The sequence below is a fragment of the Plectropomus leopardus genome, chromosome 22, assembly GCF_026936395.1.
Source record: "Plectropomus leopardus strain MGB_pleo_1.0 chromosome 22, ASM2693639v1, whole genome shotgun sequence".
Lineage (NCBI taxonomy): Eukaryota > Metazoa > Chordata > Actinopteri > Perciformes > Serranidae > Plectropomus > Plectropomus leopardus.
In genome coordinates this window covers 14,015,046-14,266,221 of record NC_142197.1, presented here as the reverse complement: position 1 = coordinate 14,266,221, position 251,176 = coordinate 14,015,046, and the positions used below count along the sequence as shown (strand labels likewise).

The following is a 251,176-nucleotide window of genomic DNA, read 5'->3' as shown; positions in this document are numbered from 1 at the left end:
AGCCACAAGAACCTAAAGAGGTAAGTGCAGCATTAAAGGGGGTCAAGGGAGATCATTTGCTGCTCATGCATTTTATTAAAACGCATCTTCCCGCATGCAAAATGCATGTGTTTGTACACACGTGTTTGCACTGTGTTTGTACTTTGCATACGACTCAATAAATGAGATTTGGATTACACTATAGGAGTAATGTGAGTTTCTAAATGATTGCTTTGATATATTTGTTGTTAAGCGCAGCCCCCATTTACTTCAATTAGACTGATTTTGGATCCTTTATTCACTGTGGAGACATGCGAAAATAGCAAAGTTTTCTTGAATCAACATAACATGGGCTGAGTAATTGATATACAAATGATTATTTTTGGGGTGAAGTATTCTCATAATAAAGCATAAATTAAAAGTTAAAAACTCCTTTATAAGTATGTCTTATTAGCAAGTGGTGATTATTTCAATATGAGCTCTGTCAGCTTTGGCTGTGTTTGTATATATCTGTCATTTACGGTGAGCGTACGCTTTGATCTAAAGCACAGGTTTCTCTTATTCATGTGACTCGCCACACAGACGGCATCTGTCTAATCTTGACAGCTTGAATCATCATACAGAGTACATCGATGCATAATGCACATGCATTCAGCACATACACAGCAAACAGAAGTATTAGGTTGAGAGGCATCACACACACACTCAATCTTACGACTTCTGCTCCACACATTTGAGTATGTATGCGATATCAAACTCCTAGATTGCACAGCAGGGGGTCATTTACATGTTGTAATGGGGTCTACATATCACTGCTGTAGGAGATGAGAGACAGAGGCGCACACACAGGCCTGAACATCCCCCACAAACAGAATGTCATGTTCGGCGCTTCTTATTTACACGTGTGCGACTCCGGGGTACATTTGATGCCCGGTGAGATGGAATATGACATCTTTGCTCGTACTGACACCGAAGCCACTTCGATGATTCACTGAGTACGTCATATGAGGAGAGAGAGTGTGAGCGAGAGTGATGGGTATTTTCAGCAGATTGGTTTATTTACTTCACAGCTTATTTTCTGTGTGTGCTTTTCAGACTTGACATGCCACGAAGCCAAGCCAAAGTATGTGTCTGTCCAGCTCTCTGCGAGATTTGGCTGCTTTCAGTGCAGGCGAGCTCTCAGGAATGTCCAACTATTACGAGGCTCTCTGCCAAAATGTGCTCCTTGTTTTTGTCCTCGTCGCTTTAAATGCATGTTCTGTCCTTCGTTCTTTTTCTTATCTTTTTATTTTACCCCGCCATCCGCATGTCCTGCCTTTCTCCCCGCATTCTTAAATTCCTCTCTTTCCACAATTATTTCTACAAGAATCTACCTTTGAAATCCACCTCAGTGTCTGACCTAGTTTCTCATGCCTGATTTCTTTTTTCCTGCACCCATCAGAGGGCACGCAAACTTCCAAAGACAAACCTCACTGCGAATACAAAAATACCCAATGTGCTCATCAAACACACTCTCTTTTTTTTTCTTGAGAAAATGGCAAGAGAATGTTTTCAAAGACAGATTGTGTTGCAGACGTTCTCACCTCCAAACATTTCAAGAACGCCAGTGTGAGTCTGCGCCTACTTAGAAATGCTAGCCTTGGGGATATGAGCTCCTTTGCTTTGTACTAGACCGCCAGCACACATGAGAGCCAACAAAGGGCTGCTACCGAAAGACAAATGCATCCAAGGACAATAACGAGACGTTATATTGTCTTTTCAAGCATGTGAGGTTGAGTTACTGCTTGCAACAAAATGGGATGTTCAGGAGGGGTTTTGAAGTGGTTTAAAAACCTAGATTTGCTATATAAATATAAACGTTAACGACGATGTCAAAAGAACACTTCTCAGAGTGTTAGTCACTTCTTTTAGAAAGGAAAAGTTTGACATTGTGCTTATTAGCTTATTTTAAAGCTATATTAGGCCCACGTGATAAATATGAAGCCATAACCATCAGCCAGGTAACTTAGCGTAACTGTAAATTTTACACTTTTGTTAAACACAATTTTTTTAATTAGTGAGCTTTAGACGTTATGCTAAGGGGAGTTTTAAAAAAAGAAAAAACTTTGGACTGAACCAGGCTAACTGTTTCTAGCTAGCTCAGATAATACATAATACAAGGCTACATCTAGTAGTTGACAAGCATAATAACCATGTGATGCCTCCAGCTACAAATTCACTCTTCTCATCTAACTCTTTGCAATAAAGTAAATAGGCACATATTTCCCAAAATCTTCTTTTAATCTCTCATACCTAAACAGGTCAATTTCCACGCACACACATGCACATACAAATACACAGAAAGTTGGTCTATGATTAGACCATCTGACTTGGCCCTAATTTAGCCCTATAAAAGACACTGAAAATTCGTCTTTGTGTTGACAGTCTGTTTTTGTCCTAATTCAGCCCACAAAAAAGACATTGAAAACTGGTTTATGTTTAAACTTTCTGTTGTTGTCCTAATTTAAATACAGCTATGAAAATACAGTCTCATACAGCAAGTGTGGAAGTTTTCTGAACATTTTGATTGCTGTTTTAATACTTAAATATACAATATAAATATACACACTGCTTATGGACATTCTTAGGATGACCACTATAGCTCCTTTTAGGTCAATATACATTTATATTCAGATCAGGCAGGAACTGATAATGTAGGGGCCCCTACATTAAAAACTTGGACCCCCCGCCCACCTGTCCACTACACGCACACGCACACACACACACACACACACACACACAGTACTGTGATGTTACTATTACAGGTTTTTGCATGGGCTACAATCTGTTGGAAACACCTGTAGTTTATACAGGACTTACAAAAGTTGTGATCATAGGCTGCAGCCTGTGACCACAACCACAACACCTGTAGATATCATCTGTCATACAGGATTTACACAACGTATTTGCAGCAATTAATTAATTAATGAATTTACCAAGTTCAGTCTTGCAGAGCCAGAAAGAGTATTTCATCTCTGATTGCCAAGTTGGATCAAAGGATGTCCTCCTGTGATGTGTCCTGTGTTTAAATGTAGTTAAAAAAAATCCTTTAACTCACTGTTGAGATGCTGTGGCAGGAAAAACCGCTGTCTGTCTGTCTGTCTGTCACTGTCACTGCACCGCGCTGTCACTCTGCGGCGATCCATTCATCAGCTGTTGCGCAGACAGCTGACACACAGTCTGTATTCTGACGCGTTTCCTAAAAACAAAACAGAAACTATTTCTTTGCATTTTCAATATTAAGTCTCTAACCAGCTGCTGCATGTTAGATGTTCAATAAAACACAGGACACACAGTGGTAACAACTGTGAACAGACAGTGCGCACTCCGTTTGTGCGTTTTGACCTCCAATATCATGATCACCAGGTCAGTTCAGCACTGTCACCTGATTGTTTTGTCTCAGCTGTCTGCTTCTTTTGTTTCTTTTTGTGCTACATAGCGACACTAAGCTAAGTAGACAGAACTGCCTCCAACCCAATGTAACTAAACATAAGAGCTGTGCGTGTTGGGGCGAAATGACAGAATTGAGAGGCAGCAGAGACTGAAACGTTAATTAGATAAATAACATAAACTAATTTAGTTTACTCGACAAAAAACATGGTCTAGGCCTATTCTATATGAAAAGTGACCTTAGATGACTTCCTTGTGATTTGGCACTACACATAGTCCTAAAATAAAATTGATTTGACTTTTCAGGGGGCGCAATGGCGTCTGGCCTTAATGGTTTAAATAGTCAGTCAAAACTGCCAAGACTGAAAAAGATAAGAAAATGATAAACTGTGGGGTTGTTAAACTCCTTGCCTACCTGCCAACGAGTCTCCGCCATTCACTTCGGTGTCCGGCTGGTCCTCAACATTTGTAGCTATCAGGCTAAAAAAATAGGTCCTTCTCGCCGCCACATTCTGTCTCTTTTCCAGAGAGGCAAGTGTGGGAAAAAAAGCTGAAATTAAGGAAATATTTTTCCATATTTTAAGCTCCCCGCTGTCCCTTTCTCTCTTAACCTTTCCGTATGCTGCTCCACCGCCATTTTTATCCACTTTCTGCTATGAGGAGAATGAATGAGGGTCTTGGCGCTTTCCGATTCTCACGGTCACATGACTCATCGTCATCACCACAGGCACCACAACAAAGTAATCATAAAAATTTTATTATCATTAGATAAAATAATTGTGTGAATTTATTCATATTTGAACACAGATACTAACATAAAGTTAAGTATTTATCTGATTTTTATTTTTATTTTTTAAAAAGAAAAGGCAAAGGCTGGGTGCTACAGTTGGTGGGGTTTGGTTTGGAGGCCCCCTAGAGGTCGGAGGCCCCCCAGATGTGTGTGTTTTTGTATGAGACAATTTTTCCCCCTCCTTTAAACTTTATTTGTAATCCAAAACGGGCTTTTACATTTATGAATAGGTACATCAAGTAAAATTACAGACTAAACATCATTTCATAAAATAAACAACAACAAAACACACAAGTGTCAAAAGAAATACATTTTTTAAAAAAAGGAGAAAATAAGAACAGTCAGAGATCTAGTCAGGAATTAAGATATGAATCAAAATATTTATGTGCAAGGCTTGTTTAGTTCTAATATATTTCTTTTTATGAGACAAATCTTAACTGCGCAGTAACCATGGATGTATTATAAGGAAGTACCTCAGACTGACCCCGCCTACTGCGCATTTCAGTGAGAGAGGAATAGCATCACGCGCCGGCCGGACCCGACCGCCAGATTTTGAATATTCCGACCGTTAACTTTCTGGAACTTCCTCGACCCGAAGCTTGGCGAACCCTTAACATTCTGGAACTTTCTGGAACCTTAGCTTGGCGGACCCTTAACATTCTGGAACTTTCTGGAACCTTAGCTTGGCGGACCCTTAACATTCTGGAAAGGAATCCTTCTTAGGCTATTTGGTGAGTATTTCAGAAATCTTCATTTTCGGTGTAATTTCGGTTAAAAGGGCAGTACTATTTTATTTATTTTAGATGTATTACTGGTGTATTTGAAACAATAATGTTATACTGTGTTGAAAATTGTTTCTGTATGATTGGAAAACTAGTATATTTCGGACAATTTGAAGCAGTTTTTAGTAACGTAAGTACTACTATGACATGAGCGCTGCTGTCATGTTTAAGCATCATGGGGTGCCGGATGCGCCTTCCCGTCAGCTGGCGTCCAGAGCCTCTCTTCACTTGTTGGTTAAACTCACAAGCCATAACCTAAAAAGTTGGTAGTGAACTTAATATTTAGCTTAACTCCATTAATAAAGTCATGAAGATATTATAAATATTATGTTAAAGAAGCTTTTGCAAATGACATTGCTGGCTAACTAATACAATAACATTAGCTAATGGAGGATATTTTGGTGAGCAAGAAGGCTGACGAATGAATGATAATAATATCAATATCAATACATAAATCTATAAAAGTCTTACAATAAAATAAATAAATAAATAATGGACACTGACAGAAGCAAACAAACAAACAAAATATTCACACTCACATCGCAGGACTTCACCAGATAAAATTTTGTAATAGTCTAAAAATCTTTTTTTTTATTTGTAAAAGCAAGAGAGTAAAGTGTTGAGTTTAAATCCATCCACTGAAGATTTAAAGAGGGGTGTGAACCTAATAATTTTGGTTTATGGATGAAGAATTTCTCCATTAAAAAAAATAAATAAATAAATAAATAAACAATAACATTGTCCATTGTCCAAATCATCATAACATATGACATATTTCAGAGTAAAAACACAAGTGATATTACAATTATTAAAAACATGAGGAAATTAGTAAATTAGACCAAAAATTAGTTGTTATTTTACATTGAGAAAAAAAGATTAATGTCTCATCAGCCGGCACACAGAAAGAATATGAGTCTTCTGGTTGTAACGTAACATAGGCTATTAGCAACATGTGATGAAGTTAACACAGCAAGCTGTTTTAAGTGCATGTCAATCACACTATATATATAAAATATACATTTGAATGACACAGAAATACTCAGTTTTCTTAAACAGACATCTTAGGCCAATGTTTTTTCTTTCAGTATGCAGATGAAATCCATTATTGGCAATCTAGTGGCTGTCAGTGGCTGACACATTTCCTTTTTTCATATCAATGAATGTTTTATAAGTACTTCTTTATCAGTTGTCTCATTTTGAGAGAGAAAAAAATCAACCTAATTATCAAGCATGAATCTATGATAATGCATTTACTGTGTTACAAATTTAGTATTTTATTGTCAGTAAATCTGTGTAAAACACAGCCATTGCTTATCCTGTGCGAAAGCGCTCCATGAAAAACAGATGTAGGGGGTATTTTCAACATAACATGAGGTCTCAAGGTAATTATAAAACCATTCAAATGGGCCTTATGTCTGTGTTGTGTTTTTGGCCACTGTGCCATGACTATCCCTCTATATCTCCTTATTCTTTGTCTTTCTGCCAGTCCACACTCTGTAACATGGTCCACGCTGGACTTCTGGACTCCAACCCAGCACCTCTGGTTCCCACACCAGACTGAGCTACTGCCGCCAAACTAGATCTACGAATAGTAAGGGCCATTGTTATTTTATTTAAGTCTGAGCTGTAGTGATGCACAATAATTATGGCAGATAAACAGAACAGCTTTGGAAATTATCGGTTTATGGCTATTGGTTGAAATAATCATTATCGTGCATCACTGCTGAGTTGTAGTTTTGGTTGGCTACCGTGCAGACTGATCTGTTTGTTTATTGATCATGGCCGCCGTGCCAACTGATCTGTTTGTTTTTTGATCATGGCCGCCATGCCGACTTATCTGTTTGTTTATTGATCATGGCCGCCGCGCCATGACTATCCATCTCTCATCTCTATGCCTTATCTCTGGTTTTACATCTCTATCTCTATGTCTATCTCTATTCCTCATCCCACTTTATCTATGTGGCACCTTGCCCTGACTATCTCTCTATATCTCCTCTATCTGCTGTGAAAAAATACATATAACTTTTATGAAACATCTCACATAATTTTAATATGTTGTCACAGAATAAGAATGATAACTAATAAATTGAACCTCATAATGCTGAGGTGGCGATCTGTGTTGTGGCATCTATTAGTTTAGATCTATATGATACAATAATTGTCAAATTTGAATATTTCACTCTGTTATTATTTATTACACACACACACACACGCACACATGCACACACAGGACCATTAAACATGCATTAGTTGCAGAGAGATGTTAGACTGATGGAGCTGACACATACTCAGAGCTCCAAGCAGTTAGAGCTTCAGTGCCTTGCTCAAGGGCACCTTCCTGAAGTTTCCACGTCAAGTCCCAGCAGACTGAGCAACCCAGCAAGATCTACTAAAAGTAAGTGCCATTTTTATGTTTCATGTCAGTGTTGTGTTTTTGGTTGGTCGCCGTGCCGACCGCTCTTTTTGATTATCTGTCATGGCCGACATGCTTACATGTCTGTTTTGTTATCTTTAATGGTCGCTCTGCCATGACTATCCCTCACCCTACAGTGTTTTACCCTCATCTCTCCAACTATCTCTCTATTTATCTCTATCTCCGGCTCATCTCTCTTGCCTCTCACGTAAGATATATAGTGTTTTTATTTTCTTAAAATCTGTCATGTGTTTGTGGTTGGCCGCTGTGCCAAATTATCTCTTGGAATGAGCTCGTATGGCCGCCGTTCCATGACTGTCTGTTATGCTTCTGTATTTTTTTCGCTTGAATCAATATTGATACAATAATATATTTTTAATCATTAATCCCTCAATTGGGAAATTAATTTTTTTCACTCTTGTAATCCTTACGTACACAGATACACCAAAAATACATACATTGACGCACAGGACCTATAGGCATGTCAATAATTGTAGAGTGATGTCAGAGAGATGGAGCTGCTACATGATTAGCGCTTCAAGCACTTAGGGCTTTGATTCTTTTTGGATTTCACCATAAGCTGTCTGTGCGTTCCAGTAACCATACTAACATGAAAAGCTGTTGGACCCCTAAACGTATGAATTTTACACATTATTTCTGACAGTGTAAAGATATGATACGTCAAAGATGCAGTGCGTATTCTTCTGGATATTGTCCACATCCCTGACAAATACAAACATAAGCGTCCTATTTCGTATGTCTGATATAATAAACAGGATGTGTCAAAGATGCATTTGATATATAAAGCTCATTAACAGATTAAATTGCAGAATATTACGTATATACGTATACGTATATGTATTTCAGGATATCAGAGATTCATTATACTTATGAAATTACATCTGTTGGGTATCAGGTCCATTTATATCTGATATCTTTAAGAGTTCACTTCACAGATGCAGTTAATATATGAAAAATGTGACAAAGATCTTTAGCAGATTTATATTCAAGATATATGTATATCTCAAGATATCAGAGATGCATTAAATATATGGAATCATATCTGTTGGAGATCAGATACATTTATATCTGATATTTGAAACAGGATACTTCAAAGATGCTGGTAATTTATGAAAAGATCCGACATAGATCTTAAGCAGATTACATTGTAGGATATTTTATGTATATTTAACGGATGGGTATCCTGATTCCGGATTTTTTAGGGTCCAATTTTGTCCGTTTATGGAGATATGTGAAGATAGGGTCCGTCAAAGATGCAGTGTGTATTCTTGTGAATATTGTCCGCATCTCTGACATATACAAACATTTCTGACCTTGGATAGCTTCGTATTTTCTGGTCGTTTGTCCAGTTTGAGATACTTTTACAGTCCAGCTATAAGACTATTTTCTGTGACAGCAGGCTGTTAGACTTTTTGCACTGATGCAATGTAAATTAACAGACTGCAGTAATCGCACAATTGCAGAGGTTTATTTCCAATACAAAATATTCTGATATTGGAGAGAGCAGAAACACAAACCTGTACATTTATATGCACATATGAATAAAACATATTCCCACAGAAAATGCCTACACACAGATCCCCTGCTCTCCCCTGTGTATAGATCCTATATAAAACTTAAAGTTGAAGCAGAGGGGGCGCTGAGATAGAGGGGCTGACATCAGAAATGAGAGTGACCATGGCGCTTTTATATCCCAGCGTACCCTGACCCTCGTCCTCTTCTTGCTGCTGCATCCTCATCGCACAACAATAGATTTCCCATTACTGCTCCCTCCTTCACTCCATCCCTCAATCACAACTCGACAATATTTACCCCCAGAGTGGTCTGATTCAGAAAGTACCTTGGCACATGCTGTGTGTGTGGTCATGTGAATACTTGTTCATTGCTGCATAAATTATGCTATAGAATATGTGTGTGTATGAATATATGAGTCGTGTGTGTGGTGTGAAGTGTATAGCTTTATTATATTCCAAAAGCCCAGAGCTTATCTTTTCCTTTCTGCTCTCTTTTTTACCCCACTCTCCACAGTCTCTCTCTATCACACACACTCTCCCTTTCCCCTGTGAGCTTTTCAATTAGGTAATTACAGTGGCAGTGAATAGAGCCTGCCTGGACACTGGTGCTCTATTGTAGAAGCACCTGTCCCCCCATAGACAGCAATTACCTGCCAGGCTGGAGGGGAGTTGCAGGCTATTGTCTGTGTGCATATATATATATATATGTGTGTGTGTGTGTGTGTGTGTGTGCGTGCTCAGTTTGTGTATACGCACCTTAACCGGTGTGTTTATGAGCACACTCATTTTGGCGCTACAGGGTCTATTGTGTGTGTGTGTGTGTGTGTGTGTGTGTGTGTGCCAGAGCTGGCGGCATTAGAGATTGTTGGTAATTATATTCTGTGACAGTAATGGAGAAGATTTAGAAAGTCTGCTTTTATTTAAGCTCCTGCTCACAGATGCAATATCAACATAACTCCCTTTGTGTAAATGTGGATTGTACATGTTAAATGCCAGTGCTGCATTCAGGGTATATGAGCGGCGTGCAGTGGGAGCAGAGCAGTGTGATTTTGCCTGAAGCATCTCAGATACTGTTGGCGCCTACGAGCAGAACGTTCACCACGTTGTTAAATACTTTGTTAACATTTTAAGCCATGCACACTGTGGAGCAAATCAAAGTGGCTTTTTTCCCAGCATGAGTAAGTGGAGAGTAGCATAGAAAAAAATCTCAGCAGCCTTTGAATGCCTTGTACGAGACCGTAAATATCTGCCACTCCTGTATATCTGACCACAGGGGAGGTGCTCGACAAGATGTTAAAAGTTTGGAAAAGGAGATTTATTCAGTTTCACAAACCACACTACACTTACGTTTGCACAATTACAGACTAGATGGTGGTCTGTTTATTAAAATATTGTTTTAAAGTGCTACATGGGATTAAAAAATGCAGGGTAGGCTACCTTGTAATATATTCTAGTATCCAAAAAAAAAAGATGGTGAGATGTTGGACTAAAGCACAGTAGACCAGTGACTGGTTAGAATGAATCATCACTTGAATGACACTAGAAAGACCACCACTTTTGATTAGCCAAGCTACCGCAATTAGCTACTATAATTTTTTTAATTCACTCTACCTAGATTGATGTCAGCCTGTAAAACTATGCCATACATTTAAGCACCCAGGAAAAGGCTTTTAAGCCAATTTGACACAGTGGCCAAACTATGAAATTGCAGCTTCTGGGTCCGCCATGTGATGCCATTGGGCCCTTATACTTACATTGTGAAAGAGAAGTATTTAAATAAGTGGATCAATTTTTGAGCATCATAAGCCCTGCAAAATAATTGGTTTCACTTTCAGGAGTTTAATCTATTCAATCCAATAACATTTTAAAAGTTTAGAGTAGCCAAACAACTAAATAATTTTATACCCATTCAAGATAGCGGATCGTAAACTGGAAGTTAGCAGCTTGTCTTGCAGAAGTCTCTAGTGCACCTGCTCTATGGGCCCACTGATGCAGAAGCAGAGTGGAAGATCCAGGTCATTTTACACATGAAAGTCAAACTTTTTTGGCTTCATATGCCCCTGAGTAACTTTCATAGGAATGAATGGGGCCTTGCCTCCAACGCTGTTTCCAGTTCTGTGCAGTTGACAAAGTGCAGACTTTACTGTTTGGTTGTTAAGAAAAGATTCAATCAGTGTTGCATTGAGGATGATGTCACCTAGGGGTGTGCAATATGACAATATTAGATTGTGAAGAATTAGAATTTGTCCACGATCTGCCATCATGGAGAGATTGTTGTATCATGCTACAATGCACATTCTATCAGTTGTAGTTCTATGCTTATACACGCAGCGCATCCAGACTTTTTGGCTGGACTGCAGAATGTGGTTTGACTCATTGCGACGGGCAGTGCAGCATCCGTCAGTCAGGGGACGTTCATCCCAGGGTCCATGTGGAGCTGCAGAGGGAGGATGTGTTAATGATAAGTGGTACAGCTCCAGAGAAAGCAGCTCCCCTCTGCTGTGTGACTGTGTCTGATGTTTTAAGTGTATTGTTCTGCATTTTAACATATTTCAGGGTTGCCAACTCTCACGCTCCTGGCGTGTGACACACGCTTTTACCGCCAGTGTCATGCTCTCATGCTGCCCAGGCAAATCTCACGCTAAAACATTGCGACAGCATAAGTGTTGAGCAATCATGTAGTGCAGTGAAGGACTGACTCTAGAATACAGTTTCACGTGGCATTGCTATAATGATCAACCTGCCAACATCTTTTCTCGTCTCTGTCCTTATTTGTCTACTGCTGGTTTTATCTTGTCAGCCCTGTGCTATGCATTTTTGCTGTCTGTTTTGTTTTTAGTGTTATTTGTTTTAAATCTTAAGCACTTTGTGATTTTGTGTCTGCGCAAGGTGCTATACAAAGACACTTTACTTACTTGTGTACTTACACTGAGGCAGTACTATCTGCAGTGGAAAACAAAATAGAGAAAAGCACTTGCTGTTGAATTTTGCCACATTAAGAAGTGAGAGCTTGTGAAATGTAACCCAATTTATGTTGTGATGTCACTGCACTGAAGTACAAATTTAGAGTGAAATGCGTCACTTTCAGTGTTACCTTTGTTGGGAACACAACATGTCATGTTGGTCTACTCTGTGCACACATTTATTGCACATCTGTCTGGCCACTGGTAGGCAGTTGCTTTTTCTGAGCTTTCTTCCAATTGTTCCTCATTAAAGGGTTTTTCTTTGGGGACAGAGGGTGGTGTAAGCTGTATGGATTGTAAAAACACCCTGAGGTAAATGTGATTTGTAATATTGGGCTATGTCAATAAAATTGACTTGACACACTTTGTTTCAGCTTCTGTGAACAAGAAAATAATATATTTTAAACATTTTTATCTAATGCAGTAAAATATGGATGATAACACATTAGATCACCAAAATTACATTATGCAAATGGCATGGAGCACACAAAAAATATACTATGTATAAAATGTTGTGACAACCTATATTAACCATATTTTCATGTATAATAGATTGAAAAAATATATAGCTGTGCCGGGAGAGAAGAAAAGTTTTTGGCTCTTTTTCAGGCTTCAGCAGCTGTACTCACTTGTGAATTCGAATCTACTAAATAGCAATTATGCAGTGTTTACAAATTACAATAAAAAAAGCCCACTTTCTGTCATAAATTTGAAAATAGGCAAGCAAATACACCCTCCACTACTTGTTATATTTGTCTAAATGACACCCCGGTGAGTCTTGTTCTGTCAGGTCCCTGGTGTGTTAATTTACGCTTGGGTCCATTTTATAGTGAGCACTTATTGATCTGCTTGGACACACATGTAAGGCTCTAAAGCTCTGTTAAGACAGGGCAAAATGTCTGCTACATATTGATGGCATGTGTAGTGTTTCACACCATATAATTCTTGAACCTTTCAAGGTGGCAAAAGACGTCAGTAACACCCTGTCACGCCTGTTCCCATGACAATAAGGATCCGCTCCGTTAATTAAAGCCCTTTACTTCCTTGTTATGTTGTGTGATGGACAGGTTAAAGTGTTCAGGGCTCACATGTGTACAAAAACACACATAGCACAATGTAGCGGGGATGTGACTAAGTGGAAGACTCTAAATTATCCATTGTCTCTTAATCTGTTTACAGCTCTATTATTTCCCCAGGTAAAAGCAGTGAGGCATGATGATGATTTGCTGTCACATACCGCTGACTGCTTTGTGACTCCTAAATTATGTCAATGAGTAAAACGCAGAGCGACTAATGGTGAGGCATCTTGGCAGAGCTCCAGGTTGTCCGTAATCAAATGCATTCAGAGTTTATCAGCGATGTTTATCGGGCTCAGCGCTCTTGATGTTCCGGGCGGAGGATGTGAGACAGGATATGAGGCTGATGGCTGTGATCAATCACTGATAGCATCACACGGGACTAACGAGGTCTCCTAACGAAGGAACACGGAGAAAAGGATGTAATTGGGAAAACTCGTGATTATCTACCTCAAAGATGGATTCAAACTGTCTAGGGAGACTTGGGAAGGAGGAAGAGAGAGAGGAGAAGTGAAATGAAAAGGTCAATACTGAGACACTGTGCAAGGCAGTGTTTAGAAAGACAGAGATTACAGCGAACAGCCATGTCTCCTGTCACTGAATCCCTGAGAGACAACTGTTGCTCTACCTCCACTCTGTTATCAGAAAAAAATAGACCTTTAATGAGCCAAACTAAACTGCAGGAAATGCTTGATTAACACACAAAGATATTTATGTAAACATATATGGAATTAAATGTCAATATGATGTGAGAAAGAAATTGGACTCCTACCTTGGACAGATGTAAAATTTTGGTTGGAATATCGTGTAGACAATATTTTAAATGTGTAGGGACAATAAAATTTCACATTGTGAGGGTGTTAACATAATGATGTCTTTGCAGATGTTGGGTTTTGTTTTCCATACGACCAAATTCCAGTTCATATGATATCAAACAAATTATTGCCCCACAATCTAACGTTCTAAACGCACATCTCCAGTGAAAAGTACTTGGGAAAAGTCCTGTCTTTTGTGACCCAAAAATACAAAATATAAAATCCCATTGGCTTTTTGATGAGGGAACCAGGGCAATGTTAACTTAACGCATTGGCCTACAGATAAATGTCATCCCTGGGGCACTCTCTTTAGCCCTGACAGTGGCATTGCTCTAGCCTTATTTTATTTCAAACCTTCCATACCAATTCAAAATTGGAATTATTATACTTTTACTTTTTGAAAGGCACAGACCACGATTTACCTATTTCCTAAACAAAGCAGTCATGGAAATTTGAGTACTTTTTCAAGGTCTTTAATCTGTCCCTCCTGACAAAAAAACATCTCTTTTCTCAAGTCACGAACCAGCAGCAGTGAGGCAGACAGAACCAGCCTGTGGATCCTCCTGCTGGGGCGAACATATTAAGGGCACTTCAGCTGCTCAGACAGGCCTCACTTTGATCTGGGGATACACAGAGTCCTCAGTGCTGACAGTTTATGTAAGCAGCAGATCTCAGCCTGTCGCTCAGATCACCACCACTTTGGGGAAAGAAATGACTCACGCTGTATTTTTCATTTTTTTCAGAGAGCGTGTACGTGGAGACACTCTGGGAGAAAGACAGGGGTAACAAAGCAAAATAAAAAGACACTGACACATGTGGGTCTTGAACACGGTGCGTCTCAATTGAAGAGGAATGGTGGAGAGGTCTTTGGCATCTCTAACATAACCCAACAGTCGGCTGTAGTCAAGGTCGTGGCACAGCTTGATGGCTTCCAAATCTTTACGTGCTGCTGCGCTGATGGTGAAATAGAAGTGAAATCGACGTCCAATGGAATGATTCCACTTTCTAAGGGCTCATTCATTAAGAGGTTAATGACTCGCAATGTGAAATTAATTTTACATCTGCTGGAACATTCGCTGCAAGTGTGTGTGTGAGGGATGGACTGTGCTCAGCCATCGGCCTAATGTTCTTCAAAGTCAGGATGAATGGACCCCTCCCTTTTTCAGTGGACTCCATTTCTCCTATACCGATCATAGATATGGGCTGTTGCTTTTTTCCCAGCCAGATTCAATTTATGGTTTAATTAACATTTTGGAGCCAAAAAGACACTCTTCAAAAGCGCAGCTGGCCCGAGATGTATTTATGGATATAGTGAATTGAAAATGAAAAAGCACAGATTTTTGACTTGGAGATTATTGTATCATTTGACAGACACATATATGAACTCACACTCGACAGCTAGTGGAAGACTTGCTTACTGTCACTGTTAACTAAAAAAAAAAGACAATTTCTTTGTTCACAGGCGAGCGATAAAAACAGATGGCTACAAAAATGATCCATGTATGCAGTACGATGACAATTTCTGATCGTAATTCACCCCGAGCTCATCACAGTAATGTTGTGTTTGCAAAGTGCTTAATTCCATTTTGATTCAGTGCCGTCATAAAAAGACACAGTCTTTGTGGAAGTGAACACTATTTCAGTTGTCAGGCTGGCTACAGGCTTACTGTCAGTTAAATTGGCTGAGGCTGATTAAAGCTTTAAATTTTGATCATTGGCGATTCAAGCTCTCAATATTGGTCAACAGTGATTAAGCTGTCACTGCAGGGCAAGGTCATTTCCGCTCCCTGGTAATGATGCAGACCGCTTTTCATTCATCGACGTGTTTTCAGTATCTAATGGTGATTAAACTGGCAAATGAAAGAAACTAACTTGAGACACTCTTTTAGTTAACATCTAAAGTATGGGGGATCATCTCCTGTGTCTGCATTGTCTTTGTTGCTGTTGCAGATTTGATTAAAGGAGAGCTTCCTGGTCGATCAGTGGTCTGGAGTGCGTGTTACATGGGGTGGTTGAGTGCTAATGTGGAACCAAAACTTTGCTGAATGTTATCCCTGTGCAATCTAATCTCCTTCCTTTGTTCACTTCTCTGATCCAATGGACATGAAATGCCAAGAATGTACTATCAAAATATGAAAGTAATCAATATGGCCTTGTTCAGCCCAAATCCCTTTTTTTGGCATAACCAGCTTTTTGGAAGTCTGAACAGCAAAAATTTTGCAAATTGGATTCAAACCACGTTTGAAGGCGGTTTTAAATTTGACTCAGGATTTTTACAAATGTGCCTCAGTCAAACAGCTTAAAACAAATTACAAAATGTCTTTTGCATTACTTGCAAAGTGACACACAACAACGGTGTCAAATCCAGAGTGACAGAAGTGATGAGCAGATGCTGCGACTAGAAGAAGCTATAGATACAACATGGAGAACAATGGTCTGTGGACAAAAGACTCCAGTTTCCGATAATTAATGCAATGATATGCTGCTCACTGAAAATGAGCAGGAGTTTTTCTCCAGCTGGCCCTGCCCACAAGTTCTCGTTTGGCATATAGACTTTACATTGTGATATGATTGCTGCTGAATTTGAAGTTGCTTTTCTCAGCTTGGGGAAAGTTTTATAAAGCCACCATGGATCAACTATTCATAGATAGAGTCATAACTGATCTTGTTTGCAGTTTAGGTATCCTATCAACAATTTTATAGACGTCTTTTATGATAGAAGTCAGTTTTTATGACACAAATCCGATCTGGTCACTCAAAACACAACAGTGCAGAGAATCTGTCTTAAAGACCTGATGTGGAAAATAAATCTGATGTGCCTGCAGTCTAAACATAACCTAGGAGACATAGGCTTTTATCTGTATTTGCCTCATTGTTTCACATAATGAAGATGGCAATACTGGTCTGTTGGTTGGTCAGTACGTCGGTCCAGCACTTTGATGAATGGATTTTCATTCAGTCAATTACGATTTAAATTTGTGCTGAACAATACTTGGGTTTAGGGCCAAAAACATACAAAAATAAAGACACTACCTCTCCTGTACTTTGTGTTCAGCACTTTAAGAATTTGAGGAGTTGAGTTTACTGTGTCTGTTTAGACCAATTGCATGTACACTGCATATGTGCTTTGGAAAAGCCTTTGTCCCCAGTATAAAACACTGCTCAACACACCAGTTGTTTTTTTTTTTAAATCAATTTCTCACATTATATCTAGCCTTGCACTAATGTATACACTACATGCAAATGTTGACAGAGCACTACTGGCATGGTATTCAAATAATTAGCATGGGCTGGATTAAGAATGAATTATAGAAGGCATCAAGTGATGTCTTAACAAATGGTTACAACCATTTTTTTCCAAGGACTTTCCACTTTGTTTTTCCATTTTCTGAAGTGTTTATTCGCTTTCACCAGCTGTGAATGGCCATTTCACTCTGCACTGTGTGACAATAGTGAAGCACCACACTCAGAACCAAGCAATTTCCTCTCAGAATGAATGCTGGCATGCTTTTCATTGTGATCTTATACATGCTCAAAACACTGTGCCACATGATCCAAGCTTACTGAAGACAGATATAGATTGTTTAGATTTACAGCGCTGCAGAGGAATAATTGCATCTTCTAATTGCGCCAAGTCTGAGCTCTCAAGGGAGCAACACAGCTCCAAAACAAAGCAAGATTAATAATGAAATGATGAGACATGGACTATCAGAGGATGATGCGCCGGGAGGGGAAGCTGTGATTTAAAGATCTGGACAAGCTAAGACTTAATCACTTTATCTGATTGGTATTTTAAGCCATGAATCTCAATTAGCAGGCATTAGGATCTTTTTGGCAGTTATGCAGAGTCCATTTCCATGATTGGACCATGTCTGCTTGTCAGAGTTAATACACTGCCTGGATGGAAATATTTTCAAAACAGCCAGAGGAAATATATGAGCCATAAGATGGTAATTTAGGAAACGGGTCTTCAAATTTAATAGGCAGAGGCCAGCATCTTATTTTCCTTTCAAGTTCAGTTTGTGACAACAAAATAACATTTAATCGACTGACTTATATCTTTTAAGCAACATGCATTCAAATGCAAGTCATTCAAAATGGTCGAAAACACATTCGAATCTAGTGTGACAAATGGCATTGTTCACCTCCAGTCAGTTACTTTGTACTTATGGGCACAATTAATTGCAATTAATTAACATCACCAAACTGAGGCAGACATGGCTCAGGCAGTTGTTAATTTCAGAAGTGCAGTACTGGAGACAATAAGACACATTCTGTCTCCGCAATTTAGGAACTAATTGCAAATTCTCTGGTGTAATGTTAATGCAGCAAAGGCAGAAACGCAACACACTTGCCAGCATTGTGATGACAGTGACGTCAATGACGGGAATAATCTACATTAAAAACACATTCAACTGGGGGCAGGATCACTGTGAATGAGCTCCAGCTACACTGTATATTATGACCATAATTATTATTTTTCTTTTGACGTTTTGAGTTGCCTCTTTTTTATTCTGCTAGATGTATGTACGCTTTTATGTCTATTTTGCGAATATTGGTGGTGCTTTTTGTGATTGGCATTGGATGGTACTGGCATGTGGCTGCGAGTCATCCCCAATTGGGACGACCGAACGACCATCCTGCTAGACATTGTACAGGTGCTGGAAAATAAACTGGGGAAAGAGGGGTAAGAGGCGTGTTCTTCATGGAGAATAAGTGTCACAAACACTGAACCACAGGCTTGGACCCAAATGCAGACTCGGACACAGGTATTAAAACGACCAATCAGTCCTTAAATGCAAAACCAGGTTGGTACATAGGAGATCCAAAAACACTCAGGCAGAAGTACAAAAACAACAGGCAAAAGGCAGAGTGCAAAAGCAGAAAAAAACATCAAAATCACAAAGGCTCAAAAAAACAACAGAAGAAACTGGACCCAAAACTACAGTGAAATACCATGGATTATTATATTCAGCTGGGAAATCATAAACACTCAAGCACTGAAATCAGTCTAGAAACATGGACAATTATAAAGCAGCAACCTAAATTATAAAAGCTGAGGGAACTGATGGAATCAAATATCACTAGAGTTGTACATTGTATAATTCTATGTGACAAATAAGTGATTTATTGATTGATATTCAATGTCACATAAAGAATTTTCTTTTAAAGAAAATTTATATAAAAACAGAAAATGTCACACTCCACAATGTATTGCCTTCATAACAAAAGGTAAGGGCCGGGTCCCAATTGGCTTGCAGTTTGGTCCAGACCTCAAGAAACCCTTATTATGGATGAAAATAACTTAAAATTATAGTTTTTAACATGATATTTCCATTATACATCAGCAAAATATTTTAAGGTGATTGCTAACATATTGATAACATACACCAGTAAAATTTGAGCCTTGAGCAAAAATCAGCAGATCTCAAGTCCTTGGACTGCAATTATATTAAATCAGCTCTTTTTGTCACCTTCATCATTGAATAGCTTTTTTTCATCTGCTGCCGTTGTTGTCTCTTTGTCTTATAATTAATGATTTCCCATATTTGTTGCTTTGTCTGTAGCGCTTAGTCTCTCTGTGCTAGCCACTGTGTACTGTATCCTCCTGCCTTTTGTGTGCCCTAATTATGGCTGAATGGGAAACAATGGCTCCTTTAACTGATAGGCCTTTCTCTCGGCGTCCAGGCCCTCTATCATTCCTCACCACAGGTTCTCAAAAATGGCTGCCTTTTGTACCTGCTCCCTCCATACCTCAGTTATTAGCAACCCAATCAGTCGTCCTGGTTACCTGCAGATAAGCAGCTAGGCTAATTCATTTAGCTTGTTATCTCATCAAAATGAAAGATGCGGGGAAATCACCTAATTAGCAACTTTGATGTATTGTCCTTTTGTAAGTATACAATCAGCAAAAAGATTAGCTTGCTTATTCTGCTCCAGGATTAACAACAAGCTTTTTTTTTTTTTTTTTTTACCCCTGCGGTTTTTGAATTTTTTTTTTAATTATTCACATTCTGATCTCCCATTTTTGCTTTCTAGGTGCACAAAAATTCACAAGCCCAGTTTCCACAGAGCATCTTTAGCATCACCTGGGGTAGTTTTGAAGGAATGCTAATCTAGGATTCACTTTGATAATATGTCTATGAAATATTCACTCTTCTCTCTCAGCATTGCATCCTACAATGAGCTGTGAGGTGCCTCTTTGTGGCGGCATGCGTCTGATATTGGCAGAGGCTCTTGGGGAGATGTACGTGTGCTGATGACATCGGGGGAATCGCTCAGACGAGTATCCTACTTGACAGTTGCTTGTTGCCATCCGATGCCTCTCACCTGAGGCACAGGCACACCGCCGTCCTTCAAAACCATCTGTCTGTCTCTTGCTGCTAATTGATTTGTCCTTGGATGGAGGTGTCTGGGAATGCTTCGGGGAGGATATGTGTTTTGACAGATGCTCGGCACATGTATGTGTAGCGTACATGGAAAAGGGCGGGGCCTTGACTGGAAGACGCTCTTGGTGCCTGAAGGTGAATTAGTTGTCTTTGTGATGCGTCGAGTTGTTTAAGGAAAGCAGCAGGAGTTTAATGGCACAACAGCAATCTGGTTTGTTTTTCTTGTGCGTCAGAGTACATTAAACTCTTTCTCTTTTCTGCACAGTACTTCTCCCGTGCCCTCTGGTAGCTCCTTAACTAAGCCAGCACTTTTCACAGTCTTTAGGGATTCATGCCTAAGTGCAAGAAAACACTATCACAGGAGGGGGTGGCCTCCCTGCCTTTTTGATACAGCCTGATACAGCTTCCAAAACCCCATCATCAAATGCCTAAAGCACTGAAATCAATACATTGTGCTTTTTTCACACAATAGCATCAGCCCACCCTTGGTATGTGGGTTGTTTTGGGGGATTTTTTTTTCAGTAAGACCATGAACGTAATAATCAGTTCAGGAAGTAAGAAATTATTCAAAAAAGAAAATGCTGCGAGCTACAAGTTGAATGCTGTAGCCTTCAGTTTGAGTTCAGTGCCCAAGAGATTCCTGCAGAACTGTTTTTCGCATAATTGCACACTAATCCTGATTGCCCCTCCTCCAAACGAACACTTCACCATCCCTCAACTCCCCTAAAATGATCTGGAAGATATTTAGGTTGGCATGATGTGCTATGTGTAAACAAGAAACCTCATAGGCTAAGTGAGATGCTGCAGAAAAAGATAGTCGTGATATATTCACAGATCCTCTCTAAAAGGACTTCATTGAGAGGAAACGGACAGAATTATTCATAGTTCATCGTTGTTAAACAGACACATCTACCAAAATCCTGAGGACATAAAATACTTTCAAGTGTTGGATTCATGCAGTCCAGTGTAATGGAAAATACTTTTAATGATCATCAAGTAGAGGCTGTTTAGGGTTGCAAATAAAGGAACCTTTTCCTCAATTATCAGATGTAACTTGATATTAAGCCCACTAGAAGCAGCTTCAGTGTGTAGCATCCTGCCCTGCTAATTACTATTTAAACTACCCACCGATGATAGGTGGTCTGGCTCTGAGGATTTATTCCCTGGTGCTTACACTGAACAAGGAGAGTAGCTAATGTATTGGAGTTAGAAAAGGTTAAATGCCTACACCAGCATTTGAATATAATTAAGCCTTTTTTCCTGTATGGAGAGAAGGAAGATCCACACACATGCAGTGCAGATTATTTAAGAAAACAACATTTATATCTTTTTGAACATTCATTTTTCTGTCTGCACCCTCATTTATGGAATAATGCAGCAATGAGAAACAAAAACTTATAAAATTGTTACAACTTGGAATATCTAGTGTCTATGCTTTTAGAGAGGTCATATTATGCTCATTTGTATACTTGTATTTAATGTTTCAATGTGAACTTGTTAACATCTTTTCATGGTCAAAACAACACGTTCTTATCCCAACTTGTCAAATGTTCAGTGGCCTTTCGCGTCTACTTATGAAGTTTTAGGTATCCTTCTGCATCAGCTGTTTACGCTCTGGGATGCCATTCAGGTGATGTCAACAAAAATGTGGGAAAATAAACAAAATTAGCAACCAAGGTTACATTGACTCCAGATTTTAGCATGAAGCCATGTGCACATTAGTAATGTACTTGCAGCTGGTGCATGACTCTAACAGAGAAAAGTAACACTTTCTACTGTGAAAAATCAACAATAAAAGCTTTAAAATACAACCAGACATGTTCCAGCAGAAATCTGATCTGAAATCAGGGAGAAATTTACAACATAAGCAACCAACTTTACATGTTACCCCTGCAATAGCGTGCCTGGGGCACATAATCAAATAAAAAAAACATCTGGTACACTATGACATTATACTATAGCCTGAGTAAAAAGAAAAAAAAAAAAACTTTGGCCACATTAAATATGAACATTGTCACATTATATATAAGACACAAAATATGTAAACGCATATAGGCCCCCTTTCAAAATAATGCCACTTGCACAACAGCATCCCTTGTTGTTGGAGCCAGGGCAATACACAAACATGCAGTAAGAGTCCCCTTGGCCATTCTGAGGCAAAGCAGTAAAGGGTTTTAAAAATGCAAGTTTAATTATTTGATCGTACCTGTGATCGCTTCCACACTAACCTAATAACGGCATGAATGTCTGCTGGGGGTGTGCATTGACTCCTGGGAGGCCGTGGGCTACAAAGGAGACGATTAACCATTTGCATTTAGATTGTGTGTTGACACAATTTGGACATATGGCCCTGTGATTCAGACATAGGGAGAGAGAAGCAGGGCCTGCGAGATAGAAGTTGTCTATATGGGGCCCCTATGCGTGTGTGAGTGTATGCACATGTGGGTGTTTGTGCATACACACAGTTGAGGTGGTCCAGTGTTAATAGCCAGGTCTATCTCTCTCCCCACAGCTTTCCTCAGGTCTTTCCCCTATCAGCGATGAAGGATTGGAGGATTCATAGCATTAGCTCTACTGTAGCTTATTGCTTATTAGTTGGCTTCGACACCCTGAGGAGAACATGTGGGGTAAATATAAGGGGGATTTAAGGAGGTTCCATCTAGTGAATGAATGGATTACATGATTATAAAGAGCCCTGCAGGGAGGCTTCAATGTTAGTAGAGGCAACCAGCTGGGGAAAAAGAGGAACATGAATATACAGTAAGCAGAGGTGGAGAGATGGGAGGAGGACACCTTGAATGTGCACTGATGTAAAAGGAACTTCACTGTGGGCTTTATTCCTTCCACACTGTAGAAGTCAGTGTTACTGTACTTTACTGTACTGTTAGTGGTACTGTGCTCTAGGCAAATGACACTGTTGTAGAGATGGTTTAAAGGAAAATTGTGTTTTTACAATCTCCCTTTTTGCAGTTCATGTCTATTAGTTATGAAAAATAATTTACATTCCAGGTTAACAAAAGCTGTGAAACAGGAAAGTGGCAACACTGTTAGACGAGTAATATGCCTGAATTTTTATGCAGACTTTTAGACTGTCAACATAAATAAATAGAGTGGTGCAGGAATGACAGATTTTGTAGGCCAACCTGGAACTTAGTGCCACCCTGATTCCCTTGACAAAAACACTATAGGATTTTTGGATTGGATTTTGGATTATTGTAGAAAATAAACTCTGTGGCAAACAAGCATTTATGATACTCACGTTTTATTTAGCAAGTTAATCTTCACAACTGAACACCACTTTTAGAATTATTGAAGCATCAATGCAGTCGGCAGAAGTATAAAGCAAATTTAAGTCTATAAATGAACTACACCACGGTCGCATGACTTAACATTGCCACCACAACGAGGCTATAAAGCTGTGTTTGGTGACGTTCTATAGTCTCATTTAGCCACTTGTTAGCAACCATTTAAAGAAAAATAAAAGCTTCAAAATTTGTTGGATAGTTGGATATTTAACAGATTTTATGTCATAAAACAAAACATGAACATTTCTCAAGTGAATGATGCTTGCATCCAACTTTATGAGTTGTAAACTGATGTGACCAGATGCTTGAGTTGCACAAGGAAATATCCACACATTTGAGGTGTTTCACTAATGTTGTAAGTTTATTTTGAAAAAGACTATGCATCTAATGAGCAGTAACTTTACATTTCCTATGTAAATTGACACACCCTCCTGGAACATCAACAACAAACACAAGAGGATAGCTAGCACAAAATATGTAGATGTGAATGGCACTGACCAGTCGGTGATGTTCGATAAGTTGGGGTGAAAATGTCTTGCCCTTTCACCTCGATTTTCATGAGAATTGTTATTGCTAAGATGCCAGTTTAAATTATTTAATATGAGACCGCCTCAAGTTTCTGATACCCACAAGAGTGACTTATATGGCAAATGTAAACACATACATTTACAGCCTGGGTTTTCTACACAGCATCTCGTCCACAGAAGTTTCTGCAGCTCATGTTCATCTGCGTATACCGACTTAGTCCCTTTTCCCCCCTCACCCTCACTTTGTCAAATGGCAATCACTTGTAAGACTATTAATTCACTGGATCATGAGAGGGCCTGCTCAGGCAATTACTGAAAGCAGTCGATGCAGTCTGGTAGTGATGAATTTCATGACATATTCTCTTAAAATACTAACCCAATCGATCAGTGTGTGAAGGATATGTAAGTGTGTTAAGTCAGTGAGGGAGACAAATGCAACACATAGAATGTAAGAATGTTTGTCTTTATTGACTGGTTGTTCAGCTGATATTTACAGAGCTCTGCTGTGTGAAACAGTTAATTAACGTAATCGATCGCAAAGCATACACTTCTCTGTCATGCTGTCAAATAAGCTGCTTTGGTCTAAAGCTGTTTTTATTGATATTCCTCGATGTTTCTTGTGTTTTCTCTTTTTTCCTGCACAGACTTACTTTCTCCACTCAAATGAACCTTTTTATTGATTTCAACCTTCAAAAACACCATCTTTCCTTTGCTGCAAAAGCAGAGATCTACTTTGTGTTTTGAAAAGTTAGATTCTGTTTTGAACCTTTATGACTAAATAAGTCAGAGACAGTCAGCAACATACAGCCATCTTGTCAGTGTAGAACACATCTTATTTAGAGGACGTAGTGCATATCCTTTTCTTTTGTAGGTTTCAGCTTGCCTGAAGCCAGTTTGTCAAAGTAGAGATGGAGAGTTTCAGAGATCTTTGATAACGTCAAAAATAAATGATTGAATGGATGAATGATTGAAAGCAACAATGAAAAATGGAAAGGAAATCTTGATCCTTATAAAACTGGTATAAAACTGTGGGGCACCTTGATTCTCTTTTTCAATTTGGCTTTGAGGGTTTTTTTGCTTAAATTGACTTTAAATACTTTCTTGAAATACTTATTCATAATTGATACTACACTACGCTACTATCTCAAATGCTGTCAGATCAGCATTTGAGATGCACAGGACACTTGATGTCCTGTCTACAACAATATATTTTATATATGTTGGTACACGACCATGAGGACATGCACATATGCATTTTCCTAATTCAAGTTTACAAAAGGCAACATACTGAACAGCTTTTGTTGCTTTTCTGCTAATTCAACACACATGTTGCAGCTTTTATCTAATTTTTATCTGCATGATTGGCCCACAGACCCCAATGACCCAACTCAAACATCACAGTGCAGTTTCTCATAAAGCCAGATCAATTACTCCAAATGGGACCTAATTTTTGTCTCATTCCCTCCATTCTTTTTTCACAGCTTCACAGGGACAGTAGAAGGAAGCACCATCTGTCCACCTTTGCCAAAAAAACGAAAATACGTCCTCTCTGTGTTAAACACAATCTCAGAGAGACACTTGTTCCTCTCCTGCCACTAAAATCAATTTGCTTTCATCAGGCCTAATGACACTTGGTTAGGGCTGCCATTTCCAAGTAGGCCATTTAGGGAGCTATTCATGGAGGATGAAGTAACTTGGTGAAAACACTTCAGTATCCAATGATCCATATGGTCAATAGACCTTACTGAAAGGACTGAAATAAGTGCACACCCAAATCTCTACTTTTAAGATGTGAATAGTATACTCAAGAGGTACAATTATTTCTTTACTTACGCTTTTATTGATTTGCTTTTATTGATTTATATATGGCCCTTTATATGCCCAAACGCATTTGTACATTCTCTTAAATACAGCGGTGACAGTTTACACATTGGCTTTATTACACTAGAACAAGCAGCAATCAAAAAAGAAGAATAAATGCATTTTATGCATGCAAAATATGAAATAAAAACGACTATTGGAAACAACAGTGACCCCACAAATATGTGTATGTGATAACAAAAATACATGTATTTCTGTAGGGAGACTGGCCATTCACATAAGGCTCAGGTGTGTCTCATGCCACTGACTGTGCTGCCTTCAGGTCCCTGCAGGCAGGACCACGCAGAGCAGCATTAAGACATGCAGCGCGTCATTTCTATCACTCCAATTTCCTCAACAAGGGAGGCAGTTGTAGTTGTGACTGTCATTTATTGATAAGAGGCAGGCTGTCAGCTGATGTCTCGCTGAACCAGTGAAAAACCTCCACCACAGGTGGCAAAAGGCTGGCACTGTATAATCAGATGTCACTGGAAGACCCTGGTTGTTCCTGTCCTTCGTGTATGCCTAAAAGCTTTGTTCAAGTGGTTTACAGGTAAAGCAGTTTGACCTTTGTAAAAGCTCTTGCATCTCATAAAGTTGCAGGTGTTTGGATACAACCAACCAACTGACATTTCCATGCCTAAAGCCATGCTGCAAGCATGGGTAAAAGTCATGATACCTGCATTACATAATAATGCATTTTTTTAGTTTTCTCTGACTTGTATGGTCATGAAATTCACAGATGTGTTTGCAACAGTCCAAAGCCATTAATGTTTGTTCCTACCTCCTGGAGGTCACAGGCTCTCAATGTTTTGACGAATCCATTAACAGCTTGTGAAGATGTACTGCTGTCTCGACTAATGTAATACATCATGTTAAACAGCATGTGCATTGCAGTTTTTCCTAACATGATATCTCACAACCATATTTAATATTTTTTTTAAATTATTTTTTTTAGGCAGATGCTTTTAGCACTTGGGTGTCCAAAGTCAACAATGCAAATTGCAACCGGCACTTGTGTGAAAAACCTCGCAAGTCATTCACCCACTACATCTTACTCTCTTTATTGACTGTGTCACTCTTTATACTATATCGCCTGACTTTCTGGCAGTACATTTGAGTTTTTTTCCATGTAAATTTACTACTTTAATCTCAGAGGCCATTCTAGTACCAGCACTAACCCTAACCCTGACCTATTTGACCTAACCATAACTGCCTCCAACCTTTCTGCATCAACATGACAAGTGTCCTACTAGCCAATCACAGGATGCAATGGGATCCGTAATAATGTGTTGAAGGGATGGATGTAAATCACTAAATACCGTGGTGTGCCTCCTATCTCTTAGGTTCAAATAGACACTCTATTGTTTTTACTTTTGTTGTTGATTCACACTGTTGAGTTCTTTTGGTTGTAGTGCAGAGACTCGAAAGACTGGAGACAATGCATCACTTAGTTTCAATTTTTAAGTTTCAAGGTACATGGCAGGATACATAATCTGTTGTTGAAAAAACAGACAGGGTTCTTGATAGATATTTTAGATACTTGCTATTCTTGTTTTGTTGCAAAAAAAGAGCCTATGTCATCTTTTAATAGAGCATTTTGGGGGAAAAAAGTTTATGGGGAAAAACTGTTTTTTTTTTTTGTGGTTTTTTCATGTCCTTAACTCTGCTCAACAGAGCTTTGAATCCTCTAAGCAGGGCTGAGACGGTATTCCCAGCACAACACTGAGCCCCCCAGGACGCCTGCAGTAAACCAGTAATAACTGGGAAAGATAAGGAGCAGTCAGCTGGATCAATAGTTGAGCACAACACTGGCTAATCAAAGCCTTCACCCCACAGGAGATACTGACACAGAATATGTTTGTCTCTCAGGATAATCCAGGTGTCAGATCGACTGGATTATGAAACCAGCTGCAACCAACTGTCATTGTCACACAGCTGAGGCTGAAAAAGACACTTGAAAAGAACTGCTTCAAAGCATTATGATCACATTGCATGTCTGTCTTGTAATATAAAAGGTGGTTACAAGAAATATAAAACACAAAGGTAGAAGGTAGGAGCAATTGTCTCTTACATTTTCAGTTATTCCTGTTAAAAATTTATTTAAGTGTTTCATTATGATTTCAACTGGTTCATCAACCCGACAGTTTTTCAGGTGAAACAAAAATAACCAAATGGAAATCAAGATATATTCTCCAAAACACACACCTGCTGTGCCTCACCCATACGATCCCAGAATGCCATTGGCTCCTCTCATTCATATAACAATCTTATTCTCCCTCTGCCATCCCACAGAGGAACACTTGCATCCTCTTTGTTTGATACCACCCCACTTCTGTACGTATTCTGATCCAATTATCTCAAGTGTTAAATCTGCGTCAGGACTTGTCCTCTGAATATTTCATATCGCTAATCAAGCACGAGTTGAGCCACCTTGCAGCTCCAGCTCTGCTTGAGGTTTCATTCTATAATAGCAGCTCTTCATGTTGCATGCTTGATCCCAGATGTTTTCCCTAAAGTTTACAATCAGTGCCTTATTTTCTGCCACTGCTACTCACCTAACATGGGGGTCTATGGGGCCTCTGGAGCCAGCCACAAGTGGCCTTAAGAGGAACTGCAGTTTTTGGCACAGGCAAAGGGGAGAAGCGTGAGGAGCAGGAGGCAGGCAATGAGGCGCAGTGTGTCTTGTGGTACAACACCCCAAACTCTTGAGAAGCTGGGTATCTTAATACACTCCGCAACACTATCACCATGTAGTTTAGCAAACAATAAATTGATGTACATCACTGATCAGCTCTTTCTCATTCTGAACTCATCACATACCACCACATGGTCAGTGATTTTGGCATCGGGTGCTGATGCACAGAGGCACCTTTAGCGGAGGTATGATACACCACTAGGCAGCATCAGTTTGTAACATGGTCGGATGACACCTTTCGCAATGTTACAATACCCCACCCGACAGCGTCCGTTTTAAATGCGAACAGTAACAACGTGATATAAGGAGCTGGAAAGTCCCTACAGGGTGAATGGGTCCAACAGACTTCAAGCACATGCATTTGTTGCCTAAACCTGATCAGCTGCTTGTGTTGCACAAGGAAACAAACATAAATATGGGGTGTTTTACTGACGTTTTTATTTTGAAAAAGATTCTTTATGTCTAACGAGCAGAAATTCTACATTTCCTGTGAAAACTGAAATGAATTTTGAAATGACACAATGCATTTAATAGACATAAATTGACACGCCATCCAGAAACGTCAACAACAGACATAGGAGTAAACCTTGCACGTCATGTTTAAATGTGAATTCTGCTGATCAAGCAGCAGTATTTGACGAGTTGGAATGAGAATGTGTTGCACTAACAACTTTTTGCAGACTAGAAAAAGTCAATAGGAGATGCTGTAATGATATATCACTTTTTTGGGATACATAGTCTTCCAATTTTGCTTTAGGTAGCTTCAAGATAAGGATGTGGATGGGACATATTTCATTAATACATAATTTCCTATTAAGGTTGAATGCAGCCGACAGGTTGGTTAAGCATGTCCGTGTGAAATCTGCCAATTTGAATCTCTCCACCTTGTGGGAAAAACTGTGTGCTGCTTGAACGATGGTTCCTCCTACCTCAGCAGCCACCACTCAGGGGCCCTTTAGCATAGCAATTAACCCCCTATTGCTCCAGTGTAGTTGGTAACTGTTAAACACTGTAAGGCTGTGCTTACGTGTCATGCCACATTGCAGAAAAAGCATGCTTGCTCAGCAAAATAAAGGGGAAAAAAACAATTAGTGATGTAAACTCTATCGTGCTCTGTGTTGTGTGCACTGTTGAATAAAAAACATGCATATGCAGATTTGATCAATCAGTGTTGTTTGGCATGCCAACAACAGCCAAGTCTGTCATATATTTTAATATGCAGCACAATCAAGAGTTGTGTCTTATTACAGAATAAATGACTGATTGGGGTGGGGTAATGACTGATAATTTTCCATTCATTAAACCTCTATTCACAGCCGCAATTATGCGCTAATGGCTCATTCAGACTTCTAATTAACTAAATGGATATTTTTCACTGTCTTTTCCTCATGAAGGACAACTAACCATACTTCCTCAGTCAGTTTATAACAGAAATTAAATGCTATCTTTTTGTCTTTGCTGGCATAACTAAATACTCATCTTCCTTCAATGATTTGTTGTCGTTTTGCTATGAAGACTTTGCATACAAAGCCTGTACTTTCTGAATATCTTGGGCTGTAGTCACAAAGCTTCCTGTTACATAGAGTTGCTATTAAAGACAAAATTCTAATAGAATTCTTAGTTATGACATTTTCACAGTCACAGTCTGGCATTGTGATGCAGTTAATTTCATTTTACCTTACCGCTTGTAAAAGGACAACCAATTGCATCTGTTAAAAAAATTCATCATACCAAGTGACTGGGTCAACCACACCACCTCACTAAGGAGGAGGTCTCTTCCTTGCTCAGAATTGCTGGGAAATTTGCTAAATCCCTCCATGCTAAATTTTTTTTAGGCTAATTAGGATCTCTGAGTATTCACACAGAATGTTTGTGAATACAGCCCCTGGTTCTTTGCATAATACAAATCTTTGAAATGTTTTGCTCTTTCTTACTCAGAAAATATCCATGACCTAAATCATGAAGCATTACAATCAGAAAAAAACAACATTTATCACAAATTCTGTGCAGTAAATGTGCCAGCCTTGCACCAAACATCTATTTAAGTAGTTTTTTGTGGCTGACAAATTTCCAGTGTTGTAATAATAACCTAAATTGTTTGGTATAAGGTAAAAGTGTTTGTGTGTTTTGAGTGGCGGGTGCCTGATCCACCAGCCAGCACGTATATTAGTGAGAAATTGTAATCTTTGCATTGGTTTGCCCCTTATTCCTTCTATAAAGCATATCTAACATTCTGGAGGGTGGTGGCAAGTTGAGGCAAGAAAATCCAAACTGTAAAGTTTGTATGTAATGTAATAATCTTAAAGTGACATTTTCAATATACAATTTATTCTCAGATTGATTATCAGTGTCTCATACCATGTTAAACTGCATCATCAAATAAGAAAAAGACATGCCTTTCCAATTTTTTTCATATTTTTAAGCGGCATCAGTTGACGATCTCCAAAGTTTTTTATGTTTTATTTATTTTTTATTATTATGAAGGCACTGTGTAATAACACACACAGTAAATATCCAAGCGCACACACAAAATGTCACCCACTTCCCGTCAAGTCATCAAAACCGGTGTCTCAGTAAAGAACACCTGACTTTGTTCTAGTCCCGCTCTTTCGTAGCTGCTTCAAAGGCATCATTAGATTAAAGAGAGCCAGGATACCACGCTTTTTCATCTGTGCTACAGAGCAGCGCGAGGCCGCTCAGCTGCTGGAATTTGAATGAGACAGATCGAGATGAGAAGACTGGTTGAAGAGGAGTCGGGATATATGGATTTCACATACTTGTGTTTTTGTGTTCGTAGCAACATCCTGCTGTGAGGATAGCACAAGATTTGAGAGAATAAATAGCTGTAAAGTTTTCAACAAACACCAACCTAACTCTTCCACAAACACTAATTACTGAATGAACAAAATCCCCCAGATCTCTTTCACATGGAGTTGCAACACCTTTGCACTGCGTGTTTTTATTTCTAATAAGAAAAATCAATGGATGTTCCTTGGACTGAACCTTACTTTTTTGTACATTTTCACTATTTTCTATTTTCTACCAAGGTTGTTCATTTTGATCTTGTGGTGAGTTATTCTTCAAATGATCCTTAAAAATATCTATGAATCTTACATCCATTAGAGACACAGTTTGACATTTGACATGTTATTATTCGCCTTCTTGAGGAGAGTTATGTGAGAAGATTGACACCACCATATCATGTCCGTCCATTAAACACAAAGCTTCACAATCTTTTCCTAACCATGAACAAAGTGCTGTTGTGACATTACATTGCCACATTGTTGTTATATGAATGTAGTGTTTGGGAGAAACTTAATCAAGCAGGTTTACCCAAGCTGGCCCTGCATGAGTTATGATAGAGCTACCTGGGTACCAAGTGGGTGGGGGCACAAAATGGGCATCTTATCTGGGACCTATCTGGGTAAACCCAAACCATGTGGGCAATAGGGCTGTTGTGGAACCCATGGACAGTCCCATACAGGGCCCATTTTTCAGCCCACTTACTACACACGGGCCCCAAATACAAATGTTGGATGGGATATTTAATGAACTGTTGTGAGAGAGGTATCCATCCTCTCATCTAACTCTTGGCAGGAGCGCAAATTTCCCCAAACTAAGTTTAAAACTCTCTTTAAAAGTGAGATTTCAATTTATGATCAGAATCTTATAATCAACACCAGTGACTGCCTCCATCCAGTGGGTATCAAGAAAGCATTTAATTACAGAGTCATGCTTTCACATCTACAGATATTATTTTCATTTTATGAAAGTTTTATATGGTGCAAAGGCCTTGCTCCTATACCAAGCATGTTTAATTTTCAGGTGGTAGTCTCTTTTTTATCATGTCTTGATGCATGAAGCTTACATGCAATCTAAACCTCAGTACCTTAGCATTAAGCTGTGTATTTTGGTCATGCCATTGTGCTTCCTTCATGTGTGGTAATGCAAGCCTATTTCTGCATAGGCCACCACATTATACCACTGCAAAAGATCAACATTCAATTATCTTTGCCATGCACATTGGGATTAATCATTTATAATACTGCAAGAATTTTCCCTCAGTTCCCGTGCCACTTCTGTCACACAGATAAAACTAGTTGGATATTATACAGCGAGATGGTTAGCTGCGAGAAACATGGGTGCAGCGCTTACCTGATTTAATATTATGCATAAAAGCCGTGGCGATGTGGATGCCAGTCTGATGTCGCTCATTAATTCTTCAGTTCAGTGGGCTGTGGACAGACACAGCAGATTGACAGGGGATGAGGAGACTTCACCAGCTTCTCCTTAATGCTTTGAAATGGGGGTACAGTTTAGCTTTGATGCCTCCTATCACTAAATGGACATGCACCCCCATGCACACACAGCCTCTGTGCACCCGTATCCCACCCCCCACACACACTGTCAGTCAGTCATCCCACTGTGAATACATGAATACTGTAAAATGAAGCGACAGGGTAAATCACTATGTGTGCTATCAAGCCACAAAACATCAAAATGCTCCATGACTTCTTGAGTGTGAATATGGAGATCAGGAGGCTTGATTTGGTATAGCCTGGAGGCAGGTGGGGTAGTTTTCCAGGTGCGGCAATCATTGCTTTTCCCATTTAGTTCTCTCATGTGTTCAATCAGCAGTCATTTTCTTTATAATCACTCACAAATAGACTTTAGAACACAGATGATTACACAGTATTGATCAACACTTACGTAGAGGACTACATTATGTATCTAACATAAATAACCCCAGCTGCCTCCTTTTGTATTCCTTGCTTAACAAAATGTGTTATTCTCTGCAGGAGACAATACATTTTCTCCTGTGAGCCCCAGCATAATCTCTGCTGACTAAGCCACATTTAAAGTAAATCACTAAAAATTTAGAGCTCTGTGTTTGACACTAAGCAGAGGGTAGGATAAAACATTGTGTGGCTGCTATGTATTTTTTCAGGCCAGTTTCTGTATCTGCACAGAAAATGAAACTGGCACTGTATAGGCTCAATGTATGGAGGATGTCCACTGAATACAAAAAAAAGTTTAACAATATTCTACAAGCGATGCAGGACTACACTTAGGTACAGTAATGCTTGGTGCAAACATCAACACGCTAACACGTCAGCAGTGCCATATTTAGGGTGTTTAACTTATGTTAGCAGGTGTAACCATCTCAGTTCACCAAGAGTATTACAATTCATCCATGGAGGGACATGCCATATTAGCACCATATTTCATGGCAATCTTTCCACTAGTTTAGCTATATAACTGATGGCGGCTAAAAATGTTTATCCTATATATTGAGATATTGTTATGACAAAAGACAAAATGTTAAAAAAAAAAGATTTTTTTTCTCACTTTTTTCATTGTTAGTTTTATTCAAATATCACCATCAACAAATATTGAACTCAAGGCCTCTTCAATGGACTTTACAGTGAAAAGCAGCAGGTTTGAGTTGAAGGCTGCAATATGATACATTTTCTTGACTTCCATTTCGACAATAGTCACTTAATGTGAAACATTTATCAGACGGACCATAAAAATTAATTTACAATAAATAGAAATAACAGTAAACAATATAAATATGAATCTATATAACATTTTAAACATAATTCACACATCTATGGTTTATAGTAAGGGTTTGGCATTGAGCCAGCAATGAAATTAACCAGGTATTCAACCACTTCAGATCAGAGTTTTGACTGTAAGGTGAGGTAAAACTGTTCAAAAAGCCCTCCCAGCTCATAAATAGTATGAGCTTTTGAGATAGCATAATGGATATTTTCAGTGCTTTAACTTTTCAGATGATTCTGACTCAAGTGACATTATCAACACAATGAATGGATGGTTTTTATGAGATGGATTTCACAAATTTTTGCATTTCTCTTTGTGTCAGTCTGGCATACAATGCAGGTTACAATACAATCACATAGTGTCAGCTCTGACCTTGTCGGTTTGGTGATACGAACATAAATAAGAAATTACAATAAAATGTTTACAGTTCATTGACATTCAGTGTAAAAATTTCCTTACAAAAATGTACAGTTTACAAAGTGTGAAAAATATTGTAATTTCCCCATTATAAAAAAATGCCACTTTAAACGAGGCAAGTGAAGTCGCTTCATACGCAATGAAACACAAGAATGGAGACTATGGAAACACGATACATAATGTACATGAAGTTACTGTGTTGGGTCCAATCAGTGTGAACCAATATGCTACCAAAATGATCTGCTATCAGAAGCCAGTGCATTACTAAAAATCCACTGTAAAACAGTGAAAAGTTTGAATGGCTGAGGTCTTGTAATGATAGAGTTAAGAAAGGTATTGAAACATTCTTGAAGTTATAGTTACAAAGTTGCATGAGGAATGCTACCGTAGTCCTCCGCAATGACATTTTTAATTTAATTTCACAAACTTTTTGTACATAAAGCAGTAGTTCCTGAAATGCAGGCTACCTGATATTCAAATGTTCAGTACTTTATGCAGTACTGTTTGCGCTAGACAGTTGTGACAGACAAGAAGGCATTATGTACTTTGGAGCCCTCTGGGACTCTTGCCCCATGACTCATCAGCTCCTGGATGGTCATCCAGTTATCCAGGATCTTTTTGTTTCGTTTCTTCATCATTTTTTTGTGACTGAGCTCCAAGATATTAATCTCCTTTCTTCCCTCAGCTCCACTGGCTGGCCCCTCCTTAAGACACTCAAGGCGACTCTTTTGCATGAACTCCCTCCTCTTTCTTTGCTCCCTGGCCCTTGCCAAGTGCTGCTTCCTCTCCTCTTTGCTCCAGTAGCGGCCCATCTTCATCTCGCTCATGGCATCGTCGTCTGTAGTCATGCCTCCGCTTCTCTCCTCTCTGATCCTTAGTGCCCGCTCCCTTAGGATTCGGTCACGAGCAGGCCTCCGGGCCACATAGCGTGTACCGTCAGCTCGTACTTTGACCTTCCACTCAAGACGGGGTTCCCCAGGGCGTCCGCCCCGGTGCACAGGATCTCGACAGACACTGAGAAGACTCAGTTGGCTCTGGGAATACTCCAGAGAGGAGTGTTGTTGTAGCAGCTGCATGTAGCTCTGCAACACAGAGAACAATGTTTGTCTTTAGAGGTACCTCAATCAAAGGTGTATTAGAATAAGACTGATGCGTCTCTTCTTAATTACACCAGCCTCATCTCATTCCAAACTCATCAAATAGTGCTGCTCTCTCAGTCCTTTTAGTGTAAGCACAATGCCAAAATGCCCCTCTCACATGCGCATTAAATGCTGCTGGATGACATCAGCTGAAAACGCGGCTGGACAGACCTGATTGCACTGTTAATGTACTTGCAACTGGCACCTGCCTTGTCCACATGATGCACATGGTGCACATGGGCAACGTCACTTGAGAACGGACAGAAGCTGTTGCATGTGCATGAAACACAGCAGGATGGCATTAGGTTGAAACGCTGACGGTAACGACATAATATAAGGAGTGCAAGGGCACCTGTAGGGCAGGTTGGGGGGCTGTGGATGAGTTAACCATCCATGCCCTTGTTGTCTAAATCTAATCTTTTGTGCCAGCATGTGCATTTCTTCATGTTCTGGTATATATTGCCATGTGCTTTTGTTGCCTAAACATTAGCATGTGTGGCATTATTCCACTGTGTGCATTTGTTGACATGACAGTAACAGCATCTTGGAACAAAAACAGCAACATGTGACAAACTGGGATTAGAACGTGGTGATTACACCTACCTGCAGTTGCCTGGATGCTCCCTGGCCTTGATAAGGGGTTGTCTGATAAGAACCGTAGGGAACCCCCCTTCTTGATTCTCTGGTCCTCCCTTTCTTCTCACACCTCTCATCATCTGCTGGCAGGGCAGGGTCTGACTCGGACCGGGAAGGGTTGCTCTGGTCTGGGCTGCTGGAGATAACAGGGCTGGGGTCTGCTGGTCTGCTATGATTAGTTGTACCCTGGGGCTTGGGGATTGGGATCGGACTGGAGGGTGTGGAGGAAGCCAGTCTGAGGTTTTTCTGGTTGGTGATGCTGATGTGTCTCTGCAGTGAATGATCAGGAGATCTCTCCATACCTAGTGGAGTTGACCGTGCACTCTCCGCTGTGTTGTAGGCACTGGAGCTGTCCTTCTCCCGGATTCTATCACTGTCCGACCGCTCTGGGCATTCATGGATGTCAGCCAACCTGCCGTGCCGTTTGTGTCCCTCTTTGGGGCTCCGTCCAGGTGAGCATGATGTAGGCTGTGAGGCATCCAGCTGATGGTTCTGGCGGAGCTGATGCGCCTGCATGATGCTCTGGCACTCGAGCTCAATGCTGCGCAGTTCCTCATTTAGCATCCTCAACTCTTGTTCCACACCAGTCCTTCCTCCAACACCATCTACATCATCTCCATCCACTCCTTGCTCGGTGACGCTACACTCTATACTGTGTCGGATGGAGTACACCCCACATTCACCTCCATTCCGGATTTGACACTTGAGCTCCAGGAGTTGTTGGAAGCGATTCTCTAAACCTAGAATCCCACCTCCACTGTTGCGAATACTGACTACCCCATCGTGGCCTTGGCCTTTGGATGATGACCTCGGACCCTGGGTTTCCTGTGGCACTACAGTCCCTCGTCTAGTGTGTGGATGCTCTGCCCGCCATCGCTCCCTCAGGCAATGGGCCGGTGTCCTCCTGTGGAGTCTAGCCAGGAGTGGCTGGTGCTCTGGACTGTCTGTACTGCGTCCAAACCCACTGTCTTTGTCTTGGTTGTTTGAGGAACAGGTAGCTGTGTCTGTTGCCATCTCTTCTTCGGCTAGATACTGATGAATGAAGAAAACATAGAAATGGTTAGTCCTCAAGAGCAATTTCACTTCACTTGGAATGATGGTAGGGTGACATACATCCAGTCTTTACTATCACTATCCTTCCTCTCTTGTCACCTTCTTTCATTTAGTCCCTCCTTTCCTCACTTGTAACCTTTCCTCACGCTTTCTCTTAAACTCTTCTGCCTCTTTAATTGGAAATTTTTGTCTCCTGTGTTGATGCATTTCTCTCAGCTTACAATCTCACCTCATCTCCCCTGTCAAAGTTACGCTCCTTCTGCTTCCTCCTCTCCTCCAGGATCTCCATCTTCAGCTCCTCCACCAGCTCCTGTTGCTCATCATCCAGCCATACCTCCTCTTCCAGCTGAAATCACAACATCTTGTCAGAATCCTCTGTGTGTGTGTGTGTGTGTGTGTGTGTGTGTGTGTGTGTGTGTGTGTGTGTGTGTGTGTGTGTGTGTATCTTTGTGTGTAGGAGCTCCAGACAATCACACTGACAGTTCGAAGGAAAGCAAAAGGCACTTAGCAGGCAGCTATTTGACATGACATAGGTTGTCAAGATAGGGCAGGGGAGCCTGCGAGGGTGTTCAAGTGTTTACCTGGATTTCTGGTCTTGTCACCAGGAGTATGATGCTCCTTGCCTCTTCACTTGACAACAAGGCAACGGCTTTCTCTCTGTCTTGCACTTCGCAGCCATTTATCTGTCCATCAAAGACAAGTTAAAATGGTCATGTTAAAAAGAGTGAACTTGTACAAAGTGCCAACTACACACACACCAAAGAAAGGACCTGTAATTCTACTATCATCATCCATTTAAGTGACATGAATGAAAAGATGAGTTTAAGACATCTGACGATTGTTCCTATTCTTGTAAGACACACCTTGAGTAATCACATACTGACACCTTTTTGTCTCCTACTTTCTGCCCATTTTCCCCCACCATTAGCCTCTTCTCGGACCTTTCTTTCTCAGATCTCTCCATCTGTCTTTTTTCATTTCTCCTATCACTTCCTCCAACTCCACGCATCCCTTACGAAACGCACGCGTAGGCTGCAAGCTTGGTAAGGGGAGTCAATTGCAAGTGCGTAGTCCAACCTCACGAGTCTGCTCTCACCACACATCCAGACACACAATTAACTGTTCTCTGACAGGTGGCGTTCATCTTTTCCTCACTAGAGTAATGGGGCTGTCAGACGAAGATAATAGGGCCAGCAGTAAAGCAGGACCCACTCCCTACAATCAGTCACAATACTGGGACACAGAACCACTATAGTGAAAGAATAGAGATAATCAAAGAGTGCTATGTACAATAACTGTGGAGGAGAGGTAATGTTCGTACGCCATTGTCCAGACAGGGAGCAAGCCGAGTTGTTGCTTATACTGAAATTATATATACTAAGGGTACGTCAAACCATACATTAGGATAATGTTGCCAAGTGTTGATCCAGTGACCCTTATTGTTTATTTTGGATGGTAAGTATCAGGCACTTGATTGATTTTTGCTTTACTGTATGATCAAGTTTATCAATGTCTCTCAATTCACTTCATCTTAGATCATACTTTTTGTTAGTTTTATATTGCACATCATTAATCTAAAAATTTTTTTAACCTTTTTATTTGAGGATAAATTTTCTATTCATCTTGTAAGGGACATCATACATTTTGAAGCATGAATTAGTATTATTGGTAATGTAGCAAAAGAAAATATCATTATCTAAATTTTGCATTTAAAACTGACTGTAAAAAATGATAAATCCATTGTGAGCATGGGTTAAGTCTGCCTCTGATGTTGTTCAGTCCCATTTAACTCAGCTTAAGCTGGTCTTTAATGCAGACAAATCCACATGCATGCTTTTTTCAAATGGCAAAAAAAAGAACATCTAATCTTCCTATGATCTCAAAGGGTTATATATCAATTTTTAGGTATAATTGTTGATCAAAATTTGTCATTTATGCCACATTCTGAAAACCTTTTCCAAAACTGAAACTTGGAATAAACTTTTTAAATTTTATTGCACAATGGGAATTTGCTTTTATTATATGCATGTGACCACTCCCTAAAAAAACTGGATATTGTGTACCATTGTGCTTTACATTTATTACTGGCTATGAAAACCACATGCACCAGTATACACTTTATGCTGCTGCTAAATGGATATCTCTGCACATCTGCAGAGTATGGCATTGGTTTGTTTTTATATTTATCTCTGCTCGGGTTGGTTCCCTCTTACGTATAAATACATGGGCATAAAAACAAAAATTATTATGGCCTGGACTCTCACAATATTCAACAAATGTTGGTCCCCAAGGTATGACTGAAACTAGGCAAAAAAGCTTTAAAACATGCAGCCCCATCTACCTGGAATAATGTACAGGAAGGCATGAAATTGTGGGAGCTGATTACTAATTGGGCAATGAAGTCATTTTTAAAGGCCTGAGAAAGTAGCACTCTCGGTAAATGTGGATTTTCTTCAGATTTTCACTTAAATAACATTGTATAAGTTTATGCATTATAACCTTTTCGTGTTGAATTTAACTGGATATTGTCCTTTTTTATTTGTGGTGACAGCTGTACTTGTGCTATTTTTGTTTATATCTAACAATGTTAATGCTTCCCTTTTGGCCAGGCTAAGTGTGTGTTATAAAGCAATGTGCTTGTATTACTATGTACAAAGGCCCACTTTCAAAAAAGTGTTTGTCACTGCATATTTACCTCCCTTACAAACAAAACCACACACCTCTGTATTTCAATGACCATGGCAGCATATAGAACATAAGGAAGAAAATACAGACAGCAGAGAGTTGTATTCACATGAGGCTCTGTGCTCAGGAAGTGACATTAAACAGACAACTTCTTGTTAAGTCGTAATGAGGGACTGCTCACCCTGGCTTTGACCCCTTGTTGAGCCTGCAGTCAAGAGTGCAAAGCTTTACATTTTATTAAACCTGTATTACAGTGGAAACACAATCAAGACTGAAACTATTTTGAATCTGCAGTTGCATAGATACAATCTAAAGTAGAAAAACGGTTTATGAGGTTGCAACATTTTTAGTTGTTTAGAGAGAATTATTAGGTCTTTTTGCATAATTAGACAAGAGAAAGACTGAGACAGGAGGAGTGCTGGAGAAGATGTAGTGCCGGGTGTAACTGCGACTAAGGATTTTAATTTCCCTGGTAAAATGAAGTGATTAAATATACATATGTTTGCCCGGACTGAACCACCAGCTGCTTAGCTACCCTCTAAAAAGATTGCAGCATAGAGGATCTACTTTGGCAGAAAGATGAAATGAGAAATAGGTTTTAAAAAACAAACAAACAAACAAACAAACAAATATCAATGTGATATCAAGGACCGTTGATAAACCAAGCCCACAAATTATTTCCTCTATCTGTGTCATGATGGTTTGCCACTTCCCCGCCACTTTTGGAGATTAGCCCCAGCCCTTGCTGTATTGTTTTGAATCATATTTCATCCATCCACATGTTTACTACACTTTCAGACAAGGTGGGGGCATGCAAGGAAGAGACAGCCATGCCCACTTAGGAGACCAGAATGCGTTTCTCAGCGGCATTTGAGCCACTAATCCAAGGTGATTTTACTAACCCTTCAAGGCATTTCTTAGTGCCGTTTGAGCCACCAATATGCAGTGTTTTTCGGCAACCTTTTGGGATCTTCCTCAGTGGTATTTGAGCCAACAATCCCATGTTGTTGCTTTTACCTACCTGTTTTACTGACCCTTCGAGGTGTCTCTCTGTGTCATTTGAGCCACCAATCCTGGTTGTTTTTACTGATCTTTCAAGGTGGCGTTTGAGACCTCAGTCCCAGGTGTTTCTACTAACCCGTTTTTACTGACTCTTTGAGGTGTGTCTTAGCGGCATTTAAGCCAACAATCCTGGTTGTTTTTTACTGACCCATTGACACGTAACTCGGCAGCGTTTGAGTCCTCAATCTTGAGTGTTTCTACTGAACTGTCCCTGCTTTTCCAGCAACATTTGTGCCACCAAACATATTTTAAACACTGTTTTAAAACACTGATAACCTACTGTTGGAAAAATGGGCTATTGGTCTAATGGAATAATTTTGGGCCGTTGCAGCAATGATGACATCCTACCACTTACACGAAGACTACTGATGTTTAAACCTATACATCTGAGTTCATAATATAACCTGGTATGAATGTACTTTGGTCACTGTGATAAAAATAACCACCTGTAGAATACGATCTCCTTCCTTAATGCGTCCGTCTCTTGCTGCTATGCTGTTTGGCTCCACCTGCACACAAGAACATGACAATCAATGCTGACAGCCAGTCATTGTGTTTCCCCATTAAAGAAAAAAAACACAGCTGATGTACCACTCAGTCACCACTCTCTCAATTCTGCTGTCAGGAAAAGTGTTTTTTTTTCCATAAAGAGAACACACTTATTTTCTGCTGACAATCTTGTATTTTCATATGATACGGGTTGGCTTTGACATGGACTTCTGCTTCATCCAAGCACAATGAAAGTTGCAAGTGTTTTCAGCACAGACCTGATTCTATTTTAGTTGAATGAATAAACATCTCATATTTTCAAAAGGCATCCCAGTGGATATGCAACAACACTACAAGCCCTCAATAGTCATTTTATAAACTTTGTTGTTCTTGCATTGAAGCTCAAGAGAGATAGCTACATGTGGAAAAAAATCTTAGTTGAAATGGAGAAAAGAATCAAGCACTTCCCAAAGTCGCACCGATGCTACCCATCCATACATTTTAATGAGGGGAATTTGCATTTTCATCCTTTTTATCAAACATACAAAAATAGATGCGTTCTGTCGGCAGGAGTCTACTTTCACAATCTGTTGATGTTTAGCAGGTTTTGTATTAACATTCAGATTCTGGTTCAAGAAGAACAGGTGAAAACTAGAGGAATAGCAGGCAGATTTCACAGACTTATTCTATAAAGACTGAAAGGCGCTAATTCTGCCATTTCTAATCTTATGGCAGCATTTAAATTCTCATACAGCTGGCACTTTTCACACTCTTATCCTTTTTTTATTCATTATGCGATGAAAAGTGCACCTGCAGTCAGATTCAGCATTTTTCTAATTCAGTTTGTAGCGCTTAAAGCCCTCATAAAACCGTCATTCATTAAGGTTTGTCTTGGAAAGTGCATTGATTTGTTTTCATTTTCATTTCATTTTGTCTTATCAACAATTGTGCAAGAGGAAGTTTTTTTTTCTCTGAGCTGCAAATTATTTGAATTTTAAAAAGATGTGTGCATGTTCTTCCTTTATTTGGTGTGCTTGGTATTCAGAGGGGGTACAGTAAATGTGTCATTTAACAGTCTGTGTGGGGAGGAGAAGGTTGTCGCTCCAAGCTAATTAAAACCTTCAATTAAAACAAGTCAAAGGAGGAGGAATGGCAGGACGGGAATCACATTTCAAACCCGACTTCCTCTTTTGCCATGCGTGGCTCATTCAGAGCTGATATTTGACTGGCAAACACTTTCCTTCCTCCCTCTTTCACTTCAATTTGCTCACTGCTTCAGGATGTAAAGATGGGAATTCAAATGGGATTTTATGCCATCTTTTAATAACTTCCTGCTCCAAAGTAAACTGATCATGGCGCCCTGAGTTTGATTTAACCAACATGCAACCTATCAGACCATATCGGGGAGGTATGTAATTGTGTGACAGTGTTGGGGACAAAAATGGCATTAACATCTGTCTCTACCTGACTGACGTATATGCCAGTGTCCTCCTCATCGTCGGTCCTGTAGCACAGTGTCAAGCCAAGCTTCTCCTGGCTGTTTTGTCTGCACAGCTCCACCTCCTGTTACACACAAACAAACCAATAATGTTTTAAACCTGGAATGTTTTCCCACATCGCACCTGTTATGAGCCCACATTTTCCCTAGTGGATCTGATGGATTCCAAAACCATGTCATTTCAAACAAGGGAGTTTACTCATCTGTTTTTACAGAGCAGCTGAAACGACACAACCCATGAGAGATGAGGTCCAACTCATTTTTATGCTCTACATTGCCTTCACTAATTACTTTGGGAGTGTTTTGTTGTTGTGTAGTCATAAGTAGGGAGTTCGCTTTAGGCAAAAAGGACACGTGTGTACACTGAAGTGAACGTTTAGCACATGGATATTTAACTTGCTGTGTGTCTGGGCCACAAACTGGAAGGAAGGAGAAAACTGAAAGGAGGCCGTGGCCAGACACAGCAGATCAAGCTGGTGGCTTTTGGTGTTACACTCATATGTCAAAAGCACTGGCAGAGCAGTGCTATTTGACGAGTTTGGAATGAGAATGGGCTAAATAGTTGTTTTTGATGACTCGGGGATGAGAACATGCTGGCTGGAAATGGGGCTGAATAGAGTACAGAGAGGAGAAGCTATCAGTCTTTGAATCTGAGGGGAACTGTAGTAAACACCTTTCCTGTATTTCGGTGTTAATATAAAAATTTGATACAAAGCTGTTACCCTCTCTCTAAGGCTGCTCCAACAACCAATATTGAGAATTTGTAGCAATCACCACACTAGAATTCAATCCAACACAATGACCATGTGCCCACACACAATAGAGGACAACACAGCAGACACGTAAACAGAGCCCCAGCATGTGTCCTGTACATCAATGAAATGAAAGCCTGTCAGTATCAAACTGAACCCAGCATGTGGCAGCATACAGGGGCCGCTCTTTGATGGCTACAGTGATGGTATTTCACTGGCTAGTTCCATCCCACAGGAAATGTCTCTAAATTTAGCCGCGACTGCCTCCTTTTGATCTCTGCTGTGCATAGAGGTAATCACATAAAGATAAACTCAAGGGGTAATCTTTATTAACCCCATGCTGCCAAATTCATTTCTGCGCTGTGAAGTTGTGAGAGGAGGGGAGTGGGGGAAAAAGGGGGGGCATGAATTAAGCCCCAGCCCCCTTTTTTTCTGTCATGGGAAGCCATGATAGCAGAGATTGACAGGGAAAGTAATTAATTTCTGTGGCATTTAACCCCCTGTGCAGACAGCCCTGACCTTCAAAGGTTGGGGGTGTGTTAGGAGTTTATAATATTGTAACACCATGTGCTGGTCTTGACTACCCACACTCCTCACCAGTTTAGCACACTGGCTGATTAGAACAATCCCTGACAGTAAAATAACAGCTGCATACATTGCGCAGCACTAATGTCAGTGCACATCGGGCGGTGTGCTGGATTACTGGAGTCAGTTATCATGGTATGAAGCCTACTAGTGAAGATGCATGGCGCCGTGGGTGTTGAAACAGTAGAGAGGCTTTATTAGAGATGATTGGATCCTAATCTGTGCCACTGTGGAGTTTAAATTAATGGCACAGTGGTGACGTTGAAACTAATTTCCTGTGGCTAACAATGTATTGTGAATTTATCTTTGTAATTTAAAGTATGTGGTTTCCCACTTTAAAATGGTAGTGATCACATTTACCACTAACACATATGACAAATGAAGACAATAGGTGGCTTCTTTTAAAGCCACATTAAACATCTGTTTGTAACATTTCAGTCTAATATGCACTTTATGCACGTTACTTCATGTTTCATTCAACTGGAATTATTGCCTCGCCTAATGTTCATTGGCTCATTGTTTCCTCATTGCAGATGATGACACCCTTTAGCTGTCACTATTTTATAGTGTGTAGATAACTCAGTCAGCCACAGAAAGCTTATAATTGTGAGTTTTCCCATTTATACTTTACTGTTTTTGGCTTCTTTCAGAGTTTTGGGGTTGCTTGAGCCTAATTACCACTGGACGAGATAACCACTAACATCTGGCCCACAGTCCAGTGCAAGGTCGCCTGCCAACCAATTTTTTAATACTCAGTGAAAAAAAATAATTTGCACTGGGATTTTTTTTTTGTACTTTGAATGTAAGTACAGTACTACAGTGCATTAAAAAGGCATTAAAATTTAGGTTAATAAAACAAAATGTCTGAAAGGATCCCCTGGACTGAGGTCTGGGCTAAGCCACGATTGTCCTCAAATCTTAAAACCGCTCTTGCGTACACCAGACCTGCATGGGCTGCTGCAACTGGATTTGCCCTTGGCAAAAATGGGTGAAATTCTTCAATAGTGAAAGGTTGAAAACAGGCATTTCATTTAATACATATATACAATTAAACTTAATCAGTGTTTGTTTATTAGCTTGCCCCTGGTCTCCTGTCATTTTGCAAAACTGGCCACTGAGCAAAGCAAGTAGAGTATCCCTGGTCTATGCAAAGCAATTTAATAGCACAATAAGGAGGCATGGCCATTGAAGACCTCAACTAAACCCATTCAGGGTTAGCAGGGTGGTAGCACTTTAAGTTGTGTTAAAATAACCCATATGATGTCAGAGGGGTTATCTTAGATTGGGTTACAGACAAATGATTTTTTAATAAAAACCTTTGCTATGAACTGGGGCTGTGGATTTTTAAATGTTGGCATTTATTGGCAGTGATAAAGTTAATATTTAGCTGAATCATGGGAATTGTAAAATCTGGCATTTTTGGTCCTTGGCCTGTATTAGAGAGTTAAATCCTGGATGTCTTGACCTGTGCTGCATTGGTGCTGAGCATTCCTTATTTATGATTTATAGAAAGTAATAATACATGTTTTACATATTTCTACTTGCAGTGCATCAGTGCTATCCCTGTAGCACACATTGCGTACCAACATTTTTCTCTTTTTGAGGATTTAAAACCCCAGCCTTTGATGTTTGGCACCTGTTGATGGTCCATAATTAAGACATGTTCATTTTGACTAATTTGGCAAACAGCTAACTGGCTGCTTTTTGGCAGACCGCTGGCACTTCATTAACAGCGCTGTGTAACCTGGTGACCAAACAGAGCAGTCAATAAAGTCTAAAATTATTCAACATAGTCTGGAAAGTAAATTATCCAAAAGAGGTTGCAACCATTTAGATGAACTCAGATATCCAAGGTAGTATTTCTAGTAACTCTGGCTTGCTATTCCACTGCAAACTTCTGTTCCCTAACAATCAAAGCATCCGTATATGAAACTGTCAGATCTGACACAGTTTCTACATCTACCGTCTGCTTCTTGGAAATATTGTACTTTGGTAGATTTGGCAGAAGTAGCAGTAGTATTATGACAGCAGGAGTACCCATATGGACAATCATTTGGAATTGAAGCTAAACCTGTCAGAAGTAATGTTCCTGGGAATGGCAGCCCTATTCTGTTTCATCCGAGAGGAAAGCCATTCACGTTTCAGTTAGATACACATGGATGGACAGAGGTAGGTGAGGATGGCTGATTTGGGGTGTGAGCGACTGGCAGGTGGGGGTGGGAGAATGGCTGTTGTGTGTGTTGGGTTGTGTGTGTGTTTTCTCACACTGTAAAGCCAACCTCTAAAGCCCTCCACCCCCCATCCCACCCCTGACACACAGCGGAGGCTCCTTCATCTAGATGACGCCGTGAGGGAAGGCCACAGCTGCAGCAGAGGAGTCCTAATGACCCATAGTGCAGCTCATTGAACCAGGAAGTGCCTATTAAACCAGGGAGGACTATAGACAATGGCAAACGTCACCCATCACTGTCACCTAACATGACCTCAAAGGTCCACTGTCTGAGTATCCTCATGTTGCTTCCGATAAAATAGAGACACTTGTGGGTACAGACTATATGTCAATTCACCAATTTTAGCGTGCTCACATGCTGAAGTATGATGATGAACAGGCTTTAAGGTTCTGTATATGATATTCAGAACATTCATATGGCTAAAAGCCACTATATAGTGCCCCTGGGATGACGTTTCTCTGTAGGCCAACCTGGAAGCTAATATCGCCCTGTGTCCCTCCTCAAAATCCCTATGGGATATACAGGAAATAAGCTCTGTGATAAACAAATGTTTATGCTAACATGGCATCGGCATGTTACATTTACCAGTAAAAGAAATGCAGCTTTGAAGAATTCAAACAGTGCCATGAAAAACTAGCAATATAAAGCCTCCTGCTTAGCACTGAGTTTTAGTGATATACCAACACATTCTCCTCCCAACTCGTCACGTTACAGCTCTGTCAATGGTCTTCCGTGTCAACATATTACTAATTAGGAATTCTTCTGCGTCTACTTTTTTTTTTTTAGGATGCTAATACATAGATGTGAAAAAACACACATGTTGGGATGAAGTTGCATGTGGATGTTTTTAAGCAGCAGCAGCAGCACTTATGGTTTGGTTAAGGGCAAGGGGGCACATGGTAAGGTGTAGAAAAAAAACATCACATTCAAATGGGAAGGTCTGGGTATGTAGGACCCATCCAGCTCCCCTCTCACCTGCCCTACAAGTGCCCTTGAGCTCCTCATATTACATGGTTACAGACAGCGTTACAACCTGTCGCCGTCCTGACGTGTTTTTTTGCGCATTGGACAGGTTCCATCCGTCTGCAGTCTCAAGTGATGCCCGTGCACTTATCAGGAACCCAGCCATCCATTGGCGTATATACAGCAATAACACTGTGATTGATTTTGTCTGGCTGCATTGTCACCTGGTAGCATTTTATGTATAAGTGAAAGGTGCCTTTTAACATTACGCATTTATGCCAAAGGCACTGACAGAGCAGCACTATTTGATGAGTTCGGAATCAGAACGTGCTGTTTATACAGTCCTGTTTACTATAAACCAGACTGAAGTCTGTAAATATTGTAGATAACACATATTAAATATGTATAACAGATGTCAGATAGGCCTATAATCCACCACAAATTAACATAATCTAATTGATTAATCAGTGCAATGTCATCACATTCTGTCACATTGCTCAACGGACCAAACAGTGCTTGCGGTTTACCACACGACATCGACAATTTCTATTCAGCTTTAAGTGGCTGTCTAAAAAGGGAACTTAAGTATTTCTGAAGGACAGTGCATTTTGAAACTGCCTGTGAATTAAACAAAGTGGTTATTCAACGGGGAGGCCTTCCAGAGAGGGATTTTCTTTTGCTACAATGATATATAGAAAATAGCCTCCCGTCTTAAACCTAGGTTTTTTTCTATGCTATGCAGAACAATTCAAAGGATAGATGCAGCTTCCACATTGGGCAGCCACTTTTCTTGTATTATTGTGATAGAGTATTTTTCTCGTATTGTTGTGGGATATGAACATCATATGGCAGGGGTGGCCTTGGATTATCTCCTGAGATTGTGCATTACTGAGAAATCACCTTGGAAATCTGAAGCAACAAGTAGCCTAGCATGCATTTTGCACAAGTATTGTGATGTTTGCATTCTGGGGCCTTACATGATGCAGCATTGCCCCCACTTAATTCTTCATTGGAAAAATACTCAGCATGTAACTATCATGCTACCAGTTTGTTGAAAACAGTGAAATATGGATGGTATGGTAAAATAAGAGCACCAGAGGGAAGCTGAATTTGAATTTGCAATTTTAGCCTGGTGTCCTGATAAATTAAAATATCTAGAAAAAATGAGAGTGTAGAGGAGAGCTACATACTTCCAGGTCTGGAAGAGATATCATATGAGGAGAGGTAAAGAGAATTACATTTACCAGCTCTAGCATACAGGAGACACAGAGGGGACATGATTGAGATACTCGAGCTTGTTCACAGAATATATACGTATGGCTGAGTCTGTTATCCAATTTTGTAATAATAGATATAATTTGAAAGGGAACTCCTCAAAATTACTTCCACTAAGGCATTTCTCTGAAAAAAACTTTTTACACTTCATGCAGCTAAAGTATGGAATGAGCTTTCAGAGGATGTAGTGTGAGCTCCTTTGGACTGTTTAAAATAGTACATTAAATTAAATTAAAAAATTTAATTAAAATGTAATTTATTTAATTTAATTATTAAAAATTAAAGCCGATTTGTGACTATTTTTGTAATTATTGTATGTATATTGTGATATTGTTTCGTTGTATGGTTTATTTGCTGTAGTTGGTAAGACTTGCATGAAGGATTTATATAGGATATATATATTTATATAAGTTTCATTGAAAGTTGAAAATTGTCCAAAACAGAAAGGGTTCATCCTCTGGTGAGCATAAATGCGATTGGTAAAATTCCAGTGGCAATTTGTCCATTTTGCTAGTTTTTATATTTCTACTTTCATGCCCTCATTGGTAGCCCAAAGTAAAGAGATAAAAAGGAAATGAGGGGAAATTCTTCCCCTGTTGACCATGAAAAGTTCAAGTTATCCTGTTCTGGACTTAAGATGTCACAAAAAGTTGTAGTGCTGTCTCAGTACAGTATAGTTACAGTCATATAGCAGAAAGACGCAGAACATTACCTCATACTCATACTCTTCAGTCCTCTCCACCTCTGCTGGGGTATTAGAAAGGTACTCTGGACATTCATAAAACTCATGCTCCATGGTGTGGATGGAATGACAACTAGAGAAAATCAAAAAGAGCAAGAGAAAGTATGTTAGAAATAATTAAAGTAAGTAAACACGTTCTAGTAGAAGCCTTGAATACAAGTAAGAACCCTAAAAATAAGCATAATAGGTCCTCTTTAACTGGAAACAGGATCCGAATATATTTTCTATCCCAAATGAACCTGAAGCCTCCCCGAGGTTAGTTGTTCTCTTCCAATTCATGGTAGTCATTAAGCAGTTGTATCATAGTGTGGAAACCCCTAGCATAGCTAAGTACTTGTCCCTGTGATATCATTATGCAGAGCCAAATCCGCATGCAATAATTGGTTCTGTGTGCTACATCCATTTCCTTTAATGGGAACTTTTGCTGGGCGATTAAAAGCCAATGGGCTGCTAGAGCGGGCATGCTGGCACTGCGTCCATGCTGTGGCTATTTATAGGGTTTAAGCTGGGCAGTAGATGAAATCAATTTGTCCTATAAAACTACAAACCTGCCATACTGGGTCAATGATTACGGAGAGGCAGTTATCATGGTGACAGTTTACAGAGGTCATAGCTTTTATGGGATGATTGGTTGATTTTTACATTAATTATTCAGAGTTTTGTTGCAAAATTAGAATTTGTAAGGGGTCTGCTATGTAATTTTATGTGTACTTGTTTGATATTCTCAAAAAGTCAAATATAACACAAAGACACATATATCCTCATACTGTCTTTGCTGGAACACCTTTGTTCACCCTTTCTCTGAGATACTCTGTTTTAGCACTTGTCTCCTAAGACCCCCTTCCAAAAAAGCCCAGTATACTATAACTGTAACTAAGAAAAGCTGCATTTTTTACAGTGAGGAATCACCAATAAAAGATTCAAAACACAGCCAGACATGTTCCTGCAGGAATATCATCTGAAATCAGGAAAAAAATTAAGATAATTAATCAAGATGTTTCCCAGACATGAGCATGTAGTTACACGTAGCAGTGTACTTGCAGCCGAGGGAATGACTGTAATGGAGAATAGCTGCACTTTTGGCAAAAAATCACCAATGAAAGCTTCTAAACACAATCGGACATGTTCCAGTGGGAAAATGATCTAAAATCAGGCACAAGTTTACAACATCTGCAACCATGTTTTCATATCTCCCTGATGTTAGCTACATAGCTACACGTAGTACTGTACTTGCAGCCAGAGATTGACTGTAAAAGAGAGTAGTGTTACTTTCTATCATGAAAAGTCAAACTAAAAGCTTGTGAACACATGCACATGTTCCAGCAAGAATATCCAAAATGTTTGGCCTTATTTAATATAAATATCCAACATTATAAAATAATATGACACACAATAGGTCTCCTTTAACAAAATATGGGGTAATAATATTATACCTGTCTGTGTCATCTCAGTGTGCACCATTGACATTCAGCTACCTTTCAGTACATGAAAAACTTTTTGCGTTGTCTACATCTGTACAGTATGTGTTTGCCCTCACCTGTCTGATAAAAGGAAAGGACAGATGTCAGGGACAGGCGGAGTAGCAGGCCGAAGCTTCGCCAGCGCCATGATGTGCTCGAATGTGATGTCCGTCTGTGTGCAAACATCCACCACACAGACGTCCTGCGGCGTGCCGCTTTGGGTATGTGCAACAGCTGCTGTGGCTCTAGTGGGGGTTCGCCGGAGAACCTGGACAACGATGGGGTCTCGCCTGATTGCCTCCGCCACTGCTTCCTCATGGTCGACCTTTGAGAAGTTGCGCCCATTCACCTGGAGGGGGGAGGGGGGAGGGGAGACCAAATCGTTAGGGCACCCTGTTCTCCTTTAAGTTGCATGTTATAGTAAAAGATGCAAACTGTATTCTGTTCCAACTTCCGAATCCCCCAGTCTCTAAAAGGAGAGACGTTTCAGTAGGAATAGTAGTTTTTTTTTTTCTTCAAACCCTCATTTATCCAAGGACAGTCTGACAGACATGCATGCTCTTTTCAGAAACAGCCTGTTTCACATTTACACCTGGGAGCCTCAAAGTACTTTTACACGTCTCCACAGTGTAAGCTCTGAATGGCTTCTAGTAGCGCAACCACAAGTTAAGTGCTTTCATAAAGGGCACTTTAGCAGTAATTCTTGATGGAGGGAACACATTGCATATTCACCCTTGTTTTTCCCAACACGGCACACTTTCCCGGCAGGTTCAGACGTTTTAACTGCTGACCAGCTACTCACAAATGCGCCTCTCTAACCTTTTGGCTGCTGACAAATTTACAGAGACTGTATAATGTACGAGAGTGCAGCATTTGCTGAAGCAGAAAAACTCCTTAATGAGCTCATTTTATCTCATTCTGTTTTGCAGCAATAATCTTCTTCAAATCAATCTTACTCAGATGCATTATTTACATTGCATTCCTACCATTAAGCCCATTAGATGTAGAATAATAATAATACTGATTTAAGCAAATGAGCAGCAAAGTGGGGAGCTGCAGTGCGGGTAGAGTGTGCTCCGTGGGGAACGTCGGTTGTAGCAAGCAGTGCCTACTTAATTTGCAAGATCAGAAAAGGTTGAGCCACAAGGGAATCGGTGGAGAAGAGATGTCATACTGACAGCTGTCAGTGTGAAAACACACACGCACACACACACACACACACACACACACACACACACACACACTTATGCATTTAAGTCTAACTCAATTAGTTTAACCTCTGTATGCCAAGGCAGTGCTCAAATTCATTTCAGCCTGTCACATCCTGAAATTGATTGTTTGCATTGATTTCAGGTGTGTGAGAGGTTCAGAGTGTTTGTCAAGGGTTCACAATGTGGAAGCATGTGCCTAATGTCAGCATCATTAGAAGAGAGCGGAGCTGGCGTCAGGGTTGGGTTGACCCGACTTGGGCCGGGAGCTGTTCTTCTACCATGCCTTCTTCTGGCTGATGTCCGGTTGCAGGAGAATAAAGTGGATGAGATGCAATTGAGGCTCACTCAACACATCTTCACAGAGACATGGTTAACCCCTAACCTCCTGAATCAAGTAGCAGCAACATGCCCAAGCAATCAAATGGAATCTTCATAGTAGCTGCTGATTTTAAATCACCTCATCCTTTAACTCCAAAAATGGAGCAAGATCAAGGTCAAATGTAATTTTGAAGGTAGATTTATTGGTTGTTTTTATTATTGGTAGAACAAAGTAGAACTAAAAAGAGCTACATTCTGAAATGTCTTTTATATATTTTAGCCCAGTGGAAGGACTCAGGCCCTGTCTACACATATACAGATATTTTTTGTGACATCACATTTTCCTCTACGTTTTGGCCTCTTGTCAACATGCAAATGAAGTTCTAGGTCACTAAAACCGAGGTTTTTCAAAAGTCCAGTTTCTTTATCTGTGACGACACGAAGCACGGAGGTCTAGGTAATTTCCTCACGTTGGGCCAAATGTTGCTTTGTGTAATGAGCACACACTAGAAACAACAACAATGGTGGATTACCGGTGTGTTTGTTTACACTTTAAGTCTGAATTGCTATTCCATGGATAAACACCATCTGCTGCATCCAATTTGTTTGGTCTTGCTAAGCATCCATGTTTTGAAGTCCACCAAAAATGACAGTTTTCGATCACAACAGGTAGAACCAGCATACGGTGGGACACTATTGAGAGTGGGCTTGTTGTTGATGAGCATGGAAGGAAAACATTTGCGTGTTCAGAGCATCACATGTATGTCTGCATGAGCTCCTTCATCTTTATATCAAACAGGAATACACAGTGATAAGATAGGTGTTTTGAAAAAGGTAGCATTAGCCTGGAAGACTGCTGAAGAAAGCTAACACCAGCGAGTGTTTGGGGTAATTTTTGGATTAGGGTTTGGACTGAGATATTTTGTAAAACAGTCATGTGAACAGAATTATTATTTCAAATGGAGGGGGGTAAATATTCATTTTCAGAAATATCTATATATGTGAGTCCTTAATAGCAGCAAAGTAGACATAATGTTGACAGCATTAGGACTGTCTTACTGTGATAGGTCTGCTAGACCTTGCATGGGGTATGTCAACAAATAAACCAAGTGTTCAATGACTTTAGGTACCCATCAGTCCACATCTGACTGCCATCTGCAGCTATGACGGCAATTAACTTCTGACTGCACCAAACCGGTGACCTTTCTCGTGTTTTTGCCACATAAAAGTTCTCCTCCACACATATTAACTGCATTTTATCGCCCTGTCTGAACAATGTCCATCTCAGAGAAAGTACAGAAAAAAGTTCCACAACATTTTTGAGTTGTAATGAGGTCCAGATGGACACATTAATCTCCAATCAGAGGGAATGCTCTGGAAAGCGGGAAGTGAATGTGTGGCTACACCTGCCAGCGTGTTTACCTGCTGTTGTTCCTCTATTCAATCTGCCTGTTGATGAGCTAACTGGGGGCTGATTAATCGCCAGCAGATGTGACAAAGACCGGGGATAATGGCTCAGAACGCACAGGTTTTTATGTGTGTGTGTACGTGTTTGTGTGCAGCACACATTTTGTACATCATATACACCGAATTTACAAAGCATTAAGGGTAATTAAGCCACAAATGAGGAGATAAAGAGAAGCAGACAAGTTAGAGATGGGTTTTAGAGCTCCTAGACAATTGAGATGGGGGAATTGGTTCGCATTTAAAGCCATATCCATTTGGTTTTTCTTTATGTCCACTTAAAGTGCACTTTAAATAATTATATGATGCCTGTATATTTCTTGTAGTTTCATTAGCCATTCAATGAATCTTAAGTGACATAAACGTTTCCCATTGAAATATCCTCATTTTCTGCTCTGCCCATCATATTTTTTTTTTTTTTACAGTTTCCTATTATTCTTATATTGTTTACTCTTGCAAAGACTGTTTTATTCCATAGGGATTGTAGTGTAATTTAGTCATAGCATGGGATCTTCCTCTCTATCTCCTTGTGTGTGAGTGGGCAAGCATGCAAGGAAGCTATACTGTACTTGCAAGTATGATCCTGAGACGTGTAGGTGTGCGGATTCCATCAATATCAAACAGTAATTCCATTTTGATTACAAGTTCCCTTTCTCATTACTCAACTACACTCCCGTGACCAAGCTGACAGAGAGACAATATCAGCTCATTACATCATCTGATAAAACCCATAAAGCTCCTGGAGAACACTAAAAATAGTCTGAGTTTACAGTAGTCCAGGGGGACGGCTGTAATGAACCAACAATCTAGTGCAGCCTTCATATACCTCTCAAGTTAAAGGTTACCATTGCCAATAAAAATGGTTCCCAATAGTCCTAAACCAAAGCTTCTTGTCTTTCCAAACACTCTTCCTTTAAAGGTCAAGGTTCAAAGTGGTGTGGTGCCCTTCAGGAGGACAGGGGATACTATAGCTGATGTGTGTGTGTGTGTGTGTGTGTGTGTGTGTGTGTGTGTGTGTGTGTGTGTGTGTGCCATCATCGATCGACAGGCTCCACTGAAAATGTCATTTGCTTGTTTTCGGCAAACTTTGTACTTTTTATTTTTGTTAAAACCTTTTGTGACACATATTGCATGTTTTTTACTATCTACAGGCCTACAAAGGCAGAGTGGAGTTGTGAAAGTGTTAAAAGGCAAAACAGTTTGGCTAGTTAGCCTAAAACCAGTCTCACTGGCGCAGGCCAAAAACAGTAAGAAAAAAAATAAATCTATCTCAAAAGCTTAGACAGAACTGCTAACATTACTTTGCTAACTTAAACTTGCTAATCACTTTTTAGCAGCACTAGTGAGCTGGTTTTGCTTTTTATCTTGATCATATTTGCGGCTTTAGGAACTTTGTCATTTATGTAGTATATCAAACTGAAGAACAAATATGTTGGAAAATTAAAAGTGACTCACCAGAAACAGGAAAAAGTAGCCTAGGTACATTATTTATTTCTAGCTAAGCAAGCTGAGGCTATCTCAGCATTTAAGCTACCTTTAACTACATAGCTTTCTTGCTTTGGTTTTTGGAGATCGTTTGCTTCTTTATTTTCTACCTAGCTGGCCACCAACCTTTTTAGGTGTAGATTTTTGGTTAATTTAGGTTGTGACATTGTGTGATAAAATGTCTGGACATATCTAATGCTAATGTCGACAGATAGTGTTGATTTATTATTGTTAATTGTTATTATTGTTCTTAAAAATGGTGTGTTTCTGGTTATGATAAATGGTGTCATTCTGAAAACATGCCCTTTAAGCCAGCCAGTGGGATTTTGCGTACAAAAGGTATTTAAAATAAATAAAAAACACAACAATTTCAAGTTGTATGTCCATTTCCCGAGGCAAAATAAAAAAGTCCCTCTCCAGTGCTTAAAAAATATTATTTGATATGCCTCCCCCATTTTGCATCACCTTCTTCCCCCTCATATATAACAAATAGTCCCCTTTGACCAAATTGGTGTGATTTGAGTTTAATAGGCAGAATAATGTGGTAAACAAGTCCCACACTGTCTCTTCTCTGCTCTTGTGTTCTAAAAAGTCAGCACCAATGTTTCAGTATTTTTTGATAAGTCAGTTCTTGACACAACTCTGTAAAGACTTTTAAGGTCAAGCAGATAGCAAGCAGCGAGTCTCCGCTACCAGCTATTAATGTCACATTTTGCTGCCTGTGATGCACCAATTACACACATCATTGACTATAAAGGGTTACCAGCAGACCATGATGTGAAAATGGCTGGTACATGTGTTGAGATGGGGTTGAAAGTAGCACAGTAAACAGCAATCAGCGCTGGGCCTGAGGCTTTAAATATGCTCAAGAGGGGGCTCATCATGTCAACCTTTAAATGTGTCACAGGGTTGAATCAGTTGACCACTAAGATGGCTAATGTTGTTTCCACTTCTGAATACAAACAAATGATAAGGAAAGTCCAGATAACAGTTTATTTGTGTGTATAGTTGTGTCCATGTGAATGGGTGTTTGCTGCCCAGAGATAAGAGCGTGACTGAAACCACTCAACCTCACAGCTAAATCAGACAGATATGGTGTCATTGTCAGCAAATGGAAGCAGACACACACACAGTTTAAACATTACATCAGCTCCCCACAGATTTAAAACAGCTCTACAATGCGACTGTTTGCATTAGCCATGTTTGACTGAATAGTGGCAGTGTCTCAGACTGAATAGGCGTACAATGGACCACGAAACAATAAGCCGCCTGGAGAGACCCCCTGTCTATTCAACCCCTCGTCCGCCTCTGAGGAGACGCTCCAACACTCGCAAGCTTTCTTTCATAAGCCTCCCAGATCATGATTTTCAGCTCAATACATGTCAGATTGGTTTTACATTGAAATTGGCATATTGTGATGAGTGAGGAAGCGCAGGTGGCGTCCTCCAATAATCTGTCAAATCTCATTTTTCTTCCTCCTTCAGCTGCATTGAGATGATTCAAGGGGCTGCTCTCTCGTGGCAAGGACTCACTGTCATAAATGTCTCATTTCAATAATAAAAGTCTCTGACATGCAATATCACCTAGTGCAGCGGAGGCAAAAGAAGATGATGGTTTCATAAATTTGAGTGGCAGGCTGTGCAACTGGTGGGCCATGCTCAGTCAGCTGAATCACATTGACCCTTGCCTTGTGCGGGATGAGAATACCATGATGCTATTGATGCATCTGTGACAAGTACTCAGCAAAACAGAACAAATGGGGTTGAAATAAATCCTTTTTCTTGCAGGGGGTGGGGGTGGGGGGTATTTACTTCCCCTCTGAGTGTGATGGTTGTTTTCCCCACCGCACAATCTGCCTTTGTTGCCTAATCCTCACTATCCGTGCCAGTATGTGCTTTTGTTGACATCCCCGTGTTGGTTGCCATGTGCTTGTGTTGTCTAAACATTTGCACATGCAGCATAATCCTACCATGTGCATTTGTTGACATCACGGCAGCACCATCACAGAATGTTCACAGCAGTTGCAGAAGGATATCTACATCATAATATGTAGATGCAAGTCCACTGCAAAGTGGCAATATGTGACGAATTGGGATAAGAACGTGCTAGAAATAACCAAAAGTGTGTTTGGCATGCTCCTGACAAACTTGGCAGGGTGCACCTGACTGCTATCTGGCCACGCTGCTTCATTCATGATAGCAGAGCCTGTGTTGTCTTCTTCCAGTGGGCACAGAAGTTGGGGGTACAAAGAGTGTTGTTACCCCCCCACCCCCTCATTCCACCACCAGTGAGCCGTTTATATCTACTTATGGAACTAGTCCTCTTCCACGGAGTCCGCCATGATTTTCTACAGTGGCCTAGAATGGACAAACCAAACACTGGCTCCTGATTGGACCATTACTGTTTTCACATATTTGTGTGAGCCATCGTATATCATACCTACACACAGCATAGAGGAGGAGGTTCAGTTCTGCAGCCTCATTACTAGATGCCACTAAATTCTACACTCTTGACCTTTAACATACAGAACTTTTGTTTGAAAAGGTGGCATGTAATCTTACAAAACTTTGACAAACAGCAGACATCAGTGAAGTTTAGTTCAGTTGTGACTTTTAAATTGTGCTTGGGAGTCAGAAAGTGAAAAAATAACCCCAACTGAGATAACCTTTCACTCACTGTACAATTATAGCACCTGCCATTTCAAAGGATGTAGAGAGTCCCATTTTGCTTTGTATAAGATGTGACTCTGAGTGGCTAAAATATATAATTCACTACAATTACAGTCAATTTAAAACTGAGTATGATGACTTTCAAAGGTAGATTACTGCTGTTACACTGTGATGTGACTCATTTGAACCTATATTTGTCCAGGACAGATGAACCGTAAGTCACAAGAAGAGTTCATCAGTGTATTGCATACACCGTAAGTCTAGGTGCTTCATTATAAACTCAGGTAACTTGAAATATGTCACTTTCTTCAGGTTTTTAAGAGATTCACCTCAGAAACAGAGAAAAAACCCTTACTCAACTTAAAAAGTGCATGAGGAGTTAGTGAGATTTCACCTCTGTTTTGCATTTTCAGCTTGGCTTGTTTGTCTTTCCCAATCACAAACTGTTCACTATGCATTGTAACGCTCTGCTGTTTTACATTTCTGTATCGCACCAATTAATCAAAGTGACAAGGTATTTAATGAGAGGCAATTAGAGTGTTAACCAAAATGCAAATCAGATAGCGAGAGTGTGGAAGGGGGTGCGAGAGGTGTGTGTGTGTGTGTGTGTGTGTGTGTGTGTGTGTGTGTGTGTGATAAGCTATGGCAAGGGGTTCAAGGAGAATTCGCTCAGTGCTCCTATTAGGACCCTTATTCACCGAACAGCGTTCAGCTCTTCCTGTCTGTGTTTATGTGCTCGTCTGCACCCATGATAGCATCTATGTCTGCGAGTGTCTGTACAAGTTGTAATGAGTGTCCTTCACAGTTTTTCACAGACATGGGCTCCCGCACAACAGGCAAAAACAAGCAATTAGTTCTGCATGGAGGAAACCCGCATGACAACATGAAACGTGGATTAAATAGCTGCTGTCGGGATGGATGTTAAGTAGCCCGCTCAGGTCAATCCCTCCTACATCACACAGTATCTGTGTGCAGCAGATTAGCCCGTGTTTTCTCTTGGAATCGCTCTTCACAGTGCTGGCTTGTTTTAGCTTTTAGATCTTTGCTTCAGAGGGAGCATTAAAAGTTAAAAATGTATGAACTTTTACCAAAAGAGTGGCACGCTTCTAATGGTTTTTCACGGTCTAGCAGCAACAACAGTGAGCAGTGCTTCCCACATGTCCCTGTTCAATAATGTCTGCTAAAAGTAACAGGCGGCTGTCCTGTCCTTCAACCGTTTATCCTGCACTCGAGCCCCTCATCATGAAGCATCGGCACAGCTGTAGTGTCCTTCAACAAGATTGACTTTGTTGCTCTGCAGCTGATGGCACGCTGTTGCCTTCCAGTGGAAGACTTAAACAAAAGATTATTTCCTACATTCCCCAGAATCACTTGAGACAACCCTCATATTAGCCAGAACTCAATTTTGCACCAGAGATCCTTTCAAAACGTATAATGTCTGCTCACTACAACTTTCCTTTGTCCACTGAGCCACTTAAAATCAAAATTAGGATCAATGCTGCTGGCTGGGTTTCATTTTTACATTTTAAAAGCTGTGTCAGCATTTTAAAGTTGGTCATCTTTTAAAAGAGAGTGAAAAAAATAAACAGTCCTTTCTAATTTTTAAATGTCAAAACACACAAAGGTAAATGCACCCTTTGGCATCACTATAGCCTTGTTTCAAATAAGTAGTCCCATCCAGTTCAGTTCATTACGCATGACAACCGTTATTTTTGCATTTACATAGTCAACAGTTATGGATGATACCAACAGAATTATTCCATTTCATATGTATAAGTATTTACAACATATTACATATTATTATTATTTTAACCTAAAACAAGTAGTTTATCTACCTGTTACAACAAGTTTCATACATGGTTTGCATCTCATACAGTCGTTACATGGGAGCATCTCAAAGACACACGAAAGGATACCTTTGGTATCAGTATCACACGTTAATGGCTTGAGAAACCGTCTTTATTTGATGACCTGGGATCGGAACGCGTGTGACGAGTGACATGAGAATTAAAGTAATCAGTTAAAGCACATACATGGACTGAATGGATTTATGAATTCTGGGAGATTGGGGAGAATCCATGTCAATGTGGGTGTAATTAATAAAGTCTTGATTTTTGGCATCCTTGGATGGAATACTAATGGATCTATTTAAACTGCTCAAAAATGTATGTCTGCTAAAAAAATTTTAAACTAGCATGTTTATCTTTTTATTGTCTTTAATATGACTAATGTATATTTTATATAATCTTAGTAGTTCGTTAATTCTTTCATTCTCCTGTCTGTGGATTGATTTTTCTTTGTCTTGCTGTCAGGGTGTTTATTCCCCCTTTTGCCTGTCATTGTCACTGAAAGTCAGACCATTTCTTTTAGATTCAGTGTGTAAAAACACTGTATATTGTCAAAGCACACTAAAAACAGACAGTACATCACTTTCCATTTCTACCTGTGTTTTTGTGTGTGTCTCAAGGGTTTCATCCCCTCTTGCTCTTCACATGTCTATCTCTCCCCCACCCCGGCGTGACAACAGCAGCAGCAGAAGCACGCACACAGACATCAGAGACTGCTGACTTGTGACTGTCATTCCAAGCAGCCATTTCTGATGTAAGTGTGGGGAAATCAAAGGTTATCATCTGTCAGTGAACACATTAAGAACCATCTCATTTCCTGCTCTTTGTAGCACTTCCACATGCAAGGCGGGCTTCCTTTCAATTAGGCTTCATGAATACAGATAATACCCAGTGGTAAAACCTTGGAATGAAACATGATTTGTCTTGTATTTGGCTTTTTTGGAATTACAATATGAGTGTTTTCTATTATTTAGTGATACTTTTCAAGAAAAAAACAACCTCCTATTGTAACATCACTGTGGTAATTGAAAGCAAATGAAATCCAATTAAAGCACTGTTTATAAAAACTCGATGGCAGGAGTGAAGAGGTTTGCTTCACACCGCCTGGTTTAATCCACAATCTTATTCAACATCTACTGTAGCATGGTAGTTTTCTTCATTTTCTCTCATAAAATGACAAATGCCCTCTGCCTGGTGGGCTCATACATCATGGCTGGGCCAGTGTGTCTGTGTTTAACTAATAGGCTCCATGTCTTGAAGCAGCCGCCGATGGCATGGGTTATGACAAACTGCATCAACAAGACATTCATTACCCTCAACATCCTAGCAACCAAATCACAATTACCCTGATCCATGAGTGAGCATACAACCCTGCTGCCACACTCTTATTCCTCGCACGCCATGTCAGCGATGCATAAATTAGCCTTCTTTTGTCACATTGGGGGGGTTGGCGTTTGGGAATTAGCTCAGTTTGTTTTGCGTGTGATGAGGCGGGGGTGTGCTGATGGCAAATGACTGCAAAACTTCTTCAATGACAATTCAATAGACACTTTCATTTTCACTCTGCATGTGTCTGTGAATGTGTGTGTGCATTTTGGGATGTTTTGTGTGTTCATTTTACGCATGTATACTTGCATCCATGCACGTAGTTGTCTTGACTGACTAATGTGCTTGGCCGGCGCTGTGCCAGGACTCTATTGTTGCGCCGCGTCCTCCCCACAGTCATTAGATTGCCATTAATCTCTCATCTGCCATTAAAACAACAGCCAGCGAGCTGGGCTGAACAATACAGTGGCCCTTCCTCCAGCCCCTCGACACATACTACCAATGAGTTTGAATTAGGCTCTCGGGGGTCACCGATTAGACCCACATAATTCATCCAGACGGCTGAGTTCACAAAGAGGTTATGTGTTACTCGTCTATATGGGAACGCGAAACATCATACATTCTCCATCCAAGCATGCCATCTATTCTTTTATTGTATTTAGTGTAAAAAAACAAGACTGTAGATATTGTTGGTGTCTTCAAATCCCATTAAAAAAACAATGAAATAGTCCTACTAACCAGTGTAGCAGGCCTAATCTAATGTGTTAAAAACACATAAATTAACTACGAGGTGACTCATTCTTTTATCACCAAGAACCTGGGCACTGTAGTTTATTTTGAGTCAATCCCACAAAACCAATCTGCTACCATAAATTCCCACTAGTGCATCAAATTCATATTAATTTGCTGCTGAAAATAGTCCCAAACATATGTGCTACTTTCTCCTGTTGGACTAACGTTTGCTAAAAACTGCAGTGGCTGTAACTGTAGTGGGAAATTGTCAGGGCATTTTTAGAATAATAAAACTTTACATTTGTGACCCATTTTTAAAGATTTACTTAAGTGGGAACCAATGGCATTGGGGCACAGTGCCAAAACAACCAAATCACATGAAAAAATGTTGGCATTGAGCATTTTTGCAAACCACAGAAACATTTCAAGTTATTAGTAGAGGATGTGTTAAAGCTTTATGTTTTAGCAATACTGCAGTTAAGGTGTAGTTTGGTTTAAGCACAAAAACACTTGGCAATGATTAGGAAAAGACCATGTTTTAGCTAATATGTGTTCTGGGGGCACAATCCTGGCAGGAAATGCAACAGTGTAAAAATTATTCCTATTTAATGTCACTATCCTTGTAACAGGTTGGTACGAAACACCCACTGTTGGAGCCTAAAATGCCAATAGAAAAACACAGACGGATTGCTGCAAAACACTTACAATTGGAACCTGAAAATCCAATGGAAACATAGCAATGATCCGCTTAAACAAAACCTGTTTTGTTGTTTGTTTGTCTGGTGCTAGGACAGTGGTCTGCAGCTTGGCAGGCGTCTCACCCATTGTCACACCATCCACCATCCCTAACACCGATGACCAATTAAGCGTGTATATTACATTACTTAAGAGACGCTGATCGGTTGATGTTCTGGTGACTGAGCTGGCTAAAGACAGAGTAGAGAAAGCACTGGGAGATGGACTGGATGGAAGGACGATGGATGCATAATTTTATACTAACCACTGAACATCTGTGTTGTCTGATTATTATTTTTAGAGGTTGATTTGGCAGTAATAGCAACAGTATTTGATTAGGAATTTATTCTTATTTATCTGTCTTTACTTAATTTAATTTGGATATGTTGTGTTTTAGAAATTGGCACTTTAAATGGGAAATTTACCAAAAGTGGAAGTTGTAAGGGGGAAAAAAACAAACAAACAAAAAAAATTCAAATGTTTTTGTTCATTTTTCTTTGATTTAGCACAGCCGTTAAATGCTGAATTTCAGATGTGCCAATTGCTCTTGAAAGATCCCATTCAGTTTCTGCTGCCCTTGTTTTGATTGTTCTGGGTCTAAGCAACGGTGGTGCTGTGGGTAAACTGAACAGACACATGAGCAGAGGTTTAACGGGTTCATGAAAGTGACACCACATGCAAACACCAGTGAAGAGACAGGCAGAGATAGAACCGAGACTGACTGAATACTGACTTAATCAACCTGAAATTAACATAGCCTCTCATGGCTTGGAGCATTTTGTAGACCTATAACTATGAAACAGAAAAACATTACCAAATTCTTGAAAAAAAATCTTTAAATTAAAAATGATTTGACGGTTGACTCAAATTCCTTTAGTAATAACTTTATCTACACCATTAATCAATGGAATAATGTTAATCTTACATTTAAAATGCTCAGTTAAAAAAAAGGGGGCATCCTAAGCGAGCTCAGTCTCACTGTGAATCTTTGTTATTCATATGAGCACAGATTGGTTAAAGGCGAAAACAGCCAGCTCCAGATGCAGGGGCATAATTAGCAAAACATGCTAAAGCTTGGAAAGTGAAAACATTTTACTGGGGAGCAGGAAAATCAAAGATTTATGTGCTGCTTTTTGCATAAAATTAAGTATTTTTTAGGAAGCCTGGAGTGTGAGCTTCCTGTTTTTTTCCCTCCTCCCACCAAACCTTTGCCTTTTTCATTCTAAAGTGATGCATGTTTATGCTCACTGGAAGCACCTTACCCATTAGCATTATTCATAACATGAAGCTTCCCCAGTCCGCCCCTTTGGTGGAGAAGAAAAACGACCTCACACTCCACTAACTGTGAGCAGGCGAGAAGAGCTCTTCCTGTGATGAAAAATACTTTCATCCGAAAGCATGGTTGGTTAGTTAAGTGAGAGACGCACTGTGGTGCAATTTACCCCTCAGTCGACCCGCCTCAATCAAGACTCAGACTGCATTCACAGTTTCAGGCAGGTGAGTCTAAGATCTAAGATCTAACAATATGACTGAGTGAATGGCTAATCACATCTGCATCAATGTATTATTAGTGACTGTGTTTGGGTAATTTTCAGGCTGTATCACAGACTGACTCTTTAAATCACACCACTGTTTCCAAGTCCACAGTTTGTACCTTGTGTGAAACCAAAAGCCAGCGTTGTTAACTGATATTACGTTATTTGTGTGCAGTCACCGTACACTGATGTCATTGTTTAGTTATTAAACCTTTTTTCATTTAACCATGGAAATTCGGGTATTTTATTGGGCTAGGACACCAAATTGCTGCCGTGGTTCGGGCTAGTGTCAGACTTGGACAGAACCTTTGTGGGTTCAAAATAGTACGAAGATCCCAGTTTCTCTTGGTTGAAATACCTTTTGTCTGTGTGCCACTGTCTCTGCCTTTCCTGGTTCACAAAGTCTGCCCACCAGGCTCAGATTATGAAAAAATAATGATAATAGTAATAATTTAGGATCCTACATATATAATATATATATAAAGAGCATTTTTACTTTACAAAAATTGAACAGCATTAATACTAATTTATAGAAATTTAATTTAATATATTTTTTTAATTAAGTTTTTTTTTCACAAGGCAGGCCAAATGGAATCTTATGGTGGGTCAACTCTGGGAAACTCTGATCCAATACATTTCGTCAAACCAACAACAGCAACAAAGACCCATCCACAGTGCTTCAGTCACTCTCTATCCTGAGGGCATTTCCCATATCAACACAAGGCTTATGGTTACACCCGCGCTAAATGAAATCATCCCCCCCTACTATGCAGATGGTTTAGTGTCATTCTATCTGTAACTGGACTCGACGCCTGGCTCTGAGTGGGCCTAATGACTCCTAAACCCAAGTTGGTTAAGTGGGAATTCAACACCAGCGCCCTGCTGTAACCTAATCTCCCTTTAGACCACCTGGACCCAGGATCCACCCTGTGGGTTCACTTGGCAGTGGCAGTGCATTTGCATCTTGAAGCATTTCACCAACAGCCTTATCAAGACACATACTGTATGCAGAATTATTTAGCTTTGACAACATGCTGAATAGCAGATGTCACGGTGGCTGTCAGAGTGAAACATCATCACTGACATTATAAGCTGTAAATGTTCATGACTCAAACTGCTGTTCCTTGATAATAGCTGTAACAAACACCCCCAAATCATTATGCCTGATGGAGAAATTCTTGGCAAAGAGAAAAAAGAGCCAGGATTTCTTTTTATAGTTTAACTGACATTTGGTCTCAGATGAGAATTGCACCTCTGCTGCCAAAAAACTCATCCAAAGATCTGACTGAGGGAAATTTTATGCTAATATGAAGGATGTTAGAGGGTTTTTATGTCTCAGAAGTTGTGTTTTAGCATTTTCCCCCCTGCAACGGCTAAATATCTAGGGGAATTTTTTCGTGCATTTTTGTAGCAGCGTGTTGCAGCAAATGCCTACAACATAACCATAACAGTTCCAGATGGTCCGTCCTAACATCTGTCTAACCTGCCAAAACATAGCCTGTAGCATGTGACCATAAGGTGCATTATTGGGTTATTCTGGCACAAGGTTGCCTTCAAACCGTATAACAATCAGTGTCTGACGGCACACACACTGAGACAGAATTAGTGTCTGTCTCCCTCCCACAGATGACTGACAGACTGTCCTCCATTGCTTTATTTTTTTTTTTTTGCAGGGTTTTTCAGACATGCGGGGAAAATTTGTGGCACCTTAGAGAGCGAGGTCACGCCAAACTGTATTAATGAGTTGGATAGACAGACAGTTAGAAACAAGCAGGGAGACAGACAGGGGCAGTGGAATGGAACCGACTTGAAACTGTGTTTGGCGACTGATAAGTGATGGGAGGAGTAGGGGGGCCAGACTTTGTGTTGTGGAAATGGGTGACGTTAAGTAGGAGAATGGGGGATTTAAAGGACTTATTGATGGCTCATCTTTTCTCGCTCTGGTTCTCTCCTCATGCTGTACTACTGTACAATCTTCCTTTTATTTTCTTTCTCACGCCTTTTTTTCCTCTTCTACCTTTCCCATTTGTCCCTCTCTCCCCCTTCTTCTCCCACTCCCTGCCTCCTATCATCTTGGCCAGGCCACTTGGCCAATCGGTGAGTATGGTAATCAGCTAAAGGCTGATAACAACTGATAAGTCCTCTTGTTGAGCGCTGAGAGCTTGACTGACATTTTTATGCAGTCGTAAAAAAAAAAAAAGACAGAAAAACACACAGTAAAGCTGATGAATGGATGGACCCTGTGTGATTTTCCTTCTGTGTTGTAGATGAACGTACACAGTATGTGCAAATAGGCATATCTACATCTTAACAATGCCATGGAGTTGTGTATGCATGCATCATGTGTGCCTTGTGTGGATGGGAGACAAGGGGAGGGGGGTGAGGAGTGTCACTCTGCCCACAGAAAGGGCTTTCATCCTGGGCTTATCAGAGCCAACGCAGGGGGAGATCGTTGGCTGCTGGAGCAAAACGGCGAGCGTTTCTGTCCCCCCCTCCTACACGCCAGGCCCGTCTTCCCCTGACTTTGTGATTCCCCACCCGCCCACACACACTCTCAACAAAGTGGTGTGTATGTGTGTTTGCTTACAGTAGGCATTGATGGATTACTGGATGGTACGACTGGGCACAGGCCCCTATGCTCACCTGCAAAATGTCACTCAAATTGACATACCAACCTCAAAGAGACACAAAATTACTTCAAAGAGACAAAAAGACCACAAATGATGCACAGGAACTACAAAGAGACACAAAATGGCCAAAAGAAACCCACAAATATACCTCAAAGAGAAACAAAATGACCCAAAAGAGCCACAAACTGACATCAAAGAGATGACTTCAAGGAGACAAAAAGACCACAAAGTGATTTACAGGAACTACAAAAAAATACAAAATGATCACTAAGAGACACTCAATAACCTCAAAGAGACAAAAACAGCTACAAAGACATGCACAAGAACTACAAAAAGACACAAATTTACTACATAGAGACACAAATGTACCTCAACATAACACAAAACAACCAAAAAAAGTGAACAGAACTACTTAATGATGCAAAATGACCCGAAATAGGCTTCAAGGAGATAAAAATAACTACAAATAAATGCAAAGGAACTACAAAAAGACACAAAATGACCTCAAAGGGACACAAAATTACTACAAAGAGACATAAGACCACAAAGATATCATTACAAAGACTACAAAAAGACTCAAAACAAACAAAAAAATAGACAAAAGCAACATAAAGCCTGTGTATCTTGCTCCTAGCAGAGGTGGTGGGCCTTTTGCATGTCTGTTTCCATTGTCTCATAATGTACCCATGACAGTCAGGCAGACAGATACATAAAGACACCAGCCAGACGTGGACATCAGTGCACAGAATGACAGGCTGTCCGTCATTATCTTTGCAAGGAAACACACAAATTAACTTAAAGTAAAAACTTCAATATATTCCAATTGTTTCCATGTAGTTTAATAGTGAGTAAACACACAACAACACCAGGATGCTGTTTCCCATCTTTACCTGGCATTAACCTGACGCTGAATAATCACCTATTTCCTGTTTCCACTTTTGGCCGGCCACCAGAAGATGTGCTACCCACGGCGCCGGTGACGATGCCATATGCACCTCTAAATCATGCTGTATTACCGCCACGCTGTGCTCCAACGAGCAACTATAACCATGATGGAAGACACCAGATGATCTGTGTTCAACAGCAGAGTTCATTTGCATACGGCTGCATTAACATTTTTAGGGCGGAAAAACCATTACCCTAAGTTTATTATTTAGTACCTCTAAGCTGTTAAAGTGTAATCATTAAACTTTTCTATTTTTTTCCAGCCATGAATTACTTTTTAACTGTGGCTTTCCTATTTTAAATTGAAAATGCACCAAGATATGAATGTAAGAAAAGATTAACGTTTGAGACAAGATGTGTTTGTGAAATTTTTGCAGTTTGGTTTGGGAAAAAAAAGACATCTCTGTTTTCTGGGAAGTGATACAAAACTGCCAATCAAAACTCTCTCTTATACATAGTGAGAGACTTGTCCAGTAGAATTACATTCACAGGTGAAAAGGTCAAACTCACTGACCCGTGCAGACAGGAAGACAAGCTGTTGGTCAGAAAATGCAGGAAGAAATGGAAAGGTCATTCAGTACTATTCTGAAAAAGCTCAAAATCCCATCAGAGGAGCAGAGACAGACAGTTCGAGACCATTGTTGTGCCTCTCTGATAAGTAGACAGCTGATGTATTTTTTCCTTTGGCAATGTGAGGGTCTAAAGGCAGAGGGATGTCGTATGCTGTAAAGCCCTCTGAGGCAAACCATGTTTTGTGATAATGGGTTTTATAAATAAAATTGACTTGACTTGATGAATCAGGTGATACCACCTCCCTTCATCAGAGGAGGGAGCAGAAGATTATATTTATTCCCTGAATCCCAGATTTCCCTGTCATGCATGCTCAGTCTTGGATTTTGCTCTAGTTGCATGATAAATTCAGTTTAGTGAATTTTCCATTTCCACTTCATTTTCTGCTCTACACACACAACCTCTCAGCTCGATGTAACAGATAGCACCAACATATTTCACACATCCTTATCTGGGTGAAGTCAGGCTCCAGGTCCGAGGTGGCCATATGGAGGTGACGGCTGTGTGGGTCTGACCACAGCCTCCCTTGCTCTGTGTGCCACTCTCTGGACAGCATAAGTGGTGGCGGGAGGCGGGATGAAGGGGTGACTGTCTAGCCCCCTCCATGCTGTCTAACAGGCTGGACATGTGGCACAGCATCTGTCTCCGGAGGACAGCCTCACACCAAAGATTGGCCGGGGTCACAAGTGTACACACCCACATATGAACAAAGAGGAGAAAAAGGGTGCAAAACAAACATAAAGGTAATATCATTGCGACGGAGCAATAGCAGTGGGATATAGGTGGTCTGATAGAGCAGCTTCTCTGTTGAATCTGTAGATTTATTGTTTAACAAAAAGATTTAAAGCTTGATATGATATTAATTACAGTCCTCGCAATTTTCATCAGAATTCTGTGCCATGCAGGTAGCAGCAGAAACAAAGGTGTGGAGGTTGTCTTTTGGACATTTGTGTCGGGGACTGGAGTGTTTTGTAGTTGCCTAAACCAGTGGTTCCCAACTGGTGCAGGCATGGGGTGCAGATTTTTCCTCAGTCATTAGTTCTAGGTCCACACATTAGATACAAAATATAAACAACACATTGGCTTAGAACACAAAGACATAAAACATATTACAAGAATAAACAGAAGCTCAGGTGGAGAAGCTCAGGTGAGGGGAATAAGGCGATTAGGCAGGGAGCTGATAGGCTGGGAGAAATTGTGGAGGGAAGGACTAACAAGGCTGATGCAGAGCAGGTGTGTAGGTGAGCAGATGAGATAAAAGCAGCACAGCAACACAAGAGGGGAAGATGCACAGAAACCCAAAAATGCATCAGGACACTGACTTTGACAGATAGTATGACAGATGCATCAACTGTTTTGGGCAGAAAACATGTCTTAATGTCTTGATTGTATCTGTTAGAGAAGATTTAATAAGATAGTTAACAATGTTATCTGACACAATGATACTGATCACACAGTACCAGATCTTGCACATTCAGCGCCCTGGCCAGGCATCCTCTGACCCAGACTTTTTTTTTAATTTAAAAACTTTATATTAAAAAAATGAGTTTTTGTTATGTTTTGGAAATCATACACTGACATGAGCAAATAAACCAAATATGAATAATAAGGTGGAATGGATTGCCAGATCTAGAGGTAGCACCCCTACAACAGACTGACTATTTGCAGTAGCTCTTTGGGTCTTTTTTTTTTTAAACATAAATTAAATACATACATAAATAAATGAAAATTGGGATATCTGGGTTCCCTGTTCATCAACTTCTGGATCGCCCAACAGGAAAACATCATCGCTGGGGCATTCTTCAAGGTTTTGATGTGGTGATTACCTTAAGGACTATATTTGGGGACTGTATGCAATATCCGAACCAACCAATAGCTGAACACTTAACACAATAAAATGAACAAGACCTGACTTAACTGCACTCAATAAGCCTTGTTTAAATAAATCTTAATAAATCAGGTTTTCTCTCCATGAGAACAAACACTACCCCTTACTGAGCAGGAGTACAGGGGCAAATTACACACAGAGTAGCTGGTGTCTTTTGCATTGTTGTGTGATAAAATAGTCCTGACTTTGATAGAACTAAAAGGACAAATACATGTGTCCAGTGAGGCTCCAAAGGCCAGAGGCTCTGGGACAATTTAACACAGCCTAGAGCAAAATATATGGAATAGCAATTGCTGCAGCCAGAATGGAGCCCCGCGGTGTGAGTGTGCAGAGATACACACAAAATCACAAATGAAACGTTGAATGTAAATGGTCTGACGAGAGTCATAAATCTCTTCGCTGCCGCTGGGTAGCAGGGGTCGGGCAGCCAGCAGTCCTGTCAGAACAGTGCAGCTGTGTGAACACAGATAGCCACTGTGGTGTGGGGGACACGGAGGCAAGCCTCAGGGTTCAAAACTGGAATTGGCCCATGAAATGCTCTGTTACTTTTTCTAAATGGAAGGTGCTGAGCAGGTCTGTTCCAAACATTACATATCCATTTTGAGGTAGAAGTCATTACTATGAGTCCAAAATAGCTGCAATCCATTTTGTAGAAGTGTCATTGTTTCATCCACAAAAGGCGTTTTGAAAATGAAAAATCACTGTAAATGCCGAGTTACACCAGAATGTGGCACAGCAAAATTAATTTGTCTGTCTTTGTGAAATATTTGGTGTGAAACTTAATGATGTAGGAACTACTGACAGGGCTATTTTCTAAACTACTTTAGCAGGCAAACTAGCTGCTAACTAGCCAGTTGGGATCATGCTTACGTTTGTCAGTCATGATAGCTCGCTGTCAAAAGCTCATTTCGATCGATTTTTGATTTTGAATCAAAATCTCAACAACCCTCTTGCTTACTGTCTGTAAGATTGATTTAGTTCTCTAATGGGACTAAATAGTACAGACAGTTGACAAAAAAAGTACACCATCAAGCATGCAAACACATTTTGGTCTTTTCTACTTTGTCCCCAATAAGTCCACCAGATTTAAACAATGAAAAATTTGCCTTAATGTACTTTGTCCAAGAGACTTCAACAGCATTAACCCGCAATTCTCAAATGTCTCCTTGCTCTGACACGAAATCTCATCAGTCAGGACCAAGACACAGGAAGTGAGACACACTAGAGGAGTGCATGTGTATCTAGAAACAAAGAAGAGAATTACAGTTTGTCCAGAAGCTCCAGTCCAGTCTCACTGTGCACCTGCTCCATATCCCTGCTTTAGCTGCAGTACAGTATCATTAGTATCCTTTGGATTTTCTCTGCTATAATGAGCAGGTGGTGTCCTATTGTGTAGCACCGTTGGAAGTACAACAGAACAAAAACAATTTGAGAATATGTAATGTTGTCTGCGTGCCAAAGTAAAACGAGGGGAGAAACAGATTGCTGAGAGGGATAAAGACAGAGGGGGAGAGAGACTAATGAAGGTTATGGAGAAGGAGAAACTATGAAAAAGAAGGGAGAAGAAATTAGTCTGGAATGATAAAAGACAGAAGAGACGGAGGGATTGTTAAGGAGTCTCTCTGGATTTGCAGAATCCCCTCAGCCTCAAGTTTCGGGACAAAGTCACACTGACACACTTACTGCCTGGTGAGCTCTCTGTCTTTCTTTCTCTCTCTTTCCGGCTTTCTTTCACACTGGTAATGAGAACTGTAGGTGTTCGCCGACTGTCACATGCACACTGCAGAGCATTTAACAGTAAGTGGGTATGCTCGCTTACACACACACACACTCACAATATTCTTGGACATCTGCCACAGTGCCAGGACACCTACAGTTTTAGGCGGAAATCAGAGGAAACCATAAGGGTCAGTTTTATGTTCTCTGTGCGAGCATGCTTATGATACAATCATACATATGCTGTTATGTTCTTCCAAATGAAAATTGCCCGAACTATAGCTGTTAGATCTTTTTTTTGCCAAAGTTTACTGTAAGATAAAATAGTAAATACATACATTATATGTAAGTAAGCAGCACTCTGAATGTAATTCCAGATTACAAATTTAGAGGAATAGTTTTGCTGTCTACAACTAGCTAAATAAGCACAAAGGACTGGAAACACAGGGAAAAGCTTACAGGGTACCCATTGTGCTTTTCCTTATTACATATCTTATAATGTTACAATCCCAGATGTTCATATTAAACATGGGCAAAGTGTAAAATAATGAGGTAAACAGGCTATTTTTTCTTCTACTTTCGCTGTGAACTAACGTCAGCTTATGATGGATTTCTCCATATGGTCATCTGCTCCAGGCACATTACTGCAAGTTTTTAAATTACGTGGCCTACACTGCTACATGTAACTACATGCTAACATCAAGGAAACATGTTATCTTGGTTACGGTTGTTGATTTCTCACAGATTTCATATTCTTGCTGCAACATCTCCGGTTGTGTTTAAAAACTTTTATTGGAGGTTTTTAACAAGAAAAGTGTCGCTATTCCCCAACCGCAAGTATGCTGCTACATGTAAAAATATGCTCACATCCACTTATGTAGCAGCTAACTCATAAGAAATGATTGTGTGGCTCTTATAGACTTACAAAATGTTAGGGAATTGAATGGATCAAATCACGACCGTGAAACAGGACATTCTGTGTGACTAGTTATGCTCAAAAAAATATTCTCTCATATACAGATGTCTCTTTTACAATGGAAGTCTATTGGAAAAAGTCTTTTTGGGCCCAGTGGCGTCAGAGCACAGTGTTGTTGGGGCGTGGAGACACCAAGATACAGAAGACCCCCAAAAATGATCAGTCCAAGCAGACTAGGTTTTTTGGGAACAGGGGCTTAAAGAGACAGGCACTAAAATGCAGCTTCTCAGACAGAGTTAATACAGGTGTTCCAGCAGGAACAATATAAGTAAAATGACATGTTCTCTGAACATGAAAGCATGCACATGTTCTAGTTCTAGTACAAATATTAATTTTTACATTTCTTGCTGCAGTTTTAACAAAAAACATAAGTTTCAGAGATGCGGGTGGGTGAATTTTGTTATATTTGCATAGAGCCAGGCTATTTGTGTCCCTGTTTCCAGTCATTGTACTATTATCTGTCTGCTGGCTATACATTTTTACTATATAGACATGAGACTGGTATGAACTTTTCCCAAGCACATGTATTTCTTAGATGTCAAAATTTATTATTTATCATTATTATTTATCTGCCTTTTTCATTTCTTTATAAATAGCCAATTAATGGTTAACTGTGGGTTAACATACTATACTTATCCCTTTGTTCTGGCCAGTTTATTCAGTTTACGTCAGTGGTATCAGAGGAGCCATGACCTCCTAAGGTTTCCTTTAACTGACAGGGCTAATTTTCTTGCACTCTACCCAGGCAGACAACACAGCCATCCACCATCTCATTAAAGCATGTGGGCACTTCGTCAGAGACCATAATGAGCTTAAGATCACAGTGCTGTAAACATTCATGAAAGCAGCGACTGAGGGTTGGGTAGTGATGTATTTCTTACTTTTTACAGAGCCCATAACGAGATCATCAAAACACTGACAGCCACACTGTCATTGATATTGGACATAGTAAATTTTATTTCCCACCAGTGCTATAAATGTACACTTTGGATTGTAGTATATGCTATGATAACAGTACATTTTACAGTTACAAAACTACTGAACAGCAGATCTGCTCATTATGCTTTATCCAGTTTCCCTGCTGTCTGTAACCGTGTAAGATACTAAATGATGAATGAATCTTTGCTGCCGACGGCCTCGTATTCGCTGTACTGTACTTCAACAACAGAGAAAACCCAGAGCACGTGTTTCCCCATAATCAGCTCCACACACATAACCATATCGCTGCTGTAAATACCTTGCAATTCACATGTTTATCTTCCTTTTGTATTCAAATTTAAAGCTCATTGACTGATGAAACCTATTAAAATACCCAACAGTTTTCAAAGGCAGTCATTTTATTCTATTTCTAAAATAATGGCACATTGGAGATGCATGTTTTTCCAGTAGATTCACACTTGCTGATACTTCCTATCTAATCAACACATTCCAGCCAAGCCCAGTACAAGATGACAAGTTATACATTCACAGTTTTTTACTGCTCATTATGACAATATGATGGTTTGTGATGGGTGATAACAACAGCGTCAGTCGAAAGATGCATTTCTTGTGTCTTTAACTATATGTTGTGTAAATTTTATGAATTAAAGCGCCAAAAGTCAATGAAATTGTTCAACGCATATTATGAACATACTTTCAGTAAAATAGCATCAAACCCAAAGAGGCTGAATGGTGCTTTCACATGACAGCAGTGACGAGCAAACCGTCAAATCAGGTTTAGCAGAAGAAGAGGAAGAAAAAAAGAAAACAGGTCCACTTCTGACAGACAACAGAGAGAAAAAAACAGCAGAACACATTTGCTGCGCGTTCTTTGAACTGTATTGCTTCTAGACAGTCACAGGCAAGAGGAGATGTGATGAATTCCCCTGGAGCCAACGCAAGAATAAGAGCTGAACTTGTTCTCACATCTCCTGCTGCTGAGGAGAAATAACTAGCTCCACTCACTTTGAAGGAGAGAGGAATACACACACACACACACACACACACACACACACACACACACACACACACACACACACACTGGCTCTTTGCCTGGCTGCTTGGAATCAACTCATTTTGGTACATTTTTCTCTCATGTCCCTCTCCCATTTTTCTACTGGCTTCCCCACTCAAACTGTCTTTCCCAAAATTCTTCTTGTTATTCTCCTTACTTTTCCTTCCTCGCTCATTGGAGGGAAATCCAAATCTCTGTCATCATCATTATCATCATCGTCAAGTTTATCACAGTGATGATTCCCACCATCAGCCCTCTTACCTGTGCAATCTCATACAGCAGTTTGTAGTGTTCCTCCCGTTTCTGCAAGGTGCACAAATTGCAGCCCATTCTAGTTGTCAGGGAAACAGTGCAGAGTGCCCGCCGGAGTGTGTGTTGTCTGCGGTGTGTGTGAGCTCCCCCCGGGGCGAAACACACTCGGGCTCCTCTTCCTTGGCTCCCCCACTCTTTTTTCTCATCCGTGTATCCTCAGAGATCCCCCTCTGTCGCTCCGAGCGCACACATACACACACCCACGTGTATCAGCTTAGGTTTTACAGTGTGTGTGTGAGGAGAGTGTATCAGTGGTAAAATGAGTAAAAGCACCTGGCTTCTCTTTCCCTCTTGCCTGTCACCTCTCCCCTTGATTCTTTGCATGCCTACATACACTCTCCACCACCTCCTCTCTCAGTGTGAGCACACACTCCGTGCTCACACACACTTTTGGCTCATGGAGACACACCTCCTCCTGTGGCAGGCTGCCTACACATGCCTGCTCCTACTCCGGCTCATGAATACACAGCGTTGTCATTGGTTGGTTAAGGAAAAAAGGGGCTGGGAGAAAGGGGAGGGGACTGGTCTTATCTTGGGCAGCTTCAGTATCTGAACATCAGTGTTGTTGCTTGCAGGAGGAATGAAGGACATGCTGCATGTGTGTCCGCATCTGTATTTGTTCAATAGTGCATCTGTTTATTATCTCTGTGTACACCAACATGCAGTAGCCTAACATTTCAGTGCAGAAAATTCAATGCATAGGAGTTAAAATGCCATGTCTACAGTTAATCAAGTTACTGGGAGCACTATTTGTCTGCGCACACATCTGACAACTGGATTTGGCATACAAATCAATCTCATTTGGATTCAATCAGATAGCCTTTTGCACTCAGCAGTGGTTGGAGAGGTAGTGTTTAGTGGCCCTCATAGATTTACAGTCGGAGAGTGATAGTCACCGAACAGATGCTCCCCCTCTCTCTCTCTCTCTCTCTGCCGGCAGTTAGACAAGGGCACCGGACTGGGCTGACACACACAGGAAGAAACACAGACCAGTATTGATTGGCTTCAAATTAGCTTCCAGCCCAACTGGCCCAACTCCACAGGGGTGAGAGGACAGAAGGGGGGAGAGAGTAGAGAGGGGGATAGAAGACTCTGTGATGCAGAGAACAGTGATGGTATTACAACCCTGTCACGCTAGAAATTATGCTAATTTGCCACAGCAAATGTGTTTTGACAGAAACGTAATGGCGGCCTGGTCTCACTCCTAGGTTGTCAAAGACTGACCATGAGGCTCAGGTTTGCAGTGACCAAAATATGGATATGTTTAGGTATTTGCAGCACTTGGTTGGTGTTAGGGTCTTGGTCTACTGAAAAGATGATTTAAGGAATGAAACACGCTGTGTTCACTTAGTTAATGTCTAACTGAAACTGGATTTGCCCAATCCTATATTTGTAAAAAATGTTCCCATGGCAGTGTTTGACTAAAAATTAAAAATGCATTGTCAATTTCTATGGCCCTGTATACCTCTCAAACATTAATGCAAAACACCCCACCCCCCACCCATTTTACAACAAGCTCAGATAGTGCTGGTTATGTACAGTTAGAGATTTCAGACATCTGTCCCTTTACAACATTACCTGGGAGGACTCATCAAGTTTGTATTTCACTCGGGGAGTTGAAAACATAATCAGTAAAACAAATGAGTTTTGTGATTTTTAGGAAACAGTGCTGAATATTAATATACTAATATTGCATAAATTATCATGTAGGAGTTTTTAATTTGTTTCCCAAGACATGCCTAAAAATATCTTGTTTGTGACGTGTCTCTTGTCAAATAGAAAGAAACATATATATGATTCTGGCAGTACAAACACAACAAAACAATATTTTGTTTTGTCCTGAGGGAACTTTAGTCTGCAATTTGAAAGAGCAGCCTTCAGTCACAATGAACAGCATGGAACTAACTTAATGCGCAACATCATGTTGTACTGTGTGTTTTCTAAACTGTTTATATTCCAAGGATAAGACTGAGTCATTCTTTCTTTAAACAAGGTCAGTCCACTGTAGTATAAAGCATTGCATTAATTGCACTGACTTACTGTATAAAATCTGTTATGGCGCTTCCATTCAAGAGACAGATACTCGGCCTGCATGACGAATAGCCATCACTGCTAAGACTATGAGCAGAGAGCACAGATGCGTCATCCTTCTTATCACCAGTCATGCAGGTACAAGGACCACAGTGGTTCAGTCAAGGGCGTCAGAGCAGATCCAGATACAGCCCCCCAGATAACACTTAACCTTTTCTCTCTGACCACTCTTGTCCCTTTCTGATGAGGTCACCGCTTTCCCCGTCAACATCTGAAGGTGACTTCTCAGGGGTGACATCACCACCCTAATGAACTTTGGGGTTCTTCTATTTCCCTTTTTCTGCTCGTCTGTGAGTCGCTCAACCTCTTTTGTGGTGCTGATGTTTGCAGTTTGAGTTTGGGATTAGCAATATTGCCGGACTCTGGTTAAACTGTGATTATCCATAAGCTCAGATTTGCTGACTGACACAGAGAGCTAAACGTGCCAAAAACACATTCACATACATACACCAAAATTCCTGGTCTTGTCCCTCCACTTTTTACTGAAAGGAAAGTAAATCCCAGACGTCTACTGAAGGTGACATCATCATTGTGATCATTTATGGCCTATCACCTTTTTATTGTTCATATCACGCACTTTCCATCATCTGCACCATTTCTCTCCTCCATTTCATTATCCTGTTCTATTGCCTCTGTGTACATGAGACGCTGGACAGATGTCTGGCTCATGTTCTCATATAAAACTGAAGCGACTCGTATAACTTTAAGAGACGGAATGGGATTTGAACCCTGCAGATCAGAAATTATACAAGGAATATTGTACAAACAAAATGCGCTCCATCGTCTTTGATGTCTGACAACCAGTCTGGAAATGCAGCGGCAGCGTGGTGTCATACCTGTTCAATGAATTCTTTGACAAGTGGTTAACTTTAGGGTATGGAGGGCTGAGGTGGGTTCAAGCAGCTGTACTGGTCATTTCATATTTTTATGGTGAAGTCCGTCAGTGGGATCTGCCAGGCAGTCAAAGGTTAACCAAAAATAGCTTGCTGCAGGGTGAAAGTGTTGCACTTCAAAGGAAGCCTGAAACGCCACATTAGCATAATGTCCTATATGGCTGTGATTGAAAGAAAATTGGCCACTCCGCACGTTCCTCTCTGAAAATAGAAACTTGTTAGGTAAGCTCTGAACCATTGCAGTGTTGAATCTACAGCAAATCTGGGTATAAAGTTTGAAAAAGAAAATTATAAAAGCAGTCAGAGTTCTAGGTGTAGCAGGTAATTACAGCTGTGTGAATCCCTCACAGAGATGTTCAAAGGCCACAGTATCCTTGACGACAGACGGAGCAGTGCGTCATGGGTAGAGAGCGGATCTAATCAGAAACGATGATCACGCATTCGGTCTATGCCCGCAGGCCTGGCGTGCAGAATACCAACAAACTGCTGTTAAATAAGTTACCAGTGCAAACTTTTCTCCCTTTTTCTCTCACAAAGTTGCCTCAAAGCACATTGGTGGAGACACATCCCAGACACGACTCAATTTTAGGGCAGACAAACTCAAAACACCTCATAAATCTTGGTTCTATTACGATCTGAGAGTGTCCTTTTATGTCGTGTCATTTCTGATCAATTTGATCAGAAATAATCAGTTGCTCATGTTCAAAACATCAACAGATTCTGTTTCACATAATGCAGGAACAGAGCTTAAAGCACATTTTTTTATGACCAAGGTAGGAAACAGTTTATGATGTCAGTCTTCAACAAGTACATTTTGACTAATGATTGACAGTGTTGTCTAGTCCAGTTTGCTGGTTTCACTTGCTTATATGCAGTTGGGATGAGAGTTAGTACCACAATGCCTGAGGCCATGGTTCTCTGTTGGAAAACTTTGGATTACAGCTTCAGGGTTGGGGGAAAGTTACTGTCTCAAGCAAATTAGTTCAAGTATCTCTGGATCTTGTTCACAAGTGAGGGTACAGTTAAGTGTTTGCTTTCTGGCTGAGGTCCATCTACACACCAATGGTCCATTGCAATGCCTGCATCTCTGCTGATGCCACTTTTCTGTTCCATCTACTTTCCGACCCTCACATATGGTCATGCACTTTAGGTAGTGACCATAGACTGTATATAATGTTAGTGAATGCAACATAGGCCAAACCAAATGCTCAAAGTACACGCCACATAAATATTTTCCAAAGATGTTTTCTGTCATTTAAGGTAGTTCTCATCACCTTGATGTTTGTTCAGTTGATAGTTTTAATGATTTGTTTAAGTGAGTAATTTAATCCTATGAAAAAGAGATTTTCCACCATGATTTACAGCGGTGTGCCAATCCATGCACTCACGTTCAATGGCGCTGCTCATGATTGGTCCAATGGGTATTTTGGCAGAAACTCCCCTACCGTGGAGATCGTTACTGTGCAAAATCTGGCTCCAAATGACGTTTCCAGAACAAGATGGCAGCAGCTGTATCCAGTATATTTTGGCTTCACTTAAGCATAGCGGGGGTAAGTGGGGGCGCATCATCCATCTTCATTTACAGTCTGTGGTAGTGGTAGTCTATGGTAAAAGCTTTCGAAGTATGTCCAACTGGTATGGGACCCCGGGGTAGACCCAGAATACACTGGAGATAATATATCTCATCTTAATAGGGAGGAGCTGAAAAAGTAGTGCAGGGGAAAGGAACATCTGGAGTACCTTGATCAGCCTTGTATAACCCACGCCCTGTCCCAAATAAGCAGATATGGACGCATGGGTGAATGGATCATATGAAATGTCCTTTGTCATAAAGTTTTATTAATTCTAAACCACCTGTGGTGATAAAGTTTGCTTTTAAAGTGACTTATAGATGTCATGCCATGTATGGAAAAATCAATAAAACACAGCAGCATTTCTGCTAGTGTAGACAGCTGGGCGTCTCAGAGCCAATGGCGTGAGAAGAGCCTGAGGGCGACCCACAAACGGCTCTCAATAGCCATAACCCATACATTATTTAACACTCTGAACCATTCATCTAGGTAAAACACGATTAGAGTGCTACTTACACCATGCAGCTGAAGGCCAAAGGGAAATGATGGTACGTGATGGTAATTGAAAAGCGGCGTCCTTTTCTGTTTTTTGTTCTAGTAATTACATTGTAACTATTCATTATTGTCTAATTACTTTGCAGGAGGCCAGCATTCAGATCCAATCCTCATAATGACTGTCTCTCCTCCACTCATTGTCTCCTGATCCCGATTGTTGAAGCAAAATGACTGACTCTGTAAAAAAAATAAAGAGCCTGAGTGACTCCAGTCGTTTAATTATCAAATTATGAGCAGAGTGAGAAGAGAAACAAAAGGCAGTCAAGCCCACAAAAGTGTGGAAAGACAAAACTGGGATCCATTCGACAAAACACAGAAGGACCTTTTGTTCAGAATGTGCAGACTGCCGGTTTGGCAAAAATCATTCATTAGTGAGTTGTTGTAGAAACAGTGTTTTTTAATGTCCAATCTTAGCTATGTCCCCTTTGAGCAGCCAGGCAAAGCAAGGTAGACACACAAATTCACACATTTACACAAACAAAGTGTGTGATAATGAAACCATTCAAAGCCTGGCGTCAGACGAACCGTGGCAACCATAAAAACAAGTCAAATCACTGCTGAATCAGTTGCTAACACTTTTCTTTGTCTCTGCGCCATTGAACAAGGCTATTTAGAAAAGCAACATTTCTTGAACCACTGTGACCACACACCCGCAGGCTGTGTTTCCCCTTTCATACCCACTATTCAATATGTACAGCAACTTAACCACCATAGTGCAGCATGACCGGGGGGAATATGAGACCCTAACAGTCTCTTTACTCAATAAGCTCGCAGCCTAACTGGCGTCTGACCAGCTGACCTCACACCATGTTGGCTGTGCAGGGTCAAGTAGCCCGTGAGGGTGGAGTTGTCCTTAGGCACTGGGACACAGGTTCAGATTTCCCTCCGCAGCTTTTCTTTGACTATTGAGCAGCTTGAATGCACTCAAATCAGACTGCCAAGCATGGAAGACCTTTTTTCTACTGAGACATTATCCTCTTGAAAGAAGTGGCAGTTACTCTGACAAAATGATTGGAAAAAAGATTTTCTGAGTTTGACTTGTCTGAACTGGTTTGTGTCTTGGATTGTTTTATGGTGCAGCTCTAGGGATGACAACATAAGTCTGTTACTTTGGTCCAGACTGAAATATTTTAACAATGATTGGATGGACTGCCATGGAATTTTGTCCACAATTCATGGTGACCAGAGGGTGACTCCTCATTTCTCTCTTGATCCCCTGACCCTTCCTCTAGTGTCAACAGAAGGTCAAAGTTTAGACCCTACTGAGAAAAAATCTCAGCCTCTACTCAATGAATTGTCACAAAATTTTGTTCATGTTCCCTTGAGGATGAACCATACTGATTTTGGTAACCCCTTTATTTTTCTTGGATCATTAAGTTGACCTTTTTGGTCGCGTCACATTTTTTTGCACAACTTAAAAGAGCACAAATTTGTATCTATCTATGTCTTTGTATTTAGTATGTAATCATGCCGCATGAATATTTTGCTTTGCAATTGGTCTGAACAAACTTAAAGCCCCTCATTCATACTTTGGTTATCACCAGTCCCCCCAAAAAATACATCAACGAGTTGTGATCTCATGCAGTTCTATGATCACAGCATCTAAACCAACTGGAGCTCATCTGCCACACAGCTGAGTCTCATAGAGAGACATCGCTATCTGTGCTTTAGCCTCAGGGTGTAGATATACACAGATACCCCCGTCTGCTCACACACACATTTACACAAGAGTGTTGCTGGGCCCTCGGCCTGACCCTGTTGTGTTAACCCAATAGCATAGCTCCAATAAAACTGATTAGAGAAGTCTTCCCCTGCTGCTCCCAGGTCCTGCTGCTGGACTAATGGCACAAGTGGGCCTCTTAATCTTTCCACAACATCTGTGCCAGTATTGAACCATAAGAATGGATGGAGCACAAGGGCTGAGAGAGCGCCATAAGCAACCCAAGGGAGGGAAGAAGATAGATAAAACAGACAGATAGGACATAGACCAATAGGTAGCTAGTTCTGTCCATCTTTTTCTAGTTTTGGTTCTCCATCTGAATGCTGTACACAATATCCTCTCCTACTCCTCCACTCGATGCAGAGCGTAGGAAGGCCAAGCCAGCTGTTCCTCCATTGTCCAGGTGCTTAGCAGGATTACAGAAGGGCACAAGGCCAGTCTCCTACATACACATACACATAGGCACACACACACAAACACACACACTTCCACATGCAGACTTAACCTAAAACTTCAAAGGCAGACTGAGAAGCACATCATACCTCGGCTTCTCGGATAAGAGCCGGCGCCATGCTTGGCCAAGCATGTGGATGTTGTGGGACACACACACACACACACACACACACATATACATATATATACATATATATATTAGTATTCAGTAATTCATCCTTTGGTTCTGTATCATATCATCATGGTCTCCATCTATGTTTAAGAAGTTAGCCATCCAGCATTTCTAATAGTGACTAAACATAAGGTACAACTGAGGCTAATACTCATTAGTTTTGCAGGTATTTGGTCATAAACCAAAGTGCTAGGCAAATTGAAATTTTGACCAGATGTTGGAATTAGATGAAAATTCAGGGGATCACCAAAGTTATTACAATTCATCCTGAGGGGGATATGTACCAAATGTCATGACAATCCTTCTGATATTTGCTGAGACATTTCACTAAAAACCCACAGATTTTACCCTCTTGGCACCACTACAGGATAAGTCATTTAGGATTCATCTTTTGTGCACCATGTGCATCGACACAAAATTCATGGCAATTCATCCAATAGCTGCTGAGATATTTTAGCATGGATAAAAGTGGTGGACCCGCAGTCCAGCCACAATGCTGTTGATAGATTCATGACTCTTGCTAAAAGTAAGATTTCAGGACTGATGAACCGCTAACTAACCACTACCCACTTGTTATGATGTATAATTTTGTAGGTTTAGAATGTTTTAGCAATAATAAGGATACTTCACTAATTTCCAATGACAATGTAAGCAATATTAACCTACAGTGTTATGCAAAAATAACTTCAACCCTAAAATAATTAACACAATAATTTTTCATAAGTATAGTTTTCAAAAGAGAAAGAGATTGCTTTCCAGTCTTACCCTCTTTCTGCCTCCCACTCCTGTCTTTCCCCCCCTGTCTTTTGCATGTACATCCTCCCATGGTGGAGCACAGCCCTTTCGATTTTTATCAGTGCACCGGCTGTGTTTAAAAGGACTTCCCTGTTGTGAATTAATGTGGCCTTAATCTGGCCCCCCACACACAGTGATAAAGCGGTGTAAGAGACAGAGCGTATTCGGTCACAGGACACAAGATTAGTCATACACCACTGAGCTCAAAGTGAGGCCCGCAAAGTCGCGTGCCGTCTCACTTCCTGGTTCCAGCTGCTGGTGCCCGCTATCCTGCCTAATCCCAACTGAGGACAAGCGACTGCCTGCCAGGAAGATAAGGAAGTGTCCATTGTCTCCTTGATCCCCCTTATGTCCGTATATTACGGTGCTTCTTATGTCAATGTGCCAACCTGAGGTGTGGTCAAAGCAAAAAAGCTCTGGGAACAATGGCTCCATCTGGACCAAAACAACACATGGTGAGATGTCATTGGTACACAGAGAAATTAGCTTAAAAGCTTTCTTTTTTCTTTCTTTTTATTAGATTTTTCTTGGTTGCTGGAAAAATACTAAAATGATGGCCTTCTTTGACACATTGTTTTCATGATGTCCATTCCTTTACATGGCAGGAGGAACACACATCGAGTATACATTTGAATGCCTTGTGTGCGCCACATTGCGTCCGTAACAACAGGGGCCCCGAGCCCATGTAGTGAATGAGAACACAGTATTGATTTGGGGCCCTCTGTGGCTCAGGGTGTGGCTGGCTAACTGGCAGCGGTTGGCCTGACAGTCAATATGCTCAATAAAGTGTAGATTGTAGAACATACAGTAATTTGGGAAATCCCAAAGAACACAGATCTATATTGGGTAAATCTATACAGCAGGTCAGTGGGGGATTTCTATTACACAGATGTAAACGTCTATTTAAACAAATCATTTGTTGAGTTCTTTAATCACTGTTGGGCTTGTCCTCAATGATGTTCTGTGTTTTAGAGTACGTTTGTCATTTTATTATATGCACTTTACCATTCCTTCAACAAATGTGGAGCAATGTTTCATTTACACTGTAGACGTCTAATTCAAAATGTTACATATACCTATTTTGAGGGTTAAAATATTAACTATGTGTAATGCTTTCCTTTCTGTCACAATGCCATTATGTGTTCAAAATCTATTACTAGAATCTGAAGCCAACTCATAATCATTAAAACATGATTTGGCATGTTTTGGGCATGTTTTACATGCTTTTAAGGAATGGGGCTTTTATAAAAAAAAAAAAAAAAACTTTGCAAGAGCAATGCTTTAAAAATTTACCTTCAGGCCCAGGACACACGTCATGTCTTTTACAACCTGGAAAACAAGAGGTCAAGCAGCAGGTCCCTAATGTGCCAATATGCAAGGAAACATAGGGAGGTTGTTCCTGATGTTGCTAAGTGACCTTCACTAGCACAATTTCATAGCCTACTTTCCAGAAATCCCAAATTCGAAGTTGGTCTTTCTCCAGGTGTTGTATTTTTAAGTAGGCTATGAACATATTTTTCTTTCCTTTCCTGATTGGTTGTCCCCCTTAACATGGCATGTAGTGTGTGCTGCTGCGATCTATAAGTTTGTTTATTTCATAGCGTAGTCTTTGCTCTCCCCAAAAAAATAGGAGTTTGAGAATGCTCTCATGGTGCCATGGCATTGCTTTTGTTTTTTAGCACACGTTCCACACACCTTTATTGACAACAATGGATTTGAGGGCAAAAAATAAAAAATGTGCCATGTGAAGGCACCTTATTCATATCAGTTGCAGAAAGCCTCAAATGCTATATGTCATGTTTGACTTGATTAGTTTCCTCATTAACTCCAGACTATGTCAGAAAAATCCGTTTAGGGCATTAACCCTACACATGTAGCACACAAAAGGAGATTATCCATGTCAAAAGCGTTCTCACCTTCTGAGAATGCTCGGTTTGGTTTAGGCGAGATAAACTGGTTCAGCGGTGCAGTTGGCAGGTCATGACATTACACCACAATCAGATTGCCAGTTCCTAATTTGGTCATAAATGAGTCTCTTGCTGTTTCTTAAATTTGTGTGATGATTCCAGAGGTTCCTGACATTTTTATCAGCATCTTTGTGCAAATGATCCTTCCTTTTCACCCTCAAATGTTTGTATTTTTCTGAGTCACGCCAGTGATCGAAAGGTCATCAGGTCATTCTCACATGCAGATTGGTGTAAATTTCTATGCATGTGTGAAAATGACTTTATAAGTTTATCTCATAGCCTTGCATGATCAATTCATCATAGCCAGGAAGAGATAAGACAGATGGCTCTGTAAATATTAAGGAGCCATTTAATTTTTATGGTGAATGAGGAAATTAAATCAGAAATGACATACGCATGATTAAAAAAATAACTTTATAGGCAGTGTAACTAATGCAGTTACTCCTCAAAGTGAAAATAATTGTATCTTTAGGTGTTTAGATGATATCAGCCGTTGAAGCCAGACAAATGGTTGATGTTGCTGTTGTTGCATCATGACTGCAATAAAATCACTAGAAAAACAAATGAAAGCTTCACACTGTTCTGCCACCCGATCCATCCTGTGGTGCTTTTTATTTTATGTGCTGCATCTGCTGGAGGGCCACAGGGCGTCTGGGTCGACAAATGTTCCCCGTTGCTGTTGCTTTCTTTTTAATGCTCACAATATTGCCAGATATTTTGAGACAGAATGTCTCAAAAATGATCCGCACACAAATAAATGTGATTGATTGCTTGATTGACTGGGCGTGCCTTTAGCACCCCTGCTGGTTCTAATCTTCGCCCAAAGTGACCAATAAAATAGTTACTGTCCCCATGACGGCAATACAACAGAGAGAAAAAATGGCTTTACGAGGAGAAGATGACCCATTACAGTCCAATTTAATGCTTTCATTCCATTCTGCAATATACAGTATTTATGTGTGACAAGAAAACATTTAGAGCTAAAAGTGCAAAATTACCAACATGAAATATCAACAGAGAGTTTTACTCACATCATTTTCTCATCATTTTGTCTCAAGAGATATGTTTTTTTTAAAGTTTTATTTTAGGATGAACTCACCAGATTTCATATGTCATACAGATACAGAGTAAAATTCTAATTAAAGCAAAACATAGTGAGATCTGTGTTTTGTGAGTAACAAATAAAATGCTAAACAGTAACCATCTGTTTAATATTGACAGATAGGTAATCTCATAGATTATAGACTGATGCTACATGGTTCAAAGCAGCCTGAACACAGACCGTGTAGGTACATACACAAAGCTCTGACACCAGCTCTGTTATGACCCCAGAGGTCAAAGGGATGCACGGATCAGATGGCCTCAGTCTTTACAATGCTAATGAGGATTGCAGAGGACCCCTTATTCACAAGTATGGCAATACACACCCACACAATTTTGTGGCTACATCAACCTAGCACCCAACACAACCTAACGATAAAGTAAAAAGAGTGCTTCTCAGACATTGTTTATCAGAGGAGTTTTATTGCAAGAGTTCTTTGTTCAGGTTACTTTCACTCCTGTGATCGTGACTCTCAGTCAAGTACAACCACATAGTGAAACCTTGTTTGTTTTTTTTGTCTGCCACCAATATATGACACACACTGTCCAAACACACTTGACATCTCCTCTTTGTCATGTTTGTGGTCAGAGAAGAACTCCCAGGTCAAATCAAACCAAAATGATTTGACTTTTCTGTGGACGCAGCAGAACAAGAAGAAGAATTGCAATGATTCATCTGTGTGTGCGCACACACATACACACACACACACAGGTACACACATCATTATAGCTTGGCTCCACCATATGAGGCCATTTCAGTGACAGATCTTCGTTTAGTGCTCTTCTGTCACTGGTTCTGTCATATTGCATGGTTGCTATGACAACCATGGTATGATGTCAAGTCAAGCAAGGGAGGTAAGAAATAAGGCCCTGGTGCCAGGCACCCTACTATTTTTAAATATTGATTTGATTAAAACATATGGCACATACTGTGCAAATATCAGTGCATTAATTTGTGAATATGTGAGAAGTCCACTTATATCTAACAGGCTGATATGTCTTTAACAAGCAGGTAAGATGGTGTCAAATGCTTTTGACAGCATTATGACTTTCACCATTGGTATGTACCAATAAAAACCTACATGGTGACCTTCTATGTTTTTTCCTTGTTCGGGGTGGCTGTAAAAAGAATGGCTTGATATTGGATCATAAACAACTGACAAGGTTGCCGCTGGATTAGAAAAATAAAAGATTTTATAAGGTGAAAAGAGAGCTATAAACATCAGTGTGTCAATGTTCTTGTAGCTCTATTCGTTTGAGAACTAGGGTGTGCAGGCCTGGTCACACTAGCTATGATTTTCGGACTTGGAGCAAAGTAAATAGGTGGATATTTTGTTGTCTGGAGCCAGATTTTGGTTTAATTTAACCAGCAAATTTGCAATGTTGACTGAAAGCATGCTGTCTTGAGTGGCTGATGTTGAGTCCAAAACAACGGATGTTATTGTACCTTGTTAGCTGTTTTGCACCTGCCAGTTTTATTTAATCTCCTGTTGGGAGTAAAAACTTCGATTAGTAATGGTTTGCAGACAGTTATGAGACAGGCGGATGGTACAAATAGCTTACATTTGAATAAACCGTGTCCTGTTAGTGATTAAGCAAACAAGCCAAACAGTTTGCTAACTGACTGTAAGCGGTCTAGATATTTTATTTGTCCCCGTTGGAGAATTGGTTTGCAGCAACAATCACTTGACATTTTCTATATATTGTTGGCATGACCCTGACTCCCTCATCAAGAAGCTAATGGGATTTTGGGTTACTGCAGAAATTAAGATTTGTGGCAAGCAAACGTTTGATATTTACATGTTTTGTTCCGCAAGATAATCTTCAAGAATGAACACCACTTTTATGATTTTTTCAAGCCTTTATCCAATCTTCAGGAGTTAAAAGCTAACGTAAAGCTGTTAAACTACACAATGGTCACATGACCTAACATCCAAACATGTTCATATCCCAAGTTGTCACATATTGCCGCTTTGTTAGTGGACTTCCATATGAATGTTACACGCTTGGTATCCTTCTGCATTTGTTGTTGACATTCCAGGTTGCCACCACTATCGTCGCTTGTCAACAAAAGCACAGTTAAGTTTAGGCAACAAACTACATGGTTTGGCCTTACATAGCAAACACCAGGCTCCCAGTCAAAAGTCCTTGGTTTGTTGGATGTGAAAGGTTCCATTTTGCTGCATTACAAACTGATGCAAATGGTTATCGTCACAAAACGTGGCTTTTAGATAACGGGCTGAACAGCCTTACAAAAACAAGGCTGTGCCGTGTTTTACGTGATGATCTTCTGTATTCTCAGTTAGCCACCTTTTAACAACTGCCTTTTTTAAGGCACTTGTCTTGTGAGCTTGTCAGCTTGTGTTAACCACACACCTAATTTTAGGGCATCTAAGCAAAATCCCATTCAAAACCCATTAACTATGAGACAATGGAACCAGGAGAGCCAAAATTTTAACTCATTCCTGCAGCTCTCTTTAAAGTTGGCAGTTAAATCTGCACCTCTCTTACCACAAAGATGCACTTTCTACTTTGTTGACCTTTAGTGGTCAATTCATCAGAGCGGCACATAAGGGCATGTTAGGGTCACCCCAAGTCCCAGTGGGGATCTTCTTCGGTCAAGAAGATCGAAATGGTTAAGAGGCTTAATCTCATGAGAGGGAAGCTTGTTTAGTGGATCCATGATGCCACAAGGTCAGTAACGTGTCAGAGTTCAAAAAGCACCACTCAACCTTTGATCAGTTCTTTTCTTTCTTTCACTAAGTTCTGTGAAAACAGTCACCGGGTGAAATACTTCAGATGAAAAAGAGTTCAGAAAGTTTGAGTTCAGCCCTCAGGTTGTCCTCACACAGTATCTTGGGTAAAACTACCAGAATGCTGAATAGCTCCTGGTCATAGGTCTGATTCCACATCTCACTGCAGACAAAAAACCTCTCATCAGCTATCACTCTTAAATTTATAGTTGTTTTTTTTTTCATACACGTCTCTACAGTGCCAGAGCAACAGTGGTGCAATGCAGCAAGTTTTTTTTCCATGTTTTCTACGCAGTTCAGTCGAGTACTAGAGAACTCTAGAGGTGTGCTGCTAACACATCCAGACATATTTGACAGTGCCTTGCATTTCCAGAGAGTAGTATGTGTGAAGAGGAATATTTGAACTCACTCTGACTCATTTCGCCTCCTTCCCTCCAGATATTACCACATATTACTGCAGGGAGATACTGGTTTTTGATTGATCAGCTTATGCTTTTTATATGTGGTTTAACAGAAAAAAACACAGTAATACCGGTGTGAGCAATATGATGCAGGTAATTAAAAGTTAGTTTTTAAAAGTTTAAAGCACTCAGATAAGAAATGATAAATTTGCTCCAACCACATTGCTGAGTATCTGTTATTTGTGTGGTTACTTGATCTTTGAGGCCATGTTTGGGTTTATGATAATTTCAGCTCGGTCTGGGCTCGCAGCATCCATGAGTGTCTTCAAGTGCTGCAGTGGCGACCAAGACCACTCAAAGCTTTTAGAGCATGAGGGACAAAAATACGAAGCGCTCTATTAAAGGTCTCAGCATCCACTCATGCCAAACATAGGCATAGCCAGATGTAATAGGTCGTAATGGTGCAATATTAGGTGCATTTAACAGGCCACTTCTACGGTCAGGCCTCTTTGCATCCCCCAGCCATTACTTTTTCATCACTACCCCGAATTTTCTGAGCACTTTCAGCATTTATCAGTCCATCATCCATCCATCCATCCATTCAATTCTTATTTTCACCATTTTCAGGAAACAGTGACAGCACTCGTATGGTCACAAATTAAATTTAATTAAAAACTGTGACTGAAATGTTACAATATGTGAGATGTCATTCAGACTTAATATCATATGATGACAGATGAATAATGCGTCTGTCGTATCATTGACCCTGATTAAATGTTCTTTTTTTGTCATTATGACCTGATTTTAATATGCAGTAATGTTGTCCTGTCACTTTGTTGTCTGAGATAGAACTGGCAACGTTGAAGCGAGAAGATAATAAGGGTGGAAATGTCTTAATTTATGTAAAGGAAAAGACAATTCAGGGGAGGGTGAAAAATTAAAATATGCAAATATAGTGGAATATAATGCATTAAGCCTTTCCAACATTCTGTACTACTCTAAAATACTTATTCTCCTGTAGATCGACTTGTTTCTTTTCTTTTATTTAATGCGAGTCAGCACATATGTAGGCATGGATTACTCTTCGGTTCTCTGTTGTTTGGGGGAATAACCTATTCACATCATTGACACACTGTGTCATTTTGATTAATTTATAAAGCCCTGGACTTAATAGCTCCTATGTGATGTCATGTTTACAAAGAGAGAATGGAAAACTTGGTCAAGAAGAAACCATGTCAAAAACTTTGTTAAAGTTACTGATCAGTACTGCATGTTTTGGGGTCATTTTAGAATCCTAAAGGATATTTTTGTTTTATCTTATGTTACTTTTTTTTACATTGCACTTTTGTTTCTTCTATATTTACATTGCATTATGTATTTATACATGCAAATAAACCAAAATATGCTATTTCAGAAAGTGGTGTCCCCTGCATCTGCAGAGTAAATGTCACCTTTGAGTATGCAAGTTAAACTTGATAGAGATAATTGTGTGTTCATCATGGCTAAGACATATGGACTTCATTCCCTAAACAGACACTGTCTTTGGTGAAAGTGCTTTAAACGTTTTGCTCCCTCATTTTGGTGTCAGCTGCAGAGTCACCATAAACCAGACTCTATTATTTGCATGAGAGATTTTAAAGACAGGATTAAGGACTTTCTGACCACTGAATGCGCATGTCTAGCTACTGAACGCTGCTAATTAGTTGTTAGTTAGTTGTTTGTTGGAAATAGGCTGATTGTTTTAAGTCTGTCTTTGAGTTCACTCATCACTCCCAGTTTTTTTTCATACATTTCTCAAATTATAGCAATGTTGTCATTAATTTCATATGTTAAAGGACACAAAGTTGTGTTGTGTTTTTGAAATTTGTCACATACTGGCTCAGGGAAATAAAACTAAAGTTATCTTAAAAGCACAATGGAGTGTGTAAATCAGCAGTTTCAGCTATGAAAGTAGTGTGTGGAGGTGCTGAAGGTGCAAACCAAAAGAAAGTTCTGCAGAGTGGATGTAAGCTGTGTGAAGGGAGAAACAGAGTGAGCACATGGACTGGCTATTATTGCCTGGGGGGTCCAGGTGAACTCCATCATGCTAACAACCATCTAATGACGACCAGCTGCCTGCTGAGGCTGGCCAGCACAATACAGACACAATAATACTAATGACAATAAACATTTATTTAGATACCAATATTAACCAATCAACCCAAGTCTCATTTTAAGATTTTTTGGACTAAATTCAGTCAATCCTTAATCTTTCATAACACACCTAATGGCTCTGACTCTATTATATCATTTCCTCTCTGTGGCACTGTATATTTGTCACACTATGTGTTCTGTATTGTTGTACTGGATATGACTAATATCTGAGCAAAGGTTTAGTGGAATAGCGCAGAGCTTGACCATTTGAAGTCCTGGTAACAACTTCACTGACACCTATAATTCACATAACAGCCAGCATAAATGCATAAATGCTGCCTTGTCTGTGGGTGGGATAAGGAGGAGAGATAAGAAAGAGGAGAAATAAAACAGTAGTGTATAAAAAAAGGAGGGGGTGGGGGAGAGACTGTAAGAAAGAAAGATGGACAGATGAAAAATCCATTGATCAAAAGACAGGGTTGGCTTGCACCGCTTTGGCTGAGACAAATGGCAGCATCAAGTACCTTTTATATATATGGTTTGTCTCTGTGTCTATCTGTGCCCGTCATGCTCCCTGCCTTCCAATGCATGACAATTATCCTGCTCCAGACTGTGCGGACAATAAAAAAACAAGGCTACATGAAATGACACCCTGTCAGCATGGTTGCAAAAACTTTAGCTGTCAAACAAGTGCCATATGCCTGCAGCACTTCCTGATAATTTGGTGTTACAGTCACTGTGATGTATGGTCATCCTGCTGGCTTGTGCATGCTATTTCCTTATGTCTAGCATCATGAGAACTGTGGGAAAGGTTTTAGAGGAACTATTTTGCGCCATAGTACGCAAGTTTTAAAGCTCTTGAAATCTAGCTGTCCATTCTGTGTATGTAATGAAAAAAACTCTAGTGTTCATACCTTGTTTTTTAAGATTAAATCTGTTGCTCTCAGCTTCAAATATTGCCACACATGGGTTTACATTGAAGTTAAAATCCTAGTGTGATTTTTTTTGGGGGCAAAGCATCAGTTTATGACAACCTGGAAATCAGAGAAGGCTGACCCCATAATCAAAAAAGGAGGGAGAAGTTAGACTTGTAATTTGTTTTGTCAATAAGTCACAGCCAAAAACACCAAGGCACACTGTTTTTCAAAAGTTAAAAAGCTTTAAAGATACACTAAGGCTGATGTCAGGTGCCAAGTGATCAGAGTAGCACTAGATAATTGTCACAGGTGCAATCAATGAAGTGAGTGTGCACACACTCAGGTCAGCTCCAAAGGAAACACCACACAATCAACAATATCAGTTGGTCAGGGCGGCCTCTACCTGACCTGCTGGAGTGTGCGCTCCAGAGACCTTTGCAGCAGCCTGTGGTCGATTCCAGCCTGTGGACCTTTGCTGCGTGTCATTCCCCCTCTCTCTCCCACATTTTCTGTCATTCTACAGCTGTCCTATTAATAAAGGGAAAAATCCCCCAAAAAATAATCTTAAAAAAAATCAGATGGTCACATAATTTCCTACAAAAACATCCATGAAAATAAAAAAAAACATATACAGAATTGGCATGTTACAGTGTACATGATTCCTCAGTGTAGGTTCTAATGGCTGTGCAACGACTGTATGGGTGTGGTTTAATCAAATTTAACTGGCATAACTGGCAATGTAAGCTAACAACCTCACAACTATTACCATGCTGCTTTACATGTTGCTTAACTCTGATCAGTGCATGAAATGGCTTTTCCTACTGAGTCACCCCCACCTCAAATCAGCACTAAAACAAAAGCAGAAACATACAATAAAAATACGGAAATCTCTAAATGAAGTTCCAACTCCAGATTTTTCTCTGGTCATGTAGGACCCCATTGCTGACAATGAGAAGCAGACTGAGAAAATAGGTTTCCAAGGTATTTAAGCGCCGCCACTGCTCAGCCATCACAATGCAAAAGCAATTTGTCCTGCACATGTAGCAACTGACAGATATAAAATGTAGCATCTCACAAAAACCTTCACTAATAAATAATGGGCTTGCTCCAATTATCCCTTCCACAGTGACTAATATGGATTTATGTCCTGCAGGTCATAAACTGGGAGTCACAATAGGTCAGGTGAACAATGAGGTCACCTCGAAATACATCCTGTCCACCCTTTGTGGCTGTCCTTATCTCTATGTGCTTATTCTTGCAGCTGTAACCACTGATACAAATGTGTATGTAACAAATCCTACCAAAGTAATTTAAACTAGGGAATATGATAGAAAAATATGTCATTCCAATAACTGCTACTTTGAAAGAGTATGTTTTCTTTGAAGATTGTTTTGTGACTTATTTCAATATATAAACTATTGCAGAGATTGCATAAGGTAAACATCCGATAACCTGTTCAGTCACAGTGTTGCAAACTCTTCAAAGCGGTGAAAGAATTAGATCATTTCCCAATTATAAAATAAACACATATAAACTTCAAAGACCACACAGCAGAAATGAGATATTGAATTTTCCCCACTAATAAAAAGCAGAGGGCCATAATTATTGGATTTGTTGTATTATTTAACATGTTTTTCTGCTTCATCTTTTTTCACTTTCAAACTTACAGCACTCATGTATTTCTCTTATTGGCAAAATAAAAGTTGAAGAGGGCAACATAAATTTCAATTACTGATTCCAATTATCTCAAATTGGTTTCACCTCCATCTCACAAACAATGGCAAAATACAACGAGCTCCATTAACTTCCACACATTAGCACACACCCACACAGACACTGAATACACGCACACTCTTACATGCAGTGACACACCACAGGGGTGATATTATCTTGCTGAATAATGTAATTATTACAAATATTAAATAATACAAAGTAATTTGTTGGAAATCATCAGATGCTTGTGTCTATTTAACAGCACAGTGGGATTCAGAGGGTCTTGTACAAGTGTCTGCAGAGAAGAGAAATACAAAAACACCTTTGAGGAGCTGCAGTTGATATTACAGTGAAGGACATAATAGTCAATAGTCTTTGGGAAACATGCTTTCTTGTCAAAATAATATGAAGATTGATACTAAACTCTTTTATGGCATTAAAAATAAAGGTATGACGCCTGGTACACAATAAAACTTTTTTCCAGTACAAACCATTTGTTAATGATCTATTATTTTGCAAATTTTTAATTCTCAATCATCTGTGGATGCCTCAGTGAAACAAATCAATCATCTCCATGTCCTATTATATTGTGCCTGCTACTGAGCACTGAAACAGCTCCCTTGTCTGTACAAAGCTAACAAAATTCATCTATCAGCACCTCCACAGCTCACTTCTTTTCGCAGTATGTTGTTTTTCTATTTCTGTGTAAAATCAGCTTAATTATTTTTTATACTTTGTTTAATCCATACAAAAAACAAACACGATCGAACTTGCTAGTTTATGAGCTTAAGTCATGCTTTAAGTGGTGCTTTTCAGTCTTTGTGTTAAGCTAAGCTAACCAGCTGCTGGTAGTAGTTTCATATTTACCATACAGATGAGAGTGGTATTGATCTTCTCGTCTAAATTAAAAAAAAAAAAAAACAAGGAAGCTTATTTCTCAATGCCACACTATTACTTAAGTCTGCAGTAACTTCATGGAAAGTATTGTGTATAGGATTATATCAAACGCCTGTTTTGAAGAATAATACTGTATGCCTTTAAGGCCTTTTGAGGGATATAACCATGTCATATATGAATCTATATATATTCTATCTGTATAATGACCCAAAGTGTTAAATTATGTAGCCAAGCAAAATGCACACATGTACTTCAAAGAGCACTAAAATGAATAATGAGTGAACCAAAACACTCATTTTTAACAGCATGTAGCTCTAATGTATTCAGCTGAATAATTTTTAAATATTTTTTCCTCAGGTTATTCCTAAAAGCTGTGGGGGTTTTTTGCACCAAAGTGTTGAAAATTTCTTAGAAATTCAGTCCATTTATGAATGTAGTCATTTTGTGAAAACGTACCACTCCTTTTAACACACTTTGACAGCACTTAGTAACCTTCATTCTTTTCCTCAATCACAATAGGATATCTCATAGAGGCACAACCATACGCACATACTATGTTTCCCTGGCAGTGAAAACTATGAGTGTGAACTGTACATGTTCAAATCAATGCATCCTTTACATAGGGCACATAGGGAAACTGTTAGTACACACACACAAACTGATCGATACCACAGCCAGAAGCTAAGTTAAGGGTCTGCAGATTTGAAGGTAACCTTGTTTGAAGATTCAGCTATGAATCTGTGGAGGCTGATAGAGATTTGTGTTATTTGTTTCGCTACATCCTCACAGAGAAGACCTGTTGACCCTTCCGTTCAGATGCTGATTATCTTTTCACTGGCAGAGAAAAATATGTTTCTCATTACAAGCATTGGAGATTGATTGCGGTCTTCTTGCTTCAGCGCAGTGTGTCTGATTGGCCTGCGGTGAAGATAATTGCAAGTCTTGTTGTCTGAGGAACTGGTTCTCATACGCAGGCTTGTCAGTCTGGCTGCCCACATCAGGGCCCGCTACTTTCATTTGTCTCAGGGTCATTAGGTCACAGTTTTATTCTTCACTGCACATGCAAATATGCTCCTCTGAACAATTCTTTCTATCTTTAGTCGAGACGGGGGTTTAAAAAAATAACAGTCATTATAAAATGAAAGGTTGGCTGGTGTTTCTGATAAAGAGTTGACTGTCTGCTGGCTGTCTTGATGCTGTGATCAACAACTGCTATCTATGCTCTCTCCTATGTTTTTTTTTTTAAATTTTATCTCTAGTCTTCTACTTATCTAGTCTGTAGCTCTCTCGGTGCTAAGTCCATATAATATTATGCTGCTTTAATGTGCTCCTCAGTTGCTCTTTTTCCCTGAATATGGAAGTTGTTATTTTAACTTTGATGTGATTGTGAGCTTTTAAGACATAATGTAGAAACAACATCGTACTGCAAAGAAAATGTGTTATATTTCATAGCTTAGAGAGCTAGAGCCTCTAAACAGCATAATGATAACTGTGTGAACCTTTATATTGATGATTTTGCCTCTCACTTGTTTCTACACTGAAATATTCTCTAAAACCACTAAAATATTACCTTACCTGAGTAATGCTAATTACTCAGGTACCTGAGTAATGCTAATTAACAACTTTCCTTACAAATCTAGATCTTATAATATATATAATGCATATATAACCCATAAACTGTATGACATAATGGGTTGGATCTGACTTGAAGCTGAGGAAACTTTTGGTAGACAGCCTGTTACTCAAAGTGGCCCGCCCTTAATTATGCAGAACTTTAAGCCTCAATAAAATGTAAACTATTGAGCTAATAAAATTGTCTTAAATGCACAGTATGACTGGGGAAATTGGCTATAAAGACCAAAACTGTTTTTTGTATTAGCCCATACATTTATTACCACTGTGAAGTTGGATATTTAACATGGGGGTCTGTGGGTGGTTAAGCTGTTTTGGAGCCAGCCCCAAGTGGTCATTCAATGAACTGCATTTTTTTTTGAAAAATGTATATAAAATACCTGAACTAATGAAATGTTTTTTTTTTACCATCAACCAAACGTTTACTGTTGTCTGCCGTGTTTGTGCGTAGTATGACATTAGCGCGGCAAGTGGTTTACCAGAATTTTAGCAGACTTTCCGAGTTGCTGTTCCGACTTGAACGTTTCACTTGAGTTTTCACAGTTAGGAACTCAATTTTTCCAACACCACATGAATTCAGGGCTAGAGATGCCACTTCTTATTTTTAAAATCATCTTAACGTTCTGTTAGCTTTGCTCTAAGCCTTACCCAATGACTTAGCTTCTCATCATCCACAGCTAAAGCAAATACTACCTGCATTACAAGAATACAAGTTTCTAAATATGCATCCTCTTTATTCCTGTCTGATCTCCTGAAACAACATATTCCATCAAGTGCTCTCTGCTCTAAGAATACAGGGCTCCCAACTGTACCCAGAGAGGACGTTTTCCCTTATTCAAATTAAGGGTTGTCGTATGCTGTACAGATTGTAAAGTCCCTTGAGGCAACTTTGTGATGTCATATTGATATCGACTTCACATAAAATTCTTCTACAACATCAGTACAACCGAAACAGTAATCTGTCTAAATTCTGTCTTGTAGGTAGAGCTGTTTTTTTTCTTTTAAATGTCAGAGTTTTCTGACATTTTATTTTTTCCAGGCCTGTTGGTCCAGATGTTATCTCTAATTAAGAGCTGTTTCAAAGAGCTCCAGACACACTGCAACAGCTTTGTACCTTTCAGCAAGCCAAAATGTGATCCATCAGCCATGTGCCATGTCAGATCTTCAGCAACGAGCTCTGCATGCAGAATTTGGCATATTACCCCATTATCTGCACACAAAAATCTCCACATTATGTGTGACAATGTGTTGGGCATAAGTAGCAAGATAAAGCAATCTGTCAAGTGTGTCAGATTGTGTTTGCTACACTGAAATCTGGGGATAAATAATGGCTTTGTGTATTTTATCACACTTTCCCTATGAAGCTTTTAACCTTTGAAATCTATTGATGAAAGATGGATCAGTGGGCGGGTCTCTCTCTCTTGTCTCTAATGACTGCTAGTAACCATAATTACTCATTATTGTTAGTTGTTCCTCAGTCTCGGATGTAATTGGGGTCATTCTAAAGGTTAAAGGTCTTGAAATAATCTCCATTCAAACCAGGTATTTCTGCATCCTTTTCACACCACAAGTGCATTTTAGTCAGAGAGAACCCATGACTGAAGAACTCTAAATAAGTACTTTAAAACTTGGGATATCATGACTACACAACAAAAGCCAATTTTAGCATGTATTTTTTAAAGTATTATAGGGGTTTAACAGATTGCAAGTGCTCAACAATGCCAGATTCTGTTCAGATGAATGTTAAAAAAAACTTAAGATAATAAAAACCGAAGAGCCCAGGAAACAACAGCTTTATGGAAGCTAATGTGGATCGAACACAGAATGAGAACGGGCCGTTCTTCTGTATGAAAATCTGGAGTTTGTTTCATCTATCCGCCTCCCCACCTGTTTGCACTGTGTGGACTTTTTAATTCAACAGCTGATGCGCAAAGCAGCAAAAAGGTCCATCTCATGCAGCCACTAAAGGGTGCGTCTCTGCGTCAATATCTAATACCGAGGGCCTCTGACCGAGCGTCAGTAATTAATGAGTTGGGAGTGAGACCAGGTTTATGATGCAGGACCCTGATACCAAGCAAACATTTGACTACGTTTTCAATACATTTCCGTGGCTGCTATTACAGCTCCTGTGCCTCAGTTAATACCAAAAGTTATTATTCGTCACATGAAGGTCAGAAAGAAACCCTTAAAAGACAACATGGTTTGATGTCACTGACCTGTATCTCTTATAACATTTGTCCTCCCTGCTCTTCTTTGGTCTCCTCTTGAAGATTTGTTTGCATTAAGTCTACAGTAATGTATCACTGTCTGACCTTATTACATCAAAGCTCATGCCCTCTGACCTTTAGCCTCATCCCAACGTTCCCGCACACACTGGGGTCACGCCCTCTGTCCACAACTGTCACTTCTCGAACGTATTGCACGGAGAGGAAACCAAGTACTGGTCACAAGAGGTTGACAAGCTGCACTTGTTAACCTGCATTTGTTTAGCTTGTCTTGTCTCAGTGAAACGTGTGTTTATTTCATTATTTTTGTTTTTTTTCAGTGGTCATCAGCTGAATAGATAGATAGAGCACCAAACATATTTTTCAAAAAATATGTTTGGTGCTCTATCCACAGGGTGCTCCCTGTACATTTGAAGAAGTTTGAGATATGGTTTCAGAAATTAAACCTGACAAAAGGGAGTCCAGAATCGATGGGTAAGGCCTCACCGTGCAAGGGGTTAATGGTTTGTTGAGACAGGGGATTGTACATATCTGCTTTTTAGGATTTATTTTGTGCGTGTTGGACAGCACACAGGGGAGAATGGCGGGAGAGGTGACACAGAAACATGGTTCCATGTGACCCCAATCGGGGAACAAACTCAAAAGTTTAAAGTGAATCAAACAGTGTGTGCCTCTGTGAGATGACCCATGAGACATGTGTTCCAAAACAAGACATTTCAGTGGAGTCTAAAAGTCATAAAAGTAACTGATAGAGAGAAGAATTAGATTGACAAACGTAGGCCTGCATTAGCTCAAGCTCTTCATTTCACATTTTTTCTATGGTACATGGAAAATAGTGCTACTAAATGTGTCCTAGAGTAAGACATTTACCCTTTAACACCTGGATCAACATCGCTTTTCTCGCGCTGCATTCAGATGTCTTTAACAAGCATTGAAACTAAGAAAATTGGATTTCTTTTGAATATATGGGGAAGTTGCAATGAGCAACTTGGAAAAAAAAAAACTGGACTGTTTGTGTCCCACAAACTGGGAAAAAAAGTAAAAGTTGACAAGAAAAGGCCCATTAAATTAGTAGAGGGGTCATGTATTATCTGATAAAACTAGGGGAAAATGTCTAGAAAATTGTATACAATTTTTAAAATGACCTAATCCTATTATAGCATTCATTTAAGGTCATTTTCTTGTTTGTTTGTTTTTTACCTTTCTTTGTTGTTGCTTATTTTGAAGTAATTTTCATTTTCTATTTTCTTTTTTTTTTTGGCCATTACTTTAAGTTGCTTATTGCTTTCTTGCCCTGCTTTTCAAAGTATCGAAGCCAATTTGCTGAGATTTCAAATCCCTTGCTCATACATCTCTTCAGTCTTAATCAGGGTGATGGCTAAATTCCAAATCTAAAAAGTACAGAACACCCCTCTCTTTGACGACTTTGAGCTTCTCACAATCTTTTATCCAAACAGAGCGATCCAAAAGTAGAACCGTATATCACTCCTCAAAGAAAGGGCCTATTTAAAGGCTTACTCCTTCAAACAGATATTAGCAACTAATCTGCTCTCACAGAGGAGCTCTGTTGACATCAGCAGGGAGTGAGCTTAGAGACTTGGCTAATTTGGGTAATGTTCAGGAACAATGGAAAGAGGGGCTTCACTGTGTCATCCGTCAATGACTAATGCAAGGCTGTGGAATCATTTCTGCTGGGAATTGATGGGACGTGGTTCCTATTGTCTGAGAGGCGTTCTTCACAATGAGGTGGTGATGTCATACTGGGTGCGTGCAAATCAAACCATTTTCTCTGCGTCCTTCTTCTCCATCCCTATAGTTATGGAGCTGTGCCAAACTCACAGGTCTTTTTGAGCAGTTTGGACATTTTTAAGTAGTTGTAGTAACATTTTCATGTCAACCATGGGTGTAATGACCATGTATGCATTTAAAAAAAATCCCCAAATTTAAAATTAATGTTTCCTTGCATATATATTTATACATAAATAAAATATTTGTTGACTGTGAAAACAAGATGTTTTTTCTCTTATCTTGTTAAGAGTGCTCTAAAACACCTGTAAAATTTTCTCACAGCAAAGAGAAGAGAAATAAGTAAAGATTAGTGAATCCCAGAAATGAATGGGTACTGACAAAGAACAAAATGTGGATATGAACAAAAATAAGAGAATATCCGTTTATATATTGTTTCATGCATGAGACCCAATATTCCAAGATAATAAATGAATGTCACATTTTCATAAGTAGAAGTGGAAACAATGTTTTTATGTCTAAGTGATTCAAATATTTTTATACAAGAATGCCTTAGTCAAACACACAATGTAATCAAGGAGATTGTTCCAGATGTGTAAGTCATGACATGAGATAGTGTTTGTGTAGAAACAACATTTTGCAGTCGTCCCTTGCTGGGTTCTCCTCTGTAGGTCTTGACACAACTTGCTTCAGCTTATGCAGCCCATCCATCACAAAGACAAGCATAAACAGCACACAGATGTTTCTACAACCAGTTTGCAGTAGTGCCATTAAATAAGTGACATTATTGCATGACAGGAGCACAGTGAGCATTCTCATGTGGAGTGAAACAGGCAGTCTCGTCTTGGAGGTTGGTATAGGAGCTCACTACAAAGCAGTCCAAGCATCTGCTATGCTGTTCATTTAGCACCCAACTGTGGCTCAGTCTGCAGCCTACTGTAACTCCCCGGAGGCTTTTACATCAGACAGATGGCAGCAAAGGAAATCAGTCTATTTGTGTGTATGTGCCCGTCTGTGTACATTTTTCTGTATATGTGAAAACAAATTTGCGTGAATGTGTTTGCATCCCAATTGAAATGCCACTGCAGGAGTGAAGTCAGACATGAAGCTAACGTAAGAACACAACTGAACTGTGGAGGAAGACAGATGCTTGTTTGGTGATTGTGAATATTATTACAGATTGTGAAGCAATGAACAGTCTGTATTTACTAAATGCTTTTGTGTCAAACAGAATGCAACAGATTTTTCTTTATGGTATTTTTAAGGTTTAGATATTTGGGTGTGATGCTAAATGACACTACACAGCCCTTTCAGCTTTTCAGGACCAAAACAAATGCAGGTTAAAAGATTTTGCCAAGGGGAAGGGACATTAAAAAACTGCAAAGTTCGTCTTTCAGCAGCGACCCAGAGCCATATCCATTAGCATTTTTCACTTGCCTGGCATAATTTGATGCCTTTCTTGCTTTGAGCAAGGATGGGTCATTAAAAATGCATCTGTCTCAATTAAGGTGATAACACATTAACTCTTTAGAACAGGAGGCATTTTCACCTCTTGTATTTACCCGTATGTGTGTGGGTGACCACTGCAAAAATCCTTGTTTCATAGGTACATCACAGGTGGCGCTTCATAGAGGTTTTGTGTGTGATCTAGGCTAACTTAAAGAGGCACTTCGCTGATTGTAATGTCAAAGTCAGTTTCACAGGGAATACTTCACAGCCTGCAGAGATAATATGTAACATAATTTTAATTTGTCCACTGCTTTGTCCATAAACCTGGAAAACTTTTCTTATCAGCCTTAGCTGTACTTGGGTTTAGTCCTAATGTGAATAGACATGAGTCTATTGACAGGACACATTTTGTTTGTAATATAATGTATAAGCAGTGTTGGGAGGGTCACTTTTTAAAAATATAATAGCTTCCCAGTTACCCCATTAAAAGTTTAAGTTATGTAACAATTTAAATTACTTCAAAGTAATGTAACTTATTACATTCGATTACTTTTAGATTACTTTTCGAACAAATGTTTTAAATAGGGCAATAAAGCTGAAAAAACCTGAAACATAAGTGCATAAATGTTGTGCTCAATGGCTTTGCTGACCCACGTTTTCCAAATATTTGCCAAAAGAAGACATTCCTGTACGACAAAAAGATGTGAAGCAACAGAATGGATGTTTTGTTCATATGTTTTACTGAAAAGGTTTTTTTTAAATATGTAACCCATTTGTAATAACTACATTTTGATTAGTAACTGCAATTCTATCACATTTTTTCTCAGTAACTGTAACTGATTACAATTACATTTATTTTGTAATTTAGCGTAAGTAGCTACATGTAACTTACTCCCTTAAAGTGTGTATAAGCAAAAATAGGCTATTTTTTTAATAATTTGACTCAATTCAGTTTGACTAGGGAATGCATGCATTTAATTGTAATTTAGAAATAATTAAAAATATATGTAATACAATAATAATGTACAATTCCATTTCTTTTTTATCTGTCATACACACATCTATGATTGGACTGCCTGGATTTTGATGAAATTCAATTACATTATGCTCTTTAAATATTTTCGAAAGTGCACCCATGGCCTAATGGAGGCCTTACCACATTAATTTATTGGGTTTTGCAGAACCTTGGGGATCATTTTACGCCACATATTTATCCATTACATTTATCAGCCGAGGCAGCGTATTACAACTGTTTGCTATCAATGTCACACAGTCAAACAAAAAAGGGGAGCCATTGTTAAAGCTTACAATGTGACACATTTGTTACTATTTGGCCCACACAGGGAAGTCATCATTTATCAGGCATGACATATTTACTGCTGTGTTGTTGTTTCAGTGGAAATAAAATTTTATGACTGACAGAGGATAAAATTTCTTGTTAAGATGGACAGTGTCTGCTGCGTACTGATGTGTGTAACACAAAGAGACACACTAGATCCGTCACCTTACTTAACAATGCAACTAATGACTGTAACCGCTGTGTCAACAATGGAGCCCGTCTTTGTGGCTGAACCTGAGCCTGCGACATCTGACGCAATCTGTGAGTCTTCCTGACACCAGTCTGACATGATGTGGGAGTCTAGGCACGAAAAAGGATTTCATGTCGGTTGCCGTCAGAGAAAAAAGGCAAGTTTCCCAAAAGATTGCCTTTAAAGCTGAGACCAAGGACTACGGGACACAGACAGATGCATAGACAAAATATGCAGACACAGACACCACAGAGGGCTCATCTTGCTTTGTATGCATTTCCACTTCAGATTCAGATGAATACAATGTTTTAGTCTGAAAAGAAGACCTTTGAAGTTCTTTTCACGATGTCTTTCAGCATAACAAGGGGAAATTGAAGAGGTTATTTTTGTTGGGTGAAGCTCAGCAGTCAAATTTTGATGCTATAGAGCTGTTTGAAAACTTAAATTTTAAGTTTTACTTTCATGCCCCATTTGAGAAATCTTCCCTGTGAATAGGGAATGAGTGATAAATCCTGCCATCGTTCTGAGGGTGTGAGGAAGGATAGAGGTGATGTTTTTACCTCACAGGCACTGAGTGATGCCACATCATTCTGTGGCAAAGTCTGTCTTCTTTCCCTCTCTCACGATCTGTTTTTTTTCTGCCTCTCTCTGCTACCACCCCTCCAGCTTCTCCTCCCTGACTGCACAGGTATCACATCCCTCTTTCACGAGGCTGACATCGGTTCTTCATTACATGGCCTCCTGTGTGACAGCTGACAGTGATGATATGTCATAAAAGCTTTGTAGGTTTCCTAAAGTCTACAGCCGTGCTGGTGGCTCTATGACACTGTACTTAAGGGCAAAGGTGCTTTGAGCTAAACGGTAACATTAGCACAAAAGAAACTCAAAAAGATCACTCTTTCATCAGAAGGAACAGCAACTAAATATCACACAACCAAAATAAGGATCCAACCAAGACTGAACTGAAAACCAGGACTTAAATACAAACTAGAGTGACGAGGGGATGAAATGCAGGTAGAGAAAAGGGGCAGAGAAGCTCAGGTGAGGGGCAGAAGGTGATGAGGCAGGAGAACAGGCAGGGAGAAACCGTGGTGCAGGGAAGGACTAACGAGGCTGATGCAGGGCAGCTGTGTAGCTGAGTAAGAGAGAGAAAGGTAGCCTAGAAACACAGGAGGGAAAAACATAGTAAACTGAAACCCAAAATCCAAAAAAACACAATCTTTTCAATAATAATCAAACCAAGTGAAAACAAAGACAAAGACAAGACTTTCCAATAAAGACAGTAAACTCAAATGACTCTTATACACTTGACTAGTCTTCCCAAAAATCTGATGAAATCAGGACACAGACTTTGACACATGACCACAATGTCAGTACTAACTTTTGGGTGGTCCATTGCAAAAAAGTTTTAAGCATCAAGCACTTAATTTTGTGCATTTTGTGGCGAATTGTTATGCACCAGTTTTTGCCTTTTTTCTGCATAATTTTATTATGCAAAATGCCAATTTTGTCACATAAAAAAGTCCTCCTTTTTTTTCTAATTGGGTGGGATAAATGCGCATGTTGTAAATATTGAGTGGGACGTGTCCTATCTAAAATCTTCATGCACCACGCTGTTGGTGTGGCTAAAGATTAGAACAGATTTTCACAGACTGAGAGAAATCATTTCTTTTGTCTTTGCTTCATGTCAGTAAGGCATTTGATCCACATCTTGGAATAAATGCATCCCCCCACTTGGACTTGTCCTTGGCCTCAATGTTTACCATTTCTGCTTTTGATGTCAAACAATGACAGCTGTGAACAGTGTGTCTTGTGTGGATTGCCCATTTCCCAATTTCAGCAATTGCCCCAAATATACAGTACATCCCCCAAACAAAAGCTGAAAAGGTGTTTACAGCAATAAAAGGTTCCTGGCTCTGCGGAGGTACTGCTGTTAATCTTTAATTGGACTCAAAGAGGATTGGAAACTGTTTTTCTGGCATCAGCGATACCAGGCATCCGATCTGCCAGCACAAGACAGAGAAGAAGAGAGAGGATTTGCCAAAGCAGACTAGGGGGTCCAGGAGCAGGGAGAGCACAAATCTGGCAGGGGGATTGATGAGCCACACAAAACCAAGTCACACAATAGCACAACCTGTCTGTTGTTATTTAGGAATTTAGACAGCACTGTCGGGTGCTGGGCATCTGGGAATATTTCCACAATGAAGTTTCCCAATTTAGCCAATGGACAGGAAAAACCTTTTCTGTGAGAGTATACAATGCTCAGTAAGCAATCAATTCCCCTTCAATGCCACACAATACAGCTAAAATTGTTTCCTTCAGCCTCAAGGTGCACATTCTTTTTGTTCACTAATAGCGAGAGGGCACCTACATCAACCATCAGCCTGACAAAGTACCACGGCCAGAAGGAGGGATATGTGAAGGAGCTATTCTTCACAGGGTAAACAGGGTCATAAACTATCCATAGAAGAGGCAATTACTTCCTGATCTGACACCGCAACCCATTTCAGCCAATCGAACAGCGGGAGGGGGCCTCCAACTGTGCTTGTACAGGCTGCTAACCAAGTTAGCTGCGCTGCTAACACAGGCCTGCTCTGCCATGCCAAATTGGTCCAAGAGATTTAGTGTGGCTCTCTCAAAAACCCGGGAGCCATCTGATGTAGCTCAATAGGCGACTTCACTCTGTGGGACCAGCAGGAGTGGCTTCTCTAGTCTGGGGCTAACTAGCCAGCAAGCCAGGGGGCCCTGCCAAATATATGTGATTTATGGGCCAGTGCTGAGGCTAATACAGGCTGCTTTGCATATGTCCCGGTTTGGCTCTTTGGTGGCTCTATTTGGTGCTTTCCCATACCTTTGGTGCTTATAGTATTCATAGCATCCCCCCTGGTGCTGCAACACTGCTGCTAAATTATAGAAAACACATCCTACTGAAATTTATAGTGTGCATAAACACAGCCACTGGTGTACAGTTAAGGATAGAGGATAATTCAGAGAATGGAAATTAGTCTAAAAGGGTTGAGAGGATTTGATAAAAATGGTAGGAAACCACACAGGCTGAACCTGCTTTGAGCACTGAGCTCTATTATTAAATCTATTTATGTGCTCCCACCATCACAGGTCCAACCTGACAGCCAGAGAGCGTCTCCTGATCAAATGGAAAGCAGCAAAGGGAATACCTAATACGCAAATAATCAGCTGCATTCCACTGCATTGTGGGAGTTTATCTACTGTAGTTGACGCCTGCTGGCATTAGTACACCTGGTGTCAGAAGCAGTGAGTTTATTTGCAGAGACAAGTATTTATTATGCAGAGTGGCCTGTTTATGCTTTAAGCAGCATTTTAATGCCATACCACATCTAGTTTGATCTTATTTAACTGATATATTCATTTTGGACAGTTAAGTTTATAACAGATACATCATATTTCATAACCACATCATAACTTTTGTTTATAACAATCAGTAATCTGTAGAGAATCTAGAAACTGTAGCTGTCAAATAACATAAGGTAAGATAAGAAAACACATGATAAGGTAAGGCAAGACATCATAAGATAACGCAAGAAAAGATGACGGAAAATGACGGAAGATAACGCAGGATAACGATAACGCAAGACAAGATAATGCACATTAACATAACATGAGATATCAGAAAATTACAGAAGATAATATAAGATACAATAAGACACGATACGATATGATACGATACGATACGATACGATACGATACGATACGATACGATACGATACGATAAACCTTTATTAGTCCAGAGACGGGGACAGCAACAGAGCAGATGGTGCAAAACAAGACACATCAGTTTGAAAAAAAGAAAAATTTAATACGTCGACAGTACGAATGGCTGAATTCATTATTGCATGTAGGAAGTAAATGTAGTGTTGTAAAAACAAAATATTCAAAAAGTAGCATAAAATGCTAATAGTCTACTAAAGTACAAGTATGTCGAAACTGTACTTAAGTGACAGTATTTATCTTCTTTCCATTGTTGTTTATTCATCTATGCATTCATTGATGTATCATTTGATTTTAAGCTATCTTTGAAAAAGTATTCACCTATTACACTGGCTGCTGAACTGTTTACTCAGGCCATCCACCAAAGCTGCTGCGTCCAGTGTGCTGCAAACTGCCGTATGAGTGTCAACACTCTCTGTGCACATGCATTTTATTTTGATAGTGCAGACAATGCTGGAGTTTAGTTTGCATATGCATCCTTGATCAGGCGAGTTGACCTTATCACCTTTCTTATTTACAGTAATGACCCAGGATAGTGTATTGTTTTCTGCACATATCTTAGCACAATATCAGTCAGACCCACGAGGAATAAATCCACCCTGATAAAGAACATATTAGCTGCATTTCATGCTTTGCACGCAAGCAGTCTTCCATGTTACTGACTGTGTGATGTCCAACCACTACAGTTAAACTGGGATTTGGTGCCTCACATAGAAAATGTACTTTAAAAAAAAAAAAAAATCATAGTGGACACTTTCACCATAAATCTGACAAACCCACTGTTGTGTACCTTCTGAGATGCAACTTTTGTCTGAGCCACAGAGAGTATGTGGCTGCTGTTCATTGTCCACAGAAGAGCCACAGAGCATGTAAATAATAGCAGAAGGAACCATGTATCAAAACAACCGACTCTTCAATATCCTCCTCTGGAGGAAGACTCTCTGCCATCGAGGACTCACCTTTGTGTGTCTGCTGTGATTGTTTGTAAATGATGGCAGCATTGATTTCAGCCTCACATGGGATTTTCTGTGCCTGGGTAATTTGTTTGAAGGGAAGGAGGTAAAATGGGGGAAATGCTGGTAATGGAGGTGGAAACAGGAGAGATAAAAGCCTTCTACACAGAGACTACTGTACAGTATGCAGGCAAGCTGGCTTTAAAGCACAAACAAAAGCACACAGACATAAAAAAAAGCTTTTTCCTCTTTTTTTCCTGAAACACCATCAGAGGAAATGATGGATATCATGTCCACACTGAACAGACTAAGCAATAGAAGAGGAACATAAAGAGAAACCAAACTACAGTAGCATTTAACAGATGGGAGATATGACTGATATTGCTGTGAAACAAAGAGAACCCATACACTGAATTAAACTGATTCTTCATGTGCACATTTTTTTTAGTAATGCAAACCTCTGCTTAAAGTAAACTATAGATGATAAAAATGGCAATTCAGATTGTGCGTTTATGTTGTGTTATTTTATATTATTTATTTTATTCTACTTACTTATTCATGTATTTCTTTAACTTTTTATTATCTTTTGAATTTTTGAATTTCATTTTTTGGCATGGGGGAAAATGTATTTAAAAAAAATAATAACAAATAAATACAAGTGTAATGTTCTTTTTTTATTGTACCTGTTTAAATGAATAAAGACATTCATCAAAATAAAGGGGGGGCACTAAATTGGCTTTGTGATTAGACTTGATTGATATTGAAAACATTTATAATGGCATGTGGATATACTGCCATCTGCTGATTAAAATATCACAACGCATTTCAGTTTGCAGTTTCTGAGAGTGCAAACAGTAATAACCTAATAATAACAACAATAATAATATTTATTATTATCATTATAATAATAATGAAATTCCTTGTTCACCACACTTAAACACTTAGAAAAGTTAACACCAACACCCAGGCAAAAGCAATATGAAATCATGTAGTTAAAGTTGAAGGACTCTAAATACTGCTTTAGAGAAATGGCTATAGTATCTAAACGGAGATTGTGTATTTTCTTACATAAAGAAACGTTTTGTGATTGTTTGAGTTTGAAACAACAGTCAATTATTCTGACATCAGAAATGGGCACAGCCACAGTGTTTAAAAGAACACCACATCAATGTGCTGCCCCCTAACAGCAACTATCAGCTCAGCAGTGTTGTCACCATCACCACCAAGTTGTTGTTTTTTTGACTGATGTTGGGATTCCCACCTAAAGATCCATAAGCAAAACAAATGGCATGCTGATTTTTAAATTAAAAAAAATTTAAAAAATACCCACTCCAGCACACAACAATGGTTATTTTTAATGAGAAAGCTTTTCAAGTGGACAAAAAGTTCACTCTGATGGTTTAGGTATTTAAAAGTAAGGAAGAAGACAAAGCTACAGAGAGTTGTGAACACCCGCTCTAAGATTACAGGGATGTCCTCTTTCTGCTCTGTATAGAAAACACCTGGTGAAAAAGGCCACTGTCATGTTGGTGAGGAGTTGCACCCTCTGGCCTCTGGGTGGAGCTATAGGACTCTGCAGCTCAGAAAATCAAGTGTTCGCCTTTAGCTACAAGCTGATTGCGGCCATTTAACTCAACCTATAATCCACCTCTTATTGTCGAGTTTGAGTTTGATAACATTTGTGCTCACAGTTGACAACTGAGTACATGCAAAATTTACAATAAAAAGTATTAGAACTATATCTATTTATAAATTTTACAAAACAAAAAAAATATTTAATCATATCAAAACTGTACATATCTGTACATACATATAACAATACACATGCACATATTCATTTATAGTCATACATACACACCATACATCATTGAACCATGCATTCATTTTAAAAAGCCATTAAAATAGCAATATGCACTTTGCACATTCCACTACTTGCACTTTTTACATACTCTGCAAAAGTGATGGTTTTACTATTAATTGTTTACAGACTTTGTTTATTTCTGTGCTTTTTTATTGTATATGCGTAGCATGTTTCTTCAATGTTAGTTTGTCTTTGCTGCTCCAGAATTGCCCTCTGGGGACACCAAAATTAATTGAATTGGTACTGGCTTATTGAATATGAACTAAAACTCAACAAAGAGACAATATATATTGTTGTACTCTGTTTAATGGATTCGCAGCCTGACATTAAGGAAATTAGCATACATTTATGTGATATACAGCAGCTTCCGTCCAACCATGGCCTCATGGTTCATTCAAATATTACATTGTCACTTTCGGAAATCAAAATGTTGTTGTTGTCGATGTATGGCTTTCAGTGTTGCAGCTAGAACTCAAACTACAACTATGCACATGATTCTTATGCCGATAACATAAATTAACATCTGTCCTTGTACACAGCACTGTTGAATATTTAGAAAATCATTCTGAAAAAGTTAAACAAAAGTGAATATGCTGCATGTGCTCAAACGAAAAGTTCATAAAATCTTTACAGTCCCTGCTCATTCCAAACCAAACAGCGATTATCACACAAGCTTACATAACATTAATAGCTTGACCATCTGAGAGATTTATAGTGCTTGTTATAAATAACATTCCCCCATTTTAAGGGGTAAATTCTACCTTGGTAATGTTTGTCCAGCTCATTTCAGCTCCAAACAGGAAGTAGTGATTATAGAAAGTTGAATGATGGAACAGGAAATGGAATAAGGTAGTAGTGATAGAACTTTTTATACATTCAGAAACAACTTAAAAATTACTTTTCTGGATGCTTTTACTTCTAGCTGAACATAGTGTTTTGGGAGCTTAATTATATCAACAAATGTCATCCATCTATATCCGTTTTGGCTCTGACTTTGGTGTGAATATCTGGATTTGAAAGTGTTTTATCTTAAGTTTAGACATTCAGATTTGGCTGATTTGGGGGTTCTACACAGTTCACTGCTGTTGCAGATCATTTAGAAGATGAAATAAGTCCATAAAAAGTGTCAGGGCAAATACCCAGTGCTTTTATTGTGAAAAACAACTTCCTGTGTTGTGTTACAACAGAACTGATACATGATGTATGATCTCAACTATCAGTGTGAGGAGTGTGAGACTGGATCTCTATCCACAGATTCACTTCCCAGAGTCTATTATATACATGTCGCTTGCAGCACGGCTTAAATTTGCAATCCCACGATGCACAGCGCCAGCAGCACCAAAGACACCAGGTTTACCATTGGTGTGATCACTGATGCTTTACCTGAGGAAGCAGAAATAACATGAGACAAATAGACCAAGAGGACAAACGACCACATTTTTTATATTTGTATTTTAGCCTTACCCTTAATACTAATCTTCCTGATTGGGCCGTCCCCTCCTTCATAACGGCCGCGTACCATAAGTTCATAGTCTCCAGTCTGAGGCATGGGGAAGTCCATGAAATGCCAGCCAGTGATGTAGACTTTGCCATAGATGTAGCCCGTCTTTCTGAACATGACCTTCAAAATAAAAAATGGGAGATTTTCATTATTTTGGTTATTTACGTGTAGACCAGGGAATTAGTCTTACATCAAATGTATTTTTAAAAAAAGGTATTAAAATGCCTAATAGTAGGTTTTAAACACTTTCTACACCCACCTTGTAGTAGAGTGGGAAGGAGATATTGCCAAACCAGTCATACTGGATGTGATCCCACCACACATACAACCACTGTCCTGTCCAGGTAACATATTTCCACATCCTGGGAGGATCTGGTGGTGCTGTAAACATGATATTTATATATTTATTAGGACCACGTCTATATCATCACTCTCATTGTAGCTGCTTATTTGTCTATAGATTGTGAGTGATTGGTCTTACGCGGCCTCTTTGTGAACATCTCACAGTGTTCACCAGGGGGTCCCAGGCCAGCTCCGTTGAAGGCACGGACCTCAATCAGGTAGTGCGAGTCTGGCAGCATGTTCTCCAACCTGGTCTGGTTGACTGAAGCTGAAACAAATATTCGGTTTGCTCCGGGCTCTGGATCATCATACTTTCTCCAGTATTTGACCTGGTTAGCAAAAAACAAGATTTTTTTTAAATGTTTGTCAGTTTGTTGATTTTACAGTATGACACAATAATCACTGGATAAAGAGAGACACTTTCATTAGACGGTCCAGTAGGTGTGGTTCTGCAGAAATAAAATAGTTTCTACATGACTACAAGGTCTGTGGATTATCTTGATTATCTTGAATAATCAGGTCATGATTTCTGGAAAGAGACATTGCTGTTTTTTAAGTGCATTGAGCACCACAAGCCAAGTGCCATTTAGTTACATTATATTTAAGAGTAGGGAGACATCTCTTTGGCTGATATCTCGAACACTTTGCAACTCACACTAAAATAATATTGATAAATAGCACGATAGGTAAGGTGAAAAATATGTTTTTTTTATTTTGGGGGGAGCTGTTCCTTTAAGTCATTTACTGTACCTGCACAGCAAAATAATAGGTGTCTATTCTATTCTTTGCATATGCCTTAAAATGTTGCGATAGTAACATTCAGTATTGAACCCTTAGGGGGTGATCATACCAATGCACATCGTCCCAGGCACAACCGTTACAAAAACGCCTTGGAAGCACATTTGGAGAAACAGCTGGTAGCGCCTGTGGAGCAGGGCTACGTGCCTGTGGCCAAAAGTGACACTGAAGGGCGGTACATCTCCACGCCTTGAGTGGAAAGTTGAAAATATTTTAACTTTTAAATGAGTACAAAAAAATGCCACAAAAAATTGTGTTTTGCAATAGAAAGAGATGAGCGCCCACAGGTGTGCTGTACCATAGGGAAACAATCCTTTTGCTGGCCATGCTTCTCTAGCTATGCGTCTCAGTGTGATTGTCCCCTTACAGTGGAAGCTCTGTACCTGGTATCCTTCAATGTACTGCTGCAGGCCTGTACCAGTGTCAACCACTGGTAACCACCACACCAGAGCTTCAGTGGAGGACACCGGCCTGGCATAGACATCTGTTGGAGACTCCGTAGGTACTGGAGAAGTCAGAAAATGGATGAGAAACAAAACATGTCAGTCAGCTAGGTTTAATTCAGTTTTTTAATTTTAAGTGTCCCGTAAACTGAAAAACTAACTCCTTACCATCTCTTGGGTAGTAAATGACCTTGGTGAGGCTGTATGGTCCGTCTCCTTTCAAATTAAATGACTTGATCTTCACCTGAAACTCTCTGACCTGGAAATCTTCATCAGTGGGAATAAAATAGGAGTCCCTGTGGACATAACGCCTCGTCTCAGGATCTGAAATGGTCTCATACCACCAGTCGTAAGCATCGTGAGGCTTGAAGGCCACAATGTAGCCAAACTTTTTGCCGTAGAAATACCACGGCTGCACAGGCTAAGATTCAGAAGTGGAAAGGAAAGAAAAACAACTCTTTATAATGCAGTAACTTGTGAAAATATTTTTGATATATTCACATGAACTGAGGGCGTGCTTACAGTCCATGTGATGACAATCTCGCCATTTCTACCTCCATAACCCGCCACATCAGTGGGAGAAACCACAGGAGCTGAGAAGAGAAAAGGTCATTAAGTGTTTTTTTGGGGGTTTTTTTTATCAGGCACTTGTACTGACTAAAATATGTGTCAGATATTAGTATTCTCTCCTTACCAGCATCCCAGGTTTTGATCTTTAGAGATGGGATGCTGGCCTCTCCAGAGCCATACTCATTGGTGGCAATAATCCTGAACTGATACTCCATCCAGGGATACAGATCTGTCACTTCTGCCCTCTCTGCATTGCCATCAAGTAACGTTGGACCTGAAGGAGACACAAATGGCACGTCAAATTATATTGTTGATTGCTGGTTCAGTATGATCCAGCAGTCCTATAAACAATGTGCAAACACATGTTACTTGCAGGTTAAAGAGATCAGGTAACAAAATGTCACAATGCTGGATTCAAAATGATTTGGCCCCGTGCTGGCTGTGAGCGGTACTCACTGGTGGTTGCGTCCCTCCAGTCGTCTTCATACAGGGCCCAGTAGTGTCTGGTCTGAATGGTGTAGGAGAGAATGGGGCTGTTATGGTCTGATCCTTTAGACCACAACAGCTTCACCCATGTGTCCCCAATCTCTTCTATCCGGATTACACCGGGAGGCCCAGGAACACCTGGATTAGGGAGGAAAGGCGCATGGAAACAAGGTGCATTATGTTGATGGTCTGTTCTTCTGTTGTACATTTGCTGAGGACATCAACCAAACAAATAAAATGTAATTAAAAGTAAAATATTAAAGTTGCAAGCAGTCATGTAAATCTAAAGATGTTTGACACACAAGGCCTGCTTCCTTTTACAGTAGATGGCGCAACTATTTTTACTCAGTATTGGCAAAATAGGTGCCTTCTCACAGAACTCATATCAAGTGCATGAAATTTAGGGCAAATTAGACTATGTGCACTCATGTTACAGTTTTCTGTTTTATGTATGAGCAGACTTTGTGGCAGCTTCGTATCTCTTTGCAGTCATTATGCTTGTAATGTAATAATTTGAGGCAAACCACGCTGGGACTGACCTACAACCTTGAGGTCAGCGTATGCAGTATCGCTGTCCACCACTGTCTGAGCCGTGCAGTGGTAGCGACCTTCGTGCCAAATCTGGACATTCTTTATTCTCAGGTCCCCGCTTCCATCGTCTCTCTGGACAGCAGGAAGCAAAAACAAAGAGATAAAAGACAAAGGTTGAGAGTGAGGACAGGAGACAGAGCTGTTCCATCTGTCATTAGCTGATGATAGATTGTGATGGAAGCTAGGCTGAATCATAGCCCTACCAAAACACGTTCATAGTGTTGCCACTCAGCGTCAAAGTCAATGACTCTGAAGTCTATGGACCAGATGTATGCAATGTCCAGCATGGGGTCGTATGAAGCAGCGCACCTCAGAATCATCTCATCACCGACCTTCACCTCAGAGTCTTCGGGCGGTTCTATGATGCTAGTGGCCTCTGAGTTAAGAATCAAGAAATCTGTAAATGTTTTCTTAATTCTAATATGCATACACAAAAATATACACATGTTCACAGACCTGTGATGGTGAGAGTGCCAGAGCTGCTGGCCTTTCCTCGGTTATTCTCAGCAAAGCATGTGTACACGCCTTCATCATTAATGGTGGCGTTGAGAATCTCCAGACTCCCATCAGGCAGGATGGAAATTCTTAAATGAAAACAAATATTTAAGCAAGCTGCTTGATAATGATACAAGCACACCATATTGGAGGGCATTTCAGTGCTGCAGTACACTGTTTAATGTTGACTGACCGCGAATTGTTGAAAAGGAGCTCTTTGCCCTTTGTCCAAGTGTACCGCGGTTTCGGAGCAGCTCGGGGTTTACACTCGATCACTACACGGCCATCTTCGGCTCCAAGGAGCTGCTTCTTAACAGGGTTAAACTCGAACGTAGGAGCACAGGCTGAAGGGAGATTATAAGGTGGAATTTATATTATTGCACACCAAGAGCAATTTGTTTTAACAACATGTATGCCCTTGAAAATGTTTAAAAAAAATAATTCTTCCTACTATTAAAAAAGTCAGTGTTACTTGAAAGGTCTCACCGATGACTCGCAGCTCAGCGTTGGCGTATTTGATGCCCCAGTAGTTCTCAGCAATACACTGGTACATTCCTGAGTCATCAAAAGTGAGACTGGAGAACTTCAGTTCCCCCTTTCCATACTGTAAAACACACAACCCAAACCTAAGTTAATAGCATGGACTCCCCAATTTTTCTAGAGGCAGATGAGAAAAAGTTTGACTTTTTACCATATAGCCATCTTTGTACCAGCGGATGAAAGGGAATGGCTTCCCTGATGCTACACAGCGCATGGTGTGCTCTGAGCCGATGTCGATCTGAGTATTGTTGATGGTTTCTGCCCACTCTGGAGCAGCTGAGCAAACAAAACAGGCATAAAAATAATTATAAGCAACATGATTTTCAATTGTAGAAACCACAAAAGTGACACTTATTGTGGCAGTGTGGCTGTCTGAAACACCAAGAACATCACTGGGGTTTTTAATTGTAAGCAATCACCTCTACTCTCAGTCTAGACTCTTCAATCTTTTATGAAAATTGGATCATATCAAGCATTTTGCAAGGAATTTTGTTTTGAAATTAATTCCAGTTTTCAGCAGCACATCTGAAAACTCATGCAAAGATGTTTTAATCATCTTAGAGATCATTCAAAAACACAATGTTTCTTGACTTTTAAAGACAGATAATTTTTTGCATTTATCTCATCGTGCCTGGATTATTGCAAGTCTTTTTTCTTGTCTGAACCAAAAATCTGTTGATTGACTCCAGAACTCATTGCCAAGCTTTTTACCTAAACTAAGACACGTGATCACACCAGTTTTACCCTCACTGGCTGACAGTATGTTTTAGATTTTAAGATCTGATATATATACTGATTACTTTCAAGGCTCTTTGTAGCCTTTCTCCCTCGCCTGTTTTATTTTGCCTAGTTAAGCACTTTATTTTTGTGAGGTCACAGTGACCTTGATCTTTGACTACAAAAATCGAATCAGTTCAGTCCTTACAAGTAAACATTTGTGCCAAATCTGAATAACTTCCTTGATGCATTCTTGAGATAATGAGTTCACAAAAATGGGATGGATGGATGGACCTGCAGTAAAATCGCTTACACTCCACATACAGCCAGGCCTTGTGCCAGTCCTTTCCTTTAGTGTTGATGGCTTCACAGTCATATGCTCCAACATCTTCGTACTGTACATTGTACAGATGAAGCACAGCTCCTGACTCACTGATCTCATGATTTGCTGGGAGATCTGTGGAGTCCACCTTCCTCCAAACAATATGAGGGATGGGACTGAAAAGACAAAGAAACTAAACCAGTGCCCTTGTAAAAGTATACATCTTATGATACCTTGCATTTAATTATTTCAGTGCTTTGAACAAACAAAATTAAAAACATACTTTCCGAGAGCAAAGCACTCCAATGTAATATTAGAGGCCAGCATGGCCGTCGTATCTGGAAACTTCACTCTGATGTCTGCTGGGTACTTTCTCTCCTCACCTGAGGCAAAGAAAGTAAATTATATCCAAAATTTTTTTAATGTCCAGAAGCGGTTTATATTTTTTCAGAGCTATTATCTGCTAACCATCATCAGGGGGTGAGGGGATGAGGGGGATGAACTTTGAGAAGACACTCTTCCCAATGACGGGGCTGGAAACAAAGCACGAGTAGTTTCCTGCATCCTGAGCTTCCACTTTGGCTATATACAGGTTGCCTGTCTTCTGGGAAACAAACCGACGGCGATCTGTGTACAGGAAAACTGGGAACTCATTGAAGATCCAGCGGTAGGTCACCTCCTCTGTAAAAGGAAAACACAAAGTTGTTATTGTTATCTTTACAAGACTGGCTTTCTAATGGGGTGTGAAGACCTGTACGTACGTGGCCAGGCTTTTGGAGGAGCACATAGCAGAACAGCACCCTGTCCTTCTTTGACATACACTGGGTCTCTTTCTTCCTGAGGAAACTCCTCCAAAACTACATTGCAGGTGAGGAGAGAATTTAAAGAGCAACAGATATTATGAATCATAGAAAACATAAGAACTGCAACACAAACTTTAACCAAGGAGGGAAATTGTGACTCACATCCAAACTTCACCCTGGCCTCCTTGCTGATGACGGTGCCATAAACATTTTTGGCCACACAGACGTACGTCCCAGCATGTTTCTTCTGTTTGGGGTTGGTGATGACCAGGTTTCCCCCCACTAGGCTGTAGTGCTCGTCTGGCTGCTCCATTAGCTTGATTTCCCAGTTATCACGGCGCCACCTTGCAGTGGTCAAAACAATTCTATTTGAGATGTTGACCCACATTTTGTCATACCATAGGATCATCTAGACATCAGAGAGATTTACAAGCTATTGCAAACAGCAATGATCAGATAAGAAAACCCCTTTTCTCCTACATTACCACTAAACCAGATCACTGACCCAAAGCACCCTTGATCCTTGAAGATCTCCAAGAGCCAGCTGTTGGTAGCACTCAGATAAACATCGCGCCACCATTAACCATCATAACTCATCGCTAAGGACCTATCTACATGGTTACAGATATATTTGCAAATGTATTTTTTTCCTCTGCATTTTGGTCTCTTGCAGAGAGTCACAGAGTTTTTTAATTGCCTTCTAGGCAGTTACATTTCTTTATATCTCCAGAAATTAATCGTGGATGTCCAACCAGAGCACAGTGACAACCTCTCAACTTGTTGGTGTTTTCTTGTGCTTGCACCTAAGTTTCTTATCCTGAAAAGACCTACGACCTTGCAAAATCATAGAATGATAATTCGAATTGACCTCTCTTGTGTGGCCCACAAGGAGGACTATTTCCTTATTATGTTACACACTCTAATGAGTTATGTCACTAGAGACAAGTCATGCACAGTAATAACTCATAATTCCCTCTCCAAATCATTAGGACTAATCAAGTGAGATTTGAATTCCTACAACTGTATGATAAACCTCATTGGTGTGTGTGTAACCTGTATGAAGCAGGTGGGTTCGCGCGAGCTCTGCAGTTCATGGAGATTCTCCCATCTGGTGAGTCTTCAGTGTAGACCACATCCACAGGCTCCTCCTCAAAGATGGGGCCATATCCAGTAGCATCATCTGACAAACGTTACATAAGACGTTCTGATTTAAAATCACATTGTGAAGTGAATGACTGTTTTGGACAACAGTTCAGAGAAACTCACCTCCATAGATTCTTGGCTCGCCAAACAGGACTGCCACTGCAGAGCAGAAACATGGACATGTGAGCTTATGGTGTGCAGGGTTTACATTTGACTTTATTTAAAGAGGCGAGCTGTCTAACTTTAGGCATCGCTGTGCCTCCTACCTGTGAGTGAGACAGAGGAGGAGAGGGCCAGGAACAGCAAAGCAGTGGAAGCCATGACGGTCAACAGACTGAGTTATTGGAGTAACGTGAGTTTGGCTAATGGGCAGAGGGACTCAAACAAGAAGTGGATGGACAGGACATGAACTGGAGTAAAAAAAAAACAAAAATAAACAACAATATCATGGGTGAATAAATAACAACATAAGTATCTTGTTTAACATGATTTGCCCCCATTGTGTTTTATGAAAACACTTATGTGACCCTCAGGATGTTACACCAGACTGATGACTGTGCACAATCTATCACGCCACAGACACAGTGCAGAACTAGCTAGAACCCTCCTTGTGCATATAAATGATTCAGGATGTGGATGACTCAGCAGAATGCTGCTAAAAGTCATGTGGAGTGTGTGCTCATCCACCTGCAGAAACACAGGCCTGTACTTTGTGTGTTTGACACACTAGGACTGTCTGTCAACAGAACACAAGGTAGCACTGCAGTATGTAGATGGCTCCATCTGCACCATCACAGTCACATATGCTTACACATCACTTCTGCAGGATGAAAAAGCAGCACTGCTGTGAGCAACTGCGGTGTTTCGACTCTGACTGTCAAACAGGACACACTGGGAGAGATAGCGATATTAAAAGAGAGAGAAGGTTGGGGGAGGAACATGGAGATATAAAGAAGGATGAACACAGGATTGTTAAAGATGACCAGGAGGGGATAAAGTGGGGGAGGGTTGATCTTTCTATTTACTCTTATAAAGCTCCCAGTGTTTTACTACAGGATACACCGCAGCACAAGGGGAACATTTGTAAGCATCTGTAGTGATATCTTATTGTACTGTATGTACAAGCTTAACATGTAGGGAAATATGGGGTCCATCAAATAACATCCCATACAATAACTTGAAATCAGGATATCAACCAAATTGGTATCTGCACTGTTTTTGACTTTATCAGCTATGACCGGACTGACTGTCATTAAATACACTCTCTTTGTCCAAGTCATAACCAAGTACAGTGTTTCCATTATCAGTTACATTTAGTTGATCCCCAACATATTTTTAACACTACAGCAATCTCTAGTCTCATGTCTTTGTCCATCAAAACAATTCCAGAAACAATTCAAAAGTTGAAAAATGTTTTGGTGAAAACATTGCAATCGTCACCTTCACTTCAGCCATTCAGTCACAATGGACGAGGGAAAAACAGCATACAGCAAAGATAAATCATCACATTTGATGCATACAAGTGCTGAATAACAACAACAATGGAGGAGAAATATGTAAATATACTGTAATATATGGAGACAAAGTGGGAGGGCTTCGGCATTCTCTTGGCAGGTGAAGCAACAAATCAATAAGAAGGGGCTCTTTGGTTAAATAATGTGAAAACAGTCAACATGTTTCGTCCACACACAGATTTCATTGGTTTTCAGTGATATGTCTTAGTGCGCATCCACAGTCGCCACAACCTGACAACAAATGCAACGACTAGCCAGCAGCTAGCTCCTCTCACTGTGTTTTTACTGAGTCATTCTGGATGTGAGAAAAATAGGAACGCACAATGTAGGAAGAAAAAAGTGCCAGACAGGCACCTCCCATGTGCCTCAGCAACCACGTGTGTCTCAAACACCCAGAATTGGAGAGAGAGGGAGAGACAGAGGAGGTATAAACCCAGTATACAGTACATTCATGCAGACTGCAGCACTGACTCCTCCTGTTAACTCTTGATGACTCAACACTAATATCCTGACAGTAGCAGTTGGCTGCATCTGTGCTGTGTTTGCACAGTTTCACAGTTAATCTTTAAGATAAAATAAAAGCAGCAAAAAGTGAGACCTCCTCTGCACATGCAACATCCTACAGATGGATTAATCATTGCTAAAATTGAAAATAATTAAACTTTTCCTCACAAGCTTTCATGACACCTTTATACTAAGCTTTGGCTTCATAGATTATAGTTGCAGCAATCTGTTCCTCCACTAATCAATTCATCAGAGAGTGTTTTCATGTGTTTCCCCTGGCCATAATCCCATCACAGATCCTCTTTAGACAGACCAGCAAAATTTAGGTCAGCACATGAATTAAGCCCAGTGTTTCAGTGACCGCCTGCATGTTTGTTTTAAGGCTGCAGAAAATCACATTCAAAGTCGGGTTTGAATTCAACAAAAAGATATCCCAAATGATGCTGCTTTAATCTGTACTTTTCTGTATAGGTGAGTGAGTAGATTTAATTTGGCTTCTTTTTAATTTTGTTTGAGCGCCGGCTCTGGATGTCTGTTGTGCATCACCAGAGATTGAATATGTCAAAATAAAAGCATCAAATGAAATTAGGTCTGGTGTTGAGGATGTTAGGGGAGAAATAATAAATTTTATCATCTTGCAGCCATGGCAGTATGATATATCATTCAGAGATCTAAAAAGGGGTCTGGCTGATTTTTTTTTTTTTTTTTTGCCTGTCACGTTTTACATTTTTCTGTTAAAATCCAGGGGACAATGGGGGGAGTAAATGATTTCTAGAGCATACATATGTACATATATATTATTATTTGCAACATTTAACTTAATCTCAGAGCCACAGACAACAATATTTAAACAGTTGCCCTCCTACACATGAAGGGCAGTGTGCCCTTTCCCAAATAGATGCCATGATGCATCCAGCAGCTTACTGCGCCCTTGACGCATACAGTGTCTCACACTTTCACCTTGTCTCCTCCCTGCATCCACAGAGACGCACTTTCTTATTTTATGCGCAAAGTGAGAGGCCAAAACGACCTTTTATCCAATACTTTGACGCAGTCATTCCAAAAAGCAGCAGCCGCCAAAAGTAACTGCGCAGCCCTTTACATCACTTCACCCCAATGACGACTGAGCGGCACCGGTAATTCACTGCTCTGCATTGCGGTACTCCTGAGCCGGTCCATTTCAGCTGCACAGCGCTGAACATATATTTCCTCTTTATCCTCACTAAAGTCCAGACATAAGAGCCAATCAGGTCATGCACACAGCCGCATGTGGTATCGTTCTTACCTTTAAGGCAGAATGGGGGGAATTTCAGTGCACCGTCCGCATGGCACACCTGGACCCGAACCGCATCGCCCCACAGCCCACCCGCCGGAGCGTCCCGTTCAGCTCAACTTTTCTATTGGAGGAGAGCAGCTGAGTGACACCTCCGGTGGCAGCGAGGACGCGGCTGCGATTGGTCCATGAGGGAGGGAGGATGGGCGGGATGATTGGAGGGATGCGGGCATCATGCTGCTGCGCATCCCAGGCTATGGAGATAATACATAAGAAATCATTAAAGCAGTTCTTTCTTTCAGCTATTCATAGAATAGGCAATTTTTGGATTGCTTTAATTCCAATCATATGACTTAAAGAAAAAACTACAAGTGCAAGAATTATTATAAGTCACTGTGCCCATACACACTCAATATGTCTGTCTAACTGTCTAATAATAACTGTCTCTATTAAGGTGTTTAAGAAAAATTAGGACATGTTGGAACATATGCTAAAAAATCCAGAAAATCTTCCTACAGCTCATGGAGTTCATGGTTCTTATCTTCCTCCCCACCATGTGCTGTGCATCATAAATGACCTTCAGATCAATATATTATTAATGACAGACTCCACACAGCAGTCATATGAGTTGAGTGAATTATTTTGTCAGAGGTATCATAGTGGGACTGATTTATCCCAGGCCCCAATGACAAATAAAGCTATAATTTTTGAATATTGAAATTGTCTTACCACTGTATGTTATTTTATATCAAAAGTGCCTTTCATCTCTCCTTACTTTTCACATATATTTCTGATAGCCTGCTATTTTGTTTACTAATGGGGCTTTGCTTTTTGAATTATTGTGTTTTTCACCATGTTAGTTTTTTCTTGTTTTTGTGTACATAATGTCACTGAATATATCAAACTGAACAAATTTTTAGAACAAAAAATAAGTCCTCAGTTGTATTTGTATGTAATCTGAATTTATCTATCAATTTATGTATTTACACTTTGGACTTGTTATGTAACACTGGGAGCCATTTGTTTTGAAAATTGTGAAACTATCTGGGGAGAGAATGTCATTTTAAACACATCTTAGCCGTCATATTTTTTGATTGGCTGTCTTTTTGGAAATAGATAACATGGAAAACTACAGTAAAGCTATTCCAGTATAAGCATAAAAGCCACCGCGCATGTGCAGACACAAGATGTATGTTAATCCTGCAAGGATTAACTTCTGCTGTTTTATTTCTGTGGGGTATTTGACGAATTAAAAAAAAATGTCATTTTCATACACTAGATGGAGCCACACACACACACACACACACACACGCACACACATGCTTGTAGCACATCTTGCATGACCACAAGGAAAAACTGATTTGAAATCCTGAAACCAACATTTATTTCATTTTTTTAAACTTCATTTAAAATACAAAATATTTCGCAATATTATATTGTAGAGTAAACCATTTTGACAGCCTTTCATGCTTCTCATGTAGCTTCAACATTAACCAGAATGTCATATTATATCATATCATATATATCCTACTGTATGTTCACCAGTCACTAGAACAGTTTCCTGGGTTTTCACACTCCAGTGTGCCAGTCTGTTTATTCGTCCATGCCGGCCATCCTTCTGTTTGCTCCAAATTACAGTTTTGTTTTGTTTGTTTTAGGTTCGCACTCTTAAAAGGATGTGTCAGTTTCATCTGATGTCTAGTTTGGGACAAAATGCTGCGGTCGGGTAGCAGATGTTGTCGTAAACCAGATGTGTTTGAAATGACACATCCTGTTTAAGAAAGTGCCTTTTTTATATAAAAAAATACAGAAAAGGTGCATGAACTGTCAGAGACATAAACAATACAGGTGTCACAAGAGCTCAGTCACAAGTTAAATAATCTCCTTTGATACCTGATAGGCTAAACATTTGAGCTAGCAAATTCACCTGACAAGTTCAAAAACAAAAAAAATGAAAGAAACAAAATTTCACAGCAAATTAAAGAGTGAAAATTGTAAATAGTCTCATCTCACACAACACCCTCCCACCCATAATGCAAAGGGGGGCTCACTGAGGTCAACTTCTCACCTCTGTGACCTCAGACATATCTGCTCTCAAGTCAAGCCGTTATTTACAAAATACAACAAAAATATCTACACGTGAAAAGCTGACACATTGCAGCCTAAAAACTTGATGCAAGTTATGATAAACCTAAAATGTGGAAATGTTCTCTGAAAAAAAAAGGTCTTGTATCTCCTGTTGAGAGTAGACGCACATCAGAATTATCGACTGTTATCCATGGAAAAGCGATATTATACATCACGCACGCTGTAACACAGTAGCATGCATGTGCTGCACACACACACACTCGTGCACCCAAACATTCACGCACAAGCTTCATTCATTTACAGTAATAGAAAACTCACTGAGAGTGGCGCTCAGAGCGTGACGACATACACAGATATAAGGTTAAATGCATAAACCAAAGTCACCAGTGTGTTTTACCATTTGCAGTGAAACAAGCAATATTTTTCATTCACATAAACAGATACACTTGTTTCCACATTCAGCATAATTTTTTCTGACGCCTTCTTTTCTAAGTGCTACCAGTGACAGGAAGTCCCATTCTAACAGTAGTCTGTACCAGACAGCGAGTCTGGTTCCTGTTGGCAGTTACCTGGTGAGTAGGTTGGCAGTAGTTTAGTGCTGCCGGTGCAGCGGCTCCTCCTCAAGATGAATATGTTAAGGGAAGGATGTTTGATATGAGTACATGAAGACGTCCATGCTCTGACCTCAGGTTTCCTACACATTTTAAGATTCCACACTTTTTCCTTTAATTTGTAGCTGGATGGTATGTTTTGGCGGGCTGTTTGTATGCCATATGAGCTGATGATAATAACTTTGTGTATGATTGTCAATAAGGCCATAACAATCTATAGCTGAAAATTATTCCTTGCAAGTAATGCCGATGTGAATTTTTTGAAATCCCTAAATAGTTTTCAGCTTTGTGTAGGAACCCAGGACCCCAAAGTGAGACTCAAAGATGCTATGTTAAGTTATATAAAGATATACTGTGCAGAGTTTTATACATGTATAGATATATTTATGATTGTGTAGAATGTCTAGACTCGTAAAAATAATCCAGCCTGTTCTCATCCCAGGGCTTCAAATACTGAACTGTAATGCTCCTCTGTCTCGTGTACAGGGCACACAGCTGAAACACAGTGGAACAAATGGTTGATGCTGTTTAAAGGGCAAAACTATTGGGTTACATTTGAGAAAAAAAGATAATGTTTTGGGGTAAATAAGTACTTTTGATACATAATAACATGACAAATGCATCATGTGAGTTATGTGTCATTAGTGCACCCAGCAGTATGTAAATTACATAACCTCACATTAAAACAATGGTGACTTTTGGTTTCACACTGGACACAAACTGTGGTCTCCAGGATGAAAGTCTGATTTAGTCTGATCCATCCATCTCCTGTATATATATGTGTATATATATATATATATATATATATATCAACACAAAACTAACTCCAAGTGCAAAAAACTGGGATTGACATCAACTTTTGCTGGCAATACTGTTAACAAACAGTTCCTGCACAGTATATTTTTAATACAGCCTCACATGTTTTATAGACTTGGTGTCCATAAAGGACCTTAGTTTAAACATGCTACCAGGAACACATTTTTAGTATTATGTTGGGGTATTCTGTAATGCAAAGTATTCATGGACTCTCTCATGAACTGCACTGATTCCAGGTCTGTCCTGTGTATGAAGAGGGATGTAACTATGGATCTATGTCACTGTTCTCTACGAAGGCACTAGAAACCGTGCTGAGAGGTTCTTGATCATCAAAATCTAATCATCCAGAAATTAAAGTGTGTCCCACTGGATCCTGCTCAGGTGCATTAATTGTATGTAATTCCTTTCTTTCTGCCAGTACATAAATGGAAATGCTATTAAAGATGATGTTGGGGCAGCAGTTGGTGTTAACAACAACACAATCACCTAAAATAAAGGCCTAGGAAGCACTTGACGATGACACTGGCTCAATCACAGCAGTACAGTTAGTGCTTTGTCGCAAGAAGCATAGGCTCAAAGTGAAGGAACAGATTAGGAAAGAAAAGGAAAAAAGCAAGCAATCTGGAGAGAACATGAGGGTAAAAACAGGCTGATTACAATAAGTGAGGGAGTTCTGGCTGGCTGGTGACCGAAGTGTTTCTCGCCAGGTTTCCAATGACGACACATTGACATCCCCGACTTTGAAATATAGCTTTCTTCTTATTCTGTTACATATGTACAAACAGTTCATCTGTCTCAAAAAGACATATGCTAGCTTCTACTTTGAGTCACACTTTTCGCGGTGGTGTCCACAAAAGACCCTGCCGCCATTTTTTCTCTATATATCATACGCCATTTAACACTTTGACTGAAAAAAAAAAAAAAGGAATACCCAGTCGCTATAGGCGTGCACCATATACAGTCTCAACACACAGCTCACCTCTGCAACACGAAGGTGGTAAAATGCTCAACAGAATCATGATTTACATGCAGATGTTTATGATTCAATGCATATTGCCTGCCTGCGGGTCACTTTGATAAAATATATATTTGGATACATCATGTTTGTTGGAGAGATCAAATGGCACTAACACACACACACACACACACACACACACACACACACACACACACACACTTCTGCTCAGTCTGAGTGGGAAAACTCTCGTACATTCCTTCTGCTTTTCTGTATTGCTTCCTCTCTCCTTCCCTCTTTTCTCAGAGTCCTCACATCCCTCGTTTCACACCTTTCAATGGTTATGTGGGAATGTGGTGTTTTGGCCATGTTGAGTGTGTGTTGATCAGGGGGTCACAGTGTGACAGGGGCTGGCGGGTGTGGGAGATGAGGGCGTGTCAGCAGTCTTGGTGACAGGTAGCCGTGGCGAGGGGGGCCACCGGAGTGACAGCCACCATGGTAGAAGTCCACAACGACTGTCACCTTAGCAACTGTCACCATGCCGAGATGGTCACATTTGCCAGGGTGACATGGAGTGGCCATAGCAATCGTCGCAGCCAGGCCGCGGCCCCTTCGTTAGACGAATGAGTTCATGGCGTTGACGGGCGATGGGGCCTCCGAGCTCTCGTTGCCTTCATGTGTGTCTTTCTCTTTCTTGCCGCTGTACTGGCCGATGAAGGAGCCGTCCTCATTGAACTGTCCGTCCCCGCCCTCCCCATAGTCCACCAGGCTGTCGTCACTCTCGTCGCGGCGCACCGTCCCATTGGACGGCGTCCGGCTGCCCTTCAGCGGCTTGTGGTCTTCAGTGTCACTGTAAATGGTAGAAAAAAGGTTATTGAGAAAACCAGCTTGAACTTTTGTCTGCAGTGGTCAGAAACCCTGATGGCACAGGCTATTATCCAAGCATTAGCAATTTACATAAGTACGCCTTTCCACTGCACATATACCACATATATGTAATGACATAATGCATTGCTGTTGTATTTTGTATACATTTTTAGTACAAATGTGCTTATAAAGCAACATTAAAGCTTGGGTAGGCAGTTTTTTGTTTGGTGGCATTGGGCAAAAATCCCAAAATAAACTTTCAGCATATTGTAATTCAAGTGGACAGAAAGACAACTAGACTTCTGCACCTCCTCTTGAATCTAATTTCAGGCTTATGAAAATCTAGCCCATAACAGATGACTATGGACAACCACAGGTCATTTCAGGGAGAGGGCGTTCGTATTGACTGTTCTACAAATGCAGATGCCCTTCAGTGGCAGTGGTAGGAAATGTTAGCTAGCGCAGCAAGCTTTCTGTTGTTGCCTCTACACAGGTTAGACCCTGCACTGCTGCTGGCCACTAGCCCACTGTGACACATGGCTCTAGTGTTTGCTGGGCTGAATTCAAGTTCTACAGCTGTTGACTGAATGTCCGACTCCAGAGTTTCTGCTTCTCCCCCTTCTGCCAGTCCACAGCAGAGGGGAACGAAGCAAAGGGACCACAGGGTGGCTAGGTTGATAATTCTTGTCTTATTTGTGGTCTGATAAAAAAAAGAGAGAGCGGGGCAAGGAGGGGCTGAGTGAGTGTACTCGGGCAACTCTAAAATGAAATTAGATTAAATAAATCAATGTATGGAAAACACTGGATTGCTGTATGAAGCATAAGCATACATACAGAAAGGAGAGATGCGTGTAAAGGGTGTATTTTCAAATCCCGCTTTTTTTCCACCCAACTGCCTACGAGCTTTAAGTTGACAAACACACAGAATTGCTCATTATATGAAGGTTTATTATAATGTACAGTATAAACATATTTCATGCTACTTGCACAGTGGAGCAGCTCAGCCACATCAATGGTATCTAATAGTATTATCTATAGGGTTAGTGCCAGGTGCTGTTAAGATTTAGGGTTGGTGACCACTGTTGAGGAGGATTTTGCAAATGCGTGCTGTTCAGTCTCTTGCAGTACTTTACCAGGTTACAAGTTCAGTTTCTGAAATAAAATCAACCCATATGCTCTCAGTTTACATGCAATCGTCAAATATGCACTCTTATTTTTAGTTGTTTCCCCCAAAATAAAGGCTGTTTTTATTTGATCTAAAAAGAAATATTCCAGTCAATATTATGCAAGCTCTACAATTTGAATTCATTTTTTCAAGCTGAATGCATTTGCATTTAAATTTAATTCATGAAGTGAGGGAAGTAGAATAAGTCATTTTTCATGTTAAGTTTTAGTGTTAATGTTGTAACTGTGGTTATGGTGTTGACTATGTCAGTGAATATGATGACATAGTCAACCGGATCAGATGATGTGCTTTCTCCTTGCTTTTAGAATTAGAATTGCATGCTGGTTTTACCGCATCTTGTCTTACCTCTCCATAGACCTAAACCCAACGGAAAACAAAGAATGGAAGGACACATGAAAAGCAATTCATGAGCCACAATGAGTGTCTATTCTTTTATGCACAGACAAGACAGAGCATGCATATGGAAACATTTAAAGCAAAGTGACATCCACATTACATTTAACATATATTTCATTCTTTCTATTTAAACTTTTCCTCAATATTCTTGGAAAAATGTGGAAATGTGATGATATAAACTACATCACCATAGTAGACTTGTTGTGAGAACAGTTAGCATTTAACTGGTTTGTTAAAATGGACATATTTTGCATTGTGCAAAACTGTTAATGTCAGTATGAAGGTGAGTTGATCATTATAAGAATCAACACAGAGCTGTGCTGATTTTTGCCTTGCCTCTATGGAGTGTTTGGTAATGGAGTCTGGTGGGGAGAGTGTCTCTGCAGCCTGGTAAAATGTTCTACAAACAGTCAGGACATGATGAATGAAAAAAAGAAAAGAAATCATAAAACTAATGTGGGCTGTAGTCCTATGTAAAGCTGGGCATACACTGTACAATTGTGACAATGTTGTTTAATTCCAACTCCCACTGTACGAGGAAATCGTTTATCATGTGAAGCTCAGAATTTATGTGCTCACACTGTGCGGTCCGATCGTCAAGCCATGATTTTAATGCTCACACTGTATGTGTAAAATAGAAAATACAGTCTGTGGATCCCATGCTCCATTAAAATGAATTTATCATTGAGAGAGGCTCTCACTCCTGCTTGCAGCCCCGTTCTTTGGACAATAAATTGGTTGCAGATTTACCCTGTATCACCGGTGAACAAGGAAACACAGCAAGTGCTGCTGGACGAAGCAACAAGTGGCAACATCTAAGAATACTGTCTTTGGTGGAAACACTAAACAGATCTAGGGTCAAGGTACCTCTTCATAGGTGTTACATTTGGTTCCAAAGGTACTATATTGAAAGCTTTTGATAGAAACACAACTACACACACACACACACACACACACACACACACACACACACACACACACAGGGTCCCACTTTGGAGGATTTTGTGGCAGTGGTGATGCACTGTATAGTGTTTTTATGGGAGGTTTAAGGTGGGTTACAGTTGTAACTGCAAAATGTGCCATCAAGGGCCCCTTTTCTCAAAAATTTGGGGGGGCCCCAAAAATTGGCTTGATTGCCTCTCCTGACTGTACATCCCTGAGGAGGCAATGATGCTGTTGCCACAGTGGGGCCAACATCGGCTCCATATTTTCTGTCCTCGTGATACATCATTACACTTCCAAATGCTTCATGTGCCATTTTGCACCAGAGTAGTGAATTTGGGGAATTAACTCGTGGCTCTGCTTCAACTGTGTGAGAGCTTGGCAACTGCTGACCAAAATTTTCACATATTAGAACTTTATATGAATATCCAACAGTAGGTCAGGAGCAAGTTACCTGACCATGATCGGTCTTTGCATGGCAAGCTATGCTTGACAAAGCAGAAATTAGCCAACTCTAAGTCTTGCAGCTCATATTATACAGTGTATGCCCGGCTGTGGTCTTTTCTTTTCCATTTCTCACCTGTACTCTCCAAATGTCCCATCATCCTCCTTCATAGGCTGGATCTCTGGGTCTTGGTGAGCATCTTCTTTTTCTTTCACTGTAGATTACACATTTTTATTTTTCAAATTTCGATCCATCCACGTCATTAAGCTTGACTTTACAGCATATACCGGAGGTGTCCAAACTTTTGTGAGTGGGGAGCCAGATTAGAAAATGTGAAAATGCCTGGGGGCCAGCTGCTTCTTGCATGAAACGGGTTATTAAACATTTAAAAAATCACAAACAAACATAACAAACACAACTGTTTCATCTTTCAGTGACAATACACCAAAAAGAAACTTTCTACCATGTAGTACCGATGGCCCTCACTGTTGACTTGACTTCTTGCCTTGGCCATGTCCGCTACCTAGCAGGAAATGTCTGCTGCTAAGTAACTGTTAAACTGGTAAAAATTAGTTCCAGTTCAGACTTATAGCATGTGAACGAACTGTGTGAGTGCGGACATAATGAGGTTAAGGAAAAAAATGCAAACCAATTGACCAATTTCGTGTGGAGGGCCACATATAGCATACATTGAAAGTCAAGCCAAGGGCTGTTAAAAGATGGTCCGCGGGCCACATTTGGCCTCTGAGCCAGACTTTGGACATGCCTGGCATATACTGATAATGCGTGTTTTACCTGGATATTTGCCACCCTTGTTCCTCTTGATGAAGCACACTATGAGGAGTACTAAGATGAGGAGAGCGATGGCACACATTAGTCCAATAAACCAGCCCTGAGTTGCGATGTCCACCTGCCGGCTGGGGGCAGCTAAACAAACACACAGAAAGGAGAGAGACGAGCATTACTGTCAGTCCAAATTTCAATCCAGGCTGCTAAAATGGAGCGATCTGTTTTCCTCATGCAGAGCAACAAAGAGATTAAAAGAGGCTGTAAACACAGAAATGACATTTTTTAAATGGGTTAATATGCAATGATCAAATTAGGCACTGTAAACACAAGAAAACGTAAAAAACAAAAGCCACAACAGAAAAATAAATGGATCTCTTAGTGATGATATAATGGACATGCATCAGACCGACTTCTACACTAACTAGCAAACTAACTACCGTACATTCATGTCCGAATGCATGTCTGATAATGACACAGTGCTGGAACAGAAAGGGGATGGCAAAAATGAGACACAAATTACAAACATCTATCCTGAGGCATGCCGCCTCACCTGGCACTGCAATCAACACTTCATCTGTGCTGTGGACAGTCGGGTCAGCCGGGTCTCTAGCTACCACACGGACCTTATAGGACGTCCCCGGCTTTAGACCTTTAATCATATGCCAGTGTGAACCATTTACCAACTCCTTTTTCCAGTCCTCTTTACCTGGAATCGGTGTAGCGGATGGAGAAGGATTAGATTCAGGGAGCATTTGGGAGGAATTATTTGAATATTTGAACATCAGTTTTGATGGTTTCTAGATCAACTTATTAACTGCCAATCAATGCATGCACTCATGTTTTGAGATGACTGCAAATACAAAGCAAAGCCTTACTGTTTTCTACAATATACTCCACATATACATTCTTATGGTGTCCAAAGTAATCCCAACTGATCACTGCACCGTCCTCCGATACAGATGTGTTAACTGTGCCAAACACAGGGCCGACAGGTGGCGCTTAGCACACAAGAGAGAAAAACAAAATAAGAGCTTTAATTCCTTTAATTCCTGGACCAGTTTTACAAAGTCCCAACATGTTCACATTCCCGGGTTTTCAAAAACTCTTGGCATCTATTGGCGGTGCACAATCACCCTTTATCATCTCTATGTGACATACGTGGAACACATTTGGTTTCAGCTGTTTTGGGTTAAAATAAGTACCTTGGTTACGTGGCGTGACGTAAATATGCAAAGTAAGTGACCACTGTATGTAAGTGATGTAACGTTACTTTAAATGTTAAGGCTTAACAATGTTGACTTGTGGTTTCACACTGATGCAATCTGTGCTTTCCTCTGTGAAAGGCTGGTTTTGTTTGACTGCTACACTTATGCGTACTTTCTTACTTTGTGCCAAAAACCCATCAAGCAGTGGTGAAGTGTGGCCTGCGGCAAGCTGCCATGCAATATCCAGGCTGCAGCAGTCACTCTGAGCTGCAGCTATGTGATACTGTGGCAAAGTGTTTAAGCTGTGAATTGCCGTCAGAGAATGCCAGCAGTCTATCAGTAAACGTGACATTTTGCCTGAAAGACATGGACCAAAAAAAAAATTGTCGCGAGTTGTACTTTGCTGCTGCTTTTTCGGCGTTACACTATGACACTCTCAGCATCAAGTATTGACTCTAGTATTAGTTGCACACCACATAAGTTGCTAAGTGCTCTTATTTGACGTCCAGGGGATGAGAACAGGGTTAAAGTCCTTCCTATTAAATAAAAACTTTTCGAATACTACTATGGAGCATAAGTACAGGAGTGAGGAGAAACAACACTGGAAAGAAACATCACCGAATTAGAAGGAAACTCCATGTTTGTTCTAGTGTCAGAGTTAATTTAAAAAATGTACAACTGAGCAGAGCCTTAATTTACAAGCAGCTGGCCGTTGACTCTCTGTCCCGCCTCACACGTCAGTTTAAGAAAACTGTCCCACTATACAATACACAGCGCCACTATTTTTGGTACATGACAAAATACATATAGTGTTGGGTCCTGCCGCAACAATAGAAACAGATTTGTTATATAGTTGCGAAAAAGTGGCCATCTCCCTGAGGACTTACATTTGTCCTCTTAAAATAAGTCAGGTGTCAGTTTAGTGAGAGAAATCCAACAGAAATCAGCTTGAAAATTGACGTAAATTTTTAAAATACTATTTTAAAGACTCTTTTTCTGAGATGGAGCATTTTTCGCAGAGCACAGAATACATGTAGATATTTGGGGGGGTAGAGGGGGACACAGGGAGTGCTTGTACCCTTATGAATCGGGGGACTCGGAGACTGAGTGATGGGGGAGGTTGGGTGAGGGGGCTCTGTAGGGCCTGAAAGAACACGGAAAAGAGTGAGACAACACACATAGACAACGTAGTCGTCTGCATACAGTGAACACCAGCCGCTGTTTCATATAAAAAAGCTGCTACTGACATGCTTCATTAAACAACATGCTGCAACACCTCTCAATCCTTAGATTCAGAGTTATGATGAGCACCTGAAACTCTGAATCAGAGCACCACAGCATGCGTACTACACCAAATTCTAGTAATTTAATTGCGCAGTTTCTCTCATCAGCAGGTATATAAAATGTGTTAGTGCTGGAGTGAAACATTCACAAGCATCATGCGCGAGGCCTTCCAATGAAAGCATGTTCATTTGAAGACATACAAGAGGTCAAGATTGCAAGCACATTGAATTCTAAAAATCTAATATGGTGCAATAATCACAACCTATTATCTCAGCACAGGACACAAGCATGGTTTGCTTGCAGATGCCATGGAAGTCTGTCAAACTTGAGCCCTATTTTTATGTTTTCAGACATGCTGACTTAGTAACATGCAGGGATAAATAAACTATATCTATGCTCTTTTTCTGATGGTATGGATAACATGCAGGTGCTTCCAGTGGCAAACTCAGGTTACCTTTGCCCGGCTCTACAGGGGGCTGAGTACGAACTTTAAGGAAAAAAGAGATAGAGGGGGTATAAGGTGTGGAATGCAGTAGGACCTAATGCTTAAACTCATGTGATTCGCTAATATTTGTTAGGACACTGTGAGTCTGACCCTTGCACTCTTTTTTTAAATTTGCTTGAATTCCACTGAAATAAGAGTTTGACCTTTTTCTCCTGTTTTGCTTATAATTTGCAGTGGATGAAACTAAAATAACTCACTTGTGTCCATGACCGTGAAGGCCTCCTCAGTGATGACGGGGCCTGAGCCCTTGGTTGTCTTTGCACTCAAGTAAAACTTGTAGAGCATGCTGGAGTTTAGGTTGCCCAGGGTGATGGTGGTCTCATTGGGAGGGAAGTTCATGACCTTGACTGGTCCCAGTTCACTGGTGTTATTGACTACAGAGACAGAGTTACAGGAGGAATATGAGGAAATTGAAGGAAGCAAAGGTTAAAGTTAGGAATACACAGAGTGTTTTTTGCTTTGCGTAGATGATGCATAATACTGTGTTAGAGCTGAACTAAACAGTTTTAAGCTTCACATGCAACGCAGACATTCAATTTCTAAATCAACATTGGAATATGGCACAGCATTTTTTTCCCCATGTCTATTCATTTTGTGTAAACCTGGCATTTCTGCATAGTTGCAGATAAAAAGTAGGCTACACTTATATTAGTGTACTATTTCTAGACTTAAATTCTAGATTCCAGTGATGGCTGTGTAGGATTGTTTCTAATGCAAGTGATGCAAACATTTCAGATAACTTTGGAGAATTATAGAGTCAAAAAGTCGAAAAAGTCACAATCTGTATGTTTAGCCTTTCAAAAACATTTTCATTGTGATCAAAGAACTGTTTGCTCTCTGGCTGGCCGCAGAGGCACGTACCTGTACCGATAAAACTGTCAATATATCAATATAAGACTTTGTGTTCAACTCTATACTGTGCAGAACACAACAGAGTGTCAGGCAGCTGGTACCTGGTTGGTATTTCAGTGTGTATCCAGCAAGACGTCCATTGTTGTTGATTGGTGGGCCCCATTCCAGAGTGAGAGAGTCTAAACCAGGGTTTATGACATTCAGGAAAGAAGGAGGCCCTGGGACTGAAAACAAAAACAGAACCACAGTCAGAGTCTGCACATTGCATGGGATTATTCAAGTCTATATGCATGACGCTTTCAGTCTGCAGAACAACCATGTCTGGTAACGTCAGTAATACACACCTCCCTCGGGTGTTGCAAATTTCTCGCTCTGGCTAGGAGGACCTTCTCCTTTGCTATTGAGGACCCTGATGGTGAGGTTGTAGAGGCTGTAAGGCTGGAGGCCTGGCAGGCGTCCCTCGCTACGATTCCCACTGAATGTCAGAACTTGTTCCTGTTGCTCGGTGTCCTCCTCTGTCTCATGCAAGCCACGCTCACGCCGGTAGTATACCTAGTAGAAACACCAGGAATTAATTTAGAAATTTGGCACGATTGAGTTTTCCTCAACATGCAGATGGGTTTATGATGAAAAAACTGGCTTGAGAGAGACCTCTCTATTGTACCACACAAAGCGCTTATTCATTTGCCTTGCTTAGAGCTTTATTTTGAAATTTCTGTTTTGCAGTGAAAACTTCCTGGGAGGCGGGTCAATATGTGTCTAAACCTCATTGGATAATTGATAAAGGGACAGCCGTTTTGTGGGGTGTATATATAGGCAGGGCTTTCACTCATTCTGTAAAAGACTGATGGAGGAAGGTGTGCTGAAATGTGGGGGTTAAATACAGAGAACATATGACATTACATTCATTTGTTAGTTTTGCTGGCTTATTGTTTCCATTTAGTGAATTTGTGCAAAAGTTGCAGCAAGGTTTAAAAAAAAAAAAGCTTGTGTGTGTGAGACTTTTGCGACTCGAACGCTGAAATGACAAGCATAACAACACCCGAAGACATGCTGCAGAAAAAAACAAATTACCCTGTATCCCTGTAGTTTTCCTCTGACTGAGGGGAAAGAAACAGGCTCCCAATGCACTTCTGCAAGTGTGCTGTTGCGCACTATAATCTGCACACTGTCAGGGGCAGACAAAGGCACTGCAGAGAAATGTGAAAAAGAAGCAGTTAGTTGAGATCTAATATCAAGTCACCTAACTATCATCATTAAGTCATATGAAAAGACTTCTACCTAACGTGCTGCACAAATTTATGAGAAATGTTGCTACAAAGGATCAGAGTCAATGGTCAAAATGGCAAATGTTAAATTTAATAGCACACCTGGAAAATGACATGACAACTTATGTTGACTGAATATTCTTATAATCAAGAAATAATTTGGATTTTAAGTGGGGTGTACGATGGAGATGTCGGTCGGCATGCTCCCATTTTAGAGATCCAGGCAGGAGCACTGCCGCAGAAACAATGTAATACACTGCTGTGGACTGGGAAGCAGAAAAATATGTTTTATAAAAAAAACCATCAACATCAGTTTAAGTGTACCCTATATTTAGAATATTTTTACCCCTTTACCTTACCATCAGACAGCCTTATCTAATGGGGAAAGTCGTTGAACTCTTTTGACATAAACAGTATTTTTACCTCACAGAGCATGGGAGTTGCTGTTGTAAGCCACAGTCAGTTTGTTTGTCTTACTGTGTGACTTACGTGAATCCAAACTAACCCTTTGCAAAACCAAAGTCACAGAATAACACAAACTAACCAGTATGGTTAACAATGTATTGGCTGCAAGTACAATCCCACTTTTAAAAATGTAAACTACCACTTCCATGTTGACTCTAGTAACTTTCTGTGATTGCTAAGTGTTGCTAGTACAACTGATCCCACAGCGAATCAGCACTTTGGTCTGCAGCTCTTGCAGCTTTTAGTGCATTATTTTGCCAGATTTGTTGAATCCCAGCAAAGCATATCAACATATTTTGAAGAACTGAACTTAGGCCATTTTGAACCACGGTGACTAAATAATCCTTTAAATATTAAGTATAAATGGTTCACTCACAGTCTTCTCCAGAGTATCCCATCACTGCTTCAGGCTCTGGCCCGTTGCCATAATCATTTAAAGCTTGAACCTTGATCTCGTAGGGCACGTAGGTCGGAGTTCCAGACACAATAAACTGGGAAACATTGGCCACAGTCTTTGAGGACCAGTCCTCATCTACGTCCTTTTGTCTCCACTGAACTTTGTACTCCAGACCGGGTCCATTAGCCTGAAATCCTGTCAGTGGCTGCACAGAAAATGTTTTGTCAGTGAAAAATAGCACACTGAAATATTACCTTGAGTTCAGTGAAATATTTAACAAGCTTTTACTCACATGCAGCTCACAATCATATATCTAAAAGGATAGCTTACTGTCCAGGAGATGACTAGATTGCCAGGCATTGTCCCTGCTCCCTGAACATTAGATGGATTTTCATCAGGAGCTAGGAAAAAAAAAAGTTATGTGAATGTTTCTCAATATTTTAAATATTGATTTTTTTCCTTAATGGAGGGTGACCATGTTTATCACCTGCAGGGTTGGTCCTGTATTGGCTTGAGGCTTGGCTTGGCTCACTGTAGCCGACGTGATTCAGAGCCAGGACTCTGAATGAGTAGTAGACGTATGGAGAGAGATTTAACCGCACTGTGGTGCTAGTACCGGCAGCTTCGGTCAGGTTGATCCAGATTCCTGGCTGGTGGAGCAGATCTTCGTATTGGATCAAAAACTCTGGGGAAGATTTTTTTAAAAGATGGAAATTTAAACACTGCCTCAAAGAAACAAGACAAAAAATGTTTTTCAAGCCATTCTGTGTATATTTAGCCACGGTGGCTCATTGCTGTCATTCCAGCTACAAAGGTTCAGTTATGTTTATTCACTAAAAAATACAGTTGCTGCTAAAGTTATCCAAACTTCCTGCACAACAGAGAATTCTGACTTTTTAAATGTGGATTATTTTTGTATTCATTTTTTTGTCCATGACTATGTTTACATTCACAAGATATTCCAGCTTTTGCCCTTGTTCTGAGAAAAAAGCTGTTTTACATGGCTGAAAATGAATATTCATATATTACTCCTGTTTACATGACCTATATTTATCAGGTAACCAATTTCAAGTTGGGGAAAGTGTATTGTAATTTGAACTTTTCATACTCTGTGTGGGACTGTTGTGTTCGTCTCCAGGGATCCAGGTGAGCTGAACGCTCCTCTCTGTCTGGTCTGTCAGTTCCAGGTCAGTCGGAGGGTCGGGTTTCTCTGAAAACACAAAGCCCAGGACCACAGAAAAATGAAACTCTTTATTTAATTGCAGCAAGTCCTTTCGACCATATGGACTAAAAATTAAACACTGAAACAGTTCTACAGTAAATGAGTTGCAGGACAATTTACTTAGAATACTGTAGCTGAAGTTTGGCTTTTGAAGTCAAAAACTTTGTATTTAAACAGATTTTTCTTTTTCTGATAAATGCCTGTGGAATTAAAGTAAACTAAAAGAGTTGAACTGTGGACAAATATATCACTGTTATTCATGTTATTTTTATTAACACACTGGAAGGGAAAGAAGTAAATAAATTTGGGGGGAAAACATTTTTGAATTTTTTTATTTAAAAATGCAGCATTTTGTGAGATTAAGCACACCATGCACACACAGACAGGTGCTGTCACCCCTGGTTGATTTGACCTCTGCAATCAGTCACACTCTCAGCTGGCCCACAAACACCTGAGCAGGGCTCTAATCAGGCAGGAGAAGTGAAAACACCTGGGTGGGTCAAAAATGAGTGTGCGGAGGCTGTTTTTCCACAATGGTAAAAAAAAAAAAAAACACTTCAAATTCTAAGATGCATACCCTATATAAAACAAGACTGAATGACAATCAAAGGTACTACATAGAATAAATAAAATAAATAACAACCAAAAAAGAAAAAAGGTTATACAAACAAAGTTGATGTTTGGGTGAAGACAATAAAATAAAACAAATTTTTAAACACATACCCTTCATAAAAAAAAAGACTGAATAAATATCAAATGGTACAATATGAAATTTAAAAAAGCACTGAAAACAACGTAACTAAAAAAACATTAAGGTGAAATGGAGAGTTTTACAAACAGAACTTGATGGTTGGGTGCAGACAATGAAAGCTACAAAATCCTAATCTGTGAATATTGTTTACCGTAGACAATAGCTGGCGTAGGAGTAGCCTCTGAGACAGCGAGAAGCAAGAGTTAAGTACAAGAAAAGATTAGATGTTAGTGGCAGATATTAGAAACTGCAGAAAAGCAGGGAAAATGCTGTGGTAAGTTTGGTCCAATAATGATACACAAAAAAAATTGGCACAAAAGGGACCAACAGTTTAGGGGATGTAAAAATTGGGTTATTTCTACATTCACGATCCCTGAGCTCTGTTTAGTGTCAAAAACCCTTAAAGAACATACCTACGACAGTCAGCATAGCACTGGCTGAGTCCTTGTCCAGGGTGGTGTTCATGATGCAGGTGTAGGTGCCCTCATCTCCATCTGTCACGTCTTTGACGGTCAGACTATCCAAGTCCGTGTCCACAACAAACCTGATAATAGAGTATTGCAGAGATGTGTGACTTTGGTGTTTTTAAGCTTAAAGTCTGATTCACCAAAGTCACAAAATAACTCAAACTACCAATCGAGGCAGTGGTAGACCATTAACGTACATGTTGATAAAGCCCTATGACTTCAGTTTGTCAAGAATTTTCTCCATTTTTGGATTCTTCGTTCACCGTGGAGGCATGCAAGAAAAACTGATTTTTCTTCATGAATTGACGTGAAGTATTCCTTTAAAATGAAAAAAAATCATCTCTTATGTTTCTTAAGGTCTTTGTACCTCTCATCATCAGGCAGTTCTCCATTGTCTTTGAGCCAGGTCATGACGGGAACGAGGGATGGGTCATGTTTGACTTTACATTCAAACACAGCACTCATTCCTCTCTGCACCACCTTGTACTCAGGCTGTTTCAGGATACGAGTCGGCTCTGAAAGATTGAGAAAATACAGAGTTTATACAAACAAATAGTACAGCTTGATGGTCACATGACCTTGTTTATGAGCTATAATAATTTACAGGCTAAGAGTTGAACCACCAATCCCTATATCTGACCTTTAACCTCCAGGTAGACATGATTCTCCTTGATTCCAAGGTTGTTGGTGGCAATGCAGGTGTACTTTCCACTGTTTAGTGGCTGGGCCACATGGATCTCCAATGTACCATTCTCATGGATCACATAAGGGTCACCACTTTTAATGCTAGTCTGACTATCTTTAAACCTGCACAGAAACAACAAACAACATTAAGTTTAAGTATACAATGGTGCTGAGCAGCACAATTGGTGTGGAAGTAGTAAAAAAAACAACAAGACTCTGAATCTCAGTGGCGTTACCCATTTTAATAGTTTACAGTTTTGAAATAGTTTCTTTGCACATTCTCGTTGAAATGGTCTTCACCATATCTTACCATGTGATGGTTGGTATCGGTGAGCCAAAGGAGGCACAGTGAAGTAATGCAGGGTTGTTGGTGATGACCTGGTACACGCGGTTAGGTGGAGTGAGCACCCTTGGTGGCTCAGCTATGGGAAGAAGCACAACATGATCTAATTCAGCACTAACTATATCTTCATTGACCTCCATCATGCACAGGCCTCTATATCGAAACTTTAAGATCAGCTTTTGTATATATTTTGAGCTAAACAGATAGTTTAACTCACCGAGAACGTTGACAAAGGCGTTGGCCAAAAGGTAACCAAATTCATTGGATGCATTACACTGGTAGACAGCACTGGACCCTGATTGCACATTGCTGAGAATCACAGTGTCATCCTCCACTTTCCGACTGTGGTCCTCAGGTACATCTATAACAAGATGAGAGATGAGAGAGATGGGGTATTTAAAACCATGAAAAAATATTTTTTCCAGCCCAAGTTCTTCAACTGCACCATTAAAGTTGTGAATGTAAAAGCAAAACATTACAATTAATGTGCATTAAATGAAACTATATACAATACTGTGTAGTGAAAAAACTGCAACTGGAAGTTCAATTCCCACTACAACTCATTTGCTTTGTATATAAATGATTATATATGTAGTATAATATCTCAAGCATGGTCCCATGTTACTCACTCTCTATGGGGACGCCATTGACAAACCAAGAAATTTTAGGTTTGGGATCTCCATTGACTCGACAAGTCAGGATGCCAGTCTCATTAGGGGCAAGGATCAGGTTCCTGGGAGCGCTGACCCAGAAAGGAGAAGCTGTGGATGACAGAGCAATAGTTTTGAGAGAGACAGACAAAATGCTAAGCCCTTTGTTACATGATGTTGCTACATGATATGGTACTTTACAGATGCAGAAATAATTGCATCAATGTAAATTTAAGATTAAAATTAGTATTTTTTTCCACCAAAGATCGTGCCTAATGATAGACAGAGTTGCTTAGTAAAAGCAAGGCTTATGAAGAATAAATCTGAACAACTTTTCATAATTCTGTAGCCATTACATTGTGCTTACTTCATAATTATGGAATTTAAAGCAAAAAAAAATTCTATTTTCACTTTAAAACTGACAAAAAAAATTGAATCTTAAAACAGAATCTAATGACTGTAAAGTGTTGCCAATCAACACTTAGCTCTATCATCTTTCAGTACATTTTGTTTTGCCATTTTTGTTAAATTCAAACGCAGTTGATAAACCAAAAGTCTCTACACAAATCCTGGTTCTCCGACCTAAACCCCTTTACTATAAATTCCAAAAGTACAAAAGAAACCTTAAAATCAAATTCTAACACGGAAAATACACCAAGCACTGACGTGTAGCCTGCAGCAAGCCGCCGTGTGAATCAACCGGGGACGCTCTGAGCTGTGGCCTGTAAGGTGCAGCCGAATCAAGTATTGGGGATAGTTTACCTTTTTAGTAGCCAGTTGAGGCCAAAAAGTAAGCAACCAAACAGTAAACTGAGTCATGTGACTCCTGTGATATGCTGACATGTTACAAAAAATAACTTCTGCCTGAAACACATTAACACACCTCCTGGCCACAGAAAAAAATTATGGCGGTGAGCCACCCTTCACTGATTGAAACAAGAAAAAAAATTTGTTAACCTGCTTACCCTTGACGGTGACCTTGATAATGTGGTGTACAGTCCCCAAGTTATTTGTGGCTGTACAGCGGTAATCCCCACCATCAGCTTCTGTCACATCCAAAACCTTGAGTGTTTTCTTGAAGTTATTAAAGGACATCCTGCTGTTCGGCAGCTCTCCGCCATCCTTCTGCCAGGAGATCTCTGGAGTGGGCCTGTCATAAAAGCAATTACTACATTTTGTTTCTGCATACTTTTAATAATAGACTGACAGTTTTTTTTTATCAAATAACATTTATAAAGCACAGTTACATTTAAGTTGTAAGTTACAGCAGATGCCAACTTACAAGCCGTCAGCGATGCATTCAAGCTCCAGAGTTTCCCCTCTCAGAACCATCTTGGTGCTGGTGGTGCCCAGAGGCAACATGAAACCGGGGCGACGCTCCCCTTCTGGGCTGTCTAAACACATGAGGACACAAGACCAAATCAGAACTGCACCACAACAAACATTTCTGTACTTGTGCCACATTGTGAGTTGGGAAAAACAATGAGTTAAGAGGGCTATTCATATTCTCATAAGGGAAAAAAGCAGTGGAAACACTGTGAAGGGAGGAGTTACAACAGTGGTTTGTCACGAAGGGACAGTAAATGAGTATGTGATCCAATACAATGTACTTTTTTTTTTCTTAAAACCTTGTCACATGCTGTATGAGCAGTATCTCAGAATCAGAGAGCAAGAGCAATCTCCCTATGGGCATGTAGCTGTCGGTTTGTTGCTATGGCAACACAGGGGTCTCATCTTGGAGAGAAGCAACCCCCCCGGGGACACACGCATCATTCAGAAGTTCTTAATGGAAGGATCTAAATGTCTTTAAGATTCATTTGCAGAAAAGGTCAGAAAATGGATGACGAATGAGCCTTTTCCATTTCAGAAGGTGGAAAAGGAGCAATATAATATCATGCTTCATATGTGGCCATCTTGGAAAATCACTGAGGGTGCACTTGAAAGCAGCAGATAGCAGATCACAAAATCAGTCCTAAGTGTATTTATGATAGCTGGCAGTGCTTTGCATGCCTTATAGGGTGCTCAGAGTATCTCAGGATTTATTATATTTTCCACATACCGCACAAGTATTTTATCATGCATTAGTCAAGACATTTTATTTCGTATTAACCAAAGTTTCCATCTTTAGACCTTTTAATTTGGGTAAGGAAATACTCCACACAAAAAACTAATATGGATAAAAGGAGAGAAACCAGAGGGAGAGTTTGTTAAATAATCACAGAGGAGGGTATTGAGGCCAAGTTAAAGGTGTGTGTGTGTGTGTGTGTGTGTGTGTGTGTGTGTGTGTGTGTGTGTGTGTGTGTGTGTGTGTGTGTGTGTGTGTGTGTGTGTGTGTGTGTGTTAGGTTAAAGGCCAGGGAGTAATAACAGGGCTGGGTTCACACTGAGGAGGGCTGAATGAGAATAAACCAGCATCACTCACCACTATAGAAATCAGTGAAATTGTATAAAGCAGCCACAGTCTCATTCATTGTTTCCACTGTAATATAACAGAAAATCATAAGCATGCAAAACTAGGAATGAAAAGAAGTTTGTTCACAATGGTTCCCCCAGTGTATTAACCAGTGTATTAGCTTCTAAGCATTTTAAGAACAAAATAATATTGTGCTGCTGCAAAAATGTTAACACATTATGGTTATAACACTACATATATGCTATTGTGACAACTGTTCTAATGCTGGAAACACTTTATAAAAAGTTCAGCAAATGCAGAGTACAGGAAGAACAAAGATTCATAAGGCTGATGCAGTTTTGCATGAGCGACATATGGATTTCACAAGATCCCATTAATCACAAAATGTGGGAAAACATCTAGACGTGAAATAAAAGTGTCAGTAAAGGGAAAATAGTGACAGAAAATCCCATACTCTGCTACATGAATAGAAATCAAAACTGCAATTGAAGAGTTTTTAAAACCTTTAAAAAAAATGGTGGTAAAAAGCAACCCAATTGCCAGCAAAAAAAAGAATTGCCGTTGTACATTTCTGACAACCAATGATATGCAACATTTGTACGCTATTATGTCATGGATACGATGCAAATTTATACTTCAAAAGCACTGTGGTTAACATGTGGTTATGGTTAGGAATAGATCATGTTTTGACATAAAATACCTGCCTTTGAGGGAAGAATCCAGGAAGGAAGTGCAGCAATGTCTTGGTAAAAAAAACAACCACTTTTTGTGGCACTATTCCAGCAGCAAATGCAGTGTTGGGGTGCCACAAAACACCCACATTTGATGGCAAAAAAGCTGCTGGAAACAGCGATGACTTGCTAAAAATCAACTGGTTATGTTGTTTGTTTTCTAACAGTGGTTTACTGCTTGGTCTCACCTCAGTGTCACGCCATCCATTATCACCTTCACCTCCTGATAAGTCAGCTCCATACTGCACTTTTAAAACTTAAAACATACAAATGCAACATATCGTTTGCAGGAACGTACAGTGCCATTTCTTCTTGGCGACTGGCCTGTAAAATGTCAAATTAAGGAAACTAAAAATCGTAATTTTTTAAAAAATAATTTGTCTGGAAAAGACCTTCGACTGAAAAAACACATACACAACAGTTAACATTTAAGTCCTAGAAGAAAGTCAAATAAAGTTGTATAAGGTTTCTTGACTTACTGTCCAGCACGGTGACTGAGATGGGCTGTTTCTGCTGGATGGTTTGTGTGTGAGGGAAGCGGGCATAGCAGATGTAGTCGCTCCTGGTGTCTTCTGGGAGAACGTTGGAGAAGTACAAGTCACCATTCAGGGCTTGGGACACTCGTTTATCCAGCGGTAGCCTCTGGAAGTCTGGAGGACGGGGAGAGAGACAGTTGGACATGAAACAAAGAAAATGTCACTGTAATTAGCTTGTTTTAGTTTTTTTTTTTAATGCTTCCTGAGGGTTCATCAGGCTTTTTTTCCATCAGTCCTCTCCACAGAATTTAAGTTGGCATGTATGGATAGCTGGGTCTCCACAGTGACTCCTGATATTCACTGTGTCCATTCCTTTGTGTTGTTTTTTACTGGATGTGAGATTCTCATGTCCTTGAGCCATTTGTGCAGATAAGAACACGTGCATATGACTCACTGTTATCCATCCAGAAGATAACAGGAGGGGGCAGCCCTGCAGGGGGTCGGCACTGCAGCACCAGGGAGACCCCCATCTGCACCACAATGGCTTCATTTCTCTCCTTCGACCACAAGGGGGACCCTGCGAGTCACACACATAAGACAGAGGCACTGACAGCTTCTCATACATTCACAATGATATGAATCGCATGAATTCATATTTGCAAATGTGAGACTGAGCATTTTTTGCATAAAGGAGAATGGGAATCAAAGTTAAAATTGAAACTTGAAATTGAAACAACTTGTACTTAACCCTATGAAACCTGGCTAAATTGATTTGATTTCTTTCAAAAACATGGGAAGAACAGCAACAACAGAAGACCCAAAAATTAGCAAGACTTGGAAAAGGTGCTTAAAATTATAATAATTTTGTACCATTATTTATAAAATATGTAATTTTGGTCAGTATAAATACATTTTTCCCTAGCTTTTTATTTTTCTATAGATATTTAAATAATAATCTTCTAAATTTCCTAATTTCTTACAATTTGCCGGACCTTTCTTAGTTTCTCGTTGCCTTTTTTTCCCATGTTTTTCAATTAAATCTCACCAGTTTGTTTGGTGTTAATACTCGTGAAAGGCATCTGAGAGAATCACAAGAAAGTGATGTTGCTCCAGGTTTCAAAGAGTTAATCCCTCCAAAATAAATTCTACTTTACAAAAACCACTGTAATTATTGTAACTGAATAGAATCAGAAGTCTTACTGGACTGTCTGATGACGATGCTGTTGGATACAGCCGTGCCGTGCTCGTTGTGTGCCGTGCACTGGTACGTTCCCTCGTAGGCCTCAGCCTTTTCCCCACTGATGTCAATGACCAGAGTTCCTGAACCAGGCTTCATCAGGACTTTAGAGTCTTTCTCTACATCGAAGTGGGTCCCATTTCTTGTCCATGAAAAGCTGGAGTCAACAAATAATAATTATCACCCTGTTTTCTAAGCCTGAAGCTATTAGGAAACACAAATGAGCGGAAATGTCACAGTATTAGCCCGTTTGTTCAAATCATCAACATGCATTGTGGGCCATTCGTGCAGACTGATCGCAATCAGTGATTTCGTTCTGAGGAGTTCAGTGGCTTCTAACATGATTCAGTGGCTAGAGGCAAATCTAAACTAACTCTCTCTGCCAGGTGTGTTTCTTAAGTGGTCTCCATGGCAACAGTTGCTATAGCGATTCATATTTCCACACTGCTCCAGGTTAAGCTGCCCTCATTAATTAACAAATACTATTTCAGAGACAAACATAAAGCTGAATGAAAATCTATCTGATGCTGATTTCTGGGACTTTCAGGTTTTATGTTCAGCATTTCACAAGCTTTTATTGTGAAAATAACAAGTAAAATATGCAAGAGTACAGTAGTATGTGATTGGGATGTATAAACAAGCGTCAGTGGGATGGGAGGAATGGAGTGTCTCACCTGGGATGAGGCTTCCCCTTGGCCTCACAGTGGATGACGATGTTCTCCCGGGGATCAAAGATGTAATCCTTCGGGGACTGTAGCGTGATAGTGGGGGGCTGTGGCACTGGAGAAACATGAACAGAAGCATAGTTCAGACAGTGAAATGTAAACACAGCACACTGGGGGGCTTACAGAATCAAACATATTCAAGCACCATGCAACAAGCATTCACACAATCGAGTGTAGCACCATCTGGGGCTGCAACAACTTACCCGTCCATGAAGTGAAACCAAGCACCACTCCAAAAACAAGCACTTCACACAGTAACAGTGTTGAGATAACCGCATGCACATCTACCATTGCTAGAATCCACACAAAAGCAAAATCAGTGCAAAAACTCAACACTATAAGTCACAGCAGTGTTTGAGGCAACTTACATCCTTCCAGTACTTTAGCTTTTTGTCCAGCGTGACACGCCGTACCACAGTGATAGAATATTGAGGAAAGGAGTTAGTTTTTTTACAAGGAGGAAAGCACAGGTTCAGGTGAAAGTTGGATGTTCAAGTACTTTTAAGCATTTTATATTGAGCCTGGCTGATGTTTGTGTGAGTAAATGCGTCTGTGGCTTCAGTTTCATCAGACAGGTTCAAGCAATGCAGGAAAAGTAGTTGAAGACAATATAATCCCAGCTGGCACTGGACATCTTTAATGACGTTGGACTCTTACGTGAGACACATATTAAATATTAGTTGGGATAAAAATTGGTTGGACGATATCTTTGCATATCTTTTCTAAGTTTATTGACTGGGCTTTTTTTGCCTTTATTGTTAGGACAGAAATGGAGCTAAAGGAAAGGTGGGAGAGAGAGGGGGATAACATGCAGCAGAGAGCTGCTTGTGGGACTACTCAAACTCGGGCCGTTGCAAAGACCTCAACCCTCATGGGGCGTGCACACTACAAAGTGAGATGGAGGTCACTATGGGTGACAATACTTTAAATGTCAAATGACTTTTGAATTTCACTTTGTGTAGACGTTAACATTATGACATTTTGCAGACATTGGATGTAGTTCTCCATAACTTACAACTAAATGTTGTCATTCTTCTACAAGATGAAGTTGGCTTAAAATTTTTGAAAGACGTTGGATTTTCGTTACTCAACAACACAACTTAATACCAGTAAAATATCAACGCCATCTGTCATCACTATTCTATGTCCAATTGACATTGGCACAAGATGTTGTCCTGATATTGAAATTTGGTCAGCCGGCGTCACAACTTCTACCCACTGTCACTGTCAAACGATGTCGGTGGCCAGCTGGGATGTCACACAGGATGTGTGATAAATAGGGAGACAGAGTTCTTCACAATTGTATTTCATAACTCAAAGTTGCAGACTCAGTTTCATGCTAAAACATGCAAAGCTGAAACACAAGAAACCCAGTAAACTGCTGCTCAGTCTGCAGCTAAAACCTCTTGAGCGGCCCTGAAAGGCTGAAATGTTCTTCATCATGAAATTATTACTCAACATGAGTGTTGAATTGTGTTTTCATTAGTTTTCCCTAGAGCATTAACGGTTGATGAAAGAAGAGTAATTGGTAAAGTTTTCTGAATTTACTATTCCAGTAAGCATAATAAAAGTTACTTACGATCAAGAGGCACTTCCAGTGCTGAGGTCATGTGACTCAAGAGTGTCAATAGCACTGCTCCGAAGCTCGGCACCCACTTCCTGTTCCTGTCCATAGTTGGGTGTGTCACGATGAAAGCCTTTTGTCCAGATTCAACGACACGATCAGGGCGGTCAACGTAGCAACTGAAGTCTGGATTCACACTGTACAGAGGTCCAAAAGAGAACACATGACTACATAAGTCACTTAAATGTTTTGAATGATCAGCAAGCATGTGCTCAAACCAGGCGTCAGCTTTCAGGACTGAAAAATTAATGCCAAAGTGCAAAAAACTGCAGTTCCTTGAATAGTCACTTGAGGCTGGCTCCAAGAGCGAGTCAATGTCTATTCACCCCCATGTTAAAATGCCCAACTGAACAGCAGAAATGTTCACAGCCGGTACAAAAAACATTTGTGGTATCTAATTTCTCTGTTCATGACCAGTTGACACCTGAACGGGGAGTAAATTTTTATCTCACACATTTACATTTTATTAAGGAATAAAATCACACATAATTAAGGGACTGCTTAGGGTGACAGCCTGTCTGTGAGGCGTCACCACAGTCTGACTCAGATTCACCCCTTGCTCCTCCACAGCTCCACCCTTTCATCCAAATATGGATTGAAGGGTGAAGGGTCAAACCAGGCAGGCACAAACCAATGGGTGACACAGAAGCTATGCCAATTATTTTTACAGTCTATGGCTCAAGCGCACACACATACACAAACAAGGGTCAAAATGAATAAGTATCTCAGATCAGTTCATAAAAAATGAAAGACGTGTGTACAGGGTATTTAGCCTGAACCACAATGGGAAGTTTACAGGCTGCATTTTTCTCCAAAGTTCACTGTTGTTCTCAAAGGTTAACATCCAAACTAGGGTGTATAAGTCACAGATCACAAGTGCCTTGTCTGTTGGATAGTCTGTCATCCTGCCTATGTAAAGACTTTAGGAGAGAAAGTCAAAACAAACTTATTTCCAGACCTTGTAACTTAAACAACTTGAGTATCCTGGCTTGCCAGTTCTATATTTTACAAACAAGACACAGACTTGTATGTTTAAGCAGTCTTTTGTGTTCTTAAATTGAGAGTCGTTGCTTACTACAACATCCCATGTGCACCACTGAGATACCCTGTCCACCACGTGTTTGCCTGTAAACATATGGCATGTGAGTGCGCTCACCCGGAACAATCACAACTCTGCTACGCGCAGATTGGCACATGCATGCACTAACGCACCACAGTAGCGAAAGTATCATTGTCAGTGTGTTATATGGATCAAGTTACACATGAGTGCAAGCCCTGAGCGCTGGCTTCTGTTGCGTGGTCTATAAGAATGAGACAGATGATACGTACAGCCGTCACAAAGACATAGAACAATGTTGGCATTAATGGGCTTCTATAAACTGCACCATAGGGAGCAGGACATTGTGTGTGTATCTCCCTTCTACGTGCTCTGTCTTGAAGTGAGCCTCGACCACATGTGCATTAGTGCATTAATTTATTATCAAAGTGGTATTACATCATTGCATCAATGGCATCAAGATACTCTTGTGTATATACTGGTTTTGCTGAATGTCCCTGTCCAAACATGATAAATTTGCTATTGTGTAAAGACAAGATATTAATTCTCAGTTCTGGACTAAATGATATGTTGCAGTAGACATTTTCTTCCATTGCATGAGCTGGTTGAACCACAGCAGCCAAAGAACGACAGTAACTCCTGTCAGCAGGCAGAGAGAGATTTTGAGGTGCAGCAGTGTGCTGCTGCCAGGTAAACGGCGCAGTCGAAACCTGACATCTTCATTATTAATTACTCGCACATGCATCTTTGCACATGCAGACACACAAACACATGTGCGTACACAGGCAGAGCACACACACAAACACACACGGGGGGGCTGAAGTCTTCAGAAGCATTTCAAGGTGAAACAATCAAGCTCACTGTTTGACTTACTCCTGCTACTTCTCCACTCTGCTGGAGAGGAAGCATGTCTGATGACATAGGGAGAGTACGCTAATGAACACACACACAGAAAGTAGTGTGTCAGATTTTATCTCGCTGAGCTAGGCAGAGTGTGTTAGCTAATACAACCCCAGGACACAGCTAATTACGCCGACACGTCCTATTGGATATTACTCTCGCTAGTTAATCTAGAGGGAAGACAAAAGAGAGAGAGAGAAAAAGAGAGCAACACAATGTTGTGGACTGAATGCATTAAAAGCCGGCCATGCATGCTAAATCTTCTGATCTCATTGTGAAAAAGGCAATGTGATATCATGCAAATGTAATAGCCCATCTTCAAATTAATTACAATAATGCTCCGTGCTACTGCGGCAGAAATAGCCTCCCCCGCGGCGACACACAGATTAAGCCTTGCTGGACCTCTGGCCATTTTCTCCCAGAGAGACAGTGAAGCCTTTTACCTGTTAAGGCTGGGACTTTTGTCTCGAAGGTAATGAGTGTCAAAAAGGAGAAGGGGAGGTGGATGATGGAAACAGATGAACAGAATATTCAAATGGGTAAAAATGAAGTAAAGACGAAAAGATGAGGAGGTAAAAGAAATTGTATAGCCCGAGGGAAAATAAAATGCATCAACTGCTTTACTGGTCTTTTCCTTTAAAGCAGGGCCCGATTAATACGGGTTGCAGATTGAGTGTACGTGGGTTGCATTCAAGTTAATTTTTTGTCTTTTATTATGTTTCTTGATAAGTGGTATAGCACGTTCAACAATAAAAGGAGCAAACTCCCAAAAAAGAGAGAAAAAGCAGGCTATCAGATTTTTATTTGTTTTAATTTTAAATAAAATTTGCAGGGCAGGGAGAGCTGTATTAAGCGAGCATGGCTAATTCTGACTTTTTCCATTTTATGGAACAGCAGGTTATTGTCATGTAGCATGAATTTCAACTATTTGTCTTTTTACTGAATTCATGAAAAGACCGCCTTTCCAGCAGTGAAATCCTCCTTACACACAATTACTCTTTTGTATGGAATAAACAAACACGATATGACAATTATTAAGCTTTATAGGTGCTGGTAGGCAATTATTGTCACCATTAGACAGCGCCCAGCTGGCTGTTTCCCTCTTTCTGGCCTTTGTACCAATCTAAGCTAACTCATCATGTTATACTTACTTATACACTAATAAAGTAATAATTTCTGTTTAAAAACTCCTCCCACATGGATATATAATAACTCTTCCTTTTGTCATGTTTTTCTTCTGTGTGTCAGTCTGTTTTTATGTCTGACCTGGGTCACATTTCCAGAGAGGCAGAGGGAGATTAACTGCCTGCCGGGTAAAAACAAAAAAAATCATAAGACAACACAGATGACTCTCCCAGCACGGGCACAAACACAAAACAGACACATACACAAAAGTAGCTGCCATGTACAAATGTCAACATCTCCATATTTCAACAGCTAGAATGTCACCGAGTGTTAACTGGAATAAACCGCTGAGGCATTCACGTTGGAAATTCCTCGCAGCATTTCACTTGCATGATCATGCGCCATTAAACTAAACTTTTGACCTTTTAAGTGAAGACGACCAACATGCTTTCATACCTGTTTAAACCCTATTTGATCATGCTGCAAAGTGTTTTTGAAGTCTGTTGAGTGAATTTTTCCACAGCTAAAGGCTTTACCGTAAGCCTGCTGTGCAGTGGAAGTTATTTTTCTGTAAGCGATATTACCTTATAGAAAGGTTCTCACAGAAGCACACATATACAGATTAACATTCATCCTTGTAGTTAAGTGGGTAATTATCATTTTCCATTGCTCATTTCCTTACAGGTCACACACACACAAAAACCCCCAAAGATGATGACAAAGCGAACTCACAGGAGGATGAGTGGGATGACTTTGGCTGGTGGGCAGGTCATCTCTCACCCTCCTCTCTTCTCTGACTCAGTGGTCAAAGCCCATAGGTCAAAGAGTCCTCCAACTTTGCCTCTCCATCTTCATCACTCTATCCTTGTCTCTTTTCTCCATTTCCTGTCTCCATTCTTCTTTTTCACTGTGAACTGTTCTTTTGCATTTCTTCTTAAACAAAGGCCATGACCCCAGACTGTCGTCTGGTTGTTTGTCAGACTAAAATTTCTGATTGAGGTCTCAGTGTTACATCTGCATGAGTGAACAGGAGGGTGTTCATTAAACGTTTCAAAAGGGCATTTTGTTAGATGATGACAGCAAACGTCCACTGGCCACTCTAAAAAAAAGTCAAAGCTTATATCTTCACACATTCTCCTAAATTGAGTCGACCTTCTGCCGCCCTTTCAAGCTCAACAGTGAGAGTTTGCAATGATACACTTGGAGTCTTCATTAATGGATGAGTCATTATTACCCAATCTCTTACAGGAAGCCATGAAACTGCACCACAGGACCATTATATAAGTGCTTATGAAAATGTAATTCAGTGGTGAGGTCGCACAGCAGCTTGGCCTCCGAATAAATCCATTTTTAGTTTTCATTTTCACCACATATTGAAGTTGAAAAACCCGGATCTATTGGTTGGATCTATAGCTTATTTAATTTTTTCCAAGAATTAGGTAAGAAGACTAATACAATAATTCTGTTACCTTTGATCTAAGACAGGCTAAAAGTTTCTCCATCCTGCTGCAATGTTATTACTTGATTACATAGGTATTATTGATGGTTTTGACCATTATAGATACACTTGTCACTTACACTGACAAGTATGTTCAGAATACCGTTATCAGTGTATAAATTGAAATGTTTCTTGTTATGCAGCAGGAAGTCAACTGACATTAGTATAAAGAGCGTTAAAGTGAGTGTAGAAACGTCAGAGATGGTGAAATTAAATAACCCAGTTCCAAGTAAAACCAAAACTAGTATCAAAACTAGTCAAAGAATACTTGCATTCTATCTTTTTTGTACCCAGATCTGGCAAAAAAAATTCAGTCTATGTGGTTTTGCTAACAGCCAATCACTGCAAGCATTCTTCGATTTACATGTGAGTGGCCCGTGAGTATCTGGTGGCATTTTACGCAGCTGAATGGTACAATGTGCATAATGGATATCAAATGAAGAAAATAAAGAAAAAAGGTATCAAATTAAGGACTTTATTGGTATCTTTATCACTTAAAGGGTACTGCTAATGGTATGATGTCATAATTTTTTAGACAATACCCAGTCCTACTTATGTCATGTAACAAACTTACTTTCAGTCAAATCTGTTTTTTCTGAACCTAACAATGTTGTCTTTGCTTCAGTAAAACCTACGTAACTCCTGATATTAGCTGGATTTAATGCATTGATTACAGCACCCTGGACATACTAGTCGGTGTAGCAGGACCCATCTAATCCATTTTTATGAACTGATGATGACTAATAACGGCCATTTAAATTGAGTGATAACACTCAAAAAGGGTCATTTTCCCATGTTTTCAGTATTAATGCTAAGGTAACCTGTTGTTCATATGTCTTATCAAATTTCTTTTCTCATTCTCAGCAAGAATGCAAAAATTGTATTTTATCCAAAATGTTGCATAATTTGGTGATATGCTGAACTGTTGAAGTGGACATCTCAAACCAATGTGTCCCTTCAGCCATTTGTGTTCAATTTGATGTCTTTGAGTAAGACATTGTACTAGTATTTGCTCTCAATGAAACTGCCCTAAGCCGTCCCTAGATATCTCCAGTATAGTGTAAAGTTTCTAGGAAGAGATGAGACAGGACTTTATATATATTTTGGATATTCAATATATAACTGGAGTCAACAATCCTCACCAACAAAGAATGACATGAAGTCTGCTGACACAAACCCAACAGTCTCCCTGCCTCTCAGTTTGCAAACCCTGAAGCAACGTGCTAAGTTGGTCACTCCGCAGCCTTCAGTCACACTGAGAGACACTGAGGCATGACAGCCTGACTAGACAGATGAGGGGGGAGGCAGGAAGAGAATTAGAGGCAGGGATGAAAACACAGTCATCTGCAGTCACATCAGATCACAGTAACAGAGATATTGCTAAGACAATGGACTTAGAGTCGGACCGCTTTCAACCAGACTGGACCTGATGCTCCCTCGTCTGTAGCTCAGTACGCACATTATATACATTGTTATTTTTACATAAATGTACAAATATCATAAGTTTGCATCTTAGAACTCGTGGTCTATCGAGAAATTGTGTTGGATTTTCTTTGCAGAGAAATTTCACTGCTTTGGGGTAGACATCCAGCACATGCATCATCACACACAAACCAGACTACAGTGAACTGTGGTGGCCTTCATACAGTCTGAGAGTCTCCAGTAACCAGGTCAGTAGAATAGGAGCTGTGAGCCATGAGAGTTTCCACAAATGCACAAAGCAGAACTGCAGCCTAAATGTGAAGCCACTGTAACTACTACTTCACTGCTGACATTTAGAGCAGACTTTAAACTTCATTACGGGGAATGTGCATCTGAACTTCTTCAAAAACACCCTTAAAACTGTGACTCCCTGAAACTGTACATATAGTTGGAAAGAAAAACGAGGGCCCAGACATCCTCCTGCAACAAATACACAAACAGTGCATATGGACCACAAACACCTTTATGCAGCCAATGCCTGAGGTGAGAACTTTAGAACTTATCGCAGTATTTAGAAAACTGATCCTGCAATCATGTGTGAATGAGAAGGTGCTTGTGCATCCAGCAGGGAATATTCTATGCATAGTGTATAATATGCTATCTTTTAGAGACTGAACATAACTTTTGCAGATATCTGAAATTAATTTTTATGGAACCATTATTAGCTTTGATTTTGGTCTCCACCATCTCCTGAGGTGAATAACTAGCTCTAAATGCACCACTATGGTCACCAAAAAGTCACTGACTTTGTTGTTTGGTGCTCTGCATGTAGCAAAAGTTTTTGGACTTTTTTGTTTTCTGCTGTTGCCAAAAAGTGGCGCTGATGAGAGTGATTTAAAACTAGTAAAACTGCGAGCCGGAAATAACAAAACTACTAGAGACCATCTTGCAACTGGATTACTTCAGTCACAATACAGCTGTCTGCGATTTAAAAGAAATGTGAGCCAGGAGCTTATAATGGGGGACCCTATTGATTGGGCTGCACACATCTTTGAATGTAGCCTTTATTTTGATCTCAGCTTTAGTGAGCTCATTACTGTTAGCTGTCGCTTTTAGCGACCCCCTTCACATACAAGAGTGATCCATAGCAGCTTTAAATGAATATATGGCTTTTTCTCATACATCAAGACACAGGCTAGGGTTGAGGGTTGAACACACTTCTAGTGTATGTAGAGGAGGGATGCAAATGTGCAGCAATACAGATACATATGTATTAAACAGCCGGAGAAATACAAAGACATGCCAACATACCAGTCCTGTGTAAACACATGAAAAAAGGGCTGACCCTGAGTGGAAACCTCCGAACTTCTCTCTGTCCTTGTCTCTGTATCTGTCAGTTTGATAACTTTTATTGGACGTCTGCTCAGTCTCTCGTGTCTCTTTCTCTCTCCGTCCTCCACAAACCCTCATCAATTGATGGGTCTGCCATGAACAAAGGCTATTGTAAGATGAGAAAATGGCCTTACTTCTTTGGGGCGAAGCCTTGACTGGATTTTTTTGATGAAAAAGGAAAAACAAGGGGCAGCATTGCCTCACTAATCCATCCTGACAGATGGGCTGCTATTCATGCATGTTTCATATCTTTTTACGTTAAGTATTATTTACTAAAACACATTTGTGCTGCAGACAATGGGTGGATCATGTTGCCATTTTCTTACCGTGGAAGGTAAGGAGAGACATTATGAGTGGTGGGAATAAAGCACTCACTCTCAAGTTAAAGTGAAGCTATGCAGGGTGTATTTTATGGTTAACACTTGACAATAGGGAATGGAAGAGGAGGTGTGAAGTTTATTGAAAAAAAAAAACTTAATAGTGAGGATGAGGTAATGGCATATTTGCATCATTGGTATGATCTTATTTCCAAGGAAATATTCACAGAATACCCCAAATATGTCCAGATTGTGGCGGTTTTAGCACAAATAGTATTTCAAAAGTTTCAGAAACACATACTTGAAAGATTATTGGTATATTCTTAAAAGCCAATAAGAGGTTTAGCTGTTGCTCAAAAGCACTTCAGCCATGTCACCTTGTCACGGTTAGAACCAGCAGCTCTCCAGTTACAAGTCACAACTGCTTAATTTAAAGCAACCTCGTGTTTAACTGCTGACATCATCGGAAGCTGCAGCTACACTGGAAGTTATTGTAAGAGGAGCTTTCGCTACACTAACACCACTTCTTTGCATTGAAAGGACAGAACTGGCAGCCTCTTTGTCTCCAATAGCCCCCAAACCGGATCACACTCAGCCACCAAAATCAGAACAAACTATCTCAGCCTCTTTTTGTACATGCACACATACACACACACAGGGCCTTCCCTTTTTGGGTTCAGTTTTTCTAGCACCATCCGCACAATCCCCCAGCGACTGCTTTTCTCTCAGGCTTTGTGAAGTGCTGATGGTCAGCATGCCGCCCTCCCTGCTCTCCATCCACAACTCTACAACCACCCGTGGGGGCTATTGTCCTTCATGTTGTTTACCACTGGGATAACGCTGAAACGGCAGGGGTGTTCTAGGGCACAAGGTGATACCTCCGGCAATAAAACAGTGGTTGAGTGTGTGCAGTTATGATAGAAGGGAAAAATGCACACATACTAAATGGTGCTTAAGTTTGATTTGGATACAGTACAAAAAATAAAAACTCTGCAGTGTCCAAAAAACAAGATACACTACAGATCAAGGAGTAGGGTCGTCTGCATATATAAATGCATAATTCTAATTTAAATGTAATTATAAAACTTGGTGTATGGTGTTGGAAGTAGTCTCAAAACACTAATGTTAACTAAAGTGGCTTTCTCCTAAACTTCATCTCCATTTGACCAATTTGGCACTGTACAATAACAGAGAATGCAAATCTTATGCCTATTGCTCAAGGACACATATGACAGTTCACATGGCTGTCACAAAAGCCTGTATAGCCAAGGCTATTGAATGCTATGACACTGTTATATTGCAGCATGTTGCCAAATGGTTTATTAGGTGGTGCACTATCATAGAACAACCTTATGTTGAAAAATATTTTATTTCTATACTTATACTTTTATATACTAAAAAATAAGTGTATTTATACTAAAAGAAGACAGGGGTGAGAATTAAATTCTGCAGAAAAACCATGTCCCAACCTTCATTGAACAGCTTTTTCTATAGCTTCTTTCCTACTGGACAAAAAAGACACCAATATCTGGCTTTTGTCTTTATTGGGAAACATTTAAAAACACAAATTATTCCTCGCACAAATGACTTTAGTCACTAGTATTTATCAGCAGTGATGGAAGTACCCAGGCGGACACAATCATTTCAGTCCCTTATCTTCATTTACTGTATGTAATGTAATTCTGCGTTATTCGAGTTGAACAGTGAAATATACAACTACTGAATAGTTTAAAGGTGACGACCAAAGCTGAAGAGTTGATGATCTACCGGCTTGGAAATTGAACCATCCTGAGATGAGTTCCCATGCATCCCCCTACACTCTTAAACCCCTGACATGAATAGCCATAGAAATATCTTATTGTCATTTCCTGTTCCCCCTTTCTTTTTCCTTTTCAGGGAATGAGAGCAGCCCTGCCTTTCCATGAACTGAATCTCAACAGCTTTGCTCGAGGCACATTCAGGGAACTGAGTGATCCTCTTTGAAAAGGTGAAAAAATAGGAAGGACACCTCAGAAGGTGTCACACCCTCCACCTGATGAGGCATTGTTAACACAAACTGCTGTGTTAATCTTGTAAAAGAAAAAAACCTGCTTTGACAAAATAGGGGGAAAATGGTCAGTCTAAAGTGTTCACAATTATTACTAAGCTAAAGAAAAAAAAAATATACATTTTAAAAAATGTGATAATTTATGTGTATAAAATATAAATTCAAATAGCTATAAATTGGGGTTTAATTAAACCAACAGCGTATCATTAAACAGGAATGGCTTTGAAAAAATGATAATTGCTCAAAAACAAAACATGGGACTCATCCATGTGTAACTCATCAAAAGCCATTACTGATGGCTGCCATTAAAATTCGCTTCATCTGACATCCAATTATAGCGCTGTGATATTTGGACAATTGCACACATTTTGCCAAGCGTATGGACTGGTTTGTTGGCTGCCGGGGGCTTGGTTGGGTGTTGGGTGTGTGCCCATGTGCACATGAGTGTGTATGCATTTGTGTGTGTTTGTGAGTGCATGTCTCGCCTGTCTAGGGTCATCTCATCAAAAGCTGTGAGCTCAGCCAAAGCAGAGAGCCATGCTGGCTATATGTGTGTGGTTGCTATCGTGTGTTTTTGTGTGTGCACCAGTACAAATTCATATATGAAATTGAGGAAACAAATTGAGTCTGGTGTTCTATTGTTTTCTTGCCTTTATAGTCACACATTCTGTCTTGTGGAAACTGAGGTTTGAATGTAACAGTCCCTATTGTAATGTCAATCTGCTTAACCCGGTCTCACTCCTAACTTAAGAAATCCAGGCCCTTTGTTTTTTGACATACAAGCAACTGTTGTAGTATACAGAGCAAGAAGGTCTGTATTAGGTGGGCAAAGGGAAGTGGACTGGTCAAATAAACTCTGCACTTTCACCTGCGAGCCAAAAGGTGGTAAAAATACTTATTTTAAACCAAACCATGATGGGTGATTTCAATCGACACGTCATCCCTGAGCGTCCAAAACTGATGCTGGAGGGGTACCTAGAGCGCCATAGTTTGACGTGCAGGGCCACTGACCAAGCATGAACATTTGACAAATGGAAATGAGAATGTGACTTTAGCAATTATAAGCTTTTTATAAAACACAGTCCCGTAAAAAATAAATTATTTTCTAAAATGCAACATATCACACACCCTTCCTTATCACTCAGGTACTTCAGTCTTTTTGGTTACACTCATGTTTTATCCAATCATATTTCTCGTCTCTGCCATTTACATTTATCATAACCTCTCTCTCAAACAAATGTAAATAATATCATCTCTCAGTACGCTGCTCGCACCACTGCCACAGTCTAGCGATCCAGTCTACATCGAGGCGTAAACTCATCTGCAAAGTTATTAAGTGTAAAGCATGTGCCGGTTCTGAATTTTCATACCCTTTTTAATTTAACAGACACAAATACTTGCATTAATAATATTTTAGAAATATATTTAAAAAAAAACCTTGGCATTTTAAAAATAAAGTATGTTTTAGATATTCAGATGTATAATACACACAAAAAACGAACTGATGGACTAATCCGTGCAAAATAAAAAGGATAAAAGGCCCCTAAAATCAATACTTCTCAGTTTCATTCTAATACAGTGTGACAGCGTGAACACAGCCACATAAATCCAGCTGGGCCAGTAAACCAGCAGAGTCTCATTGGTATTCCTGTGTGATATTGTTAGGTAAAAGGTATTGATGAGCAGATAGATGCACGTGGCCTTGGTGCGTGACTCCGGGCTTTACTATGACATGAGTTACAGTGTATGTGCATTTGTATGAGTGTTTTCGTGTCCTTCAGGTCAAGACCGTTATGGCTGACGTTCCTATACACCTTTTCCATTTTACTGGGCCTGATCAATTTCTGAGGACCTTCTTTGTAGTAGCTTCATCACACCCTTCAAAAGCATTGCTCAGCATACTGATGATGTTACTATTCTTAGGGCCTGTTGTCGTGCTAAGGATTAATTTTTTTTTCTGTGAAGAGTCAAAATTGGTCGCATTTTATTGTCAAGGAAGAAGAAAAGTTCACTGTAAATTTAATGGCTATCTGGCCTGTAGTTGTTGGTGGTGATGAAAGGTTAGCCAGATGGTGGACTGATAAATGGACTGGCTACCACACCATCAGGGCTAACAGAGCAAATATAAGAATATAATGATAAAGGAGTAACAGTGTGAAAAGTGCATGATGGGATGGAAACGAGGCAGGGGGTGAGAGGGGGGGGATGGGACTGATTGACGCGTTGTGGCAGTGCAACAAGCTGGCATGGCCCTTTTTTTTCTCCTCCACCCATCTGTTCATCAGGATTACTCATCTAGAGAGGGGTGGAGGAGGAGAGAGGAAACTGTAGGAGGGCAAAGACTGGGAGAGGAGACGAAATACATCAATACAACCTACAATAACTGAATTCAAACCACTTTCCTGTGCCATATTTTCAGTAAAATAAACTGCTGTGATAATGACTCAATGTTAAAATTATGGATCAGTGCAATATAAGAGTGCTCTCATGGGGCTATTCAGGTAGCAGTGATAGTAAAGGGAGGTGGAAACATTGTAGTGGTGTGTTATGTAATACTGTGCTGCAGCGCCCGCTCTACTTACTAAGACATTGCTCCCTACTGACAAATATGTTTTATGGGTTTCCATAAGGCAGCATGCTCAGTGTACTACTGGCCTGCTATTGGTGGAGTTTTCTTGTAGACAAGAAAAGTTTACATTCAGTATTACTCTTCAAAATGCATAGTGTGCATCCTGTACTTTCTTCCTTTTACAACATTTGGTTGTAAACTGGTGGAAAATGAAATATTATTTTCAAAACAACAATGTGGAAAAAATTGGCATTCTGTTTCATGTGTTATATCAGTGTGTGTTGAACAGCATCTGTGCTCTCTCTCTCTGTCTGTGTGTGGTGTGTGCACCTGAGTGTGTCATGTGTCAGCAGGTGAGCAGCAGTTGATGCCAAGACATGTGGCTCCTATTTTTCCAGTCGCATTTAAACAAACACATGCTGGGTATTCATATTATCCTTTCACCTCTCTGGGTGTGGACACATTGTTATTGTCAGTGTTTTCTTTAATGTAGGCTTAAGGCTTTTTACTAGGGCTGTCAGTGTTAACGTGTTAATCGTCGTTGATTGCCGGCCGTCATTCCTGTTGTTAAGAGAGTGCACCAGGCTGAGTTTTAAAGCTAGAGTGATATTATGGAATCACATGAAACTGGACGACCTGAGGAATCCAGTGGTACCAACCATGTCATGCTAGTTTCACAGTCAGGGGGCAGAATAACGCTCCAGTGTTTTTGACTACGGAAAAACAGCAGGGTCATTGCACAGGGGCCCCATGACCTCTGACCTTAAGATATATGAATGAAAATGGGTTTTATGGGTACCCATGAGTCCCTCCTTTACAGACATGCCAACTTTATGCTCATCCCATGCAGTTTTTTGCTGTCATTTCATTCCTAATCAAGGCAATCTGTTAAGAGTTCCTTCACCCTGCCAATATGGACTTCAAAACTGTTACACAGCTTAGGGATTCATCTTCAACTCTTCCATTAACTGAGCTATCTTTAAAACCATGAGTTTAATCTGACACCTCGCAACATTCCTCAGCTACTAGCTTGTTCCATAGATGTGTTCACATCCACTCTTTAATAGTATCTCACCTCACTTATTAGTTATTTTCCACATCAGCGTAATTGTATTTAGTCTTTAACATCACACAAGGATGTTGCAACAAGCATCAAGCCAAGGGCGTAATTCACAAGGGCGGAACACAGGGGACATGTACATTTTCAAATATTCACATACTTGTGCTAATTGTTTTTTATTATTACTGTGCTTCTAGTTTATACTTTATATTTTAACCGACTTTGCATACTCAGCACATTATACTTGTTTATCATTTCAAATATTCACATAGTAGTGCTAAATGTCGCTTATTACTGTATTTGTATAGTAATAAGACATTTGAAATCAAAATTCCACCCCTGCATCATGCTACTGTAGTTTGCTAGGTTAGTACTTGCACATACCAAGAGGACGCAGCCAAGGCTGCAAACGGTATGAATCAGTCACTGCCAGCTGTAAGGCACGCCTCAACACTCAGCACTTTTCATCCATGCTAACTGACCTTTCTTATTAAAGATACAGCCATGATTTGAAAAACTAGTAAAAATGCAGTTTCAGTGCATTTCCAAACACAAATATTTGTAGTGCTGTCAGTAACAGCCACACAATACATTGTCACCTCAGGGTGATGCTGAACATAGCACAACAGCCCATATCACTGGGACACGTGCACAAGGCCAGACATGAAATCAGCAAACATTGTGATCCAAAACTAGAACAGGAGGATGTTTGGGTGCTGCTGATTCACACATCAAGTAACATCAGTGTGTACACAGAACACAGGAGCAGAGGATAACAACATCACAAGACACTTAGAGACAAATAAAGCGAAGTTCAGCAGAGAGAGTATTTGCAACATTTGACTCACCTATAAGGATTTAATCTCAGCTGCTTTCTGTCTTCAGGAGTTGGTTCAAACCTGCAATAATGAGAAGAACATTAGCTGCTAATGGGGGTGTTTTTCAGCCAAAATTGGCTAATCAGTTCTGAAACTGACAGTATAATTTCATACAGTATATAATTTAAAATCCTAAAAAATGTGCTACTACAACTGCTACTATCTTATCTCCTGTGATATTGTGTAGCACTGATGTTTTCATCACATTTCATTTGGCAAAGAAATACTTGGTCAAAGTCCTGCAGCTTCCATTCATGCTAAATTGTATCAGCTAACTCCTATTACCAAATCAGCATCAGGTCACCAACAAGCACTTAAAGCAAAATTTCACCTACGAAATGACAAGGTGTAACCTTGTATTTGTGAATAGTCTGTGCTTTTCTGCCAAAGTGTCAGGGCCCCCCCTGACCTTCACCTGCAAAACGTCAATGAAGTTTACATGCACTGATGAAGAAAAGACTAAAAATGACTTCCTAGAGACACAAAATGACTCAAAAAGGACTTAAAATGACCTTACTAAGACAAAACCAAACCACAAAAGATACGTAAAGACTGCAAAGAGACGCACAGCCACCAAAAACTCTATTTGAGATTTCAGATTTCAGATTTGAATTCATTCATCAATACAGGCTAGTGTCGCACACACAGCACGACATGAATACACGAGCACATCCTCTTCACTCTCCAGGGAATACCCAGTAAATGACTCTGTCTTGCTGAACACAAGGACCTTCAATCAATAACCAAAATGTCTGCAGTCATTTTTATTACTTTTACCTCCAGCAGGGGACACGCATAAACGACACAGTGCCCCCCGTGTCCCCGCAAACAGGCTTTCCTCCGTGACCGTGAATGCATTATCATAATCTCCAGAGAGACTCTCCATTCATCTCACATTAGCAAAACAAATGTGACAGACAAAGAACGCCGGCCCATTTAGACGTGAAGCCATTAAAACTGTAGTTAGCTCAGAGCAGAAAGACCCGTGGATTATGTGAGTAGCCATTAATAAGCTGAGGTTGAGCTGTTTGAACTCATCGGGCATGTAAAAGATGAAGATCTCTGAACTCTGTCCGATGACATGGGGTGAGAAGCTGCTGTCACAGCAAGAGAGGTTGGAAGAATGCCTGCGACATGACCCGTCACCATCTAACATCAGCACATGGGAATCAAACTAAAGTTATTCTGAAAGTATAAACGTGCCAAATTGAACTGAATGATTTCAGTAACCTAGACTGAACTAAAACAAATTGAACTGAGTCAAAGTGAGACCAGAGAGGGCAGGGAGGGAGATGTTAATGAACGGAGACAGGGACGCACCGAGACATCAGAAATCCCCGGCAGGAGAGGCAGAGCGAGGATGATGGGAGAAAGAGTGTGAAGAAAGAGAGAACACATAAAAAAATGAAGGGCGAGAGGGAATCAGAAACATGCATTATTAACGGGCAAATCTAAAAGCGCTTCATCATCAGAGTGCAGAGAGGGGGGTGGAGAGCGATAGAGGAGAAGAAGAGAGAGAAGAGGAGAGCTGGGAGATGGCAGGGGAGAGACACTAGCAGGCCCGACCTCATGCTCCAACGCATTACCATGGAGACGACGGGAGAGACAGACCCTGGATACCATATGACAACAAAGAATGCATTTTCATTTTAACGGAATAGTTTTTAAATGAATAGTTTTATTTGCTTTTTTGTGAAGAGTTAGACGATAAGACCAATAACACGACAAGCTACAGGGAGGAGATGGTTAGCTGAGCTTTGAATAAAGACTGGAAGCAGCTGGCAGAGCTCTGCCCAAAGCCAACAAAATCCACCTACCAGCAAGTCTAGAGCTAATAAATGAACACAACACATTCAAAATATGTACAAAAAAAATGTAAAAACTACAGATGTCTTGATCACGTTTTTGTTTTTGCCCCCGCTCTCAATCCAAGTAATTTAATATTGAGCAGATCATCTGCCGGTACAGAGTCCCAATCCAATACTTCAATTTTCCTACAGCTGCACAATGCAAACTTTAAGTACATCAAAGTTATTAAAATCAATCCAGTCAATCAATCCAAAAATCCCTATGTCCAAGTTTCATTTGCATTTTTTTTTATAAAATAACAAACCCTACCTAAGATCTTTTTGGCTTTGTCACTGTGAAGTGAAATTCTCTGTCCCTTCAAGGGAGTATTTACCGGCGATGCTTCAATGCGGCCTGAGTTACCTGAATGATTTGTATTCTGTTGATTTTTGTGTGAAATATATTAATAAATTAGCCTTTATGTTTTGGCTAACTGGCTGCTCGTAGTAGCTTAATATTTAACAGACATGAGAGAAGGATCACTTTTTCATCTAACTATTGAAAATTAAGCAATCTGTGTTTTGTTTTTTTTTTAAATGTCACACTATTACTTTGAAAAAACATCCTTAAACATATAAAGCATTATGTAACGTATTTATGTGTGAAACCCTGCTATTCAAAAGCTGTAACATTCAGCCAAGTGAAACTCCCAACAGTTTTCAGTAAATTTTCACTTATCAGATATGATTCTAGCACGCTGACTCTATTCCCAACAAACTTTATTGGCATTTGCTGACAAAGACAATACAGGAGCGACCTGACAAGCGTTATACATTTTTAAGTGTTCCACAGTGTAGAATAAATGTCTGAATCTGTCTGATGAGCCTTCAGAAGAATTCATGAAGCAAAAATAGATCTGACTCGTTCACTTCATCTTCTGCTGGGAACTAAAATATCTCTATGACAACAGTGTGAATGTGAAATGTAAGCTCTGTGAATACTTAAACGCTGCCTGGAGATAAAGGCCAGTGTTTCTCTGAATGTCCTCATACCAACTACAGTGAGATCACTATATGTCTGATTACTAAAGCCGCATGTCCCAAAGCCCGGTGCAATACCACTATCTATCTCCGGTTTCAATTAGCAGCCTGAGTTTATGGATCCACTGGGAACCAGTACGCTCTGCATGTGTTTGAATGTCTCTGTGTGTGTGTGGCACATGGGGAGGGTTTTGCAGACTGTGATAAAATAACTGACCCCAGGCGTGAATAAAAATGTGGATGCACGTGTGTGTGTGTGTGTGTGTGTGTGTGTGTGTGTGTGTGTGTGTGTGTGTGTGTGTGTGTGTGTGTGTGTCTTAATCCCCTAGGCTGAGGGGCCTCAGAAATCAGTGACGGCAGCAGCTGCCCAAAAAAAACACTGAACACATGACCTGACTGCCTGGACCCACACCCACTTCTACCTTCATCTGGTTCTACACAATATTAACACACACAAATACACACAAACTGATGAATTAAAAACAACCCCTATGTCACCTCTGTACTCAGGGGTTAATACACATCCTCAAAAACCCATACATGACATTACTTTGAATGTGGGTTCAAATGACTATTAGTGACCAAAATGTAATTACAAGTAGGTTGAAATCCTTTTAAGGACCAAAAATATTATACATTCAATTACAGGAGTAGCAGAAGGTAAAATTGGCATAGAACATGTGTGTGTTCCCCAATAAAAACAGGAAAGTTGCAGAAAACTTTGTTTTGCAAAATTAAAGTCATTTACACCATAAATTGATGCAAAAAGGCTAAACATTGGTGCCAAAAAATCCTCAGAATGCAGGTAATGAATTTGCAATGCTCAATATTTTCTGGTGGAGGACCCTCAAAACCCATTTGAGATGCATTTCAAATGAAACCTTGGCAGGTATGCAATAGAAATTTCATCAGTGCTTTATGCTCTTTTTCATCATTTTTGAGAAAAGCCACTTTCAAAAAGCCACGTTTCCTTATGTTAAATGTACAGTTGGGGTCTCGTAACTATAAAAGGTGTAAGCTGCCATCCAAATATATCAGTCCTCATTTTTCTGCCTATTCTCTTCCACTAACACCAGAGGAAAACACGATAAAATAGTCTGTATTACTTAAAGCACAGTGCCCAGGCAGCCATGAATGAAGTCCGACTTTCTCACTCTTTGAAACACGTTCCAGACACCAGTTGCCTCGGAGCTGACCAGTGCAAACAGCCAAAAACACAAAAGTAACACATTTGCTTTTTTAAAACAAATATAGGGTATCAGCAGCAGACCAACAAAAGAAAAGAGGTTGAAGGAATTTGCAACTGTTTTTCAGTTTATCACATCGCCAAGCAAGACGTAAAATTCATGATTATTGTGAGACGTAAAGCCACACTGTCTTCGTCGTGATCCATGGAAGCAGTGGAACCTGAGCGGTGACGACTGTTTGTCTGGAGCCTGAAGGTTGTCTGTTCATCAAGTCGCAGACATACCATCTGTGTGTGATGAGATTTGGTGTAGGCCTTGGGCTTATTTATTACTGTGAGTGTGTGTATGCGTATTGTGCGCCCATGCACATCTGTCTACATGTGCCTATAGTCACAGAAAATGACAAATGACCTAATTAAGATGGTTGCCAGGTTGGGTTCAGTACACCGTGTCATTGTGTCATATTGAGACAATGTTCCACAATACCATTTACAAAATCCCCTGACATATTAAAATTGGACAGGTGTGATATAGTCGCCTCACATTGGTGGTACCAGGTGTAATCAGGACATACTGCTGCAATAAAAATCAGTGTAATGTGTATGCATGATTTGCCCCAAAGGTAACATGTATATAGTGAATAAAAGCGGACCCAGAATAGAACTCTGGGGGACCACACAAAAGAGGAGCACGGTTTATAATGTGAGGATGGCCTTTACAGATGCCTCTGAAGTCTCCACTAAAGAGTTTAAACACACATTGCCTTATAATGTTTGTGTGTGTGTGTGTGTGTGTGTGTGTGTGTGTGTGTGTGTGTGTGTTGGACACAGAGACTGTGAGGGGAAGGGGGAGTTGGTAACCATGGCTATTTGAAGGTTTTTTAATTTGAACAGTCTGTGAGCATCCTTCAGATGACAGACAACACACACAGACCAGTCCCACACAAAAAGAGCGGTCAGAGGGAGCTGGGTTTAATCAGAGAGATTTACTGCCGCCTGGAAGTTTTTTTTTTCCCCCTCCAGAGGTTAAAGGGACAATTCTCCCATCCCCACTGTTCCCACTCGACACCACACAATGGAGTCATCAAGAATGTCACACATACACACAGAGGGATGGTAAGAGTGAGAAAGATAAATCAAGATTAAGGAACAGTAGGAAGTAGCATTCCTCTGCTGCTGATCCTCTGCTTAGATTTCTGGGAAGGGGAGCGTATTGTAAAAATGTCCAGGTATGAGAGCTCTCTGGGGACAGGATTCAATCATCAGAGTCATTTTACAGCCCCAACAGAGGGAGTGTATGAAAGCGAGAGTGGAGCAGGAGAGGGAGATGGATGAACAGAAGAGTGGGAGGTCTGGAGCAACAGACGACGAAACAGACTGTGGAGAAAGAAGATTTGTAAACTGAGTGAAAAAGACGGCCACCATCAATGCAGATTATGACGCTCGGCTCCATTAAATCGGTCACAGTGAGAGAGAGGCCTGCCAAGGAGTTTGATTTCTATGTTAATGAATGACTTCTGCAGGCTGTGCAGGGGGTTGTTTTACTTATAGAAATACTTTTTTTTACATCTATTGTTATCTCCATAAAACTGACAATAGATATTTTTTAAGAAAGACATTTTGACATGACACAGCAGGAATAGTACAGGGGTAAATAATGAAAGGAATGATGGCTGAATTCCATTTAGCTTCCTGATATTGTGCACACTTGCTCACTGGTTTACTGTAACATATACTGGAATATACCTGCATCACCTCTGCTTTCCCCATTATGACAAGTCAGAATGTGTACTGGCAAAAAGGCTTGTATTTCAGGAAGAAGGTTTTAGATGATATCATCCAACCATTTTAGGATGTTGATGATATTGGCTTCTGCGGGAAAGGAGAGTGTTTCCCCGTCGCCAAACCTTGCCCCCAACTGAAAAGCTACTTTATTAATGAGTATTTGCTTCATAAACTGAATAATTTACTTCAAACTTCATTTGTGGATGTATATTAGGTATTTTTGCAGTTTTAAAGTATAGGTTCACATTTTTTAAGTCTTATCTTAAAGCAATATTCATGGCCAGAGTTAGACAGAAAGTTTTTTTAGTTGGTCACAGATTTCGTGTTTAGCTTTTAAACATTACCACTTGATCTTTAAGCTTTTTTTAGGACTTCAGTACTGGCTGACTTAAAGAAGCATTTTTGCACATCGAGCGGTATAACACCTTGGTGAGACCCCTGCCAAGATGCCAACCACTGTTTAAGACCAACAAACAATATAACCGGTTGTTTTTTTAGCAAGTCATTGCCATGTTTCCAGCATCTGTTTAGAGGCCCAGCTTTGGTTATTTGCTGCTGATGCTGGGTTACTGGGAACGTTTGCCAAGAGAAGAGCAGCAGCAGAAAGTTTGCTTATCCAGCAGATATGATCTGACTCCCTGTGGAAAAAAGATCCGATGCAGGTATTGCTTGAGTGGAGTTCTTTCGATACGATTTGATTCTGGGTTATTTCAGTCAATACCTTAAAGTTATCAAGTACTGATACCCAACCCTAGTGTCCACTGTAGACAGTACCACGAAAAAGGCTTATTTTTTAACTAGTTATCGCTGCGTTTCCAATGGTGATTGTGCCACCAAAACCGATTATTTTAAGCCAAAAATGATCTTTTTCTAACCATAGCAAACTTTAAGGTGGCTGTGTTAGAGAGGAGATAAGGAAAGATGCGAAAAATTACTGCAAAAATCAATTGGATGAAACTCATTTGTTTTTACACTTATTTATCAATTAGTTCACCAAATATTCTCGTCAATAATTTTCTCTGTTTGACACAAAATGACTTGATAGTGGTCAGTATCACTAAAGAAATCAGATACATCGAGATCTGAGAGGCTGTAGCATCACCATGGAGATTACCAAGCACAGCCTGGCCATCAGTGACATGACATGTCAGCAACACGTTGGAGAAATGCCCATGCAGCCAGCACGCTAGAGACCATCTTATCTGAATGAAGAACACAAAGAGGAGGCAAGGGAAAGGCAAAGATGGAGACAGATGCAGAGTGAAAATGAGTGGAGGGCAGTGAGAAATGGAAACGTGGAAATGAGAGTGTGAAGAACAAAGGGAGGGCAAACAGTGGAGGGTATAGACCTATAGGATGCCTGGGAGATGTCTAATATTGACTGCATATCTTCCAGTGAACACAGAGAAAGGCAGAAGAAGAAGGACAGAAGATTGAGGCCTCCTAATATTAGTAACACCAGAAGAGAGGGATTTCTCTATGTGATCTCATTAATTTAGGACTCCTTCACAAAAACTTGTTCTCAGGCTTAAAGCTGTGATGAGGAAGTGACAAGCTCACACAAAGGCAGCTCAGACACACCGCAGCGGCTCACTGTGACAGTCAAGAGTAGATATTACACTTGTGTTTGGCAGTGAAGCTCTAACCAAGTGAGATTACTGTAAATGGGATATCACTTTTTTTTAATGGTTCAACAAAGCCTCTGCGTGGAGACTGACGCCAGATTGTAGCTTTATGATACTGAGAAAAGACTGCACACGCTTCTCACTCTTCTGCTTGTCTCACGCCACACAAACAAAGCGCCTCACAGCTGTGTAATTGGTATATCCTGCAGGCAGACATCGTGCGACGCGAGACACTTTGAAGGATGATCAAAACTGGAGATGAGTGATGACAGGCGATGACATACTGAATTTGCTATTTTAAGTTAATATCAAGGAACTATGGGGATGTATGTTCTTTCTTCTCAGTACGCCTCCCTCCGGGTAAATGTGGGTAGGGATCAGGCTATGTCCTGCTGACAGAGCGTCAAACATGATATTTAATGTCAGTCCAAACTCTGGATTTTGATGCAGCTTAAAGGGATGCTCTGACCCTCCTCACACAGATTACCCCAGGATGAACCCCAGCAATGTGGGATTAGTGGCGTGATTTTTCACATACAGTATGACCTCTCTACATAGATGGATTACCAGATTGGGCTTCATGACACAGGTCCAGAGCCTCTGTTTTAAAGTGGAATCACGACTGCAGCAGCAAAAATATATATGAATGCATTGTTCATTCCCCAACTTACATACTGTACGACAAGCTGGACTCAAGTAAAAGTTATAGTCTCTCCATTTACAAGCAGGCTCTCAAGGTGATAGACAGAAAACCCAAAACTCCATATCAATGCAAAATTCTTGAGAAACATGACATCCTCAGTTGGGAAAATCTAATGAAATACACCGACATTTTTCTGGTGTTTAAAATACTAAATGCTTAGACTCCTCCACCAATCAGCACTTTAATTAAACAGAAAAACTCTAATAGGAGATCCACAAGGTCTGCACTGAGTGGGAATCATCTTTGCACCAGCAATACAAACAATAATACCACTTTGAAATGCTAGGGGCAGAGAGGGACATTTGGAAAGTTGTCTGTTTCTTCTTTAAATGTCTACTTTTTTGTAGGGGTAGTCTTGGGATAGTTTCGGTGGTCATTGTTAACAGTGAGAGCAGTGAAATGCTAATATGTAGGGTGTGCATGACTGGAGCAAGATGTAATAATCTGTGTGTCTGTGCACAGCTAACCCAAAGTGACTAATTACACTCCACTCAGCAGTTCCACTAGATTGAATGTGAAAGCTCTAAAACTCACTTCACTCGACCTGCTAGACTTGACATCAACAGTCCACTTCTGACAAAGGACTTGGAGCTGCAAGAGGACAAAACCGACCGTTACCGAAACAGCAGCATTAAGCACTGGCCAGGGCTCTCGTGTTCGCTGAGTAAACGTGTTTGTGCGCTTTGCTTTTCGCATGTATAAGTGCTGTATTTGTTTATGGCCCTTGAGGTCAAATAAACACTCAACAGCATTGCGTGGCTTTCGCCTCCGAAGCTCTCAGCTTTGTTAAATGAGAGCTACAGAGCTTACATTTTGTGAGGTAACAAAAGAATCCTTAAAAGGCAACAGGGGCCTCATGCAAATGTTCCTGAGGCCATCCTGAACTATGTAACCGCGATTCGTGACCTCACCTGAGCAGCAAAATGAGAGAGCGTGGTCGGACTTATTTGGATGCTGTCATGGTTCAGTAACACACTGATGTTGTTGCTTCCTTGCTGCGGTACGCAGGATCACCGTAGCATAAATCGGACACACGTGCATCTATATACTGCAATTCATACACATGAACCAAAACAGACAAACTTACTTTATTTGCTTCCCACCTTTGCCCTGATTTTCTTTAAACAAATTCATGCTGACCTGCAGTCAAATCCAGTCAACAACAGACTCCAGTCTGAGAGGTTCAAAGAGTCACAGGTTTACAATATGCTATTATCACCCTCTTGCTATTAAAATCCTTTGGATAAAAATGTCTGACAATGATAATCCACTGAGAAAAGACTCTGTGTGTGTGTCCCAATAACCTCATTATTCGACACCAATGTTTGAACTGAGGAGGACTGCTTAAATCTATCCTTTGACACCCTTGCACGGCTTTTGGAGCAGAAAAAAATCAATATTTGAAGAGATGGGTTCTTTCACACCTGCCAATCTCCAAACAATCCCCCAAAGACTATAATCAACACCTCCTCTGTTCTCATCTCTGGAGAATAGACTCGATAACATCAAGTATTTTTTGCCACATCTACATTGATACATTTTCATTTTAAAATGGCATTTTGAAACGTAAACAATCTTTGTACAAATGAGTGTTTTTGCACCGTTTCAGAAAAAAATCTCTCCTATACCAACACACTGGGCATGCACACAAAACTGATATAAACAGGGAACAGGTTGCAGTTGATAGCTTAGTTACAGAAAATACAATGGAGATGGCCAAAAGTGAGACCAGCGGACCAACGGGGAGGTGGAACTGTTTCTGAAAGTAACACATGGCTTTAGGGCGGTCAAAGCAGTGGAAAACAGGTTGGGAATTGCTGCAAAGCAAATACAGTGACATAGTGATACCAGCAGGAAGCATTATCCTTCACCAGACGAGCATGTCGGTGGAAAAGGAGTAATGTTACTCACACAAGAAGGATGAAATCACAAAAGTACGCAGACCTAGTTATAATGTTTTGGCTTTACAAGCTGTGACTGAAGCAAACATGGAAGTCTGTGTCATTGTTTCTAAAAATCTCTGTCTCTGCCCATCTGGAGTTTTCAAACTAAAACGGGGTTTGCATTTTTTTCAGATCTCTGTTTTTGTAGTCAAGTCTCCTGGGTTTGTCTAACTGAATAATTAATAAAACAAAAAACGTGACTTAAGACAGTGTAAAATCAAAATAGCGACCACTGCCCTTTATTTTCTTGACCATTATTTTCCCACACAACAGCAAAAGTTCCCAAAAACTTTTCTCTGCCCTATAGCAACTCAGACAGACACACATTATAGAACAATCTGTTACATTTTAACAATCAGCCTGAAAACTTGATCATCTAAAAATATTTGATTTAAAACTGGTTTAAAATCATTATTTATTCTAATATAATCCATACTTTATATCAGCTTTACATGCAAAGGCTATTTGGAGTTTCACAACAGTATTCTCTTATTTAATCACCTTGCTTTAAACATGCTGTTTGTTCTGATGCACCAAAAGACAGGAGTCATTGGTTCATATCCCTCTTACATATCCTGCCACAAGGCAAATAGCCAACATTGGATAATCTGTAGAGCTCTCTTCTGTTGATTATAGATACAGACTAATATTTTTTCCTGTTAAGCAGACCCTGACCAGCAGAGTAATGTGACTGAAGCGCAGACAGCGATCTGTCCTGTAAACTGTAAAACATCCATCTTAACATGTATATAAAGTTTTACTGCCACACTTTCTTAAAGAAAAACATCTTGTAAGTCTACACAAAATGACTGCAGCGTCACGTGTACATGTCACTGTACCAAAGTAGCAGACCCTGGCAGCTTGTTTCCACTCAATCTCTAACCACACACACACACACACACAAACACACACACATAAGCATACGCTATTCACTGCTGCCCACAGGGCTGTACAGCCTTGTTGGCCAGTGGTGCTGAGCTCGTGGCAGGCCAGACAGCACGCACCCAGCTGTATCTCTATACAAAGGCCCCAGTCAGCACTTTGGTACTCTAAAAACAGATGCTGTCTGAGCTGATGAGTGTACCCTCGCAGCAAAGCAGCCCCGGGTTTACATTGGGACGGTCCACAACCCCATCTGTGCAAATGCATCCTCTATTATGTTTACTAGCCTTGTTTGAGGAGAATTTACATCACGACACCAATAGAACTGTTGTTTTGTTGTTCATTTTCGGGACAGTTCACCTCAGAATCAAAAATACATATTTTTCTGCTTGGCTGCAGTGCTATTTATCAGTCTAAATTGCTTCCAAGCTTCGTTCAGCGCAGTACAGTTGGGTAGAAAGAAAATACTGTAGTTCCATCATGAAACTGCTCGCAACAAGGTCTGTGGATTATCTTGAGTAACTGGGTCATGATTTCTGGAAAGACACATTGCTGGTGAGTTTTTTCGAATGTCTTTTTTTGGCATTTTGAGCACCAAAAGCCGAGTGCCATCTTATTCTATCATACTGGAGAATGCAGACATCTCTATGGCAGATATCTCCAACACGCAAAACAATCTAGATTGATAAATATTGCGATAGGTAGGAGAAATTTGAATCTGAGGTGAACTGTCGCTTTAAGGAAATCTTTATTGGTGTATTTTGCTTGTAGTTCATCCAATTGTGCTTTGCCTTAAAATGAACTTAAGGAGTAGTGAGCAAAAAGAAAGGCGGTATTGAGCAGGATAGCAGCTCTGTAAAACATGACTGACCATGAAAATCTTTTGGCTATGGTGAGAACTGAATCCCCCTTCTTTTGGCTAAAGGAAGCTCCATTTAAAAAAATGCCCATCTGACTGCTGGGATTTTGGCTAACCAAGATAAACTGAGTTAACCCACTCAAGCCTGTGTTAATGAGCTTGTGAAAGATCACAGTACTGTCTAAAAACGGGGGTTTCAGCTTTCAGTTGCCCTGCGGGTCCCCGTGCCTAATCCCAGGATCAATAATCTTGTTGTCAATACAACCCCATGTGCTGATACCTATTGATTTGTGATACTTGATAGACTATCAATCAGTGTGGGTCTAGAGTGAGAAAAGCCTGTCTTTGAGTGAATTACAAATCACAAAAAAGGTACAAATAAAAGGAAATTGACACCAGACGATGCAACAACCATAAACAAATCCTACACCTGATTTAAAGACTCTATTCCTCTCCAGATTCTCTGACAGAAGAAGGGCAGTACACCCCCAAATCATCCCAAATTCAACCCTGCTGTGTGGAGAATTTTGAGTGCAAGTGACAAAAGCAGCAAAGCACTCAATAATTCATCAGTCAGTATAGTATTTTGTGGCCTGGCTTTGATACACCAAAGCAGTGGCGGTGCTTCTAAGCAAGAAGATAAGAGACATATTTTTGCATATGTGAGAGGACATCAATTATTCACCTGCAGTCAACCCTCAAGTCAGTCTTTCTCTGTAGCTTGCAGCACACTTGCAAGACGTTGGACCAAAAACACCTGACATAATTCAATACAACAGCTTAAATAGCAATTTAGGGCGGCTTAACATTGTTGTTTTTAGCCATTTTCTGGTGTGCTCGGGTGTTTATTTAATGCCTGAGGCATTACAAAGTATTACATTGTGTACTGCTTTGTAGTTTTAGTCACTAATATCTCTACATATTTTTCTAAATACTGTAAAATTATGTCATGCGGCGAGCTCGAAATGCCTTAATATCACGCAGTATGCCAAACACAGGAAGCTGCATTATTAAAGAGGCATAATGGGCAATGGACCGAGAGATCCTTAAAGGCCCAGAAACACCAAACTGACATCAGAGAAGTAAAGGCAATGAAGGCCAACTGTTGAGTCACCTCACGTCACCTGTCTTGACCAAAAGTTGCTACAACCAAGGACTGCAACCAATGGCCAACTACAATGTACGGCAAGGAAATAACTCTCCATACCAGCAGGCGGTCACAGTCTGTATTTGTACTTCTAAAAGGGAAAGTGGGAGACTGACAGGATGGATTCAAGATGCTAGTTAGCCAGTTAGCACATCAATAACACAACCCAAAGTTGAAAAAACAAACAATATCGACTGTGCATGAGCAAATGATAATACAAACAAATACACACCATCTGTTAAAGAGCTCAATGGCAAAATCTTATCTGAAAATCTATCTGATCCTATCTAAAAAAGTTTGTTTACTTTCCTCACTTCCGTTTCGCTTCTCATGCTTCTGAGCTGAAATGCTAGTCAGATTGATTTTATTAACTAATGGGCCGTCTCTAATGCTAATTCAACATGCTGGATGTGAATTAGCTGAAAAATGGTGAAAAGGGCCGACCACTGCCAACGTTGTGGAACACACTGCAAAAACTAGGGCGACAGATGTTCACCAATGGCCCAACACTGACCGATGGCTGACCATCGGTTTGGCGTGTCAGGCCCCAACAGTTTAACACCAGAGCTGTTTACATGATTAAATGATCTGCCTATTATTTTCATTTATTTTATTAATCATTTAGTTTGTAAAACATCTCAAAATACAAGAAAGTCCAAGCTGGCTTAATAATTTTGGCCATTATATCCAACATTATCATACCACAAATATTACATTTAATATTATGAAAAGGGTAAGAAAACCAGCCAATATTTGTATTTGAGATGCTGGAACCAGTAAAAGTTTGCATTTTTTGCAAGTTAGTAACTTGTTATTTCATGCATACAAAGGTAAAGGCAAAGGTAAGGAGAAGGATGACTGCCTCATTTCAAAATGTTTTTGAGAGAGGGCTGGTCCCTGCTAAAACATTTATGAAGTGAATGGTTGTCTACATCGTTATCAGCCTTCTGGGCACAAAATTTCTATATTATATTCTCTTTGTTGTGCAGGCCAGTGAAAGGCAGATATACATCAGTCAGGTCTTCCCTGAAAACACCAGCTGCTGAGGAGAGGAGGATAAAGATTGATGTATGAATAGATGGATAATTGATGGGGAGATAATAGAGCTGGGCAGCCACAAAATATATTAGAAGTGCATCAAAGCTGTGCGATATTAAATGCTATTAAAATATCATAAAAGAAATAACAGGCTGTTTCAGTCTAGTAGTGATGTGTGTATTGACAGACTAATGGATAGAATTGTGATTAGAGATGCACCAGTTTTTCGGTATCGGCCAATATTTGTCTTGTTGTCTGCAGTCGTCCTATCAGCATATAAGATGACAGTCAGTAATGGCAGTTGTCGATGTTTTTCTGTTGTGTCATGTCAGTTTTGCTCAGGCTGAGACATCCCATGATTCTGGTGACAATAGCAAACATGTTTAGGATGAACTGAGGTCTTTCACAGTACACTCACTATCAAGAAACACATCCTATTATTTCCCTGATAATGCTTTAAAACCATGACGTGACAGTGACAGTTCATGTGATCCAACAGTTACGGGACACTCCCTGGTCACCTGATAGCTTGTGCTCCCTGGTTATATGAGTGTGCACATGGAGGAAACCAGCGTGGGAAAAGTATGTGATACCCATTTTAGAAAAGTAGCTGCTCTCCCACTTATTAATGGGCCTTTTGTAAAGTTAATATCTTGCAGGTAATTTATCCCGTAGCCGTAATGGATGACTGGCTTGAATGAATATAACAAAGTGAAGGGGCTTCCTTTGCCTTACAGACTCCACAGACACTGATGCATTGCAGTAATCAATACCAGTCTTTGAGCCAGTTGTCTGCTTTTTTTTCTCTCCTCATATATATTTGCTTGCATGAAACTATATTAGGGTTTAAGTGGTATGTCATAAAAACAATTCCATAAAAACTACCAGAAACTACAAAAAAAGTGATACTTGCTTCTTGCAGACGGTGGGGAAGCAACTGAGCGTTGGGTAAAGGTTAAATGGGCTTTGTGAGTCACGGATCAGAGCGGCGAGTGGAGGAGAGAGGGAGTGGGCTGAGGGTCAATACCAGCAGTGTGTATATGGTGGGAAAATGCTGGGAGGAAAAAGAAAGCTGGGCAAACAGGCATAGTGCAGAGCCGTGTGCAGCCCTCCCAGGCATGGAAGTGATTACAATTTAAAGAATGTGGATGCGTTCAAATGTCATATATGATAACGTCATTTTTACAGCATAACAACCTTGTTTCCATGGAATAGTTTTTTGTTGTGCTAGAAAAGAAAGAAAAGATGTCAACAATTAGCTTAATTTCTAAAGGATAGGAGTAGCCTCAGTCATTTTATGTCCGACAGGATATAACTAATGTTGTTACTATCGGTTGGTGGCACTGAGTGAATTTACGTATTAGAAATAATGAAATCAAGTCCTCTGTGGCACTGCATCTCTGTGTGTACAGTACATGCCCTATGGGCAGGTAGTGTGTCTGATTTCAATCTCGCTGTATGATTATCTTCACTGAGTATCTTTGCCGTCAGAGCAGGGACATCAGGGTTATCTCTTCCCCACAGAGCAGACATCAGGAGAGCAGAGGTAGTGGCTAATTTGATAGAAAATGGCCTGATCACAATCTGCTCTTCCTTTTGATCAGTACCAGCCACAGAGTTTCAGAGAGAAAATCACGTCAAGTTTGTTTCATGCAAAGGTGATATATCCACATCCTCAGCTGAAGTGTCTCATATCTCATGTCCGACTGCAATAAGCTAAAGTGCTACAACAGCAGCCGCGGCTGCATTACGTCAGGGTGCAAAAAAAGCAAGGTGAGTAAAGCAGCCTGGCTCTGATGGGACAATGCAGGGTATCTGGCAGCCCAAAAAACAGCGGGCTCAGCAGTTTTAGGGGTGAAAGAGACAGAGAGGACAGAGTGGCTAAAGTGGCAGGGTGGGGCATTATCACTGATGTGAAACGCCAGTGACTTTTATGGGCCGACATCCAGAGGCATCAAATGATGCTGAGCAAGAACAAACAGGAAATGTCTTATTCGAACAGTAAGTCATAGTAACCACAGCCAGACCGCATCGCAGTGTGCTGAGACACAAAGGTGCGTTAACATGGGTTTATGTGCTGTTTACAATTGAGCAAGTTATCATCACTGGCTTTTAATCAATGAAAATCAATATAATTTTAATCAATGTAGATGCAGAGAAATTACACGTACCCTTTTTTTGTACATGCAGTGTATATATTTTCTACTCTGAGCCTCTAATACACCATGCCAGTGTCCCAGTCTGGCCTATCATGAGACTGCAATTGTAAGTACACACACATTGTATGTGCTGCTGTACATCTCTTATATAACCCATTGAAAATTTTATCATAGTCCTGTGGAGCAGCGCTGTATATGCTGCACATATATGTTAGGAAGTGAGTGTTATATGGGGGTTTCCACTGACCCTGCACCGCACAGTCTGAGCATACAGTTTCAATCAAATTAAAAGTTGGAATAAACAGAGCATGTTTAACAAGACAGATGTTACACGACTCTCGCTTTCTCTCTTCAAGATGAGAATCTGTCCGTCTTTAATTGGTTTATCTGATAGCAGAAACATTTTAAGTTGATAGATGTCTTTTCCACACTGCCTCTGTTCTCCGTCCTCCTCATTTGCCGGTTTGACAGTTTGTATCTTTTTTCTACAAAGACATTCTTTCAGTACGAGGAGAGGGCACTTGTTGAAGGCGGGCTGCCCTCAGAAAGGCCTTCTCTCTGGGGTCAGACGAGTAGGATTGAGGACACATGCGGGCTCCATTGAACTGGAGCCGCTTTTCCCACACCATACACAAAGTGATGATTAGCAGATGCGCACAACAACTAAGCCACAAAGTATATGTCTTACTACAGGAGTCCCCCTAAATGCTACTGGAAGATAGAATTCACAAATGCTGCTGAGATCAACTTCACTAAATAATGAAGAGACATACACACAGGCTGTCTACAGTTATTAAACACTTAGTGCTTTTTAAGACCTTTTTAAACTCATTCTTAACTCAAATTAAGACAGATTTTTGGACAAAAGAGACTTTTCTTATTGAAGAAATGTGGTCCCATGCAGAAGTGGGTTTTATGTAGGAATATGGTTATTATTAGGTACAAGTATAAAATATAAAGAGACTATCAGGCTATATTATATAGTATACTATATACTATATTGAAATATTTCTATAATTAGAAATGTGGACTTTCATGCAGAAGAACTTGACTCATTTTGGGGAAAAAAATCAAAAGATGGATAAATGAAATTACATAAAATGTTTGTGACAATCAAGATCTCACAAAGCCAAATTATGACTATAAAATAAGACTCTTTAAAGGAGCAGTGCGTAAAATTTAGAGGGCTTTTGTGGCATCTAGTGATGAGGATTGCAGATTGCAACCAGCTGAAACTTCTACCGGTTAGAATTCCTTCAGTGTTTATTGTTCAGAGGCCAAATTATCCACATTCATCTCTTCTTTTCCAAAACAAAGACATCCAGCTATTTAAACCAGTAATAACACTCAATGTAGCAGTTACACAATAAAAAAAATGTATTTTTACAAAACTTACAAAACATGGTAGCACCTACTTATATGTGCTCACCTTTTTTCACTGGTAAGATCCAGACATTCAGGAGGTTTTTACTGGGAGCTAAATTATCCAATTATCTTCTTCTAAATAAATGGACCAGGTGATATAAACTGTTAAAATAGTTTTACATTTAAAAAGCTGTGTTTTTCCAAAACGACTGGTTGCAGAGGGGGCTGCTAATGATAGTGATCAATGCAAAAACAAATGACTTTATCTAGAGTCCGTGTTTTGTTTGTCCATTCTGGGCCTCTGCAGAGACATGACGGTGTGACACTGCGGACTCTGTAGGACCTGCTTCTTTTGTAGATTAAACAGCTCATTCTAAGGAAAACACTAGGATTCTTATTTTTAGGTGATTTTACAATAAAGAAAGCATACTTAGTGTACTGTATTCCATTTCTGCCAATATATCCCCCTAAATCCTACAAACTGGATCCGTAAGACTATTTAATGACATTTTAAGACTTTTTTAGGACCTGCAGACACTGTGACACAACACACAGGGTGAAATCTGCCAACATATGTTTCCAGTATATTCTGCAGATATAAATGCCCCCTGCAGTGTAGGAAATGACACCAGTCTTGCCACGGGGAATATTCAGGGACCTGCGTAGGTGTAGCATAAACATTATCAGCTTCGGGCCAATGAAAAGCCCTAAAAAGCTATACATAATTACACACTCTACAAATCATGTGTAAAGGCTCTGGTAAGATAAATTTCCCATCAAACTAATCTCCTCATGGCTGGGGGTAAAAAGATGTCTACCTTTGAGAAAAGAAGCTAAAAATCTCACTTTTTATCCCTCCCTAAAGTGATGATTCAGTCCTCTACAGAAAAAAAATCATCCATAGCTGACAGATTCAATTATGCCCTTTAAAAACATCTTTAATAATAATTATTAAGGCTGGTTGGTTCACACCCGTCATGTGACCCTGGTGCCTTGAACCAATTGGATGTGTGATGTGATAAGAGCAGCTCTTTAATGGCTTCTTTGACCCAAATCCTCACTAATCATTTTAGAGCTGTGACAAAGATCCTGCTGGATGGGGGGTAATATTATTTTTAAGCCTACTGTACGAAGAATTAAGCTCCCACCACTGGGATTTGAACATTTTCCTTTGTTTCCCTTAACACTGTTAAAAAAAGAGAATATATATAAATAACATATGCCTCTGACAGAAGTTTACATATTACGATTGTTGTCTTTAAAAGAGCCAAAATCCTCATACTTCCCATTAAATTTCTTTTTACCTTCATTTTTCTTAACCTTTACGCATCACTTTTCTTGTGCTGTGTTCAGACCCCTTTAAGGCAACAAGCAACTTGGCGAAAAGTGTTCCGCAAATTGCAAGAAATAAGTAGATTTAGATATATATTTTTTTTTAAGCAAGGGGAAAATATCCAAAAAGACCATTTCCTTGTTTTCATTTTGGGTTTTTTTCTTTTTTTTTTTTTTTTTTTACTTCTCTTTGTGTTTTTATTTATCTATTTATTTATTTAGCTAATTTTTAGGTACATTTCTTGTGCTTTTGAACAGGTTTTTTTTCCATAATTTTTGGAGTAATTTCCTCTTAAGTTGCTAACTGTCTTCTTTCCATATTTTTAAAAGAAATCAAGCCAATTTGTTTAAGTTTCAAAGGGTTAATCTATGAGTGGATTAAACTTCATCCACCATGTTGAAAACAAGTGATCTCCTGCATATGGCTCAGTACATAAAATTAAATCACCCGTTCAGACAAACATTGCTGATATGTTTTTACACTCAGCAAGTGACAGCTACTACCAGTCTGGCAACTCCTCTGCTCTCACCCACTCTCCCATCTGTTGCCCACCTGATCCACACAAACAACTCATCTGCGGCCCACTGATGCATTATGGTACACTAAAAACATGTATGTGTACATTATTGACCTTTAAAAGCTTATTTATCATGGGAATGTGTACATGACTGTGTGTGCACATATGTGTGTGACAGAGGTGGCATGCTATGTCTCCTTTTATTAATCTCCAGTCTCGAGCTCTTCTTCAGATGCGTCCTGGCACAGCTGGTGATCACAGCAGCACGTCGCTCCTCTCCCTTCTTTTCTATTCTTCTCCCCCTTACTGCAGCTTTCCTCTCTCTTAGTCATTCCACTCATGATTTTATCACTCTTTTACCCTATACTGCGCTCCTCTCCATCCCTCTTCTTTCCTTTCCTCTTCTCCTTTTGTGTTCTCGGCATCTCTCCTCTTTACCTCCTCTCATCCCTCTTATTTTCCTATTTTTATTTTCTTTCCTGCAGCTCAAGGCTGAGTAGATTTAAGACCTTTTTTAATGCCACTTGTGTGCATGTGAGATTCCAGTGCTTGGATCCTCATCATGACATGTTTAAGAAAAGGAATTTATCAAATTATTTCACAAAAAAATTGATGTTAACTATTATTGTAATATTTTACAATGCAACGTCAGAAAAAAATCATAAAATCCTGCTTTCCATGTCTGAGAATTTCTAAGAATTTTTATTAATCTAAGCCAACTTAATACCAGCTAAGACCTTATTTTTAGACTGATGAATTCAATGTCTATAATACAACAACTTGTACTCTTATACTGAGATACTGTGCGAGGTGTTAAGTGCTGGGTTGCAACTAATGATTATTTTCATTATCAATTAATGTGACCATTATTTTCTATATCAGTCATTTTGTCCACAAGATATCAGAAAATTGTAAAATAGTGACATCATACTGTCCTAGAGCCTGGGGTGACATATTTAATTGTCTTGTGTTGTCCTAACAAGATTTCAAAATCCAAAGACACTCAGTTTACAATGACATGAAACAGACTGGTAGCAAAACCTTATATTGGGGGTTTTTGCTTGAAAAGTGAAATCATTACTCATTGCAATTTTCTGTCGATCGACTGATTGATTAATTAATTAACCGTGTCAGCTTTAGTGTAACATCACAGTGGTAGAAATATACCTGACATTAAACCCTCGTGCTGAAATCCAGCATGTCTGACACAGCTGTTATGTTCACAACTCCTTATTGTGCAAAAACTGGGTCTCTCCCATCTCCAAGCAATAACATCATCTTCCCCCAAAAAAAACACAACAAAAAACCATCTGTCTTGTTAGGAAGGCTGCGAGAACAACAGCATCTGCTCAAATCAGCAGCAGAGTATCACACTCCAGCCGCAGCTTTAACTTTCCCCCATTTTCCAATTCATCAATCTTCAGCCAGTCATGATAATTTAATATGTCCTGGTCCTTTAATGAAAACAGCCACCCAAACATGTCCGTCCAGCTGTGAGCCGAGAGTGTGGGGGTGTTTATGTGATTCCCCCCCAAACCCACTATCATCGCCGCAGGGTGCTGATGCTATTAACCCTAAGCATACTGAAGAATCTATGATGCTAATTGTATGCATTTGGCTGCAGCTCCCACAGTGGTCTAATCGACGTGAGCTTATAAATCCAGACTGAGACAAAAAAAAAGCAAAAAAACAGGATGACTTCATTAACTCGTGCACCTGCATACTTCACTGATGGTTGCTTATTTAGAGAGCAAGCTTAACGACCTCAAGGGATGAATTAAAAAAAGAGCCATTGTTTCCTGGTTGCAGCAGTGTCAGAGGCAGAGAAGAAGAATCGAAACCCTAATTGCAGCATTGTGTTACACAAAACATAAGCAGCATTATGCAGCTGGAAAATGCAGATGTGCAAACAGTATTTTGAACAGCATTTCCTCAGTTTATCAGGGACGGTGTGGGCTGCAGGCAAATCATTACCCATATGAGTTGACAGTGATGCTAATTTGCAGTTTTGTAATTTTTTTTTTTTTTCAAGACAAGTGTGCCTGTGTTAAGCAGTTAGTCAAGAAAAAGAACAATTTTGTGCTGGTTCCAGGCTTTCAAACGTGGATGCATTTTTTTTGTTTGTTTTTCACTATTTAGTATTGCTGATTTCATATATTTCGACTTTGGACTATCGGTCTACACAAACATGGCATTTAAGGTCATCCCCTTGAGTTTTTGGAACTTGTGATGGACATTTTTTCACTACTTTTAATGATCAATCATTTAAAAAGTGTGAATTCCCCTCATCTTGTCTTAAACTGTTGGCCACACAAAACAAGCAAAATGAAGGCATCTCTTTGGACATCAGGAAATTGTGACAAGAAATTTTCATTTTTTTCTTAAATTTAAGAAACAATTTTTCCCTGGGTCTCCAACAGGGGGTCCATGACCCCTGGGGGTCCTGAGCGTTACTGCCAGAGGAGCCACCAAACTACTGATAATTTAAATTTTGATTTACTTTTTTTCTATTATTTCAAAAATTCAAATGTGTCTGAAAATACACATGAACATAAATCCAACATATTATTAGCAAAAGGAAATTGGGTTAAGTGTTACCGATGAATCCTTGCCCAATGATGAGTGCTGGCCAATGCTAAATCACTGTGTGGCACCTTTTTTTCTTTTTTTTTTTACTTAATGGCCAATTAGCTGTATTATTACGTCAAGTATACAGACATTCTTGTGAACCACAGTGGATTTTTTTGTAACTTTTCGAGCAAGAGACTGATCCACCATCCACCTCAGAAACCACCAGTCAAAAGAACAGAAGGTAAATGGAGTTTTGTACATTTAATTTCTTTCTTTAAATGAAATAAAAGAACTTAACCCAATCCCCAAACAGCCCTGAAAGCAAAATTATGCGCCTCTCCGTGACTGAAAATTATGTTATCACTTAAGGCGACAGAATGAGAACCTAAACCACCATAAGCTCCATCACCTGACTTGTGTCTAATGGGCCGTGGATAAATAGGAGAGCGGGAGAGTGACGATGACACTGCATCTGCCGTGAGTAATGGCTCGGCGATGGCTCCGCACTGACGAGTCTGGGGGAGTTACCACAGGAGACTGAGGTTGTGTCTGTGACTCCGCTTGGGGGGAAAAAATCTTGCCAACGTGATGCCAACGCACAATACTTGCCATGCCACGACATGATACAGCACTAGATTTTAGGTATTTCATAGCAGACATTCTGACTTATAATAGTATGAAAAGCACAGGTGTTAGTTATAACATTAACGATGACAGTGCTTTATTCCAGTCTTAAAGGAATTTGCCCATTGTTTAATTTGATGGTTTACATCTGTGCTTTTTCTTCTGTGACATATCGCCATGTCCTCTGTGAAAAAGGCCTACAAGTGTTAAATAGCCTGATTTTTTGTTAATGTTATACTATGATTCACGAACGAAAGGTCATAGCATAACTGCAGAGAGCCTCATTAGGAGTATGGCTGTTATTTAGAGGAGAAAATACAGATATCACACTAATATGGTAAAAAATGCTGACTGGGGCTCTCAGAATGTGGGTTAACAGGCTGATATTAGCATTCAAGTGCAGCTTCAACACAACAGAAAGCTTCCCATTCACTGCAGCTGATCACAACTGAATAGCTTTACATAGAAAAGATGTGTGAATGCTCAATAATAATAATAATATAGGGACATATTTGCATGAAGTATGGTTTAGGGTCAAAGTAAACAGTGCAACGTGTCATATTCTATCACATGATGTGACAACAACAGCAGATGCAAACATTAACACTGCGTCAGATAACTCTAAACTCAACATAGTGAGATTTTTATTAACATGACAGTGTTTCTTCCCACTCTTAGACTGTTTTGTAGTCAGGTGTGATACACTGATCACATACATTGCCAAGCATCTGATATATATCACCAATCAAACAAACGTGTTCTGCAAAAAATCCAACATACTGAATTGTGGCCCCAGTGGGAATGAAAGCCTGTTTGTTATCTGAGCGACAAGACGCCTCTGCACACGTCTATCAATTTGCATCTTTAAATCCAAATGTCAAAACAATTAGGTCTTTAGCACAGAATGATATCCGGCAATATAAAATAACCATGTTATATACATTAGGCTACATCACATTCATATCAACATGCATACAGTTTCTATCTCCACCAGATAATTTTGAGCAGCAAGTACTTCATTTCCTGCATTCTCGTGATTTAAAAAAAAAAAATGTAAAGGGAATCATCAGAGGTCCCACATTAGGATATTATCACAATACTTAAGTCACGATACCATGTTATCACTATGTAAGTCACAATACAATATTATCCTGATACTCAAGTCACAACACAATATCATCACGATATAAGTCACAATACAATATTATCACGATACTCAAGTAACAATACAACATTTTCTCAATACTTAAGTCCTGCTATTGCAATTTTCAATGTATTAACGTATATGTATTATAATAACATATGTTGCGATAAACTGTAATTTCATTTGTCCTTGCAATATCAACAGTAATTTGAAAAAAAATATATTTGCACCAGTGCATCCATACAATATTGTCAAAGCATTGGCAAAATATCATGACACTATACTGATTTTTTTCGCCCATGCCATCAATTTATGGCATAAAACTATCTGCTATTATGAGGCGTATAGGATTCCTTTGCTAAAGTGGTTTTCAAATCCAAGAGGATGAATCATCTTCTTTGATTGACTGTGACAAATCCAATGTAAACTCCAACTTCTGATATGTCCATGCATCTGCATTTGGAGGAATATTAAAAAATATATCTCCCTCTATCAGACAATATTTTGCGAGGAAAACTGGTAAAATATCAACATCATTTTTCCTCCAATGAGCCCTGTAATTTATTTTATGGAAAAATCTATGAAAAATGTTGATCAATAATAGAAAAAATACGAGGTTTTTGCCCCCACCCCCTACACTGTTTGACACCTGCTGACTATCAATATCTCTGCATCTCATATCTGCAAACAAGGCCTCAGTGCTGCCTTGCTGCCTGCCTTAAAGTCAACACACTTGGACTGACAGCTGGAGGAGCTGAGCTACATCTGGCAGCAGCATCACCGGCAGACATCAAATAATCCTGTGAGCCTGCGGGCCTGCCTGCACCGGCCGGCGGCAGCAACAATAAGCACAAACCCTTCTGCTACTGCTGCTGCTGCAGCCACCGCTCCATGCATTCATCCAGCCCAGCAGCCGATCAACACATTGCTCTCCCTCCCTCTAGTTGCTTTGATGGTTGCTCTTCAAGATGCAGTACATGCAGTGCGGTGAGGCTGCAACGGTCTGCCTTTGATGCTCAGCAGAATAGAAAAAACACGTCAATCGGCGCCCATATTGCTATATTATTTGCATCTGGTCATCCTAGTCAAGCAGCAGCACCGGGATGCTTGTGAAAATAAAAAAAAAAATGTGCACATTTGACAAATCCACTGCACCAAGCGACATATGAGCAAACTGAAGACAACGGTAGGGGAAGAATGCAATCTCCATCTTTAGAAAAATAAAATAAAAAAGGATAAGAAAGGCGCGTTCAAACTCACCGTCTGCTGTAACCGGCTCCTGCTTCCTCCCCTGGCTTTGAGTGTGTGTTGATGCTGGAGAAAATGAAGAGGTGTGTGTGTATGTGTGTATGTGTGTTTGAGGGACCGTGCCCGGCCGAGTGTGTGTCCGTCCCCCCTCAGCCGCTGCAGCAGCAAGCTGTGGTCCACACGGATCCTCCGCTCTCCTCACCAGCTCCCCCGCCGCTGTCAAAAACCAGCAGCCACAGAGATCGTCTATGCTTTCGACAAGAGGACTCACTCAGGAGCGAAAACCGGGCACATTTAAGGGGCTGAAGGTTGTTGAAATTGTTTGATACCAGATGAACCGCGCTACAAGCCTTACCTTGGCCCTGTTTTTTTTACCCGTATAGACCTGAGCAGATTGGCTAGATGTCTTTTAAAAACATGGGAAGAAGGCAATGAGCAGTTTAAGAGAATATTACCCAAAAATTAGCAACAATAAACAGGGAAATTATCCGAAAATAGTGCTTAAAAATAATACCACTAATAATAATAATAATAATAATAATAATAACAATAATAATAATAGCTCTATTGAACAACTTCAAATATGTAATCATGATAAATATAACTATAGTTTTTTTGAACATGTTTCTCTAATTTCTTTAAAGTTTCCACTTATTTCTGGCAATTTGCAGGACAGTTCATATATATTCGTTTGTGTGTGTGTGTGTGTTCATATATATATATATATATGAAAAGGTTTTTGATTGTCTTAAAGGCAGCACAAGAGAAGTGATGATGCTTCAGGTTCTAAGGGGTTAACCCTTTGAAATATGTATTGATTGTATTACACATTATAAACATTCACTTTACATTTTTTCCCACCCCAACAAGACAACAGTCTCTACCACATGTGTTTTCTGGTACGTGACAAATATTTCAGAGTGAGACCTCTGTATTTCCCCTCCTCTATCTGACAGTCGGTGCCAACCTGGTGCAGAAAGAAAGAGAAAAAGAAAATCGCAACTACAGCGACCCCGTATTAACGAGCGGCAGCAGTGGGACCTGCAGACAGATATGTGAGAAAAAAAAACAATAACCCTGCAGAGATCTATTATTGTTGCACCTTATAAGATATCTGATCTCACATTTAATCTTTCATGGCTTCATTAATCAAAAATGTATAAATAAAAAAAACAGGAAATACACAATATTATTTTATTCAAGTTCATATTAAAAAGACAAAATTCAAGCGACTGCGCCCACAAACAAACGGGCACCGTGGTGACCTGGGACACTGTCGGTAAACTGCATTGTCAACTGGTGGCCTTTCTTTTTTGTTTTCAGTCATTTTCTGCCATTTCTCTATTGTCAGTTCTAGAAAAAAGCTTAAAATTCCCCCAAAATACATGGAGTTTGGTATGTTTTAACTGGACAGTCTAAAGGACACATGTAAAAATGTGTCATGTGGATTAAAATGGATATAAATAGCAGGTTCTGGATGTTTCTCATGACACACCAGACACACCTGTGTGTCTTATCTGACACATTTTGAGCTGCAGAACTCACACAGCAGCTGAGTGTGAACAACCATCACTCAGTTTCAATCCGGGACAGCCGAAGCATGTCTCTCACACATTAAGACCCTGACATTTATACCAGTGATGTCCACTCTCTCACTCTTTGTCTACCAGTCAAATGATTGCTTTAAATAATATACCTGACATTTGTTTAAACTGCATCATTTTTTATGAAAAGTGTTGAGAATCAAACCTGCAGGCTTGGCTTTTGCTGCCACGGCTTATTCACATATAACTCACTGTAAAGCCTGTTCAGGTCATTGGCACTGTGTGGGGAAAAAAGGGTGTACATGTACAGTTTCTTCACATGATAAATGCATGTAACACTCAGCTGGCGCCAAGGGGCTTTCATGACTGAGTCATGAGCTGTTGCTACAAGTGATTGGGACAAGTCCTGGGGGAAGGCTGGGACCAAAACAACGACAATTTTTGGCAATAGAGCTGTTCTCACAAAACATGATTTAACATGAGATGAAAATGCATGTCTGCATTCATGTGCAAGACTCCCAGAAACCTGTAGAGTTCTGCATCAGCACACTGATTCAAATGCGTAACTGCTTTCCAGGGGTGTGACTTAAAAAGCATTGAATATTTTTCCAAACATCTTAATGTTGATCCAGAGGACTGAGTTTACATTGCACAGAAGCTACAAACGGTGGGCACAGACAGAGCTGTTTGACAGTTGTGCACGGCTGTTGGACAAATACAATGTGTGTGTGTGTGTGTGCAGGTGTAACTGACTGGCAGAGATGTGTGGAGAGTCACACCACCGTGTAAACTGCTCTGCCATTTTTTTTTGTCAATGAGGAAACGATACGACAGACAGATGTGTTTTTCTACAATGTGACATTACAGAAATACTGCTGGGGAGTGTGAAATACTCTCAGACACTTTCAAGATATTTTCATTACAATTTCTCAAACTGTGTCTCTGTTACATACGTCTATTATAATATATATATTTGAATTTTATTTATCCTTTAAAGTTATTCTTTGCAGGATTAAATATAGGATTAAAACGGAAATAAACAGTGCATCATCTCATTGAGAAGTAAACCCCATTAACCATTACTTATGACTCATTAGAAGTGTGTGGTGGTGTATTTATCAGCAGAGACTCTGCCCTTTGCCTATATTTTCTCATTTTCTGTGTTTGAGACGTTTATACCACAGCTCTCAGGTGAGGTCGGGGCTTTATAAAAGGATGGCAACCAGATGCCAGACCATAAGCAGAAAGCATTTAAAAAATACAGCACCAAAAACACAAATATAGCGAGACAAAGTGCCACATGAGAGTGAGGACACGGTTACACATGAGCAAATGCAGGCGAGTGACCGTCGCTGGGAGGCAAATATTCATCAATGTTAATTTCGCTAATGTGTGACCATACTCTAAACCTGGGATTTGCTTTCACTTTTGCTGGCAAGGGTGTTTACATAGACTGACAATCCTGCATACCTGTTTCAAACAGACATATCAAGCAGGACAAATAAAAAAATCAAAACATAAGAGACACAAAACATAGGATTTGGGGGCTAAAAAGAATCACAGCAAATAATAAACACTGGTTAAAAGCACTAGAATTGTCCTATAAAAATTGATTTTATAACACATTTAAAGATAGCAAGAGAAGGTAAAGTTTCTAAGTTTTTGCCTTGCAGCTAATTCCAAGATTGTGGGGCTTGAAAAGAAGAGGCAGATTTTTTTCTGTTTGGCTGTTTGGGACCATAAGGAGATTTTTTTTGATTTATAGCTACTGGACTAAAATGTTAGTAAACTAGATATGTACGGTAATTTACCCAAAGCTGCAGCGAATTGTCCAAGACAAAACACTCGTCATGTTCCAGTATCATTTCACATTTTTGGGATCTGTGCCAAGCCTTCTCCGGGGCACTGTGTACTTTAAAACCAGTTTACACAGGATGGGATATATTATAGCGCGACAATGTCTCTTTGACAGATACCAGCTTCCATTCTTTTATCATTTACGGCCTTCCTAACTTGGTCAGAGAGCAACATCACCGACAATCAGTGATGTGAAGCACCTGGGGAACATATCCTGAGATGACCTAGGTAAGAAAGCGCAGAAGAAAAGTCAACTTATGAGCCTTAAATGAGTCTTTTAGGCGAGTTTGTCCTCTAGCTTTGACAAATAGGACGCATGAATCCTGTGTTGGCTTTGCACACACACTTCTAACTCCACAGGGAATTTTTTGCTGGTATACTTGCATCATTGCAGTGACTGTACCCATAAATTATGATCACCTGTTTAAGGCTGGCAACCGTTTTTTTATCTATTTGCATCTACAACCAAAGATTCTGATGCTGCAGTGCATTTAAAAACAAAAGCAGAGCCATAACAAAACAATGTGAGACGACTTGTACAAACTTCTCCTTGCATGCTGGACTGTTGTTTGTACAAGAAGAAGGCACATCCTGGCAGACGTTAAGCTGATAAACATTGCATGCCACCGCAAGGAGCTTGAAAACAAGAGGAGAAAAAGTGAGCCAACTCCAATGTGATCGCTCAAAAGCCCACTTTCAGCGCAAAATAAAGGAGGTCGATTGTGTAACACATTTCTGCCAGATCAGGGACAATTTTAGGCAAACGTGGGCACACATACATTGAGAAGACTGTAAACGAGAACTATGACGGTTGCTAGGGAACACCATAAGACCAGACAATTCAATTCTGTTTGAGGAGGAGGAGGAGAGACGGATAGCTCCTGCCACAACAAGCAAATAATAGTGCAGTGGTATGAACTATATTTAAATATTTCCCTCTTCTTCGTGTAAACACAGCTTGGCAGACTTTACCTAAGCACTTTGGCCTTTCACGCTCAAGCAAATTGCCAACAGGATGAACATTGCCACAGAGTGTTAATCTCATGTTCACCTCATTTGTCTGTCTTGACTGTGCTTGTCAAAGATACTCAGTCTCCACACGGCTGAGCAGGAGACAAATACTGATCATTTGATGGTGGAATTTTACAGCAACATTACACGGTTGCATTAAAAGTTTTCAGATCAGCAAAACTGTGTGTGGTAAAATTATCAATCTCACCTGAAAATTCTCTTCTATCTGTACCTATAAAAGGTCTGCTCACCTAAATCACTTCCTCCATGTGGTATCTAGTCATTCAGATAGTTTTTGGCTTTACAAACCCAGATTTGAAGGTATTTACTCTAGAAGTATAGTCCTTCTTAAGCCAACAGTGTACATGAAGGGAATTATGTTCATGCTGCTCATACATTGCGCCACAAATGATCATTTGAGTTTCAGTTTCTTACCCTGTGTTACACTGAATACATGAAGAAGATTCAGTGTTTCTGGCATGCCTCAAGGGTGAACAAAGAATCCTAAAACCAATTCTTGATTAATTGAAGTCATTGAGGGCTACAGCAAAACGATATAAAACATCTCTGACACAACTCATGCAGTATAATCCCAGTCTTATTTATCTAGCGGGCCTTCATACGGCATAGCCTTTTACCAAACTTTTTTTTGTTGTTGTTGTTTTAATGGTCATTGATCACAAAAATCATCAAAAAGCAATCAAATCTAATAAGTCACAGTGCTCTGATGAAGTAACTAAAATACTTGCGTTACTTATTACACTTTTAATAGTGTAACAAGCCATTTGTAACCTATTACATTTCAAAGCTAACACTCCCTACACTGACTATTAGCAGTTGTGTTTTGGGATTTGGGTGAACTGACTCCTTAAAAAGGATAGTGTGTTCCAACAAGTCAAATTCAGAAATTAGCTGTCTTGCTTGTGGACTTTTTGTTTGCCTACTTGTGCATCAGGAACAGCTGCTTAGCAGTCCTTGGTAAATGTAAACTTAGACTTTATGTACCTATTTGTCTCTGAAAAAAACACATTTTCTACTATAATACCAGCATTCAACGTAAATACTGTTGTAGGATCATTTACTCAAGGTTTTGTCGTGAATGGAAAGACCATTCTAGAGCAAGGCCAAGTGTAGGCAATAGTCATAAATCAGAAATGACATTTGGGTGAAGCTCAAGCTGGCAGTGGAAAAAAGGGGGCATGAATCTCTCAGTCAAGCCACTTCTAACTTTGACAGTTTGAAACCTCGAGTGAAGCATCAGTCAAGACATATCTTTCTATATCTTTCTGACATCTGTCATGGTGGCGGTGGTTTGTAGGTATGCCTCCATGTGGTGTATTGTTCACGTTGATTGGGGTAACAACAGTGTGACTGGGAGGAATGACGCCATGGAATTTAAGTGGATCTTCAATGGGATCAAAACAATAAAGCAGAAAATCAATGTGTGCGATTGGGGAAAAAAGCAATTCATCATAGGAGGACACTTTGCATTCCTTTGTGACGGCTCTATGGTGACGGCTCTTTGTGATGTGTTTGAGTTATGTGTGTGTCAGCAGAATGTAAAAGCAGATAAACATGATTTAAATAATGTCACATATTCTCCAAACCCACTGGCTTTATGAGCAGAAAGATATGTATAACATCATGCAAAAAAAAAAACAGTATCTACATCAAGGTTTTGTAATGTTTTATTTTTTCATGACATTTTATAGACAATAAGGAGGAAAGGAATCAGGTCTGTTAGGATTTTCACAATGTAAAAAATGTGTTAAATTTATAAAGCGACAGCAACAACCAGGGCTGAGGAATTCAAGCTTGAGTAAGGTTAAAGGCAAACACTTCATGGAATAATGGGCCACAATGGAGAACATGCTTTGTACCATGAGGAAAACAGTAACCGCAATCTGACACGTTATCATTAGTACTGGAACAGATGTCAGTGTCTGGATGTGCCAATACAGGAAATTAAGAATCTTTTTTGTTGTCATATTCTTAAATTCTAGCAAGAGCACTCAAATAATTCATTATTACTTCAAGTATTATTTACATTTTCTTGGTTAAGAATTCCATTTTACAAAGTGCATGAGGTCTTTCTTCTGTACAGTGTTAGAAATAGGCAGTCATGTTTTTGTTTTTCCTGTGCAACCACGTGTTAATTACATCTTAATGTCTTCAAGTAACTTAAAATGCAAGCGGACATCAGTCGTCTTGTGTATTTTATAAAATAACAACAGATATCATATTACCATTAATTATTCATAATATGGTAATGTGTCAGTGCCACATTAGCATTTCAAAACAAAAACCAGCATGTCAAAGAGTTAACCAACACGTTCAGACATGTTAAAATTCATACATTTATGAACTACGAACAATTCCTTTAAATTAGTTCATCAAACTGTCAAAACCCGATCTAGGGTTAGGCTGGTGTGAAAAATTTAAACCGGTTTGATATTAAGCTAAACACTGTGTCACACTTGACTCAGCAGCCGCTCGAGTGGAACACAATGCCGAAAACTAGCATCCAACTACTGCTTCACATCGGGGCTCTCTGTCGACAATGAATCAATTTAATATGCACTTCTGTCACGTCATGTAAACAAACCACAGACCTATTAACTGTGTGCTCGAGATCAGACTGGAGACGTAACCACTTACAAGATGGGCGGGTACTTGCTGTCTTTCTAAGTGTGTACTTTTCAAACAAAACTTTGCAGTTTGCATAAAATCAAACCAGTTCAAGCTTGTACACCAGACCGGACCAACTCTATCACCATCAGAGACACTTTCTGTTCCAAAAAAAGAATAAATTACATCGTATTTGTAATTTCACGCTATTATTTACAGAATACTTTTATCTTTTTTATGAATAATTACAGCTATAGGTTTTTCAAACAGTCCTTTTAGTGTTAGTTACATGATGATCACAAAATATGAGCAAGTAATTTCAAATTTTCTTTCAATTTGTGTCCAGATTGCCCTCTAGTCTCTCGGGCCTTGAGCGTTTTTACACTTTAAGTTTTCTTACATTAAAAACTCACTTGTGCTCACGCTGTTGACAAGCCAATAACTACAGCTTAGAGTTGAAGGTGAGACCCTCGTACATGTCGGCCTTGAGCTTTGCCCACTCGGCCAGTCTCTGGATGATGCTCTTCTCCTGAGCCAACACACTGGCCGCGTTCCTCAGCTTGGCCTCGTTGCGCTCCAGGTAGCGCTCCCCCTCGGCCTTGAGGTAGTTCAGCTTCTCCACACGGCTCTCGTTCAGCGGGATGTCCTCGCTCAAGTAGGGGTTGAAGCGGAAGTAGGTGTCTGGGGGCAGGAGCGCGTCCAGCATGGTGTGCACCTCTGAAATAAGGACAGAGTCGGGAGCCTTTAGCTGTCAAAGTCCAACACCAGTTACAGGAATCATGCCGCCTGTCGCCATACTCCTCTAATCTGTGGTTTATAAATAAATGTGTGTGGGACATCAACGAATGCAAACAAAATGATGTATGGTCTTACCCTCAGTATCTGTGGCGCTGCTGATGACGTGGGTGAGCTTGGTCTTGAGGCTTGTGTAGGTCGTGTTGTTCTTGCCTGTCGTCTCGTACCGTCCAGTGCCCAGAGACAACACACACTGCAAAGGCGTGTTAGGCCACAGACACTTACATTCATGGATGGCCAACGCTGTGGGGTTGTTAATGAGAAGTCCTCCGTCCTAAAAATGGAAAGGTAAATGATAAAATGAAGGTGAACCACCAATAAAATTATCAAAGACTCCCAAAGTAACCTAAATTTAACAACTCGCACACAGCAGAAAATTAGCTTTTTAATCTATCAGCCATGTTGGCTGATAGATTCAAAGACTGCAAAGTCACCTTGCAACATTTCCTCATGCTTACTAAGCAAGGTTGATGCACGTATATAGGACACTTAATATGTATAGAATGTGCCTCTAGTTTTAATATATTTGTTGTGACAGCCTGCAGGGGACATATGAGGTGAAGTGGACAAGCTGTCCCAGAGCGTCACAGCTTTGAGCCGGAGGAAAAGAAACTGCCTGGCCAGAGATGTGCTGCTCTGGCAAACAGCCCTGTTTATTCAGAAGTAAACAAGTAGGAAAACTGTCTTTTTAGAAGTTAAAATAAGTCTTTTTAAATATAATTTGGTCTAGAATTCAGTTAAATAAAAGAGTCTAATTTCTGCATTACCCTGATTTTAGCTTTGTTGACACAGCATATTGAATTTGAGTATTATAATCTTGTCTGGCTTAATTTAGATCACAAAATACATGCTTTTTTCCTCTTAATAATGTTACTGGATTCATGAAAGAGTTGCTTATCTAAATGTTGCCAACAATGACAGAAAGAGGACAATCAAGCTGAAAGGATGCCGGGGCCGATTTAGTGCTAAATGCTCTCACTCAGTCTTTCCCCGAGTCCAGTTCTGGACCATATCCAACCACTGAAGGGCTCTTGGATTGGATTAATGGAGCTGAAGAGTGTGGCGCACAAGAGGTCCGACCCGGCCCAGCAGAGCGATTGTAAAGGTCATTTCTACGCCTCTTCAGCGGGTGGACAGTAGAAAAGTATCCAAAAGAGCTTAAATCCTCTCCTTCATTTGGGATAAACCAAACAACCACACACACAGGCAGACCCCAAAAACATGGGTGCTGACAAATACCCAAAGAAACATGAGAACAAACTACTGTTATGTTACTACTCATCTGTTAATACTTGCTTTCATGATTAATTAACTATTGACTATGACTTTTCTTCACTCTAACTTGTTAAAAAAAAACCAATATGCTTAATATTTTGTTCAAGGAAACCTTTTTTTAAATTGTCGGTTGATAACTGGCCCAACCTGCTATTATTGTGGGGACAATACTGCCTAAAACATACGATTCTTAGCGTAACAATGAAGCTGTTTACCCATCGGTGTAAGCTATAGAAACACGGGAACACAGTTCGCACTCTTGAGACAGCAGGTTAATTACACAGCTGCTCCACAGCTCTGACCCTCAACCTCTCACCCTGGGGTCTCACGTAACTGAATGACATCCAGCCTGCATCCAATCACAACACAAATACAATTCAGTTGCATCCTCATGCAGGGAAATGACTGCTACGGCCTCATACTGTTTCCTATGAACATATAAACATTGTGTTTTGCTCTAATGCCAATTCAAACGTTTAAAGTTTAGAGAGTATAGGGGTTAGAACATGGTGACAGAAGTATATGATTCCCATGCTTAATTCTGTCTCATAAGTTGTTTCAGAAATTTTTGGGTTGATACCATTTGTTTCATAGATTTGCTAAATAAATATAAAGCATTTTTACCACTTGAGCACTGATAAAACAAAATACCATATTAACACACCAAGACCTTGAGGAACAACATAGAAAAAGGCAAATGACATTTTCGGCAATTTGGATGGTGAGCACTTCTGTTCTGGAAACCTGCTGAATGCTCCAGAATTCTAGTTTGTGACTGTAAATTTTCACGAGGGTGTGATTATCTGAGAGGTCATTTTATACAGTGAGGTCCATTAAAAAAAACAAAAATGCCACTGAACAATGAAATGGAATTGCTACTGTGGGGACCACCAGAATCATCAGTCTTCATGCAAGACTCCTTAGGGACCCAAGTATGCATAAATATTCAAATACAACAGAAGAAAATAACACACTTGTACCGCATGCAGAAAAACTACATGGTTTTGCCAAAAACTGCATGGGATGAACATAAAGTGGGCATGTCTGTACAGGGGAGACTCACAGGTATTCAGAGAACCCATTTTCATTAGCATATCTTGGGGAGTGAGGTCAAGTAATCCCTGTGAAAAGTTTTTTGCTCATCACAATTTAACCATGTTTGGTAATACTGGATTCCTTCGGTCCTCCAGTTTCATTTAATACCCGTATATTCACTCTAGCTTTAAAACTCAGCCCGCTACAGCCTCTGAAAGACGGTAATGTTTTACCTCTACACTGATTCTCTTTGAGACTCTCCATTCAGTTAATGTGCAATGGCAGAATTCTCCTGAGAAATACCGCTGCTGGTGCTGAAAACTAGAGTAGTAGTGAGACCGGTGGGTGGCAACGGTAGCTCAAAACTGTCGATGAAAACACTATGCAGCTCCAAGAGGAATGTGGAGAACAACACGCATACAACTCATTCACTCTCTGTCTTTCCATCCCTGCTGTCATCCCTTCCCAGTCGCTGGGAAACAGCTCCAAACAGAGACTTCTGCAAACATGTGAACGGGAACAGAAATAAGCAAACAGAACACAAAAACGTGCAAACGGAAAAAACACAACTTGCATTAGACATGAAAGTGATATCCAAACCATCGCATTGTTATATGAGGTAGAAATCTCCAGTTCTTTGAATTCTGCCTGTCAAAAGCTACTATGAAAACGAATGCCTCCATCTCATGCAATCGTGCTCCTCTGGAATAAACATTTTAACTGGAGACTGGTTATGTTAAGAAAAGATCATCTTGTTATGTAGCATGCTAATACAAAGTATGATCAGATTTCTGCTTTGTTTATACATTAGTTGCAAAACTGGCAAACATCACATTTTTGGGGATAGAGGCTGCATTTACATTTTTATTTTGCAAACAAAGTAGCTTCGGCTCAAGCAAATGACTAGCAGGCCATTTGTTTTCATTCTAAATGCGGAGAAGGATCAAGGCTTGCGGTAAACATACAGGCTGGGACTGGAGATACAAATCTGTTATTGACTGAAACATTGTTAAGGGCTGTCTACCAGGACTCTCGCATTAGGAAATGGCAGGGGAGAGAAATACTTGTCAGGAGCAGGGACAAGGCTAATTTTGCCTAAGTAGGTTATCGAAATGAAGCTAAGCCTTGAGCATAATTGCTGCCCATAAAAACCATCTAAAGATATCTGGCCTAATAATCAAACTTCATAAAATACAGGCGCTCTGTGATATGTGGCTCCAAGTATTAGAAAAGATCACAGTGGTAGAAAATAAACTACATTAATGCTACAAACAATGTAGTCATTTATCAGATGTTTCAGCAGCCATTTTTCATTCATTGACACCCTACTTAAAACTAATCGACTGTTCTTGAACCTAAGAAAGGAAAACTGAGCTTGCATTTATTACCTAATGCACTGTCATTAGTCAGTGTGAGAATGCGAAGGAGAGATGTGAAGCTCATTATACTGAAGATGACTGATGATTAATATCATATCCTATGTGTTTTTTTTCCCTATTTTGGATCAAATGAAACATGCTTTTAGACAGTGTCGGTCTGACAGACAGGAGTCCTGTTAGCTTTTATCTTTCATTTGGGATCAAATCAGAAGCTTTGTATGCGTGTCTCTATAGGACAGCAGGCTAAGTCACAATAGGACAAGGCCTTTGATGTTTAGGGCACAAGGGCCGGTCCAAGGTCTCTCTCTCTCTACCTCCATCTCATTCTGTTCACTTTCTCTATCTTTGTCAGACCTCTGACAGCCAGAGGAGAAAAATGTACCAATTAAAGGACTGCCTTCAAGGTTTGGAAGAGTGAAGCAAATCTGCACACATACCCTTGATGTAGACACACGCACGCGCACACACACACACACACACACACATTCAGACTGCAGTGTAATGCTCAGTGCTTCTGTCCTTGGCACTTGGCAATGCAGTGACATAGTGTTAGTGTATTGATTGCTAAGATTTCAAGGAAATGACGCCCTCGCACTAAACAAGGGCTCTCAGAGAAAAGTGACTTCTTGGATAACCAAGGACAGTGGCAGAACGTATTGATCATGTTGTTGAATTATTGGATGAAATGACATATGGCAACTCCTCCTGTGTTATCATCAACCTCCTTTTTCGAACCTCAATATTTAAATTTAGAACTAAACTTAGTAAAGACATTCCCAAGTTCTCTCAGTTCAATGGCGTACCTGATGGAGGTCTTTTCCCAAGACGTATTCTTGGAAGTAGCCAGGGGCGGCAGACGAGGCCCTGATAGCCTGCCACATTTTGTGGTTGCAGTCTCCAAGGTAGTGAGATCTCACTCCTGGCATGAGTCTGTAGTTCCTGAATACATGGGCCTTCAGCGGTAAACCCCTGTTCACGATGGTGCTCACTGCTGACACCTGGTGGACATACAGAGAGCATATTCAGAGAGGAGCAAGGCAAGTCATCTCTATTTTTACAGCACTTCAACAAGCTGGTGTTTCCCTAAGTGCTTAGCTGTAAAAAGGGCAAAAAAGAGAAAGAAAAAAAGAACAATGTATGTCTCTGTGTGTGACTACACTGCACATAAACATCTTTAATTAAATAAACTAATGCACAAATCCTCTTTTCAGCTCCACACTGTTTAGACAAAAATATGTGACTCACTTTAGGGCAGTGTGGGTCCCTGGCACTCTCAATCATATGCCCCTCACCCATCCTTTCCCTGAGGAGAATACAAAAACAGATTAAAATATATATATACACACTATATATAGACTATCCCAGTGTCTTTGAAATCAAGGATGAAATCGAGTTGTAAAGGAATAGAAAGACTAACTAACTTGAGGATGTTTTCCCATATTTCGCTGTCGTAGAAACCATGGCTCCAGCCCATTTTGACGGTTCCAACAATGACGTTCTGTTTAAAGACATCCGAGCCCAGCTTCCTGTACATCTCCTCGCACTCCTCTAACGGGATCTGGAAAATTCCCAGCATGAAGGCCAAAATGGCACCTAAAGTTGTAAAGAACAAGTGTGATGTGCCACTGAGCAAGGCAGTATTGCATTTTAGTTCCCATGTGTGGTCGGTGTTTGAGAAGAGTGAAAGAGAAAGAAAATAGTGATGACAACATACCTGTGCTGACTCCACAGATGTAGTCGAACAGCTGGTGGATTGGTTTACCCGTCAGGTTCTGCAGTTTCTGGAGAGTCTGCAGGGCCAGCAGTCCCCTGAAACATAGCCACAAGGTTTACAGACTGAAAAAATGCAGCCAAATATACTATATCACTACAATAGAGGTAGTCTTGTACAGTTGACCTTTGATGATAGGTAACTTTGTGTTTCTGTCATGTTTTAATAGAAAGAAATCAGTTCAGCACTGTCATTTTGCTCTCTCTGGATTTTCTGTCTTTGTGCTGTAAATTCTGTATTCTGCACTCTTTTATTTGCCCACATATGTTACAGTTGGTCACATTTTGCTTTATGAACAGAAAATATAGAAGCAGACTGACTCAAATTGGAATATTTATAAGGATTTTTTTTAAAAAATTTTCTTTAAATGAAAATGGCTCTGGCACTTTCATTTTTACCCCTCGGTTTACCTTGTTCCGCCTCCATCTATGGCCAGGACCCGAATTCCTCTGCCTTTAACTGGTTCAGCGTAGCCAACCAGAGCAAGTGCCTCTCTAACAGCAGCCTGTAGAGGGAGGTCTCTGGCCTGACGCAATCGCAGCAGACAGGGCAGCACACGCTCCTAAAAGTCACAATTATACACAAACAAACTGTCTGGTAAAATTTCCCTCTTACAAAAACGGTGCAATACATGTGAGCTTTAGGGTACATAAAAAAAAAAATCAACAGTGATACATACTGACCTTGATAGCAACACCTCGCGTTTCTGGGAACTCCAGGAGGTGATAACTGAGCTCCTCCACTCGACTAGTGAGGAGCTTGACATCAGTCACTTTCTGCAGGCCTTTCACCAAGGCTCTCGTCCTGTTGTCTACACTCACCCTGGCTATTATCTGCGTTACAAATATATAACACGTACACAACATTAGGACCATCTGATAAATAGAAGGCCAATTACACATTTGAATTTAAAAGGCTAAAGGGAAACTTGTTTTTTTTGTACAAACAGTACCCTATTTTCCCATGTATTTTGTTTTTATTTGACTAATGGAGATGGCAATTTTTGGCATTGGTCCAATATGACATAGGATTGCTGCAGGGAACAGCTAAACAGGCTATAATGTAAACACGTGGCATTTTGCACTGTTAATTTATGTCAACTAAAAGTGCTTGTTTTTGCTACTGACATCCTCAAATTGAAAGTGTCTGACAACAGTATGGAAAGGACCCTCAGTGGAAATTAAATGTTTTTCCTTACCATTTACTCAATCTGCTCTGTTTGTCATTGTGTCCAGTCAAGTCTCGCACAAGGACAAGTCTAAAACCCTTTTTCCACATTGTCGAAATCAGCTAAATATTCAGCAGTGACATTGAGCCACGCTTTTCGTAACAAATTCTTACCAGCACTCCTCCCTCCAGCTCTTACTAACGTCTCCACCACTTATCTTCCTGCAACAAGTCACATCTCGCAAGACTTCAGAGCGAGACTTACTGTATTTTAAAGCAAGACTTCGATACACACCCAATAACAAACAGGCTGCATCAAGTAAAGGAGAAAGAAAAACATTTGATATTTCTGTAGGGTCCTTTCTATTATGGTGTCAGACACTGACAATAACAATCTGAGCCCCTTTGGCCTGCCGTGAGCATTCATTAGATCCAAACTGAGCTCCTTACCTTCTCTCTTTGAATCAATAGCTGTTGCTTCACTTTATCCACTTTCTCCTCCTCACTATCCGTCTTCTCTCCTGCCTTGTCCACAGCGGGCTCTGCCACAGTGACTGCTGCAGACTTGTCTTTTTCAGCTGCGATGCTTTTGGAATCACCTCTGAATTTGGGGACCAGGGGTGCGATGTAGCTGCCCACAAACGCCTGAACGCTGGGCCGAGGATAGGAGAGATAGTGGGTGAAGCCTTTTTTAGGGGAGGTAGAAGGCACAGAGGTGGACTGAACTGCACCTTCAGATGCAGGGATGTCAGAGGAGGGCGTCCCTGCCGGAGGACTCAGCTTTTCTGATGGAGTTGAACCGGAAGGGGGAGAAGAGGTAGTAGGTGCTTCAGTACTTTTAGCCTCAGCCACTGTAGACAAACTAGGAATGTGGTCCCTTGTTGTTTGAGCAACGGAGCTGAGAGTGGGCTCAGAAACAGGATCATCCCTTTCTCTGTGTTGCTGCTGCTGCGATGGCCTGTGGTCTCCTTCTCCCTCTTGCGTGCTGGTGCCGAAGTAACTATTGATGTGCTGAGCCAGAGTTTTGTAGGTCTCATCCATGTTGGTGGACAGAGCTGCTGGGTGAAACAGCTGCATCGTTTGTTTTGCCACAGTCGAAGAAGACGCAGACACATTTGCAGCTGAAGCTAAACTAGATTTCTTTGTGGCAACAAAGGGGTGCTCTGTAACTGGCTGCCGATGCTTGTCTGACTCTTCCTCCGCTGTGCTCCTCTCTCCCTCTTCTTCTTCCTTCATGGTGGTTTCGGGTGGCGATGCTGCAGCTGTGTTGTTTGAAGTTAAGATCTCGGCTTTTACAAGAGCCTTTTCTGCATGAGCGCTGTCGACTGTGGCAGTGCCAGGCTTGAGGCGGGAGAACTTGGAGATGAGGTCTGTGCTGCCTACTGCCTTGGTGACACTGTCGAGTGTGGTCCTGATTCGCGACATGCGTTTGCTAGCTCACCCGGAACAAGAGCGAAGAAATTGAAGTCAATCAGGCAACAGGATGATGCTTAATGTCTGTGAAATAATGCAGCATTCTGGCAAACTACCTGCCATCAGCATGTTATAGTAGAAATTCCATTTTAGAAGGAAAATTTTCTGCTTGTTCCAATGATTCCTGAGAAAAAATATAAATAAAACATATATATATTAGATCATTAAAATCATTAAAACCCTTAAACATCCTGCTAAACTGTTTGGTAGAGCACACTGAATCACCATTTCACCATATCTTATAAATATATTATGCCTTTTCTCACAGTTACCATATACTGTGTTAGCATTTCGAAAAAAAAGTTAGTACAACACCTCTTTATAGGAGCTAGTATATTACAGTGCAAATGGAAAGAGGGCCAACAGAGGGCTCTGTTTGCCACCACACCCATCATGGGTGCCATGGAAACAGCAGCAACAACAAAACAGCTTTAACAAACTAACAGCTTAAGGCATCCAAGACGTCCTTTGTGCTGTCCATTGTTACAAAAGACAATATGGAAAATAATCGACTGCTGAATTTCACATCAGAGTCTGCTCATCTTGTGAAAACTGTGCTGGGAAGACACCGTCACTCAGTCTCCACGGAGCCGGTGGAGGACTCCCCTGACAGTGAGGTCAACAATATAAACTGGGTTTCAAGCAAAGACTTTACTATCGAGGTAGGGAAAAGACAGATCGGGGAGTATGTCCAAACCTGGGAGATGCCGCCCTGCTGGCTTTATAGTCTGGATTTCCTCTACTCGACTGAGGAGGAGCATCAAACCTTCTACCACTACCGAGCCCGCTTTACCACCCCGACCTCTCGGAAGCCCATTCAGGGGACAGCCAGCGTCTACTTCTCCGTGGGGATATCTAAAGTGAAGCCCCGGTCTCTGCCTGTGGAGGTACACTTTGTGGTGGAGTCAAACAGGCTGGTGCACACACCCGGGAGGACCAGGTTCAGAGAGAAGTGGCTGGTGGACATTATTGAGAGCAAGACTTTGCTCCGGAAAGCTGTGGACCTTTGAACCCCCCAGAAGATTTCTGGAACCTTCCTAAAGACTATCAAAAGTAACACTAAATGTGTTAAGTTTCGGCATTAAATCCCACAAAGTGGCTTTGGATTTCCTCTTGTCCTAGTCTGTATCAACCCACTTCGAAAAGAAAAATGAAGTAACAGTCTCAAGCTTAAAAATGAGTGAGACCTCCGACAGTAGACGCTGGTTGACTGTAGCTAGCTAGCTAGCGTTTCATACTAGCGTTAGCATTACCGTTACACATCTACGTTGTACGTTTTTGCTGGATCTCACGACAAATTCAGCTCGTTTTCAAGACTACACAATAGTTTGTGTATGAAAATATGCTCTGCCATTAAAAACAGACACATCGTGCCCATTACAAGCTGGCTTGCTCGGCAAACAGCTGGCGGTGGGTACAGTAACTAACGTTAGCGTTACATTAGCAGCTGTTAGCCTACCGTGAGCTAATAAATACAGAGTGTATTGTTAGATTGATTAATTTAACACAATGCTACAGATAAATAAAATGATTCTTACCATACGAAATGGAGACAGATAAAGGCGTTGCGAAATATAGTTCATTCAGTGCGGGGCTTGTATAATACTTGTATGGGCGCAAGTTAGAAAAAATAAACAGGAAGAATGGCGGAAGTGACGCAGTGCAGTGTCGTAGCTTTTTGGGCATTTTACAGGGCAATGCTTAGTTTGTGCCGCTGAGTGTCGACAAAACATCTGAAATAGAAATACATTTCACTGCAAGAGAAGAAGCAATCACAAGCTAAACACATCAATACGAATTGGACTATTACGTAAAGAGCAAAAAACAAAGTATCTGATATTTATTGTATTTAAGTTTTAAAAGTACAAGTAAATGCTGTTGATGAAAAAAGCTGAGTGATCAGAAATTGGAGCATTATAATATATATATAAATATATATATATATATATATATATATATATATATATATATATATATATATATATATGTATATATATATGTGTGTGTGTATATATATATATGTTTCATAACCTACACCATCTTAAAGATGGAGCTTATATTACTCTTGAATTAAAACAAGGTCTTTTTTTTCAGGATTTAAAGAACACATCCATTTTTTTCCTTTAACTTTATTTATTGTATAAAGCACTTTTAAAAACAGAGTTTGAAAAGTGCTTTGACAGTCAAAGCAAAAGCAGGAATGGGAATCATAGAAGGCAATACAAGAACAGACAACTGAACTGTCCAACTGAGCACAAGCGAGAGGGATCTAGGCTACAGTTGAAAACAATAAAATGACAAATTTAAGGGAATGAAATGAATAATGCATATGTGAAATAGGCGAAATAAATAAAAATAGGGAAATGTAAGTAGTAATGTAAAAGTAAAAGTATGTTTGTCAGCCTACATTACACCACTGAACATTGAAAGAGTAACATCTCATGATGAAAATGCTTCTCAGAAAGAAAACATTTTGGAGTTAATTAAATCTGTGTTCAAACCCAAGTTCTGTTAATACCTAATGTACCATTTATCAGCTCTTTCTCGAATAACACACACACACACACACACACACACACACTTGTCAGTCACTCCCTGTTGTTCCTAAGGGCTGTTAAGTCAGTGGGGTGGCACAATACTTATGAGCCAATGCATAATTTATTATTATTACATTGTTCTCATCAATTCACATGCTGGGCAGCAGTTATCTCATGTGCAGGCCGGTTTGCTATGTGACAATGGCTTCAGACTGCTGCTGATGATAATAATATGTTTCCCATCTGACAGAGACGGACAAATGGCTGCCCCTTTGGGATAGAGGTTAATACATGTGGGGGTGCCTTTTCAGAAGGATTATGTTCATATGATGAGGAATGAAACAGCCATTTTTGTTAAGCAATTCACTTGAAAACATTTAAGAGGCACAGTGGAAACATCGGTTTCAGTATCACAGGGTAGTAATCTTGCTGATGATATGGTATTAAAAGTCATTATAATCAGATTAGTGACACCCACTTAAAAAAAACAGTGCAACCAATTACTGATGCCACTGTAGCATACTGTTACACTCTATATATTTATAGTTTTGCACCTTACAGGAACTGCATAATGAAATGAACATCTTGAAAGTCAGTATAGGTTACTATTTTGGTTACTATTGCAACTTCTTTTGAAGCAATACCCGCAGCTCTTTCAGGTACTTGTTAAGAACAAACAGCTTCTGTTCACTTGTCTCAGGCAGCAGAGGGTAAGAGAGTATAATGGAGGCTGCATTAGTGACACTGACACATTGTTATCTTTTTCTGCCTACGCCACCTTTTATTGTGCAATATGAACACCATTTAATGACCTAGAAAGTATGTATTATATTATATTTGTCATCCGTGAAGTCATGGCAAAGACATTATAGTTTTCCCTTTTGTTATCACTGCTCCAGCATATGTATATGTTCCTGCGTTTACTGGTAACTGCTGCCTACACATTCTGTGACACGGCTCTCAATTATGCCACACTGTAATGCTCAACTTTTTCTTTTAAATAGCGAGAAAAAAATAAAGAGACAAAAAGTGGATATTTTCTGTATGATGTATGGTGTGGTGCTTGAAAGAAGTACTCCACTGATTTTATGCATAAAAGTCAGTTTATAATGAGTTAGCGAAACAGCTTGTAGTATTACAATAGAAGGCTCCTGTTGCACTGACTAGTATAAGGTGAGACATAAAATGACTAAAGAGACAAAAAGCAGTCCAACAAGACTTTAAATCACCTCAAAGACACAAACAACCAAAAGGCACAATATAATCTCAGAGACATAAAAAGATCTGCACAGAAAGGCCAAAAAGACATGATATCATCAAAAAAGACACACAAAAAGACACAAAATGATCTAAAAGACACACAAAATAGCCAAAAGACACAAAGTTACCTTAAAAACAATAGACAAAATTTGGCTTTAAAGCATACAACATGGCCAAAAAAGACACACAAAACTGCAGAAAATGACACAAAATGACCTCAAAGACACACAAAAGACCAAAATAAACACAATTTGGCCTTACCCAAACACAACATGACCAAAAGAGATATATGACCAAAAAAGACACAAAATGACCTCAAATACACAAAACGACCAATAGGCACAATATAATCTGAGAGACACAAAAAGATCTGCACAGAGACACAACATGGCCAAAACAAAACTCAGATAAAAACAAACACAATGTATCTTAAAAAGACACAAAAACAAACATACACAAAACAACAAGTAGACACTAAATTATCATAATGAGACACAAAACCACAAAACCGAAGCTATAAGAGCAAGAGAGAAATGCAAAAAAAGTGATCTCAGTGGTAAAAAAAAAAAAAGTATAACAATATAACAAAAATAAACATCAGATCAAATACAATAATATAAAAAATATGTACCCTATTTACACCTTTCACTTATGCAAATACAGTATGTCCATGTTTGATAGTTGCAAGAGATACATAATGACTATAAATACACGTTAAACAACAACAGTCTTTGTGTCTTGCTCTTAAGGTGGTGGGGCCTTTTTTTATGTCTGTACCCAGGGGCCCATTGTTTCATAATCCGCCCATGCTCAAAGAGCACGAGCTCATTTTGGTCTTAAGTGTATATGGATTTTGTGTGCATTTTGTGGTTTTGAATATTATTTTGGAAAATTTCATGTTGGTTTGATCAAGCGTTTAAAAAAAAGCGTTGTAGACTTATTTAAATGTCTTTGTGAACATTCAGTCCCCAGTGAGTGACCTCCCCTCACCCATTCAAGTGGATGGCTCTCCCTTCTCACAGCCACCACAGTCACTTGGAATTACGCACGCAAAGGAGGAAAATGTTGAGATGCTTCTGTGCCAACATTACAGTATTAAAACCTCTAAATACTGAACGATAACGCCAAATGAACCAAGAAGTTACTGGACACACAGGAAAAATCAGAAATTAAATGGATTCCAGCAGCAACGGCTCTCAAAAGGCGACAGATGAGGATGGAGACGCGTATGAACGTTTCGCGCTCATCAGAGCTGGCATTTTGGGTTTGGTTTTTGTCCTCGCAACGTGCAGCAATGTCTTCTTCTTGTGCACACTTTGGAAGAAGCGAAAAAGAAACACGAGGACGCAGTTGTTTCTGTTGCACCTGTGCCTGGCTGATCTGGTGGTCGCTTTTTTCCAAGTCCTCCCGCAGTTTCTCATGGAAATTACGCACAGGTTCCGCGGCACGGACTTCCTGTGCCGGTCCGTAAAATACCTACAGGTGGTCGGAATGTTTGCCTCCACCTACATGATCGTAGCTATGACCATAGACCGGTACCACGCGGTTTGTAAGCCGATGGTTTCCTTCCTGAATGGCGGAAGGAGATACCTCTCCATAGGCGCAGCGTGGCTCATCTCTCTTGCCTTCAGCTCCCCTCAAATCTCCATCTTCTCTCTCCAGGAGGTGAAGGAGAACCAGTACGACTGCTGGGCGACTTTTATTGAACCGTGGGGGAGCAGGGTCTACATCACCTGGATCACCCTGTCAGTTTTTGCCCTGCCTGCAGTCATTGTGCTTTACTGCCAAATAAGAATATGCACAACAATCTACTTCAACATGAAGAGGAAGGCGCTGCAAGCAGGACGCACGGGCACGAAGGGGGTGTCCAACACCATGCTGAAGACTGTGAAAATGACATTTGTGATTATAATGACATACACGGTGTGTTGGAGCCCGTTCTTTGTTGTCCAGTTATGGTCTGCTTGGAGCCCTAGCAGTGCGCCTACTCAAGGTTTGTCCAAATGAGGTCTATCAGGTCTCCATCCTTTGAGGACCAAAGATACATTATATTAATGTCACTTTGGGATTGGACTACAAGTTATATAGTGATATAATAATATATTTAAAGGTAAGCTATAATGTGTAGGATTTATGAGAAATGGAATGTAAGTATGTTTTCAGAGTATAACCATCTTAAAATAAGAATTATGGTGTTTTTGGTTGGTAAGAATGAGCTTTTTTAATATCTACAAAGGGAGCAGATCCTCTTGCACGGGGTCCACCATGTTGCACCACCACGTTTCTACAGTGGCTGAGAACAGACAGTCCAAAGGCTGTCTCTCTGGTCCATTCGCATTTCACATTGGTCACTGTAGGTAGCAGCCTCTCTGCAACAAGCCAAACAGCATTGGGAAAACACTGATTTTTAATGTGATCCGCTTTATTCCGTTTTTTTTTTTTACCTGTTTAAATCACCTGGTCCATTTGTTTTGGAGAGGAAGAGACCTCTGTGGATAATTCAGCTCCTGTTAAAAACCTCCTGAATGTATGAATCTGAGGTTATTAGAGGAACAAAAGTGAGCACACATTAGCAGATGCTTCACTAGCGGCCCGTCTGTGACGAGCCAAACAGTGTTGGAGACACACTGATTTGTAACACAGAACAGCTTTATTCTCTTTTTACGTGTTTAAAGCAACAGCTCTGTTTGCTCTGGAGAGGAACAGATCTCTGCAGATAATTTGTCTCCTGGTTAAAACCCTCTGAACGATGACACTAAGGGAATCCTAACTTGGAGAATTTTCACCAGGTTGAAATCCTCACCGCAAGATGCTACTGAACTCCCCTAAATCTTACACACCGCTCCTTTCCATCCTAAATTGATGCAGGATAGGCACAAATATGCACTACAAAAAGTTCTTGACGCTCAGTATTTCTTGGTGGACCCCCAACCTCCCACATTTCATATTTGTCCCCCCAGTTTTGAAACAGTTTGTCCATAACTTTGCTCCTCAGAAAATTTGGACTTTTGCACCCATTTTCATAATTTGTTTATATTTCTCTCTTTTTTTCTCCTTCACAGGTCCAGTGTTTGCCATCATAATGCTGCTGGCCAGCCTCAACAGCTGCACAAACCCTTGGATATATCTCTACTATAGCTAAAAAAAATTACGTTAACTAAAACTGATTTCAAGGGATATGTCACATCAGATACAGTCCAGGACCTGACAAGCTCCAGATACAACTTGGATTGTTATTGTGTATAGATGCTCTTTAATTATTAAGAAAAAATCTAACTGGATGAGTTTCAGCATTGCCTTACAAGAGATTGAATTTCTGTTAGCTTCTGCGTATATTTTCTCAGTCAATGTTTCAGTGTGTGTGCACATGAGTTATCCATCATGCATGAAAAAATACATGTTTTATATGTTGTAGCAGCTGGTCAAACAAGTTTAGACATTATGTCATATAAAACATGCCAGCCTTTCCCCAGGCACATTTGTATAGAGCACAATACTCCCCTTCATTCAGTGCTGGAGTTAGGTCTGGGAAATATTTCAATATTAATGCATGAGACGAGATACCATTTTAGATTTTGGATATGACAATATCATAAGTGTTGTCTTTTCCTGGTTTTAAAGGCTGCATTACAGTAAAGTGATGTGATTTTCTGAGGCTGATATAGCTTTTCTTTCATTTGCCATTAACTGCTTCTTTATTATTGCTGCGTTCCAAATCGCATACTTTTTCTTTTTGCTTCAGATTTTGCAATACAGACGGCATATGTGACGACAATATGAGCAAGAGGGTCAAAGTTCATGGTATGATGAAGTAGCATGCCCTAATTGTATGCATACTATATATGTAACAGCACATACTTTGTAGGGCAACTGCAGTATATACTATAAAAGTAAAAATATGCGTTTTGAATCGCAAGGTATATCCACACAAGTGATGATTATTTATCAAATATTTAATTGTGTAAATAAATATTTTGTGAATACTCAGTCCTACAATATTGATATTAAGGTTTTTGGTTAAAAATATTAAGATTTTGGTTTTCTGCATGTCAGACTTTAAAAATAAACCTGCAACAAAAGAATATCTCAGACAAAAACCTGTATTTTCTTTCTACACGCTATACAGAGAAACTGAATGCCAGGCTAGACACAACATCGACAGACATATGTGACATATTTTTAATGTTGTAATGTAATTAAAATGTGACCTTTAAATACTGACAGCAAACTTTAGTCTTTTCTTTTTAGGCTTTTAAATATGTGTGTCCAAAAATAAATGAATGTGTGGAAAACCCTTAAAAAAGGACTCCAGGTTCCTCCAGTTTCTCAATATAATTTGCTATCCTATTTTTTTTTTTAAATTTAATCATGAAGATTTTATTTCTTAATCCTTGTTCATTGAACTGCCTTTACATTCCCCTAGCTCTGAGTAGGTTTTTGACTTTGTTAATATTGCGTATTTCCAAACAAAGATTAGTATCATTACTCCACCGTGCTTTGAGATCAAGACCTATGCTTATGTCTCGAGGATTTGCTCCTTGCCAAGAGAAAAATTGTCACAGTGCATTAAGGAGACTAATGCACTGCAATGACGTTTTGTTTTCCCGCTGAGCTGTGGAACAAAAGGATTATAACCATGCCATTTTCATTACTAATTTTCAGAATCCACTCTGCTAATCCTTGCTGGGCTCGATCTTTGCAAGGGAAATGTGTAACCTTTTCATGTTACTCAAAACCTGGGAGTCATTTGAAATCACAATTGCGAATCCTTTCATATGTGCAATCAATTTTTAATTAACTTGAAACCAATGTAGCCTCTCCCCTTCCTACCTCTCAATCACATTAAAGACCATTGCATTCTCCCAGAACCATCATCACGCCATCATTGTGACTGCCCTTTTAGCCTTATTAAAGTCTTGAGTGACGTGATGCTTGCTAGTTATGAGCATAACAGGTGTTATTTAAGCAATTCATTGCTATTGTCACCACAGGTGTGGGATAAAAATACATTGATCACAGTCCACTCCATGTGCCCAGACCTGCTACAGTGCAAAGACAGCCTATGGCGCATTTCTTTCTGGAAAACTGCTTCAAACAGAATTAGATATCTCATTTGGAAAAATACTATGATGACTAATTCAGAGCCTGAGGGTGGGAAAGTGGGAGATAAATCCTGCCGCTGGTTCATGTTTATGTCATTGTGGGGGTTTAAAACAATCACCAGGGACATAGTGGACACAAACACAGCCCCCTGAGAAGCACATGCTGTTAGAAACACCTTTACAACGTGCTCTTTTCCACCTCAGAATTGATTCATTAGTTTTTCTGTGAAACAGAATATTTTAGACTTGCGGGATATTGCAGAGAATGACAGGCCGGTGATTGCTCGTGATTCAAGAACACTGAAGTCAGGGTCATTACATGTATGAATGGTGTTTTTTGTGTAGTGGAAATAATTGAATATCAACAGGAAGCTGTAGCTGTCTCAATCATGTGCTGCTTCGCTCTCAAAATGATAATTTGTATGTTAATTACTAACTACATGTTACCTTGAATCCGTGAAGAAAACTTGAATGTCCCAGTGAAGCAGTTACAGCTTACAATCATGTCTGTGAAAGCATGGATGCGTCATGCACATAATAGCACCGAAGATCTATACGATCTGGAGTATCAAAATTAGTTTCACTAATGCAGTATCTGACCAAATGTCTCCGCTTTTGTTCTTGAGTTATGGCGTTGAGTAACGGCCAGTAAAGGATTTCTGTAAAACATTATGCTATCACAGTGAAGCTGAACTTTTGAATATGTAAGAGCATAACTTCATCCTTTTATTTTATTCAAGGTAATATGCAATCAGTAACTGATATACAAATTATCATTTAGTGGGTGATGTTTTGGGGGTTTTTTTTGTGTTTTTTAAAAATAAATAACTTTTGCCAGTTGTATATCAAGATATTAAAAAGGGTTCAGACATGATTCATGGTGAGCCATTAACAATGTATTGATCAGGTTTTCATTGACAAGATTTCCAAACTTTCCATGATTTTTCAAGGATCCATAACGAATTTCAATGACCGTTCACAGAATTGTACATTCAAACATTAAAATGTGAAAAACATCATTATAACAAGAAACGATGTTATTACCTGATACTGATCTGTTTTTTTTTATTCTGGCATGGCAGCACTACCCTTACAAAAAATATTTAAGAAGATTACTGAAACAACTATTTGCATTACACACAAGAAAATTCCATGAATTTTCCAAATCTTTCAATGATTTTTACTAATTCCATTAATATAATTATCCATGCCGTGAAAATTGGGAAATTCCATGACTTTTCCTGGTTCTCAATGACTGTGTATTGATCACAACAAAGATACAATCATGCAAAAACTGTAAACGTGACAAAAAATCTCAGATATGTATCAGAAATGCATAGCAATAAGCGGTCAAAAACCAATGCTTTAGTGACGCTCTGAAATGATATGCCACCATGTGGACAAAAACAGATAATAAGACACATGATGGGCCCCCGCCCTTCTCACAGCAGGCATTTTTAATTGTCATAGCAAGAAAAGCACAGGTTTTACTAATAACATTAACAACAGCTCTGCTCTATTTAAGTGCTCCAGTGGAAGTGACGGCGAGGCAGCATGCAGAATACCAGACAGGAAATCAAAGCAGTTAAATTGAATTCAGCCATCAATAATTTGATAAGTTATACCTGTGTGTTTCCTACTGTGACGAGTCAAAATGTCCTTCACGGAGAAGGAATATTGAAAGCAATGTTGTGGTAGCCTGATGAGACCATCCTGATCACATGAGCTCAACACTCTGTTTCTCTTCCTGTCCCAGACTAGACTTTATGCACCGTGAACAATTTCAATGCACCACAGTCTAGTCCGGCCAATCACCGTTTCGGTCTGTAGCTGAATACATAGGCAGCCAATTTAGGGACCGCTTTATGGTGGATGATGTAGCATGCAGGCTTTGAAAACATAAACGGCAGCCTGCACAGCAACAAGTGTTAACTCTCACATTAGCAGAGTAAACAGCTGATAAGTGAAGTTAAATCAGTGATAGAGTTGATAAAAAAAAAAAACAAGAGGATGCATTTGTGGTATTTCTTGAAGAAAATTACATTTTTTCCTTTTGTCTGAATGGATTTGCCCAAATCTTGATTTACTAACTGGCTCTGTTGGTGGTGAGAAAAATGCACATATACAAATAATTGCTAATAATCGCTAATTGCTGTGACGGAGGAGCAGATAGAAGAGGCTGCAAAGCTGAGGATCACGACCATGCAGATGCCAAAATATACTTGCATGCCAGTGTATCGCAAAAACCTTGTGGGGATTGTTATTGACTAGGTCACATGCAAAGGGTACATATATAAAAATGGTATTTTATGACTGTTACTGTCTAACTGATGATATATTTGTACAGTAGAGGAGCGAGCGGACGCTAATGCTAACATCAGGATTGGCTGAAGGTGTTTGTCTGTCAACGCGAGTAACACCCGCCCACTGAAATGGTTCGGGTTGGCAGAAAATCCAGAGAAACACAATGTTGAGCTCACGTCATCAGGATGGTCTTACCTGGTTAATGTTGCGGAGCACTGAGTACCAATAGAGTCTCACAAGACCCAATTTGTGCCGCTGTGCTTTATGTATGGGAGCATGTGCAACATGTTAGCAAAAGTGACTCAATGGCAACAATTAAAATCCATTACACAAGTTTACAATTCAATTTCAGAGTCCATATCGTGTAATTATTTTCAAAATCAAAGCAACATGGATGATATATAATCTTCTAAAATTTTCTGCTTCTCTTTAAAAACAGCTCCGTCTCTCTTCAGGATTGCCACCTCAGTCTCCAGAGCGCGGATTTTGGCCACAGTGTTCTCCTCCCTGCGATCCAGTTCCAAGATCTTTGCATGCAAACTCAGGATCTTACTCCAAAGCTGATCTTTGTCTGTGTCCGGTCTGCAGTACGAGTGCTCGTAAACAGAAATGTGCTCTCCGTCACTGGGTCCCCTCTCCTCCAAAAAACAGCCCGTGGGTTCGTCTTTGACCGTCTCCACAGGGACGAAGCTAAAAGTCTGGCCCAGTGCTGCTTGGAGGGCAGCTGCATCCGCATTTTCCTCTCCATCCAAAAAAGAGCCCAACGACTCACAGCACAACACAGTCACAATGGAGTCAGTCTGCTCTTCAGACGGCGGCTCACCTCGTGGGGACAGTGCGAGGCAGGACGCTGCTGTCACTCCACTGTCACCTGGTAACTCACAAGCAGCGGTCTGTCTCTCTAAGAGATCGGAATGACAGGAAATGCCACTTTCTGACACCAGAGGTGATTGAAATATCTCTGTGTGTTCGCCAGCGATGCTGTTTGTTGTGCTTGGCTGGACCTTTTTGCACGTTCTGCTCAAAATGAGCGGCCTCTTGTTGAGAGGAGAGTCAAATCCAGTCGACTCAGTGTCTAAAGTCCTGGGTTTGGCCTTTGGGCTTCTTTTAAAGGTGGTAACTTTGGTGTCTCCATCCTAAGGTAAAAGAAAGTAAAGTCTGGTTAATCACACGCAACACAAAAGATCACAGAGTGAATAAGAAGCTTGTTTCACGGCAATAAATCAGTGATAAACCTCAAAAGTTTAAGTATTTTCTGCAACTGAAAGTGCGCTCTTCCTTTTTTTTCCTCCTTGTTGGATTGATTGATCCATATTAGACCGGTGATGGATGTTTAGACAGGAAAACAAGAAAGATACATACATCCTCAGTGGAGGGAAATATGGTTGGGATGGCTGTGTTCTTCAGGTAGCGGATGCCCCAGCGAATATCGAAGCAGTCCTCTGTAAAATGCTCGCTGCACAAGTACTGATGTCGACTCGGGGTCCACTCCTCCCGCTTCATGTTGTCCACCCATTTCTGCAGCCTGGATGTGTCTTGCAAGGGAAACCTTTGAGGGGAGCAAGGAAAACATACAGTAAAAGGCTGATTTTAAACTTTTCATGGTTTCAGCACCAGTTGAATGTTGCATCATTAACATAATTATCATTACTCTGCATTCACTCCAGCACTGCTTCAAAAATGACAACCTTATTTATCATCACTCCTAAAATATTCTATTCATGACGCCCACCCCCCTTTAGGACTGTCCCTGCAGTAAACACTCATCTTGGAACGACAGCCTTCAAATATTTTGCCCCATTGTCTGAAATAATTTACAATGCAGACTGACACTTTACATATCGATACGATAATTAAAAAATGTGATTAGAAGTGCTACTGATTTATGGTGGGATTGTGTAAAATGATATGCTTGTATTTTTATTAAATTGTATACCCATGCCGAGGATGTTTTAGAATTTTATCATATGTTATCCACATTATCATTATTATATTTTTAAATGAGATCTTGGTCCTGTTTGGATAAAGTATATATCAGTCAGTAACATTATAAACAGGTATCCTTACACACATTACTCTTCTGATTTAAACATTCATTTAAACATATCACCGTCTCTATGACTAATATAATCTTCGCATAAGACACTATATAAAACAGAAAAGAAGCACCTGCAGCTGCACCACACAAACACTTAAAGTCAGAGACAGCAGAGAGAAAACAGTCAACATACGGGTAAAAACTAATTCTCTTGTTGTCTTGTCTCGATGCACTTCCCCCGCGGTTTCTGCAAACTTTCACAGCACAGTATCGCGGCATATCTGCTGCGAAACTGCATGAAAACGCTTCACACAGACACGTTTGTTGTTAAAATGTTTTGAAAACACAAAACCAGCTCGAAAACTGTCACTTCCGGGTTGGAGTTCTCAGCGGAGATGACGTTTGGGCTGCTGTGTTTATTGATCAAGATAATTATCGTCCCATCTCGCGTCTACATTTTTAATATTGGAATTATTTTGTGGACGATATGGTACGAAGGAAGGTCTCACTGTACATGTTAACCTGTATACTGTCTTAATCAAGGGTCTGTCTATTAAAGTAGGTTTGCTGGTAAAATGTAAGATGATTGGAGATAGATTCATTTCAGTATTATTTGTGTGAGCAGTTTGACAATCTGTGCATGAATGTGAAATCTGTAAATATATCTTCCAACAGTATCAACTTCCACAGACACACATTAACTCCCCAAATTTTTGTACAAATATAATAAAAAGATCTGCAAATACACAAACAAATTCCAAAAATATGAAAAGAAGACTCGTGTGCATAAAATGCAAATCCAAAAGCATAGAATTGAGACTCACAAATAGAAACTGGATTCACAAATACCAAAGTTTAAATGTGAGGAAGATGTTCACAAGTGTTTTTAATTTAGTTGTAAATTAATTTGTTGTATTCACAGATTTGCATTTTATTTTTTGACTTTGTTTGTGTATTTACATATTCGGTTTTTTTTATTTGCAAAACGTTTTGTGAGTTTCCAAAAATAATCCAGAAACTGTCTCTATGATTATTAGAATTATATTTGCAAAATAAGTCACATAATTAAAAAAAAAAAAAAAAAAAATTGCGCTAATTTTCCAGCAATTTTCTTGTAAGCTTTTACCAATAGGTTGCTAAGTTTTGGGTCATTTTATCATTTCAGGTTTTTAAACACTCAAATAAAGTATGGATGTCTGTTCATGTTTAATTTAAACATTCATCACCTATTTTAAGCAAAAAGTAAACATATGAACTAAATCATATAACATACTGGGTTAAAAACATGATTAGGTCTTACAAGTCAATCGAAACGCCAAAATGACATAGAAAAGCAAAGCCGGAAGTAGACGAAGATCACCCTCTCGCTTCTGTTATGTCCTTTTCCAGACAATCCCCACTCTCCACGTGCGCACTGTTTCCACCAATCACAGCGAAGTACGTCACTGTGCTCAGAAACGGACCAATGGCGTTGCGAGTCGTGGTGTTACCGCTCAGGAATGCAGCTCGTCAACAACTGCTAGCTTTCGTTTCGCATCAGCTGGAGCTTGTTGGAGGCTGTTTGACGTGTCCTGCGGCTGTTTTCGACCCTCTCTCCAGGTAATACCTCTTTTTCCAACACGCAAGAACATTATTTGTCGTCAGTATTTCATCTGTAACAGCGACCAAAAACCCCTGAGTGTTATTAACAAGCTTTTTTGGCGGCAGAGTCGGTTAAAGTTTACCAAAACAGTGAGTTAACGCCTTTTTGTTGAAACCAGGTAACGTCAGTGCACCGATAACGCAATTCAGCGTACATTGTGGCTGTTTTTAAGAATACTTAGACGTTTTAAACCGTATTTAAAAGTCTGTCAGTGTGTGTCAGGGGTGTGTGAAACGCTAACCGAGCTGTCAAACTCTCTTCACAGCCGCAAAGGAGCCGAAACCAGCAGTATGGCCACAGCGCAGTCGGTGTTGCTGCTAGCGGTTCATGTCCTGCTCATCTCAGAGTTCATCCTGGCCAAGAGGGACTACTACGACATACTGGGGGTGCCCAGAGATGCCTCTGAGCGCATGATCAAGAAAGCCTTCCACAAGCTGGCCCTCAAGTACCATCCGGACCGAAACAAGGGCCCAGACGCCGAAGCCAAGTTCAGGGAGATAGCAGAGGGTAAGTCTGTGCGGAATGTGGGGCAATGGGTAAACAGGTCTTTAAAAGTAAAATATATTTATATAATAAGTAGCCTACATGGAGAAATGTCAGTGGTTAAATAACATATCAAAGTCAAAGTCAGATTTATTTGTCAATTTCTTCACATGTACTTGACATACAAAGGAATCGAAATTACGTTTCTCACTATCCCATGATATCAGACAGGACAGGGCAAACAGTAAAGTGCACAGGCACAACAGAGTTAAAAATAGAATTAAAGAATTAAAAATATAGTCTATATAACAAAACAAAAGAAAAAAAACAAAAAACAAGAGCAAAAATAGTCATGAGTGCAGTAGAGAGAAAACAGATAAACAGAATGTAAACAGCAGAATAAATAGTGCAGAAACAGAATAATCAGTAAATAAACAGTGTAGTGCAAAAAAGAATAACCAGTATATAAACTGTGTAAACAAAAACATTGTAGCAGCTGTGGGGGTTATTGCACAAATGAGAGGTAGACAATATTTGTATAGTTGTTTTTTTTCCAGATTCTAGTTTATTGCCAAGTAGATTTCCACATAAAATGAGTTTTCTCTGTGTTTGAGCATATCAATTCAGCAAGCTTGGGATCCTAGTGCCACAGGAGGCAAACATTTGCTGCTTTCATGCCTCTTAAATGTGAGGAATATATGTATGACAAAAGCATCAGTTTGACTGGCTTTGAACTGAGATTTTAGGATTGTTGGTATGATAAAATGTGTCATTTGAGGATGCCACCTTGCGCCCTGGGAAATTAAACTGGGCATGTTAAGATTTTTATCTATTTATTTTTTTATTTTATTGACTAAGCAATCAATTGAGAAAATAAATAGCAGGTTATTTAATAGTGAAAATAATCATTAGATCAGCTGCCTCTTTATTCTTGGCTTTATTCAAGATTTACCGTAAAATATTCAGAGACTTCAGAGCAGCAGTCTCCAAACAACCAACACAATGACTGACAAAACGCGTCTTTGTCTCGACCAGCATATGAGACGTTATCAGATGATAAGAGGAGGCGGGAGTATGACCAGTTTGGCCATGGCCCGTCACCAGGAGAGGGCCACGGAGGAAGTGGAGGCGGCTATAATTTCCACCAGCACTACCAGTCCTTCAACTTTGATGACATTTTCAAAGACTTTGACACTTTTGGACAGCAACACCAGCACCACTTTCACTCCCACGGTCAACAAAACCACCAAAAGAGACACTTTGACGGCCACTTCCAGGCCCACCGGGAGTCTATGAACAGACAGAGGAGACAGTTTCAGCAGGGAGGCTTCGGAGGAGGACTCTTTGACGACATGTTTGAGGACTTGGAGAAGATGTTCTCCTTTAACGCACACGGTTCCAGGACTGATAGCAGATTTCACGGCTCGGGGAAGCAGCACTGCAGGACAGTGACTCAGCGGAGGGGTAACATGGTAACCACCTTTACTGACTGCTCCTGAGACAGAGAGGGCAGCCACTTGGGACACTGCTGGGTTTTGAGGTTGTGGTTTTGGAATTTAATGCTAATTTATCACTTGGTGGAATAAGGATTGGTTTGTGTGGCTTTTGTAGTTTTCTGTATGTAATTTCCTGCAGGAACAAATATCCGAGATGGCCTGATAAAAGGCTGCTTCCAAGCAATAACTCACTCTTATTATTGCTTATAGCACAGTCCATAATTTAGCTTTCAAGGTTCATTATGTTTACCCGTAATGGTACAATCTATGAGACTCAGGTATGGCCTAACAGTGACAGATAATTTCAATCAAAAAAATACTTAATACTTTATTTTTAGAGCAACAAGGCAATAAAAAAGCAGTAATTCTGCAGCTATCCAGGCCATACTATTATCGTGCTCTCTGCAGCGTTTCACTAATGCAAAACCAGGCTCATCAAGTGTACTCTGCACTTGTACAATTTATTGGTTTTCATTTGTTAGCTAAAAATAATTGATGGCAAAAAATATCTTTCCTGTTTTGAATTTATAGCACTTGGAGCTTTCCATCCTGAGATGTGTGCAAGATGGCCATTATCAACTGTTACCTCGTTTTTAGTTTCTTCCTACAGAGTCGCATCTACCTTCACTGGATCAGTGCAGGAAATCAACGTCAGTCCCATGACAAATGCTGGTAGCCACATGCAGAATTTGTGTAATCTGTTAGCTGTTTTGTAATCAGTTGCTTTGATTGTTAAAAAAAAAAAAAAAAAAAAAAAAAACTGCGGTCATCTACCAGTAAAGCTGAACGGGCTGAAAAGTTTCCTGAACTGATCTTAATGTGCAATATTAAGCACCTTTGCTCTTCATGTTGCCTATCTGTCATAGACAGTGCTGTTTTGATGACATTGTCTTATGTCTGCACTTTGTGTGTGTGTGAGTGTGTGTAAGTGTGTGTGCACACTGAGAGTGGCCTGAATGGTGACTGGTTGCATAATGTTTTAAGACTGAATAAAAAGTTTCAATAGCAAATTTCTGCATATCATGCTAAGCAACAAAAAGTGTGAGAAATATGTTAAACGTAAATAATGCAGCAACATTCTCCTAAATTTTTATCAATTTTTGTGGTGAAGGTAGACAGTTCACACTGCATGAACTGTGTCCGAAATGTGTCTAAGAGAGAAAAAAAAAGAAAACACTAATGTTAACAGACAGTGGTAGAAGAGGTACCCATGTCAGTGAAAGTAGCAACAGTGTAAAATACTCTGTTACAAGTAAAAGTCCTGCATTCAAAAGTATTAAGTGCAAAAATATAAGCATCAAAATATACTCAAAGTAGCCTACCAGATATAAAACTCAGCTTACTCATTATGCAGAATGGCCCATCTGTTTAATTACTTTATGTACTACTGGGTACTCAAATGTATGTCACAATTATTAGTTGATTTATATTTTGTATTGATTTTCTAAATCCACAGAGTAATTACAGCTGTAAAGTCAATGGAATGCAGTAAAAAGTGTAATATTTACAGTAGTGAAAAAAGTATTTAGATCCTTCTCAAGTAAAAGTACACTACCAACCTGTGAAAACACCCGGTCTCCAGTAAAAGTTTTGCAATGAAAATGGTACATAATTAATAGTAAATATAATTGGGAAAATGTACATGAAGTATTAAAAACTGTCGTATACAATGCAGAAAAAAACAATTTTTAACCCTCAAATTTATTGTAAAAAAATGGCAAAAAATCTTAAAATTATTTTAAAAATATACAAAAAGTCAAACTTATAAAAATAGAAAAAACAGCTAAAACTAAAAAAAATCCCAAACCCAAAATTGTTTAAATAAAATAGAAAAACACCCCCAAACTCAAAATAATTAAAAGAAAAAATAAAATAAAACCCATATTAGTAACCCAAATTACAAACAAAATTAAGAACAACCCTCGAAACTCAAAATCATTTAAAAAATGGAAAAGACTTAAATGTTTCCCAAAATATTTGGCAGTTAATTTTCTGTGAATTCATAACAATACATCATGTTTAATAAACTCCTCTTGTGCTTTTTTAATGCAAAATTAATCATTTGTAAACTGTGACTCAAGCTTTCAGATATATGTAGTGAAGTAAAAAGTACAATATTTCCTCTGATATGTAGTGGCGTAAATATAAAGTACCTTGAAAAAAAGTGTACTTATTTACATTTCAGCACTGAATATTCTGCACCTGTAAATCATTGAACATCGTTTTAACTGTTCAACCTGGAGACAAAAGGCGAAGTGGCGCATGGGTGACATCTAGCGTCAGCTTTAGGAAGTCTTTTTTTTTAATGGTTGATGATGTCACTAACTTAACAGGTGAATATGAATATAAAATGAGTGTATTTACATAGGCTACTTTTTATTTTTATTTTTTGTATTTTATTTTTTCACATATGGTGTCTTGAAAAAAAAAAAGTCCACGTGAATGGGACATTTAAGTACTAGTACTATCATAAAGAAAGACGCAAAAATTAAATAATTAAAAACAAACAAAGTTTTGCATCATGGTCACAATACAGCGCATAGGCTCGTTTATTTGAAACTGGCGCAAGAAAAACTTTAAAAGTCTGTTGTTTATTTGTTTGTTTGGAAACGCCGGTGAGACGTAATCACGTGTTCTTCGAGCGTCCTGTCTGATAATCGAACATTTCGACCAGACTGCTGCAAAACGAGCCCGAAAACCCAAAAACTCACTTTGTCTCGGCGACTTTTCTGGCAGAGAAAAATTCAGAGACGTTTCCCCTCGAAGCTCGGAAGACCTGCTGTCGGCGACATCGAGAATTCACTCATGGAAGACGTAAGATTTTATCACTTTTTGAAACCCCTGTTGTTTTTCATGTATTTTACCAATGCGCAGATGTAGGCTACATAATTTCAAACCTGGCAACATTTTCCGTTTGCAGTGTGCATTAATCAGATTGGAGTTGGTTTAAAATAAATATTGTTACCAAGTTTTAATGAGTAAATTAAAGCTGCATTCAAGTTAAATACCAAGCTTCAGTTATTTGTTGAGCAATAATGCCATAGCAAGCTTAAAATGTAGAAAAAAATGCCAATATGGACATTTCTTTATAGACAATAGATCTTAAAATTGACATATTTTTAAATGAAGCCAGGCGTAAATTTTTGCTTTGTAAAAGCTGCATTTTTGCATATATATAGTCTGCTGTCTGACTTTGAGAGAAAGATATCTGTTGTTGGTAAACAATCATAACAGAGTTAAACTTGGAGGTGAGTTATTGCATTGTGGTAATGCAATGTGATGATTTTTCATTATGGTGTGAGAGTCCATGGTATGTAAACATAATGTGAAACAGTGGTCTGATGGTTGTATTTGGGTTTTTTTTCATAAGGATGAGCAAATTCAGTGGTTCCTGGTCCCTGCTCGGGCAGATGCCATGCTGCCCCGCAGCCCACAGCCAGACCTCGAGGGGGTCCAGCCATCAAAACCCCGGCGCGGCTCTCCAGCTGGCTCCTCACCTGGTGCATCACATGGCACGGATCCTGGTCTATCACCTGCCATGAGTCCTGGTCCTACGACTGGTCCTGATCCTGGCCCCTCTTCTGATATGGACAGTCCCTCCCCACATGGCACTGACTCTCAGTTTGAGTCTCAAGTGACGTCCATCTTCGTCCATTTGTAAAGACTGTAAGTAGGCCAAAGACATCAAACGTTTGACACATTTTTATAAAAACATCAAAGACACAGAAGGACCACATGATCTAATCTTGTCTAACACTGAGCAAAAAATAACATCTCTTGCTGGTAAACAACAGATATTATTTTTTTGGTAAACAATCATAACAGAGGGTGTTAAAAATGTAACAATGCAGCCAAACCTAAGTTGTCGACTCTACATGAATGAAATTTAATTTGTGTTATTCTCCACCTGCACTACGTATCCTGCAGACGCTGCATGATGTATTATTGCACTGAGGCGCTGAAAGTATTGACGCAAGACACGATGTGATGACTTTAGTCATGATATTATACCAGTCCATGTTATGTTACCGTGATGTGAACAGTGTGTCTGAAGGTTTTATTTGTTTTACCTCCAGAAGAAGAAGCGCTACACCTGGACCAAGGTCTTTGTGTGAGGCCCAACCAGCCCAACAGCCAGAGACCCATCTTCAAGAGGGTCACGGCATGGAGTGGCCCACCAACTGGAACTGACGGTGGCCCCTCGCTGGTTACTGAACCCGGCTCCGTACCTGTCATGGACCCTGACCCCTCATGTGGCCCGAGACAACAGAGAAAGACAGTATGTAGGACAAGGACTCCACAGAGTCTGTACATCAGACATTTGACACATTAAAAAAAAGAAAAGATCACAGATATGGAAGCAAAGAACAAACATTCGTATTGCCCAAAACATAAACCTTAAGTTGAGGATTTTTTCTTATTTTGCTCTATAAATATTAGATACATTGAAAAGCCATCACATTAAGAGAACGCAAAGTGTGACGTTAATTCTACTACAGAAGAGATTTGATGATCGCTAAAATTAAGTAGGGGAAAAAAGTATATAGATCCATATTGGTTATTGGCCAGATGAGTTGCAATATCAGATATCTGCAAAAACCCAATACAGTGCATTGTGTTAACATGTTGTGAAGCAGTGGTCTGATGGTTTTATTTGTTTTAATCTCCAGAACAAGAAGAGCTACACCTAAACCAAGGTCTATGTTCCAGACCTGGAGCGGCCCAACGGTCAGCGCCCCATCTTCAAGAGGGTCCATACCGGGGTCCCATCCACCTCCCAGAGTGACTCACCACCTGGTTTTGATCCTGAACCATCTCCTGCGAGGGATCCAGGTCCGTCACCTGCCATGAGTCCACAGAAAGTAAACTTTGCTCATGTTGAAAAGAAGAATGCGTGTTTTTGGTAAACAGTCTTTAGTGATGGTGTTATAAACTGCAACTATAAACTGACAGTTGTGTGTGTTTTTACTTTCAGGTTGAACACCGCTACAAGTGGATACGTTTCCTTGCTCCAAAACCTGACCGGCCCGACAGCCCAAAGCTTTTCCTTCGGATGGTCCAGGCATCGGCCTCCGAGTGCGGCTCACCATCTGGCTCAGACGCTCAGACTGCGACTGCAAATCTGACTGTGATGCATCAAGTCCGCAAGGAAACACTGTAAGCAGGTGAAGGACTCCACCGAGTCCTTACATCACACATTTGAAACATTTTCTTATAATACATAAAAAGAATTGAAACTAACAAACAACCTAATTCTGATCTAGTCTAGTCTTTTGTTTACCATTATGAAAAAATTAAAGAAAAGATGACGTTATAAACTGTAAGAATGTAACGTAATGTGGAGCAGTGCTCTGACAGTTGTGTGTGTTTTTACCTCCAGATGTACAAACGTGACAGTGAACTGATTGAAAACACAAACCTGCGATGTGCCTCACGGATTCTCCCGCGCAGGGTCACGGTCCCAATGACCCTTCGTGGTGACGACCCTGAGCCCAGTGACTCTTCCCCACTTCAGACAACAGTTTTGGGGATTGGCAAGACCTGGGACACCAGATAAGGCGTCAGAAGCTAACCCCCCTGGAAAGACCTGTAACACCGGGTCAGGCCTGCGCTGACGCTCTCACTGTTGCTGACACAGACGAAGCTATCCCCGAGAAAAGACCCGTGATACTGGAAGCAGTGCACCCAGAAAGTCCTGTGGCACCCAAAAGGTCTCGGCTGTTGGTGAGCGGGCCACAGCAGATGTGGACAAAGAGAGCGAAGCGCCTGTTAAAGATGAGAAATATGGGTGGCAGCAGGTGGGTTCAGAAAGCTGCTGCACCTGCGTGTAAGTCTGCAGGTCAGCGTTAAAGTCAGAGCCGAGAGGAGAAGAGAGGAAACGAGAGTCAGGAGTTGTGAGAAACCTGACATGAAAAGGTAAATATACTTTTATAGCTTGTTATTCCAGTTCTTGTAGTCATGAATACTTTATTTATCTGAGTTTTTAAAATTACAACAATTGTCTTCTATGTCCTTTAAAGCAAGGAGAGAAGAGAGGAGAAAGAGAGGAGAGGTAAATATCCCTTTTATGTCTTCACCCCGACCGATAACTGAGGCCACAGGCATTATTTTTTTCAGGTTTTTGTTTAATATCTTAAGAACGTCTCAAGATAATTTATTCAAATTTGACACAAACATTTACTTGGACTCAATGATTAGCTGATGAGATTTTGGTTGTCATGGGTCAAAGGTCAAGGTCCCTGTGGCCTTGTCCTTCTCATTCGTGTAAACACAATATCTCAGAAAACCTTGAGGGAATATTTTTGAATTTGGCACAAATGTTCACTTGGACTCTGATGAGTTTAAGTAAAATTTGGTGATTAAAATTCAAGGCCACTGTGACCTTACATCGTCTCATTTTCGTGAACGCAATATCTGAAGATGGCCTTTAGGAAGTATTTTTTTCTTATATCTTTTTCTGATATGACATATTTTGATATTTTTCACCATACTGTACTATGGCGTTTTTGGGCATTTTTTCAACATGCAAAAATATTATGTTTTTGTTTGTTTTCAGTCATTTTTTTTCGACTTGCTATTCTATGTTCTTTTCAGCATTTTTTTGACGCCATATTTTAATTTTTTTCACCATACTATGTGATTTTTGGTCATTTTTTCTGAATGCTAAATTAAGACATTTTTGGACATTTTTTGGCTTTTATATCCACATTGTATACTATGACGCATCTCTATAAGCCACTATATGTCATTTTCAGCCATTTTTGTGACATGTCAAAATTCCACATTTTTCGACATACTATACTATGATGTTTTTGGCTATTTTCTTGACATGCTAAATTATGAAGTTTTTGGGCTTCTTTGGCCTTTGTTTCCACATTGTATACCAAAACGCGTCTTTTGAAGCTATAATATGTAATTTTCAGCCATATCAAAGTCTGACTTTTTTCGACATACTATACTATTGCCATTTTCAGCCATTTTTGGGTCAATTTTTCGACATGCTAAATTATGGCATTTTTGGCCCTTTTTGCATCTTTCTCTGCTATGGCATGTCTTGAAAGGCTATTTTAAGTGGATTAATGTAGTTTTCAGCTGTTTTTGGGACATGTCACATTTTGGCATTTTTGCCTTACTGTAGCCATCCATTTTCGGTCATTTTTTACACATGCCAACTTATTACTTTTTTGGCCCTTTTTGCATCATTTATGCTATGGTGTTTCTTGGACGGTGATTTTATGTGGTTTAATGTGGTTTTCAGCTGTTCATGGGACATATTATATTTTGACATTTTTGCCTTACTATAGCTTTGCATTTTCAGTCATTTTTTACACATGCCAAATTATGGTGTTTTTGTCCCTTTTTGCACCTGTCTTTGCTATGGCATGTCTTGGAAGGCTATTTAAAGTGCTTTAATGTGGTTTCCCCTGTTTTTGGGACATGTCATATTTTGACATTTTTGCCTTACTATAGCCTTGCTTTTTCGGTCATTTTTTTCACATGCCAAATTATGGTGTTTTTGTCCCTTTTTGCATCTTTCTATGCTATAGCTTGTCTTGAAAGGCTATTTAAAGTTGCTTAATGTGGTTTTCAGCTGTTTTTGGGACATGTCATATTTTGACATTTTTGCCTTACTATAGCCTTGCTTTTTCGGTCATTTTTTAGACTTGCCAAATTATGGTGTTTTTGTCCCTTTTTGCATCTTTCTATGCTATAGCTTGTCTTTAAAGGCTATTTAAACTATTTTAATGTGGTTTTCAGCTGTTTTTGGGACATGTCATATTTTGATATTTTTGCCTTACTATAGCCTTGCTTTTTCGGTCATTTTTTACACATGCCAAATTATGGTGTTTTTGTCCCTTTTTGCACCTTTCTTTGCTATGGCATGTCTTGGAAGGCTATTTAAAGTGCTTTAATGTGGTTTTCCCCTGTTTTTGGGACATGTCATATTTTGACATTTTTGCCTTACTATAGCCTTGCTTTTTCGGTCATTTTTTCCACATGCCAAATTATGGTGTTTTTGGTCCTTTTTCAACCTTTCTATGCTATAGCTTGTCTTGAAAGGCTATTTAAACTAGTTTAATGTGGTTTTCAGCTGTTTTTGGGACATGTCATATTTTGACATTTTTGCCTTACTATAGCCTTGCTTTTTCGGTCATTTTTTACACATGCCAAATTATGGTGTTTTTGTCCCTTTTTGCATCTTTCTATGCTATAGCTTGTCTTGAAAGGCTATTTAAAACAGTTTAATGTGGTTTTCAGCTGTTTTTGGGACATGTCATATTTTGACATTTTTGCCTTACTATAGCCTTGCTTTTTCTGTCATTTTTTTCACATGCCAAATTATGGTGTTTTTGTCCCTTTTTGCATCTTTCTATGCTATAGCTTGTCTTGAAAGGCTATTTAAAGTTGCTTAATGTGGTTTTCAGCTGTTTTTGGGACATGTCATATTTTGACATTTTTGCCTTACTATAGCCTTGCTTTTTCTGTCATTTTTTACACATGCCAAATGATGGTGTTTTTGGTCCTTTTTGAACCTTTCTATGCTATAGCTTGTCTTTAATGGCTATTTAAACTAGTTTAATGTGGTTTTCAGCTGTTTTTGGGACATGTCATATTTTGACATTTTTGCCTTACTATAGCCTTGCTTTTTCGGTCATTTTTTTCACATGCCAAATTATGGTGTTTTTGTCCCTTTTTGCATCTTTCTATGCTATAGCTTGTCTTGAAAGGCTATTTAAAGTTGCTTAATGTGGTTTTCAGCTGTTTTTGGGACATGTCATATTTTGACATTTTTGCCTTACTATAGCCTTGCTTTTTCGGTCATTTTTTAGACTTGCCAAATTATGGTGTTTTTGGTCCTTTTTGAACCTTTCTATGCTATAGCTTGTCTTTAAAGGCTATTTAAACTATTTTAATGTGGTTTTCAGCTGTTTTTGGGACATGTCATATTTTGATATTTTTGCCTTACTATAGCCTTGCTTTTTCGGTCATTTTTTCCACATGCCAAATTATGGTGTTTTTGTCCCTTTTTGCACCTTTCTTTGCTATGGCATGTCTTGGAAGGCTATTTAAAGTGCTTTAATGTGGTTTTCCCCTGTTTTTGGGACATGTAATATTTTGACATTTTTGCCTTACTATAGCCTTGCTTTTTCGGTCATTTTTTCCACATGCCAAATTATGGTGTTTTTGGTCCTTTTTCAACCTTTCTATGCTATAGCTTGTCTTGAAAGGCTATTTAAACTAGTTTAATGTGGTTTTCAGCTGTTTTTGGGACATGTCATATTTTGATATTTTTGCCTTACTATAGCCTTGCTTTTTCTGTCATTTTTTCCACATGCCAAATTGTGGTGTTTTTGTCCCTTTTTGCATCTTTCTTTGCTATGGCATGTCTTGAAAGGCTATTTAAACTAGTTTAATGTGGTTTTCAGCTGTTTTTGGGACATGTCATATTTTGACATTTTTGCCTTACTATAGCCTTGCTTTTTTGGTCATTTTTTTCACATGCCAAATTATGCTGTTTTTGTCCCTTTTTGCATCTTTCTATGCGATAGCTTGTCTTGAAAGGCTATTTAAAGTTGTTTAATGTGGTTTTCAGCTGTTTTTTGGACATGTCATATTTTGACATTTTTGCCTTACTATAGCCTTGCTTTTTCTGTCATTTTTTTCACATGCCAAATTATGGTGTTTTTGTCCCTTTTTGCATCTTTCTATGCTATAGCTTGTCTTGAAAGGCTATTTAAAGTTGCTTAATGTGGTTTTCAGCTGTTTTTGGGACATGTCATATTTTGACATTTTTGCCTTACTATAGCCTTGCTTTTTCTGTCATTTTTTACACATGCCAAATGATGGTGTTTTTGGTCCTTTTTGAACCTTTCTATGCTATAGCTTGTCTTTAATGGCTATTTAAACTAGTTTAATGTGGTTTTCAGCTGTTTTTGGGACATGTCATATTTTGACATTTTTGCCTTACTATAGCCTTGCTTTTTCGGTCATTTTTTCCACATGCCAAATTATGGTGTTTTTGTCCCTTTTTGCATCTTTCTATGCTATAGCTTGTCTTGAAAGGCTATTTAAAGTTGCTTAATGTGGTTTTCAGCTGTTTTTGGGACATGTCATATTTTGACATTTTTGCCTTACTATAGCCTTGCTTTTTCGGTCATTTTTTAGACTTGCCAAATTATGGTGTTTTTGGTCCTTTTTGAACCTTTCTATGCTATAGCTTGTCTTTAAAGGCTATTTAAACTATTTTAATGTGGTTTTCAGCTGTTTTTGGGACATGTCATATTTTGATATTTTTGCCTTACTATAGCCTTGCTTTTTCGGTCATTTTTTACACATGCCAAATTATGGTGTTTTTGTCCCTTTTTGCACCTTTCTTTGCTATGGCATGTCTTGGAAGGCTATTTAAAGTGCTTTAATGTGGTTTTCCCCTGTTTTTGGGACATGTAATATTTTGACATTTTTGCCTTACTATAGCCTTGCTTTTTCGGTCATTTTTTCCACATGCCAAATTATGGTGTTTTTGGTCCTTTTTCAACCTTTCTATGCTATAGCTTGTCTTGAAAGGCTATTTAAACTAGTTTAATGTGGTTTTCAGCTGTTTTTGGGACATGTCATATTTTGACATTTTTGCCTTGCTATAGCCTTGCTTTTTCGGTCATTTTTTTCACATGCCAAATTATGCTGTTTTTGTCCCTTTTTGCATCTTTCTATGCGATAGCTTGTCTTGAAAGGCTATTTAAAGTTGTTTAATGTGGTTTTCAGCTGTTTTTGGGACATGTCATATTTTGACATTTTTGCCTTACTATAGCCTTGCTTTTTCTGTCATTTTTTACACATGCCAAATTATGGTGTTTTTGTCCCTTTTTGCATCTTTCTATGCTATAGCTTGTCTTGAAAGGCTATTTAAAACAGTTTAATGTGGTTTTCAGCTGTTTTTGGGACATGTCATTTTTTGACATTTTTGCCTTACTATAGCCTTGCTTTTTCTGTCATTTTTTTCACATGCCAAATTATGGTGTTTTTGTCCCTTTTTGCATCTTTCTATGCTATAGCTTGTCTTGAAAGGCTATTTAAACTAGTTTAATGTGGTTTTCAGCTGTTTTTGGGACATGTCATATTTTGACATTTTTGCCTTACTATAGCCTTGCTTTTTCGGTCATTTTTTACACTTGCCAAATTATGGTGTTTTTGGTCCTTTTTGAACCTTTCTATGCTATAGCTTGTCTTGAAAGGCTATTTAAACTATTTTAATGTGGTTTTCAGCTGTTTTTCAGACATGTCATATTTTGACATTTTTGCCTTACTATAGCCTTGCTTTTTTGGTCATTTTTTCCACATGCCAAATTATGGTGTTTTTGTCCCTTTTTGCATCTTTCTATGCTATAGCGTGTCTTGAAAGGCTATTTAAAACAGTTTAATGTGGTTTTCAGCTGTTTTTGGGACATGTCATATTTTGACATTTTTGCCTTACTATAGCCTTGCTTTTTCGGTCATTTCTTACACATGCCAAATTATGGTGTTTTTGTCCCTTTTTGCATCTTTCTTTGCTATGGCATGTCTTGAAAGGCTATTTAAACTATTTTAATGTCGTTTTCAGCTGTTTTTGGGACATGTCATATTTTGACATTTTTGCCTTACTATAGCCTTGCATTTTCTGTCATTTTTTTCACATGCCAAATTATGGTGTTTTTGTCTCTTTTTGCATCTTTCTTTGCTATGGCATGTCTTGAAAGGCTATTTAAACTAGTTTAATGTGGTTTTCAGCTGTTTTTGGGACATGTCATATTTTGACATTTTTGCCTTACTATAGCCTTGCTTTTTCGGTCATTTTTTTCACATGCCAAATTATGCTGTTTTTGTCCCTTTTTGCATCTTTCTATGCTATAGCTTGTCTTGAAAGGCTATTTAAAGTTGCTTAATGTGGTTTTCAGCTGTTTTTGGGACATGTCATATTTTGACATTTTTGCCTTACTATAGCCTTGCTTTTTCGGTCATTTTTTAGACTTGCCAAATTATGGTGTTTTTGGTCCTTTTTGAACCTTTCTATGCTATAGCTTGTCTTTAAAGGCTATTTAAACTATTTTAATGTGGTTTTCAGCTGTTTTTGGGACATGTCATATTTTGATATTTTTGCCTTACTATAGCCTTGCTTTTTCGGTCATTTTTTACACATGCCAAATTATGGTGTTTTTGTCCCTTTTTGCACCTTTCTTTGCTATGGCATGTCTTTAAAGGCTATTTAAACTAGTTTAATGTGGTTTTCAGCTGTTTTTGGGACGTCATATTTTGATATTTTTGCCTTACTATAGCCTTGCTTTTTCGGTCAATTTTTCCACATGCCAAATTATGGTGTTTTTGGTCCTTTTTCAACCTTTCTATGCTATAGCTTGTCTTGAAAGGCTTTTAAAACTAGTTTAATGTGGTTTTCAGCTGTTTTTGGGACATGTCATATTTTGACATTTTTGCCTTACTATAGCCTTGCTTTTTCTGTCATTTTTTACACATGCCAAATGATGGTGTTTTTTTCCCTTTTTGCATCTTTCTTTGCTATGGCATGTCTTGGAGGGCTATTTAAAGTGCTTTAATGTGGTTTTCCCCTGTTTTTGGGACATGTCATATTTTGACATTTTTGCCTTACTATAGCCTTGCTTTTTCGGTCATTTTTTCCATATGCCAAATTATGGTGTTTTTGGTCCTTTTTTAACCTTTCTATGCCATAGCGTGTCTTGAAAGGCTATTTAAACTAGTTTAATGTGGTTTTCCGCTGTTTTTGGGACATGTCATATTTTGACATTTTTGCCTTACTATAGCCTTGCTTTTTCGGTCATTTTTTACACATGCCAAATGATGGTGTTTTTGTCCCTTTTTGCATCTTTCTTTGCTATGGCATGTCTTGGAAGGCTATTTAAAGTGCTTTAATGTGGTTTTCCCCTGTTTTTGGGACATGTCTTTTTTTGACATTTTTGCCTTACTATAGCCTTGCTTTTTCGGTCAATTTTTCCACATGCCAAATTATGGTGTTTTTGGTCCTTTTTCAACCTTTCTATGCTATAGCTTGTCTTGAAAGGCTTTTAAAACTAGTTTAATGTGGTTTTCACCTCTTTTTGGGACATGTCATATTTTGACATTTTTGCCTTACTATAGCCTTGCTTTTTCGGTCATTTTTTCCACATGCCAAATGATGGTGTTTTTGGTCCTTTTTGAACCTTTCTATGCTATAGCTTGTCTTGAAAGGCTATTTAAACTAGTTTAATGTGGTTTTCAGCTGTTTTTGGGACATGTCATATTTTGACATTTTTGCCTTACTATAGCCTTGCTTTTTCTGTCATTTTTTACATATGCCAAATTATGGTGTTTTTGGTCCCTTTTGAACCTTTCTATGCTATAGCTTGTCTTTAAAGGCTATTTAAACTAGTTTAATGTGGTTTTCAGCTGTTTTTGGGACATGTCATATTTTGACATTTTTGCCTTACTATAGCCTTGCTTTTTTGGTCAATTTTTACACATGCCAAATTATGGTGTTTTTGGTCCTTTTTCAACCTTTCTATGCTATAGCTTGTCTTGAAAGGCTTTTAAAACTATTTTAATGTGGTTTTCAGCTGTTTTTGGGACATGTCATATTTTGACATTTTTGCCTTACTATAGCCTTGCTTTTTCGGTCATTTTTTCCACATGCCAAATTATGGTGTTTTTGGTCCTTTTTGAACCTTTCTATGCTATAGCTTGTCTTGAAAGGCTATTTAAAGTGCTTTAATGTGGTTTTCCCCTGTTTTTGGGACATGTCATATTTTGACATTTTTGCCTTACTATAGCCTTGCTTTTTCGGTCATTTTTTCCATATGCCAAATTATGGTGTTTTTGGTCCTTTTTTAACCTTTCTATGCCATAGCGTGTCTTGAAAGGCTATTTAAACTAGTTTAATGTGGTTTTCAGCTGTTTTTGGGACATGTCATATTTTGACATTTTTGCCTTACTATAGCCTTGCTTTTTCGGTCATTTTTTACACATGCCAAATTATGGTGTTTTTGTCCCTTTTTGCATCTTTCTTTGCTATGGCATGTCTTGGAAGGCTATTTAAAGTGCTTTAATGTGGTTTTCCCCTGTTTTTGGGACATGTCTTTTTTTGACATTTTTGCCTTACTATAGCCTTGCTTTTTCGGTCAATTTTTCCACATGCCAAATTATGGTGTTTTTGGTCCTTTTTCAACCTTTCTATGCTATAGCTTGTCTTGAAAGGCTTTTAAAACTAGTTTAATGTGGTTTTCACCTCTTTTTGGGACATGTCATATTTTGACATTTTTGCCTTACTATATCCTTGCTTTTTCGGTCATTTTTTCCACATGCCAAATGATGGTGTTTTTGGTCCTTTTTGAACCTTTCTATGCTATAGCTTGTCTTGAAAGGCTATTTAAACTAGTTTAATGTGGTTTTCAGCTGTTTTTGGGACATGTCATATTTTGACATTTTTGCCTTACTATAGCCTTGCTTTTTCTGTCATTTTTTACACATGCCAAATGATGGTGTTTTTGTCCCTTTTTGCATCTTTCTTTGCTATGGCATGTCTTGGAGGGCTATTTAAAGTGCTTTAATGTGGTTTTCCCCTGTTTTTGGGACATGTCATATTTTGACATTTTTGCCTTACTATAGCCTTGCTTTTTCGGTCAATTTTTCCACATGCCAAATTATGGTGTTTTTGGTCCTTTTTCAACCTTTCTATGCTATAGCTTGTCTTGAAAGGCTTTTAAAACTAGTTTAATGTGGTTTTCACCTCTTTTTGGGACATGTCATATTTTGACATTTTTGCCTTACTATATCCTTGCTTTTTCGGTCATTTTTTCCACATGCCAAATGATGGTGTTTTTGGTCCTTTTTGAACCTTTCTATGCTATAGCTTGTCTTGAAAGGCTATTTAAACTAGTTTAATGTGGTTTTCAGCTGTTTTTGGGACATGTCATATTTTGACATTTTTGCCTTACTATAGCCTTGCTTTTTCGGTCATTTTTTCCATATGCCAAATTATGGTGTTTTTGGTCCCTTTTGAACCTTTCTATGCTATAGCTTGTCTTTAAAGGCTATTTAAACTAGTTTAATGTGGTTTTCAGCTGTTTTTGGGACATGTCATATTTTGACATTTTTGCCTTACTATAGCCTTGCTTTTTCTGTCATTTTTTACACATGCCAAATTATGGTGTTTTTGTCCCTTTTTGCATCTTTCTTTGCTATGGCATGTCTTGGAAGGCTATTTAAAGTGCTTTAATGTGGTTTTCCCCTGTTTTTGGGACATGTCATATTTTGACATTTTTGCCTTACTATAGCCTTGCTTTTTCGGTCATTTTTTCCGTATGCCAAATTATGGTGTTTTTGTCCCTTTTTGAACCTTTCTATGCTATAGCTTGTCTTGAAAGGCTATTTAAACTAGTTTAATGTGGTTTTCCGCTGTTTTTGGGACATGTCATATTTTGACATTTTTGCCTTACTATAGCCTTGCTTTTTCTGTCATTTTTTACATATGCCAAATTATGGTGTTTTTGGTCCCTTTTGAACCTTTCTATGCTATAGCTTGTCTTTAAAGGCTATTTAAACTAGTTTAATGTGGTTTTCAGCTGTTTTTGGGACATGTCATATTTTGACATTTTTGCCTTACTATAGCCTTGCTTTTTTGGTCAATTTTTCCACATGCCAAATTATGGTGTTTTTGGTCCTTTTTCAACCTTTCTATGCTATAGCTTGTCTTGAAAGGCTTTTAAAACTAGTTTAATGTGGTTTTCAGCTGTTTTTGGGACATGTCATATTTTGATATTTTTGCCTTACTATAGCCTTGCTTTTTCGGTCATTTTTTACACATGCCAAATTATGGTGTTTTTGTCCCTTTTTGCACCTTTCTTTGCTATGGCATGTCTTGAAAGGCTATTTAAACTAGTTTAATGTGGTTTTCAGCTGTTTTTGGGACATGTCATATTTTGATATTTTTGCCTTACTATAGCCTTGCTTTTTCGGTCAATTTTTCCACATGCCAAATTATGGTGTTTTTGGTCCTTTTTCAACCTTTCTATGCTATAGCTTGTCTTGAAAGGCTTTTAAAACTAGTTTAATGTGGTTTTCAGCTGTTTTTGGGACATGTCATATTTTGACATTTTTGCCTTACTATAGCCTTGCTTTTTCTGTCATTTTTTACACATGCCAAATGATGGTGTTTTTGTCCCTTTTTGCATCTTTCTTTGCTATGGCATGTCTTGGAGGGCTATTTAAAGTGCTTTAATGTGGTTTTCCCCTGTTTTTGGGACATGTCATATTTTGACATTTTTGCCTTACTATAGCCTTGCTTTTTCGGTCATTTTTTCCATATGCCAAATTATGGTGTTTTTGGTCCTTTTTGAACCTTTCTATGCCATAGCGTGTCTTGAAAGGCTATTTAAACTAGTTTAATGTGGTTTTCAGCTGTTTTTGGGACATGTCATATTTTGACATTTTTGCCTTACTATAGCCTTGCTTTTTCGGTCATTTTTTACACATGCCAAATGATGGTGTTTTTGTCCCTTTTTGCATCTTTCTTTGCTATGGCATGTCTTGGAAGGCTATTTAAAGTGCTTTAATGTGGTTTTCCCCTGTTTTTGGGACATGTCTTTTTTTGACATTTTTGCCTTACTATAGCCTTGCTTTTTCGGTCAATTTTTCCACATGCCAAATTATGGTGTTTTTGGTCCTTTTTCAACCTTTCTATGCTATAGCTTGTCTTGAAAGGCTTTTAAAACTAGTTTAATGTGGTTTTCACCTCTTTTTGGGACATGTCATATTTTTACATTTTTGCCTTACTATAGCCTTGCTTTTTCGGTCATTTTTTCCACATGCCAAATGATGGTGTTTTTGGTCCTTTTTGAACCTTTCTATGCTATAGCTTGTCTTGAAAGGCTATTTAAACTAGTTTAATGTGGTTTTCAGCTGTTTTTGGGACATGTCATATTTTGACATTTTTGCCTTACTATAGCCTTGCTTTTTCTGTCATTTTTTACACATGCCAAATTATGGTGTTTTTGTCCCTTTTTGCATCTTTCTTTGCTATGGCATGTCTTGGAAGGCTATTTAAAGTGCTTTAATGTGGTTTTCCCCTGTTTTTGGGACATGTCATATTTTGACATTTTTGCCTTACTATAGCCTTGCTTTTTCGGTCAATTTTTCCACATGCCAAATTATGGTGTTTTTGGTCCTTTTTCAACCTTTCTATGCTATAGCTTGTCTTGAAAGGCTTTTAAAACTAGTTTAATGTGGTTTTCACCTCTTTTTGGGACATGTCATATTTTGACATTTTTGCCTTACTATATCCTTGCTTTTTCTGTCATTTTTTCCACATGCCAAATGATGGTGTTTTTGGTCCTTTTTGAACCTTTCTATGCTATAGCTTGTCTTGAAAGGCTATTTAAACTAGTTTAATGTGGTTTTCAGCTGTTTTTGGGACATGTCATATTTTGACATTTTTGCCTTACTATAGCCTTGCTTTTTCGGTCATTTTTTACACATGCCAAATTATGGTGTTTTTGTCCCTTTTTGCATCTTTCTATGCTATAGCGTGTCTTGAAAGGCTATTTAAACTAGTTTAATGTGGTTTTCAGCTGTTTTTGGGACATGTCATATTTTGACATTTTTGCCTTACTATAGCCTTGCTTTTTCGGTCATTTTTTCCATATGCCATATTATGGTGTTTTTGGTCCTTTTTGAACCTTTCTATGCTATAGCTTGTCTTTAAAGGCTATTTAAACTAGTTTAATGTGGTTGTCAGCTGTTTTTGGGACATGTCATATTTTGATATTTTTGCCTTACTATAGCCTTGCTTTTTCTGTCATTTTTTACACATGCCAAATTATGGTGTTTTTGTCCCTTTTTGCATCTTTCTTTGCTATGGCATGTCTTGGAGGGCTATTTAAAGTGCTTTAATGTGGTTTTCCCCTGTTTTTGGGACATGTCATATTTTGACATTTTTGCCTTACTATAGCCTTGCTTTTTCGGTCATTTTTTCCATATGCCAAATTATGGTGTTTTTGGCCCTTTTTGCATCTTTCTTTGCTATGGCATGTCTTGGAGGGCTATTTAATGTGCTTTAATGTGGTTTTCTGCTGTTTTTGGGACATGTCATATTTTGACATTTTTGCCTTACTATAGCCTTGCTTTTTCGGTCATTTTTTACACATGCCAAATTATGGTGTTTTTGTCCCTTTTTGCATCTTTCTATGCTATAGCGTGTCTTGGAAGGCTTTTAAAACTAGTTTAATGTGGTTTTCTCTTGTTTTTGGGACATGTCATATTTTGACATTTTTGCCTTACTATAGCCTTGCTTTTTCAGTCATTTTTTACACATGCCAAATTATGGTGTTTTTGGCCCTTTTTGCGTCTTTCTTTTCTATGGCGTGTCTTGGAAGGTTATTTAAAGTGGTTTAATGTGGTTTTCACCTGTTTTTGGGTAATGTCATTTTTTGACATTTTTGCCTTACTATAGTGTTACGTCTTTTTCGATGGATGGGCGGAAAGGAGACATCAACATGACAATCAAAAGAGAAGATGGAGTCAGAGCATGTGTGGCACAAATAACATGGTTTATTGGAAAGTATTACTACTATCAAAAATTCACAATTGCGGAGGAGGAGGGTGGGACGAGGGGGTTGTGCCAAATAAACTCAAGGAAATACAATCAAACAGGGCCTTTTCTAAATCTGGTCTTGAAAATAAAACTCATACAAAACCTGATTCTCTTATTTAAAACAAAAAAACTTAACCAAAAATAAATTAAGAAGTGGCACCAACTTTAAAACCTAGTGTTCTTATACAATGAGACCTACATGAGAAAAAAATGCATTAGGTACCCAATCTGAACTATGTCCACACCCTCACTCCACCAACCTAGTTTTTAAACAACAAAGATAACTCCAGTTGTATGGCAGCATTCAACACAACAACCAGCAACTCCAGCAGGCAAAGAGAGCGATCACTGCAGACAAGGTCCTTTTAGAAGAGAGCCCTGGGTGTGGTTAGCCAGTCTGGAAATACCCACTGTAAACAGGTGAAGGCCAATCAGGTTGATGGCACCTGAGAGCAGAGAGGAGGAGAGAGGGAGAAAACCAGCAGGGAAAGACACACACAAACAGAACTGCACTGTGCCCCCCCTCGTCATTTTTTGTGCCAAATTAGGACATTTTTGGGCCTTTTTGCATATTTCTTTGCTATGGCGTGTCTCAGAAGGCTATTTAAACTAGTTTAATGTGGTTTTCACCTGTTTTTGGGACATGTCATATTTTGACATTTTTGCCTTACTATAGCCTTGCTTTTTCGGTCATTTTTTTCACATGCCAAATTATGCTGTTTTTGTCCCTTTGTGCGTCTTTCTATGCTATAGCTTGTCTTGGAAGGCTATTTAAACTAGTTTAATGTGGTTTTCAGCTGTTTTTGGGACATGTCATATTTTGACATTTTTGCCTTACTATAGCCTTGCTTTTTCGGTCATTTTTTTCACATGCCAAATTATGATGTTTTTGGTCCTTTTTGAACCTTTCTATGCTATAGCTTGTCTTGAAAGGCTATTTAAACTAGTTTAATGTGGTTTTCAGCTGTTTTTGGGACATGTCATATTTTGACATTTTTGCCTTACTATAGCCTTGCTTTTTCGGTCATTTTTTTCACATGCCAAATTATGCTGTTTTTGTCCCTTTGTGCGTCTTTCTATGCTATGGCTTGTCTTGAAAGGCTATTTAAACTAGTTTAATGTGGTTTTCAGCTGTTTTTGGGACATGTCATTTTTTGACATTTTTGCCTTACTATAGCCTTGCTTTTTCGGTCATTTTTTTCACATGCCAAATTATGCTGTTTTTGTCCCTTTTTGCATCTTTCTATGCTATAGCTTGTCTTGAAAGGCTTTTAAAACTAGTTTAATGTGGTTTTCAGCTGTTTTTGGGACATGTCATATTTTGACATTTTTGCCTTACTATAGCCTTGCTTTTTCGGTCATTTTTTCCACATGCCAAATGATGGTGTTTTTGTCCCTTTTTGCATCTTTCTTTGTTATGGCATGTCTTGGAAGGCTATTTAAACCAGTTTAATGTGGTTTTCAGCTGTTTTTGGGACATGTCATTTTTTGACATTTTTGCCTTACTATAGCCTTGCTTTTTCGGTCATTTTTTTCACATGCCAAATTATGCTGTTTTTGTCCCTTTTTGCATCTTTCTATGCTATAGCATGTCTTGAAAGGCTTTTAAAACTAGTTTAATGTGGTTTTCAGCTGTTTTTGGGACATGTCATATTTTGACATTTTTGCCTTACTATAGCCTTGCTTTTTCGGTCATTTTTTTCACATGCCAAATTATGCTGTTTTTGTCCCTTTGTGCGTCTTTCTATGCTATAGCTTGTCTTGAAAGGCTATTTAAACTAGTTTAATGTGGTTTTCAGCTGTTTTTGGGACATGTCATATTTTGACATTTTTGCCTTACTATAGCCTTGCTTTTTCGGTCATTTTTTACACATGCCAAATGATGGTGTTTTTGTCCCTTTTTGCATCTTTCTTTGTTATGGCATGTCTTGGAAGGCTATTTAAACTAGTTTAATTTGGTTTTCAGCTGTTTTTGGGACATGTCATATTTTGACATTTTTGCCTTACTATAGCCTTGCTTTTTCGGTCATTTTTTTCACATGCCAAATTATGCTGTTTTTGTCCCTTTGTGCGTCTTTCTATGCTATGGCTTGTCTTGAAAGGCTATTTAAACTAGTTTAATGTGGTTTTCAGCTGTTTTTGGGACATGTCATTTTTTGACATTTTTGCCTTACTATAGCCTTGCTTTTTCGGTCATTTTTTTCACATGCCAAATTATGCTGTTTTTGTCCCTTTTTGCATCTTTCTATGCTATAGCTTGTCTTGAAAGGCTTTTAAAACTAGTTTAATGTGGTTTTCAGCTGTTTTTGGGACATGTCATATTTTGACATTTTTGCCTTACTATAGCCTTGCTTTTTCTGTCATTTTTTTCACATGCCAAATTATGGTGTTTTTGGCCCTTTTTGAAACTTTCTTTGCTATAGCATGTCTTGGAAGGCTATTTAAACCAGTTTAATGTGGTTTTCAGCTGTTTTTGGGACATGTCATTTTTTGACATTTTTGCCTTACTATAGCCTTGCTTTTTCGGTCATTTTTTACACATGCCAAATGATGGTGTTTTTGTCCCTTTTTGCATCTTTCTTTGCTATGGCATGTCTTGGAAGGCTATTTAAACTAGTTTAATTTGGTTTTCAGCTGTTTTTGGGACATGTAATATTTTGACATTTTTGCCTTACTATAGCCTTGCTTTTTCGGTCATTTTTTTCACATGCCAAATTATGCTGTTTTTGTCCCTTTGTGCGTCTTTCTATGCTATAGCTTGTCTTGAAAGGCTATTTAAACTAGTTTAATGTGGTTTTCAGCTGTTTTTGGGACATGTCATATTTTGACATTTTTGCCTTACTATAGCCTTGCTTTTTCGGTCATTTTTTTCACATGCCAAATTATGGTGTTTTTGGCCCTTTTTGAAACTTTCTTTGCTATAGCATGTCTTGGAAGGCTATTTAAACTAGTTTAATGTGGTTTTCAGCTGTTTTTGGGACATGTCATATTTTGACATTTTTGCCTTACTATAGCCTTGCTTTTTCGGTCATTTTTTACACATGCCAAATGATGGTGTTTTTGTCCCTTTTTGCATCTTTCTTTGCTATGGCATGTCCTGGAAGGCTATTTAAACTAGTTTAATGTGGTTTTCAGCTGTTTTTGGGACATATCATATTTTGACATTTTTGCCTTACTATAGCCTTGCTTTTTCGGTCATTTTTTTCACATGCCAAATTATGCTGTTTTTGTCCCTTTTTGCATCTTTCTATGCTATAGCTTGTCTTGAAAGGCTTTTAAAACTAGTTTAATGTGGTTTTCAGCTGTTTTTGGGACATGTCATTTTTTGACATTTTTGCCTTACTATAGCCTTGCTTTTTCAGTCATTTTTTTCACATGCCAAATTATGGTGTTTTTGGTCCTTTTTGAACCTTTCTATGCTATAGCTTGTCTTGAAAGGCTATTTAAAGTTGTTTAATGTGGTTTTCAGCTGTTTTTGGGTCATGTCATATTTTGACATTTTTGCCTTACTATAGCCTTGCTTTTTCGGTCATTTTTTTCACATGCCAAATTATGCTGTTTTTGTCCCTTTGTGCGTCTTTCTATGCTATGGCTTGTCTTGAAAGGCTATTTAAACTAGTTTAATGTGGTTTTCAGCTGTTTTTGGGACATGTCATATTTTGACATTTTTGCCTTACTATAGCCTTGCTTTTTCGGTCATTTTTTTTCATATGCCAAATTATGCTGTTTTTGTCCCTTTGTGCGTCTTTCTATGCTATAGCTTGTCTTGAAAGGCTTTTAAAACTAGTTTAATGTGGTTTTCAGCTGTTTTTGGGACATGTCATATTTTGACATTTTTGCCTTACTATAGCCTTGCATTTTCTGTCATTTTTTCCACATGCCAAATGATGGTGTTTTTGTCCCTTTTTGCATCTTTCTTTGCTATGGCATGTCTTGGAAGGCTATTTAAACTAGTTTAATGTGGTTTTCAGCTGGTTTTGGGACATGTCATATTTTGACATTTTTGCCTTACTATAGCCTTGCTTTTTCGGTCATTTTTTTCACATGCCAAATTATGATGTTTTTGGTCCTTTTTGAACCTTTCTATGCTATAGCTTGTCTTGAAAGGCTATTTAAAGTTGTTTAATGTGGTTTTCAGCTGTTTTTGGGACATGTCATATTTTGACATTTTTGCCTTACTATAGCCTTGCTTTTTCGGTCATTTTTTTCACATGCCAAATTATGGTGTTTTTGTCCCTTTGTGCGTCTTTCTATGCTATAGCTTGTCTTGAAAGGCTTTTAAAACTAGTTTAATGTGGTTTTCAGCTGTTTTTGGGACATGTCATATTTTGACATTTTTGCCTTACTATAGCCTTGCATTTTCTGTCATTTTTTCCACATGCCAAATTATGGTGTTTTTGTCCCTTTTTGCATCTTTCTTTGCTATGGCATGTCTTGGAAGGCTATTTAAAATGCTTTAATGTGGTTTTCCCCTGTTTTTGGGACATGTAATTTTTTGATATTTTTGCCTTACTATAGCCTTGCTTTTTTGGTCATTTTTTCCATATGCCAAATTATGGTGTTTTTGGCCCTTTTTGAAACTTTCTTTGCTATAGCTTGTCTTGAAAGGCTTTTAAAACTAGTTTAATGTGGTTTTCAGCTGTTTTTGGGACATGTCATATTTTGACATTTTTGCCTTACTATAGCCTTGCTTTTTCGGTCATTTTTTACACATGCCAAATGATGGTGTTTTTGTCCCTTTTTGCATCTTTCTTTGTTATGGCATGTCTTGGAAGGCTATTTAAACTAGTTTAATTTGGTTTTCAGCTGTTTTTGGGACATGTCATATTTTGACATTTTTGCCTTACTATAGCCTTGCTTTTTCTGTCATTTTTTTCACATGCCAAATTATGCTGTTTTTGTCCCTTTGTGCGTCTTTCTATGCTATGGCTTGTCTTGAAAGGCTATTTAAACTAGTTTAATGTGGTTTTCAGCTGTTTTTGGGACATGTCATATTTTGACATTTTTGCCTTACTATAGCCTTGCTTTTTCGGTCATTTTTTTCACATGCCAAATTATGCTGTTTTTGTCCCTTTGTGCGTCTTTCTATGCTATGGCTTGTCTTGAAAGGCTATTTAAACTAGTTTAATGTGGTTTTCAGCTGTTTTTGGGACATGTCATATTTTGACATTTTTGCCTTACTATAGCCTTGTTTTTTCAGTCGTTTTTTTCACATGCCAAATTATGGTGTTTTTGGCCCTTTTTGAAACTTTCTTTGCTATAGCTTGTCTTGAAAGGCTTTTAAAACTAGTTTAATGTGGTTTTCAGCTGTTTTTGGGACATGTCATATTTTGACATTTTTGCCTTACTATAGCCTTGCTTTTTCGGTCATTTTTTTCACATGCCAAATTATGCTGTTTTTGTCCCTTTGTGCGTCTTTCTATGCTATGGCTTGTCTTGAAAGGCTATTTAAACTAGTTTAATGTGGTTTTCAGCTGTTTTTGGGACATGTCATTTTTTGACATTTTTGCCTTACTATAGCCTTGCTTTTTCGGTCATTTTTTTCACATGCCAAATTATGCTGTTTTTGTCCCTTTTTGCATCTTTCTATGCTATAGCTTGTCTTGAAAGGCTTTTAAAACTAGTTTAATGTGGTTTTCAGCTGTTTTTGGGACATGTCATATTTTGACATTTTTGCCTTACTATAGCCTTGCTTTTTCGGTCATTTTTTACACATGCCAAATGATGGTGTTTTTGTCCCTTTTTGCATCTTTCTTTGCTATGGCATGTCCTGGAAGGCTATTTAAACTAGTTTAATGTGGTTTTCAGCTGTTTTTGGGACATGTCATATTTTGACATTTTTGCCTTACTATAGCCTTGCTTTTTCGGTCATTTTTTTCACATGCCAAATTATGGTGTTTTTGGTCCTTTTTGAACCTTTCTATGCTATAGCTTGTCTTGAAAGGCTATTTAAAGTTGTTTAATGTGGTTTTCAGCTGTTTTTGGGTCATGTCATATTTTGACATTTTTGCCTTACTATAGCCTTGCTTTTTTGGTCATTTTTTTCACATGCCAAATTATGATGTTTTTGGTCCTTTTTGAACCTTTCTATGCTATAGCTTGTCTTGAAAGGCTATTTAAACTAGTTTAATGTGGTTTTCACCTGGTTTTGGGACATGTCATATTTTGACATTTTTGCCTTACTATAGCCTTGCTTTTTCGGTCATTTTTTTCACATGCCAATTTATGCTGTTTTTGTCCCTTTTTGAAACTTTCTTTGCTATAGCATGTCTTGGAAGGCTATTTAAACCAGTTTAATGTGGTTCTCAGCTGTTTTGGGGACATGTCATATTTTGACATTTTTGCCTTACTATAGCCTTGCTTTTTCGGTCATTTTTTTCACATGCCAAATTATGCTGTTTTTGTCCCTTTTTGCGTCTTTCTATGCTATAGCTTGTCTTGAAAGGCTATTTAAAGTTGTTTAATGTGGTTTTCAGCTGTTTTTGGGTCATGTCTTTTTTTGACATTTTTGCCTTACTATAGCCTTGCTTTTTCGGTCATTTTTTTCACATGCCAAATTATGGTGTTTTTGGCCCTTTTTGAAACTTTCTTTGCTATGGCATGTCTTGGAAGGCTATTTAAACTAGTTTAATGTGGTTTTCAGCTGTTTTTGGGACATGTCATATTTTGACATTTTTGCCTTACTATAGCCTTGTTTTTTCAGTCATTTTTTTCACATGCCAAATTATGGTGTTTTTGGCCCTTTTTGAAACTTTCTTTGCTATAGCTTGTCTTGAAAGGCTTTTAAAACTAGTTTAATGTGGTTTTCAGCTGTTTTTGGGACATGTCATATTTTGACATTTTTGCCTTACTATAGCCTTGCTTTTTCGGTCATTTTTTTCACATGCCAAATTATGCTGTTTTTGTCCCTTTGTGCGTCTTTCTATGCTATGGCTTGTCTTGAAAGGCTATTTAAACTAGTTTAATGTGGTTTTCAGCTGTTTTTGGGACATGTCATTTTTTGACATTTTTGCCTTACTATAGCCTTGCTTTTTCGGTCATTTTTTTCACATGCCAAATTATGCTGTTTTTGTCCCTTTTTGCATCTTTCTATGCTATAGCTTGTCTTGAAAGGCTTTTAAAACTAGTTTAATGTGGTTTTCAGCTGTTTTTGGGACATGTCATATTTTGACATTTTTGCCTTACTATAGCCTTGCTTTTTCGGTCATTTTTTACACATGCCAAATGATGGTGTTTTTGTCCCTTTTTGCATCTTTCTTTGCTATGGCATGTCCTGGAAGGCTATTTAAACTAGTTTAATGTGGTTTTCAGCTGTTTTTGGGACATATCATATTTTGACATTTTTGCCTTACTATAGCCTTGCTTTTTCGGTCATTTTTTTCACATGCCAAATTATGCTGTTTTTGTCCCTTTTTGCATCTTTCTATGCTATAGCTTGTCTTGAAAGGCTATTTAAAGTTGTTTAATGTGGTTTTCAGCTGTTTTTGGGACATGTCATATTTTGACATTTTTGCCTTACTATAGCCTTGCTTTTTCGGTCATTTTTTTCACATGCCAAATTATGGTGTTTTTGGCCCTTTTTGAAACTTTCTTTGCTATGGCATGTCTTGGAAGGCTATTTAAACTAGTTTAATGTGGTTTTCAGCTGTTTTTGGGACATGTCATATTTTGACATTTTTGCCTTACTATAGCCTTGTTTTTTCAGTCATTTTTTTCACATGCCAAATTATGGTGTTTTTGGCCCTTTTTGAAACTTTCTTTGCTATAGCTTGTCTTGAAAGGCTTTTAAAACTAGTTTAATGTGGTTTTCAGCTGTTTTTGGGACATGTCATATTTTGACATTTTTGCCTTACTATAGCCTTGCTTTTTCGGTCATTTTTTTCACATGCCAAATTATGCTGTTTTTGTCCCTTTGTGCGTCTTTCTATGCTATGGCTTGTCTTGAAAGGCTATTTAAACTAGTTTAATGTGGTTTTCAGCTGTTTTTGGGACATGTCATTTTTTGACATTTTTGCCTTACTATAGCCTTGCTTTTTCGGTCATTTTTTTCACATGCCAAATTATGCTGTTTTTGTCCCTTTTTGCATCTTTCTATGCTATAGCTTGTCTTGAAAGGCTTTTAAAACTAGTTTAATGTGGTTTTCAGCTGTTTTTGGGACATGTCATATTTTGACATTTTTGCCTTACTATAGCCTTGCTTTTTCGGTCATTTTTTACACATGCCAAATGATGGTGTTTTTGTCCCTTTTTGCATCTTTCTTTGCTATGGCATGTCCTGGAAGGCTATTTAAACTAGTTTAATGTGGTTTTCAGCTGTTTTTGGGACATATCATATTTTGACATTTTTGCCTTACTATAGCCTTGCTTTTTCGGTCATTTTTTTCACATGCCAAATTATGGTGTTTTTGGTCCTTTTTGAACCTTTCTATGCTATAGCTTGTCTTGAAAGGCTATTTAAAGTTGTTTAATGTGGTTTTCAGCTGTTTTTGGGTCATGTCATATTTTGACATTTTTGCCTTACTATAGCCTTGCTTTTTTGGTCATTTTTTTCACATGCCAAATTATGATGTTTTTGGTCCTTTTTTAACCTTTCTATGCTATAGCTTGTCTTGAAAGGCTATTTAAACTAGTTTAATGTGGTTTTCACCTGGTTTTGGGACATGTCATATTTTGACATTTTTGCCTTACTATAGCCTTGCTTTTTCGGTCATTTTTTTCACATGCCAATTTATGCTGTTTTTGTCCCTTTTTGAAACTTTCTTTGCTATAGCATGTCTTGGAAGGCTATTTAAACCAGTTTAATGTGGTTCTCAGCTGTTTTGGGGACATGTCATATTTTGACATTTTTGCCTTACTATAGCCTTGCTTTTTCGGTCATTTTTTTCACATGCCAAATTATGCTGTTTTTGGTCCTTTTTGAACCTTTCTATGCTATAGCTTGTCTTGAAAGGCTATTTAAAGTTGTTTAATGTGGTTTTCAGCTGTTTTTGGGTCATGTCTTTTTTTGACATTTTTGCCTTACTATAGCCTTGCTTTTTCGGTCATTTTTTTCACATGCCAAATTATGATGTTTTTGGTCCTTTTTGAACCTTTCTATGCTATAGCTTGTCTTGAAAGGCTATTTAAAGTTGTTTAATGTGGTTTTCAGCTGTTTTTGGGACATGTCATATTTTGACATTTTTGCTTTACTATAGCCTTGCTTTTTCGGTCATTTTTTTCACATGCCAAATTATGGTGTTTTTGGCCCTTTTTGAAACTTTCTTTGCTATGGCATGTCTTGGAAGGCTATTTAAACTAGTTTTATGTGGTTTTCAGCTGTTTTTGGGACATGTCATTTTTTGACATTTTTGCCTTACTATAGCCTTGCTTTTTCGGTCATTTTTTTTCATATGCCAAATTATGCTGTTTTTGTCCCTTTGTGCGTCTTTCTATGCTATAGCTTGTCTTGAAAGGCTTTTAAAACTAGTTTAATGTGGTTTTCAGCTGTTTTTGGGACATGTCATATTTTGACATTTTTGCCTTACTATAGCCTTGCTTTTTCCGTCATTTTTTTCACATGCCAAATTATGATGTTTTTGGTCCTTTTTGAACCTTTCTATGCTATAGCTTGTCTTGAAAGGCTATTTAAAGTTGTTTAATGTGGTTTTCAGCTGTTTTTGGGACATGTCATATTTTGACATTTTTGCCTTACTATAGCCTTGCTTTTTCGGTCATTTTTGTCACATGCCAAATTATGGTGTTTTTGTCCCTTTGTGCGTCTTTCTATGCTATAGCTTGTCTTGAAAGGCTTTTAAAACTAGTTTAATGTGGTTTTCAGCTGTTTTTGGGACATGTCATATTTTGACATTTTTGCCTTACTATAGCCTTGCATTTTCTGTCATTTTTTCCACATGCCAAATTATGGTGTTTTTTTCCCTTTTTGCATCTTTCTTTGCTATGGCATGTCTTGGAAGGCTATTTAAAGTGCTTTAATGTGGTTTTCCCCTGTTTCTGGGACATGTAATTTTTTGATATTTTTGCCTTACTATAGCCTTGCTTTTTTGGTCATTTTTTCCATATGCCAAATTATGGTGTTTTTGGTCCTTTTTGAACCTTTCTATGCTATAGCTTGTCTTGAAAGGCTATTTAAACTAGTTTAATGTGGTTTTCAGCTGTTTTTGGGACATGTCATATTTTGACATTTTTGCCTTACTATAGCCTTGCTTTTTCAGTCATTTTTTCCACATGCCAAATGATGGTGTTTTTGGCCCTTTTTGCATCTTTCTATGCTATAGCTTGTCTTGAAAGGCTATTTAAACTAGTTTAATGTGGTTTTCACCTGGTTTTGGGACATGTCATATTTTGACATTTTTGCCTTACTATAGCCTTGCTTTTTCGGTCATTTTTTTCACATGCCAAATTATGCTGTTTTTGTCCCTTTTTGCATCTTTCTATGCTATAGCTTGTCTTGAAAGGCTTTTAAAACTAGTTTAATGTGGTTTTCAGCTGTTTTTGGGACATGTCATTTTTTGACATTTTTGCCTTACTATAGCCTTGCTTTTTCGGTCATTTTTTTCACATGCCAAATTATGGTGTTTTTGGTCCTTTTTGAACCTTTCTATGCTATAGCTTGTCTTGAAAGGCTATTTAAAGTTGTTTAATGTGGTTTTCAGCTGTTTTTGGGTCATGTCATATTTTGACATTTTTGCCTTACTATAGCCTTGCTTTTTTGGTCATTTTTTTCACATGCCAAATTATGATGTTTTTGGTCCTTTTTGAACCTTTCTATGCTATAGCTTGTCTTGAAAGGCTATTTAAACTAGTTTAATGTGGTTTTCACCTGGTTTTGGGACATGTCATATTTTGACATTTTTGCCTTACTATAGCCTTGCTTTTTCGGTCATTTTTTTCACATGCCAATTTATGCTGTTTTTGTCCCTTTTTGAAACTTTCTTTGCTATAGCATGTCTTGGAAGGCTATTTAAACCAGTTTAATGTGGTTCTCAGCTGTTTTTGGGACATGTCATATTTTGACATTTTTGCCTTACTATAGCCTTGCTTTTTCGGTCATTTTTTTCACATGCCAAATTATGCTGTTTTTGTCCCTTTGTGCGTCTTTCTATGCTATGGCTTGTCTTGAAAGGCTATTTAAACTAGTTTAATGTGGTTTTCAGCTGTTTTTGGGACATGTCATTTTTTGACATTTTTGCCTTACTATAGCCTTGCTTTTTCGGTCATTTTTTTCACATGCCAAATTATGATGTTTTTGGTCCTTTTTGAACCTTTCTATGCTATAGCTTGTCTTGAAAGGCTATTTAAAGTTGTTTAATGTGGTTTTCAGCTGTTTTTGGGACATGTCATATTTTGACATTT

General features: G+C 39.4%; 8 protein-coding genes and 1 long non-coding RNA gene across 16 annotated transcripts; 4 read left to right on the top strand and 5 right to left on the bottom strand.

Annotated features, from left to right (window-relative positions):
- Nucleotides 1-33,910: 33,910 nt before the first annotated feature.
- pdzrn4 (PDZ domain containing ring finger 4) lies at nt 33,911-75,828 on the bottom strand. Its single transcript, XM_042511594.2, has 9 exons — nt 75,415-75,828; nt 51,191-51,462; nt 49,624-49,726; nt 43,072-43,170; nt 41,565-41,627; nt 37,953-38,054; nt 37,601-37,717; nt 36,286-37,350; nt 33,911-35,625 (listed from the first exon to the last, which is right to left on the bottom strand). The coding sequence occupies exons 1-9, from the start codon at nt 75,481-75,483 to the stop codon at nt 35,053-35,055; spliced, it is 2,463 nt and encodes an 820-aa protein (XP_042367528.1). The 5' UTR covers nt 75,484-75,828; the 3' UTR covers nt 33,911-35,052.
- A 35,199-nt stretch (nt 75,829-111,027) lies between these two features.
- Nucleotides 111,028-122,949, bottom strand: cntn1b (contactin 1b). The gene is made up of 24 exons (XM_042511253.2): nt 122,794-122,949; nt 119,757-119,900; nt 119,614-119,649; nt 119,401-119,527; nt 118,510-118,691; nt 118,306-118,401; nt 118,013-118,225; nt 117,828-117,927; nt 117,536-117,720; nt 116,657-116,781; nt 116,452-116,569; nt 116,159-116,309; nt 115,927-116,054; nt 115,674-115,846; nt 115,419-115,542; nt 114,850-115,017; nt 114,518-114,667; nt 114,346-114,416; nt 113,992-114,244; nt 113,764-113,885; nt 112,722-112,911; nt 112,500-112,621; nt 112,204-112,360; nt 111,028-112,122 (listed from the first exon to the last, which is right to left on the bottom strand). Exons 2-24 carry the CDS (start codon nt 119,809-119,811, stop codon nt 112,040-112,042), a joined length of 3,129 nt encoding a protein of 1,042 aa, XP_042367187.1. The 5' UTR covers nt 119,812-119,900; nt 122,794-122,949; the 3' UTR covers nt 111,028-112,039.
- Nucleotides 122,950-124,148: 1,199 nt separating this feature from the next.
- nrcama (neuronal cell adhesion molecule a) lies at nt 124,149-188,540 on the bottom strand. 8 transcript variants are annotated; one of them, XM_088072481.1, is made up of 33 exons: nt 188,409-188,540; nt 163,410-163,460; nt 149,130-149,311; nt 147,919-147,936; nt 147,500-147,605; nt 146,789-146,982; nt 146,043-146,165; nt 145,592-145,762; nt 144,391-144,447; nt 143,252-143,363; nt 142,935-143,119; nt 141,949-142,080; nt 141,537-141,680; nt 141,287-141,398; nt 140,933-141,099; nt 140,660-140,807; nt 140,239-140,369; nt 139,977-140,006; nt 138,961-139,062; nt 138,340-138,537; nt 138,183-138,253; nt 137,832-138,057; nt 136,797-136,912; nt 136,067-136,274; nt 135,824-135,946; nt 135,068-135,244; nt 134,820-134,852; nt 134,160-134,225; nt 132,752-132,874; nt 132,427-132,582; nt 131,883-132,014; nt 131,223-131,301; nt 124,149-128,101 (listed from the first exon to the last, which is right to left on the bottom strand). In XM_088072481.1, exons 3-33 carry the CDS (start codon nt 149,221-149,223, stop codon nt 127,867-127,869), a joined length of 3,969 nt encoding a protein of 1,322 aa, XP_087928607.1. In that variant the 5' UTR covers nt 149,224-149,311; nt 163,410-163,460; nt 188,409-188,540; the 3' UTR covers nt 124,149-127,866. The 8 variants fall into 8 exon arrangements, with proteins under 8 accessions (XP_087928607.1, XP_042367080.2, XP_087928605.1 ...); XM_042511146.2 differs by lacking the exon at nt 144,391-144,447; XM_088072479.1 differs by lacking the exons at nt 134,160-134,225; nt 188,409-188,540 and having other exon boundaries at nt 163,410-163,454.
- A 5,932-nt stretch (nt 188,541-194,472) lies between these two features.
- On the bottom strand, nt 194,473-206,214 carry pnpla8 (patatin-like phospholipase domain containing 8). Its single transcript, XM_042511622.2, has 10 exons — nt 205,870-206,214; nt 203,309-204,455; nt 202,375-202,524; nt 202,102-202,253; nt 201,635-201,729; nt 201,342-201,513; nt 201,166-201,223; nt 200,724-200,918; nt 196,310-196,505; nt 194,473-196,153 (listed from the first exon to the last, which is right to left on the bottom strand). The coding sequence occupies exons 2-10, from the start codon at nt 204,281-204,283 to the stop codon at nt 195,879-195,881; spliced, it is 2,268 nt and encodes a 755-aa protein (XP_042367556.2). The 5' UTR covers nt 204,284-204,455; nt 205,870-206,214; the 3' UTR covers nt 194,473-195,878.
- On the top strand, nt 204,733-205,863 carry akap14 (A-kinase anchoring protein 14). Its single transcript, XM_042511762.2, has one exon. It carries the CDS (start codon nt 204,829-204,831, stop codon nt 205,339-205,341), a length of 513 nt encoding a protein of 170 aa, XP_042367696.2. The 5' UTR covers nt 204,733-204,828; the 3' UTR covers nt 205,342-205,863.
- Nucleotides 206,215-206,356: 142 nt separating the features above from the next.
- On the top strand, nt 206,357-212,338 carry avpr2l (arginine vasopressin receptor 2, like). The gene is made up of 2 exons (XM_042511423.2): nt 206,357-210,121; nt 211,191-212,338. The coding sequence occupies exons 1-2, from the start codon at nt 209,302-209,304 to the stop codon at nt 211,268-211,270; spliced, it is 900 nt and encodes a 299-aa protein (XP_042367357.2). The 5' UTR covers nt 206,357-209,301; the 3' UTR covers nt 211,271-212,338.
- Nucleotides 212,339-214,104: 1,766 nt separating this feature from the next.
- LOC121961484 (THAP domain-containing protein 5-like) lies at nt 214,105-217,980 on the bottom strand. Its single transcript, XM_042511486.2, has 3 exons — nt 217,766-217,980; nt 216,897-217,083; nt 214,105-216,670 (listed from the first exon to the last, which is right to left on the bottom strand). The coding sequence occupies exons 1-3, from the start codon at nt 217,849-217,851 to the stop codon at nt 215,915-215,917; spliced, it is 1,029 nt and encodes a 342-aa protein (XP_042367420.2). The 5' UTR covers nt 217,852-217,980; the 3' UTR covers nt 214,105-215,914.
- A 1,037-nt stretch (nt 217,981-219,017) lies between these two features.
- Nucleotides 219,018-222,203, top strand: LOC121961291 (dnaJ homolog subfamily B member 9-like). Its single transcript, XM_042511218.2, has 3 exons — nt 219,018-219,171; nt 219,480-219,721; nt 220,733-222,203. The coding sequence occupies exons 1-3, from the start codon at nt 219,038-219,040 to the stop codon at nt 221,194-221,196; spliced, it is 840 nt and encodes a 279-aa protein (XP_042367152.2). The 5' UTR covers nt 219,018-219,037; the 3' UTR covers nt 221,197-222,203.
- Nucleotides 222,204-225,869: 3,666 nt separating this feature from the next.
- On the top strand, nt 225,870-227,290 carry LOC148185884 (uncharacterized). Its single transcript, XR_015775587.1, has 3 exons — nt 225,870-226,350; nt 226,574-227,109; nt 227,214-227,290. It is a non-coding gene; the product is annotated as an uncharacterized LOC148185884 (long non-coding RNA).
- The last annotated feature ends 23,886 nt before the right edge of the window (nt 227,291-251,176 follow it).

What these genes read in the sequence shown, in the direction of transcription:
- LOC121961484 (XM_042511486.2), bottom strand. Translation starts at nt 217,851, where the DNA reads ATGCCGCGATACTGTGCTGTGAAAGTTTGCAGAAACCGCGGGGGAAGT. An exon ending in AAGAGAATTAGTTTTTACCC is followed by an intron (nt 217,084 to 217,765) that starts GTATGTTGACTG and finishes CTCCCCTCAAAG; the next exon opens with GTTTCCCTTGCAAGACACAT. An exon ending in TATTTCCCTCCACTGAGGAT is followed by an intron (nt 216,671 to 216,896) that starts GTATGTATCTTT and finishes CTTTTACCTTAG; the next exon opens with GATGGAGACACCAAAGTTAC.
- LOC121961291 (XM_042511218.2), top strand. Translation starts at nt 219,038, where the DNA reads ATGGCGTTGCGAGTCGTGGTGTTACCGCTCAGGAATGCAGCTCGTCAA. An exon ending in GTTTTCGACCCTCTCTCCAG is followed by an intron (nt 219,172 to 219,479) that starts GTAATACCTCTT and finishes CTCTCTTCACAG; the next exon opens with CCGCAAAGGAGCCGAAACCA. An exon ending in GTTCAGGGAGATAGCAGAGG is followed by an intron (nt 219,722 to 220,732) that starts GTAAGTCTGTGC and finishes TGTCTCGACCAG; the next exon opens with CATATGAGACGTTATCAGAT.
- akap14 (XM_042511762.2), top strand. Translation starts at nt 204,829, where the DNA reads ATGGAAAATAATCGACTGCTGAATTTCACATCAGAGTCTGCTCATCTT.
- nrcama (XM_088072481.1), bottom strand. Translation starts at nt 149,223, where the DNA reads ATGGACAGGAACAGGAAGTGGGTGCCGAGCTTCGGAGCAGTGCTATTG. An exon ending in GGGATACTCTGGAGAAGACT is followed by an intron (nt 136,913 to 137,831) that starts GTGAGTGAACCA and finishes ATTTCTCTGCAG; the next exon opens with TGCCTTTGTCTGCCCCTGAC. An exon ending in CCCTGTAGAGCCGGGCAAAG is followed by an intron (nt 134,226 to 134,819) that starts GTAACCTGAGTT and finishes GTGTTCTTTCAG; the next exon opens with GCCCTACAGAGCCCCCTCAC.
- avpr2l (XM_042511423.2), top strand. Translation starts at nt 209,302, where the DNA reads ATGGATTCCAGCAGCAACGGCTCTCAAAAGGCGACAGATGAGGATGGA. An exon ending in TAGCAGTGCGCCTACTCAAG is followed by an intron (nt 210,122 to 211,190) that starts GTTTGTCCAAAT and finishes TCTCCTTCACAG; the next exon opens with GTCCAGTGTTTGCCATCATA.
- cntn1b (XM_042511253.2), bottom strand. Translation starts at nt 119,811, where the DNA reads ATGGCTTCCACTGCTTTGCTGTTCCTGGCCCTCTCCTCCTCTGTCTCA. An exon ending in AGTACATTGAAGGATACCAG is followed by an intron (nt 112,912 to 113,763) that starts GTACAGAGCTTC and finishes TTTGCTAACCAG; the next exon opens with GTCAAATACTGGAGAAAGTA. An exon ending in CCTTCCCACTCTACTACAAG is followed by an intron (nt 112,361 to 112,499) that starts GTGGGTGTAGAA and finishes TTTATTTTGAAG; the next exon opens with GTCATGTTCAGAAAGACGGG.
- pdzrn4 (XM_042511594.2), bottom strand. Translation starts at nt 75,483, where the DNA reads ATGGGCTGCAATTTGTGCACCTTGCAGAAACGGGAGGAACACTACAAA. An exon ending in TGACAAGACCAGAAATCCAG is followed by an intron (nt 37,718 to 37,952) that starts GTAAACACTTGA and finishes TTGTGATTTCAG; the next exon opens with CTGGAAGAGGAGGTATGGCT. An exon ending in ACTTTGACAGGGGAGATGAG is followed by an intron (nt 37,351 to 37,600) that starts GTGAGATTGTAA and finishes TTCATTCATCAG; the next exon opens with TATCTAGCCGAAGAAGAGAT.
- pnpla8 (XM_042511622.2), bottom strand. Translation starts at nt 204,283, where the DNA reads ATGTCGCGAATCAGGACCACACTCGACAGTGTCACCAAGGCAGTAGGC. An exon ending in CATCTGTGGAGTCAGCACAG is followed by an intron (nt 201,514 to 201,634) that starts GTATGTTGTCAT and finishes TTACAACTTTAG; the next exon opens with GTGCCATTTTGGCCTTCATG. An exon ending in CAGCGCCACAGATACTGAGG is followed by an intron (nt 196,154 to 196,309) that starts GTAAGACCATAC and finishes TCCTTATTTCAG; the next exon opens with AGGTGCACACCATGCTGGAC.